The sequence below is a fragment of the Hippocampus guttulatus genome, chromosome 6 (genome assembly GCF_054856545.1).
Source record: "Hippocampus guttulatus isolate MCC_2025c chromosome 6, RoL_Hgut_1.0, whole genome shotgun sequence".
NCBI lineage: Eukaryota > Metazoa > Chordata > Actinopteri > Syngnathiformes > Syngnathidae > Hippocampus > Hippocampus guttulatus.
In genome coordinates this window covers 9,601,351-9,811,263 of record NC_141266.1, presented here as the reverse complement: position 1 = coordinate 9,811,263, position 209,913 = coordinate 9,601,351, and the positions used below count along the sequence as shown (strand labels likewise).

The following is a 209,913-nucleotide window of genomic DNA, read 5'->3' as shown; positions in this document are numbered from 1 at the left end:
AGGCCATGGATCAGTTGAAAACCTAGTAAACACCACTCCTTTGTTGTGTTCACTCTCTGTCCGTCTAAACTGTACTTACAATACAGTGAGGCAAAAAAGTATTTAGTCAGCCACCAATTGTGACAGTTTTCTCATTTAAAGAGATGAGAGAGGCCAGTAATCTTCATGAGGTATACCTCAACTATGAGAGATAAAATGCGAAAAATCCAGAAAGTCACATTGTCTGATTTTTCAAGAATTTATTTGCAAATTCTGAAGGAAATTAAGGATTTTTAACTATGAAAAAAAGTCTCCTTTAATAAATATTAGAAGCGCAAGAGAACTGTTTTACAGTATCTCTTCCAAGGTGTGGGTTTCAACAATGTACAGTGTTGCCTTTCCAAGAGTTGTGTCCTGTAAAATTGTTTATCTTCTTACAAAACACGTTCCCTTACGCACGTCATCAGCCAACCGGGTGGCTCTTAAGCTTCCACATACAAAATGCTCCCCCCGCTGATTTTCTTTTGCAGTCCTATTATACAGCCAAGCAGGGTCATGTCAAAATCTCAAATAATCACCCTGTGTGAAACAGAAATATGCAAGATCTAGGGCAGAGATCTGCCCCCTCTATAGGGGGGTGGAAGGCAAAACAAATGCAGCTGCAGCTCAGAATCGCACAGTCGAAACCCATAGGGTCGAGATGAAAAGTGCTAATGCAATCATTATATGATGGTATGAGAATTCATGGGCATTAACCGTAGCCTATGTGACACTGTTAACCACATAAAGGAGTACATTGCTAACTCATTCATTCATTAATTTTCCGATCCGCTTTATCCTCGCGAGGGTCAAGGGGGGGGGGGGTGCTATAGCCTATCCCAGCCGTCTTCGGGCAGTAGGCGGGGGACACCTTGAACTGATTGCCAGCCAATCGCAGGGCACACAAAGACGAACAACCATCCGCCCTCACAATCACACCTTAGGACAATTTCGAGTGTTCCATTAGCTGCCATGCATGTTTTTGGAATGTGGGAGGAAACTGGAGTACCCGGAGAAAATCCACGCAGGCACGAGGAGAACATTCAAACTCCACACAGCAAGGCCGGAGCCGGAATCGAACCCTGCACCTCTGCTCTGTGGTGTGCTAACCAGTTGTCCACCGTGCCTACCCTCTTGCTCAAATAATTGTAGTGGAAATTTAGCAAATGCAATAAATCTAGTACAAGAAAGAAAACAAACATTGTGTATGATCACCATAACAAAGCCAATTTGAAGTTAATTTAGTTTTGGTCATCTATACTAATCCATAGACCTTGCCCAAACCTCCACGGGGCCCCAAACAAATGTTCAGTTTGGCGCCATCTGTCTTTGACAATGATATCACATATTCATCAATCTGTCAGTAGTTAGACTGTTGCAGTTGTGCGGCTGGCTCTACATGATCTTGTCAGCCTGGCAGTCACACCAAGACTCAAAATAACGTTTTTCTTTGCTAATCGGTTACTTGATTTGAGGAATAACTTTCTAATGTTGACGAGCAACTTTTTTTTTGCCGGGTAATCACAGGCACCTGAAGCAAGGAGCTTATTAAACAATAAAAATATGGCAATAGACCGGGGGAGTTGAATGTCGGGCTGCAGCTAAGAAATATTTCGTGTTTGAGTATCCTACCGAAAATTCTATTGATAATCGAATCTGATAAAATATACATTTTTGCTTGTTTAAAGAGCAATTATGAATACAAAAGAGAAAAATAAGACATTTCACTTCATAACAATCAATCAGTTGTAGAGCTGCCAACAAACAGTAAATCATTTCCAGAACAATTAGTCTGAATTTATGTATTTTTAAAATTGAATGAACAACATAATCAGAGTTACTGTACTGACCAATGAAAAAAAGTCCCAAAGATACTTTAAAGATTTCTGAGTAATTTTGGACTGCTGAGTCTGAAAATAACATCTGTTTCTTTGGATTGGCTCTAGTCTTTGAGACAGTTGAAGAAATGTACTTTGATCATGACGAAAAGTATTGTTTGTGAATAGACGTCCCCTGATTTTATCTGAACAGAACCTGCCGTTTGCTGCTAATATTCCCAAATGTTCTAAATGTTTGCTTGATGTTCACATGAAGCATGACTAACAGTCACAATGTATATTGCAATTGGCTGCCGACCAGTTCTGGGTGTATTCCTCCTACCCCACAAAGACAGATGGGAGAGGTGGCAGCACGCCTGCGAACCTCATGAGGATAAAATGGATGTATGGATGGATGGATTTAATCCATTCTGAATTACAGACCGTAACATGCTAACGGAACCATCTCTCAGGGACAGCGATTACTACAGTGAACGGCTTATCATGTTATCAGGTTTCAGGTTATCATTATTGGTGCATGAAGGGGTTAATTCTAGGCTCTGGCATCCAGTGACATTATGACACTTTGTATTACATTTCTTTATTTTGACTTTGCAAGAACATTTGTCCCAATTAGAATCAGCGCAGCAGGAGCTGTTCTATTCGTCTTTCTGCATGAACAATCTTTCCAGAAACATCAGTGAATTCCCATGAATGAATTTTGTATCAAGCAGGAGCAGAATGTGTCAGGCTGTGTTAAAAACCAAGGGATGAAAATTCATTTTGAGACTGATTTTAAAAAGGGATCATGAGGGTGCTTTCATAGGTACATTTACAGAACTGGCAATAAAAAGTCAGTTGAGTGTTTAAGCAAAACTATGAGGAGAGCACGTTGTTTTCATAGCGTATGTTCCACTCCGTGGTTAGCAAGCCTTTTGCTCTGGCCCTCCTGTGCTGTTGGCTTTCTCCTACTTCCTGCCACAATGCCAACATGTGTTTGGTAGATAAGTGAAGACTTAAAGACTGAATCGTCCATGGATTTCAATGTGAGTGCAAAAGTCCCCTGTAATTGTCTGGTGTCTAGTCCAGGGTCTACCCCTCCTCTTGCGTAAAGTCAGCTAACATCAACTCAACTGTGGCTCGAATGAGGACAAGCAATATAGGAAATGGATGGATGGCTCTCTCAGGCGATGTTACAAACATGTTTATTGTCATGTTATCAGCCTTCGACTTCATACAGTGCACTTCAGGTGATTTCCTGACCCAGTTATTTCATATTTCGAGTTTAACCTATAGCGCCAAAGTGCAGTGGTGGGAAGTGTAGTACTGTACCTAAGCAGATATTCTCCCACATCCACACTTTTCTTGAATTTTTATATTCTGATGACTATTTACTTTTATTCCCCAACAGATATGTACTTTTGCCTCCATAACAGGCTCATTAGTTTTACTGCGCAGATGACGACGCAATGTAAAAAATATATAACTAGAGAGAAGTATGAATTATATGATCGATTGAGCTTTTGGGGACTGATGATTGAGGAAAAAAAAAGGACAGCAGCCACACAGAGGAACATGAAGCAAGAATCATGAAAGACAAAGACGCAACAGATTTAGAGAAGGAAGATATTCCCCATTCAGTGCTTTATTAAAGAGAAGCATTTGATTCATTGCAAATGCATTTTCTTGTGCTAGCCTAATAACCACTAGCATTTGGCATCCATTTGACTTTTGTTGTTAGTCAACTCAATTTAATCTTGGTTGGCTGACATATTTATGGACATTTAAAGGACTGGCAAAAAAAAAAAAAGTCAGGTGAGTGTTTCAGCAAAGCTATGAGGAGAACACGTTTTCATAGCATGGCCAATAAAAAAATGTTTCCCTCCAAGTACAAGCACGATACAGCTTAATGACAGAGGGAACTAATTTGAGTGAAGAGAACTTTATTGTTGTGCCAATACAATCTATACACAATTAACTCCGAATTAGTGTCCGACAACAGTGTGTACATCACCGATAACAGTGAAGAAAATAGGTTGCGGCATGTGGAGCACCACAAATTTCCACCGACGCGACCTTTCCACCACAGCTGTATCTTCATCCGACAGGCTGAATGTGTGCTGATTTGACCTTTGACCCCAGCTGCACTGTCTTGCACCCAATATCCTTTAAAATCACTAATGCACATTATGTCATACATACAGAAATAACTCATTAGTAATGGCAAGTGTTGTGGGAAGGAAGTGGCGCTCTCAGTTTGAAGTAGAGCTTGCTACGAACAAAGTACCAGTCATACTTGTCATGCCTTGTGTTTAGACAATGCATGGGTGTCAGTCATACGCCAAAAAATACCAAGTTAACGACTGTTTGCGTAAGGGGCTTGTTTTTCAGTTAGACCTGCATTATAAATTAAAAAATTAAAAAACTATTTTTTTTTCCCTCCAAGATGGCGCCCGAGTAGGCAGCCTTCGGCAAGTGCTCTTCCAGAGCCTTGCTTTTTTGGTGTTTTTGTCTTTTGTTTTGTCACATGTTGTTTGTTGTTCCATCGTGTGGACCTGATATGGGCTGTTTTCAGCGTTTTTTGGCCACGACATTCGTCAAAGGAGAAGTATCTGTGCTTGGTGGTTGCGCCTTCTCGGCAGCACGCCTGTACCAGCACAGATTTTGATTGGGAGGAATGTCGACGCCATTGACTGTCGATGCTGGACAGACCTGGGGCGCTTGTGTTTTTTGCGCCTGTAATGGGCAGCATTTTTCACAACCCCGTTTTGTTCAGTGGATATGTCGGCGTCGTGGGACAGTCGGCGTTGGTGCGGCTGGATGGATGGCTGCTGAAGTTGAGGATGAGGAGAGAGGAGCGTTGGCGCAGAGCGCCGATGCTATTTGGAACGGAGAGTCGCCGCTTGGAATTGAAATGGATTTCCATGTGACAGGAGAAGTGAACCAATTTCTTTTTTCGTCAATGGATGCTACAGCTTCTTGTTGACTTTGAAACTTAGCTTGTAGCCGACGTGTGCACATTTTGAGCATGACGTCTCTGATCCACTGGTGAAAGGACACTTTGATTCTCTCCTCTTTCATCTCAAACTGCTTCAAACAACAAAGCATGTGACGGAAAAGTGGTTAGGACTGCACGACTGTCCGTGTTTTATGTTATGTGTTGTGTTTATTATTTTACTTTATGTTAACTGTTTTGTTAAGCGCTTTGTTACAGCTGCCGCTGTTGTGAAAGCACTATATAAATCAGCATGTATTGTATTATATAAACTGTAATTAATTCTTTCGCTTTGTTTTCGATGTATTACTGGACATCGTGTAAAATGACTTGCAGACTATACTATACAATATAGGGCGGCCCGGTGGTCCAGTGGTTAGCGCGTTGACCTCACAGTGCAGAGGTACTGGGTTCAATTCCATCTCCTAGTGTGGAGTTTGCATGTTCTCCCCGGGCCTGCGTGGGTTTTCTCTGGGTACTCCGGTTTCCTCCCACATTGCAAAAACAAGCTGATTGAACACTCTAAATTGTCCCTAGGTGTGAGTGTGAGCGTGGATTGTTGTTCATCTGTGTGTGCCCTGCGATTGGCTGGCAACCGGTTCGGGGTGTCCCCCGCCTACTACCCGAAGACAGCTGAGAAAGGCTCCAGCAACCCCCCGCAACCCTTATGAGGATAAAGCGGATCAGAAAATGGATGGATGGACTATACTGGGGGTCGGCAACACGCGGCATCTATTGGCTCCCTGGAGCTTTATAAAAAATGTTTGAAAATGGAAAAATATTTTGAGAGTCAGCTAATATAGCTCAAATAGATATAGATACAAGTTGCAGCTCCGAAAAAGGAGAGCTGTGCTGTTTTTTTTTAACGTAAACTTGACTTATGCTTTCAACAGTCTCCACCAACACAGACACGTCTGCTTCCGACTCCGTGCTTTCTCTCTTCTCGTTGACTCGAGGGGCGTTCAAAGACAGCCTCCAAAAAACGGAAATTAATGATCACTTCACTGACACTAAGAAAAGCGAAAATAATGCACCAAAACAAAAGAAAATCAAACGAGGAAATCACAAAATAAATTCTGTGGGGGCGTTTGTGAACACACCAAAGGAATGAATAACATAAACAATTCTGAGACAGTCCAGTTTCCTACATAAATACAGCTTGTGTTTCCTTCATTTGCTGTGAATTCGGAATTTCTCCATTGCGAGACTAATAAAGGTTTTCTTATCTTATTGGAAGTTTTATAGAAGGCTTTTATTTTTTTTTGCAGCTCCAGACATATTTGTTTTGTTTTTTTTGTCCTATTTGGCTCTTTCAACATTTTGGGTTGCCGATCCCTGGACTACACAATATTAGGCAATATTACTTCCAGGGATCGGGCAATATTTTTCCTGGTCGTCCAGTAACACGAGCTAACTGTGGATTGTAGGCAACGTACATATCGGAAGAAATCAATGTGTGTTTATAGTGTCATCTTCTGCATGAATTGTACTTCTTAAAATGGAAATTTTGTTGTGGTGAACTGAGTGCTTGCTTGTAAAATATTCAGTATCTAAGTTAGAGAGTAGATCTTGGTGTAATATGGTATATGCTTCTATTAACAGTAATCTATCTGTCACTCTATTTACACAATCGTAATGCTTCCTTTGATATGAATTCCTCATTGAAAACCAAGAACTTGTGGAATTCGTAACCCTACCTTGTTTTCAGTCAAATAATGCCATTCCCGCCTGGATGCCGTAGCCAATCATATTACAGCAGTGTGTGTCCTGCAGACATTCAAATAGCAATGGTTCGTGTTCTACCGTCAACTCAAGTAAGATTCCTATTAATGCCTTGAAAATACAAAACAGAAAGAATAATTGAAGAAATGTATCCAAGGCCAAGGCTAGCTGTTATTTTATCTGGTAATTAATTACATTGTGGTGTGCTCGACATTTTGTAATTATTATTGTGGTGGATGACTTGGGACTACTGTGAGACACTTTCTACAAACACTGAGCAGTTTGGGATGAAACATCACTCTTAACACAGAGGATTATCGGTCAGGACAGCCTTTTAGAGACATTTAATAATTGAACCTTTGTTGAACTTGATCAAAAATGGGATGTGGAGGGAAAACCTCAAAAATTGTTGAAACCATGCGTAAGAGTATAAGGCGGTATGATTATGAACATAGAGATGGATGAATACCATGATGTGATAAGTTATGCAACATAACATGCTGATCCTCAAAGTATGGCATTTAAGTGTAAATCATCTCATTATGGCGCAAAATTAAGTCAACGCCTAACACAGCCCCAAATTCAATTTTTGACATTGAGCGATCCATTTATTTTCTATCCAGCTAGTCCTCATATTTACAGATGGACGCAGAGGGGGAAAATACCTCACAGCACTATATGTTGTACAAATGGATTCCTGTTGTATTTCTATCATCGACAGTGTACTAAAAAAAATAAATAAATTCAACAGCCTTCTCACATTCATCCATTCATTATCTAAACCGCTTATCATCACATGTGTTGCGGGTGTGCTGGAGCCTATCCCAGCTTGTCTACATTATTAATCATTAGAGCATTAGCTCATCACGAAAGCTACCGTGGACTAAACGGTATGGTCATGAGAAAATACAGAGGAACGGGATGGGCAAATGTGACAGGTCATGATTGCAGTGGATGCACGGCCAGAGTTTCAAGCAGTAGGCGTCATACACCTGAACTGCTTGCCAGCCAATCACAGTACAGTAGTTGTTCTCAATAAACAATATAATCAATGAACATTTATTGAGAGGCATTGTGTAACCACAATTGTAGTTTTCCTTGCAAAGGTTCAATTTGTAATCCTAAGATTTACATAACTGCTTCACCTCAATGTACAATAAAAATACATAATGGCTCTGGCTTGTAAATGTATAGCCACAGTCTCAAATTCAGCATTGAAGCAGAAGTAGGTTAACTCAGGGAATGGAGATGATGTTGTGCAAGTGTATCTCGTTTTTTTTCCTGTTACTTTGAGAATGGTGTCAAATTTTTGATGTCCTACTGTCCTCCACTTAGTTCTTGTGAATGCTAATGGCGTTCTAATGAAATCCTCATCATCACTGTCATAATCATTAGCGTGTGTGCGTGCGTGTGTGTGTGTGTGTGTGTGTGCGCGCGCGTGTAGTATGACACGTGAACGTGCGCGCGTGGTTGCGCGTGTGTATTTATCTGACAAATGTTGGATGTGACTCAATACTGATGCAACATTAAAGTAAAATGATTGTTGAGATCATTGAGTGGCTCCTTCGAGGCCCCGCCCCCTGCCACCGTTCACGTTGTAATCAAGGCGCCGTGAAAAGGCTGAAGACGGTAAACTGCTTCACACAACCTGTTGACGAGCCACCCGAATCGTCTGACGCTCACTTGAGACGCTGACATGGGGGAAGATGCCCGACCCAACTGGGACAGTCCCGTGCAGTTCCTATTGGCCTGTGTTTCTTATGCCGTTGGACTGGGGAACGTTTGGCGATTCCCGTACCTGTGCCAGATGCACGGGGGAGGTGAGATCTGACAATATTTTTTTTTTTGGTTCTTTTTGTCATTGAGGCTTTTTGCGTGTTTGTTGAGAAAATTGTGGCACCTTTTCTTATCCTTAAAATCATCACGCTCGAATGTCCTCGTAGTAATTACAAGCTCTCCCTAACTTAATTTTCGCTCAATACCCACTGCCTGATTGATCAGTTAAAAAAACCGTGACGCCAAATGGAGACACGCAATATTAATTTGCAAATAAACATAAGTCCAAAAATTGGAAACCACAATTTAATAAAGATGTGCTTGTGAAAATGACCAGCAAGACGTTTTAGCATATATTATTTGACACCGAGGGCTGCAAACTGGTAGATAAAGTGGGCACAACCAATGAAATAAAACATCTAATTCACAATGGACATTCAGCAACTTCTTTAGACAAATAAGACGCTGCAGGCTTTTCTTGGGCAGCCGACCTGAATTATATTCGACCACTGGATTTCGCGTAGATTGGGACATTCTTGCCCTTCCAGACACGACCTGGTTTAGCTCATTTAACGTTTTAGGGGGGGAGGGGGAGACACACAGTTAAAAAGTAAAGTGAAAGCGGAATCTCCAAATTTTAAACCACTGAAAATCATTCAACTGTTTCTTATCTGACCATATAGTCTTTTTTTTTTAAATAAAATGTAAAAGCTTTTTCATTTTAAAAATGATAAGTATTATATCCATTCTAATTATATACCATTATAATACACTTAGGTTTGTGTTGTTATGAATATATTTATTTTATATGTTCATTTGGAGAACATGGTTTGACCGACCTGGTGTGTGGTGACTGTCAGGTGTGTGATGTCCATTTTGAATAAAGCTAAAGTAACTTAATTAGGTCATTTGCTCAACTGCTGTTGGGTTACCAAAGCAGAAAAAAAAGCATAACATTAGACCCTAAAAAACCCAAATTAATTCATGAAAAGTTTACTCACCTGTTGACATCAATATTGCAAGCAACAAACATGGAAGAGCGATGACCATCAGTTTGAATCTGATAGAATTGAATAGAATTATACAGACTAAGATGCATTTCCAGTAATATCAGGTTGGTGGGTTGTAAAATTTCGAAACAAATCCTTACCAGAGTTCGAGTTGATAGAAAGTTGAGGCAAGCTGTAAACCTCAATAACATGTCATAAACTCTAGGGCTGAACCATAGAGTGGCATTGCAAATGAATGAGCCCGATACAGTGCGCAGCCTCCTTCCTGTTAAAGCACCACACAATAGAGCGAGGCCATAAGACTGACTTACATAACTGTTTAAGTGATATACAAACACAACAACAGTCGCATGAAATCATTGACAAAAATAATACCTCCTGTGAAAACAATTCATATATATGCACAACTTACAAAAAGTCGGGTGAAATTGATGGAAAATACAATACAATACATATGTATTTATATAGCGCTTTCACAACAGCTTCAGCTGGAACAAAGCGCTTTACAGAACATTCATTCATTTTCCGATCCGCTTATCCTCACAAGGGTCGCGTGGGTTGCTGGAGCCTATCCCAGCTATCTTCGGCAGCAGTAGGCGGGGGACACCCTGAACCGGTTGCCAGCCAATCGCAGGGCGCTCAGAGACGAACAACCATCCGCGCTCACACTAGCACCTAGGGACAATTTTGAGTATTCCATTAACCTGCCATACATGTATTTTGAGGGCGGCCCGGTAGTCCAGTGGTTAGCACGTCGACTTCACAGTGCAGAGGTACCGGGTTCAATTCCAGCTCCGGCCTCCCTGTGTGGAGTTTGCATGTTCTCCCCGGGCCTGCGTGGGTTTTCTCCGGGTACTCCGGTTTCCTCCCACATTCCAAAAACATGCATGGCAGGCTGATTGAACGCTCTACATTGTCCCTAGGTGTGAATGTGAGCGTGGATGGTTGTTCGTCTCTGTGTGCCCTGCGATTGGCTGGCAACCGATTCAGGGTGTCCCCCGCCTACTCCCCGAAGACAGCTGGGATAGGCTCCAGCACCCCCCGCGACCCTAGTGAGGATCGAGCGGTTCGGAAAATGGATGGTTGGATGGATGGACATGTATTTTGGAATGTGGGAGGAAACCGGAGTGCCCGGAGAAAGCCCACGCAGGCACTGGAAGAACATGCAAACTCCGCACAGGAAGACCAACGCCGGAGTCGAACAACCCTGCACCTCTGCACTGTGAGGTCAACGCATTAACCACTTGACCGAGAGAGAGAGAGAGAGAGAGAGAGAGAGAGAGAGAGAGAGAGAGAGAGAGAGAGAGAGAGAGAGAGAGAAGAGAGACATGGAGAGAGAGAGAGAGAGAGAGAGAGAGAGAGAAATGTACACAAACCCAATTCCAATTGATTTGGGACATTGTGTTAAAAGTGTTTGTTGGTAATGACTTGCAAGTCATCCATTTAAAACATTCAGTCCTATCATCACAAATAGTGTACGTTATCTGCATATCTTTATCTTTATTAGTTTTCGAACCAATAACATTTGCTGTAGCAGTGTCGTGTCAAAAGAATCTGTGTATTCAATAGCCTACACGTGTCACTGATTTTCAATCCAGCTACCATATTGCTCATTCAAGTCACATGACTTCATTAGTAGCTGTTAACTACACCAAATGATTTGTTTTGTCAAAATTCACACAAAAAAAAGCTGAAAGGTTTATTTATTGAAGGGCTACCTGTGGAATACATAGGTACAAATTCAATATACAGTACGACACATTTCACATTATAGAGGCGGTCGTAGTTCATCTGTAAAGATCTGAGCTTGAGAACTTCGAAAATTAGCATATTACCTTAAAGGGGAAGGCGATTCAAAAAATATTTTCACAATTTATTTGAATAACTACGCTGATTAAGGTTGCAGTGTAGAAGATAAATAAAGCGGCAAAACTCACCCGTAATCATCCATCATAGAGGGCCGTGATTGGACATTACCTGAGCCCTGAACAACTGTGATGTCATTTTAAATCATCAGCAAGTTGCAAAATTGCTGCCCCCTGAGATGGATACAAATGGGTGAATCTTACTGCTAAATTCATACCCATAAACACAATATTAATCAGAGTACCATATTTAGACTAGTGGGGCCACATAGAACAGATTATTGTGCCAAACAATTTTCCTTGACTTCCCCTTTAAAAAGGATAAAGAACCTGGAGAAGCTACTAAAGTGATACTAAATATACTTACAGTACATAGAACCAAGTAAAGAGTGTATTTAGTTGTACTTTGCTCCAACAGGTGGATTCTTGATTCCATATCTGCTGATGCTGTTTCTTGAGGGTGTGCCTTTATTCTACATGGAGCTCGCCATTGGTCAAAAGATGCGCTTGGGAAGCATTGGGGCCTGGTCGGCCATTAACCCGTATTTGGGAGGAGTGGGTACGTACTTGAAAACATATTATTGCTACGGTTTACTGTAGAAGTACTGTTGTACTATTGAAAATAACAACGACTCCCTTAATTTGGATATGTAGTGAACAATGTAGATAGCTGTATGCATCTGAGAGGTCAGTCATTTGACACGAGCATGAAACACAAATGACTTTGTGGTGTAGACTGTGGAGAACATTGGCCCTCCTTTACGAATGTGCTGACACACTAATCTGTGTGCAAAACGTGCACACGCATGTACTGTCTGATTCATCGATAACTTCATCTTTGAGGACACTTGTCACGTTTAGCCTCGTTTGTATGTGCTTCTGTACTGTATCTGAGTGTTCTGCTGCACTGTGTCTTTTGGGGGCTGTTTGGCAAAAGCAGACCCATACACTGGACCCGGAAATTCCAGTTTTCTGAGGAAAAAAATGGAGAAAAAGACCTCAGACATCTGTAAAAAAAAAAAAAAAAAAAACATCTTAAATCTCTCATTTCAGGTCTTGCTAGTATTGTAGCCTCCGTGTATCTTTGCCTCTACTACAACATCATCAATGCTTGGAGCTTCTGGTACCTCTTTAATTCATTTCAAGTGAGCAATTGAATCATTTACTAGATACAGTATAACACTATATGAAAGTCTGAGCTCACGAAGGCCTTGACACTAACGTTTCACTGGTTCACATTCACAGTCAGTCCTGCCCTGGTCAGACTGCCCCGTCAATTCCAACCTGACAGGACCCCTGGAAGAGTGCCAAAAGGCTTCTTCGACCCAGTACTTCTTTTTTAGAGAAACACTAAACATTTCTTCTTCGATTGAAGAGAATGGAGGCATCCATACAGGTCAGGCTTTGTGTTTCGTGCTGGCCTGGGTGATCACCTACCTCTTCATTATCCATGGAATTAAGTCATCTGGGAAGGTAGGAGAAGTTTGCGCACCCGCCTCAAGCGAAAGCATTGAGATAACAACTATAAGCAAACAAAATTTGCACTGCCTTTGATACAAAATGAGAGCACAAATGAATAAATCGGACTGCTCTTCATTTTTCTCCAGCGTATAATCTTGTTTTTTCACATTCCTATTCTGGCCATACACCTCGCGGTCCTTCTTTTGGAATATGTGAAGCCCCAAAACAACACAAAACAAGCACAGAATTACTTCTTCAATGGACTGACAGGACGAAAATGTTGTTGTTTGGCTCTGTTGTGCAGGTGGTTTACTTCACAGCCACGTTTCCTTATGTGGTGCTCGTTATCTACCTCATCAGGGGTTTGACTCTTCCTGGTGCCGTCCATGGTATCACGTACCTGTTCACCCCCAAGGTAAGGATGTCTTCATTCGGCCATTATGATGTGATATGTCCACGAACAAAAAAAACATCAGTACATTGGCCTCACATACTGTTGACATCAGTTTCTATTTCGGCCAAGCAGAATATACAACCGAATGTGTTCTGTACATATTGACCCGTATGTTTCCATGATTTTAGATGGAAGAACTGGCCAATCCGAATACATGGATAAACGCTGCTACTCAGATTTTCTTTTCTCTGGGTTTGGGATTTGGGTCTCTCATCGCGTTTTCCAGCTACAATCAGTACAACAATAATTTTGAGCACCAGGCCTTCACTGTCGCCATCATTAACAGCGGAACCTCCATCTTTGCTTCCATCGTCACCTTTTCCATCTATGGGTTTAAAGCCACAGTTAACTACGAGAACTGCCTGGAGAGGTTAGTGTACAGTGTGGTTTTTCCCTCAACTTTGTTTTTTCTGGAGGTCTAAATGTAGTGAGTGCACGTTTGCCCTTGGTTATTAATAAAGTAAATTAAATATTCAAAACTGACGGCATTAGTCTTAGGGAACTGTGTTACTGCTTGGTATTTGTCAAATGTTTGTGTTTAGAGAGTGAACAGTACCACTGTCTTCCCTTCCAGGATGCGCATATTGCTGCTAAATTCCTTTAACCTCGCAGAAGATACTATCAACATGAGCAATGTGCTTGACTGGATTAAAAAACTCAATGCAACTTACCCGGAGCAGTTTGCCGAACTTGGCGATAAACTGGAAGACTGTGACCTAAACGATGAACTAGACACGGTTTGTTTTTCATCATTCTATTCCTCTTGCAATAAATGTTTTCTTTGTTTTTAATAAATGCATGGTTAGTACCTGATAGACAGTCAAACCTCGGTTTTCGAACGTCTCTGTTCTCGACCAAATCGGTTTTCGACCCAAAATTTCGAGTTTTTTTATGCCTCGGATTACGACTGAAAATCGGTTCTCGACCAAACTGAGCGCACTTGAATGCGCCATTTGACTCCTCTCGCCTTCCTTACACGAGGAAGTGACGCTTCCTCGGGTAGACGAGGAAGTGATGCTTCCTCGTGTAGCGTTCCATCATTGTGAGCAGACGTGTTCAATAAAGATTTTTTTTTTTTAAAGTGTGTGGTTTCGGTTTTCGAACAAATCGGTTTTTGAACAGCCTTCTGGAGTGGATTATGGTCGAAAACCGAGGTATGACTATATATATTATTTTTCACTCTAAAATATCTGTAATAATGCTCTTGTCTATGAATGAAAATACTTACATTCATGAATACCACCAGTCACAACAAAGAGTTGTTTGAATCATAGATGTCTGCCAGTAGCTACCCTTTATCACGTGTTTCTTGAGCAAAATCCATTTTAATTCACAATCTTCCAAGGGGCCAAATCAAGGTAGATTTCAACTCTTCCTATATCACCGAACACTGATTGGCATTTTTTTTTCCCCCTCTCATCTGTTTCAGGCAGTCGAAGGGGTTGGTCTGGCTTTCATTGTGTACAGTGAAGCCATTCAAAACATGCCCCTACCTCAGTTATGGTCAGTGCTGTACTTCATCATGCTTCTGCTTATTGGATTGGGCAGCATGCTGGGCAACATGACTGCTATCACCACCCCACTACGAGACTTTAAGATACTGTCCAAAGTTAGCAATGAAGTTTTCAATGGTAAGACTTGGGTGGATATTGTTTTGTACTCATTTTTTAACCTTTATGACTTTTAAATTACATGCTGGATTATTCACTCCACAGCTGCCACAGTACGTGAACATAAATTTGACAGTTTACGCTGCGCAACATAAAAAGCTGCACATGACAACAAAAAATTGTTTCTTCTATGTTGTGCTCTATGGCTGATTTATGAAGACATCACATTGATGATCCTCAAGTAACTGAAAAATAGTCACTTACGACAGTCTGTGCTTTTTTTTGGGGGGGTGGGGTCTAAATGTGGACACGGGATTCTGTGCAGAGCTGGATCTATTGTGTGAGAGGGAGGACTGTTGGCCACCCCAAAAATCCCGCCACGTCATTTTATGTGGCCCGCAAAAGCAAATCATCTGTGTCAACTTCCATGATCCTTGCTTAAATCTGTTCCGAAATCTCGAATTGTCAGACATAATAAATAACGGTGACATTTTGCAATAGTGTTGTTACTCTGTTTATACTCACTTGAGCAATAATTGAACAAATGCTCGACTGATTTCAACACAAGTGAGCCACATATATTTTTTTGTGTGTACAAGTAATAATACGACATGATGATTAAACATTTATTCGGTTTCATGGACTTAACAGTTCTCCGAGGGAAGATGTAACTCCAAAGTGGCCCCCGACAAAAATGAGTTTGACACCCCTGAACGAGACAATACAAACAACAACTTTCTTGACTGACTTTAGTGCCTTTCAAAAAGTAGAAGAATTTTAAAGTGGCCCTTTCAACCGTACGTTTTTCTGTATGCGGTCCCCAAATGAAAAAAATCAGCAGAGATGCCCCAAATTTTATTGACCCACTGCACTCTCAGTGTTCTTTCCCTTGGACTGTGCATTACCTGCGTGCTCTGTGTTTTCCTTGCAGGGATATTGTGTCTAATCTTTCTGCTGCTTGGCCTGGCCTTCACCACCCCATCTGGAAATTACTGGTTTACCATGTTCAATGACTACGGAGCATCTTTCTCCCTGCTATTTGTCGTCCTCATTGAGATTATAACTGTCAGCTACCTTTACGGAATTAAAAGGTTGGTATGCTAGCATTGTTCTATATACATTGTGCTACAATGTAACAATATCAATGTACTTCTTGGTGAGATGATGCTATGATCATTGTAGGTTTGAAAAAGACATAGAAGACATGCTTGGCCACCGTCCGAACTGGTACTTGAAGATCATGTGGATGATAGTCAGTCCTCTTCTCCTAATAGCCCTTTTCATCTTCTATATTGTCAATTACATCAGAGGAGGGACACCCACTTACCAAGCATGGGACAAGGAGCTGGTAAACTTTTTTTTTTAAATTTTACTACATGACAACAAATTATGAATCCTGTGTAAATGTGTGAACAGAACATTTACATTCTAACTACAGCCTCCAACTTTTGATAGATACGGCACAATATGACATTTGTTGTACCTTAGCTTGCATTGTCTTCAGTTTTATGAAAAAGTGGGCCGCATTACATAAGCTTATGCATACCTTAATTTTTTTTTAGGATGTTAACAAAACATCAGTTCAAGTCCCTCCTAGCACATTTAGACCAGAAAACGTTTGTTTTTCTCACAGTGGCGAAATTCCCAATTGACAGCAGCAAAATTGTGAAAGAGAGAAAGTAGAAGACAAAAAGTAGATCAATAAAATATAAAATGTAAATATAAGCCTGCGATTGGCTGGAAAGTGGTTCAGGTTGTCACCCGCCTACTGCCCAAAGACGGCTGGGATAGGCTCCAGCACGCCCCGCGGCTCTTGTGACGATAGAAGTGGATTGGAATATGAATGAATAAATATAAGCATATTAAAAATGGGTGAGTCCTCACAAGCTAGGTGCCGAGCAGGGAGAAGAGGCAGAGAAAGAGAGCACAGCTTTGTGACGCAAACGGCCAAAGCTGCACCCTGCTTACCAAGCGGAGAGAAACTGACAATAGAGACGGACAATATAACGTGGCCGAGTCGTTGTTGCCTTAGTGGTCGCAGAATTTATCAACTTTTCATCTCCTCTGGCATGGAGAATTTACCAAGCAAATGGTTGCATTCCTCTCCAAAAGATTGAAAAACTCGAGTTTCATATCAACGTATCAATAAGATAATAGATCAACATTTAAGCTTTTCCAAGTAATTGAATCTAAATTGGGCATACAACTTCTATATTTTTTTTTTTAACTCCACTATTTTTCAACTGAGCAAACGGGGCTAATGTTTAGGTTTAGTTCGCGATTGGGGTTGCCGGTGCAGATGACATTTACAGTTAGAGTTGTAAACAACAGAGAGCCGTTTATGGTTGAAAATAAAGTAATCGTGAACCTCAGAGAGAACATGGAAATTTAATCAGAGACATTGCAAATATCCTGAAGAATAGAGAAATCACTGGCGTACAGCCAGAAGTGGAACATTTGAAAAGCAGTAAAGAGCCTAAAACGTTCCAGTAACTGGAGGGAAGTGAGTGAAACCAGAAGGTATCACAGTCTCCCATGAATGGAATCACCCCGAACGACCAGTGACGGCCTTTGTAGGCAAAGCGGAGTGACTGCCTGTGCAGAGGTGCAATAGGGATGTGACAGTAGGCTTCCTTCAGACCGATAGAAGTGAACCACTCCCCTTCGGGTAACCGTCCCTAAAGCGTTGGCAGTTGTCAGTATGTGGAAGGGGAATACCTTCAGATGACAACTGAGTCCCACCCAGAAACGTATAGGTGTTTCTTGTTTAACAGACCCAGATGCAAATGAATCACTGAAGTGGAAAGTTCAGTCTGATTGTTGGACGATTTGCTTTAATTGCTCTGTGAAGGCTGATCACCAACTGTATGTACTGTATCTGTTGTTTCAGGGAAAGACGGTGGTGACGGACTATCCTATATTTGGTCAAGTCTTCATTGCCATCCTACTGGCCTCCGCAGTCAGCTGTGTTCCCCTCACAGCTCTCTATGTGTACTGCACAAACAGGAAACGTTCTACTCCTATTAAAGAAAGCGCCATATCTGCATAGTGCGCCTCCAATCAGATGATAAAGCGTGCTTTTCGTGGGACGAGCGACGAGCTTCCCGGGTCCCATTTATCCCTCTTTATTGTATTCCATTTTGTTTATATGGCACAATTTCACAATGGTTTTTTTCAAGGCACTTTACACAGGTCACGGCAGATCAAGAGCCAAACTCCTCACTCCTGCGTGAGCAAGGAACACTTCCCTTCTGTGGAAGGAGACTTGCTGGTATTACTCCTACTAGAAATAAATATGCTGTTGCCGCAGTGTTATTTACAGCTCTGTAAGCAGCAATCGCAAGGGGGAGAAATGTGAAAGCAATGATGATGAGGTGATGCGAACAGAGGAAAGGAAGAATCTGGAATTCTAGTAAGCACTCAAGCAGCAGCTGGAGCGTCTATTGGACTTTTGGACTTGCTGGAGCAGCCTGGCCAACAAGCTTTCTTCCTGTTCAAGTGGAATTTTGCCTGTGTCGCTTGTAGCCAAATTTGATTGGAATGCACAATTGTCAATATTTGGTGGCACTTTGGCAAATGACTTGGTTTTAGAGCTGAGCAAAAGCTAAATTGTCTGTGAAGTTGGTGTTAACTGTTGTTTGTGAAAGTTACTGTATTAATGGTTTTCTACAATGTTATTCATGTTATATGTGGTTCTTGATTTTATGTTTTAACAGGCCCAACATCTGCTGTAGTATGCTTATAAATATCTTATTTGAAATGCATTGGAGCAGTTGCATTGTACAAAGTATGATTAGGTACTGACATTATTGCCTCATATCCTCTGAAATATGAAATGTAAACTATGTAGATACTGTAGATAGATTTGTTGAAATAGTCTTAACTATATAATATGAATCCACATGAATCATAATATTCCATATTCTGACCCAAATTGATGTGAGGAACCACATATGTATACATTTGTATCTTCCATGAAAAAAAAACATTTCATGAAATGCATTCAGTGGTATATACATTTTGTAAAAAAAAAAAAAAAAAAAAAACTATACAAAAAATAAAAAGAAACATGTATCGAATGTTGACTGTTCTTATGAAAAACGTTTGCATCATGAATGGAATTGTAATCTTTGTGGTTAAATGTTTAACAAAGTGGATAACGTGAGTAAGATTCAGACAATAGAAAGACAATTTCTAAGTATGCGTTAACCCCACACCCCACCCCACAACCCAAATTGATGGGTATAAAGCGAAGTACAGTTGCATCCAGAATAAGTCAGACACAACATTGCCGATTGCACCACCATATATTTGAAATAAACCATCTATTTAAAAATAATAATGATCCAGTGGTGTATAGGATTATACGGATCCCCTCAGGGGACATGGAAGAAAAAACAAACCTTTGCGTTCCCTCGCAAAGTTTTGCATTCCCTTGCAAAGTTTGCATTCCCTCGCAAAGATTGCACGATATCGCAAAGATTTATTTTTAATGCGCGTTGATGTACTTCCGGGTCATCGTAACTGAAAACAACAAACATGGCGTGTTTTCACCTGTTAGCGACTTTAATTGAATTTTACTTTGAAATTGGCTTGAAATACAAAGACATTAAATCTGTTCTTGACATTGAATATGGTTTCCAAATTAACGAAAGACATGTGAAGCAAGGGTTGAACAAAAGAGCTGACCCGGAAGTACAAAAACGTGCATTTAAAAAAAGAGGTTTGCCATACAGTATCTCACAATCTTTGCAAGAGAATACAATCTTTCCGAGGTAATGCAAAACTTTGCAAGGGAACGCAAACATTTGCAAGGGAATGCAAAACTTTGTGAGGGAATGTAAAGTTTTTTTTTTCTTCCATGTCCCCTTAGGGCATAGGTGTCAAACTCAGGTCCTGGAGGGCCGCTGTCCTGCATGTTTTCCAAGTCTCCCTGTTGCAACACACCTGATTCAAATGAACAGGTTCAATGTCAGGCTTCCGCAGAGCTTGCTGATGATCTGATCATTTGAATCAGGTTTGTTGCAACAGGGAGACTTGGAAAATATGCAGGACAGCGGCCCTCCAGGACCTGAGTTTGACACCCCTGCCATAGGGGCCCTGTATGATTCCAAATTTTGGACTGCTGAAACCTGGTTAAACTTTATCAGAATAGTAGGAAGTACTAAACGGCTGAGTAAAAGAACAGCTCATAATACAAAGTAGACCCCATGTCTCATAAACCTTGCAGGAACACAGTTAAGACATGGGCATGGAGAACCACTAAAAAGAAAGCCTCATTGCCGTTTATTGATCTAACTACTGACAGAAATAAGCAGTTGAATTCTGAGGTGGATTGAGAGAGAGAGAGAGAGAGAGAGAGAGAGAGATCCTACGTGTGGACCCTTTGTGGACTGTTTTCAGCGTTTTGGCCGGATGCGTATTTGGAATTGAAGTGGATCTAGAGGGAACAGGAGGAGTGAACCAATCTCTTTTTTCGTCAATGGACGCTACTGCTTCTTTTTTACTTTCAAACCTAGCTTGTAGCAGACCTGTGGGAGGGACATTATGCACGTTGTGAGCATGACGTCTCTGATCCATTGGTGAAAGGACACTTTGAATCTCTCCTCTTTCATCTATAACTGCTTCAAACAACAAGGCGTATGCAGGAAAAGTTGATACAATTTTATGACTATGTTTTATGCAATGTGTTCTGTTATCTTAATTTTAAGTCGCAAAAGATCTGCGATCCCTAGGCTCAAAGGTGCGGATCAAACCGTCGCCAATTCCTAGTGGATCGCAGTGAAGTCCGTAAGGGAGCCTCCACGCCGAATTGACGGGACTTTCCATCACTGGAGAGTTGGTGCGAAGTGGTAATGACCTTCGGGTCAGCAAAATCCCGCGGGACCGCGTCCGGCGGTATACAAATCCACCGCAGTCCTGGCGTTAAGCGCCTAGCAAGGTGGCGGACCGGATCCCCAAGCCGACCATTCCCATGGGTTATGAAGGAATGCCCACCCTTCAAAATAAAACACTGGGCCCGGCGCACCCACGGTCCAACCTCGGGTGCTGCAGACCCCCTGGACCACCACCGTCGGCCACCGCGCTGCCGTGGACCCTGGCCACGCGGTCGAAGTGCGGGGGCGGGGTTGCGACCCATCCCCCTCCCTCACGCTACATAGCCCCCAGGATGGCGATTCTCCCCCCCCTTCCTGCCCCCTCAACCCGTTTCCCCCCTCTCCCGATGCCCTCAACCTCAAGAAGTCCGGCGGCGATGGCGCGGGGCGTCGGGGACAGGCTCAGATGAGGGCCCACGTCCCTAGCTCCACAACCACACGTCGGCGGCCGTGGCACGATGGTCGCTCCCCTTGCGAACTGGTGATGGTGCAGGGGAGAGGCAGCGACCACGGTGGCGGAGCAGGACTCTCTAGTCGCAGCGCTGCTCCCCTCAATCCGAGGAAGGGCCAATAAAAGGCGGCCTAAACACGCCCATAACCGCCACCGATCGGCTGGAGACCCGCCTCCAGCAGATTCATCCTTTATGCGGGCGAAACAAATACAAATACAAAAACCGGACTGCTTTCCTGGAAATCGGCGCTTGGAATGTACGAACCCTGATGGACAATGCAAGAGCAAAGAGACCGGAGCGCAGGACTGCCCTCATCGCCCTTGAGATTCAGAAGCTCGGCCTGGACATTGTGTCCCTCTCCGAGACCCGTCTCCCTGGTGCCGGGCAGATCGAGGAGCCTCGGCACGGGTACACCTTCTACTGGAGCGGACGAGCTGTGGAGGAGAGAAGAATTCACGGTGTAGGGTTCTGCGTTAAGTCACGTCTGGTTAGGGATCACAACATCATCCCCGTAAGAACTTCTGAGAGACTCATGTCCATCACCCTACCTCTGTGTCAATCCCAATCCCTTGTCATCATCAGCGCCTACGCACCTACCCTGGACGCCTCGGAGGAGGCGAAGGAGTCCTTCTATGCCGCGCTGCGTGGCCTGATCCTCCGCGTCAACCCCCGGGATAAGCTCTTGGTTCTGGGGGATTTCAACGCGCGGGTGGGCCGGGACCATCAGCTTTGGGGAGGGATTCTGGGGAAGGAAGGCGTTGGCAACTGCAACGAAAATGGAGAACTACTCCTTGGTCTCTGCGCAGAGACGGAGATGGTAATAACCAACACACTGTTTCGGATGGCCAACAAGCACAAGACCACCTGGCAACATCCAAGATCCGGCCACTGGCACCTGATCGATTACGTCCTTACCCGAATCTGCGACCGATCCGACGTCATGGTCACGAGGGCCATCCGCTCCATGGATGACGGATGGTCCGATCACAGGCTGGTAGCCTCAAGACTTAGGCTGAAGATCGCGCCTGCGAAAAGAAGGAAGAAGATCCCCAAGAGGATACGTTTCAATGTTGGGCTGCTGAGGAATCCCCAAGTCCTCGAAAAGTACCAGACGTCCCTCGCGGACAAACTGGACACTCAACCTCGGACCCTTCCTGCCACTGTCCACTCAGACTGGGAGCACTTGAAAACTGCGCTCACCAAATCCGCGGAAGAGGTCCTCGGTGTCCAGAAAAGGAGAAATCCCGATTGGTTTGCCGAAAACCTGGAAGAAATTGAGCCACTGATTTCAAGAGAGAGGCTCGCATTGCATGGCAGAACTGCGTTTCCTCCAAGAGACTTGAAGAAGCCTACCGGGCGGCCAAGAGTGAAGCACAGAGAGAGATCCGGAGGATCCAAAATCAATGGTGGGTCAACTTTGCCCACCAAATGCAGAGTTTCGCTGACCGTTACGATACCAGATCCTTCTTCGAAGCAACGAGGTAGATCATCGGTCCGGCTCACAGTCCTCCAATGGCTGTGAAGGCAAAGGACGGCACAATCCTGCAGGAAAAGGAGGATACTCACCAGCGATGGAAGGAGCATTTCATGGAGCTCCTGAACAGTCCGACATGTGCAATAGACGGCTTCCTCGATCCTGTCCCCCAGCTCCCCGTGCAACACTGGATGACGGAGCTGCCGACTCTCCGGGAGATCTCCGGAGCCCTGAGGAGGATGAAGAAGAACAAAGCTGCTGGAGTCGACGACATCCCCGTAGAACTTTTACAAGCTGCGGGTGCACATCTCCTCACCCGCCTCCACACCTTCATCCTTCAATGCTGGGTCGAGGAGACGGTGCCTGGGGAACTGAAGGACTCCGTCATCGTCACGATATTCAAGAAGGGCGACAAACTCGACTGTGGAAACTATCGTGGAATTTCCCTGCTGTCAACTGCTGGAAAACTCATCTGTCGTATACTGGCCGACCGACTCACCTGACTCGCTGAGCGGGTTCTTCCGGAGTCCCAGGCGGGCTTCCGTCCAGGAAGGGGGACCGCTGACATGGTGTTCTGCGCCAGACAGCTCCTGGAGAAGTGCCGGGAGCAGCGGAGGGAGTTCCACGCCATCTTTTATGATCTGGCCAAAGCGTTTGATTCTGTGCCCCGAGCAGCACTCTGGAAAGTGCTGGAACGTCAAGGCTGCCCCCCCAAATTCATATCCCTCATCCGGATGTTTCACGACGGCATGAAGGGTTGCGTCCTGACTCAGGGCGAAATGACTCCCCCATTCCCGGTTCGGACCGGAGTCAAACAGGGCTGCACGGTGGCGTCGACGTTGTTCTGCCTTTACATCGCCGCGCTCATCCACCACGTCACCCCTGTCCAGGAGCACGGAATCACTCTACGCTACCAAACTGAAGGGTCGCTCTTCAACCTCAGCCGTTTGAGGAGCAGGCGGGGGACCATGGTCACGACCGTCAGCGAACTCCAATACGCTGATGACAATGCTGCGGTCTCCAACTCCTCCGGGGGCCTCCAGCTCATCGCGGACGGCTTCGCCGCGGCGTACAGGACCTTTGGCCTCTCCGTCAACATCAAAAAGACAAAGACCCTCCACCTGAACCATCGTCCACCCCAAATCACCATAGACGACGAACCCATCGAGCAGGTCTCGGCGTTCCCTTACCTGGGCAGCATTATCCAGGAGGACGCCGGCCTCACGGAGGACCTCACTTACCGTATCCAGGCAGCCCACACAGCCTTTGACGCCTCGGTCGTCGGGTCTTCAGGAATCACGCCATTTCCACCAACACGATGATCATGGTGTATAAGTCTGTCGTCCTCCCGACCCTTCTCTATGGCGCCGAATGTTGGACCCTCTTCGGAGCAGCATCAAGAGGCTCGAGAGGTTCCACCAAGGACGACTCCGATCTCTCCTCAACGTTTCCTGGGAGGAGAGAGTGACTAATAATGAGATCCTCACCCGGGCTGGCCTCACGAGTATCGAGGCCATGATCACCCTGGCCCAACTGCGGTGGGCGGCCACGTGCAGCGGATGAGCAACGACCGTCTCCCGAAGCAGCTCCTCTACGCGGAGCTGCTGGAGGGCACCCGTCCCCGCGGTGGCCCGAAAAGACGATTCAAAGACCAGCTAAAGGGTCATCTTCAGCGGTGCCGGATTCCCCCGGCACAGTGGGCTGACCTGGCCGCGGATCGGGCGGCCTGGCGTGGGGCTGTGCGGGGCGGGGTCCGGGTCCTCGAGACTCGACGCGTCGCTGCGGAGGAGGACCGGCGAGCGCGGAGGAAGGAGAGGGCCCGGCAACCGCCCGGCCCCCCAACCCACTTCTGTCAATCCTGCGGGCGGGGCTTTAGGGGAAGACTGGGCCTCCACAGTCATCGGAGACACAAGCACCAGGAGCCGTCGCCTTGTCCTGGGGGCCGCATTCCTCGATAACGAGGGCCTTCACCGACCTTAATTTTCTCATTTTATGTTATGTTATGTTTCCTCCCACATTCCAAAAACATGCATGGAAGGCTAATGGAACACTCTAAATTGTCCCTAGGTGTGAGTGTGAGTGCGAATGTTTGTTTGTCTCTGTGTGCCCTGCGATTGGCTGACAACCGGTTCAGGGTGTCCCCTGCTGACTGGCAGCTGGGTGAGGCTCCAGCACGCCCGCAAAAAGGGGAACATAATATGTGACGGGTCCGTGACGATGAATTTGCATGCTTTTCACTAGAAAGGGATGACCCCTTCACCTCTCTCTCTCTCTCTCTCTCTCTTGGGTTTTCTTCAGGTACTCCAGTTTCTGTCACAGTTTGCATTCAGGTGGAGTAGTTGCAGGACCCCAAAAAGCAGGGAGGCAGGGAGGAGCAGCGTGGACTGAACAAAATGTCCATCTATCCATCCATTTTCCGATCTGCTTTATCCTCACAAGCGCCGCGGGGGGTGCCGGAGCCTATACCAGCCGTCTTTGGTCAGGAGGCGGAGGACACCCTGAACCGGTTGCTAGCCAATCGCAGGGCACACAGAGACGAACAACCATCCGCACTCACACGTAGGGACAATTTGGAGTGTTCAATCAGCTGTTTTTGGAATGTGGGAGGAAACCAAAGTACTCGGAGAAAGAAAACCCACGCAGGCCTGGGGAGAACATGCAAACACCACACAGGGAGGCCGGAGCTGGGATTGAACCCACGACCTCTGCACTGTGAGGTCGACGCGCTAACCACTGGGCCACCTGGCCGCCCTGACCAAAATATATTTAACAAAAATACACACAGGAGTACACTGGAAAAACTACTAGTCGAAGTAATCAAAAAAATTCCTGGAAATCACAAGGAACCAAAGTAACAAACAAAACAATGACAGGAGCACACGTATACCCACACTCACAATGACCCAACAAAGACTGGTATCGCCAACAAAGACTGACATCGCAGGGCACACAGAGACGAACAACTATCCGCGCTCACGCTCACACCTAGGGACAATTTCGATTGTTCAATCAGCCTGCCATGCATGTTTTTGTAATGCGGGAGGAAACCGGAGTAGCCGGAAAAAACCCCACCCAAGCCCGGGGAGAACTATGAGGCCGACGCGCTAACCATTGGACCATATAAATACAAGTGTGATTAAAAAAAATAAAAATAGCGGCAGGAAAAGTGTATGATTGACGCACTTGCAAGTTGTGCTATTTTCAGAACAGGTCCGCGGGCGACTCGTGTAGTCCTTGCAGGTGACATGGTGCATGCGAGCACCGTGTTGATGACCCCTGTTGTATATGCCGCTTGCTGTATGGTTGTTGTTCCTACCTGCAAGAAAATGAAATCAATATTGATCTTATGCAGGTCTGCTAGGTATTATTTAAATAACTTAATGCTAACATAATTCAGCTCCACATGATCTAATTGATGAAAAGTGTCTGGATATTTTTCTGTGTGTCTACAGTACAGTATTTGTATATTCATCCTCAGTTAACATGCCTTCAGTTAACAGTATGTCCTGCAGTAACCCATTTTTGGGGTTTTTGTTTTGTTAAACTGTGTTGTTTCAGCGTCGACCTTTAAATCATAACTAGTTTTCCATTGAAAGGAGGGAAATTCCATTCCTTTGAGAGTTAAAGGTTTGAACTGAGCCTGCGTACCCAGCAGGTCTATAATTCCCAGACTTTGAGGCTAATCTCAAGTGGCATTTTAAGATGGCCGTTTCTTCAACGTCTTAACTTCATCCCCCACAAAGAGGAATGGCACAACAGTTTTTCATTCATTCCGTGACTTCAACGTTGTAGTAAATCATTTACATCTGCTAAACATCACCGCATCAAATGCTTAGCTTTCATATCTCATGATCATATCATAAAGATATTGTGATATGTCAAACATGTGATAAAGTTGACAATGCTTTTTAGTCTTTTATATTGTTTCCTTATTTCTTTAGTGTCCTTGAGTGTCCTGCGGTTTCAACAATCACAACAGATTATAGTGATCCTCTCCAGATACTGCAGATGTAATACAGAGATGGCTCTGACTAACTTTTTTAATAGGAGCACAGTAATGGCCCTTAACCTGAAATTGAAGGCCGCACATGAATCACAAAATGATTTGCAAACCATTCATCCATTTTCTGAACCCATCAAACATTCACATTTTCCACTCATTTTCACTGTATTATTGCTCGATTGGGTGGAAGTGTGGAGCAGAAGTTTGTCAGAAACCAAAAATATTCAAGAATTAATTTTAAAAAAAAGAAGTCATCACATTTTATTGGCCAAACATTCGCAAATGGAGTTGTACTGCCTGAAAATTTAAGGACAAACGCCACCATTTTGGAGCAGTCTGGAGCCCTGATGTATGTATGTGTGAACATTTCTATCTATCTATCTACGCTGATGCCACAGCAGCAGACAACGAGGTTGCAGCAAAAGAAAGTCTTCTTTGTCAAGGCGAAACAAGCTTGAGGGAAACAAATTGATGGAAACAAATATGCGTGTGACACGACATGAATCAGAAGAACAAGTAGAGGTGTGCGATACTGACTACTTTGTTATCTATCAGCTACTGGAATAAATACAGAGAATAAACACAAAATATCCTCAATTTCGATACAGATACATTACAATTGATCTATACTTTTTATACTTTATACTTGAATTATGGTAGATGGATTATCTAATGGGCAGCCCGGTGGTCCAGTGGTTAGTGCGTTGACCTCACAGTGCAGAGGTGATGGGTTGGATTCCGGCGCAGCCTCCCTGTGTGGAGTTTGCATGTTCTCCCCGGGCCTGCGTGGGTTTTCTCCGGGTACTCCGGTTTCCTCCCACATTCCAAAATAAATGCATGCCAGGTTGATTGAGCACTCAAAATTGTCCCGAGGTGTGAGAGTGAGCGCAGATGGTTGTTTGTCTCTGTGTGTCCTGCGATTGGCTGGCAACCGGTTCAGGGTGTCCCCCGCCTACTGTCCTAAGACAGCTGGGATAGGCTCCAGCACCCCCCGCGACCCTTGTGAGGATAGAGGGAATCGGATGGATGGATGGATGGATTATCTAGTTGCCAATTCTCAATTAATTTCCATGATCTGTAAGTGTTTTTGTGTGACATTTGCCTTTTTACTTTTAAAACGTTCAATGCCAGGACAACGTTTCATTGTAAATCTAAAAATCCGTTTTTTACCCACATATTGTCAATGTCTGGATTTTTTAAGTAAACAAGCGATACAATGCGATACGTGGGAAACATTTTTTTCCTGGTATTAATCAGAAACTACAATCCACCCATCCGTCCATTATCTGAATCATTTTTCCTGACAAGTCGTGCAATACTTTCAAATTTGATCAAATGTATTCCTTCAGTGAAGTTTTCTGCATCTTCATTTTGAGTAAAAAGAACATTCATTCATTCATTCATCTTCCGTACCGCTTGATCCTCACGAGGGTCGCGGGGGGTGCTGGAGCCTATCCCAGCTGTCCCCGGGCAGTAGGCGGGGGACACCCTGAATCGGTTGCCAGCCAATCGCAGGGCACACAGAGACGAACAACCATCCGCGCTCACACTCACACCTAGGGACAATTCAGAGTGTTCAAACAGCCTGCCACGCATGTTTTTTTGGAAATGTGGGAGGAAACCGGAGCACCCGGGGAAAACCCACGCAGGCCCGGGGAGAACATGCAAACTCCACACAGGGAGGCCGGAGCTGGAATCGAACCCGGTACCTCTGCACTGTGAAGCCGACGTGCTAACCACTGGACTACCGGGCCGCCTAAAAAGAACATGTTCAAGATTATCACTTCCCAACAAATATTATAAAACGTAAAACAGGGAAGAGCAAACCAATTGTTTTTTCAAATACAATGTGTGTTCAAAGAATCAAGTAGAAAAACCAAACAACACTTGGACTTCTTTTTGCTTTCTAGGAAAAGAAAACCCCATGATGAAAAATATAATAAATGAAGTGTTGACAATTAACCGATTCTTAAAGCCACTCTGTGCATCAAAAAAAAAACTCAACAAAACATTTTGGTCAGTTTTTATTTTTCTTTTTATTTTCTTTTTTTATGAGCATGTCCACCAAATTAAGTTAGAATTTTATGGCTGCAACACGTTCCAATTGGCCATTCTTGATTGAACTAGATCGTTTCCTGTTCATGCAGTACACATGGAGAGCTGTGAGGGGAACACAGCTGATGACTGACACCAACAGGATGGCAATGAAGACTTGACCAAAAACAGGATAGTCCGCCACCACCGTCTTCCCCTGAAACAATAGATGCATACAGTTAGTGGTCAGCCTTCAGTGAGCAAAGAAACATAGTCATCTCGCAATCAGTCTGCACGTTCCGTGTGCAGTACGTGATCCATTTCTTTTCATTTGAATGCAACACAACAGCAAGGCCAAATCCTGTCATTTAATAGATACTTTGTAAATGTTGGACCAAATCAGGGAAAAAAAAAATCCTAATCCTGAGATAAATAGTAAAATAGGTATTGAGAAAATTGAAAGAAACCCAAGATCAATGATTTTGAAAACTGTAATTGATACTGTTTATCAATTTTAAATAAAAACAAAATGAAAAAATTGGCAAGAATTACACCAGTATACAAAGCTGCTGACAAACACAGCTTCATACATTACAGGTCTGCTGCTCTGCTTCCTGAATTCTCCAAAATTAAAATTATTCAAGAACAGATTTGATCAATTTATAGGAAAAAAATTAACTCCTCTCCAATAGCCAGTATGGATTGAGAAAAAACTGTTCAATTTTACAAGCCTTGACATCGAACGCCTTTTGGACTCTATAAACAATTTAAAAAAATTACTGTAGACTATTTATTGATCTACCGAAGACAATTCATAACATAATTCATGACAGATTAATTGATCAATAAATTGGAACATGGTGGGATAAGGCGAATAAGGTTGAATTGGATGAGGATTGATTTCACAGAAAAGCATCAGTTGTGAAGTTGGGTGAGAACAATTCAGAATGCAAGGAAAACTTTTTTTTCTTTTTTTTTGCCTTTGGCCTTTGAAACTAGTCGATTTTTGAATGTTCCTGAAGATAATACAATGTCTGACCTGAATGACGTGGAAAGTGAATTCATACTGTACACTTTGATGAACTAAGAGCGCGTGTGGTTACTGATATTAAACAACACAACCTTGATATGTTCTCTTGGTGAGACGGGGGAAAAATTAAAACATATATATTATTTGGATGTTTTTGCAATTGCAAATGTTATTACTAATTACTAAAGAAGACATAAGTTCCTGTTTTTTATTTCAGTCTTGGTGCAAAGTCATTTGGACTGGTGTTTTATTAGCCTATGCAGGCTGGGTGTGCCGTTTTATGCATGTCATTCATTGATTGTAAATGTTGGGTGCACACATTGAAAGACTGAGAGTTTTTAGTATTTAAGCAATTAAAAAAAAAAAATTGTAAAAAGCTTACCAGCTCCTTGTCCCACGCTTGGTAGGTGGGCGTTCCTCCTCTTGTATAGCTGACAATATAGAAGATGACGAGGACTATTAAGAGAAGGGGACTGACTACCATCCACATGATCTTCAAGTACCAGTTCGGACGGTGGCCAAGCATGTCTTCTATGTCTTTTTCAAACCTACAATGATCATAGCATCATCTCACCAAGAAGTACATTGATATTGTTACATTGCAGTGACTACAATGCACAGTGCAAAGACAAGAATGCTACCATACTGTACAAACCTTTTAATCCCATAAAGGTAGTTGACCATTACAATCTCGATGAGGACGACAAAGAGCATGGACAAAGATGCTCCGTATTCATTGAATATGGTAAACCAGTAATTTCCAGATGGGGTGGTAAAGGCCAGGCCAAACAGCAGAAAGATTAGACACAATATCCCTGCAAGGAAAACACAGAACATACAGCTGGAGTGTAGTGGGCCAATAAAGTGTGGGGCATCGCCGCTGATAATCATTAAATCACTGACACATGCCCCCCCCCCCCCGTAGTCACGAGCTAACTTAATTCACAAAACACAGACCTATGTCTTCAATTCAAACTAATATATAAATAACTACAAGTACAGAGTATTACTAAGGAACTGAGGTGTAAAACAAGAACAAAATGGTGTTTATGCACTGGCTGACTTTATTGAATTTTGTTCCTAGTTCCCTGTGCCACATTACTTGGTTACTTTTCCTTGCTGGGCGGCACAGTTTCTGGAGGACACTCACCCACACCTGCAAGTGCAAGTTGATCAGTAACCAACTGGGTTTAAGGGGTGGCCTGATCTTGGTGCAGGTGGCAGAGGATTCCATCTTTCACAAGTGGTACCTCGGCCAACACAACCGTTTTCTAGATCCTTTCCCCATTTGATTTCCTGGCCCCTTCTCAGCAGTGCTTCCAGACGGCTAGCTGCTAGCTGCTAGATATTCCGTCAGACTGACGGAATGCCTGTCAGTCCATCACTGTTTCTGGCCGACTCACGGGGCCCAGTCCGTCCCTTGTCGGCAACAGCCAATTGCCGTCGAGAACGTAATTTCCACGTCATGTAAAGGCACCGCACAAGCCAAAACGAGGCCCCACCACCCCTCCCCCCAATTTTTTTTTTTATAAAAACAACACACACACACACACACACATTGTGGTGATTGGTGAAATAACAATATGGAACACATGTCATTGAGGTCTGTGTGACTGTGCAGTATACAACAGTGTTTTTATTTTTTCTGTATTTAGCTGTGCGTCAGGTGTGTGGCTCCTGCATGTGACGTCGTACCGGTAAGTCCTTTCTAGAAGCCATTTGGCTGGTTTAACTGGGACGGACTGCGCCAGCCTGAGATACGGACGGCACCCCACTGACGGACTCGCCGGACTGGCCGGATTGACGATGTCGACCTCTGCAAATTACTCTGTATGAAATTCTACTTCAATTCTTATCACCTGTCTCCTCTTTGGCTTTTGGGTCGACAACTTTATAGTCAGCTGCAACAAAAATACCCATCCATCCATCCATTTTCCGAACCGCTTGAGCCTCACTAGGGTCGCGGGGGGTGCTGGAGCCTATCCCAGCCGTCTTCGGGCAGTAGGCGGGGACACCCTGAATCAGTTGCCAGCCAATCGCAGGGCACACAGAGACGAACAACCATTCAGGCCCACACTCACACCTAGGGACAATTTAGAGCGTCCAATCAGCCTGCCATGCATGTTTTTGGAATGTGGGAGGAAACCGGAGGACCCGGAGAAAACCCACGCAGGCCCGGGGAGAACATGCAAACTCCACACAGGGAGGCCGGAGCTGGAATTGAACCCGGTACCTCTGCACTGTGAAGCCGACGTGCTAACCACCGGACTACTGGGCCGCCCGGTATACAAAAATACCCAATTTCTCTTAATTAGTCCCAAAATTATGAATCATTCACTCCAAATAGTATTTGTACATGAGCATAGTTGAAGGTTTATAGGGCCACTTGTGCCTTAACGTCATTGTTTTAAGCCACCCAGATTTATCTGGTTATTCAGCTCATGGGCCAATTTGGAAGGAAGCATTTTTACAATCTCAGCTGTTTATTTCAAAATTTTCATGTAATATTTTCAATTGTAACTAGGCTGACACTTGCTTGAAAGTTTAAGACTGGAGACTTGCTTGTTATTTGCACATATGTGACTTTCTCCCACCGGGGATGAGAGCTGACTCACTTGCATGAGACTTTTGATTTTGGCAACACATTAAAAAATGCTCTGTAAATAGATGCATCATTCTAGATCGTTGCTGTATTTGGGCTACTTTCTTGGGGGTGTACCTTTCAAAAACAGCATGAAGTGTCTCGAAGAAAAACAAAAAGCTTGGTGTTACTCGAAAGCAATGTGTGGGCAGTTCAAATTAACTAACTAATAACGTTTGCACACTGGATTTGAACCTTTTGAAAAACATTTAGCCCACTAGACTGGTCTACCCGACACAATTGTTTCGATAAATAAATGTCCCCGCATATATAACAAAAATGTAGCTCACGTTGTACAGCGCAAACCGGTAAACTAAGAAAAAAAAAAGAACAAAAATGTGTGTCAACAATATCTTTCGAAGTCTTACCATTTAACACCTCAGTGCCAACTTTAGAAAGTATCTTCAAGTCTTGCAGTGACATGGTGATGCCACTCACGGTGGTCAGTATGCTGCCTAGTCCCAGAATCAGAAGCATGAAGAAGTACAGCACTGACCATATTTGAGGTAGGGGCATATTTTGAATGGCTTCACTGTACAGAATGAAAGCAAGACCAACCCCTTCGACTGCCTAAAACAGATGAGAGAGAAAAAAAAACTGAGTTCACTGATAAGAGTTTATGACTCCAATCTACTTTGATTCGGCCCCTTAGAAAATTGTGTCCGAAGATGGACTTTACTCAAGAAAGAAGTGGTAAAGGTAAAATAGCATCTTGGAAGGAATATGGCTCGGTCTTGATCATTAAATCAACAATTGATGTTATTTTCAATTGTGCAAAGCACTTACTCACCAAGCCATCATATTACATTTTTAATGAGCAGCGACTCTTTGTTCTAGAGCAAACCTGGGCATTGTACGGGATTGACTCTGACCGGCCCGTGTAACGTTAATTGGAAATTACAAAATAGACGTATTTTCTTATTTTACCTGGTGCATGGACGGATGCTGCATTGCTTTTATTTTGAAGTTGTTTTTTATTTACGTACATGATGACGCAAAACGTATATGAGGCATGGGCGTGATTCGATCGTTGTCACTAGCAAGTCACAAGACCACTTTAGCCCTCAGAAATGTCTGCCCATGCTAAAAAAAGAAAGGTAGATGCCAAATGCAGGGTTTTCAACAAAAATTGGACTGCTCAGTATTTAGATGTCTTGACTAATATTCAGAAGTCAAGATGGCGCCCGAGTAGGCAGCCGTCAGCAAGTGCTCTCATGAGCCTTGCTTTTTTTGTTGTTTTTGTGTTTGTTTTGTCACTTTGTGTTTGTTGTTATGTTACGTCGTGTGGACCTGATGTGGACTTTTTTCAGCATTTTTTGGCCACGACATTCATCAAGGAGGAGACTCTGTGCTTGGTGGTTGCGCCTTCTCGGCAGCATGGGTATACCAGCACTGTTTTTGACTGGGAGGAATGTCGGCGCCATTTGACTGTCGTTGCTGGACAGTCCCGGGGCGCTTGTGTCTTGCGCCTGTAATGGGCAGCATTTTTCACAGCCCCACTTTGTTCAGCGGAGAGATCGGTGCTGTTGAACGGTCTGCGGCTGGATGGATGCAAGTCTTGAGGAGCCGACGATGAGAAGAAAGGAGCGTTAGCGCGGAGCGCCGATGCGGATGTGAAACTGGGAGTCGCGGCTTGGAGTTTGAAGCGGATTACGTGGGACAGAAGAAGTGAACTAATCTCTTTTCGTCAATGGACGCTACAGCTTCGTGTTTGCTTTCAAACCTTAGCTTGTAGCAGACGTGTGCACATTTTCAGCATGACGTCTGTGATCCACTGGTGAAAGGACACTTTGATCCTCTCCTCTTTCATCTATAACTGCTTCAGACAACAAAGTGTATGCAGAAAATTGGTGAAGATTGCACGACTGTCTGTGTCCTATGTGTTGTGTTGTGTTATTTTTGTTATTTTGACTTCAAAATGGCGCCGCGACAGTGGCTGCCTTTCCAGCAGCTCCTGTATTTTGTTGTTCTACTTCTTCCTTTCATAACTTTGCTGCTGTGAATTGGGAATTTCTCCATTGCGAGACTAATAAAGGTTTTCTTATCTTTTCTTATCTTTATTTACTGAAGTGAGAGCCTGAGGTAAAGCCGTGTGTTTAGTTTGCGGGGAGAGAATCGCCGTGTTTAAGGACTACAATTTGAGTCGGCATTACGAGACGAAACACGGGGAGAAATACAAGAACGTGACTGATGCTGAAAGGGCGCGGACATCGGAAGCTTTGCTTGCTAAACTGCAAAAGCAGCAAGGCTTTTTTACCAAGCTTCACACATCAAGGGATGCATCAACCGAGACCAGCTTTGTGATAGCTTACAAAATCGCTAAAACCAGTAAGCCATTCTCGGATGGGGAGTTTATCAAAGAGTGCTTGGTGGACTCTGCAGCTTTAATATGCCCTGAAAAAAAAGAAGAATTTGAGAAAGTCCCGCTCTCCAGGCGAACCGTGACGAGAAGGGTCAAAAACATATCGTGCAATCTGGAGCTTCAGCTGCAACGTGAAGTGGCAAATTTTGACTTTTTCTCCTTGGCTTTGGATGAAAGCTGTGATGTCCGTGGCACAGCCCAGTTACTTGTATTTGTCCGCGGGATAACGCCGGACTTCAAGATTACGGAGGAGCTAGCAGCAATGCGATCATCAGTCAGCTGTGCTTCGCATCTCCACCTCAGACATGCCACCTGATTTTGATGCACTCGTTAAAGCCCAGCAGAGACTAGATTTCTCTCACTGAACAAGAAAAAATAACTTAAAAATGTAGAAAGTTTTAAATGGTTGAGTTGTGCATGATTTTAGTTGTATTGTGGTTATTTTTATTTGCATGTTTAGCGTGTTTTTATGATGCCGTTTTAGTGATTAATTGCCTTTCCCATTGTTTTGTGAAATTCGCTTGAATAAATTACATTTTTTGGAAGGCAACCTCATGTTTTCATTGCTTAATTATAACATATACTCTTACCAGCCTGTCAAAACAATGCTATTTACTGCTTTTTACCAAGAAGTACAGTTAATATTATGCAGAATTGAGATCAGCCTTTTGGCCGGCCCTACACAATATTTTCTGTTTCTCATGTGGCCCCCTGGAAAAAATAATTGCCCACCCCTGTTCTAGAGGTTCCGTGCAGGTGGCACTTTAAAGTGATTAAAATGTCAACTATCCACAATATTCGAATCATTTGCCTGGCTCATTTGCCAGCTCAGGGTGTAGTCCACCTTTCACCCAAAGTCTGCTGGGATAGGCTCTACCACCCTCCCACGACTTGTTCAGGATAAGCGGTGTTGAAAATGGATAGATGGACCAGGGGTGCTCAACCAGTCGTTCGCGATCGACCAGTAGCCCGCGGTCTGGTCCCAAGTCAATCATGAGGAGTGTAGGAGGAAATGGGGGGGGGGGGGGGGGGGATTTGTGTGTCTGTTATTAATATTAGTTTTTGTCTGTGTGTGTGTGTGTGTGTGTGTGTGTGTGTGTGTTGTAATGGCAATTTGACATATAACAGCGCTAAATGGAAGTAACTGTTCGTACTATTGAATGCTGACGAGTTATTTTGCGGATAAGCAAAGTTCCTGCCCATGCACTATTCCGTACTCTGTGTAGCTGCTCAGAAATGCTGATTGCGCTGGCCTTCACCAACTCCCAACAAGATAAAATGAGAGCGCAAGATGCGGAAAGAGAGAAGGCTCCCTTGACGGATCTGTGAAGGGTGTCCCTCCAGGTTTTTTTCTTTTCTTTTTCTTTCTTAAACAAAAAAATCTCATCATTTTTTATAAATACTTTTGTTGTCTTGGTTTCCCTGGACAAGACAGTGTGTTAGTGCACACTGCACCCGTAGCATCCTATCAGCTTCACTTTCACAAAAACTTGACCTGCATTACTGGAGGCTGTTTGCGGTCAGCCGTTTACAATCGACCTCACCATGCGGAGATGCAGGGTTTGATTCCAGCTCCAGCCTCCATGTGTGGAGTTTGCATGTTCTCCCCGTGCCTGAGTGGGTTTTCTTAGGGTACTCCGGTTTCCTTCCACATTCCAAAAACATGAATGGCAGGATGATTGAACACTCAAAATTAGGGGTGTCCAAAGTCGGTCCTCAAGGGCCACTGTCCTGCCTGTTTTCCAGCTCTCGCAGGAGCAACACACCTGATTCATATAATCAGGATTGGCTGATGAGCTGATCACCTGAATCAGGTGTGTTGCAGACGACGGTAGAGCTGGAAAACAGGCAGGACAGTGGCCCTCGAGGACCAGAGGTTGACATGCCTGCTCTAAATTGTCCCTCGCTGTGAGTGTGAGCGCAGGTGGCTATTTGTCTCTCTCTGTGCGCTGCAGTTGGCTGGCAACTGGTTCAGGGTGTCCCTCGCCTACTGCCCAAAGATGTCTGGAATAGGCTCCAGCAACCCCCCCCCCCCCCCGACCCTTGTAAGGATAAAGCGGATTGGAAAATGGATAGATGGATGGATTTTAATTAACATACAAGAGCATGCGTATATACATTAAAAAAAATAAACTTCCACCCAGAATGAAAAGTGTAGTGCCAAAAGTTTGATCAAAGGTTTTGTTAATCATACCAAATTGACTCATGCAGCAGCAGAGGGGCGCTTACTCCAACAGACTCATATCTATATCAGGTACTGACCATGCATGACTAAAAACAAAGAAGCATTTATTGCCTTGTAACACCAATGCAAGGGGAGTAACATGAAGAACATACCGTGTCGAGTTCATCATTTAGGTCACAGTCTTCCAGTTGATTGCCAAGTTCAGCAAACTGCTCTGGGTATGTCGCATTGAGTGTTTTAATCCAGTCAAGCACATTGTTTTTGTTGATAGTGTCCTCTGCTAGATTAAAGGTATTCAGCAGCAATATGCGCATCCTGGAAAAGAAGACAGTTTCTATCTTATCCCTTTTTGACAATCAACTCCTCATTTGCTATGTGTGATCGTAATTTCTGTTTAGTGACTCCCTCTAAGGTATGGAGGTCCTTTAACTTTAGAGGAAGTGCCTGCGCTATTAGCGGGAGTTTGTGGCTGGGAAGCACATACTCGTTAGATTTTTTTTGCTGACAACTAAAGCCTTTTTTAAAACTATATATTTTTGCCTGCTTTATTATTTTGGATCTGATACAACAGTGCATTCTGTACAGAAAAATATGGACAATAAATCAAGATCGTTTGTGTTTTCAACTGCACATTCATCTGGACATCCTTTTTTTTTTCAAGTGTCGAAAACAATCTACTCACCAAGAGTACAACATACGTTGATGAAAAACATAGACACTACGTTCTTCCAAAGACTTGCTTTGGAAACATGGATTTTGAACAAACGACACGACAGCATACAAAGGACAATGGAGGAAGGAAATTAAAGGATCCACCCTGTGCGCTGGAGTGGTATGTAAAGCTTCAAAGTTCTATAAGGCTCCACATGGAAAAAGTATGCTCTGGAAATTTTCAAGATCGGATGATATTTAGTTTGAGTTGGATTTAATATGTACAACTCTTGGAGGGGAAAATCAGGGGAAAAATGAATCACTCACTTATGAGGAAAAAAACATGGACTTCAAAAACAACAACAACATTTTGCGATTGAGATCCGGACTATTTGTGGGCCACAATATTGACCTCCTGTGTTTTTATAAGAATAATTTTACAGTTTTTGCTCTGTGGTTAGTTGCACAATCATCTTGAAAAAAGATTTCATCATTCCCAATAGTCCTTTTAATTGATGAAATAAGAAAACTCTCCGGAAAAGTTACTGTCAAATTGTGCATTTATTGAAGATGTCGTGATAGCCATCTCCCCAGCACCTTTACCTGACACGCAGCCCCTTATCATCAATGACTGTGGAAAGGGGCATGTTTTCTTCCGACACTCGTCTTCATAAATCTCACTGGAACGGCATCATCACCTTGCCCAATACTGAATTTTATCACTGAATATTATTTTCATACAATCATTTTCGGTCCATGATTGCTTTTCCTTAGCCCATTGTAAACTTGGTTGTTGTTGTTGTTGGGTTTCTTTAGATGTGAATGATGGCTTTTGTTTCGCTTTAGTGTATGTAAATCACATTTCCTTTCGGTGGACAGTTTGGTCACAGACACTGACTCAAGTTTACTCCCGTTTGTTCCTCCTTTGTTTGCTGTATTTTTTCTGTTTTTCTGACATATTGCTTGAGGTTTTCTGTCTTCCCTGGTCGACCAGAATGCTTGCCTTTCACAAGTTTCCCAAGTTCTTCGTACTCTTTCCAGATTTTAGACTTTAGACTTAGACTTCCACTGAAGACGAACAAACAGATCTAATCCGATGCAGGTGTTAGTTTTGGGAATGGAAAGTCACAGGGAGATTCCACACCCTGTTTGGTCAAAATAAATAACTGCTACTGACTACCACTTTCTTTTGTTTTGTGTCATGTCCATAATCATTTTTTTTTGTGGGGAGGGGGGGGGTTACCCCTACACATTTAAACAACTCTGAGGCTAGCGATTACATAATTTTTGCCAAGGGTTGTATTCTGGATCATCAAAACATTATGTGACAAAGGAGCAGAGCTTTAATTTGTTTGGTGTGCCATTGCTTGTGTGAATTTGGATGGAATTATTGTAAATAAAATCTATTATTATTATTATATGTATGATGCAAGGTCCTTGTGTGTGAAAGCTGGCATTTGCCTAGTTTAATTATTCAACTACCTTGAAATTATCTACAGATCTTGTTGACATATCAACTCCTCAACATGAATGGTGACTGGGCAAAAGTCCTCTCTGAGAAAGAAAAACAGCAGCAACATAGCGAAAAAAAAGGAAGCTACTCTCAATGCTTTGGAAGCAAAGAAAATGTGTAGGACAGCCGAACTTGGCCTGTTAACTCGCAGAGGAAATATGGGCCTTGAATTAATTTCATTGTCGTTAACTGTAATTTTGATCACTCGTCTTGTGAAATCGAACACTTTCTTGTCCACACTAAAGGAAACTGCGAGGCCTCAATATCTTAGCATCATTCTTTTTCTGAAAAACCGATGACTGGCCATTCCATTGTTTTCAATTATTAACAACATGCCATTTTTGCACACTTTTTGAAGCCTTTCGGACACAGGTGTCAAAGTAAACATTTATTCGGTTTCACTGTCGCAATGGCCCTACGAGGGAAGACGTCACTCCAAAGTGGCCCGTGACAAAAATGAGTTTGACACCCTTGCTTTATAATGTCATAACTTTCTTAATTCGGGCAAAATTTAGACACCGTTTTCACTCCTGAAATGCAGACATTTGACAAGTACAATGCAGTAACATTACTACCAAAGATGAACACCAGTTATCCAATACTTACTTTGGCTGCATTAACAACCAAGGTTAAACTTACACTCACGACATTTGGATCATCGATAATGCGCAACAATGAACATAAACTCACCTCTCCAGGCAGTTCACATAGTTAACTGTGGCTTTAAATCCATAGATGGAAAAAGTGACAATAGAAGCAAAAATGGAGGTTCCGCTGTTGATGAGGGTGACAATGATCGCCTGTTGCTCAAAATTGTTGTTGTAGTGATTATAGCTGGAAAACGCTATGAGCGACCCTAATCCCAAACCCAGAGAAAAGAAAATCTGAGTGGCTGCATTTATCCATGCAGTCGGATTGGCCAGTTCTTCCATCTAAAATCATGGAAACATACGGGTCAATATGTACAGAACACATTCGGTTGTATATTCTGCTTGGCCGAAATAGACAGTATGTGAGGCCAATGTACTGATGTTTTTTTGACATCCTTACCTTGGGGGTGAACAGGTACGTGATACCATGGATGGCACCAGGAAGAGTCAAACCCCTGATGAGGTAGATAACGAGCACCACATAAGGAAACGTGGCTGTGAAGTAAACCACCTGCACAACAGAGCCAAACAACATTTTCATCCTGTCAGTCCATTGAAGAAGTTATTCTGTGCACGTTTTGTGTTGTTTTGGGGCTTCACATATTCCAAAAGAAGGACCACGAGGTGTATGGCCAGAATAGGAATGTGAAAAAACAAGATTATACGCTGGAGAAAAATGAAGAGCAGTCCGATTTATTCATTTGTGCTCTCATTTTGTATCAAAGGCAGTGCAAATTTTGTTTGCTTATAGTTGTTATCTCAATGCTTTCGCTTGAGGCGGGTGCGCAAACTTCTCCTACCTTCCCAGATGACTTAATTCCATGGATAATGAAGAGGTAGGTGATCACCCAGGCCAGCACGAAACACAAAGCCTGACCTGTATGGATGCCTCCATTCTCTTCAATCGAAGAAGAAATGTTTAGTGTTTCTCTAAAAAAGAAGTACTGGGTCGAAGAAGCCTTTTGGCACTCTTCCAGGGGTCCTGTCAGGTTGGAATTGACGGGGCAGTCTGACCAGGGCAGGACTGACTGTGAATGTGAACCAGTGAAACGTTAGTGTCAAGGCCTTCGTGAGCTCAGACTTTCATATAGTGTTATACTGTATCTAGTAAATGATTCAATTGCTCACTTGAAATGAATTAAAGAGGTACCAGAAGCTCCATGCATTGATGATGTTGTAGTAGAGGCAAAGATACACGGAGGCTACAATACTAGCAAGACCTGAAATGAGAGATTTAAGATGAAAATTATTTCTTTTGAATGTTTGGATATTTTTATTTTTTTTTACAGATGTCTGAGGTCTTTTTCTCCATTTTTTTCCTCAGAAAACTGAAATTTCCGGATCCAGTGTATGGGTCTGCTTTTGCCTAACAGAGTGCAGCAGAACACTCAGATACAGTACAGAAGCACATACAAACGAGGCTAAACGTGACAAGTGTCCTCAAAGATGAAGTTATCGACGAATCAGACAGTACATGCGTGTGCACGTTTTGCACACAGATTGGTGTGTCAGCACATTAGTAAAGGAGGGCCAATGTTCTCCACAGTCTACACCACAAAGTCATTTGTGTTTCGTGCTAATGTCAAATGACTGACCTCTCAGATGCATACAGCTATCTACATTGTTATCTACACATCCAAATTAAGGGAGTAGTTTTTATTTTCAATAGTACAACAGTACTTCTACAGTAAATCGTAGCAATAATATGTTTTCAAGTACGTACCCACTCCTCCCAAATACGGGTTAATGGCCGACCAGGCCCCAATGCTTCCCAAGCGCATCTTTTGACCAATGGCGAGCTCCATGTAGAATAAGGGCACACCCTCAAGAAACAGCATCAGCAGATATGGAATCAAGAATCCCCCTGTTGGAGCAAAGCTAAATTAAATTTAGTCTTTACACACAGTACGAAGAAAAAAATAAAATTTAACATCTCATAGCTTCTCCATATATATGGAACGTTTCGGATGACATTGTAGTGTGATATGTACGTATAGTAGTATAACATACACACACACAGTTCATTATAACAGATAGCAAATCATCATTGTCCTGTGAAAAACACATATGTACATTTTTGTCTCTTTTTTAAAAAAAAAATATGTTAATGTTATGTCCACGCTTCCGACATCCTATAAACATAAAAACTTAAAAATGCCAAATGTGATTTTCACAGGACATTGTGAATGTACTTTTGCATTGGATGTATGAGTGGCATAAAAGAAAAGATTTATTTTAGGGTATATGGTATTATTGTTGTATTATGGTATTATTTTTGTCCTCAATTTTATGTTGCTTTTAAGTGTGATGTTTTTCTATCACTTAGGCTGGATAGAGCTCATTCATTTGCAATGTTGCTCCATGGTTCAGCCATCGAGTTTCTGACATGTTATTGAGGTTTGCAGTCTGCTTCAAATTTCTATCAACTCTCACTCTGGTAAGAAATTCTTTGGTTTTTTACAATCAACTAACGTGACAATACAAGTGTTTCTTAGTCTGTATATTAAATTCAATTTCATTTTTCATGTAAAACATATTTTGAATTTTATTACCATTTTTCGAAGAATGTTTTTTTTTAATTATTATTTTTCCCCACTGAATTTCAATGTGTGTCAATTATACAGGGATTTGTGCTATTCGCCGGTCGGCACCTTCTTACTCCCCTCGACTGCAATTCAAGTCGGCTGACCAAGTCAAGTTTACAGTCGTCTTATTTGTCTATGAGGTTCGAAGGTGCTTCGTGACTAATAATATTGTTTATTAAATGGATTTAAAAAATTGTCACCAAAAAAACATTCAGAAGAAGAAAACTTTTTACAACATGGAAATAAGCAACATTTGGCAGACAACACTGACGTCTCGCTGCTCAGAGTCATGCGCACATTCTCATTTCATCCCTATTAAATTGTCATTTTCAAATTTCGGAATGATGTTTTAGAGCCAATTCATATTTTGTGTCCATATATTATTTTAGTTGCTCCTTTCAGGCAGTAAGGATTAAATTAAAAGTAATAGAGAGCTTGTAATTATTGTATGTATATTCCATCTTAATTGATGTTAGAGATAAGGAAACGTGCCACCATTTTCTCAACATGCAACAAGCCACAATGACAAAAAAGACCAACATGACAGTTCTCACCTCCGCCGTGCATCTGGCACAGGTATGGGAATCGCCAAACATTCCCCACTCCAATGGCAGAAGAAAGACAAAACAATAGGAACTGCAAGGGACTGTCCCAATTGGGTCGAGCATCTTTCTCCATGTCCACAAGTGAACGCCTTGACTCAGGTGGCTTATCAACAGGTTTTGTGAGGTGGTTGACCGCCTTCAGCCTTTTAACAGCTCTGTGATTAGAACTTTAACGGTGGGTGCGGGTGGGGCCTCAAAGGATCCACTTTATTATTTCAACACCGCCTACTGCCCCGACACAGCCAGGATGGGCTGTGCCCCTTCTGAGGATAAACTGCTCAGACAACGGATGGATGTTTTATTCTATTGTTGTATCAGTGTTGGCCCATATAGAACGGGGCGCCGTAAACATTTGGACATTCAAGTGTTATGCTTGACTTCTCTATTTCAGAACCCAAAAGCGAAAACGAGGCAGATGGTAAGAGTTGAGATGGTGACCAGAGTCCAGGAGCAATACGAGGCAAGCAGTGACTAGGTGAGTTTCTGAGTAAAGCAGGGATGGAGATGGCCAGTTAAGAGGCTACTTTGGAGGAATGGAGGGACTTGTGGAACAAAGCTGGACAAGGGGCTCATCGGCTCGCCTTCTGGAGGCACTGGTGATGAGAAATAATGGATTCAGCAGGAGAAATAAACGCACGCACACGCACGCGCACACACACACACACACGCACACACACACACACACACACACACACACTTTATTCTCACAAAGGTCACGGGCATGCTGGCACACAGGGTACTCATATACAAACAACCATTCGCGCTCACAATTACACCTAGGGACAATTTGGAGTGCCAAATCAACCTGTTAATCAACCTTGGAATGTGGGAGGAAACTGGAGTACCCGAAGAAAACCCACACAAGCACGGGGAGAACATGGAAATCCTACACAGTAAGGCCGGAGCCGGAATTGAATCCTGCCCCTCTGGAGTGTGAGGCCGCCCCATTTCAAACCAAATGTATAAACTTTTTTGCCAATCAAAATGATCTCATTTCAAAGCTGGCAAAGTGTAGAGTGTCAACCAGGTTTTTTAGATATGAATGAGCTACAATTGAATACTTTGGAATGAGTTTTTCTTGATTTAAATACACACACATACACGCACACACACAAACACTTCCAACCCCAGTACGACCACAGTCATTACTTTGGATTTAACTTGTTGCGGCTATTTTAGGGCCTGTTTATTCACCCACGCCAACAAACAAGCATGAGACACACAAATCCGTCAGTGACAGGCAGCAAGACAGGTGGGGGCATGTTTCCGTCAGTTATGGACTGGGAGGTCCTTCAGTGTTTAACCTGGTTCCTGATGATTACACCGATGGATGAAAACCCACTTCCATCAGTGCTGAGTTTGACTTTTTTTTTTTTTAATTTGTCAGTTGAAATTTGTCATCAGAATTGGCGTCCATCAGTGACGGACTGTCAGTACTGACGGAATGTCCACTTCCGGTGCTTTGTATTTATCACATCTATATCGCTTTTAAGCACATACACCCATCTACTGCCCGCTGCTTTCTTACCCCAGGGTAAGTTGGTCAGGATAAACGTGTTATTGTCTTTTAGCGACAGCATCTCATCATCAATCCCATCGACCCATTGCCTTGCTTTGGATATACAACAAACAAGTATGTGCTTAGTACAAACAAGCATAAAATTATAGAAGCCAGAAAAACACATCATGAATCACTGCATAGTCATGAATGTTCAGTTTTTTTAATGAGCGAAATCAAATTTCATTTTGAATTTACTGCTTTGAAAGAATTTTTTGTTTTTTTTCTTTCGAATTTTTAATGTCTTAAAATATGTTTCATCTTTTAAAAGCAATATTTGTTATGAAACAGATTTAATGAACTATATTCATTCAGTGTTTTTGGCGATATGTACTCGTTAGCAGTGTTGGCTTTCAGGCTCACTGCTGAGCCAAACGATCAACTTTCTGCCGTTGATGCACCAAGGTAGAGTATGCTGTGGACTAGAAATATGTCCCGTTGGTCGCGTCAAGGCAATTGTGCTAAATTGTGCCATTTTAATGTGGCGAATATGGTGCTGATGTCTCATACTATTTTTAGTTAGCAAACTTTGGTTGTTTTTTCCCCCCCAAACTGTCCCGTTGTCAGAGGTGACAAATTTGATTTGCATCCATCCATCATAAATCTAAATTAGGGTTCACTATCCGAACTTAACCCTATCCCCCTAACCCTGAAGTGAAGTTTACACAGTGCTCAACAACCATGCTTTGCGTGTCGTGCCACACACAAGCATGTCATAAAAGATAAGAGTTGCATAGATCACATAAAAATGATTCAAAATCTACCTCGATGGCCGTCAGAGCAACTGAAGTGACTCAAATTGAGCAATCTGTATTTTAGATTCATCACAGCGTCTGGAGTGCAGGAGAAACGCATACTTGTCAACTTTTCGGAGCGCCAACCTGTATAAACTACCAAAAAAATCCTTATAAAGAGCAAAAAATCCTTATAACATATCAAAGCATTTTATATGTCAAAATAACGGCAGAAAAAAACCCACGAAATTTTCAATTATATTTATTGTAGATCTCCATAATACAATGTCTGGTTAATGTCTAATCATCATTCTACTTAGTGGCATTACTGTGTTCAGAGTTGTATTCCTGCGTTACTTTTTTCACCAACTCCAAATCATTTGGAGTTGGTGAAAAAAAACCCCGGAAATTTTCAGAATCCGTATGATTTGTGCGATACGGCCATATACGTAAGATTTACCACAAAATCCGTATGAACTATGGCTAAACCGTATGAGTTGACAGGTATGGAAAAGGCACTTTCGTTTTCGTGAGAACACGTCCCAGTCAACATGATTATTTGAGAGGGAACACTCAATTAAGGGCTGATCCACCTGAGTGCAAACATTTCATCAAAGTCACTTAGTTACAGACTTCAGTCAATAGGATGATCTGTGCACCCAAAAAAAGGGCACGTGTGCTTATTTTTTGACATGGCAGAATATGGCCTTGTGGTGCCAAGTGCAGTGGTTTGATGTTCTACTTTTGAAAATTTCATTGATGGTGTTTTGAGTGTGATACTGTGAGATGTTCTGTATTTGTTGCAACAGACTGATGAATCATTGTATTAGGTCTTTGAAGTGTAAATTCATGAAGATGCACTTCTTAAACTTACGAGCAATAAGAATCGCAGAAGATGTTACTACTGTAATGGGAGAGATTTTAAATGTTTATTCGTACATTCAACCTGATTGTAGCACTTTTGGTAGAATGAACAGACTGATTACACTTGGTAATCTCACCGAAGATAGCAATAATTCTCTTGACATAAAAGAGTGCTTGAAAAAGAAAGACCAATAAGATATATTGATGAGGCTACTGTACATGATGGTAATTACAATAGATGCGGCATTGCTCTGAGCCTCAGCAATGAGTGTCTGGTCCTGAAAGCCACACTTCTGAAACCGGCAGTGTTTTAGTATGGACAAATCCACCGAACACTGCTGTTATAACAACTTGCACACCACAATAACATGCATCGAATATTCTGCCATTGGCAAAAATGCTTAGTTTTGATTGGCACTGTGAGAAGTCATTATTTTACAATGATGTGAGTTGAACTGATTCATAATCGGAAGTGTGTTTGTTTAACAACATAAGAGTAATTATGAACAATACCGTAATCAGAATAATGCGGTACAGCTCGACACCACCACAAACTACAATTACACTTTTTGAGAGTGCTGATCAAAACTAAAATCTGTAAAAGGCATACCATTTGATGTGTTATTGGATATCATAAACTTGCAAGAGTGGCCATAATGTAATGGCAGGTCAGTGTATGTTGGCATGAGTTGAGTTGAAATAATAAGATATGAAAAAGCAAACGCCACATAGAGCAAATCATCTACAGCTTGTTTGAGTTTGATCCCAATTAATGGGACAAAAATGACATTTTATGCAGGTCCCACAGTTATCATCTTAAAAACAGATACAGTGACATTGGACAAGTGCTAACTACAGACGTTCAGTGTACATAGCAGCCTGTACGAGACTGTCCCGTCTCTCTGTTGCAGCTGTGTGGAATGCAGCAGGTCCATGCATACTCAGTCTCAGTCTTGCGTGCCTTGTCGTATGCGAGGTGTCCCTGCTGACTCCCCACCATCCTCGACTCCCCCCCTCTGTACTAGTAAAGGCTCCAGGCCTGATGATGATGCTGATGCTGCTGGGGGTAAAGCGATGAATTGGCAGAGGATGAGGTGGTGAGCTCGCTAGGACGGAGCTGCTTTCCACACACACACATTCAGTCCAGCTTTTCTTTCTGGACTAACTTTGGAGCATCGACAAAGTCCCGGCCGTTGAAGAGGATCAGGCCGCATGTAACCACGCTGGCTGTTCCCCAGAACAGAACATAAGCAAGAGTCTCCGTCCATGTGTCACCTACCGAGGAACGCCAGAATTACTATTAAGTAACATAGTTTCTATTTGTACACAAGGTTTTTTCACACTTGAATGATGATTGTCCTACCAGCCATTAGCAAGCAGATGATACACATGGAGAATGCCACCACCATGATAATAGGCAACTGAGAAAGAAAAAAAACAAGTTGTATTAAAACAAGTAAACATAAAATGAAAGTGTTAAATTGTATCAGGCTTACCGTCAGAAATTTCCAGTCTTTGGGTTCACGCAGAGGCGTTGCCAAATCTGCTTCATCCACAGCAAAGTTACCAAGGAACAAGTCTATAGAGTCCTATGTGGTGTTGGGGGGGGGGGGGGGGGGGGATTATTTTTTTTAAATTGCAGGTTTTCAATCAAGTTGAACAGAATAGCCAAAACAGTCATTCATCAGGCAGCATTTCAAGTTAATCAAGTTAATATTTTTCAATCTCATTGTACATACAAACAATGTACAGTACAGTATACAGTATATTTTCACGTGAACTGTCGTGGCTTAAATGAGTGATTTATTCCACATTTGATTACTAAAGTGATATCGTGGAGCAGTATGTGTTTGCATGTGCATGCTGTTAAAAGTGCACCCTCGAATAAACTGAAATGACAACAACAGCAACAGCTACTGTATATCTAGTGGCTTCAAAGTTCGGCTTCTGTTTTAGAGCTTTATGAAGCCTCTAAATCACAGCTTCATGAGGAAGACTCCTGTACTTTGGTCGCCACATTGATACGAAAGAATTTCTGGCACGTGGCAGATTCGATATACAACTGGATCAGGAGCGGGCAATTAATTTTGCAAAGGGGTTATGTAAGAAAGTGGAACAATTGCCAAGTCAACTTGTTAACCTCATCATCCGTATTGTTTGAAATGAATTTAAAAAAAGCTCATTGTACTACTTCAGTAAATTGCTTCGTGCGTCCAAATTAGACCAAAATAAATAACTTTAAACTTTGTTCCCACTATTAGTTACCCTAGAATCTGTACTCAATTAAAAAAAAAAGATTGAGGAAGTAAAAACAAGTGAGATAGCATGGTTGCACAAGTGCATATACCCTCTTTTTAAACGGGCAAATGGCTGTATTCAGAATTAAGCAATCACATTCAACAGAAAAAAAATGGGCTTAGAGAAAAGTGCACTTTTGTCATCTAGGGTACAGGACAGGTGCTTACGCACCATTTGGGATCTATGTGTCCACATGCCTAATATTTGTTGATGTACTGTACCTAATTCTTTAAAATGACTTTCTTTCAGGATTTATAAGCATGTAAACAGCAAAATCTTATTTAAATAGACCACAACAATTTACTTTTGTAGAGAAAATAATCTGCACAAACAATATTTCAGAGCCAAAAAAAGGTCTGACACACAGGGTGCCAATTCAAGCTAGGTCCGCCATTGCAAATACTGTACAAAGGGGAGGTTCTACCTTAGGTGACAGTTGCTGTGTTAGCTTTGGGACATACCAGTGTGAATGTTTTGGATGTTCATGTGAGTTTCTTTTCACACAGTAGCAACATCTTAAAATATAAGTACCGTATTGGCCCGAATATAAGATGGCCCTGATTATAAGACGACCTCCTCTTTTTCAAGACTCAAGTTTGAAAAAAGACTTTTGAACACCAAATATTTTTTTTTTACAAAAAGAATTGCAGTACATCTGAAACAAATGATTATAACAATATATTTGAGAGAAAAAGCATGTTATTTTGCCTCATTCAAATCTTAATATCTGAACATTTATATACAGTATGTAAAGTGCAATCACATTCGTAAATGAATGGCTTCTGGTTTATGAAATGTAAATTACATCATAACTTCTCCTCAGCTGCCGGTTAACCTGGCCAATCTTCTACCCACATTTCTCCAGATTGTCGCTACGTTTCTCCATTTTCTGTTATCTCCTATTATTTTCTTCTCTTTTATTTCTTATTTTTCTTCTTCATGCTACCGCTATTTTTATTTTTATTCTTCGTGACAGGAGTTCGCTTTGGCCTGGGGAGTCAAGTTCAGCATTCGCTTCAATGATATCTGGCGCCATCTAGCCTCGTGAATGAGTATAATGCCTAGACCCCAAGTATAAGACGACCCCAACTTTTTCAGTCTTATTTCAATGCAAAAAACCACCATCTTATATTCGGGCCAATACGGTAGATTATATGAGGACTCAAAAGCTCATGGAAATTGCAGAGCCGTATAAACCGCCGCAATTGTCTACAGTTGCATGTTTCACTCTGCAATGTATCTTTTGCCGGCAGAAAAGGTATATCATGTAATGTTGCACTTCATGTTTACAACTGCCTGGGAAAAAAGTGGCATCAGTGAACATTATTTTGATATCACAAAGCGATTATGAAAGTAGCTTAACTGTTGAAAAGCTATTTGGTGTTGAAAACAGGGACGCAACTGAGAAATGTAATCAAGTTAGTCTGATCGCTCCTGCCCCACACTACTGCATTTGGTCGCAAACATAACATTACGTTAGGAGCTCTCGATCTTGTTAAGGAATGTAACCTGTAAAGCCTCACCCAACTGATTCCTAGCCCTGGGAAAGCCAATTCGTAACTCTACAATCAATGTATCTAAGGATTCCTAGCTGATTTTGTATCAACGAGTCGACTATCAATACAGTTGTATCTCTCTCCTTTACTAACTTACTTTACTATCCCGTTGAAGTGGTTTATTGTTTCCAACCTTAATTGGAAACAGAAGTTGCCTAATTCAATCTGCCTGCAGTTGATTTGTCACTTGAATTTAATAATAATATATAATTTTTTATTTAATCCGGTTGAGCTGGTAATTCACACAGCCATTGTGATACTATAGCCCCTATGTAAAACGAATACTGGATCCATGACAAAGGTTGGCCTGATCTGAATAATTTGGACATACTGTACCTGTCTAAATCCATCAGAGAAATTGTTTTTGTAATATCGGATCATAGAGTTCCAGCCATCCATCAGCAGCCCCCACTGAGTTCTCTTGCCTGTCCTAAAGAAACAAAAACCCAATCGGAACTTACATTTCTCCATAGGTTTTGTAAAAAGCAATTTGGTGACAGTGAGAGGCAATTCATACGTTAATAGACACTAATTCATCGTAAAATAGTTATGAATAGTTGTGTTCGATAGAAAATAAAAAAAACTTCAATTTGGAAAATGGATAAGCTTTCTATTTGTATGACCCAAAATTCATTCCACTTCATTTCACAATGTTTGCCATTGTTCAGTTGGTGAACCACAGCAGTGAAGTTGACCAATTGGATGGCCGTATAAAACTATGGATGACAGCTGTTTTGAATAACTGACCTGGTGAAGTCTGTCTTCAATGCTCCGGTGCCTGCATATTGCTTGGCACATGCATCTGCATTGTCAGCCCAAGCTGCAGGTAAACAAGCAGGGCAAGGAGGTCACAAGACCATACTATTACTATTAGGACTTGAATACATTGAATACATGCCCGTTCGACATTCCACAAAGAGAACGACTAAAAGAATTGTGTGATAGACAGCTCACCGTTTTTGTACATCTTTTCAAAGTCTGCTTGATCCTCAATGTGCTGATTCATGTAGAGGACCCCCATTTTCTGTGGTTGACACAGCACAGAGTTAAGAACTAAATAAACCAGTGAACTTGCTTGTTCAATGGGGTTGATAGTAGAACATATCACTTGACAATTTTTTTGAGTTTTGTGTTGTGCTGCCATCTATTGGAAAATACCTGTTCCCTCTACTGAGTAAACAGATACTAAAGGAAACCCATCAATACAGTACCAGAGAGCAGCAACATGAGTTTAGCACTTTACAATAACACATATATCATGTGTGTCATTCGCAGACACTGCTGAAAGAAGCATCACTAGTTCAACTGTGTTTAGAACTGCATCCAGTGTATAGCATGTGTGTGTGTAGCATGACCGTCCTACCCGCAGCTGTGCTTGCAGTGAGCGTCGGGCCAGCAGGCTCTGGATGACATTTGTACGGTCCAAACAGTCCATGCAGTTACTCCGAAATGTCCCCTCTTGATTTAACAGTACCGTACCATCTGAATCCACCAGGAAGTATCTGTGCCCCAAATCCACAATGTTATTTTAAGTATATTGCTAATTCATTATGCCGTTAAATCCTGGTTATGTGTTTTGTTTATTTGGAATATATATATATATATATATATATATATGTGCGTGTGTGTGTGTGTGTGTGTGTCCGTAACACATTATGTTTTAATTCTAATTCTTACATCACTACTTAACTATGTTTAAAAAAAAACAAAAAAACATTTGATTTGAAAGGTATGTTTTTTGTCTTGTTGTTCTCTCAATCTAAAACAGGCAAGATATGGCTCTCGAGGAACCGGAGTTCCATCCCCTTGTAAAGCATTCTCTCAAAAATAAAAGCAGACGCAAACTGACCCAAATTCCTCCTGGATTTCAGCAACCATGTCCAACAGGATGTGAAGACGATGCCATCTCATCCGACTGCACTCTTTGTGGAAGTCAAATGCTATGTACCTGAAGAAAGGTGAATCTTGTTGAACAAAAACATTAATTGAGCCATAGGTGAAAAGGAATGTGCATAACGGGTGACTCTTACTTGATGGTGCCGTTTCCTAAGCCAGCCACCATCTTTTCAAAAGTCTTCTCCAGTGGTTTTTCGGACCCTTTCTGGTTGATCTGAGAAAAGTGTGTGTGTGTGTGTGTGGGGGGGGGGGGGGGGGTTAGTAGCGTTATTGAAAGGCATCAATTACCATAAATTAATTTCTTGTTTAACCATGACTCTGTATCCCAGTTCATGTTTGTTGTTGTTGTTTTCTACTTTAGGCCAATTTAAATGTTTTCAGTGAGTGGGCACTGACTATTAAAAAAAATTAAGTCAGACATGAAATACCACCAATGTTATCATCAAAAGTGATTTTTGTATTTTACCATCTTACCAAATTCAAAATGACTTGCTTCCCATAAAGGAGGATCTGTGAATCGAAGTGTCTCTGGAACCCATCCAACTGAAGAAATAAAGCATGGGAAAAGGCAAATCACATGAGTAAACGAGCAGAATTAAAGTCTTTAATGAGTACAGCAATGCAAAATAGTTGTTTACGTGGTTGACTGTTTTGCTGATCTGTGGTCTTGGCTTGTACTTCAGGTTGGGCCTTTGGGACCAGTAGAAGGGTATGGAGCCTCTTGTCTGAGAAGGAGATAAAACAATGTATACATATGCCTACATTTCTCCCACCATCCATACAAGTGTGTACAAACAAATGTAAACATTATTGGAGGGGGGAGGGGGGATTTACCACATCCTTGACATTTCTACCTCTTTTAGCTAGCAAGAGACATCTATCAAAGCAGCTAAGCCAAGGGGTTAGGATCATTGCCTGCCACCGTGGGGATCCCAGTTCAAGACCAACCACCCCTAAAATACTCCAGGCACACGACTGTGTTATCTTTGAACAAGACACAGACATCCTGAGAACTTAAGTAGCCCCACTTCTCCAGTGAGTTCCACAAAGAATGTGTGTTTACTGTGTCCACGACTGTGATGGGTCAAATGCAGAGGTCATATTTATTTCATGTACATTCATACAAATACTGATGACATCATACAAATATTTCATGACATCTGAAAATGTCAACGGGATTCATCAGCTCACCTGAACAAAGGAAGCCTTCGCACTGTTGTACTGCACTACCTGCTCCGTCTCCACGTAATTAGCGGCATGGCCCTCTGAATCAATGCCTAGTAATCAAAAAAGAAGTTACAATCATGGTGGGCTGGGATCCCATGAAGCAATATATGAAGTCAAGCGAATATCCACTGGATGTGGCTGCATTTCACTTGGGAAAAGAACTTGAGTTAACATGATGTCTGGACATCACAGAAAAACAAGGACGAATCGTGGCTATTGCACAAATACCGTTAGGTAGGTGGCCAACTTCAGTTTTAATATTCACACAATGCTATATTCTTATGGACGTCAACTTTATGGCCATGTTAGTATACCAAAAGATTACTGCCGAATGAAATTCCACTGGTGTTCAGTATATGTTGTGGATAACAGAGTATTGTTACCTCTGACGTAGTAGCGGACACCAGCTCTAAAACAGCTCCTTCTGGAGATGATACTCCAGTCAAAAAGTTTCCCATTGATGCAGCTTGACTTCATGACGATGACTGGTAAATGTGTGTTAAGAAATCAGAAGAGTAAAAGTCAGGAATTAGAGCTACAGGCCAAAGATGACGGAGCGCCACCTTCCTGCCATCCAAATGACAGTCTAAGGTTAACCTTGGACTGATGAGATGACCAACATGGACAAGTTGGCCATTCAAGTTCAAGAAGTGTCAACTGGGAGGGATAAACGGTTTCTTTCAGATAACAACAAGAGGATACATCCATGGACAACAGGGTACACAAACTTGTGCAACTGTTAAAAAAAAAAAAACAGGAAAAATTGTCAGACAGACTTTCAGCACTACATGTCCCAATTCCTCAAAGTTAAAATGTATCTATCCGAGATGAGAGACATGACTCTCACATTTATATCCTATAAGACAAAACAAATGCATTACCTCAGGCTGTGCAATGAATTCCCTCAACAGGTGGCCATTCCAGACAAAACGCTGATCTGCCTGCAATTAAAAGTAAAGTAAGCTGTTCAATTCCACAAAGCTTTTCCTGTTTCATCTAAGTGTTTAGCATAGTTATTCCTTATTGGCATCAGGATATGAATGACATGGGGCGGCAGTGGTAGAGTGGTCCGCTCCCAGTATGTTATTAATGTTACATATTTTTGTGTAATACGTTGGGGAAGGGAAGTTGTTAGCGGTTGGCAGTCTGCAATCTCAGGGAGCGATCAGAGCGCTTGAGATATATCCATATACACACCCTCTCAAGAAGGCTCATCTCCTGAAATTCAGGACTGGTGTTGGCCAAGCGTTGCAGCGTGTGGGTCAGGTCGTAGTCTGTTGCAAAGTAGAAGCTGTCTGTCTGTAGTACATTGCTGATCATGGACAAGAAGGTCTTGTCGTCTAGCATCTTTAAAAAAAAAGAATGAAAAGTGAGCGCCACAGGACAGAACAGAGGCTTTTTGCAGCATGTTATGCTTGCTGCTAAATCTTGAATAATCATGTTAATAGCATTGTAGGCATTATATTTCCATCTGTTTTATTTGTTGGTGTTTATGATTGACACAAGAGACAACAGAAACATCAAAAGTGAACAAAGAACTCTGGTACAAGTTCAATCATTGATGTCAAATGTCATCTGTGCTGCACATTTGACAATAAAGTTGTATCCAATCCAATTCAAAGACGGACATTCCACCTGGTTGTCAGTTAGATGTAGAATTGTCTTCTTATAAGAGATGACATCAAAGTCCAGAGCCTTCCATACAGCATGGCCCAGTAGGTCCCCCACCTTCTTCTTCTTTGTGATGATGATCATGTACATACCTAACACAACCATTGAAGGATGAGGATATTAGGTTTGTCCAAGACCAGATATTTCACGGTTTACTATCTAACATACTACCTGCCACCAAGCGTATTGTCCCCATGAGTCCACATATTGGCCTGGTCTCAGCAGATGCAGGAATGTCCTTCTTAGCTGTGGACGATAGCGGGGACATGCAAGCGCAGTAGTTAGTGTGCACAAAATTCAAACGTTAATATGTAAGTAAGTACCATTCCAATAGTGAAGATTAATTCATCCATGAATAGTGATCTCGCACATGGTTGGTTTTGAATGTTTACAGCAAAACGAATGCCTACTTGTGAGCGTCATCTCAGTTGACACCCTATCGATGGCCAACACGTCCTCAGAGCCATCGTCACAAGCCTCGATGTAAAATTTATCAGCTGTAGTGCGCCTGGAATGGGAAGAAAACAGCTGCTAACACCTCATGCTTCATTCTCGCAAAATAATGCAATTTAACAGAAACAAACAACAACTGTTAAGAATGGGCAATGTCTGAGGCTAACGCGTATGTATTGGCTAAAAACTGATGGCGCCATTCCACAAAACATTTGAATATATAATAAATCAGTCAGCAAAGCCACAAAAACTTTGTCGATTGCCAAACGTGTTTTCATCGCAGAACCGGGGACGTACGCGTTAAAATGACTGTACGTCATTCGATTCAACCTGCCATTATTTCGCTGACTTAGTTGTTCAGGCAGTATCACAGATGCCTAATTGTCTTAAAGTGCAAAACAAAGCAACGCTGTATTAGTACGTTCCCAGCACTCACAAATTGAAACTCTCATAGGTGCTCGCCATCTTTCATTCAGTAACCTCGTCCGTGACGTGTCAGCCCCAAACGTCAACTTCCGTCATCAACAGTGGTGGACTCATTGTTACTGCGCATGCGTTAAACTGATTTCATAAACAGCTGAGATGATCATACCATCTCTCTAGATAGATAGATAGATAGATAGATAGATAGATAGATAGATAGATAGATAGATAGATAGATAGATAGATAGATAGATAGATAGATAGATAGATAGATGTAACACAGTGGTAAACAAGATACTGTCCGTTTTTTTTGGAAAGAGTTGCAGCCATAAAATTCCAAGTTCACAATGATTTGCAAAAACAACACCAAAAAAAACGTTCACATTTTCAACATTAAATCCCGTCTTTGCAGTGTATTCAATTAAATTTGGGTTGAACATGATTTGTAAATAGGGTGACCCGGTGGACAAGGGGTTAGCGTATCAGCCTCACAGTAAAAAGGTGCAGGGTTCAATTTCGGCTCCGGCCTTCCTGTGTGGAGTTTGCATGTTCTCCCCGTGCCTGTGTGAATTTTCTCCGGATACTCCGGTTTACTCCCACATTTTAAAAACATGCATGGCAGGTCAATGGAACACTTTCAGTCGTCACTAGGTGTGAGAGTGGATGGTTGTTTGTCTCTATGTGCCCTTTTAAGGGCCATTCATGCTCATAATCCCCAGTGTTCCTATATTAAAGGAAATCTGCAAAGAGAGTCGGGGGAAAATATCTCCACTGAGATGTGAAAGACTTATTTCCGATTGCAGAAATCGGTTGATTTCAGTTGCTACTGCTGAGGATGGCTCAACGCGTTATGAGGTTTGGGGGTACTTTTTCCACACGAGGCCAGGTAGCATTTTTCTCCTTAATAAATAAAATCACCAGATATGCCGTATTTTATTTTTACTTGCCGGATATGCCGATGTATTTGGTGATCTTAAACGTTGATCGTGAACCGTGAAAATTATGGAAAAAACATCAGTACAGTATTTGAGAAGAGGGAAAATACCTACAGTATTTACAGCACGTTTTCCCCTTCCACACAAAATTACGGCCAATAGAGGGCAATGAAAAATTGAAAACCCAGTCAAACAGCCCTTAGAGGGAACAGAAGAAGAATATGAGCGACGGAAGTAGTCGTGCTGTTCATCCGGTAGTCGCCCATGTGCTTGGGGATTGCTCGTAATCGCTGACGTACTCGAGAAGAAGACAGAAAATTTCTGCGTCGTCGACTCAGCTCTTTAAAAGCATAGCGTAACATGAGGCCAGGTAAAGAAAAGAATATTGCGTTTTGGAACTTATTTGTTCTTTCACTGCGTCATTGTTATCCGAATGCGTGAACCTGCACGTGGCCCTGCTTCCTCCTCAACTTTATTAGACGATACAAGCTCTCCATTAAACGTATCTGTAAATGTTCTTCTTTGTCAGATACGATGCACAATACTTTAGAAATTGTATATGAATTGGTTACCGTGGGATAAATAACTAAGGTGATCCGCCATGATGCCTCAACTCACGTGTTGTACTTCTTCTCAACCCTGAACACCCAAATATCTAAACCACAATTTCAAGTATGCTGGCAGGATTTGTATTTAAATAAATAATTAAATAAATCTACGTGTTAATCTCGCAAAGGTGAACAGTAATAATGATTGCTGTAGTTTTCTTCGTAGATCGGTTGAAATGCTTAGTCCCATATTAAGTCACATTCAAAACTTTGTTGCAAAACGCACCTGGTGTAAAAGTGCTTTTTGCTTGTTTTGTTCCGACTGCCTCGAGATATTCAAGTCAGTAGCTCATGCAGATTTGCTTTAATTATTACATTTTAAAGTTAATATTTAGGGTCAAGTCGTGAATAAGGCATAGTATGTTGATTATGGTCTCTGCAACAAAGATCCTCTTGTTGTTGTGTTTGGCTACTGTTTATGCCCTTGATGTTGTGGCCAGTCACAACCTTGATGTGTCAATTGCTATGCATTTTCTGTTTATTATGTCTGAGCTTTCTCCCAGTCAGAGTGACACCTCCCATGTCTTCTACAATCAAATGCAATTTCTGTGATACCCATCGTATTTTCAGTACTGTTTTGATACCTTATATTGTACTTACCTAAAAACGTTTACTCCAAAAGGACAAGGGAGCCTAAAATGTTTTGAATGATGTGCAATATTCTGTTGTCACCTGAGTTTTTCTGTCAAATGTATATTAAATCAAATATTAATCATTGGTAAATACACATTTCTGATACAATTACCACATTTTTACCAAATGGTACCTTTTTATACATTTGGTGAATTGGGAATTTTTCCATTGCGAGACTAATAAAGGATTTCTTATCTTATAACCTTTTATTTTAGCAGCTGAAATATTTTGGTGCATATGCAGTTAAGTAAAAAAATAAATTATATGGTCATATGTAAATGTTAACTGTTGCAGTTTTGAAACATAACCCGAATGCAAATGTGTGATTTTTGATGATATTCCACTGTCTCTGCTCCTTCGACAGGGTTCAGTCCCCGAGGAGGTCGCGGCAGAGGAGGATTCGGTGACCGTGGAGGGCGAGGAGGATTCGGTGACCGTGGAGGGCGAGGAGGATTCGGTGACCGTGGAGGGCGAGGAGGATTTGGTGATCGTGGCGGATTCAGAGGAAGAGGTAAGACTTGAGGAATTTAGGAGTACAACACTTTGGGGAATGGCCAGTTGTTGTTTTTTTTTTTTTTTTTTGTCCTTTCAAATCAATTAAAAATAATTGTGAATCCAGATTTTGAAGATTGTACAAACATCTGATTATTTGAGATGAAATTTGTTTTTCTTAACCTTTTTTTAAAGGACACAGTGGAAATTCCAATTCAACAGATTATCTCACAGCGGAACACTTTTGTGTATGTTTCTGTGCAATAGATGATTTGACAAGTTAAACTTGACATGAGATGCAACTTTTGTTTCCCCAAGGTGGATTCAGGTCTCCAGAGGGAGGAGGATTCAGGGGTCGTGGAGGAGGCAGAGGGACCCCAAGAGGAAGAGGAGGAAGGGGGGGTCGAGGAGGCTTTGGAGCTGGAAGGAAAGTTTTGGTGGAGCCACATAGACATGAAGGTTGTTCCTCCAGTTTTCTGGGTTTTTTCTGTTTCCGACTCAGTTCAATCAGCAACATTGCAATTGATAGTTTTTTTTAAAAATCTCAATTAAAAGGGTAATACATCTGTTTATCGCAGTACAAAATCAATGTACAGTAATCCCCCCACTATTTAAGGACTATAAGGACAGAGCCGTGCTGTGTAACGTGTTTGACACCCCCTAAAATGTTGATCGTGTAATTGCCTGTATTGATAGTTTCAATTGTAAATATGTCTCAATGATCTAAAAATTGTTAATCATTTCAAACATGTCTTGTATGACCCTAAAAATTACCTACAGATTATTTGATTGTAAAGACTATTGTAAATTCTTGCATCCACATAACTGCTTTGGATTTTAGGGTGTTGGACGGCCCGGTGGCAGAGTGATTAGCACGTCGGCCTCACTGCAGAGGTGCAGGGTTCGATTCCAGCTCTGGCCTTCCTGTGTGGAGTTTTCATGTTCGCCCTGTGCCTGTGTGGGTTTTCTCCGGGTACTCCGGTTTCCTCCCACATACCCAAAACATGCATGGCAGGTTAATGGAACACTCTAAATTGTCCCTTATTGTGAGTGTGAGCGTGGATGTTTGTTTGTCTCTGTGTGCCCTGCGATTGGCTGGCAACCGGTTCAGGGTGTCCCCCGCCTACTGCCCAAAGACGGATGGGATAGGCTCCAGCACCCTCCGCCACCTTTGTGAGGATGAAGCGGATCAGAAAATGGATGGATGGAACTGAGGGTGTTTCACAAAGCGTGCACATGTGCAAGAATTTCACCAAATTCAAAAGTATATATATATTAAAAGGCAGTGTCAGTTATGGGTCCTATTTCTGTATTTGGATGGATAGTTAGTGCCCTTTCATAAAACGCATTATCAGCAGTTCACCATTCATAAATCGTCTTCATATTTTTTCCCCTTTTTTATGGAGCGCATTGCCAACTACTTGCTCAAATCTCACATTTTTGCTGTCTGTGCTCTTACTGCTCTAAGATGCAACCAAAGTCCTGTCTAAATAATAATTGGTTTCAAGATGGTATGTTCAAGTGATTCATCTTAACTGAAAGACGAGTTTTGTATGTCGCAGCAGTTGCTAGTTTTAGCTCATTGACGGTGTTAACTCTTGTTTGTCTCCTAAGGGGTCTTCATCTGCAGGGGGAGGGAGGATGCTCTGGTGACCAAGAACATGGTGGTAGGAGAATCTGTGTATGGAGAGAAGAGGATGAGTGTGGAGGTGAGTCTGAAGTGCATTTTTACCGTTGTTGTTGCAGCAGCCTAATCTGTGTCGATACTTTTGCATTATTTGTTTTTACTCTTCATCAGGAGGGAGAGACGAAGATTGAATACAGAGCATGGAATCCATTCCGTTCCAAGCTGGCAGCAGCCATCTTGGGAGGGGTTGACCAGATCCATATAAAACCTGGAGCGAAAGTAATGTACCTGGGGGCTGCCTCGGGTACAACAGTATCTCATGTCTCCGACATTGTTGGGCCGGTGAGTGTTGTCCCTCTGTCACATTCTCACAACGTACATGTCGAATTTGACTTCTTGCGACACACACGTGAGTGATGTCAAATGATTGATTGTTCAACTCAGGGCTGCGGGGAAATCAGCTGAGCTATTTTCATATATACACATAAAATGATATGATATGATATGATACCACCTTGTGAGAGAGTTTTGTCCCACCCCCAAACTTCCTGACCGATCCCAAAAACCCTTGACCATAAATCTTGGCGATGTCAGACCTAATACATTAAGCTGATTGCAACAATGCTTCAAACTCGTATGTCTTTGCTATGATATGGCTGATGAGTCGTCTGTAAATTTCCCCTCTGTGCCCCCCCCCCCTCCATTTCATATCTTGAATCTATGCCTTAAATTGTCAGATAAAATATCAGGCTTTTTTTTTCTTTTTGCTGGATTTAAAAAATTGTCTGTCACTTTTTCATTTTTGGATAGCAAATGATTGAGCCGATTTTATTTATTTCTTCCCCGCCAATTGTCCAGCTCAGATGGTTTCAGCTCCGTTACTTGTTTTGTAGCTGGCTTTGCTTTTCCTTGAATCATAAAGAAGGCAAGGGAGTTTGTCTATTTTTATTTTTCTGAAATTGTGTGGAAGTCCAAAGAAGGCCCATGAATGACTGTGTCCCACTGTTGCAAACTTTGTCCAGTCCGACCTCACATGATCTTTCTCATAAATGGGGCAAAAAGTTACACACATTAAAATCTCGACCGAGAAGGATCATGTTCCATATCACTTCATGCAGATGTCGTTACGTATACACATGCAACATACTGTGTTGCAGGAGGGGCTGGTGTATGCTGTAGAGTTTTCTCACAGATCAGGTCGTGATCTCCTCAATGTGGCAAAGAAACGCACCAATATCATACCCATCATTGAAGATGCTCGTCACCCACACAAGTACAGAATGTTGGTTGGTAAGTAGACTCTGCTTATGGCACAGCTCAAACCAATCAACTGTAATGTCTGTGTCTGTAAATTGCAATTGTATTTTTTTCAATTTGAATAGAGCTTTTAGATTTTATCAAGATTTTGTCAAATTCATATGATTTCTTTGTAAGATTATTGTGTTCAGTGGATGTTCTTCCCCTATACAGTGCTGCGAAAAAGCATTTGCCACCCTCCTGGATTTCTGCGTTCTTTGCATATTTATCACACACAAAGGTTTCTGTTCATCAACCCAATTGGAATATCACACAGAAACAAGCTGTTCGACCATTCCTGGAAATGTTTAGCACTGTTCCCAGTTGTATCGATTTGTAGATAATGGCTCTGACAGTGATTTGCTGAAGACCCAGAGTCACAGAAATGGCTTAATAACCTTTTCCAGACTGATGGTTTTCAATAACTTTTTATGCTAATTTCTTCTTTAATTTCTTTGGATTGTGGCATGATGCGTTTGTTTCTTGAGATCTTGTAGCCTACTTCACTTTGTCTGACAGATTCCATTTGTGATTTCTTGATTCAAAGAATGTGGCACTAGGGTGTTGCCTGGGAAATTGAACTCAGCGTTCCCAAAACTATCGTTAGTCACAGTAAATGAAATTGGCATTTAGAAACTGCATTTTGTATTTCCTTCGGAAGGTCTGTATGATATCAAAAATGGTTTGATGAACAAAAACCTTTGTATGTGATAAATACGCAAAAAACAGAAATTAAGGAGGCAAATACTATTTCACAGCACTGTAGTGTTTGGGGATTTAAATTTTAATGTTGGATTTAAAAAAAAAAAATTAAATCCCTTTTGGTATGTGCACTTGAGTTGCCTACATACATGCCTTGTTGGCAACAGGTTAGTTTTGGTAGACCTGTGCTAGAATAATGTATCATGGTGTCATCTGTGAGGATTCTAAAATTATGCACAATATCGATGAGGGTGTGTAGTATATGCTCTGTTTCTATTTAGGCATGGTGGATGTAATTTTCGCTGATGTTGCCCAGCCAGACCAGACTAGGATTGTTGCCTTGAATGCTCACAACTTCCTGAAGAATGGAGGCCACTTTGTCATCTCCATAAAGGTACACTGATGACTATCTTCAGTTATTCCTCTTAACATTGAAGAGGTTATGTTGTTTGTCATGAGATAGAAGATGGAAAAGAAAACATTTCTGTAGAAATTTGATAGTTTCATTTAAAGTTTAACTTAGCTAGAATTTTCAAACTATATTGAACGGTTGTCTGACTTCTTGCTCACAATTCGTGACTAAATGTGGATGACACTGACACACTAAGCTTGAGGAAATTTCCTGATATGAAAGTTGAAATGTCAGTTGAGGAGTAGACGCAAACTCGTTTTGGGTTTGAAGTTATCAAACACAATACAGCATAACACCAGTCTAATGCTTGGGCGTCTTTCAACTTTATGTAAACAGGCGAACTGTATAGACTCGACTGCTGCACCAGAGGCTGTGTTTGCCTCAGAAGTAAAGAAGATGACAGCAGAGAATATGAAACCACAGGAGCAGCTCACGCTGGAGCCCTATGAAAGAGATCATGCTGTGGTAGTGGGCATTTACAGGTATGTGTCCTACTGGGTTTAACAGCTCCATCTGCTGGACCAACCGTAAAGCTGAAAGGTCTCATCAAATGTGTTGGTGAAAATACTGGATTTGCAAATCTTCAAATTATGCTCTATCTGGTTTATTGGTACTCGTCTCTCCAATTGTAGCTTTTTGCTCAGATTTCACTCATTACATATTTACTGTGTGTGTTTTGTAAGTTTGTAGAAATTGTTCTCATAAGGTTTTAGTTGTATTACTTGAGCTTGAAATCTCACAGCTGCTCAATTGCCATAGTTTCCCCCACCACCACCAGTTTAATGTCTGCATACTGCCCTGAGTTAGATCAGCCTTTCCTCTCTATAAGCAACGTATCGGCACAACATCAATCAGTCAAGCACAGCGCTCATCTTCGTCACAAAACAGCATTCAGATTTTGGAACTCAGTGCCTAGATAAGGCACCCTGTGTTATTAGGCGCCCTGTCCATTTTGGAGAAAATTTAAGTCTTAACTGTAATTTAAGTCTTAAAAATATGGTACCTGGATTTCTGCATTAATTGGCTATCAAATGTAATCAGAACTTCATCCAAGTCTCAATAGAAAAGTCTAGTGTGCGCACATCAATACTACATAACTGTTTTCCACTAAAATAGTTCTCGTGTATTCATGGCAGTTTACTAATGCTACGAGAGCTGAACAGCTATTTGGAGGTGGATCTCAAAATGGTTCTAAACTGTCCAGTTTTAAATGATGCCTTTTTCCGTCCTTCCTCAGACCGCCACCAAAGCAGAAGAAATGAGATGTTGACGGAACGCAGGAGCAGCTGTACCATGTACAATCTGTTTATTTAGACTTTTCTGTCAATTTTTTTTATTAAACTTTTTATTGATCTACAGACAGAAAAGTATTGTGAGTATATATATCTATATCCATGGAGCACCATCAACTGCCAGCATCAAAACAGACATAACATCAAGCAATCACCCCGGGGAAAAAAAGCTTACACGTCAGTTTTGGGTGTTGGCTCTTCAGCTCATCACTGCACAACCACTCAACTTTCTATCAAGACCTGTGCTACAAAACATTTGGGGGCAGTACAGTTCGGTGGTCCACTCTTGTAAAATTGTTCATCTAAATTGAACTGGTCAATTTCTGCTCTGTTTGGTGTTGAACAACTGCAGTGAGTCGAGCTTTGTCTTAACACATTATGATTCTGAAGTTGAAGGTTTTTTTGTGACTAGTATTTTATAAGATAAGATATCCTTTATTTGTCCCACACTGGGGAAATTTATAGCTTCCAGCAACAAGAATGTAGGCAGAAAGAAGAAGAAAAAACTAACAAACACTGTTCAATTAAGTGTAATATAAATACAAAATGGATCAATCGCAGTGCTATTTACAGTTGTTTTCCACATCATTTAATTATTATTAATAATATTGTTGCTATTTTTTATTCAGCAGCCTGACAGCAGTTGGTAGGAACGAGCGTCGGTATCTCTCCTTCTTGAAGCGCGGGTGTAACCGTCTCTGGCTGAAGGAGCTACCTTGTGCTGTCAGGGCGGGCTGGAGAGGGTGGGAGGGACTGTCCATCATAGCTTTTAGCTTAGTTAGCATCCTTCTGTTGCCCACCTCCAGAGTGTCAAGGGAGCAGCCCAGGACAGAACTGGCCTGGCCTATTTTGTATCATCTATGTTTTCTGAATATACTTTTTATTCTATTCATTTGCCTTTGTCCCTTGCTTCTGATCCTACAAAACACATATTTGGTACAGCACAGTATATACAAAGTTTATTGTACCAAGTTGTTGACTCTGGACCACTAAATGTGAGTATGGCAGATTGTGATGAAGCCCCTTCAAGTAACTTCATCAGACCAGTTAGGGTAGTGCAGTCATTACTGCCCGTGTGGACACACGGGGTTACTAAATATTGAAGTTTCATAGCAAGTTAACATCAGTTGGCAAGTATTAAGTATTTTAAGGGGTGTGGGGTCTTGAAACGGTTGCATAATTGTGTTTAGTTTGTCAATCTGATGAAAGCTACTTGTAAGACTGTTTAACGACATATACTCTTTACACTGTAAATAAGACCCATTTTCATGTAGTGGAACGTTGTTGCTGTGGAGTTTCCCCCCAATGCAAGCTAATATGGTGGTTCAGTCATTGGAGGTACAGAAGACGTCCATCAAAATCGTCCCCCTAAAGTTCCTTGTCATCTCTGCAGAGCCGTGACAACAAAATCGAAGCCCACAACGTCACTATTTTGGGACGGCATGACCTCTGACACTGAGGACTTGTTGATTGGTTTTAAAATGCAATTTGCAACATGAACTGAGCAGGCTTTTAATCGCTCCCAAACTTTTTCGAGCAGTAGGATTGACCATGATATTTTTGCGAACGGTTTTGTTAATGGGCTGAATTTACTGAACACCCGTTACGATCGAACACATTTCTTGGAATCTTGCAACTATGAGCCGTGGATTTGTTTTGGCAGCCATTTTGTGGGAATTTTCTCTGGAACGCGCGGGACCGTGCTTGCTTGGCATCGGGAATGCGCCCCCAATGCAGCCCCTCTCCTTCGACTGATATTAACATCACGGAGGGGCTGTCCAGCCCACAGCTAGCTTTAGCCGTGCCTATCAAAATTACGGGAAGTTTTTCCCTTAATCTTTGCTTTTATGGTTAATCAGTGTATTGGCTAACTCCTAAAGGCTAAAATGGGATGTATAGGCTGGCTTCCACTTTAATTCCAATGTCAATGTTTTATTAGCTTGCGTGTCAGCTAATAGCTATCCAATGTTAGCCTTTCACATAACTTAAATAAGCTAACGGAGTCATGAACCAAGTGGTTCTTGCTCTTATCGAATAATGATTTAATCGTACGTGTTCACTGGAAAACCTTCCAAGGAGATTACATGGACAAACTGACAGGATAGGGTTCGAGGTGTCCGTGGTTGAGGCGGTGGGCTGCTCACCTCCCCTAAGGCACGGCTAAATGAGTTGCGCCGGTTAACAGCCCCCTCCGACACGCTCCATTCGATCTCCAAAGAATAAGAATTAGCCGGAAATCAATATCCTCGGGATTTATCGTTAGTGTATTCTGTCGTGTATTGGGATTTCTCTGGCGGAAGACAGGCAACTGGGGAGGGGGACTCTGCTCTTGTGGACGGAGGGAGAGTGGGGTTCTGAACATGGCTGCTTCGCGGAACTTGGTTCGACACACCGCCTGAGGTAAGCAGTTGCCGGTCTTCGTTTTCTCTTGGTCATACACTTGCATGGGACATTGGCGGAGTGGCTCGTAGGCGCGTTTGAATATTTGTGCACGAGTCTTGACGATCAATGAGGGGCTTATCAGCAATCGGTAGCATCATGTTACTGGTCCCCGTCAGCCGGCCTCTTGTCATCTCTGGCACTGATCATCGGAAGGGTCATGTTCATGACGGAATGGGCTGGATGTGATACAACAGATTGCTTCGGACAATAGAACTCGTTAACTACTCGGACTTGACAGTCTCATGTAACCACTGAACCAGAGACGCGTAATATGATAAATGACTGTCACCCAGATTTCACGTCATGCGGTGTCCTCTAAGATTAGCTATATTATCGCCGCCTCCATGCCGTTAATTGTAAGACTTTCTCCTGGCTAACCTACTGGTGAGTGGACTGAGCGAGTGGTTATAGCCGCACATAGTCTGATTGAACCACCCGTGTGTGCGTTCAGGCAAGTTTCAGTCAGATCGTGATACTGCGACCTGCCTCAAGTTGCAACGCACGACACCAGGCGTCGAAGAGGTTGCCGGCAGAACAAATCGGAGGAGGAGATGTGGAATTGTGAATTTTAGCGTCGTGGGATGGCTAAAATTGGTGGTCCTGTGCTTAAGATGGCAAAAAGGATTGATTTGGTATTTTGGCGCTTCTTGATGTGTCACGTATGAGCCACACAGCTCCCCGGCTGTCCTCTGTACATTCCGCAGCATTTCATCTGCTATGGCAGCTAATTGCTAGTTGCTAGCCTAGCAACCGCATCAGCTCCAGCCCCTACCCTGCCCTGGAGTAGAGCCGGGAGATGGTTACTCCATGTACTTGTTGGAAGGCTGCTTGTCTTGGCCATTCCTGATGCTCACTGAGATTTCTGAACATAGATCATTGCACGGTGCAAGATGCTGCAACGCATATTCGTTTGGGTATTCTCAGCTAACCCAGTTTCTACTTAACAGCCTTGCTTGCTGTCGGCTTCTTGGTTCATCCCGTTTTATTTTATTGCACTAATGTTTGTCAAGGGGAGCGAATGAATCATTCTGATCGACGTGCAGTGTATTTCCAAGTTGCATGCTACACAAAGAACCAGACTACAATCCACAGATGGGAGAGCTGTCAAGAGTGACCTAACTGTGTTCACTGGGGTTGGTGCCTTGCTCACAGACACATTGACACTTCAGGAAGCTGACAAGCAACAGCTTTTTGTAATTGTCCATAATTTTGGGGATTTGAACTTTCCAAATGACATCCAAAGATGTGCTTTCTCTAAGTTCTCTAAGTCGAGTGTCATTGGACTGCTAGTCCAATTCATAGTCGTATTTGTCAATCGCCTAATAATATAATCATTATAATGTACTTATAAACACTAATCAACATGTTCAGTGAAATGCTGGGTTTTTGTTTAGGCCAGACTCTTACTGCAGTGTGAGTTTTAGATTCTCCACACTCTGCTGTAATATTACACACCATCTTGAGTTTGTCGTTTGTCTTTTGACAACAAACCATCATTTAACTCAATTACTGACATGACAGAAATTACACTGTGCACAGTGGAACCTTTTAGGTCAAACATGATCCACAATCAAATCAACATGATTTGTTCCAGGGTCAGACTGGTGCTCTAAGAACATTTTATTAAGGATGTTTTTAGGGCATTTTTACCATGTATGATAATTGCCATACAGTTTACATCCACTGGTAATATTAATAAACATCCAAACCAAAACTGTAATAATGAGGACATTCGAGGTGGCATGTGTCACATGTGCGCCTCATACATCTCTTTTTAATGTTTGGCACACAAATGACAAAATAAGTTAACACTGTTTAAAAAAACAAAAATCAGTTTTGGTCATCTTAGACAAAATTATTGTAACATTGAATGCTAATACACTAATTTCGTTGCCTGTTGGTGTGTATTTTATTTTCTCATGTTTTTCTTTTAACTAGTTGTATTCTTTCTTTGGAGTAAAGCCCTTTTTGTACTTTGTACAGTGTCTTACCAGTTTGGGATGACTGTTCTTGGGATTGATATGTTTCAATTGGCAAAAGTAGACTCAACAAGTCAAATGTACTACAGTATTTCTAGTATCTGGTCAGCCAGAGTTCCAAATGGTGTTGAGTGGGTATATTATTGTTGTGCCATTCTTATGTGTGGATACACAAACTGTAAAAGACAAAACATACACCCACACAGGCTAATGTTTGCTTTGCTTTACTCCTCAGTCTCCACTTTGCTGCAGTGGTTTGTTTTTTAGTTGCCTTTTTCTGCTCTCAAATAAAAGGAGTCACATGCCAAAAAATAAATACAGGACCCTAGTAGTTCACTGTTGTTGTTCTTTGTTTGCTTGTTATATTTACTTTCATTTTAAAACAGCTGTCGAGTGTGTCTATGATTGAATAAGGTGAACATTTTCAATCTACACAAAAGTAAAACTTAAAATAAAAGAATAGTTTGCGGGGCTAACTTTGTGCTAAGATCAAATGATACAATTATTTGCATGTGTTAAAAAAATCACCAAGAAACAGTTGGAGTATACAGTGAACCCTTGTTTATTGCGGGGGTTACATTCCAAAAAGAACTGAAATGAAATCCATGAAGTAGTCGGCTTTATTTTTTTTTACAATTATTATACAATACTGTACTATAGAATAACACAATTAAAAAAATGAAAATCTGAACATTTTTGTACAAATAACTATGATCATTTTTAGAAATACTTTAAAATAATACAGTGGTGCCTCTACTTACGAACGTCTCTTCATATGAAATTTTCAAGTTACGAAACATCTCAACAGGATAATATTGCCTCTTGTTACGAAAGAAATTTAAAGACACGAAAGCTAAAAATACAGAATGGCCTGTTTCTCGAAGCTCCGAGTTTCCTGAACGCAACATACTTATAGCTGCTCTGCCTTTGGCTATTACCGAGCATCATCCTGGCATCCCATTGGCTAAGAGGGACTTCTACCGAATGTGTCCATGTGTGTCGATCAGGGGTCCCCAACGGCCGGGCCGCGGACCGGTACCGATCCGCGGGGCATTTGGTACCGGGCCGCACAGAAAGAACTTGCCTTAATTCTGTTTTATTTATTTCGAAATACGAAAGAGGTTTTATTTTGAAAAAATACCGGATTCTCCGTTACATCCGTCTGTGTCACGCTTGACTCACATCAAGCCACGCTTCTCCGTCACGTGACCGATTACGCTAAAAACAAAACGTTGGAGATAGCAAAATGAGTTAAAAAACTGCTGGATATCGCAAATGACGGCGGCCTTAAAAGTACGTTCGAGACAACTGGATTAAAGTTATGGCTGAATACTCTGAGATCACCACAATAGCACTGTTGCTATTTCCGACATCCTACCTGTGTGAGGTGGGGGGTTTCTGCAGCAACGGCAACGAAAACAAAAATACGAAGTAGACTGGACATAAACCACACACTTGAGGTGTCATTGTCTCCTATTACCCCGAGATGGGACCGTCTAGTTGCAGAAAATCAAGCTCGGGGTTGTGGTGAGTCGTCATTTTCATGCACTTTGAATTTGCGTTGTATCGTATTTTGAAGGCATTAAACATTACCATAGCGATCAGTGTTGCGGCCAGATTAGACGCTCCTTGTGTTTATTATTATATTTCGAAAACACCACAGTTTTCATGCCACTCATACCATATTATTTTGTTGTATTAATCCGCCACATCTTAAATGCCGGTCCCCGAAAATATTGTCTGACATAAACCGGTCCGTGGGGCAAAAAAGGTTGGGGACCCCTGGTGTAGATAGATATATGTTTATGCAGCGTCCTCGTCATTTGCCCCTCAGGTCATGAGGTGTTCCGACAGTTTTACGTACATGTGAATCACCTAGAAAAAGTGTTCACCAGTCGGGTGATCGCTCAATATGCTGATGTTTTTGAAAGATTGTTAAAAGCTGACAAAAGCAAACGTCTTTGGATCAGTTCTTTCCAAAACGCCAGGCAAAAACCACTTCTGAGAGAGAACATGAACTAAAGACAGCAAAAACGATGAGGACTCGGTTAAAAGTTAAATAACCATAATTTTTATTCTTTATTTGTTTTTTACATTATGCACAACTATCATTTATTGTGCAGTAATCTAATTGTAACATGTATTTGCTCCATATTTTGATAAATTTTTATGCTTTAGGAATCATTTTTGTCTGAATTTTGGTGGGGTTGGAATGAATTAGGGCATTTACATGGAAAACGCGTGTCTACTTACAACATTTTCCAGTGAAAACATTTCTTCCAGAACCAATTAATTTCGTAAGTAGAGGTACCACTGTAATTTTAAGAATCAATATGAGGTTGGACACATTGTGACTCACACGTATTTCACAATTCCTCTGACTCTGCCTCTTCGTCCTGACTTCGCTCCACTGTAGCGTCTTTTTCGACTGTAGGCTGTGGTGCCAGTGCCTTTTACAGAGAGAACAACATAGCTATGGGTAATTGTTGGGATACATTTCTGATTATTATTATTATCCATCCATCCATTTTCTGATCCGCTTATCCTCACAAGGGTCGCGGGGGGTGCTGGAACTGTCTTCGGGCAGTAGGCAGTGGACACCCTGAACCGGTTGCCAGCCAATCGCAGGGCACACAGAGACGAACAACCATCCGCCCTCACACTCACTTAGGGACAAGTTCAAGTGTTCAATCAGCCTACCATGCATGTTTTTGGAATGTGGGAGGAAACTGGAGTACCCTGAAAAAAAACATGCAGGCCCAAAGAGAACATGCAAACTCCACACAGGTAGGCCGGAGCTGGAATTAAAGCCGGTACCTCTGCACTGTGAGGTTGACGCACTAACCACTGGCCCACCGGGCCGCTCTTATTATTATTATCATTATTATTATTATTATTACTATTCTCAGTCAAAGTTTTTAATCTGCAATTTACCAATGGCACTGAATGGGAATCTGGAGCGCCAGAAATGCGGTAACGGGTTAATCGTGGGTGGTTCATTGCTTGTAAAATAGATATTTATAAAAGGTTGGGAACCACTGCTATACAGTGAAGAGATGTGGAGACTGTTGACATTGGTCTACAGTCCCTAAGCCAATCAGCATGCAGAACACAATGCACTATAAAAACCAAATAAACAAAAAGCATTTAAAAACTGCACAAAAAAAATCTATGAAACAGTGAAGCCGTGAAAGGTGAACCGCATTATAGCGAGAGTTCACGTATACATTTTGCACATGATTTACGACTGTAAATAAAACAATGATCCACTTTTCACCATTTGCATTTTGTAGGGCGCTTTCTCATTGATTCTGACTAGAGGGGGTGACAAAAACTGATTTGAATTGGAAAATTCTATCTATCTAGCTATCTATCTATACACACACACACACACATACATATGTTACCAATCATTACATTTTAAATGTACCATCCTTGAAATGCATAACACCCAGTATATCAACATACATATTGAATTGTCTTGAATGAGATTAAGTTGAATAGTTTGGGTTTTGGAGAACTTTTACATATTATTAAACATGATAAACACAACAGCCGTAACATATCGAATCCCTCTGAATCGAAACAAATCTAATTGTTACACTTGAGAATGTACCTTTCATGAAACTTGTATTTAGATACCTATCGAACCCTCTTTTATTGGCTAAGTGCACATCCCTAGTTCTATCAAAGGTTTTCAGATTTCGAAATATTAGTTAACCCAATGTTGACACAAAATAGGGGGTAGCTTATACAATCATTTGCGAATGAGGCATCAGTGGGATTTGCCCCAGCTCCACAAGTTAGCTCTGTGAACCACTACCCTACCAATGCCTGCCGCATTATGTAATATTTGTTTTCTTGTGCACCAAGTCACCCACTAAGTCACCATCTAATATTGGTCACGACTGCTTTGCACATTTGTACCTCTTCCATCACAGGAGATGCTTCCTTAAAAAGTGCCAGTATTGTACAGTCATGCCCTAACGATTTATGAATTATCGCGTGGCCGATTTTTTTTTCTTGCAATGTATTGTTGGCTAAAATTTTACTTTGGAGTGAGCCTCAGATATACAGCATCTCGAGTGAAGTGGGAGAAAAAAGGAGAGGGACACTCACAATGGACTTTTATCTGTTTATTGAATGGACAACCAAGTCCGCTCCTCAAGATACCCTATCGTGTCTGTTTTATATAGTTTCCCTCCACCAACACACCTGATTCGAATGATCAGCTCACCAGCAAGCTTTCCTTCCAGAAGCTTGATAATGGTCCTTATCATTTGAATCGGATGTGCTGGAAGATGGAAACATGTAAAACAGGCTGGATAGGGTCTCTTGAAGCACCACTGGTGTCAAAGATTTTTATCGTAGCTGAGTGTGGTGACATTTTTTTATTTAATATTATTGTATTAGAACGTTTGTTATTTATTCAAACTCAACAGATTGCAGCTTGCCACATGTATACAAATTAAATATTGAAAATAAATCATATTCAGGCACTACATTTAAGTGCAAAACCAAGACATACTGTAGATATAAACTCAAATATAAAAAGGAAAATCTGGCCACTTAGTTTGAGTAATTCTCTGTATTTGTATATGATTTCACAGTCAACAGAGATTTTGTCCAACTCTGCAACACTCAAACATTCAGTAAGAACAAACACGGTTAACTATATTCATTTATTGCTATACTTTACGTGCACATCGTTCATTCCCTGGGATGAAAAGACTTTTTTTCATGCAATTAGGCCAGGACAAACACTTGAAATAGGCCTGAAAGTTTTTACCAGCTTATATGACTGAAATGTCTGGACAGAAGCACGTGTGCTCATACATTTATGACTGAATATACTGAGTCAACGTCAGTACATTTGGAGGTACACATCCTTACTCCTCTCTTTCTGTGGAACTGTCACGTTATCATGAAACAAAATTCACACATCATCAGAACCAACACAAAACACAGCCAACACCAAGTAAAAAGCAAGGTTTGGGTGATCTTACTTCACTTACTTGGTATAATGCCTTTTACTTCGCCATTGCTTCACGCGTCTCTCATGCACTGATTTGCATTTGCTGTCTATCAGTCAGTCAGAATCATTGTCACCAACACCACTTGGCATAAATGAGCCACCAATCTCGATTGGTGGCTCATTTATTCAAATGATATCTAAAAATCACCATGGCAGGTTAATGGAACATTGTTCCCAGGTATGATTGTGAGTGTGAATGGTTGTTCGTAAACAAGGTCTCATCCAAAAATTTGAAAATCATGAAAAAGTTGATTTATTTCAGGATGACTATTCAAAAAGTAAAACTTTTATAATGCATACATTCATTCCAGACAGACTTATACATGTCAAGTATTAATTCATTTTAATTTAGATGATTCTTTTTAAAAACTAATAACAAAAACCAAATTCACGATCTCAGAAAATTTGAATAACACTTAAGACTATACAAAGAAAGGACTTTAAGAAATGTTGGCCAATCGAAAAGTATAAACATGAACAGTATGTACATGCACAGCATAGTTGTAGCTCCTTTTGCCTGAATTACTGCAGCAATGCAACGTGGCATGCAGTTGATCAGTTGTGTGGCACTGCTCAGGTGTTATGAGAGCCCAGGTTGCTCTGATAGTGGATTTCAGCTCTTCTGCTTTGCCGGGTCTGGCGTATCGCATCTTCCTCTTCACAATACTCCATAGATTTTCTATGGGCTTATGGTCAGGCGAATTTGCTGGCCAGTCAAGAACAGGAATACCATGGTCCTTACACCAGGTCCTGATCGCTTTGGCACTGTGCGCAGGTGCCAAATCCTGTTGGAAAATGAAATCTGCACCTCCATGAAACTGGTCAGCAGCAGGAAGAACCAAGTGCTCTAAAATTTCCTGGTAGATGGCTGCGTTGACCTTGGACTTCAGGAAAACACAAAGGACCAACACCAGCAGATGATATGGCATGCCAAATCATGACTGACTGTGGAAAAATTAACACTGGACCTCAAGCAACGTGGATTCTGTGACTCCCCTCGCTTCCTCCAGACTATGGGACCCTGCCGTCCAAAAGAAATGCAAAATTAGCTTTCATCAGAGAACATGACTTTGCACCACTCAGCAGCAGTCCAGTCCTTTTTGTTTTCAGACCCAGGCAAGACGCTTCTGACGCTGTTTGTTGTTCAAGAGTGGCTTGACACAAGGAATGCGACAGCTGAAACCCATGTCTCGCATACGTCTGTGCTTGGTGAATCCTGAAGCTCTGACTCCAGCTGCAGTCCACTCTTTGTTAATCTCCCCCACATTTTTGAATCATTTTGTATCATGATCTTCTCCAGGGCGCGGTTGTCCCTATTGCGTGTACACTTTTTCATCTTTTCCTTCCTTTCGCCTATCAATTAATGTGCTGGGACACAGAGCTCTGTGAACAACTAGCCTCTTTTGTAATGACCTTTTGTGTCTTGCCCTCCTTTGTGCAAGGTGTCAATGATGGTCTTTCGGACAACTGTCAGGTCAGCAGTCTTCCCCATGATTGTGTCAACTACAGAACTAGACTGAGAGACCATTTCAAGGCTTTTGCAGGTGTTTTGAGATAATTGGCTGATTGAAAGTGTCACCACGTGTCTTCAATACTTTCTACAAACCCTTTCACAATTTTCAAATTTTATGAGATAGAGAATCCAAAAAAAACCCCTTTTTCAGAAATAATCATATAAATTTAAATGTATTAACGCTTCAAAATGTATCAGTCTGTGTGGAATGAATGTACTCATTACACAAGTTTCACTTTTTGAGTAGTATTACTGAAACAAGTAAACTTTTTCATTGTATTGCACTTTTTTAACAAGCACCTGTATGTGTGCCTTGCAATTGGCTGGCAAACAGTTCAGGGTGTACCCGAAGACAACTGGATAGGCTCCAGCATGCCCGCGACCCTCTTTGAGGATAAGTGATTCAGTTAATGGATGGATGAAAATGAAAACTTGTTTTTGTTCTGGGGTTTTTTTTTTGTGAGTGTGTGAAAGCTTTGTGTGCAATTATGATTGGTTTTAGGTAATGAGAGAGATTCTGTTCCATATGATGAATTGGATTTACAGACTCATTATGATCTGTGGGTTTGCCACATGGTCGTACTTGGTACAGGCAAGACTGACCGGTTCCATCTACATAAGAAAACAAAGTAGCGTGTTTCATTTCTTATGAAGGCCTAGTCCCACTTGTATTGGTCTCAAGATGAAGTGAACCACATAAGCATCCAACTCTGTCAACTACTTTGTCACGTGCTTCTTTTTCACATGTGGTCAGCTTCTCATCTTGCATGACTTCACTTCATTTGACTCACTGCAACTCTCAATCTGTCTTCCTGAGGTGGTAATTTGGGCAAGTGGGATGTTTCATGGAGCCCCTCCACCTGTCCTTAATGGGACTCTATTTGTGGGTCTCCCACTGAACAAGTTTCTCGCCTGGCAACAGGGGAGTCTCTCTCTCTCTCTGCATTTTGAGTCTGTCAGCAAAATATGAAAATATTTAGGTTTGTTGTACACGGCTGTCGACAAAGTTTTACATGTTTCAAAAACGTCAAATTTGAAGAAACAGGCATCGCAGTAAGGTACATTCAAGCTTACAGAGGAAGTCCAACCAGGTTGAGCGAAGCAGAGTTGCGAATAATGTAGGAGAAGGTACCCAAATTCAATAGTTACAGTGCCTTGTGAAAGCATTGAACATTTTGACCTTTTTCCCACATTTTAGGCTTCAAACATAAAGATATAACATTGGATTTTTTCTGTGAAGAATCATCACAAAGTGGGACACAATTGTGAAGTAAAAGTAAAACTTTATAGAACCAACTTTTGCTGCAATTACAATTTTTGAGGGATATGTCTCTATCAGTTTTGTTCATTTGCAGATTGGATTTTTGCCCATTCTTTCTTGTATTTACCTGAAGAGCTTTTGTGGTCAGGAATTTTCAGATCTTTCCACAGATTCTCAATTGGATTCAGGTCTAGACTTTGACTTGGCCATTCTGACACTTGGATATGCTTAGTTTAGAAACATTCCATTGTAGATTTTAGGATCATTGTATTGTTGGAAGGTAAAGCTCTGTCCTATTCTCAGGTCTTTTGGAGGCTCCAACAGGTTTTCTTCTAAAATGGCCCTGTATTTGGTTCCATTCATCTTCCCATCAACTCGAACTATCTTCCCATTCCCTACTGAAGCAGCCCCAGACCCATGATGCTGCCACCACCATGTTGGACACTGGGCATGGTGTTTGCAGGGTGATGTGCTGTGTTACCTTTCCGCCAAGGTTTTGCATTTAGGCCAAAAAGTTCCATTTTGGTCTCATCTGAGAAGAGCACCTTCTTCCACATTTGTTGTGTCTCAGAGGTGGCTTGGCAAATTTCAAATCTGACTTTTTATGATTGTCTTTGAGTAATGGCCTTCTTCTTGCACTCTTCCACAAAGGCCAGATTTGTGCAGTGTATGACTAATAGTTGGACAGGTTTCCCCACTTTAGCTGTACATCTCTGCTAGGTATGATCCGGTCTAATCCAGTGGATCTGTGTCGAGTCTGATCCAGCCAAAAGACCTTGATGGTTATTTAATTGTTTTTATTAGAACCAGTCTGATCCAATTCATACGCCCATATCATATATACTAACCTTTACTATGTGCAACATGCTATGGCCAAGATGAGCTATCGCCGTGGTTGACATGGATCTGTGTTTTCATCACATGAGCAGTTCACTGAATATGATGTTTTTAGATGTATCAGCATCAAGCAAATTACATCCAATTATTATAACACATTTTAGAGTGACAAAAAGAATCAGATTGGTATTGCATCAATATTGGCCAATCCTCGAGGCTGCAGTATTGGTAATGGTATCAGATATCACAAAGTGGTATCGAGCCATCCCTTATCACTTCAATTCATCCAGTGATCATGGGCATCTTGGCTGCATCTCTGATCAGCACTGTCCTTGTTTGAAAGTTTAGAGGGACGGCTGGGTCTTGGTAGGTTTGCAGTGGTCTGATACTCTCCATTTTAATATTGGATTGGATTGGATAAACTTTATTGTCAAATGTACTGTATGTATAACAGATGAAATTTCTTCCCTCTCAACATAAAACAAGAGGAGCTGCTGCGGGTGTATGATTGATTGAACAGTGTTCCGACAGATGTTTCAAGCTTTTTGAATCTTTTCATATCGTAATCCTGCTTTTAACTTCTCCACAACTGTTTTCCGGACCTGCCCGGTGTGTTCCTTGACTTTCATAATGCTCTTTTCTCCCCAGTATTCTTTTAATAAACCTGTGAGACCACCACCACAGAGCTGGTGCATTTATACTGATACTATATTACACACAGGTGGACTCTATCATCATCATCAGTCATTTAGGTCACTCTCGGATCATTCTGATTTCATCATGGAACTTGTGCAGTGAGTTGGCTGCACTGACATTAAAGGGCCAAATATCTTTCTAAAAAAGTTTTAATGTATGAATTTCATTCCACTTCACAATTGGTGTTGATTCTTCACAAAAAAATGCCATTTTACACCTTTATGTTTGAAGCCTAAAATGTGGGCAAAAGTCAAAAAGTTCAAAAGGGGCCAAATACTTTGGCAAGCGCTGTATATTTCTTAACAATCAACACACTGTAGAACACTACTGTTAAAATGCACTTCCAATTAATTATTAGCAAAACCGGTTGTCATTTTGATGTCAAGCGGAATTGTCAGAATCTGCTGAATAGAACAAACAACTTGTAACCTACCGGTAATTTAGTTACCTTTATACTCAAGTAAGCAGGAACATTATTAAGTTACTTATTAATATTAGCAATATATTTTTTAACTTGCAATTATGGGAAAAATGCTGTTTTTAGCAATTCGCTTACATGTCATCAAAACATTTGGACATGCTGTACAAATATGTTCCGAGTTTGCCATTTAAAAATAATTACTCCACATTGGCAGCTCCACGCTTCCATACTAACATGCTTGTGGTGTGTATCATACTTTTATTTGAAAAAAAAAAACCCTCTCAAGTAATGAAAATTTGAAAGGAAAAAAACCCTCAAACCCCCCCCCCCCCCCCCCAACTTTATATTACTCAAGCACCCCATAGGAGAGAAAAAATCCTGGCACCATGCCTGCCACCCGCAACTCTAATGAGCACAAAATGGATGGACGGATGGATGCTTCTCTGCTTGTCGTTCCTCGTTCAGCCACCCAACAAGCTGTTCTGATGAATTACTCTAACCTGTGGACACTTCATTCTGAGGCTTGAGACTTTATCATGTTTACCTTGCAAGTAATATATAGTTGGTTTGGCCCTCCTTTTGCCCTCAGAGCTCATTCAGTTTTTTGTGCAATTGAGTCAATGAGGCAAAATATTAAACACAATAATATAACCTTTATCTCTATGTTCACATGATACAATCACAATGGCACTAAGGGTGCTTGAAGCTAGCATAGCCTTTCTCTGTTTTCAATCTGTTAATTGTTTTTAAAAACTATTCAATGGTTACTTCCTAAAGTACAAAAATGCATCACAAAAACTGTGAGTTAATCTTCTCTTATTGGTCACAAGAAATAAGAACAGAAGGTTTTCTGTACAAGCCAGTGAGTAAAATAAAATTAATAAACACAAAAGAGAGAAAAGCATATTGTCTTGTTTAATCATTTTCTCAATGTGTAGATATGCTATATTGTTAGAATTAGGAAATACAAAATTATAAGCAGTCATTAAAATGTCATCTTTACACTTGAAAAATAGTTAAGTTAGTTGGTCGGTCGTGAATCATGAAGATGGGTTTAAAATAGTCCGTACATTTCCCAAATACATTAAAAAAATGTACTGATTTACATTTTCATGTACAGTAGAATGTGATCAAACATTTCAGACCGCTGAGATTCAGTGGTAGTTTTATGTGGACACATTTACATTTTTAGAGTAATGTGCTGATTTGTTGTATTTGGCTAAGACTACTTCTCTGAAAAGTAGGCCAATGGGTTATAATATATTGGCTGGTGGGATGACAAGTGCTGCTAACGAAAGACAGTTATCATTTTTCCATTATTTGAAAAAAACAAGTTGTTCAAATTTTAAACAGATATGAATAATTTCAGTCTAAATTCAGCTTTTTGTACCCAAATTTGAGCGGGCTCATTGTGCTCCTCTGAGCAGCATAAGATTCAAAACACATTTTTTGTGCCGGAATGGTAAAAGTAAAAGTACTTTGTAACTTTATATAATTTCTAACATGACATCTTCGTGAAGAAATGATAATTAGCTTTACTATTTTTTTTTTGTCTTTGTGTGTGGGAGGTGTGGGGACGACAACATTTCAAAATCCATTTATAGTGGTAATAGTTCTATTTTAGCATTAAATTAGAATTTTGGTCAAATACCTTCTACTTTGTATATTATGTACAATAACAGAAAAAAAGGTCAGAAAAAAATGAACAAGACATGTTGCTGTGAAATAGCTGTACCTTGGGTGATGATGTAATAAATGTTAATCACTGTATAGTACTGACAGTATGCATTTATTCTAAAATGATTATTCTAATATAATAAGTGAATTGTATTGTACATTTAACTATCATTATTGACTCGCTGATTGTTGTTGATGCATAGGTACAGAGCACCTCAAAAGATGTTGCTAATGCATCCAAAGCAGAAACCCCTGAGGCCTTTAACTCGTCCTATATTTGATTCCTCAATGCCTGTGTCATACTTCCTTGGTTTTGTTTTTGTCTCTCTGGCACCGCCAAGTGCTGAAAAAGAGGATGATATATCCGCGTGGAAAGTGCTCCTCCATTCCCGCTCTGAAAGCACCCTGCAGTAGCAGCATGGTAATTCCGCTCCTCTATCTTTCCTCTGCATCGTGTTTACCTAGCAACAAGCATCACCCGCTGCTGGCCATCCCATTGGTCATTTGAAAACGCACCAGGGACCAATGGCAGAGCTGTTGCCATGGTACAGTGTATGGTTGCCGGGTGGAAATTTGCTGCAAGGCACGTGAGTGTCAGAGTCTGCTTGCCTCCTCACAGTACTGTTGTAATCTCTGCTGTCTGACCGTTAGTACAGCTGAAAGTGATTTAGAGGAAGCCACTCAGTATCTCAGAGAAGGAAAATATACATTCTTCATATTCATATATGTCGATATATTATATAGATTATTTTATAACAGCTCCCACCCTTCTCCCCAATATCATTTCAGCTGAAGTACACTGAAATAGTAAAAACAACCATTAATACTGCAATGTCCATATTTTAATCTGCTGTTTTCTTAATCACTAGGACTGTAGTTTTAGATTGCATTAATTTTTTTTCAAGCCATGCGCATCGTCTTGAGTAATCTAAATTGTTTTGATATGCAGTTAAAGTCCAAAATTCGATGAATTTGCTCAAAGGTACTATGAGCATATACTGTAACCACAGTACTTTATACAACTGAAAATTGTTCATAAAAATTTCTTAACGTGAATATATATATATATATATATATTTATATACTGTATATATATGATTACATTATTGGAAACTCACAAAAGGATCATTATTATTTCTTGAAAATGTGATATTTTATCAGAAGTAACTGCAATTATCTGTATTTGAAATGTACAGATATACTTGATTGTATTGTTAAAGCAAAATCCTCATTTAAAGTATATAGAATGAATTTGTTAAAATTATTTTAATTCTTCCTTTTTTTACTTATTTGACTTAACTATAACTGATTTGAATACTTGAAGTCAACATGTATACTATTTCATGTTGAGGTTTTATATATTTTTACATTTTAGGTGTAAATGAGTGTTCCTTTGTCATCTTAATTTGTCAGTTATTTTATTGAAAATAATAAAGCTATGGAACAAATAATTTCATATCTATGCAATTCTATTATTGTAGTAATGATCAGTAGTAGTTTTATATGATTATGATTTGTCTGCCCTGCAAACAACTGGCAACCAGTCGAGGGCGTATCCCGTCATTTGCCCCAATTTAGCTTGGATAGACTGCAGCTCCATTAGCCATGTGTTTGTGCCATGGCATGACCAAGAGCACTCACACACTTGGCCACCTGTTGCTCATCTGCTTGTAGTTTTGGAACGGCAAACATAACCACCCATGTGAAACAAATACTTGACAGAGTATACGGTATATCTATAATGAAGTTATCGTATCTACTAACAAAATTGGGTGTGATTCAGCATGCTATTTTTTGTGTAAATGCAAAAATCTTTAATTATCTGTAAAACAAAGCGCTACATTATCAAATGACAGCAACAGATTACATGTAGTGTGTTAAGAATCTAGTTAAGATCGCCTATAAATCCCTCAACAAAAAAAAACCTCTACTGAATTTAGCCCAACATTTTTTTTGGTTTTCATTTTTTTTTAATGTGAGGAAATAAGGAAGTGAAATAGTTTCATAAAATGAAGACGATTATGGCAATTAGAACACTTAACAAACTTGTGGAATTATTAAAGTCTGCTTGTTTTTTTTGTTCCAAGAGGTATTTCATAAAACTACCCTTGTAGTGATACATACATCTGTGTGATTCCCACCTTATCTTAAATAGACATTAAATGTTTCTTCCTGCTTGTTTGTTTTTACGAGAATGAGTCTTTAAATGTGATCGCTGTAATTATAGCAAGTTATTAGGCCACACTGTCTTTATTTAGCCTTGACTGGTCAGTTGTTTGTCGGCGTTTGGGAGTGCGATGATTCAGACTGTTGTTTTCAAACTGGTTGCAAAAGAAAGTTGTAGGAATTGAAACTAAAATGCTGTATAAGTGTGTGGTGAAAATTCCAGTGTGAATCTTTGTAAAATTGAGGAAAATAAAATAGTTCCATTTTCATGTGTTTTTAAGGACCTAATCATAATCACTAAAGTATACTACGTTTGTTTCACCAATGTTTAAAACTTAGTTGTATTCCATCAAGAGTGTTATCAAAGGAAGCTCTATCTTTACAACCCATTCTATTTTAAGAGACCGTATTAACTGAAAGATAAGGTTAGTGTCACTAAATTGCAACTGAATCAAACTGAATTTGACATACATTTATCCATGCAGCGTGAACTGTATACGAGGGTGAATTTCCTTTAAGCCAGGGAGCTGTCAGCTGGTTTATGACACTGTTTGTGCGCTGAGCTGTTCCCAGGCAGCATTGTGCCTGATTTAGCCGGAATGCTCGGATAGCAACAGGAACAACTTTTAGCTTTGGCTGTTTAGTGAGGGGAAGTCACATCTCAGCTGTAGTCACTCACTGAGCATGTGCGCATGGAAGGCCTTTGCCCCGCTCTTCCTCCCTGCTCCCCGAGAGTTTGCCCACCCCCAGCCTCCCTCTTTCCGTTTCTACCTGACATCCTCAAACTATTTCCGCGTCATTCCTGCATCGCGCCGTTTGAAGAGACATGGGGAAACCGAGCCAAATGCTCCTCCCACCGATCGACTCAGTGTCCAATCACAGCCAGGGACTACACTCTATGTGGCCAATGGCGTTGTAGCTGCCATGACGTCGGGTAGCAACAGAGTCTGTGGGAGGGTACGTACTGAGTGAGGGAGAGGCTGCTCTCAGCCTCTCACCCTCGTCCAAGTACAGAGAAGTAGAAACCGTTTTAGAAGACTGAATAAAAAAGAGGTTTTAAGTATTATTTGTTGCCGCTTTTATAATTACTATTGTTTGTAAGTTAACATAGACGTGTTTTGCCTTAAAATATAATATTAATTCATCACAGCACGTCTCATTTGTGGCCTTGTACAGTATATATGTTATGGAAACCATATGCATTAAAAGTTGTCAAACCTGCAGGTATTTTCTCAACATTTTATATCTCACGTGATCTTAATGAAATTGCGGTTGTATACTTACTTTCTTGGAAATATGACAATTTCCCCTTCATTGTGATCGCTTTTATACAGAATATTTTAGTTCCAGTCAGTTGCGACAAGTAGTTGTAATATAGCACGACATTATTCTTGAAATTGTGGCACGGGTCTAAATGAATGTTGTCAACATATGTGAATATAAAGTTCCAGTAAATATACTCCGTTGTTACTATAAATGGACAGAACGAGAGAGAGAGAGTTCGAACTGGAAGAGGCTACTTCAAACAAAGAGGGTTGTTGCCCCGCTTTGGCCAATGTATTTGTAATGTTAATTTTTGCTTCACAAAATCAGTCTGCAGTTTTGGTATTGTACAATCTCAAGTAAAAATTCTCATCTCCAACGTCAGCTTTATTGAATTGCGTCACTGTTGCTGATAAAAGCAAGTGATACGTGGGGCTGCGAAAGATCGCTTCTGCCACCTCCGCGCTGTGCAATATGGTAGTGCCCCAATCGCAGGGTGGGGAGCGGTGTGGATGAGAGCACAGATTCCCTGTAACGGAGAAACACTGGGTAAAGGAACGGGAAACGGGCAAGATATATGACTCGAGATTGCCCTTGTGAAGGTTTCCACCACGAAGGATTACAAAAGCTGTTTATTTAATACCCAGAAGGGCACAAGGACAAGAAGGCGAGGACATTCAAGGGAACGAAAGGGGAGCGGAAGCGGAGGAAAGAGGCGCGCCAAGAAAGGCACCCAGGGTATCTTGACAGCAAACTCAGGAACTTCACTGCATTTGTTGGACTTGAAGACGAGACTGGAGTTTTGGACTGTGTCATTCAAAACGCCGTGTTTGATTGTGATTACCTCTTCCCGGAGCGAGTTGTGCTTTACTGAACATCGGATTGAAAACACAACAGGCGGGCACGTCGCTAGCGTCCTGTGTGGCTCACACGGGGAACGTTCGGCGTTTAACACAAAGTACTGGATTTGAAACTGTCATTTTTTCTTCTCTGGTTAACTCCCACCTGGCACGTTGTTACCGTGCTAGTGCGGATATTCGGTCTAAGGAACTTTTTGTGGAACTACAAGTTGAAGTGGACTGGTTTTGTTTCCTCGAGCTTGTACAACTGCTAGTTGACAGCCAGACCTTCTGGAGAGTGCGTGGGATTTTCTTTCTTCTCTTGTGGTACTGAGGGGCTTATTTTACTGGCCGAAGCCTGCCACCCTCCTCTGTAGCCAGGTGATGGGCTGCTGAGTGACCACAACCCTGAAGACTCCTTGGGGCTTTGTCTCCATTGCTTCTGTGACATTGCCAGTGGATGACGTTGAGTGTCAGGGTTTTAAGCTAAGTGATAACCTCTCTCTACACTGGCCTACACTGACCAGTGCCCAGTCCCCCAGAAAGCGCCTGTAATTGGACCTATTTTTAGAAGGAGGGATGGGGTAAAAGCAGAAAGCTAGAAATTCAACTCCCCTCCTTCTCTTTTACCCCTTCCACCAGCCCACTCAGCACTAAGCTGGAAAGACTTGTTCCAGAGAAATTGCAAATAATTTGTTTTACAGGACTATAGAAAATCAAAAGTTAGATAAACCTGTTCTTTTGTATAATTGGAGTGAGATTGGTCACAGCAATTTTGACGGAAGTCTTACAGGCCTGGGAATACCTGCTGCACTGGATTTTGTTGCTAAAGGCTGCACTGGACAAGAAAATCTCATTTTGGATTACAAATTAAACATGTCCGATGAACTGCTTCTTTCCGACTTTGAGTTAATTCTACCCAGGACAACGTTCATGCAATTAGGATCCATTTTCAGAGTGGAAATCTTTTAGTATTGTATGATAATAGGACCTACTTTCGACTACCTAAAATAAATTACCAGCAATCTGGAGCAGTGCAAATTTCCATCTCAAAGAAGCAAGCAAAAGCTACCCTGAATAACCAAATATTACCCATGTCCCCCAACCACATAGAAAAGTATATATATATGTAGAATGAGATCTCTATATCTGTAGTGTAACTCTTTACATCCTTTATATTTTTACTTAAGATAGACAAGCTGCCTGTTCACCGATTGGTTGCCTTAGAAACCACAGAAACAAAGGAACAAGCTAGAGAAGACGGTGCCTTTTAATTTGATTGGTTGGTTTCCCACCATTTCAAGATTGACTAAGTTGGATAAACTGTTTGAGCAAACTCTGGGATTGAAAACACGCCTCATGAAGGTTACTTAAGACCCCTACAAAGGCAACCCACCTCTGAAATCATCTGACGAATTGAGGTTCCCTTCTGGATTGACCTTTTGCCAAGCGTTTCCATGGTGATCACATCATCATCTGTGGAGGACAAGACTGTGCCCCCTTGCAGAATGGTCCAATCACAACCCTGGATCGCCTCTTCCCTCCATCGTGACAATAAAAGTCAGTTCCCACACACACACATGCACTTTTGCACACTTTTGTAAATGCTAAAAAAAAGCAATGCATGTACAGTATACTGTATGTTTCTCAGTGCAATTATGCAATTACGGTAGGTGTTAGAGATGGGCGTTCTACGAAATGTCCTTAATTTCTGTGATAAATTAACAGTGTATTTCAAAAGTGAATTCTTAAGTGGATGGGGGAATTTCTCTCTGATATTCTGACCAAATGTCTATGTTCTTTAAACCACAAACAACTGAGACAGTTGATAGAATTCTTCCGGTTTTTATTTATTATTGTGACCATCCTTAGTCTCATCCATCCATCCATTTTCTAATCTGCTTATCCTCACAAGGGTCGTGGTCTTGCTTGAGCCTATCCCAGCTGTCTTCGGGCAGTAGGCTGGGTACATCCTGAACTGGTTGCTGGCCAATCGCGGGGCATCATCCTTAGTTGATGTATTCATTTTATCTGTTGTTGTTGTGAAAGCATTAATCTAGCTGTTTGTTAGTACAGTGTGGTTTTGTTTTGTTTTTTATGGAGGGGGACATAGACTGATGGTAATGTTGCAGTTTCTTGAATATAAAATCACACAGTCAGCATGTGTATTATTAGTCAGTAGGGGTGTTCACACGGCACACATTTGCTCCGGCGCTGCACCGATGTATTTTGTTGCGATATATTTTGCACCGCAGCAAATTGTGTGGAGCGTTCACACGTACAAAGCCGCTGAGCGTGTCTGCACCGGCACAGGGTCGGTGCAGCCCCACTTGCGTTCACACGGCAGTTTCTGCAGCGGGGCAAAACGACAGAAAACAAATGAGCTGTCGTGTTGGTTCTTTTTAAAACGTATACACAACTCAAGCGACTACTGGACAGGCATGTCCTTCTCCTTCTCGGTCTCCGTGCCTTCTGCTCGAGAGTGACCGCCCCCGAAAACGTAAATCAACGATGACTTCAATGACACTCAGAAAAGCAAACACGTAATGCGCCAAACAGAAAATCAAGAGAGGAAATCACAAAATAAATTATATGGGGAGCGGGGGGTTGTGAACACACAACAAATGAACAAACTACACAAACAACTCCGAGACAGTCCAGTCTTCTACAAAAGGAAAGATGTTACCAGCAAAGTCTTGTGTCGTTATTAAACAAACACATGACGGAAGTCCGACAGAGCACGAAAGCAACGCATTCTCGCCGTATGTAAACTCTTCACAAGCATTTGCTCTGGAGCAAATTTAACCCAGTTGCGTTCACACGTGCAAATTTACACCGGTGCTGCTTCGCTAACGAGCATTTGCTCTGGAGCAAATTTTTAAACCACCTCCCTGAGGTGGATCAAATTTGGTCCGGTGTAAGCTGTTTTCCGGGGCTACGCCGGAGCTAATTTGCACGTGTGAACGCTCTACTGGGGCAGCCCCGTCGTAGCACCGGACCAAATCTTGCCGTGTGAACACCCCGAATATGACGAAGAGGGTGCAACAGGTTGCTCATCTCATCCCTATGTTGTGTGTTAGTGCGTTTCACAAGGAATTTTGTAGCCAATTCCAAAAGCTCTGGACACTTTGCCACCTCCAATTCAAATAGGTTGTGCGCTGAGAGTACTTTGGACATGGTTTTTCCGTCGCTGTGGTAATTATGCGCATGTAACTGGTGTCCTTTGTTGAAAGGTCCATTAATTGTCTGCAGGTCTCTTCTGACAGGGTTGTTACCATGTGAACACTATTTACAAAATGACGTGAAAACGTTTTGTATATTTTTTATTTTTATTATTTTTTTGGAATAGTTTGGACTTGTGAAACGGAACAAGCTTTCTTATGCTTAAGTCTCCTTTTTTTTACTTTGCTTTATTAAGTAACTCCCCGTTTGATTTTCCAACTGGACTAATGCCTGTTATCAACTTTTTAAAGTTTATGTCGTCCAAATTAACAGAATTTGAGCTGCAATGCTTTTAATAGTTTTCAAATGGCAATTTTATTCTATAGTGTTTTGCTGCGGTCATCAACATGGGGCCTGTGCCCACCAGGAAGGATGGATGAAATGAGTAGCCCACTGGCCTGTTCTAGGACAATGCAATTTCGTAGGAATATTTAGAAGTGATCATTTGTAAAAGGTCTGGAGAGATGTATAAAGGGGGGAAAGTGTTGCATATTGATATTTATTTATCCATAATTATTGTCAGAAAATATTAACCTGATCAGTGTCTTCACATAAATAAAAGCATAATTAAAGGTGATTTGTTAAAGGCAAATTTGTTATTCCCGAAGTATCAAACTAATAGACCTTTGCAACAATAACCAAATTGAAACTCTCAGCTTCAAAAAGGTTGGTGACCCCTGGTGTATAGGAAAAAAGAATGATAGCTGCGTTTGCTCAAAGAGTGGCCAGTGGCATTTATTTATTCAATTTCCAGGTGCACTGTGTGTCCAATTGAAGGCAGGTGTGAGAGGGGGTTGGCATTTATTAGCAAAAAATGTTTCAAGATACTCTGCTGTTTTCCATTAATTGCTTGATTAAGAATTGTTACTTTACCTTTTTGATCTGAATCAATTGTGGAACTGAGCAAATGAGCTATTTGAATGTCTATTTATTCTCAGTTAATGCCAATTTTGTGCTACTCTCGGAGGAGGGAACTAATTGTTCCATCCTTGTTTCCTTGCTTTAATTGTTAGACGGATCAGGTTGAAGCAGACGGGCTGTAGTACTGCACTCGAGTGAACAAATTTAGCACATCTGTAAGACCCTACCAATGTGTATTTTGTGGACCATATGTTTTATTTCCAAAATGTTTGTTTCCTCTCTACTGTACATCGTTCTCGTGGCTTTTTTTTTTGTTTGTTTGTTTTTTTTTTGGGGGGGGGGGGTTAAGATACCTTAGACTTTGTCTGCAGTTTGGGAAAGATTGAGAGTGCAAGAACAGTAGTAGTAGGGGTTAATTTTAGAGAAAATGCAGGAACAGAAAATTCTGATCACCAAAAACTTTTGTTGTTTGACCTGACATTTAAATTATTTACTTGTCTTTTAAAAGAAATACATCATTTAGCAGAAGTTGGTTCCTATGACTGGTGTGTCCCATCATTCCATACAAATCATTTTGTATGTCTAATTTAGACAGACATTCACATTATCTGAATGTGTATCATATTTTAACACCCACATTTGTCACTGATATATACTTTATATACATACGTGTGTGTGTGGAGAGAGTAACATTTCTGCAATTATTTAGATACAATTGTAATAGTAGAGACATTTCGGGGAAAATAAGTCACTTACTCCCTTAGAACAATTATATACATTGGGTGATCAGACTTGAGAGGCTTTGATTGGATTCACCAATAACATACTTTTTCACGAATCTCAACCGATAATTATCAGCTACTGATCGATCGAAGCATCCCTATTAGAGACATAAAATAACATGAAAATAGCGCGGGGAAATCAGTGTACAGTATGCTTGGACACTGACAATGCAAGATGGCTGCCGGTGACACTGCACTGTGTCGTACTGCAATGGTGCCCGACCACAGGCCCTGGGCTGTGGTCGGGTCCATTTTGGACTGGGCCGCTTAGATGACAGGGAAAAAAAACATTCCGTATTTCAGTTTATTAATTATCCAAGCCTGAAAAATATTTTTGGGTGAAAAGTGGCGGGATTATCTTCATCATATCTATCACTGACTCATGATGCATGTCAAAATACGAATTATCTCTGTCGAGAAATGTTAATAAACCCATAAGCTAGCAAAATTAGTTTAAAAAAAAAAGACATATTTGGAAAGTTTCTTTTCAATGGGGAAAAGGCTCAGTGAGGATTCAACACAAGAGACTATGCCCATGAAGAAAAAGAAAGGTGCATTTCACAGACAATGCCAGGAGACCTGCTTGAAATACGGATTTATCGCAACAGATGATTCCCACCCACCAAGCCCTCTCCGCATATTATGCGGCGGGCTGCTTTCCAATGACTCAAGACTTGAAAACGGATTCATCAACAAATGTAAGTGCCTTGAAAGCATCATACTTTTGTTGCAGTTTGTGTGTCTGCAGAGCTATGTTTCAGAAATCATTTTTAGCAGCACGGGAGCACCACAGGGAACATCTATACAGCGGATTTCCAGCATAAGACCAGCAACTTCTTTCTCCAGAAATTTTCTAATGCTACAGCAGTTGTCGGAGTAATCAGAGGGAATGAAGAGATGGACTACAAGGAAACTATCAAGAAGTTTGTAGACTGCAATGAACCCAATGATCTCATCTGATCCTTAACAAAACTAAGGAGATGTTCTCGATTTCAGGCGAGGGAGGAGAGGAGCTCAAACAATGCCCATCACCATCAGGGGGACCGACGTAGAAGTGGTTTCTAACCCCAGATACCTGGGTGTGCATCTTGAAGAAAGGCTGGATTGGATGAGTCACACGGATTCTGTGTACCGCAAAGGCCAAAGCCGACTCAATCTTTAAAGGAAGCTCCAGTCATTTAACATCGGACCAGCCTTGCTTTGGACTTTCCTTCATACATTTGTGGCCAGTGCCCTGTTTTTGTTGTCATGTGCTGGAGAAAGGGCAGCCTTGCATCAGATAAGAACAGGCTGAACAAGCTTATTAATAAAGCAGGCCCTGTGTTTGGTTCAGAACTCCCAACACTTCAACTGGTGACCTAGGGAGGGATGCTCTCTAAGATCACATCCATCAAGGCCAACCCCACCCAACCCCTTCATGCCCTGGAGGTGATCAGTGGCAGCAGTTTCAGTCACAGACTAATGGCACCAAAGCGCAAGTCACAAGGTTTCAGAAGGACTTTTATTCCAGCTGCTATTAGACTTTGATTCACAGGGTTCCTGACGTCCACTTTTTTGTACTTATAATGTATGTGAATGATAGCTGCATGAATGTTTTCTGTGGAAGCTGCTGTATCAGCATAATTTCCTGAAAACGATAAATAAAGAGCCTGTCTCTCTTACGTTATTTTATCTAATCAAATCCGATCTAATCTAAATTGTGAATTAATCTCAGATGAAATATAGAAAATAAAATGTTCCCATGCATGTAAGCAATATATAGTGAAAAACTAATAAGGATTCAAAACAGAAAAAAAAAATTCCTTTAACTCAGAACATTTACCACGAAAAAAAGTGGAGGTCCTTTGAATAAGTCCCCTTTAAACAGGCATTTAAATGTTGAATACCAGGAACAAAACACTTGAAGAAAAAATAAGGTTCAGACACACTATAGAAGTTTCACTTACTTTTCATCAGCCATCTGAGCTTCAATGAGACCGTATGCTGTATCCATAAGCTTCACCCTTAGCGGCTCTGTGAACGGTCTTAAGTCTTATTAGTGTTGATTAATTACTCAAATTAATTTTCGATTGATTTAGGGAATATGAAGGTTTTGCACCTTCTACCTCTGATCTAATTTCTCATAATGAAATTCATATGTTCGTTGAAGATGGATATTCACAATTAGAGGAGAGCCATCTCACCCGACTGCTTCACTGTGCGAGAAGCACTCCTTCCTGTGCTAATATACTGTAGTGCTGTGTGATTATATTATGATATGATATGCAGTATTATATAAAATTTACAACATGCCATACAACTATTACGTTATTTTGAGATGTGGCATTGTTTTTTTTTTTTGCTCAACGGTGGCCATTACTCCGCTGTCTCAGCCCCACCTACTCGGGAATTTGAGGCCGTCCCTCACTGGCGTGGGAGCACAGATTCCGGAGTCAGCGGCTTTGAGCCTGTTTTGCGGTTTTAATAACATAAACTCACACTGGTCTAGCTGGCATCCATTATAATGGGTTAACTCTCCTGCTACAAACGTAGCATCCAAGCCCTTCACTCTTTTGGCAGAACCAACCGATTTCCACTCAATGCAACTGTTATACGAACCTACAACTTCTATTGGAGAGGGATGATGTTGCAATGTTGTTGCTCAAAAAGCGTCACAAGTGCACTCAATCAATAAAATGTCAGGGGAAAATACGAGCATGCTGAGCAATCATCGAAAATGTGCATCTCACCTGCATCTCACAGAAGTGATTTTTGAAGTACAACTGCATGTTACAGCCTTTTTCTCGACACACGTTTTCTTGACAGTATTCCTCCTTATCACTGGTTCGTCTACAGTCTTATTCTGTAGATTTTACTGTTTGGTCTTTTTGACCTCTTGATGGTGCCGTATTGCAAATGAAGCACCATGGAGCATGTGCAAACCAATTGGCAGGAAAGCTTCAGAGCTTCATGAAGCCTCATCTCACCATCACCATGAATGATAATGATGCTTGGTGAAATGTATCTTATTTGTCGTTAGTTAGAGGAGAAGATCTGCACCGCAGAAGGATGTTTAGACATGCCACATAGCAAGCGGAGCTGGTAGCTTGTGCCTTGGTGCGGCACGTGTGCCAAGTATTCTCTCCCAGTTCGTGAGCAGCAGCTCGGAGCTGATTTGTTTGCATGACCTGTAACAAGCCGCATGCTGCCTCTGTTTGTTGGGAGAGGAGGGAGATGGCGTTCATGTTTAAGAGTTGATAGAATTTATTCTGTAAAAGAAACATTGATCACATTGCAATCGTGATTTCAAGCAAAAACGCTAAATTCTTCTGCCAGAGTCTTTGTGACTGAATTCCTACTAATGTCCACTTTATGCTTCAAGTTGGATTGAATTCAAGTCAAATATGAAATCATCATTTTGCTCTGAACAACTTTGGTTGGATTAGAAAAATCAGAAATCAGATTTTCTATCCAGGAAAAACATTCCCTCAAAGACCATATAGCCAACACAAAAACAACTATTTCTTTCGAAAAGACACACATGATCTGTTTTACAATATTCTTGGTGTGTTACTCTGGTTGAAGTGGCCATTCCGGACTCACCATTTTGACAGACTGTCGTTTTGGGGAAACCTTGTCACATTGCTACTCAAAGGTTAGTAAAATTAAAAAAAATCAGATTGTCAGGCATATGATAACAATATGGTATCACTTAAAGTATCTGAAGTATCTGATTTTTGTCAGACGGGCTGTGTTGAAGTGATTTTTTGATTGAACAAATCTGGAGGTAACCAGGCTTGTGTGTGGTTCGTGAAAATGAACTCAGCATCCTAGAAAAAGGGATTAGGAACAATAAATTCAGGATTAACAAGGGAGGTACCGGTAATTGATTTTTTACACTGGACCCAGTAGATTTGAATAGTTTTTTCCCCCCTTAATAAATAAAATCATCATTTATAAATTGCATTAGTTTACTTGGGTGATCTTTGTCTGATATTTACTGTTGTTTGATTATCTTAGACAAAGGCAAACATCTACCACAAACTGCTGCTTGGGGTCTGGGTGAATGAGAACTGGGACATTTACAAAGCGATCCGGTCAAAAGCACATTGAGCAGCAGTGGACCACGTGAAACCAAGTTTGCTGGAGGTGAACCGTGTAAGAGGTGCTGTGATGCTGCTGAAGTTGCGAATGAATCACCTGCAAAAATTAGCGTACCCATGAAAACATAGCTGCTTTCGACTGGCAGATAACAGGCCACCCCCTGACTGCTTTGATTTTCTGCGAGATTGGCCCCGAGTTGCCCTTTTCCCACCACATAGCCCAAGAATTTAACTGTGGAAATGTAAAAGTCACTTTTCTCATCATTGACAAACAACGTATTTTCCAGCAGCCTCCTGAAAATATGCCCCACGTGATCCACATGTTTCTTTTGTCTCTCAGTACTTCATTGACCAAAGACTGGAATACTGTTGGATAGATGGATTGATGCTTGGATGGATGGGCAGACAGAGGGAGAGATGAATAGATCAAGGTTCCCACAAGTAATTCAAAATGATTTATCAATTTTCCCGTCATGGAAAATTACAGAAAAAGTTTCTTTATCTCTGATTCAAGCTGTCGCAGCGCCCTACATGACACTACCAACCAATCACAATGTATATTCCCTTTGAACAATTCTGCTGCCTAGTGTTTCGATGACTGCATAACCAATTAAGCATTTATTTTCAACAAAAATAACGTGCCAAAACTAGATAGTTTCTGTTCAAGAGTGTTGCTGCAGAGCTGTATATCAAGTATGAAGGGTGTCCCCCTTACTCTTGTCTTCTCTGTTGAGTGACAGCTGTCATGGGTATACCATAACTTTTGGCTGTGCGCTCCGAGATGAAATACATCTCCGGTTTCATTAGAGCTGCAGCAAATTTGGCAATACAAACTAGCTGGTTCTGCCATTATACAAATCGCTTGAATAATGAAAACTACATGCATGAGTGATTGCTGCTTCGCTAGCGTCGACAGTGAGCTGGTTATGCTACATACAATTAGCACGTAGGTAGCAGCACCAATGTGTGCCGACAGCAGTGAGTGACAGACTTGACTGACTCTGTTCAGATTTTATGATAAGCGTATAATCCTTTCCACTTCTTGGAGAAACTTTGTGCTCTACTGATGAGAACTCGCAGAGCGCCATCTCCGTCGGCAGGGCAACGGGCTCTATGAGAGGTCGGTTGGGTGACTTGAGAACTGATGGAGCGTCTCGCTACAAAGCAGGCCGGCCGAGGCGGTGCAATTTCTGTTAAGTTCTTGCCAACGGAAGCCAAGCAGCAAAAGGATTGACTCTGATTGGCTGTTGTCACGTACATTTCCACTATGTTTCCAATTTCTGTTAAGTTCTTGCCAACGGAAGCCAAGCAGCAAAAGGATTGACTCTGATTGGCTGTTGTCACGTACATTTCCGCTATGTTTCATCGCTTAAATAAGCACACAGCCGATCACCCTGATCAACGTCCAAATTATCACCATCGTCAATTTCAATCATTTAATCGCCCTGCCCTACTATGTACAATGTTTTCATATATGAACCAAAAAAGGAGAGCACTTGCAACCTAGAATTATGTTGTGGGAGAGTTTAGGTGAGCGAATTGAATGACAAAAGAAGAGGAGCCATTAAAATGCGCTCACCGGGCAGCAGTCAAAACAAAGGCTCTGCCCACTGACTTTGCTTCTAGACAGCACAAGAGAATTACAATTCCCCCACAACTGTTTGACCTGCTTGCTTCCTCCGTACTAACTAGAATAATTTGGGGGGCAAAAAGCCCGTAACTCACTGAGGGATGAACAATAAAGACTGTTGTCGAAATTAGAAAAATGCGCATTTACATCATAATTCGTCAGTGTTCGTTGAAGGTTGTAAATGTTCGCGAAAGATTCACCAGATATATAGTGTTTTTTTTTCTTGTCGCAAAGGAACTTATGAACATGTTTTCAAAAGAGTAAAGTGATTCTGTCACCGTCAAAAAAATCTTGTTCAGTCCCAAATTTTTCCTGTTAGGACTGTATTCAGTATGACATAACTAAAGTGAGAATGAACAAACTTCTGTAAATCTTGGTGTAACTATGGTGATGGAATCTACTGACACTCCTCATAAAATTGGTTCAGGAAACTGTCTGTTATACTTCTGAAATGAACGTTCTGAAATTATAACATTCACTCTGAAGGAAAACAAGAATTTTGAAAAGATAATGACATCATTTATCGCTTATCTCAAAAATATGGATTCAACATGTAAAATGAGTGATGCCTGACCTGTGCCCTCCTTTTTTTTGTTATTTAAATTGTTGAATGAGAGCCATTTGTTAGATGAGCAAGTTTGATTTTTATTAGGATTTTTAATGTAATTATTTAATTTACTTTTTCTGTCACTGGTTATTTGGTGTGTTTATGGTAAAGATTTTTTTTTTATGGTTTTTCAAAATAACTGACGCGCTAATGAAGAGCAAGCAATGCTAAAAGTAGCCTAAACATTTTAGCTTAAACTTGTTTGGGAACCAAGCTGTCTCCAGTTGTCCTGGACAAATGATTGTGTTGCAAAGATGACAATTTTATGTTGTCTTTAACTTCTTCATCATCATCACCGTCTTTTTGATGGAGCTGATTTAAGGAAGTTTAATCAGGCAATACAGCATCTGTTGTCATTTCACCTGGAAGCCACCTTTTTTGTATTAGAATGACTGAAAAAGCACTGGTGTGGACTGATGCTCTGCATTCTTCCATCCACAACCACTGTCCACATGGATTTTGTCATTGATCTAAATGGGAACTTTTGTTAAAAATAGACTAGTTCTACTTCAGTACTGAATTAAAATTGAGTGACTGATCTTTAATAAAATTTTCTTAAGCCCAACTTCTGATTTCCTCTTAAAAATGGTATTTATATTTTTTGGGAGGGACGCAAGTAAGCGGGTGTTCACTGAAAATGACATCACATGTACACAGGGCTCAGGTAATGACAATCATGTTGTGTTTGCAAGCGGAGCTGAGTTCTATTCACTTTTTCAACGCGTTGATCATTTCAGTCAGGTTGAGTACCGGTACATGTTTTTGTGTCAATTGTCTTTTTGTACACCCTGATGAATTCTGTTTTAGCTTCCATGATCTAGTACAGTGACTCTGAAGTGTGGCATGCTGGGCTGTCTCTCGTGGTACTCGGAATAATCCTTGAATATTGTTGCAGGCCTACGATTGTGTTGAGCAGACTGTTGATGAGTTGTGTAATTTCAGATTGTCCGCAAAGAGTCACCACAAAAGAAAGAACAAATAAAAAGAGAATGTTATGATGAAGTCATTTGCTTCTCTTGTGGTTGTTTGTAAAATGACTGCACAAATGGAAAATAACCTGTTTGTATTTTTTTTACCAGATTTTCAAGAGGCAATAGAACACAAAAACATTCTCTAAAAAGACCCACACCCACGCTTCCTAAAAACACAAAAACCCAATTTTCTCCAGAACCTTTCATCCGATTTTCAAAATTTAGTGTGTTCTGGCACTCAGGTTGCAATGGCCATTCAAACCAGACATTGCACTTTGACAGACTTTGAGGAAATATTGTCACGTTATTAACGTTATTCGTGATATATCGTTTATCGTGAAAGCTTCTGAGAGAATATACCATCCGAAAACAATTGTTCACGTGAGAGGCCTACCATCATATCTTAAACGCCAGCTCATAACGAAACACACGCTCCTTATAGACAAACCGTCATTTTGCTTTTTTCACAAAGCATGATGAGCTGAAAAAAAAAAAGAAAATCCAAAAACTAAATCAGTCCACTATTGAGTCTTGTGGTGGTGCGAGCATAACCAAAACAAAAAGAAAATAACTTGATTAATTGTGGGATTGGTGGTAAGAGACCGAACGACGGCTCACCTGAGTGTCCACCTTTTTTGCCAAAGCTTTTTCTTTTCTTCTTTGACCACCTATACAATACCTGTTTGAGGAAAATCTTTCTTGACTTGTGTACGATTCTTTTCCGGAAAGCAGACGCTGAAATTTGGGGTTGAGTGAGGATTTTTACTTGTTGCTACGCACACAGCCGGTCTAAATGTTAAAAACCTATTTGTATTATTACATTTTTCGATGCAACATATGTTGATTGAATCAATAAGTACAGCGTTTTAGATTTAGAAAATTTTTGGAGAATGAATGTTTGAGTCAGTAGAATGCACACTGCTTAATGTTACAGTGTCTTGCATTTTGTACAATATTAGATAATGTTAACTATTAATATTAAACCTCTGCCTTTTTTGGGTGGCAACTCAGTGTAAAAAGTTCGAGAACCACTGATCTGGTGTTCTGTTGGTGACTGCAAGCATTGGTTTCTGACTCTTCTGTGTGTTGACATGATGCCCAAAGTGGCTTTCCCATGGTGTCCTAGATAATGCTGCATCATTGTGCATCTCCACAACACTGGTGAATACATGAAACTGTTGGCATAACATTTGTGAAAAACTAGATGCTTTTTGAATCGCATAGGAGGGAAAGCTGAAGTGAGCAATGGCCACGTATGGATTTGTTTAAGCATGAATCGAGAATTTCGGCTTTGAGATGAGGTTTGACAAAGCAGGAAGGATGATGAAGGAAAGGGGGTGGAGAAGAGTGCCTCGTAGGGAAAGGGTGGGTTGGGTTGCTAGGGAAGAGTGGATCAGCCTGCTACTGAGAGCCAGCCCTGCTATTGGAAGCTACTTGCATAGCAGGAGAGAGGAGGAAGAGAAGTAGCTAATGAGTGCTGTAGGCTGGTTGCTGAGACAGCACAGAGTTTATTTATAGAGTGCTGGCCGGCCAGCCCTTAGATACCAGCAGCCAATCAGCTGATGGAGAATGAGAGGGGCCCAACCAATGGCAGCGCAAGAAGGGGAATGTCAGAGTGAGGAAGTTCTCTGAGTGCGTCTCAGCCTCTTAAAGAGACTGTGCCAATTTCTCAGTACTAGGCAGATATTTTCTCTCCCCAGCAGTGTCCTGTGTCTGTAAGCAGGCCAGGACCCAGAGCATCACAACAATGACTCTCAGTGACATTTGACTGGATAATTCTTTCTCTGCGTTTTCTTGCGTACACAGATATGAAAACATGCAATATTCTGCTCACCACAGCTGAGTGCTGTTATATATTTTTCAAAATGTTAATTTCTACAGATCAGTTATTCATCACGTTGAATCATTTTAGAAAGATGCTGGGTGCTGAAAATGAATGGAAGAAGATAAATGCGAAGAAATTACTGACACTTAATTACTCTTAACTTGACCTCTGTGAACATCTAACCTGAATTACAAAAAAATGTTTCAGTTTTGCATGTGTGAGACCAATTTTCCTTTCTAGGGAAACATGAATTGTGTTTTTAACACCCAACAGCTCAGGTTTACAAACGGGGTGTATGCAGCTTTAATTCTGGCCCCTTCAGGCCTGCTATGCTTGCTCTGACCTGCTTATTTGGTGGCAGTACACTCTCCTCTACCGACCACTGGTCGGAAAAAATTACTTTTAAGAAGTTGGTACTGTACTTAACTTCTCAATGCATCAGTGTGTTGATGTTTGTTTTTTTAATAATACCGACCACTGGTCGGAAAAAATTACTTTTAAGAAGTTGGTACTGTACTTAACTTCTCAATGCATCAGTGTGTTGATGTTTGTTTTTTTAATAATACTGATAGAGAACCTATACAACATTTCCTGCTGCTTCACTAGATCTGTGCATCTTCAAATAGTAAAAAGAGCACCATTCATGGGTGAAGTTAGTTAGTGACATTTCCAATACAGTCCTATTTCGTTTTGCCTCTAGCATCACTATGCTTTTTAAGAGTGTGGGTTCATTGTATGGAACAACTTATTTTCTTTGAGGAGAACCAAGAACTTACATTTTAAGTTATTTTTTGTGGAGTGTTTACAGAGTAGCAACAAAAGTATTCTCAAGGATTTTTGCCTGTTTAACAATCTTTGCTATGACGCAAGGAACTAATGAAAGGGGGGATGGGGAGTGTGATTTGTATATGAAACATTCATTCATTAACAAAAGAGGAGAAAATGTAGCGACTTTCAAAATATTCAGTAAAATTACAACTACTGTAAATACTTAGGTTGCAACATTTTGAAAATGATTTCAATGAAGAACCCCTGGCTTTATGATTCCCAGCTGCATGGCAGTATCAAGTAAAGTGGGACACTCACGCTGAATAGTCATATTAATGGTGGACATGGAGTTGCATATACAGTACTTAGTCATTTGAGGCACTGTATTTGAACTATCAGACCACAAAGGACAGCAGTATTGGTATCAATTAGCAGATTCACGCAAGGACCACACGAAGTGTAGCCACAACACTTATTTCCAATAAAATTGAAAGGATTCACAGTCTCTAAAATCTAAATAACCCTATAATTATACATTTTCACTTATGATAGATTTTACATTTTCTATATTACATCACTTTTAACTTGAATTAGCTGTTTAGCCTTACTGACTCTACATTCTTAAATGGCAGGAGGGTAAAAAAGTCATTTTCAATCTGGACCACAAATGATAGACAGATATTGTTCCCCTCACAGAGCCATGACTGAAAATAATTCTTCCACCCCTTTTCTTCGTCTTAACCAGGGTCGGCTTGTGAGGGCAGCAGTTAAAGCAGTAAGCCCAGACTTGCTTTTCCCTAGCCACTTCATCGAGCTATTCTGGATTTATCCCATTGTGTTCCCAGGCCAGCCAGTAGGCATTTAGGTGCTTTTCCATTCGAGGGTCGAGAGCGGTCTGTCCCTGCTCTGCCCCAGCCTCCCTTAACCTGGCCTATGTTGCTTCTAAATTACAACATGCTTAGGGCGGGATCAACTTAAATGTGCGAGACACCAATGCACACTGGCAGTCTGGGGTCCATAAGATTTGGTGAGTGACGAATCTCGCCTTCTTGCTGTGCAACAATTAAAAATATGAATCTCAGTTGCATGACATGACAAAGTTGCAAATTACAACCCATCAAATGTACAGAGGCTTTCACGCTGACGAAAAATCTATTTCCTTGTTTAAGCCAGTGAGAGACAGCTGTCTGCTGCCAAGTGATAAAAATACAGTATATACAGTGTGGACATTGTGTTTTAAAGCAGTACTTCACCATATTTCATATGTACCGTTGGATGAAATAGTGAAGCTTCTGGTTTTAGTGAAAGGTGCGCACCTCGCTGGGTCCAATGACTTGAATGAGTTGGCTCTTCGTTTAAATGACCGAGGGCTCACTCATAACTGTGCTCGCTTGAAGGCAGGAATTTTCTTGCCACATTGCTGAAAGAAAAGGTTACATCTGTCAGCCAATCAGATGACAATGACGTCACATCCCTCCTCGCCCTGTGTTCTAGAACCAGGTTGGAAGAGGTTTTGAGAATCAGTAACACCGTAACCGCACAGCCTGTTGGTTAAGTGTCATGGAAAAGCGACCACACAGAGACACAACCGGTACAATGAAAAAAGCAGCTAAAGTCTCTCCTGTGTGTGCTGGGTCATCTCCGAGGCCGTCCCCTGATAGAATGTGTCAGGAACAGCTCACCAGGGAGGTGTCCACGAGGCATCTCAACTATATGCCTGAGCCACCTCACCTGGCTCCCCCCAATCCTGAAGAGCAGCAGCCCAATTCTTAGTCCCTCCCAAATGACACCTGGACACCCGTATGAAGGAATTTCATATCAGCCGCTTGTGTCCGTTGTCTTGATTTTTCGGTCATGAGCTACATTTTGTGACCGTAGGTGAGCTGATAACATAGATTGACCGGAACATCGTGGCTCTTTCAGGTTATTTACGTCTACCCCATGGAGGACCAATCCATGGAAAATTGTGACAACCAAATATAAAGACAGTAAAATTGCAGTTTTCGTACAGATTATTTGCCAAAATGGAAAGACCAAAACTGTTTAGCAAGTTACATGAAAGACACACTTGATTTAAGTTTCAATACCCCAAATTAATGACTTTGCAATTACTCAGAGGTGGACATTTTGTCAGATTGACGGAAGGTCAGTCAGTCCTTCACTGCTTCTGGCGGACCCACGTTGGCCCAGTCTGTCCCTTGTCCGCGACAGCCAATTGGCATGGAAAATGTAATTTTCACATCACACACAGTTGCCACACAAGCCGACACATAGTCAAATAGAGAAAAATAAAAAAACAAAAACAGACACACACCTGCGCAGCATGGTGATTGGTGGAATAAAAACAATGTGGGACATGCCATTGAGTTCTGCGGGACTGAAAGTTCGACAAGACTTATTTTTAATTTTTTGTGTGTTTTGGCTGCATGTCAATTTTGCTGCATTTGTGTGTGACAATATCGGGAAGTCGGCTTCTCGATGCTGTTTGGCAATAAACGTAAAATGTTCCTAAAGTATGCTCAGACAGGAGCAATACATTGTAATTTACTTTTTAGTTTACAAGACTGAATGACCCTCATATAAGTCTTTTTGAATAATTGATTTGCTTTTTTAAGGGAATTTAATGACAATGATATTTCCAATGTCAGATTGTGGTTCTTTTGCCCTCAGCTTCTTGTGTCAGTCTCTCATTAACTGGCACTACGGCCAAGTGTGTTTGCCTTTGATTTGAGGTATGCCACAAAAGCAGCACATATTTTTCCTTTGAATGCTTTGTAGTGGTCATTACATATCCATATTTGTGTATTTGCAATATTTAGACATAATTGCACAGAAGAAGAAAATGTTCATTTTCCACTATTTTAACTTGAGGTCAGACAATGAATCCTTGTTTGAATTACTATTTCGATTGTTAATTTTGTATTCGTAGCTCAGAGCATACGTATTTGCTTACTTAGAATTACTACTACTACTACATATTACTACTTAGAATAAATGTTTCTATTTGTGTTATGACATTTTTCCCCGAACTTGATTTTTAAAATTTTTATTTTATTTATGTCACCTTTTTAAAAATTGCACTTACATTTTAACCTTAAAAGTAATGGCCCCACTTAACCTACTATTTTGGAGTTTGACCTGGCTTCTCCAAAGCCTTCATTTTGTAGTTGTTGTTGACTGAAAGACAATGAGAGAGAATGTATGTATACATCAGTTAATTCGGGAAGTACCACTTTTGTTTGGCAGTCATAGAGCCTATTGTGTTCATGAAGTTGTTGGATTCAGTGATCAACTCTTGGCTCCTGCTCACATCAAAATGTACATCAAGCGACTGCAGATATGTCTTCTGTATTTGGCAACAACTAGTTGGTAACTTGCATGAAATATTCAGAGAAGGACTTGCTTATATATTTCAGGTCATTTTCCTGCTGCATAACCCAAGAGTGCTTGTTGAGCTTGAAGGGCCATCAGTTAATTGGGGGCCTTCAGCAAAATAACACCTTTGTGTTTGGAAATCATGGAGCTGATTGTGGTCATGAAGATGTCAGCAGTTGGATTCAGTCATCAACTCTCCTCACATCAAAGTGTACAACACAAGACGACAGATGTGTTCTGTATTTTTCCACAACGAGTTGGTAATATGCATAAAGCCTACAGGTGGCTTGGCCAAATTTGCCTTTCCTGGATTTTACACAAATCAACGGTGATCTATGTGAGGATAAAACATTTATTTTATTATTGTAATATACCGGTAAATGTCTTTTCTTTTTTTTTTTGGAACAAGAAATGAACTTTTTAGGACAACGAAGGATACTGAATGATGGGGATTCCCTATTTAATCATGTCTCTTGTCTTAATCTGTCTCTTCAGGTGTAAGCAGCTCAGGATGTCCGCCCACCTCCACCTCCTCCTCCTCCTCCTCCTCCTCCTCCTCTACTGCCCAGGGCTTCTCCCTCGCTGAGCCAGCCATGACCAGCCAGCACACACATACACACCCCTCCTTCAGCTCCATCCACTCCATGGCCGAACAGCAGCAGGTAATGCAGTGCCCCTTCCAGAAATACATTTGGCAGAGAAACATGGCATTAGGCCATAAGTCTCAAACTGGAGCCGAAAACGATCCTGATCCTTAGAATCAGGTGTGTTGGAGGAGAGAAACATTAAAAACATGCTGGATAGTCATTTTCATTGATGAGGCATTTTGGAACCTCAAAACAAAATTTTTTGAAAATGGGTCCCAAAATAAAAGTTTGGGAAATTCAACAGGGAAAAAAACAGTTGTTTGCCATTAAAATACTACACATGCTAGTGCATTGCAACACAAACTACAAAGACCACAGTGAATTTTGTTTTACTTGACATTCTTGGTCCTATGGAATCATGTTTCCTCTTGCTGTGTTTGCTTTTCCAGTCCTGTTTCGTAAATTTCGACTGTCCATACAGAGGGAGTCATTATTCTGTAAAGACCTTGTGACTTTTACATTCATAGTTAGATTGAATCGTGCTTACTCTTGCTGTCTTTGCAGGTAGGTTTGTTATCTCTGTTAAACCTACTGTGCACATTATACCCATATACTGTATTGGTTTCCTTTAGAAACCTGCTGCAGTTAGGGTTCTTGTGGTGGCTACCGGGTATGGATATTTTTCTTCCCTATGGGAGAACTTCCACAACATTCATGACATCCCTGATCGAGAATTATGGCAGCTTCATGTCTTTTCCTCTCCTTCCTTCCAATCTTCCATAAATCTTACTGCGTAGGAATCCCTTGCATTATTGGATGTACAAAAGGCTAATGGTCAGGTTTCTCCGACATTTAGTTGCAGTCCACCCCTTGGCTGGAATTCTGCATTACGACAGGAGAGCCGCCACTTTGATGTGACCTACAGTAGGCGATGCCTAGCTCCCACCTTCCCACCAAATGATTGTAGAAAGTTTTGATTCAGTTTTGAAGCACTGACAGTGGGGGGAAAAATTATGCTTCAAAAGAGTTATTATCGTGTGATTGGTTTCTGCAACAGAAACACAAAATAATGTTTAGTTGGCTTTTTACATACTGGAGATGCGGCACCGTACCTCTGCCCCTTTCCCGTGGTTGAATCTGTCATTTCCGGTATGATATTTTAGCTGTGCAGGAATTTCACAGGCCGGCACAAAATATATTCAGTAAAGCAAGATGAGATAGTACTGGAAATTTTACGAACTAACTAAAGGCACGAATGGTGCACTTTTACTCCTATATACCGGTAACTATATACCGGTAAATGTGAATAGATCTTGTGGAGCAGACGATATGGCAGAGCAATTTAGTGCTATTTTGGCAGGCTTTTTTTTTCTAACTGAGAATTACATGATGACAGTGAAAGCGCTATATAAATCAGCAGGTATTGTATTGTATTGTAACCCTTAATAAGTGCGGTGTCTCGAGCTTTGGGACACACAAGAGATGACATTCAGTGATGTGTTTAGGGCGACACTGCTCCCTGTTTTGCCTGATATATACCTCAAAGCGGTCTTGGTGGAACAAGCTCATGAACGAGCTTATACTCCAAGTTCATGCCGAGCCATTTGAAAAGGATGCACCCAATCCCTTTTTTGCGGCTTTCTTTTGAAGCAATGAAGGATGCATCTTGTTCAGGTGCGGGCGACTTCTCATCTCAACTAGTGGCAAAAGTCTCTGCTTACTTCCTGGTAGGTGCTGGCTGGCAACCAAGGCAGAATTATTTTGTTGTGGTGAAGACGTACAAGAATGTACGTCAAAAGTATTTATTATTTAATAGATACTTTTTTACCTGTAATTTTAGTCGGAAAATGTCTCACATGTTAATAAGTTCTTCGTTTTCCTTTCCCTTAGTATTCTACAGTGGCAGGCCATAACTTTTCACACGTACGCCTTCACTTAAATATATACCATCTCCAATCCCCAATGGAAAAATACTTGCTAATTAAATCACAATCGCAATTTGGAGGGAAGAATTAGATTTTTGAGAATTGTTCAGCCCTATTTTGTTATCAGGATATGAAATTACCTGTATCAGGATATGCATTTTTGACCAGATCGCACACTTCTACCTGCCACCCACAATGTAGACAGCATTGACCTTATATCAATGCCACCTGTTTGCATCACTTACCCAATGTTCACAGGCTGATGATGGCATCCCTGCTTAGCCTTTAACCAGTATTGACTGATTGATTGATCATTGAAACTCTCTTCACCTCCTCAAAATAATGTAATAATGGCTCCTCATTATCTCTTACTTTTGGTTGATTTTTATGGGGTGGTGAGCTGACATTGAATGAAATGAACCTTTGTTGTGAGGACATTTATTTTATGCTCCGTCTTTCCTTCACTAGAATAGAACGTTGCTGATAATGTGTTGCTATTCCTCGGCAGGTGCTGTCTGATATGACCATACTCCAGCGGAGGATCCCCCCTAGTTTCAGAGACCCTGCCAGTGCCCCATTGCGGAAACTCTCTGTAGACCTCATCAAAACATACAAGCACATCAATGAGGTATGACACCGGAAACAAAAAACTCTATATTCAATTTGGGGTTTGCTTGTTTCTATCTCTGGTTTATTTGACATGATTCAAGTGGTATTCATGTGTTTATTTATTTAGATATGTGGGTTGGGGAGGGACATGCGTACAAACATACATGCATACAATGCATATAGTATTTCCCCTATTCTCATCTCTTTTTTTTAATATTGATTTATTTTGTATTGTATTTAAACAAATGCTGACTCACCAAATGTTATTTAGTTACATTAAAATGACATCTAAACATAGTGACGATAAACAGATGTGCCGTAAGTCTTTAACTTCATCCATGAGGTCAGTGGGTCGGGAAAAAAAATGAGCACCGAACAACCATTTCAGAACCACGCCACGTTTTTTGTTAATGCAATGCAGAAGGAGAAGATAAGTTTCATTTGACTTGCTTTGAGAGACTAAAGCTTTCTTTCTCCTCAGGTGTATTATACAAAAAAGAAGCGGCGAGCCCAGCAGGTCCCTCCTGAAGATAGCAGTACTAAGAAAGAGAGAAAGGTCTACAACGACGGCTATGATGACGACAATTATGATTATATCGTCAAAAATGGAGAAAAGTGGCTGGACCGCTATGAAATAGACTCGTTGATTGGGAAAGGCTCCTTTGGACAGGTGAGGGCTCAGGAAACATCTCTGTAAAAGCTCAAAATGTGTATCTTGTAATGTCATGATGACCAGAAATCTTATCTATCATCCATCCATCAATCCGTCACCAGTCAACCTCGGGGCCGTCAACAAAGACAGACATTTACAGCGACGACTTAAGAGTTTCCATTTAACTAATGTGCTGTACATTTTTGGAGATTCCCCCATTGCTCTGCGACACCATAGATTGTACGAAGTGATTTGCTACATGTCAGGACAAAATCGACACGTTCATTCCCAAAGTTTCTTATAAACAATTATTTGATGATCGAGTAGTATATCAAGCTGATTTCATCCCCATCTCACGTTTGCAATGTGCGCGCAGGTGGTGAAGGCCTATGACCACCATGAGCAGGAATGGGTCGCCATCAAGATCATCAAGAACAAAAAGGCATTTCTAAACCAGGCACAGATTGAACTTCGCCTGTTGGAGCTCATGAACAAGCATGATACCGAGATGAAATATTACATAGGTGGGTTGGATTGTACACTTAGTGATTAGTGGGATCGCATGTGTCTAAGTTATGGGTTGTCTACTTGTATGAATGTCTTTGCACCATTTGATACATGCTTATGAGAATGCTAAATGTAAAAGGTCCAATTAGCACAATACTTGATGATTGGAAAACAGGTAGGAAATGTCATTTTGTGAGGAAATAAAACTGCTTTGTCTAGCTACTTCAAGTGTTGAAACTTCAAGTGTCACTTGAAACTCGAAGGATATTCTGCACAGATGTCAAAACAGGAAATGTTCTTCTGCATCTCCTTGACCTTATTCTCATGTCACTCAACGACATGTCTCCCTTCTGTGTTTGTGTGCGTGTGTCTGTTTCTGTTTGTAGTCCACCTGAAGCGTCACTTTATGTTTAGGAATCATCTTTGTTTGGTGTTTGAGCTGTTGAGCTACAATCTGTATGATCTTTTGAGGAACACCAACTTCAGAGGGGTGTCCCTTAACCTCACTCGGAAATTTGCACAGCAGCTTTGTACAGGTAGGGTATACAGTCGAACACACACATACGCATACACGCACACTCAAACACACACGCACACACCAGGGCAGTGAGTGCACCAGTGTCTCTATCAGCCAACTGGCTTTTGGCCCGTTGTTGGGTCAGCCTAAAAATAGTGTCAACCCAAATGTCAGGCAAGGGACTCTAAAGTGAGCACCGCCCGGGTAATCCTAGAAGAACAAGTTAGTTACTGGTAATTAAAAGGGAGCATATGTTCTATATTCATATATTTCTTACAGTACGATGTGCCTTATTGCACCTGAAATATCCTCAGTTTGTGCGAATGAAGTCCTGTCCTACAGTCCGAATCTGGCTCTTTCCCCGGGAGACTTCCTGACAGACAAAAATGTTGTTGTCGTTTTGCCAAAGCAGGATGAGATATTGATGCTCGTTGTTTAAATAGATTAAATAAGACTATCATGAAGACCGAAAAGAGCTCTGGATCACCACCATACAGTATCTATATCTTGCATTTGACTTTATTCACTGAGAGATGGAAGCGTCCTTGTCGTTTCTTGTCGCCAAAAAAAAAAATTAACATGTTTTGATACAACCTTGAATGAACCCTGACAAAAAAACAAAACAAAACACAACAAAAACGCAAACACTCGCAAACCGTTGCCCCTCGGTGAGATACGGGCTTTAGCTACTCCTTGACCAGTGTTGGCATATGAGAAGGTGCCACCAATTAACAATCAATTCTTTTGTGCACAGCATTATTATTCCTGGCCACTCCAGAGCTGTCTATTATCCACTGCGACCTGAAACCAGAAAACATCCTGCTGTGTAATCCCAAGAGATCTGCCATCAAGATAGTCGACTTTGGATCGTCCTGCCAGCTCGGGCAGAGGGTGAGAACTCGTCATATGGAGCAAATGATTTCAACATTCCTGTCAAAAACTGTCAACAGCTTTTAAACATACTCTCGAAATGGCTTTTATCAGAACATTTATTGAAATACATTCAGCATGTTGAACTGATTCAACTCTTTTCTCACCCTCCCATCAGATCTATCAGTATATTCAGAGCAGGTTTTACCGCTCCCCTGAGGTTCTGTTGGGAATGCCATATGACCTGGCAATTGACATGTGGTCCCTAGGATGCATCTTGGTGGAGATGCACACAGGAGAACCTCTCTTCAGTGGCTCTAATGAGGTTAATTTTCAATGTACACCATTACTGCAACCTTTTTTTTATCCCACTCCTCTGAGCTGTAGTGTAATCATCGCCATCCTCAAAATGTTTCTCAGATGTAAAATTGTGTGTCGCTTTGTTTAGGTTGACCAGATGAACAAAATTGTTGAAGTGTTGGGGGTCCCTCCTAGCCACATGTTAGATGCAGCTCCTAAAGCCAGAAAGTATTTTGACAAGCTGTCAGATGGGCTGTGGACAGTGAAGAAGAACAAGGATATCAAGAAGGTATCACATTTCAGATTCATTCACACTTTTCACCTTAAAAAAAAAAAAAAAACGGTGTAACGCAATATTATCACACTTACTCCAGTTGAAGTCCTTTTAATTTTATTCGACTTTTTTTTTTAATCTGTGGGGCGAAATGCACAGTCTGCTGAACAAACAAAGCATACATGCAAAACCAAAATATCTCTGCTGATGGGACAGCAAAACAGTTCTCAACCCTCAAATGAATGATTAGGGTTCAGCAATTTGTTTTAAGACTTTTCAATTTCCGGTTACGCCTCCCCCCACCAGGAAGAAAACATTTCACAGCCCACCCCAAACCATCACTCTTACTATAAATAGTGTTTTTGTATCATATTGTTGCAAGTGGACTTCGATCTTTATTAAGATAAAAAGAAAAATGAAAACAAAGCAATATACTAAATAAAATGTTGTCAAAGTGAACGCTTAAAAGACTGCAAGTCAATGCGTTGAGTAAGTGAACTATAATTGACATGGATAAATTAACTAGCTTTCATACTAATTCTTGGTTCATTTGCCTTGATTTGATCATTTGCCTAGTCCAAGGATGGTCGGCTCCAGTCCTTGAGGGCGACTATCCAGCATGTTTTAGGTGTTTCCCTCCTCCTACGCACCTAATTCAAATCATCACCTCATCAGTAAGCTCTGCAGAAGCGTAGTAATGATCCTGCTCATTTGAATCAGGTTTGTTGGTGGAGGGAAACACCTAAAACGTGCTGGACGGTTGCCCTCGAGGACCAAAGTTGTCCATCACTTGACCGACCCAAAAATGGATGTATCATAGCTATGAGATTGTTTATTGTAATACAGGTGAATTTATTGCTTGTTTAAGAAATACATTGCAAGAGGCCCTTGAAAAAAATAATCCTGTGTTGAAGTGCAAACGCAATATTAGGGTACAAATTAGTTTTATTTTTCAAAATCGCTCAGCCCTACATTACTCATTCCGTAGGCTGAATGAAAGAACCTAGGTTTGAGTGTTGAAGTCATTTCAGCCTGCATTCGCTCAAATGATTGGAAACTCATTGACCCGACTTCAAAATTTCTGTCATTTAAGAAGCATTTTTTCTAATGCTGCTGCAATTGGCCCGCGACCAGTTCTGGGTGTATCTCACCTGTTACCCGAAGACAGGCTCCAGAACGCCTCGTACCTTCGTGAGATGCGGTTCAGCGAATGGATGGATGGATTTTACTAATGCATTTATAACCCTTTTCACTTGCATCTGCTGGAATGATCTAATTATTTGCGTGTGTGTGTGTGTTTAGGAGTACAAGCCCCCGGCCACTCGACGTCTTCATGAGATTTTGGGTGTGGAGACTGGAGGTCCAGGGGGGCGGAGAGCAGGGGAACCTGGCCATGCCCCCTGTGATTACCTGAAATTTAAAGGTAAATCTTGAGCAATTATAAAGTGTAAGTGAAATGAAGTTTAGGAGGTTCGATAAACTTAAAAGACTACCTGTTTACCATTTGTCTTTTTCTTCACATAGAATTACATCAATTACTTTGTCATTTAAATGTAGCCGGTGGACAAGTTGGTTCCTTTGTCATCTGATTTAAAGTTGCTGGACTTCTGCAGCGAAAGGTCTTAGTGATCTCTAATGTGGATGGCATGAATTTTGATTCCACAAGCCTTGAGCAGCGAGCCACTGGTTCAGAACTATTATTGGTGTGATTATATCTTCGAGCCCCGGTCACTGCCAAGAAATAAATTTAGAATGACATAGAGAGACTATTACCGTGATGCACCATAGGGTTCGAATGACTAGAAATTGGCACAAATCGCCGCGCAATAAATAGATGCAATCAGATAGTGTCGTTTCAACTACTTTGTAATTCAACTTCAAGTTTATAAGCTTCCTATTTATTTATATTGGGAAGAATTCCACAGTCATAATGTTAGCGGTGCGATACTGCACTGTGTATGTACATCTGTAAAGGGCTTTGATTTGTACTCTTTTCTGGTTTGGCTCCTCGCGTGCTCATTGCTTTCACCTTTGAGTGCTCTCAAAGTCCAGTCCTACAATGTGCTCCAGTAACACCAGAGGGCACTGTTTGAACAGCTCTTTGTAATCTATTGTCCTCTGTCTCCAGAGCACCAACCAATTATCAGAGGTGCCAAGGGAATGGATCAAATTTCATTTATTTGTCTGAAAATTATTGTTTTATTCATGACAAATTCATCTTAAACATCTGTGATTGCCAGTAATGTACAATGATAGGTCGAGGAATTAAATGTTTTTCCATTAGAGGGCCGAAAGTCCAATAACCCGTTGCCATTCATCTAACAGAAAGACATATAATGGCATCAAGCAAGTGTATCCGTTTTATGTTCAAATAAACGTATCAGGATTTGGCCTTTTCTGTAATTCTGCAAACGAAAAAGTTATATTTTTAACCCCCGTCCTTGCACTGAAGTACTACCCATTCTTCGACTACAAACAATGGCGGTAATGCCGATGATCATGACAATAATAATCATGCCAATCAGGAAAAGTATAGCTGCAAAATAATTGAATGCCCTGACCGAACTGTTTTGAGGTGTAAAACCTCGCATGATGAGTATATTCCAAGTCATAAACGAGATGCTTTTTCAACTCTGGATTTTTCGTCATGGCAACAGTAAAGGAAACGATGACGCACTACTGCACACTACACACTTGTAACAGATGGGTGTCAATGTCATACGGTATTGCAGATTTATATAGTATATTCTTGAGTATATTATTTGACACACTGGGATAAGTAAGAACTTGGGGACCAGGTGTCCTCTTTTCGAACCATAACTAGACCATTTTGTATATTTTAACCTCCTTCAAGGAGATGCATTTGGGCAACAGATTTCAGAATCCCTTTAAATTTTTCAGGGACAGCGGTGACTACAGTGGACAGCTTATCATGTCAACAGGTTGCAGGGTGCATGTAAGGTTTAACAGAACAGCACATGCCTTTTCAAAGGTTCTTGATCATTCTCAAAGGGTGGTGGATGGTCCTAAAGCGAATGCGGGGGGAACAGGGATGGAGTTGGGATGGAAAACCAAGTATTGCTCTTCTAAATTGGAGGCTGCTGCGTTAAGATTTGTTGTGCATCTGCCCTTTGTCAATCTTGCTCAGCGATGTCACAGCTTTTCTGTCTTCGATGGAGAGGTTAGAAGTGGGGAGCCTGGACATGAGAAGCTTCCGACACTTTTAACCTTAATTGTTCCCCTTTCTATTTTTCTTACTATTAGCTGTTTATTCCCAAACACTTTTTTAAATTGTAGTATTCAGCATGCTTTCATTGTATTTTCCTCCAGACCTGATCCTGCGCATGCTGGACTATGACCCCAAAAGCCGCATCACGCCATTCTACGCCCTGCAGCACAACTTCTTCAAGAAGACGACAGATGAAGGAACGAACACTAGTTCATCAACATCCACCTCTCCTGCCATGGACCACTCCCATTCGACCTCCACCACGAGCTCGGTTTCTAGCTCTGGTAAACATGCTGGTCCACATTCTGCTCCACACGCTTCACAAATGTTATTCATCACGTCTGCTCATCGTGGCAAATCGTAACATCATAATATGTTGCAACACAACATGCACTTGAGATGATATGAACAGTTTAGTGATGCACGTTTTATATGAGACAAAGCGGACCAACCAGAAGAGAAGCACCACATGGCTATCATCCTCATTCGAGTTGTGGCTGAGCTGAGGCCTCTTCTAGCTCACTCACTTACAGGGCACATCTAGACATAGATTCACACTTGGGACAATTTCAGCTACGTTCAGACTGCAGGACATAATGCCCAAATTATTTATTTATTATTATTTTACGAAATCCAATCTTTTTATTTAGTCCTTCATATTCCAAAATCAAATGTGATGGGACACACATTCACACAAAACAAGACACCTCGTGGTGCAGTAAATGTGGCCCCATGTGTACGGGTTGAAAGATGTTTACTAAAGATGACGTTTCGTCGTTGACATGGATCACTGAATTACTATCACCACAAATGTCCACTTTATCCTTTTTTCAAGTGGGATTAAACTGAAATCAAAGATTAAATTACCGGTAATACCGTTACTTTTCACAACTTTGTAGCTGTATCGTTTGTGGTCTATCCCACAACCATCTGACCTGCCTAAAACACGCCCCCCACTCCCTCCTACACACACATAGCACATATTAGGCTTTTGCTGACGTGTAGATCGGATGAGCACAGCCTGAGCGTCCATTCTGCTGACGTATGGGAAAGACATCATATTTATGTATATCTGTATACAAAAGAGAGGTTGGAGGTAAAAATAAGAATAAAAAATACAATAAAAATGAAAGTCTACTGTGCACATTACATGAAAAAAAATCATGTCACACGTGAACAAAAGAATTTGATTTGACCTGCAGTGTGAACATAGCCATATGGTTTTCATTTAACTGACCCTGGATGTTTTGGAATGTGGGAGGAAGTTGGAGTGTCTGCAGAAAAACCGCACAATCACGGGGAGAACATGCAAACTCCGCAAAAAGGCCAGGATTCAAACCCAGAATCTCTCGACTGGGAAGCACACGTGCTCGGCACCGTCAGCACACCCGTCCGTTCCCAACAGTAGAGATTAAAAAGCTGAATCAAATTTCCTTCCCCTTAAGGCTGCTCTTCTATTTCCAGGTGGCTCCAGTGGTTCCTCCAATGACAACCGCAACTATCGCTACAGTAACCGATATTACAACTCTGCTGTGACACATTCAGACTATGAGATGACCAGCCCTCAGGTACGCACACAATAGCATCACTGTAGGCTTCACGTGTCGTGGTGGGTGTGGGATCAGTCTGAAAAGCTTACCAAAGCCATAATTGAAACATACACTGTACATAGTGTATCTGTTGAATGTTTGTGTCTTTGCTTAAAAACAAACAAACACTGGGTGGATGGACCCTATGATTTAGTGTTTACTGTTTCTTTGATATTTGCAAGAGGTCGTTCATTCCCAAAGGTTAAGTAGGTAGCAACTTGAAATAGGATAATTCATCTATATAAGTCGTGAAACCTCTCTTACAACATTATACAGTTCATCATAGTGTTAGTGTGTTTACTTGTGTGTGTTTATTTCTCAACATTTGCAACATCATGTGAATGTTGAATTTTGTGCGTCTGTGTGGTTGGTGTGTGGTTTACAAAGACCATTTACACTCAATGGCCTGCATGCGGGTGACTATTTCGTAGTGCATTATCCATCGAAAATATTCATTCCGAAAGTACGGTAAACTCAAGGTTTTCTAACAAAGCTGTTGAGCACTGTATCTATAATACGCACAAGTTTCCACACTGAACCAGCTATTATGTCTTCACTTCCAAAGTTGTACTGCAGTAGGCCTACAAACAATGACTATCGATAGTTGATATTGTATTTTTTATCATGTTTTGTGATGTACTGCATCTAGGTGAAAACTGCTTGAACGATGCAATTAGGAACTCTCCGAATCCCAGCTTTTGTAAAAGCAATCGACCCAATCGTTAAAATGTTTCCTTTGATAGTGTACAGGTGTACTTCATGCTGTGTGAAAAGAGTATCCAGTGATATTTATGCCAACTAGCTGGATATTCAAATTTTTGCCCCCCTGTGTGTCTCACCCTTGTGTTTGCACCACTGTACCTGTCAGGCTCCATCCCAGCAGCAGATGAGGATGTGGCCAGGCAGTGATGGTGGAGGTGGGGGTCAGGACCCAGCATACACCCAGTTGCTGCTCCACAAGCCGGCCGCCTCCCAACAACACCAGCGCCACTTCCTGGACCAGCCCCATCATCCCCACCCGACCTACTCCCACCACGGGAACGGCGGGCGTGGCCTGCGACAAGGCGGACAGACGGGCATTGGCGGCGGGGGAGGTCAACAGGGATCCTCGCCCCAGATGAGTGACAGCATGGATGTGGGCGTGTCCCTAGGGCTGCACCACCTGGGGGCGGTGTCTTCCATGGAGGCGTCTCAATTTGGCTCTGCCTCCCTACCACTCGCTCTGCCAATCGGACTGTCTGCCTTCCGGACTCGGACGGCCCCCACCGCCCCTGGGCCGCAAGCCCCGCCCCCTGAGGACTACTACCCTGCCTCCAACAACAATAACCCCGCTGCAGGGGGCAGGGGGCGGCCGGACTCAGACGAGGGGCCAGCCAACTCTTGATAAAACCTGAACCATGCCCTAAAGCCATACAATTTTAACTACAACTACGACAACTACACACATACAGCGGGAGTTCAGAGACAAAGACATGAACTTTGTGCTGAAGGAGACAGTCTGTACTGCATGAGAGGAGGAGGATGCTGGGAAAACTCTCCTTTTTATCCTGTTTTTCTTTTTGTCTTTTGTTGCGACTGTCATCTGAAAAGGAAAGATTGTGACAAGTTTGTTTTTATTAATATTATTGTTGTTTAATATTATTTGATTTTTTTTTTTCTTCTGTGGTTTGAGGAGTTGTGTGTTCTATTGGTTGTTTGAGCCTGGAGAGGAGGCGGAGGAGGGTGAAGAGGAGGGCCCTTGTTTTCCTATTTCACTCCATTTGGATGCAGGAAGTGGAAGGAGAGCACACTTTTCATGTTTACAAATTGCAGCATTGGTATGTTCTCATTTACGGCACAGACACAGGCAGACACACATATGTACCTCCTTTCAACAGGAGAGACGTCGACATGTGTGATTCAGGACTCTTAGATTTTCTCTCCTGTGGGTTATGTTTTTTGTTTTGTTTTGTTTTTTGAAGGGGGCGGGGGGGTTGTCCTCCCTCTGTCACTCTCAGCCCGGTTGTGACAGGTGTTATAGAGAGGGAGAGAGGCAGGTGGAGGGAAGAGAAGGTGACAGGACACTGATGCCTTCCTGGCATTCACAGGGATCTTCTCCTCATCCTCTCGTCTTCCTCTCCTCCTGTTGTTTCTTCTCCAGACAGCTCCTCCTCTCTGTGCTGCTAATCACCATGACAACTGGTCCGGATTGCTGCTAAAGATCCAACACAGATCAATAAAGAAATAAAAAGAATAGAAACAGAAAGTTTAAAAAAAACAACAAAAACTTTTGAACCCTTCTGCTTAAGAGAAAAGGATAAAGTAAGAACCACTGCATCTCAATGTATTTATTACTATTTAACAAGAAAAAACAAACTGAAAGTAACCTTTTTTCTGCTCTTCTTTGTTTGGTTGCCTTCTTTCTGCAGGTGAACTCTGATTGGCTATTGTAACAGTGACAGTAACTGGTGACATGGGAATGTCATTGGTTGTGGGGGCTGGGTGGTGGGGAGGGTTTGGGGCAAAATAAAGTTGGATATATAATAAGAATAAAGAGTATACTTTTGCACACCAAAGTCAAACAAACATCAGCTCTCCGCTTTTATTCCTACTAACCTGATCTGTGACCTTACATCTTGTTAGTACAAGCACAACGCCTGTCTGCACGTCTATATACGTGCCTTCATATTGGAAAGTTTATTTTATGGGCAATAGTAAAGTAAAGATACAGACCTCCAGCAGCAAATGCATATTTTCCACTGCACACGACAGCCAGAATATGATGTGGTCAATGGTCATGAACTGCGATTGCCAGATAAGACGCATGGAGGTGAACCGTTAACCAGGATTGCTAAGGCCTCATCACTTGCAGTAGTGAGAAATGAAGCCACCGGTGGCCATCTTGCGTTGTCACTGTCAAAGCACGCCTCACTTGAATACATTTCTCTGCTACACTTTCACGTAATTTTCTGTCTCAACGGCAAGAATTCCATGGGGTGTGCCATATGGTTATACCCTTAAGGCTGGGAGACGCTCTAAATTCAGATTTCATCTGTGAAAATGAAATTATACATTTTCTCTCATATCTCAGAGTCCTCCTCTAAGATTCATCATGTTATAAGGACCATGAACAATGAAGCGAAAAGTTCATCAAGAAAGAAATTGCAGTGAAATGTTAACCGAACTTCTGTATGTCTCAATTCGTGATGCTGAGATAATGTACTATGAATGGTCGGTGCAAACTGAAGTTTGTTCTTTGAGAGACTCATATCACTCCATAGAGGGATCCTACATAGTGCACCCACAACAGTGTTTTCAGTGGAATAACAGAAGTTACCTGTTACAGTGGCAATGTGAGATCACTGCCCTCCGGCTTCAGCAGAGAGAGCACAGACTTATACATGAATGGACTATAAATTGGCCCCTCAGCGCAGAATGCCGCCATCTTATGTTGCCACTGTTACTGACAATTTTGTCCGCTGGAAACACGGTTGTCAGTGTATCTTTTACGCTAGGATTTCTATATGTAGTAAAGGGAATCTCTCAAACCACCAATGTCATTGTTTGCATCAACCATTCAGAATATATTATATCAGTTTTGTGAATTAGGACAACAGAGGTTACATTTTTTTTCCTTCTGGGCTTTGCTTTCATTTCATTGTTGATGAATCTGACAATGGCAGCATAGTGGGAAAAAATGGTTAGCACATACGCTTCACAGTGCAGAATTCATCAGCTCAAATCCAGCCTACTTGTGTCGAGTTTGCAAATTCTCCTTATGCCTCTAAATCTTAGGTTGGGGTGACAATTGAGTAATGTCAAGAGTTTAAACTTTATGAAATGTTTTAAAAGTAAGATCGAATAAGGCAAGGGCGGCCCGCTAATCCTCACAAGGGGGTACTGGAGCCGATCCCAGCTGTCTTCGGGAAGTAGGCGGGGGACACCCTGAACCAGTTGCCAGCCAATCGCAGGGCACACAGATGAACAACCATTGGGCTGCGTAAAGTAAAATATTTACATAAATAGACAGTCATAGAGGCAATGCAAGATGACTTCCCTCTGTCGTCAGCCGCGAGATCCGACTGGCAGTCCAGGTTATTGATAGAAGGGCGTTCATGAGCTGAGCCGTGGTGTATTGTATATTTGGGCAAAAAACGTTTGAAATTATGTACACACATCACATTCTAAAAATATATGGGATTTATTAGAGCCAATAGTTCTACAGAATATGAATATTTTCCTTCGTTTTTGTTTTTTTCCCAGGAATTATTATTGTAGTTATCACAGCCCGCCATTGTGAGTGGCGACATATTTTACTGTTTTAGAGTACAACACGAATGAAAGCGAGGAAGAAGAAATTAAGACATTAGCTTGACAACAGACCAGACACGGTGGAATTCCGTTTCCGGTGGCCGGACATAATAAATGGTAACACCGTCGTGAGAGTCGGAGGAAGTTTTTCTTTTTCCCCCTGCTCAGTCGAGAAACGACGGGAAGCACAATGTATGGTTTGGTTCTCAAACTTGTGGAGGACAAGCTAAGCGTCTGACAGGTATCTTATTATTATTATTGACGTAAGTCCATCCATCCGTTTTTTTGTACTGCCTTGACAGTTTATACAAGTTTAATTTGTTCTCTCGCAGTATACTTTTAACAGTCATTTATCTGCAAATGTACCCCCTTTTTAAATAACTTGCACTGACGATTGAAACAAGCTGCGCATGTATCATAAAACCACGACATGCTGAAATTCCAGCTTAAAATGAGATATAACAAGTGAAATTCCAGCCCCATTTTTCGTGCGTTTTTTTGGTAACAGTTGAGATCTTAAGTTAAATGCACATATTTCTTACTGAGAACATTCTCAGTGACAGTTTTCACCAGTGTAATTTTCTGCACGTTTTACGTTGTATGTGGCAAAATGTGCAGCTGGGTGACAGACTGAGACGTCTGATAAACCAACGGTTTCATGTTCTTATCAGTCTCGTCGCACCCTTCCATAGTTGCTCACCGCGTTACAAGACGGTCATGTGTCTCTGATGTTTGGTTAAAAGTGTTGCCATTATTTCTCATTTGTGTTCAGCCAATGAGGACTGTTGCGGTCCTGGGAGGGGGCATCGGGGGATTGGCAGCATCTTACTATCTTTGCAAAAGCCCCCAGGTTGCTAAGGTAGCACACAAATCCATTTCCCGAATTGCTATACTTCTCCATTTGCCGACTTCCTTCAAACCGTAACAGCGTTTGTGGTTTTCTTCCCAAGGTCATTTTACTGGAGTCCAGCAATCGTTTTGGAGGTTGGCTGTGGTCCACCAGGAGGTCTGATGGAGGGGTATTTGAACATGGACCCAGAGGGATTCGACCTGCTGGGGCAGTGGGGCGAAATACCCTTAATATGGTAAGCCTAAATCTAGTCATTGTGTGTGTGTGTGTGTGTGTGTGTGTGTGTGTGTGTGTGTGTGTGTGTGTGTGTGTGTGTGTTTTTTAACATCTATAAGAAGAATAAAATAATATTTGGCTATTTAAATGCAATGATGAATCCTTTGGCATTAGTCATTTCGTCTCTTGAAAGCTGAACTATTTGCAGATGAAGTAGAACCCAGAGGTGCATTGTAAAGGGAAACCAAGTGCCATTGGAGAAAAATGACAAATCCAATGACAGGGCACTGTTGTCCGTTACTCAAAGTAGTGTGTGTTTGTATAGGTGGAGGACCTTGGTCTTTCGGGAGAGATACTGCCCGTCACCTACAGTCATGATGCATCTAAGAACAGATATTTGTATGTCAACAAACAACTTCATAGGATGCCTTCAGGAATAAGGTAAAAGACTGCTTTCATCAAAAGGTTCACATTTGTAAGGCACACAGCACAATGCATTTCAATGAAAAGGTCAAATCACATTTCAGAAAAGTATAGCAAACTCGCCTGCATATTTTACATGTACAATGGATATAAAATGTCTATACACCCCTGTTGAGACAAACAACAGAGATACCCATAGAATGACTGCCGTTACAAACCCAGTGTGGCAGATGTGCCAGCCAATTATGCCACCATTGTGCCGGCTCAAACTGGTTCACCTTTCCCTCGAATGTCTTTGAAATTGTGACAAATGGATCTCAGCTTTTGCCTGTGCTACCAGACACAAAATACACTGCCCTCCATAATTATTGGCACCCCTCGTTAAGATCTGTTCTTTAGTTTCTAATAAATGTTTTTCTCGATAATATAGGACAAAAATTCACCAAAACAAAACATGACAAAAGGAGACATCTACTGCTTTTTATTCTATTTCATTGTTATTACCCCGTTTTTATAAAGTGCAATATTACAGATGGCTATTTTTCGCAAAGCAATATTTTATGTACCATAGAAAAGATGCTAGCCACTAATCCACAGTGCTGCTTATCATTTTTTTCCCGATGTATTATTGCTATATTATAATAATACTACATTAATAGAAATAAGGCTTTTGCGCTACTACAAAATGTCAGCATCCAATGCATTACACCTAATATAAACACTTCCATTCTCCTTTCTGTTGTCTTGCTCTTTCTCAGTGGACTTCTCCGAACAGTGCCTCCTTTCTCACGCCCCCTGCTGTTCAGCATCGCCACTGAGATATTTGTCAAGAAAAGCAAAGAGGAGGACGAATCCATCCATTCGTTTGTGTCTCGAAGGCTTGGAAAAGAGGTGAGGATAAAGGAAGACTTGAAGACTTCATCCAACTTATTCCTATGCCCCATGAGCGCTTGGGGGAATTATGGGAGCGACTTCCGGTTTGAGTTGGAACCGGTGACATTCTAACTCTGTGTGTGTGTGTGTGTGTGTGTGTGTGTGTGTGTGTGTGTGTGTGTGTGTGTGTGTGTGTGTGTGTGTGTGTGTGTGTGTGTGTGTGTGTGTGTGTGTGTGTGTGTGTGTGTGTGTGTGTGTGTGTGTGTGTGTGTGTGTGTGTGTGTGTGTGTGTGTGTGTGTGTGTGTGTGTGTGTGTGCGTGCGTGCGTGCGTGCGTGCGTGCGTGCACGGTGCTAGCTTGCCGACATTGCCGTGGACAGTCTGTGTCGGGGGGTGTTTGCAGGGGATTGCCGCAAGTTGAGTGTGCGGTCCTGTTTTCCCGTTCTCCACAATGCAGAACAGCGCAGAGGTTCCCTGACACTCGGCATGCTGCTTGGCTCTGGTATCGCCCCACTTTCAAATGTCTTTTTCATCCACATGTGTAGGAAATTGCATGTTCAAGTTTTATTGGCGTAAACCTGCAGGCCCTTCCCAAGTGGTTCCTCCTGGTCCCCTGAGCCAAAGATCTGTCAAAGAGTCGTGGGCCCAGTGGTCCCTCAGAAGGGGGTTGGAGGAACTCCCAGAGTCCATCACTGACTTTCTTCAAAGGAGCAGGAGGGTGCAGCTACACCGAGAGACGCCTGTAAAATGCATCAATTATTCAGCTTCAGGTTGGACGGTGAGAGAAGAGACATATTTGCTGTCGTTTCCTGGCTTCCTTGTACTTTACTGTATTGAGTATGTACAACCCCCAATTCAAATGGAGTTGTGACATGGTTTCAAATCTAAATTAAAAAGAGAAAAGAATGTTTCCCAAATCCTTGTCAATATATATTCAAGTAAACACACTACAACCCCAAATATTTAATGTTAAACTTTGTTTTGTTTCTTTTTTTTTTTTGTTGCAAGTATTCAGTCATTTTGAATTTGATGCCTATAATACACCCCCCCCCCCCCAAAAAAAAGAAAGTTGAGGCAGGGCCATATTTACCACCTTTCCATTTAACAACACTCACGGGTTTTGGACCCGAGGACATTAATTGTTGAAGTTTTACAGGTAGAATTCATTCCCATTCTTGCTTGATGTGCAACTTTATTTGCTCAACAGTCCGGGGTCTCTGTTGTCGTACTTTACGCTTCATAATGCGCCACACGTTTTCAATAGGGGACAGGTCAGGACTGCAGCCAGGCCAGTCTAGTAGCCGGCCCCTTCCACAATGTGGCTTGGCATTGTCTTGTTGGAAAAAGCATGGCCATCCCTTAAAAATAACTTGCCTAGATGGCAGCATATGTTTCTCCAGAACCTCTATGTACCTTTCAGCATTACTGTTGCCTGCACAGATGTGCAAGTTTCTCATGTCATGGGCACTAACACACCACCACAGATGCTGGCTTTTCAACTTTGCGGTATTAACTATCTGAATGGTCATCTTCGTCGTTGTCCATGATTTCCTAAAACTGTTTGAAATAGGGACTTGTCAAATCACAGCACAGTCTTTCACTTTGCGTCAGTCCATCTCAGAAGAGCTCAGGCCAACCAGAAGCTGATGGTGTCTCCGGGCGTTGTTGATAGAATGGCTTTTGCTTTGCTTGATGGAGTTTTAGCTTGCATTTGGAGCTCGAGCGACAAATATATATTAATTTAAAATATATTTTCCACATCGAATCTGGTTTTCAATGCAATGCCACCTGAGAGTTCAAAGGTAACAAACATTCAATGCTGGTTTTCGGCCCTCCATGCTTATATTCAGGGACTTTGTCGAAAATATCTCTCACAATGTGTGTTTGTGTTCAGATCCATTTGGAGGATGGGACCATAACAGCTGACCACATCATCTCTGCTTTGCCCGCTAAAGGTCAGGCAGGACTTCAATGATGTCCCAACATATCATTTTACCACCCCAATGCCAAGGAAGTGTTGCTGTGTAAAAAAATCTAACTGTAAACTGAAAAACCCCTCACCCTGATACAGAATAACCCAACACTTTACAAAAATCGTTTTTAATATAAAAATCAAAATGTGTGTGTGTGTGTGTTTGGTGTGGTGCCCTCAGTACTCTCATCTGTCCTGCCGTCCTCCTGTCAGCCGCTCATCCAGAAGCTGCAGGACATCTCCTGTGTCACTGTCGCCGTCGTAAATCTGCAGTATGAGGGCTCTGTACTTCCTGTGACAGTGAGTACGGCATTAACACACTCGTCAACGTGCACTCACACAGTTAAGCGACAAGCACGCGTGTTGGTCCCCCGTCAGGGATTTGGACACTTGGTTCCATCATCAGAGGATCATGGTTTACTGGGTGTGGTCTACGACTCCGTCCCCTTCCCTCAACACAACAGATCTGAAGGACTCACAACGAGACTGACGGTAACACTTTTACTACTGTATTGTGACAGTTACATTTTCTCTCAAGGAAACTACAATTTCCACAAAAGCATGTTTCTACATTTTGCCCATTTGGTTATTCAAAATTTCATAGGTTGGGGCAATTGTTCTCCAATTCTGGATTGACCCATTTAACCAACTGGCATTTCTATTGTATGTGCCTTCTTATCTCCAATGTACAGAAATAAGTTTTGGAGAGCACAATGTGCTCCGTGGCTGTTATTGAAAGTCGTTTTTCTTTCGAGTTTGACCGCTTTGGTTTGAGTCCAACTTTGTGGCTGTGGCTGTTATCTAGGTGATGATGGGAGGCGCCTGGTTCCAAGAAGTCTTTGGCTCCCCAGATGCAGTAAGAGAGGAGCAGCTTTTAGAGCGAGCCACAGAGGCGGTGCGCCTTCACCTGGGAGTCACCTCAGCGCCCAGCTGGAGTTGGGTTGCTCTGCAGAAGGTATTAGCAAATGCTGTGCAGTGGTACCTTTACTCAATGAGTGTGCCTCAACTTACAAGTTTTTGAAATTGTGTTCTATTCTTTTTTTTATTTTTGGTTTTGTATGTCTTCCTATATTCTGAGTACATAATTGTTACATATCAATGTTAATGTATGTCTCTTATCAGGATTGTATACCTCAGTATTATGAGGGGCACTTCCGTAGAGTTGGTACGTATGAACTCACTCGGGATTATGCTCCACTTTGCTCTGTAGTATTTTTATGTGAATGCATTGTCATTTTAGAGAACATGCGCAGCTTCATAAAGAACAACAGCCTTCCACTTTCGCTGACTGGCTCTTCCTATGATGGCGTGGCCGTCAATGATGTCATCTATAGTGCACGGAGAGCTGTAGAAGAATTATTGGAAAATGGAATTTAATGGTGAGGCAATAACGTGACCTTGTAATATATTTAACTGTACAACAGTGTTGGGAAGGGGAGTATTTTGTCATATCTGGAGATTATATACAAATTAATTTACAATGCATCTATGAAGACCTCTCCATCTTGGATGCAGGTGAACATGTGCTTTGGGAGCGAGAAGTGGCTCATTTGCTTGAGAAAGCTGCTTTCAAAAAGTGAAAAGTATGCCGCAATTCCTGAGCCTTGCGGTAGATTCATCAAAGCGTGTCACAGATGTGATTCAGATTCAGAAAACTTATTTATCCCCGTGGGGCAATTAGATGAAACACATGGGAGCTCCTGTGATGGTGTGCAAAAATTACATGTCTCCTTTTTGAGCATCTTAAAGGTTGCGACTTTCTCAAGAAAATTAGTTAAGTGAAGCAAAGTCCACTAGAAGTGGACGAATACTGCATTTTCTTACCTGAGCTTTGAATAAAGTTATGAATGTACAACTTGGATTAGATTGTGTGCTGAGCAAAAAAGTGAGAGCGGTCGAGAATTCAGGAGAAAAGGAACACAGCCATCATAAAGATTTTACTTTATTTAAAAATAGAAGTGTTGGGGGGGGGGGAAATGCATCATAGTCCATTTGCGGCAAGATGTTAATGGTGTATGCAAAGCTATCTATCTCAGGCCCAGCTTCTTCTTCTCTCTCTGCTTTTTTCGTACAACCTCCATGTTGCGGTCCTTCCACATGCTTTTTCTCAGTTTGATGGGACGGCTGCCGACATACTTCCCTGCAGTGAGAGGAAGACACATATCAATTGAACACGCAAGATGGAGTCCCAAATTTGGGTTTTATGTAAGGCTGTCCCAATCACATATTTTTGCACTCAAGTCAGTCATTTGATATGAAGTATTAGCCAGTACAGAGTCCCTATCCAATACCTCTGCAATGCAATGAAGAAGACCACATCCAAATTGTTCATTTGCTTGTGTGTCATACTTAATGCTCATGTTTGTCACTGTTTTTTTTTCCAAACAAACCCTGAATATCATCTGTCAATCATGTGATCCGCTTCAATTTCCGATCATGTAGATTGGATCGAGATAACCTTAGTTTTAAGTGTTATAAAACAAATGTGGCTGTAAAGTTGACAAATACACTCACCGTTCATTTCCCTCATGGCTCGCACGTAATCATTTGGATCTTTGAAGCTGACAAATCCGTAGCCTTTCGTTTTTCCTGTGCGCTTGTCTCTCACCACCTGAGAGTGACAAAGTTAGCAAAACTGACTGTGAAAATTGCACAAACATTTTTCATCGGCATATTCCAGTGAGCCCTCACTGGAGTGCACCGTTTTTCACTCCACCCCCATGAAAGGTGCCCTTCCATCATAATCCCATTCCCCCCCCCCCCCCCCCACAGTTTTATACCTTACAGTATATCAAAATGAGTCTACTATGGAGACGGGAAATTTTTCCTTCAAGGGGACTGGCCCATAAGCGGAATTGTGATTGGTCACAGTACATCCTAACACAAGCACGGCAGGGCAACAGCCTGGCCCTCCTGACGGAAATTGTTCCCACCTCCATGGTGACACTACCATCTGCCCTGGCCAGATGACCCAGTTCCCCAGCTGCTTCCAAATGTACGCGAGGGGGGTCACTCACTCCAGTCCTGAGGGCCTCTATCCACAACATTTTAGATGTTTCCCACCTGATTCAAATGATCAGCTCATCAGCAAGTTCTGCAGAAGCCCGATAGCAAACCTGATCATTTGAATCAGGTGTGTTGGAGGAGGGAGACATCTGAACTATGCAGGACAAGGGGCCCTCGAGGACCGGCGTTGGTGACTCCTGATGTACGCTCTACTCGAATTTAAAAAAAATAAATGAGGCTATGAGACCAGTTTGTATGTGCGGCTGTGTCATTTAAAACCAGCAAATGTCTTTGGAGCATGTGTGAAAGCTGAGCTTGCCATCCTTGACGAAATGTGCCAAACAGCACAATTCGAGCCGACTGAATTCAATGAAGGGACGCGTTTTCCATGACAAGTTAAAAACAAGAGACCCAGTTAAAGCACTGCTGATTGACATTTTGAATCGTTGTGAATATTGATGAGAAAACAGATACACTACGCCACCCAGAACAATATAAATTTGAGTATTGACCATTGGGTGAAACGCTTTGAACACGAGCATCACTGCAAACCCACCTTTGCTTTGAGGAAAGACGGATACCTGCTGAAGGCTCTGGCCAGTATGTCGTCATTGACCTCATTCCCAAGGTCCCCGCAGAAGATACGGAAGTCATCTACAACGGAGAGGGACGCGGGTCGGGGTGAGATAAAGCAACCTTCACGTCATACCTTGGTCGTGACGACAAGCAAGTGCCGCTACCCGCTTCCCACTCCAACAGGCTGGCGTCCTCCCAGGAAGTCCCCGCCGCTGTTCGAATACATTTCTTCACCTTCTCCGACTTCGGCTTGCCCTTCTTGTCTTCCGAAGACGTTTCCACAGGCTTGAACACACGAGACACACACCCCCGCCCAAAAAAAAAAAAAAAAAATTGGGTTTCTGGGTAACACTTGGAAATATAGGCTTGCTCAAGAGGATTGACACTGCAGGGCGGGTTTAAGATTTAGATGTCTAATTTGAATGTACTTTTCAAATAGACACAGATTATTTTCCACATTTAAATAAGCAACACCTCAAACATGCCACATTTACATCCTATTTAATTCCCAATGCTTCAATTTAATGTTTTTTTCTGTGTTAATTTGAATTGTTTGGAAAGACAATGAGGAGTTTTTGTGTTGCTATTTGTGGAGTCAGACTATGGAACCGTTTGAGTGTGGGGTTGAAAACTACAAATAGAACCCAATTTAAAAAGAGGTATAAAGAGAGGATTTACAATACATACAGAAATGGGGGGGGGGGGGGTGACAATCACAAGGTGTTTATTGGTTATTGAATTACTTGGTTATTGAATTACCATTGGGTTGTTCATTTGGGCTTACATTTTTTTGTATTCTGGAACACAGATATTGAGATTTCACACCAATCTCTCCCCATATTTTGGTCTATGAGACAAAGTGACATCACAAACACAGGAGCAATTTTGCCTGCTGAAGCAACACGCTTGAGAAAGCTTAGTTTGTTCAAAAGTGATCAGTCGTGTATATTATTATTAAACTATTTTTTATTTTTTCATGCATTTCTTTTGCAAGTATTTGTTTGTCCATTCATGTGATTTTCTTTTTTTGAGGGGAGTACATTGTACATCGACATACATAATGTATTTAATTGGATTGGATACAACTTTGTCAATGGGAATACTTTTAAACAGTCTGATATTCTTTTGTATTGTAAATTAATTTTGTAAATTAATGTTCTGAACTATCATAATAACTTGAGTGACTTCATTTTTTATTTTGATGTGAAAGCAATAACCATCCTTTCAAAATAAATTAATGCATGTACCTCCGGGCGTGCAGGCTCACGCTCGGGCATCATGCTTGGTCCGATGACGGCGCCGCTGTCTTCGCTTTCCTTCTTCTCCAGCAGGCCCGCCGCCACCACGGCTGCCTGTTGCTCAGCAACCCGAGCCGCCAGCTCCTCCTGACACCACGACACACAACTTTACCACACGGAGAACCGATACGATGAAGTTTTCATTTACTTGCGCAACACTGTCACCTAGTGTACAGTCAGAACACAAAGTACCTACGGACACCCATTTCACTTAGGATCAATCCTGCCGGTTAAGAAAGCTGACAGTGTTGTATGTCTCTCGGTGCCCGCCCACCAAGGCGCTAATGCCATTTGAGACACAGATTTCTAAAAGTAACATTTTTCTTATTTATATTATTTTATCATAGTAGCTATTTTTGTGTTTTAAAATACTACTGTTGAGTTGCTTATCACTAAGTCATAAAAGATGAAGGAACAGAGATGTCGTTACTGTCTGATTGATAGAAAAGTCTTGTCTGCAACAGCCAATCACGGCATTACGAAAAATAAGGTTCGGTATGCAGGCATATACGTGATGAATACGTCAATGTTTGCATGTTGCAATCACAGTTTTGGCACATTAAGCAACGTTTAGATTCCTACACTACAGATTTAGACTGTCATGTTGCATCACTGTGCAGTAAGTGAGACGGACATATTACATGAGTGTCGGCAACTAAAGAAGCGACGATGATGGAAGGGTACCCAGGTCGAGGATGGCGAACGGATCGGCAAAATAGAGGAAAATAGGCCATCTCGGATATTTACAATTTGATTGACAATGTGCAGCCCTCAAATTTTAGTTTACAAGCCACTGTTCTCCAAGTTAAAAAAAAAAAGAAAAGTCATGTATATAGCTAACGGGAGATGATGGAGGTGGTGAGGGACCATACATGACAACACAGACCTTTCATTATGCCAGTTAACATGTTTGAAGAGACGGTTACCATTCTGGCTTGCCGCTGAGCCCTCATGTCATTTTTTCGGGGCGCAACAGTGATAGGCGGGGCAGAGTAAACAGTGGGAGCCGCTTGGAAGACTGTTGGCTGCTTGATGGAAGTCTGGACTGCTGTTCTGGTAGGTGGCGAGGGCACCATGGACATCACATCGCTGACCTGGACAAACAGAATGGGTTGAAATGGTTCATGGTTGATTAATAAACCTTAATAAGAAGTCAAGCTGGTAATTATCGTTACAACCACTTTGAGCTAATAATAAGGAACTGTAGGTGCACAAACAAGGTGGTAAAAGTAAATTAGTGCCAAGTGGCGACTACGAACACTGACGGGAGGCGGAGAGGTCATGTGCTGGACAGGCGGAGAAACACGCTGAGGCGTGGAAGGCGGGATCATCATGGGTGGAGGTGGAGGAGGCCGCGGCAGAGGAGGGGCTACTGGAGGCCCGCGCATGATATGGAGCCTCGGACCGCCTGCAACATTACAGCATGTATACACAAATAGGATCAGATTATTTCATTTAAGTATAGAACTACTAAAAAGAGTTTTTGGTGGATTAACTTTACCAGGTCTCTGTAAAATATGGGGAACGAAGGCTGGTCTCATCGTTGGAGGAGGGGAAGCACGTACCGGAGGAACTGCAGCAGACAAGTCATACACTTGAACAGGGTTGGCAATGGGTCATCAAACATTTTAGCCAACATGGCTAAAGAGAAAAAAATTGTTCGAGCCACATTTGAGTGTATAGTGAGCGACGAAATCACATATTTATGTGGCGGCCATGCTGCCTGTTTCGCCACTACCTTGCTAGGTGTGCTACTCATGCATACACAAGGCAGATGGAGACACTGTAGCCAAAATAACACAAAACACACAAGATTTTAGGGAAAATCTGGGGGGGGGGTTTCAGTCATAGCTTGATGGATAATTGTGTGCTGTAGTGGAAGAGATGTGCCAGGTTATTATTAATAATGAAGTGGCAATTAATCGCGCTTATTGCTTTTTCAAAATCTTTCCTAAAAAGTCACATACATATGGCTGAGCATGTATCTAGCAGTGAATTGCATTTACCTGGTCCAACAAAGGTCGGTGGTGGTCCAACAAAAGCCCCTCTTGCCTCTAGTGTTTGCTGGACCTGAGAAAGGAAGAACAAGAAGTGAGACATACATGGTTTGTAACTGCTCCCACGAGATTTGCCAATTGAGTTGGTTATTAGAAGTTTTAGGAGTGTGTGCGAGGCAATCAAGTGTTGACACTAGAATCATACTGTAAGATTTTTTTCCAGTTTCAACTTTCAGGCACTCTCAAGCGCAGACGAGACTTGTTAACTTGGTACCCATTTGACTGCAACCCGCTGCCTCAAAATCTTACCGTGGAAGTCACAATGACAGTCAAGATCACAAAGAAAAGCAAGAGGAGTTTTTTTTTGTTTCACAACAAGAAACGCTTGACAGCAAATAACTGGGGGGAAAAAATCAGACTGCTATACAAAAGCTATAGCTCTTAACGAGTGAAAGGATACCAACCTGTCTGTAGGTGTTGGTGCCTATAATGGGTCGGACTACAGGGAGCGCTGTGACAGCCAAAGCTACTGGTAGAGCCTCCATGACAGGTGGGTTTCCTGATAGTGGCACAGGTCCACCTAGAACCTCTTGCTCAAACCTTTAACAAGAAACACGTCACACCTTTACATTGACACTGGGATCGGATACCTTTACATGTTCGAACGATGGATCATTCAAGTTTTACTGTTTTTAACAGTGCGAGAGATAAAACATACAATAATGATAACAATAAATTAGGTAGCAACTCTGAATGGAATCAGAATACAGTGACCAGTACTTACAGAGCCATCTCTGCCTCCATCTCCTTCATACGTTCCTCTCCTGACTTGAGGGCCATTGCTAGAACACACACAAGACATCAGAAGCTGCCAGATCATCCCCGACATTTTCAGACACTCGTTACTCTCTGAAATCATGCCAAATTCAATTCTGCTATAAGTGTAGGTGTCCAGTTCTGCTGACATCACCTTAATGTACGTTTTGTCGGTGTTCTTTGGGCGCTTGCAGGGCTTGATCGCCAAGCAGAGATTTGGAAATCACATGGTGGGATATTAGCGTCATACCAAATGCCCCCCAAATGTTTTATATTGTGTTCGGTTGTATTCTGTTGGTTATTTTAAGTTAAATGTTCTGTAAAGCGCTTTGTTATAGCTGCAGCTGTTGTGCAAGAGCTACATCAAAAAGATTTAGAATGTAAAGTATGGTAAAATTTAAAGTGGTTGACAGTCACCGCGCAGCTTATCTTCATTACCAAAGTTTTGTTTTGTCGAGTGAACACCATTTATTCTCACGAATGTAATCACGTGCCGTATGATTTGCACTTACCGTTATTTGGAACTGCGATTCTTTCTGTCTTGTCGAGGCTAGGCTTTAGCTAGCATATAAAATGCTAGCGGTAGTGGTGGTGGGTGCTGATTGCCGCCCTTGTTATCATTAAATGTGTGTTAAGCTTGAGTGATATAATTCGCTTGTTAACCAATGTAGTACATCTTTGGAAGATCATAACAACTACACATATTCACGATTGTAAGAAAAAAAAAACAGAAAATCGTCGTCAACACGTTAACCACCTTGTTAGCATTAGCCTTCAGGTTGCATTTCCGCCGTTTCCTCATTACTCCACTGCCCCTTAGTGGACCGGAGTGTGAGGCGCTTGTGTGTATCTGTGTGTGCGTGTGGTTGTGTGTAGGAGATTAATGCGCTACCAGAAACTGAATCTGAATAATTAGGGCCAGAGCAGGGACCGCAGTGAGGTCCCTATTGTTTCTGAAGAAATTATGATTTATTTTTCATTTCACAAAAAATTATTGCAATATGGGGGACCTAAACGAAAACTCACCAAACTTTGCCCACTTGTTGGGCCTGCTGAAAATGGTAATATGTTAAAGAGGTCAGAAACGATGAAAACAAAATGGATCTGTAGTGCTACCTACAACTGAAAGAAAAAAAGTCATGATACGTTAGACCTTGGCCTACGGTATTTCCTGAGCCCTTTACCGTTGGGAAGTCAACATATTAAGTGATATTTTGGTTAAGCAGTTAACAACAATCACAGAGAGACATATCATTAAACATCCATCCATCCATGTTCTGATCCGCGTCCCTTGATGGAGCCTATCCCTGTCTTCAGGCAGTCTGTGGGGTGGTGGGGGGGGGGGGGGCACTCTCAACCGTTTGCCAGCTAATCGCAGGGCACACAGAGATGAACAACCATCACACCTAGGGATAATTTTGAGTGTTCAATCAGCCTGTCATGCATGTTTTTGAAATGTGGGAGTAAACCAGCGTACCCGGAGAAAACCCACGCAGGCACCGGGGGAACATGCAAACTCCACACTCCCGACTATCATTAAACAAGAAATATTTATTATTTATCTTTGGAGGCTGGGATTTCGTAGTACAACACACAAGCAATGCCATCTGATTCAATTCACAGAATGATGTCACAATGGCCTAATACAGTCAAACGTTAATGTTCACTCTTAATCTCAAGAGATTTGTTTTGAGTTAAAAACGGTTGTTTACGTTTGTGCAAATCGCAGCAGCAAATAAATGAGCATCTTAACGGTCAACTGTACCACATCCAAAATGAGGACGGCACTGACGTACGATTCAGTGCTCAATGTAGGTACTGTTAGATTAAATATTCATTGGTCAGGAAAGGATTACGTAAAATGGGCGGGGTGAAAAAAAAAGGATTTGAGGAGGTCCCCAGCTCTCTGCGAGGTCGGAGTACAGGTTCGTAGTGGTAAGAGAACTCTTCCGAAATGCTCCGAGCTGTGTTTTCTCGCAGCCTTCCACGCGTGAAGGTTGTATCGGCGTGCCACTACTCCGCTGCGGCTATACCTGCACCCAGCACCCAACCCGAGATTCACTTTAATAAGGTACAGCTTCTGTCGACTTTTTCGATGATGGACCGCTACTCGTGTAAAGTACGAGATAAGGTTTATAACGCAAATACTTTGTGAGAAACTTGACCGTGAATAACAAATGTTAAACCACTACAAGTAAAGAGGGCGCTGTCTGAAAATCATGACTTTTGGGATCATAAAGCGATTTAGTCAACTAAATGAAAATGGGGCCCCAGAGTGAATATTTCTGTCATGGCACTGGGTGGCGTCATTGTTGCACATTATATATTCCAAAATCTCCTGCCTCGACGTTGCAAACTTCTGTCCAGGACCTGGCTGATATGTGATATAAATGTAGGACCTTTTTTGACCAGCCGTAGTCTGCACTTTTTATGCACTGCGGTACAATGCATTCCTAATGCTTACGTTTTATTCGTGTAGCTTTTCATCAATAACCAGTGGCAGGACGCAGCAAGTGGGAAAACATTTCCTACTGTAAACCCAGCGACAGGGGAGATCATCTGTCATGTGGCTGAGGCCAATGAGGTAAGCAAACACAATAGTTTCATTGAGATCCAATCCTGACATATACCGAAACTGGGAAATAAGACGCTGAGATGTAACACTAGCCAGAGCCGTTTGTAGACCCAGTAGGGGCCTAAAGCAAGAAGGACAATGAAATTGCTCAACCCAAAAAAGAAAATGACGCATGAATGTGCTCACACAGATTGATGTGACATCAAATATGAGAAAACAAATCTGCTTTTCAAGCAGATAAGAAAACCTTTATTTGTCTCTTAATGGAGAAATTCCCAATTTACAGCAGCAAAATTATGAAAGTGAGAAAGTAGAGGAACAAAAAGTACTGTATATAAATAAATAAAAATATAAGCATATTATAAATGGGTGAGTGGGGGTGAGGCCAGGTTTTCAGGTCCGTCTATTCAATAAGAACACAACCGGTCTAACGAAATGACCTTCCTTACCTTGTGGCATTTAAACACAACAGATGTGAAGTAAATAATAAAAGCAAATCGCAACAGCAAAGGTTGCCTAGGTGAGCCTTTAATAGCTTCCTGGAGGGAGAAACAAAATAAAACTTGACTTCACATTTGGTTTTGCCTCAACAGAAAGTTCGTTCAAGGACTTGAAATCTCAATGGATTCAAAGGATTTCAAACTCGGACAAGAAATTCAATCAGTGAATAAAAAAGACGCACAAGAAGCATGTAAACAATGTTTCTAACACAGGCCAATATCAGCTGCCTGTCAGAGTTTCCCCAACGACGGCAGTTGTTGTGCAGTGCTTTGTCATTGATATGAGCGCATTTCAGCCGTCTCCCGGGCAATGTTCCCTCTAATTTTCCATGTGTCTGACCATTCACACAAACTCTCTGACCATTCATGGGACCACGGTGCGCAACGTCAGACATACACGTGGAGGCCAAACTATTATCACACCTGTCCAAAAAACTGAGATCACAACAAGTTATGTCACCAACGTAGTGCCCGCAGGCACCAGGTAGCCCCCAAGGACCACATGAATAGCCCACAGGTCTTTTCTAAAAATAGCTCATCGGTGATGGGTCATTATTTTCTAGAAATGCTGAAGTGATCATTTGAAACTGTAAACCCTAGCAAAGAAAAAAAAAGTGTTGTATCTGGTAGTTTTCAAATTACTGTATTGAGAAATCATTAACATGATCAGTGTATTCACATTAATAAATATAAGTAATTAATAATAACTTCAGACTTATTTCAGCAAATTTGTTATTTCCGAAGTCTGTATCAAAGTGGTAGCCCTTTGCATTAATCAGCACTCAAGATGTAGCTCTCAGTTTAAAAAAGGTTGGTGACTCATGAATTGTTTGGGGTTGGCATGCGGATGGGCAAAGGTCGACCAGGTCTCGGCGGCCTTGCCGTGGCCTGAGTCGGTGGGCGTGACAAAAGTGGCGCTCACTGGAAGGCCCGCCCAGGCTCACGGGGCATTCATGGGCGGCAAGGAGCAAATGCCGACAAGGGTGGCAAGGCGTAAGGTTGGTGCATCACCGGCCTTGCTGTCGTATGGCCGCACCGGATGCTTGGAGAATGCTTGCCCCCTCTTTTGTTCCCTATTGCACCCTTCTCAAAGTTAGGCATTTCCTCACATTAGCGACAAGTTTTCTACCCTGCCAAAATGGCATTCTTTACCCTGTGGCGCAGTGCATTGTGGGTTGTGTGACTTTAATGTCCGGAGCTCAATATGCTTGAAAAGAGTCTGGAATACCCCTTCTGAGCACATTGACTCACTCGCAACTGGACTGGTCTGTTTATTTGACCGTAGATGTTTTGTTTCTCCTCTGAAAGAGCTTCAGCAGTTCTTGCAACAAAACCACAGCCCCATGTGACTGTAGAAGTAGCTCCCTCCCTCCCTGAAGAATAATGAGGCATTTTCTACCCAATGACATGTTGACCAAATGTGGAAATGCAAAAAGGTGTGATAGTACTTGCCAAGTATGTTCGGACAATGTTAGAGGCTTGGCACACTGAAAAACCTGTCTAACACACTTTAGACAGACACAAAGTGTGTTAGACAGAAACCATCTTGGCACAAACCATCTCGGCACGTGATATTTTTGTAGCCACAAATGTTTTTATTCTCGTTCAATTTACCCGCATGCTGCCTTGATTTGCGTCTTTGCCTATTTCATTGCAGTCATTGCAAAGTAAAGACGTTTGAATCTCATGCATCAACAATAAATCTCAGCAAGAGATAACGACGTCGACCATTTGCTAACAATGGGGCAGGGGGGATAACCAAAGTTTACAAAGGGCCGTTTCTCTGATGTCTCTTAAAGATTATCCAAAGTGACTATCCTGTAATGTGGAATTTCAAGACCTTATCAATTCATGACAGTATTTCTGTGTTCCTGATTTTTATTTGATTTCGGGAGCTGGCCAAAATGCCTGCCCAGTGACTGTTTGGCCTCCTTCCCCACTAGAGTTGTGCTCTTAAGTTGACATACCTTCAGAGGTATGTAAATTTGTGAGCACAACTTGTAAGTAAGAATTATAGTTTTATTTTTTGTGTTTTTATTGGCTCTACAAATATGAAATGGCATCTTTGCATTAAATCTGCATGTAGATGTATGATAAATGTTCATCAATCTACTGTACATTGTCCCTATGCATAAATAAAGTATAAAGAAACAAAATGCATGATGACTGCTAGTTTGATCTGTGACCATATTGCAGATCTGGCTGATGAGCTGATAATTTGAATCAGGCCTGCTCCAGCAGGGATTTTCTTTTGAGATATCCTTTATTTGTCCCGCAATGGGGAAATTACAATCAGAATTCAGAAAGGAAAAACGCTGGGTAGGGAGAGGGAAAAAAAACACGCTCAAACTATCCTCTTCTGAGGATAATTTAAGTCCAGGATAAAAAAAAAGACCCTAGCACATAAATAAGCATATGAAAGTTACAAAAAGTCACAAGACATAACATGTAATAAGGGGGAGGATGAATGGGAAGGGGGGAGGGGGGGGTGACCGCGACGCGGCCGTCCCGACCAGCTGACTGACACACGTGCGCTCTGCAGATCGAACATTTTAATCATTCAAATGTGAAATGTTTGTTTTTATCTGTGGTGTGTAAAAAAAACAACAAAAACAAAAAAAAATTTTGCCGACAAGGGACTTTTAAAAGTGCGTACTCCGACCACATCTCTCCACCCCCCCACCCTCTGACTTATTTTGCCTATTAACTGGTCATTCTTTCATGCTGAATACTCTGTGCTTTGTCATATATCGCACAGTATATTTTTGATGTTGGAACATATTCGTGTTGTATTAGTCATACTCTATGTTCTCATGAAATTTCAATGGTACCTAACAGGGTTGCACGGTAAAATAGTACTTCACCGTCTTTGGGGTGAGGTACAATTTTATTGTGTTTTTTTGTGTGTGTCTCTCTCTCTCTCTAGATAGATAGATAGATTTGTTTGTTTTGGGACTGATAGAAAGCAATTATCCAAATAAGAGTCATCATGTTCAAGTTGTTCATCGGTCACTCCCAATAATAGTTTACTGTAAAACCGAGACAACGACTTAAACAGTGAACGTCCACGACCTGTTAAATGTTAAACACCACTCCGTCATGGGCAACCAGGCAAAACAGTACCAGTTTCAATACAGTAAAAAAAGTGGAGGAGACTTTTCACTCACAGCCTTGCCTTTCCTTTTGTACAATTCCTTTTCATTTGAAGGTATGTTTTTGTGCCTTCTGAGGGCAGGCATTTCCAGACTCGTCAAAAAGGATACTCGTCTATGAAGAGTTTTTTTTTTCCCCCCGACGAGAGACAAAAGCTCGAGCTGGCTATGCCATTGTGTCTGGAATCTATGATCTTTTGTTGCACATGTACAGACTGGTCTTCGCTGACAGTGTTTTGTTTCACTTGCCCGACCTTCATGCAGGCTGCGTGGTTTCAGTTGCCACCCAGTGAAAGATGAGTGTTTATGAGACTGTAAGTGTTGTCTGCTTTTCGTCTGAGGTCATCTTAGGTAGCATTATGCTCCCAGCACGTTTCTCCTCTCTGGCCATGTGAACAGCAAAAACTGTATTTTCTGTGTCAATTGTTTTAACTTAATTACTTTTCATTTTTTAAGAAGGACACTTATAAAATGTGGTTTTATATTTTCAGGTGGATGTTGACAAGGCAGTGAAAGCAGCACGTGATGCCTTCCGGTTGGGGTCGCCATGGAGACGGATGGATGCCTCCCAAAGAGGCCTGCTTCTCAGCCGGTTGGCGGATGCAATTGAGAGGGATTCCGCCTACCTTGCTGTAAGTTGCATAGAAAATGAGTTCAAACCACCAGCTTGTTTTATTGGGTTGATATGATCGCACAAGTCTGTTCTGCTTTCATCGCACTGGTTTGTGTGTGAATATAATTTTTTATTAAGTCAAATCTTTACCGGCACATGCACGTTGAAGAAGATGGTTACACACTGTAATATAGTTGTTGCACAAACACAGATGAATCACATTTTTAAATGTGTTTATACAGGGTTGTAAAAGCAGGACATTGTGGATCCTAAACCAACTGCACATATTTGACTTTGATATTATAATAATGTTTCCATAGGAACTGGAGACCCTTGACAATGGGAAGCCATATGCGGTTTCCTACACAGTGGATCTGCCCAATGTGGTCAAATGTCTCAGGTAACAAATGCATAAGATTGGGTTCCGATAACTTTGCCAAACAAGTAGGCCGGAGCGTTTTAAAATATTGTTTGTTTCTTCTCGTCTTTCGCTCACTGTGTCTGTGTTTTAAAATAGTTCATGTAATCCTGTATGGGAAGTATCCATCCACTCAAACAATTTCTTGGTCGAGTTGCAGGGTGCCATAATAATTTTTTTTCCTCAGAATTGGGGGATTAAATATTTCTTTCCCTCTGCTTGGTCTACACAAGCAATGGTCACTGACTGCTGCATTTTTTTTCTTGATTTCAATTGCTGTTTCTTAAAGCCAGAAAGTTGCCATTGAAATGACTTTAGTTTTGTGTCATGTCTGTGATCCGCTTTTTTTTTTTTTCTACAAATTTAAACAACTGAATGAGCATCCTCTGCGAATGGTGATTCCATCATTTTTGCCAGTGGTTGGAGAACAGTATCAGCGAGAAAGGGCAGCCTTGGTGGGGCCCCGGAAACAAATTCGATTCATTGCTTGCTTTCCAGCCCAAAATCCGACATTGGTTGCACATGGACCGAGCATCTGTATCAGGGGGTCCGGTACCCCATACTTTCAGCTTCACTCTTTTCTTCACCTGAGCATCCAACTCATGTGGCCACAAAACCGCTCACACAACCACAAAGTTGATCGTCCTGGTGCTAAGGGCCCATTTGGACACACATGGGTTGAACCTGGCGTCGTTTGCTATGGACAATCTGTAACGCGCACAGAAATCCAATACCAAAGCGCGACCAGAGTTCTGGTGGGGTTGGCCATTCCTCCCTCATACCCTCTCAGTGTCATTGCCCAGTAAAATGAGGAAGTTCGCCTTTGTTTTGAAGTACTTGTGATGTTCACAGGTACTACGCAGGCTGGGCTGACAAATGGGAGGGAAAGACCATCCCCATTGATGGAGATTATTTCTGCTACACCAGACATGAACCCATAGGAGTCTGTGGACAAATCATACCGGTAAGCTGCAAAGGACTTTATGAACGGCAAGAATGAAACAAATGCATTCGGTTCAAATTCCATTCACACAAAGGCTGCATTTTGTGTCCATGCAATGGAAGCTCCAAAGTAGAGCACATTCTGTTCCAGGAATCTGGTTATTGTCCAATTTGGTCATAATGTATTTCAAAACAAGTTTTCCCGCATGAAATATCAGAAGACCGTTAATGGTACAGCCCTTTCAAAGAAAAAAAACCCCACTTTAAGTGTGTCCAATTAAAAAAAATTTTTAGATCACAAATAAAAATCTTAAAGGGCCACAAAGAGTTTTCAAATTAGTCAAAGGTCCATTGATTGAGGTCGATCAGACAACATTCAAAAACAAAAATACTCACTAAATGATATGTAGATTAGAATTTCTGTGTGTGAGAGTTTGAGAGATAATCTTGAACCATACTGTACTTCACACGACAAACCTACCCGTTTGCTCACTCACACAGCGGTAGAAGCTGATCTACTTGCCAGGAGCACCCAGAATTGTGTCTGCCAAATGGGAGAAATTGTCGTGTAATTCAATACGTGCATTCTACTCAAATCTGTAAAATACTGTGAGTAGATGAAGTGAACACAGGCAGTCTGATTTCTGAAACCAGAGGCCAATTAGGAGGCGGTGTAAACATCTCTGAAATGCTCTGCTGAGCAGTGTCATTTGAGAGCTTGCAAATTTTGCGAGGGCGGACTTGAGGCAGCTGTAAGGAGGAGTAGTGCCATATCACTTATGACAAAACTCCTCTCCGATCTGCATTTCCTTGTGTCTGCATCATTTCAGCACACTGTGGCAGTTGGTGCTTGGGAAACTTTTTGGGATGTGCTGTCTCAGGTTTTAAACTCAGAAGGGCAGGTGGATACATCCAATTCCAATTCACTCGGCATGATTTGAATAATTGGTTGGTAGCTTCCCCAAAATGATCAATGATCGATTTGTGTAACTATGCAATATTCCTCTTTCCTTAACACGTCCAGTTGCATCACTTTAGACTTCATTTTGCTCTTGCAGTGTTCTCCCAATTGTTTTTTACAGTGGTATCCACCACTACACCTGCTATCAATTGCGCTGCGATCTTTGTAGAACATGCCTCACACGTCCACCGGCATCTGTGCAATCTGTGAGTCAACATGCAATTTAGTGGCTGCAATTTGGCATCTTGGTACTCTGGCCCCACTGTGTCATAGTGCACTGCACTTCACCACAGAGGATAAAGTTGTGACTCATCAAGCAGTCTTTTAGTGAGACAGAGACCTTTTTGCCCGATTAAATGAAAAATCAATTACAGTAAAGTATTAATTAAAATGAAATTAAACGAGATACATTTAAAATTCAAGCCAATTACAACGACGTTGGGAGGTTTCGTTAAATAGAATACAGTCAAACCTCGGTTTTCAAACGTCTCGGTTCTCGACCGATTCGGTTTTTGACCAAACATTTCGAGTTTTTTATGCCTCGGATGACGAACAAATTTCTGTTCTTGAACAAACTGAGTGCACTTGAATGCACCACTTGACTTCTCTCGAAATTCCTTACATGAGGAAATGACGCTTCCTTGGGAAGACGAGGAAGTGACGCTTTCTCGTGTCACTTTCCTTTGTGAGCAGATGTGTTCAATCAACTTTTTTTTTTTTTAAGAGCGTGGTTTCGGTTTTCGAACAATTTCGGTTTTCGAACAGCCTTCTGGAACGGATTATGGACGAAAACCGAGGTTTGACTGTACGATGATTTTCAAATCGAGTTCAACCTATATTTAATTGAATACACTACAAAGACAAGATATGTTAATCATATGATCAATGGCAGACAGGTCTGGACTGCTGGCAGGCCACTCAAGTACCCGCACTCTTTTACGACGAAGCCACGCTGTCATAACACATGCATAAAGGGGTTTGGTATTGTCTCACTGAAACAAGCAGATGCATCCATGAAAAAGACACGTTTGTCCAAAACCCGGATGCATCTTTCAGCATGAATGGTGCCTTTAAAGAAGTGCAAATTACTGATGCCATTGGCACTAACACAGCCTTTTACCATCCCAGATGCTGGCTTTTGAACTTTGCACCTATAACAGTCAGGATGGTTCTTTTCCTCTTTGGCCCGGAGGACACAACGTCCACAATTTCCAAAAAACTATTCGAAATGTGGACTCGTCAGACGCCGGACCACTTTCCCACTTTACATCAAACCATCTTATATGAGCTTGGCGAAAGATAAGCCGGTGGCGTTTCTGGGTGTTCCAGCTTTCTTGGAGCATGATTGTTTGCCAAGAACTATAAAGTTTATCCGTTTGAACAGGAAATATCTCGTCTTTGTAGTGTATTCAATTAAATGTAGGTTGAACACGATTTGCAAATCATTGTTCTCTGTTTTTATTGTTTTATACAATGTCCCGACGTCATTGGAATTGTGCTTGTATTTAAGAGCACTCCATTTATGACAAATAGAATGTTACCTCACTTTTTTTTAATGACATATTTGACTTGATAAATAAGCGCGAGCATTTTCTTTCCGCCCATCTGCCACTTTTGCCACAAGATGTTGTTTCGCTATGTCCTCAAGCTGTGAGGTGTGGGGACTTTGATTTGTGTTCCCAAACTCGAGAATTCGGGAATCCGCCAAGAAAATAAAGATAGCAGCATGTGCAGAAATATTGCGGTACGGCACGTGAAAATGTAGTCTTTCAAGCTTCACTGTAAAGGCTTTGTCTTTCAAGCTGACTCAGAATATTTGCTATATGAGATCAAACCATTGAGAGTGCATGCAAAGTGCTCAAGTTCTGTTTGCTCTTTCTTTTCCCCCTGCAGTGGAACTTCCCTCTCTTGATGCAGGCGTGGAAACTTGGCCCCGCTCTCGCAACCGGTAACACTGTGGTGATGAAAGTCGCTGAGCAGACTCCGCTTACCGCTCTCTACGTAGCCAACCTGATAAAAGAGGTACTATGTTGCGGTATTTTCTGTCTTGCAGACTTAAATTTACGGCAATGCAAATCACTGACTTGAATCATTATCTCTGCCTCGTTGGTAAAGATAATGAGTCAATGAATTGTTATCAACATTTACTAATGATTTATTACCTGTGTGTCGTTCATGGGTGTATAATTTTTTTGTTCTTGCAACTGTTCATAATGTCCTGCCCCAAAACAAATATTGTAATCAGTCTTGTTCAATTAGTAATATATGTGTAAAGAGCAGTGTTGTAGGCGTGAATTACAGGTTAACATTTGAATTGTCATAAAATAAAGCATATAGCAATTGATAAGGGCTTGAGCAAGATGGAATGAAACGCAAAGGTTAAACACGAAAATTCATCCATCCCATGTTGGGTCATGTAGAAGCTGAATTTTCAGTGGATAACGGCAAATTGGTCTCTAATCGGTTTTGTTTATTCTGTTTATTCAAGGTCGCGATGTCATCTTAAAACCAAATTGTATGCTGAATATTCTATTCAGCCATTTTTTTTGTTGTTGTTAATTTTGTTCTAGAGGAGTAACATTTTCTTTCCAGGTGGGGTTTCCAGACGGTGTGGTGAATATTTTGCCTGGCATGGGGCCCTCAGCTGGAGCTGCCATAGCGCGACACATGGACGTTGACAAAGTGGCCTTCACAGGATCAACTGAGGTAGAAACAGGCTGTCCTTGGTTTTCAACTATTCTCAATGAACCCCTCAAAAAAAAGAGAATCAGAATTTTGTTGATGTGCCTATTAAGTTTGTCACTCTAAAAAAATAAAAATAAAAACACGATAGAAAAAGTTAATGGAGGACATATGTACAAAATACAGAAATATAAAGTGAATCATTGCAGTGAATGAAGAGTTGCATCCCACAGTTAAAACTTGTGCATCACAGGTCACGGCAATGACACTTTCATTAGTCCACACCCAGCGCTTGTTGCAATATCCGCACTACATGACTTGCGCTCGTCACTTTTGTTAAAAAACAAAAACATGCAGTTATGATGATTAATGGAATCCAACACAGTTGGCATTATTGCGCCACTGCCAGACTGAAGAATTCAACAACTTCCCCTTCCAAAGATAACGACATTTTGACGTTTTATACCAATCACATGAATTGTGTCACGCTTTAGGTTAGTTTCATGTCTTATTTGCCACTCCTCTTTTCTCCCCCTCAAAAAAAGGTGCCCGTGAGATGCAATTTTGTACATTGATTGACAGATGTTCTTCATAATGTTTAGTGAGGCAAATCTTGATCATTTTTGAATTGGTATGATTGCATTTACAGGTATGTTGGTAATGCCCAGCACATAGATTAGCGATAACGTACAGTAGTGTAGTGCAATGTCAGGGTTTGTGGGTTACATCGACTCATACCTCCACTATACCTCTCCAATGAAACATCAATGGCGGTTGCTCCAGATTAAGGCATGTGTTGCAAAAGGTGCAAGATTTCTATAAGAGCAAACATTGAACGTGGCTGAAGTTGGTCAGCTGAGTGAAATCAGGCCTCATCACATTTTATTTTGTCAAAACGTCCAGATTTATTATGTATTATTCGTGCCAAAAATATTGATTTATAATGATATTCAAGCAAGTAAAGCTTTGGCTTTTGGATTGTTTCGTGTTTGTTTCTGTTAGGTTGGTCATCTCATCCAGCAGGCTTCAGGCAACAGTAACCTGAAGAAGGTCACTTTGGAGCTTGGAGGAAAAAGTCCCAACATCATCCTGTCCGACGCAAAAAGTATGTTTGGTTTTTGGATTGGATAAACTTAATTGTCAAATGTACTGTATGTGTAACATTTTTGTTTTTTGTTCTAATTCTATTCGTGGTTGGATTGTATTCCCTCTCTATTTTTTATAAATCTAAACTTACCACACCACATTTATGAAAAAACAGCAACAACAATGATGGATACGACAGAGTAGCCCAAAGCCGAAACCAGCAGAATTTATGAAGACGTGACTGACTCCTCCAAGAATGTCATGCATTTTTTTTAGATTCAGGTTTTGAGACGAGGACTGTGACTTTAGAATAGGAATTTTATTATTCTTTATTTTTTTTCTTTCCAAATGTTGTCTTTATTTGTGCACAAAATACTTAACGGTGAGCATGTTTCACACACAGCAAAATCAGCATGTCACAGAACCCTTCAAAGCAGAATGTTGTTAACAACTGTGCACTCTTTGAACTGGCTAACAAAGATCTAGACCAGGGGTGGGCAAACTTTTTGGCTCTGGGGCCGCATTGACTTTTAAAATTTGACAGAAGGGCCAGGTCAGCACGAGCTATGGTACATTAAAAAAAAAAAACTGCATTTGTTGACAGTCCATATCAAACATCAACAGAACAAAAGCATGAAAGTACGGTATTAATATACTTTTTTTAAATGACAAAAGTGTTGTTGACGACCTATTTTAGCCTGTGCATCGCTGCAGATGGGTTGTGATCAGACCAGTAGAAGTAGAATACAGAATACATACAAAATACAGAGGTACTAGGTGGTCGAAAAGATTGCCCCGCCCCCCCCCCGTGTTCTGCAACTTCAAGTCAATGCGCCACCTGGCGGTGAAATGCCTGTCATTACAAGTCCAATTGAAATGAATGCAATCATTCTCATCGAACCTTAATTGTGGACCAACCTTCGGCGGGCCGGATTAAAAAGACCAACGGGCCGGATTCGGCCCGCGGGCCGTAGTTTGCCCACCACTGATCTAGACATTCAGATACCGGTAATTAGAAGTGCGATAACATCAGATTTGAGGGCCTTTAACAGGCATTGTGAAAGGAGCTACTTGTTTACGAGGTGACTCTACCACACTACTCTAAATGTGCATGAGCGGTTTATTTATATTTATAGCAGCTCCTATATTTTGATGTTCTACTTCTTCCTTTCATTACTTTGTTGCTGTGAATTGGGAGTTTCTCCATTGCGAGACTAATAAAGGTTTTCTTAATTGTCTTATTTAGGGAAAAAAAATATTGTACAGACCTGGATGATTTTAAACATAATTGTTAGAGATTTAGACTCCGCCAAGAAGATTTTAGGTTTTCGGGGGGGTTCCTTTCTTTCTTGAGAGGTAATCATTGGCTTTTTTTGTCTTTTCATTGTTCAGTGGAGGAGGCCGTGGAGCAGGCGCACTTTGCTTTGTTTTTCAACCAGGGCCAGTGCTGTTGTGCTGGCTCCCGGACGTACGTCCAAGCCGATATCTACGACGAATTTTTGGAACGCAGTGCGGAAAGAGCTAAGAAACGAGTGGTGGGCAACCCCTTTGACTTGAAGACTGAGCAGGGACCCCAGGTAATATACTCACAACGCTACCGTGTCATATGCACAACAGAAGCACAGTGATTACATTCGGCCAATGGTTGTCAAACCTTTTTCACACCAGTTACCACTAAAACAAACACTTAGCTCCCCGGTTACCGCTATAATGACTCAAATTGAAACAGTAGCATTGTAGGTCTACATGCTCATCATAAAGCACAGTGTTAGTCTTAAAAAGTATATTTATCGTAGACATTATTAGTCCTGCACTTGCATCGTAAAAAGGAGGGGAAAAAAGTACCCAATACCACGCAAGGGAGTCGGCATAAATGTCATACTTGCTTGCTTTCTCACTGCAGCAACCACACTACAATGTAGAGTTGGCTTTAAAAGTAAAGACACAACCTATCCGAAAAGTAATGAGATCAGTTTAGCAACAAGGCAGACAATGTTAAGTTAGGGTCAGGCGTCAATAAAATACGGCAAGTTCCTATTTCCTGGCTAAAGTTCATGCACATGAAATGAAATGCAATGAAACATTAACTTTTAATGCTAGTTATTAACCTGCTGGCATTTTCTCATTAAGGCGCATTTAAGTATAATAAATGATATTATGATGGCCAATGGTGTGCGTCTGAACAAGGGTAGTGTGTTAATTTAACATCGCTTCGAGTGCTTCCACCTTCTGTCAGAATTCCACTATTGACAATTCAATCAACTCCAGGCTCCCTCTGGTGTCCTATCTGACTGATATTCAAGACTGACCCTATAGCCGTCGTGCCGGACATGCAAATAAAGGCTCATTTTGACGAACACCTGCTGTGCTCTCTATGACCTTTTGTTATTCATTTGTTTTGTTTGTTGTTGTATGAATTATTTTGTACTTTGTATACAGCGGTGGTTGTTTGAATGAATGCAGTTGAGTTGAGTTTTATGATGGATGTGACGTCCACTCAGGAAGGACGAGAACAGTTTGAAATTTGCATGCCTGACATTTCATGCACCTCGGTGCTAAGCTTGAAAGGAAACAGTTTGCATTTTTTTGCCAAAACATTTTTACGGCGTGCTTTTGTCAGGTTCCCAAGAATGTAGAATTCTAGCTCACTTGACACACCAATTCTTTCTTGTCTTGCTGGGGGCTGCAGCGAGGAGATTGAACAGGCTAGGAGTCCCGTCCGTGTGTGGGGAAAAAACCCCGCCTGTAAGACAAAACATTTTAAGTCGTAACTGAAGCAGTTCATACACTAGGCTGTGTTGTGGCGCAGGGACACGTCACCAAACACAAATGCCCCCCCCCCCCCACACACACACACCATGGAGTTGACAACTTCTCAGAGCAGCTGCTTGGATTCTTGGCTTTGACAGGACAGCAGAGGCACCTGAGTGGGATTTGGCTTATGTAAGGCAAGATACTGTTATAGATGGTGTGGTCTGGTGGCCGGACTCCAGCTCGGACTATTCATCTAGTCTAGCTGGGTGTTAAGGCAGTTAGGTCAATTTGCCCCACTGTTATGCAACAGCAAAGTGAAAGGTCAAAATAGCTTGCTCAAAAATGTTAGCACCTTTTTTAAGAAATGGCTAGAAAAAAGATACAGTAGACCTGCTTGTTTCACTTTGAGCTTGTTACACTTTGAGTGGGCAGGTTCAACTTTTTGTACACAATCCATTACAAATATTTTTCCATCATGTTAACGCTTTTCGAGATGCCACAGTAGTGCAGCTCACATGCGAACCTCAATGTTTTGCACCCCGTGATGTGCAGGTGGATGAGGAGCAGTTCAACAAGATTTTGGGATACATCAGCAGTGGGAAAAAAGAGGGAGCCAAACTCATGTGTGGCGGCAGTGCGGCTGCTGACAAGGGATATTTCATCCAACCTACGGTGTTTGGAAACGTTGAGGATAACATGACCATTGCCAGAGAAGAGGTACACCGAGCTGCCATGACTGGATTTCTGCACTCTCCTGTACCCTTTTGATGGTTTTTGTCTGACAAGTCTCCTTTTTTTATAATTGAAATTTGATAGGTTTTGAAAATTAGACACGTTTGATAAGAATTACTGTATTAGCAACACAGGATCTTCTGTCAATAATTAACCGCTCTTCAGTTGAAAGATGGAAATGCATTGTACATTTAACCTTAATGGGGGTTTTTTTTCCCCTTCAGATCTTTGGTCCAGTAATGCAGATCTTAAAGTTCAAGACACTTGAGGAGGTGGTCGAGAGAGCCAATGATTCTAAATATGGTCTGGCTGCTGCTGTGTTCACCAAGGACATTGATAAGGCCAACTACATTGCCAATGCACTCCGTGCTGGCACAGTCTGGTAGGAGGACAAAACTGTCTCTGTGGTTTTAATCCACTGGGGCTGTTCAGGGGTGAAGCCTTACAGCTGTCCACTTAATGTATGAGCACTAACTCGAAGACTTGGTCAGCCAAGAAGGATCGACCTCTGCAGAAGGGTGTACTTTGTGTATCATATACTCATTTAGTCATTTTTTGTAATGATCTGTTGACGTAATTCATCAGAAAGCACGTTTGGAAAAAATTGGCTATGTTAAAAAAAAAAATACTGACAGTCTATTTTGTTTTGCTAACTGAGGTAACACCATTTCAGAAACACCTATCGATTTGATTCTGTAAAATATGAAGAGCAAGATCATCTTTGCAAGTGTGTCCATAATGTACTGTATATATTTTTTAAAAAAATCTCATGGGATGCGAATGGCTAATATTGCAGCATTTGAAGACAACAACACCAGCTTTACTGATGGAATATCTACCTGGTTTGCTGACACCCAGTCGTAAGCGGTCCTGTTTCTTTGCGTTTAAAACAATCATTTCCATTTACTCATTCTCTTTTTTTTTTTTTTTTTTTTCTCCCCCCGTCCAGGATTAACTGTTATGATGTGTTTGGGGCCCAGGCTCCGTTTGGAGGATACAAGGCTTCAGGAAATGGCAGAGAGTTGGGAGAATACGGCCTGGACAACTACACTGAAGTCAAAACGGTAACTGTTGAAGCAAATTGATCAGAATTTCTTCCAGGTCTAAATTTGTAATTTTTGTATGGAGAGGGGGGGGGGGGGGGGGGGGGTTGAACAATGATAGTTTTCTTGGAAAAGTGTTTCTGAAGAAGTCTATTTCCCATGATTGGCTTCCAACATATCCAACCATTCTTTGACTCACGTATGCGTGAACGTGAAATAGTTGGTGTTTCCACTCTTAAAGCTAGAAGTCAAAGATTAAAACATTGTAATTCAGGACCGTGTTGAAATTATTCAATGATTTGATATATGAATCTACTCACTGTACTGTAAATTCTAAAGTCCTCCCTTTTCTGTGTTTGGCAGGTGACCATGAAAGTACCGCAGAAGAATTCGTAAACAACCAGCTGATGCATTTTTCCAGTGATCGGTCTAGCTACAATGATTTCATTTCATAATTGAGAGATTACATGGTTTCAATAATCACTTTTTATACCTTTTTGATATTTCACATTTAAGGGATTTGAAAGATGCAGTTAGCTACCCTGGTAATCACTTTTTCACATTTTGATTGATAACAAAAAAATGGTACTTTTTGGAAACTTGTTAGGATCGACAAATACAATGTTGTCATGTTTTAAAGTTAATGAAGATGGGAGTGTTTTTCTGATATATTACTTGTAATTTGCATATACAATCAATAAAAGGGCCGGCAGAGGTCGGGTGACAGTGGGAAGCACACACTGAGTGGCTTCATGGAGAACTGCACCTCCCGCCGGCAGTGAAAGTCGATCTGTTCCTGCGTCGAGCCTTTGTCAACTGTCCGAGTGAAAATCTCTGACAAAACTATGACGTTTAGATAAGCTTGCCTCGAGATACATTGAGGCTGATTTATACTGTATGCTTCAAGAGTCTGCTTTTTCTGCTTTCAAGTGGCACAATTTAGATTCGCGGCTGGATGGAATCGGATCTTTTCAGGTCAGAATCAAGCATCTTCCAAATGTGGATACAAGTACAATGTGAATGGGATAGCGTAGTGTATCTTAAACACAGTGGTTGCGAGCATTATTTCCAACAAAATACATTGTCAACGTGTCACGCCGATTGGGGTAGGTGGGGAACAAAACAAAAACTGTAGTGAGTCTAAACTACAAGAAATGTGAGCGCAATTAAATATGGCCTATACTGTATGTGCTACCCAAGGTGTCACTCATTTAACAGTGGCTTTGATATCGGCGCTTTATTTCATGTGAATGGGAACGTCAGCCATATCAGGTAGCTGTCACTGTATGCAAATCTGCAGTGTATTTCTCAGCCTAACCAACTTGTCTCTCACAAACATAACCAAATAAACTTGGAGCAACAAACCTGAAGTTTATTTTCCTCTCCAGTTGCAGAGTCAAGCATTTAGCTCCTTCCATCCATCCATTTTCTACACCACTTATTTTTATTACAGTCATGGGTGAACTGCAGCCTATTCCATCTTCATTTATGAGAGTGGTGACAAAGCTTGGCCTGGTCGCCAGTCACTCCAAACAGAAAACCATTTAGACACTTGTTCACACCTTTTGGACAATTTAGATGCAATATGGGAGGAAAGTGAAGTACAGGGAGAACATGCAAACTCCACACAGGAAGGCCAAAGCCCAAATTGGAACCTGAACCTCGGAACCGAGCTGTCTTTTCAATGCTACTTCTGCAGCATGGTGTACAGAATAGAGTCTAGTATTTTAACATGTGGTAGCTCATTTCCACTGACAATTTCGGGTTGCATGTACAAAGGACATACAACGGTGAGGAATGGGATCAGGATAAATGGGCACCTACAATAATTTATTTTCACTCTTCAAGTGACTGACGTCAGTCTTCTTTATCAGATTTAGACTTCAACATTTTTTTTAAATAAACTAATCCGGGAGGAGCCATTTGCCACAAAAAAACTTTACAGAAAAATAAGGGATTTGTCACATTACATCTAAAACTTAATTTTGATCTAGTGATAGAGAAATCTACGAACAAAATTGTATCATGTTTAAAGTTTCGGTTAATTTGGGCATGTCTAGACATACTCAGCGCAGAGGTGTCGGCCGTTTAGGCGGAGGGCCTTTCCTGAGTAATCACGTTAAAGCAAGGGGGGCGAAGGCTAAATTCAATCACAGAGTGGGAATAAACAAATTGGGAACAAAGAGTCGTTGAATACCAAAAGACAGTTTGGGAACAGCTGTCGCGCCCAGGTGGACATTAGTCATCAGCAAAGTCTGTGACTTGTGTATTTGGGTAAATCAGATCATTACCGGGGGGCGCGGGGTGCAAATCTCGGGGGGCAGTGTCTTTCTTGTATTTTGCAATAAAAGTTCGAACCGGCGGAGAGGGAGGAGAGTGTGATCGCGGAGCAACTAACCGTCGTTCGCTCTCAGAGATCCGCTCCCGCCGATATTGAAGACAATTTTCCTGTGTGCCGAGTCATTTCTTTAACTTTGTCCGAGAAAATCTCTGACATCTAGTGAGCATATGATGCACATTTCATTTAAAAACAAACATTGAAGTATGGTAATCAAAACAAAGAACCTTTGGGGTGGTGGATGTGGGTGAGTTGAAATGATCTATAGTACTATAGACGAATACACTACTTCTGACACCCGAACATAACAAAATGTAGCATTTGAATAAATGTTATAACAACTTGAATAAAGGGAAAATACTTTTCATTCGAATACAATTCTAACAAAAGCCCAATTTTGGGGCCTATTGTCACTCAATCCATTCTGTATTTCTATTATGTAAGAATCATCATATCCAAATGAGATGCCCTATGGCTAAGCTGTTTGTTCATTTCACGAAATGGGTGTTGTGATTTGGAGTGAATACATTTTGGACCAGCAACTATTAGCAAAAAAAAAAAAAAAAAGTCAAAAAGTCTCTCAACCATTGAAATGGGCTTTCAACTGTATAGTATGTCAGAACGATATGGCTCAGTGGTAGAGTGGTAGTCTCACAACCCTCAGCTTGGGCGTTCAATTCTCAACCCTTGTGACTGGTCAAAGTGTCCTATAGCAGGATTTTGAACCTTCCGTTGCCGAGTCATCAGGAGGTAAATGAGGAAAGGGTTGATGCGCTTTGAGTACCTAAAGGTAGAAAGGCGCTATACAAGTAAAAGCCCAAGCCGAAGTCCATGCCTGTATCATCACTTTTGAGATTTGAAAAAAAAAAAAAAAAAAGACTTTACACTTACACAACTTTACATACGCCTTCAGGGAATCCACCTGCTTGTTGCTCGTCGGAGGCTTTTTAAACAGCCGCTCTCCTAAGAGGCATATTCTTGACAGACATTTGCCTTTATCAGAAAGAGCCCGCTCGCTCTCAAAGAGTTGCAAGGGAATGAAGAAAAAAACCCCAATTGAAATAGAGGTTAGAGCTTAATTTTTTTTTTTGCATTATTTTTATACGACCGCAGTCAAGCGCCCACTTAAATTGGGACCATTGTGTTCCATAATTATTTTCATGTTTATAAAAATGTATGAACAAGTCTCATGGTCCAGCCGGGGGGGTGGAATGTCTTTCAAAGAATTACACTGGGTTGAGACCTTGCATTCCAAGTGAGCGTAATTGTTGAGGTGTCCATGCTGGATTTTACAGGTTTATTACAAAAACAGCAATCAATAACAAAATAAAAGTAGAATTTAATGCAATTTATTGGAAGATGACTTTAATACACCACATAGGTGAAGCTACGGTATTTAAATTTTTCATTCTTAACACCAAACTGTTGACAACGCTGTGAGTCATGTTAGCTTTGCCAGAAGAAATGTCCATGTCGAAAGTATTGGGACTCAATTTAAATGTCCTGTCCATTTCCCTTTGATGTGCATGTTCATCTTCACTTGGTCAGCCAATCATCAATTCCAAAATGCTTGTTCTCCTGCACTGTATTTGTGACTATTATCACAGCAGAGTGATGGGAATTGTCAAGCACTTCCTGAGAACTTGTCGAGCCTGAAGTGACGCCAGAGTTTTTGTCTTCTACTTTTTTTGTCTTGGCTGCGATGGCAAACTGACCACGTTGAAGTGCTTCATCTTCTTCAATTCCAGAACTGCAATCAGACCCGTCAGCACACGCCGGGCCTCTTAATTTGGCAGATGGGTCCGATTCCCATTCTCTGACCTGAAGACTTTGAAGCATATCACCTCCATCAAGTCCTTGACCATCAACATAGTAGACGACTGGCTCTGGCATCCTTTCTAGTTGTCGGCCAACCGATTCTGCTGATTTGCCGACATCATCCAACTCAGAAGAGTCTGTTTTCGCCGAACTGTTTGCAGACTCTTCTCCAACTTTCAGCATCAGTCTAGTGGTTTTGGATGCAGAGGTTCGGATAGGATCCGTATGCTCAACACTTGTGTTACCCTTTCCAACCATGACTGTACCATCCTTGGACAGGCAACTTTTTTTATCGATGTGCAAACACAATTCAGCGCTTGGAATAAAATCTGTGAAACCCTTTTCAGCAGAACCAAGATCGCCAACAACATTGGAGTTTTGTGCAATGGAAGTCGTGGTGGTAGAAGCACTTTCTGGAGTGACAGTGCTGTTGTTACCGGAACCTCTCATAGAATCACTGTCAGCATAGGTTGCACCCTCTCTACTCTCAGACACATGTTGCGTACTGTGATCCAAGATAATGGTGCCATCTGATGTTGGCTCTGTCCTTTGGCCGTCAGTCATCAGATCCTTTTCAACTAATCCCCGGTTGCCCGGTTTGTTAGGTATGCCGATTGCTGTTCGGGGCCTTGGTGCTTCCTCTCCATCCGGAAAAATAGAAGTCTGTTCACCAACAGACTCTTCTCTCTTCTTATGCTCTGTCTTGGTGGCCGATGGAAAAGTTCCCAATTTTTGAAAGTGAACTCTGTGTACTTCCTGATCAAGCAATTTTTCTTCCGCCTCCAAGTGAACAGGTGAATCCTTCATTTTTAACCCCCCTTCATCCTTCTGGCGAGTGATCCAGCCAGGACTGCGAACTATGTTCTTCACAGCTGAGGAGGACATAAAACCGAAACGTCTCAAAACTCTCCAGGTGGTGACAGTAACACATTCTTATACTTCAATTAATATTACCACAGCAAGCATGTAAAACACGTGGCATTTATGCAACAAAAGTATATTTGCTGACAACTTACAGTCCTGCATATCGCCACATACGGAATCACAGCAGGAGCACAGTGACATTGATCCGTCAAGCTCCTCCCACCTGAACACACGAAACGGGGCACCAAGACAAGATTGTGGTTCAGACAAAATATATCCCCTCAAAAAGTTAAACATTCTTTATCTTAATTAAAAATGATGTGGTCACTCAGCTCAATTACCAGCTAAGCCTTTTTTTTTTTTTTAAAGTGTGGTGAGCTTTACTTATTTGCAGCGCGGCACCAGCAAATACGGTCTGCTGTCAACAAACACCGTTGTGTACAAATGAACATATCAGTTCCAAGAACACGAACTACACTAAAGCATTTTTATGAATACAAAGAATAACAGTTCCACTTGCCAAAGGTGCTAATGTAAGATTCAAGACTGTACCTCTGTAGCCAACATTCAAAGATGGGAAAGTGAAAAACGAAATGGAGATATTTGCATACAGTAGGTGAAAGCAAAGGACATTTACTTTTGTTTTAGACATTTTGAGATTCGGGGCTTGTTCAGCCTCTTTGGCTGCATATTCCTTTCTGTGTTCTTAAGCACCCGTTTTGAAAGTCTGAAAAAGCACTAGCTTCTCCTCGAGACCTCTGGTGCCCAAAACTACGCAACACTGGCTTGAAATAGGTTCACTGATATTGTAATACTTTAGAACATGGAGATGATTATCAAAGAGTACGCATTACAAAAATATTTATGCACAATCCAATTTTGATTGCTTTTACTTTATTCACACTGCACACAAATTAGGGGAGACATCATTCAAAGATTAAAGTTAATTTTGTTGTGCAATTTAAACGGAAACAAAAGGCTTACCAAAACTAATGTAAAAATGATGTCTACAATATGTTATTATTATTACTATTCAGGGGTTCCGGTGGTCGATTCCGGGTCCTAGCCTTCCTGTGTGAAGTTCGCATGTTCTCCTCATGCTTGCATGTGTTTTCTCCATATACTCAATTTTCCTCCCACATTCCAAAAACATGTATGGGAGGTTAGTGGAACATAATATTGTCCCTAGGTGTGACTAGCAACCAGTTCAAGGTATGTCCTGCCTCCTGCCCAAAGGCCGCTGGAATAAGCTCCCGCATGCCCTGTAAGGATAAGCGGCTCGGATAATGGATGGAATTCTAATCATTTATACTGCACATGGTATTGTAGCAGTTTAATTACTCACATGCGGTTTTAATAATCACTTACCTTCCAGTTGTTTGGTTGTAGTTACAAGACTTGGAGGTGTGGGACGTGGTGACACCGACTGACATTGAACAGTGAAGGTATAGCACCTGTACAAAGACCACAGCAACAGTAAATCTTAAGCACAGTGGTACGCTAGCCACGAATGGTAAGAAGACACAATCAACTACTATCTGGAATTATTGTTTGGCTTTGGCTGAGATCTGCACGTCTTTTTTGATTAAGCACTTTTGGAAAAGTTTATATATTTTTGAACATTGGGACTACACAGTAAGAGAAAGAAAAAAACCCCCATTGAAAATGGTATTGTAACTCCAACATACAATAGCTCCTTTGGCATAAAGCATATAGGTGCGGTTTTATTCACTCTCATTAAAACTCTACTATGCAAAGTAAAAGACATTTAACAACAACAGCCAGAAACACTGCTGGCTTCTTTGGGCCCAAGCTCATCTATGATGGACTGATACAAAGTGGAAAAGTGTTCTATGTTCTGATGAGTCCGCATTTCAAATTGTTTTTGGAAATTGTGCACGTCGTGTCCTCCGGGCCAAAGAGGAAAAGGACCATCTGGTCAACGTTCAAAAGCCAGCATCTGTGGTGATATGGAGCTGTGTTGGTGCTAATGGCATTGGTAATTTACACTTCTTTGAAGGCACCAAAGAAACCCGAAAGATCCACACAGGTCTTGGACAGACATATTCGTCTTTTTCATGGACGCATCGGCAAGCCAATACCAAACCACATTCTACACGTGTTATGACAGTGTGGCTTCGCTGTAAAAGAGTGCGGGTATGAAACTGGTCAGCCTGCAGTCCAGACCTGTCTCCCACTAAAGACGTGGGGCACATGATGAAGCGTAATATATGAACTGACGCTGTATATCAAGCAAGAATGGGCAAAAATTCCACCGACAAAGCTTTAGTTCCCAAATGTTTACTGAATGTTGTTAAAAGAAAAGGTGATTTAAAACACTGGTAAACATGACCCTTTCCAGCTTTTTTGGAATGTATTGCAACCGGAAAATTCTAAGATAATAGTTACTTGCTAAAAACAAAGTTTATCAGTTTGAACACGAAATCTCTCTTCTTTAATTCAATTAAATAAGGTTGAACGTGATTTGCAAATTATCGTATTCTCTTGAACACAAACTTCCCAACTTAAGTGGTAGTGGGTTTTGAGGACAGAGACATTGAGAAACCGATTGCATATAAACACATGTATTTTCTCACCTGTGATACGTCGCTGAAGAGAAAGGCATCGATCGAAAACTTCAGCATGTTATGACTCCTTGACCAAAAGTGGGAAGAACTCCCCTCCTTCTGGCTGTCTGTCATACAACTGCAAAACCAAAGCACAAGCACATCATTTAATGCAACTTGAACCAATAACTGGAGAACAAATGAGCAAGCTTATGTAATTCATAGAGACACACCCATAGTTAGTGATGATATCCACTTTGGTCATGCCATTTGGGTCTTTGGAGTTGGCCACGTAGCACGAGTCAACAAAGAGCCTCTCACCCTCCAACGGGCTTCCAATCTGGGCCACAAAATTCACCGGTTCACCCAGAACAAATGAGTGGCCAGGAGAAAGGGGCTCCCACCGGGCTGCCCAACACATACAGTACACATTCATGTACAAAATGATGAATAAATGAGTCACATGAAATATACTGCACACCAGCTGAATGCCAAATCATTTTGTTCTCTTAAGGACATTTATAAGTATGCGCACATTTGAGTTCACTAAATGTGGTTCCGTTATTTAAATGACTGTTTAAAAGAGGCAAGAAAAAAAAAACATTGAACATGAAGTTGTTCTAGACAACCTCATATGATAACGACACTTCGAAAAGTGTGCATTTAATGTATAGCACTGAAAATAGCGAAAGAAATTGCAGCGGCGCAGCTTTTGAAAACAAATTGATGGATCTCAAAAGTTTATGCAGGGGTACCTAATGCTGTGACTTGTGTAAAATACCTAAATGTGCTTTGAGAAACATTTCTAAAGTTAGCAATTCCGTTTTATAAGATACACTATATGATGGATTTTTTTTTTTGCAGAGCAGGTACCGGACACCATCGAATTTTGGCGCAGACAATGAAAAAGAGGAGAAACCTGAACCAGAAACAAGACCTTGCATTAGCCATCTGTGTTACCGGACCAGCTGGGTTGAGATACAGGGGGGGCGGGTCAAGTGTAAACTTAAAGCATACTAGAGTATCATTGAGACATGTTGCATAGGGGCTCCACTTTACCATTACAGACAGTGAGGCTGAAGCTAAGCTTTGTTCTCAGACTCTTCATGAAGGTTGTATGCTGGACCTGAGGTGTGTAGCCAACTTGGTAAGCGTAATGAAACCTAAAACAAAAGGACATTCACGTTATTACCAACACATCACTGTCACACTGTACAACAACCTATCATAATGGTAAGAAGGACTCTTCCTTATTACAATTCATTCCACCGGTAAATGTTTTTACTATTGTTTTTTCCTCTGTGCAATTAAGGAATCATTATTTTAGCACTGTCATTTTATTAATTTACAAAATAATTACAACACTAAACCAACACATCTGCTCAGTCAACCATATGGCTGCTGGCAATCATCTGTCAGTATTAGGCACAAAAAATAAATAAATAAAAACACACACAGAAAAAGATATTTTTCCAACAAAATTGTGGCCCAACTCAAAATGACCAAACTCCAAACTGTTGGGCTATTTGAACTTTAAGGCAACACTTTAAATTGGCTCTATAGTAAATTCAGACTGGACAGTGATGAGTCAAAACCCGTTTCTTTTAAGAGGGAGAAGAGAGCAGGTGTTTTTATGTTTAAAATTACCTGTTGTAAAAGCAGTGGATCGACAGTTTAAATGGCAGAACGCGAATGATGTAGCCTTGTGGCGGTGGGGTATAATAAAGAGCAAAAGAATACACCAACTGACCACCAGCAACAACCTGAAAGAGTGAAATTCAAACGTTAGTGTTGAAAAAGCAACATTGACTTTATCGTCTCTCCATCCACTTGTGATTCTGTTCAGGGCTTAATATACACTTTGTGGGACTCATGGGAATATTAACAGTGATGTGTCTGCGACCATGTCATGAACAATACAGTCACAATGCATGCTAATTATACATTAGAAGACGCTATAAAATGTGTTTTCCACCAATTAAAGTAGGGGTGTCAAACTCATTTTTGTCGCGGGCCACATTGTAGTTATGGTTTCACTTGGAGGGCCGTTATGAATTTTAGAAAACCATATAAATGTTTAATCCCCTCCACATATTACATACACAGTGCACGACAAATTAATGAGTAACTAGTTTTAAAATCAGAAGTCAAGAACAATGACTGTTACTGTGGATTACATATGACAATTTGAAATTTTGGTGCAGCCTTTAGCGAGCAGCATTGAACTTGACATGCTTGATTTGCTTTTGCGGGCCACATAAAATGATATGGCGGGCCAGATCTGTCCCCCGGGCCTTGACTTTGACACTGTGAATTAAAGCCTTTTAAGGAGGCCCTCTCGTGTGTGTTTACCTGAGAAGCAGACGCACAGTCGGTTAGTGCGTAGTGGAAAAACAGGAAGTGTGAGGACACAGTGGTGGGCTGACACGAGCCCAGACTATACAGAGCTGCATGCGGCCACGCGCGTAACTGCAAGCGATCCACGCGCACCACTATCTCACTGGAGCCGCACCAAACTTCCACAGGGCGTGTACGTGGAGCCTGTGGCGTGCTTGGGTGCTGTGGTGACTGTGGGAACAACAGCGCGGTCACTTCAGCGGGAACGAAGCTCTGGCGAGGAGCGGGCCGAAGCAACTCTTTGACGACAAGCGGCTGCGATGCGTGCAGGAACACCGGCAAGTGGTAGAAGGAAGAGCGCGCGGATTCGTCTTCTTGGACAACCGGATTTGCCTCCTCTGACCAAGTCAAGTGCTGAACCGGACCACCCACAGCTGGACTGCAATAAAATATCCACATGAGCCACGAAAACACCAACATGGCTTGAAGTAAAAGGAGCCAACTGGGCTGGGCGGCCAGATAGTAGATTTGAGCCGCAACTAGCAGAGAGTTGCACACTGACGTCTAATCTGGCAGCCTCATTAGCACACCTGCGCTCCCCCTGATTGAGCAGGAGGACGGGTAGAGCACCGAACCCAAATGGCTTATTTTATCTACTATGTATTCATTCGTAAAAAGCTTTTGAAGAGGATAAAAAATTTGGTCTATACTTCAGATTTAAAACAAACAAACAAATTTAAAAAAAAACCCTGTGGTTTAGAAGATTTTTTTTGTCCATTTTAATGCCAGGGCCAGAGCTACAGGGTGGACAGAGGTGGCCTAGTGGCTGCCCATTTCTCGGGGAAAATGTTGATAACTGTGGTTTTGCTGCTATTTTCACATGGATGCAGTATTCTTTGACTCCATTATACTCCATCACAAGTAGTTTCTTTTATATAGTAATTGCAGATTGAAAGAATACATGAACAAGTGATCTGAATGCAAACACTAAAATAATGAGTTTTAAGAACATCCAATTCTTATTGTCAATGTCAATCAAAGTCATTGCTTTCGCACCATAGCAAGTTAACAACCGAGAAGTACTTGTTTATTATACCGTCATGGTTTCATGAAATAAAATGCAGATCCATACCAATCTTGCAGAAACACTAATGGAAACAAGCCAGAACAACCCTCAGTAAAAAGCAACTGTTAAAATTGTGAAGAATTAAGTGACGTTTGTGCCATTGTGAGTTTCAGAATTAATATGAATAAATGAGCCATTGATCATCCTTTAAAAAATGGCCTTGGTCTGATTGACTGTGAGCTACTGCTCAGTAAATGAGATTGAAGTAGACTACGAGATAGTACACAAAAGCAAAGCCACTGTAAAGAAAATTGTATTATCTCGTTAATTAAGCTCATCAAAATGTTGCTTTTTACTGCAACTTGTTCCTTCTTGATTATGAGTGTGACGGACACCGTTCTGGACAGGTGTAAATTTTATTTCATAAAACCTGACATTGGATCCTACTTTGTGTGATAAAGAATGAAGGATGCACACACGGCCACCCCGAACACCCCCTCACTGAAGTGTTGTGTTACCCTGGCCATCCCACTGAAAATGTTTTGGCTATCCCCCAATTCAAAGCTAGTCTGCATGGTCAGCATGTGGCACAACAACAGGTGGCTCTACAGTATAATTCAATGGACAGTCATCTTACATTGCCACGGTTACTGACAACTTCTGTTGTTTTCTTACACTGAAAACACTGTTGTTAGTGCGTGTTTTACACCAGAATCCCTGTATGGAGTAATGAGAGGCTCTCAAAGAATTAACTTTACTGTTTGCGTTGGCCATTCACAGTACATTATCTCAATATCGTAAGTTAAGAGTTTAGGTTTACATTTCGCAGTGATTTTTTTTTTCCTGATGGAACTTTACTTTGATTTCATGGTTCATACTTCTGACAACATGATGCAGATTTATCTTTCAGTAGCATTTGAGAATCGACCTTATAAGATAACAATTCTAATTGTATTCTTCCTGATGAAATTTGCATGTAGCGCTTATACCAGACGTATTGGTCCAACTGTACGCCACACAATGTGCCATTTTGGTCTTAGAGACATGAAAATGCAGCACAGGAATCACAGCTATCCAAGTTAGGCACGCTTAGCAAGGGGCAACATGAGATGGCCGCCGTTGGCATCACTTCTCCCTATGGCGAGTCAGCGGCATTGTTAGTCCAGTCATACATAAGTCTGTCAGTACAGTACAGTACGGTAGGGGGTCCTTGGCATTACCGAAATTCCATGAAGCCCTATGCAAAATTTGACTTATCTCTCTGTGGAAATGGAGTCTAACACAGGTAACTATGGAGGATAGCCAGCCTATACCCTGGACTGGTCACCGGTCGGTCCAAGGGCACAAAGACACCGACCATTCAAACTTCATTTCTTCACTGCCTGGGAACTAAACGCCGCTGCCTGCATGGAAGGTGAGTGAACAACAACATTGTCAGTAACATGAGTAAGAATATTCATAATGAATGAGAGAGCCCTGAGTTTATGTTATTGGAGGTTGCGTTTTCATCACTACTGCCAACCTGGAATGTCGGGCAGAAAACTTGCTCTGGATGCAGAGGCCTTCACATGCGGGGGAAATGGGGAGACTTTCTGGGGACCCCAAATATGATGAGGGCTCCTGTGAATTATCAATTATTATTAAAACCCCAGGCAGTACTTCCAAAATCATTTGCTCCATATATTTGATGCTATCGTACGCTGCAACTCCCAGTCATTAGTGTTTTGCTGGCAAGTATTAACAGCGACATTTACAGTAGTCATACATAGACACCATCTTGATTATGTCGACACCACAGCCATATTGAATATGGCAAAGTAAAGCGGCTTATGAAGATGCCTCATTCACTTGCTCCTTAGAGATGTTTCATCAATCATTGGATTAATACTTGATGTCAGCAAGCTCTTCAGGAGCCTGATAATAATCCTGATTACTCGAATCAAGTGTGTTGGAGGAAGGAAACATCAAAATCATGCAATCTTGTGGCCCTTGAGCCCTGGAGTTTGACACCTGTGCCCTAAAAGAAATGGGCTCAAATACAGAAAAGCAAGGGGACAATGGGCGAAGGAAAAACAATCATGGACAGTGGATGAAAGTCATATTCAGTGATTAATTGAAATTTGCATTGGGCAAGGTGGTGATTCTGTAACTTTTGTTTAATGCAGTCCCAATGAGATTTATGAAGACAACTGCCTGAAGAAAACATGCACATTTCCACAGTCATTGATGATCAAGGGCTGGGGAGAGATGTCTGTCATTGCATCTTCAATAAAAGCACAACTTGACGGTGACATTTCGGACACTTTTCTTATTCCATCAATTGAAAGGACGTTTGGGATGATTCAATCATTTTTCAAGATGATGGTGCATCTAGCTATCGAGGAAAAACTGTGAAAACATTCCTTGAAGAAAGACACACGCGGCCAATGTCATGGCCTGCAAATTGTACGGATCTCAATCTGTTTGAAAATCTTTGGTGGACGTTAAAGCAAATGGTCCACGACAAGGTTCCAACCGGAAAACTGATCAAGCAAAAGCAATCAGAAAAAGTCGTATCCAGGCTGATGAAGAATACCGTTTATTACTCATTAAGTCTACACCTCCAGGCTCGTCTCCAGGATTTATTTTCTCTCCTGAGGCGAAAGTGGGTCTTCACTGATACATAGAGGGGTGGGGCGGATTGGCGGCTGGTATAATAATTTCGAAATATATTCTAGAATTTCAAAAAAAAAATGTTGGGAGGGCTTAATCAGGGCTTCACGGATTTCTTCCCCGGTGTAACGCCATCCCTGCTGCGAGTTGTTGTAGAAGTCAGACATGGTGTAGCAAAGTACTCGTGGTGTATATAAGTGCTCTTTTATTGATGATGTTGTTTTCATGATTCAATATTTTTTTTTTCTGAAGAATTGAGTGATTCCATAATTTTCCCCTCTGCTTGGTCCAAACAAGTAACCGTTATTGACTACCACATTTTTCTTGATTTGTTTTCGTGTTTTCAAGCCATAAAGTAACATCTGAAATGATTTTAGTTTTGTGTCATGTCCGTGATGTGCTTTTTTTTTCAATTTAATTAAACAACTGGATGAACATCCTCTGAGACGGGTGATTCCATCATTTTTGTTAGGGGTTGTAGTACAGACAATTATTACAGACTGGTAGCCTCGTCAGAAGGTACAAATATACACCAAAACCAACATAGGAAAAAATATATATATTGTCGGTATAAGGATATTAAAGGGATGTTTTAAAGCTAGGCATGTTGCTGTCATTCAATCGAAATGACGTTCACGTTGGACTCGGCCTGGAGAGGAGGCCACGCCCACTAGGGGAGACCGGAAGAGAGTAGCCTTTCACATGCGCACGATGCTGCACGCGCAACCGGGCCGTGTTCGTGCGGAACCTTCACACGGACGAGCCACATTTGGTGGGGGCTCAAATGTGTCTTGTTCCAGGGTGGTCAGTGAGGGTCTGTCTGCTACCGCTACAAACCCAGGTGGGCGCAGGGCTCACGATGTAGCACCACTCGCCCGGTTTTCCTTTTCGAGGTGGGTTATCTGTTCGGCCCATTGTTTCATCCCTGCTTTGTTTAACGACTCTCTGAGCAGATTTGACCGCACACGTTCGCTCCAATGTAATCCACCACCCTTATCATCCTGCATTATTAGATTGCTCGGGGTCGTATCTGGACGGACGTGTAAATCGACATCCACACTTACCGTTACACACGTCGATGTATACTGTACCATAGAATGGATGTAGTGAGGACGCTGACGGCGAATCTCTACTTATCTGGTTACGTTATCGTAATGCAAGTGCAATTAAAATTACCAAACTAACCTATTGCAGTGATTAACGAGTCCATACTCTTGTATGAGACCTATCATAAAACGTTCTCCCGTTGAATCAGTCAAGTGTTCATCGACACGTAGTTGCTCACATCGTTTAAAGCTTGTTTATTTTGACTGCAATGTCGCTGCCAAAATCCACTTTAATTATTGAAAGCAGCTATTAATAATATGTATTTATTTTGACTGTGAAGTAGGATTTCTCTACGGACAAGAGAAGTCATTATCCAAATTGATATCCGAATTAAAGTCACACATTTTCAGTCACTTTTCCAACCCTTATGTACATGTTTCGAACATTTACGGGATCATTTTTACCCACAAATATGACCAAGTATTTCATGACCAAATATAAAAACACACACAAATGTGGAGACAGCACTTAAAAATTTCACAGTGACTGTTCTAATGTTTTCTCGACTAAATTCAAATGATACAATACAATAAAATTACAAAATTAAATACACTTTCTCCAATTCATATTAAAAGCTGAACGGGAGTGATAGCTACATGAATCTCTATATTTGATTTTATATTAATATTACAAGACTAATCGTTTTTCTTTTGTCAGGACACAAGATTTCCACATTAGCAAAATAAGCAAAGAAGAAGAAGCAGCATCTGTCATTCATGTCAGCTGTGCAAGATGAGTACAGACAGACCCAAACGGAATATCATCAAGAAGAAATATGTGAGTAAAATGTATATGTACTGCATACTGCTATAGACACATACTATGCATGTGTACAGCAGAGTCAGTATCAATGCAAAATTACCTTGACATTTAGCTTCAAAGATCTCCGTTGCATCTCACAAAACTTCTAGATCGTCGAGCTTAGTTACTGATTGTAGTAGAACACACCTCTTACAGTCGCTGGCAACAAGATTAGATCCAAATCAAGAACTTGACTACTCTGCAGATAATTCTAAATTTTGAATAACACTGTCAGAGTTACTATACACAAGCTTAATGTCATGGTTGCACTTTGCAGCAGTGTACAACGGAACAAACTACATTCAACAGATAGATACTTGTTGTATTTTGATTACGTTATCTAGCAAAACGAGTGTAGTAAATTGTCATGCAACACTTCTTAATATTACTTCTTAGCATTTTTTAAAATCAGATGCCAGTAAAATGTTCCAATTTTTTTGTGCTAATTCTGAATTTGCCCTCGTCTTTTTCTCTAGCACATCAGTTTTCCATAATAATAATAATAATAATGATAATTTAACAATAATATTACAGGGTTCGAGAATAACTTTTTGCATTGTTTGCACAGGAGCAAACAACTTTTTTTCTTGGTTGCATCAGCACAAAAGTTAGGTGCACCAAAATTGTCAACTGCATCACAATCAACATCACAGTTATACAGGTATAGCATTATCAAAGGGGGGAAAAATATTTACACTATATTGACTTATTGCTCTTTTATTTGGGAAGATATTTGTGCATTTTAATTATTTTGTAGCTTGTGACCTTTAATGTTCAGAAAATGAATAAAGCCAATCTCCACGTATTCGACCACTATTTCCGATCACATGTAGGTAGATTTTTTTTTCCTGAAACGTCAAGAAAACAATATATACAGTACGTGTTTCAAATCAGCGTCAAAAAGAACTTTAGGGACACATAAAGCCACTTGTAATTAAAATTTCCTGTTCAACATTGTTATTAAATAGTGTAACGAGACAATCATCTTGACAAATAAAAGATTTGCGTTAGATCAGATTAAATACATAATCTAAAAAATTTAACATGATTACTAGGTTTGGAGGTTCAGTGCTTTTGTTGACAGTTTTCAGAAACTGCATTAATTGAATGTTTCAGTTCATTGTAAAATTATACTTAATAAGTTAGACATATTTGATTGACTAGCAACCAGTAAAGGCCGGTTCACACAGTGCCAAGCAAAAGTATTCCAGCTTCCTGATTTCAGATTTTTGGTTCATGATAATGAAAATCCTATGGCGGGCAATCAGTTCATACTCCGACGCTCAAGCGCTTTTGAGTTAACCAGCAGGATAACCTCCTGAAACATACCAGCATGTCTACTTCTGAATGAAAATTGGTATACTGTATATGCAAAGAAAGAAATCCGAAACAAGGAAAAAAAGCAATTGCTTGTACATAGCCGCGTGAATTGAAAGAGTTTGGCTTTTATCTTTCTCGTTATTGACGCCAGCAATGTACAGTAGTTAGTTTTTTTTTTTTTTAATGTAGGGTTGTTGAAGAACCCTCTGTGATGTTTATGCATGTCGTTTGGCTCTGTAGGACATCAGTGATGGAATGCCTTGGTGTGAAGAGCGTCTGGTGCGCAAAGTTCTTTTCCTCTCCCTCAGGGAATTCCGAGACACACGCCGTGCCACACACGGACACTTGCCTGCACACGGGCACAAACGCAAGCATGTATCGAAAGCAACACTTTCACATGAACCACAAAAGTCAAGTCAAAAGCCCCAGCAACAAAGAGTCTCGCACAGACTGCAAAATATGCAGAAAAAAACCCACAGTCTGGAAAAAACTCAAGTTAAGACAAAACAGCATCGTGATCATGCCAACAAAGTGCAAAAATCAAACTTGTCTCAGGATACGCATTCACGGAAAAGTAAAAATACTCATACAGAACAGCGCATGCACCCACAACGAAAAATGGGCCGAGAAAAAACTGCGCAGCACACCAGCTTTCAAGAACATTCAACCAGGACGTTACGGTCACATAAAACGTCAAAGTCATCATCCATGTCCAAATACACAAACACCACGAAAGAACCACAGCGAACTCAGCACAAGAACTCAGTTGAAAATACTAGGCCACCCAAGAATGTGCGACCACTCGTGAGGACTCCTGTCGCAGCCAGGAAACAGACGTCACACTCTCCCAAACGCGTCAGAGGTCAGTTCCTGTTCTACTACTTCCATTTGATTGCTCAGTCTAACGCTATTGGGAGAAACTAACAATGGTAATCGAACTGACATCAATATCGGGTCGTTTTGCAGCCAAGCTGTGAAAACTGATTCATGGTTTATGATCTACAATCTATACAATTCTTATTTCATTTTATGATGTGATCTACCTGTACAGTGCTGTCAAATGGTATTTGCACCCTTCCTGATTTCTGTGTTCTTTGCATATTCATCACATGTAAAGGTTTCAGTTCATCACACCCATTTTAATATCACACAGAGACTACCCAAGGAAATACATAATGCAGTTTCTAAATGCCAATTTAATTTATTAAGGCAACCAAAACTACCTGTCCCTATGTGAAAAAGTAATTGACCCCCTTGATAAATCACAAAGTATCTGTGACTTACGAAAGGGGAAAGCTGAGTTCAATTTCACAGGCAACACCTTCGTACCGCATATGTTGAATAACCAAATCACGTCAATAGAATGTGTCGGACAAAGAGAAGTAGGCTACAAGATTTCAAGAAACAAATGCATTATACCCCGATCCGAGCATTTTGTATTTCCTTGGCTTGTCTCAGTGTGATATTAAAATTGGTTTGATGAACTGAAATCTTTGTGTGTGGTAAATATGCAAAGAACACAAAAAAACAAGAAGGGGGCAAATAATTTTTCACGGCACTGAAACAAAGCAAAATCATTGTAGGTAAACACAAATTCACTGCTTAGTCTAACATTTCAACCCATTGGTTTAGGTTCCCTGGTCAATGGCACCGGTCAGCGTCTGTCTTTGCTGTCAGGCAGCTCTAGCTGGAGTTGGTCCTTAAAGGCACGCCCTCAGCGCCACCCTGTCAGCCTCTTTTGTGACAACGATGACCCACATAGCGGGAGGTCAGCTACTCTTGGGTGTTTTTATTTATTTATTGTTTCACCTTTGTGTGTTGGAAAACTTGAAAATGAGTCATCACGTTTTTTTTGTTGTTGTTATTGGGGTTTTTTTTTTTTGCAAGGCTGGGGCACTTAAAAATCTAAGGAATGATGAGCAAACAATTGTCATTATCCTATGTGTGATACATTGAAAGAAGGTTAAGGTCAGACCTACCTCAGGAAAGAATGGAGCATACTTTGATGATGCCAAAAGGCTTAAGCCCCCCCGACCCCCTCATTATCCTTGAATTCAAATTACTGTAGTTTGTTTGTTTGTGTAGGCCAAGGTTGCAAGCGCAGAGAAAATTTGCCCAGTCTCCACCCAGCTCTCCTGGTCCACCACCGACATCATCAACACAGTGTAGGCACAACCCCAGCCTGGCAGTTGTCACCAGTCTCACCAGGTGTCGACCCAAAACTGAGGACTTCTTATCATTTCTCTGCCTCAGAGGTAAGTCTCCATGATGACATTCATTCATTGACTCAATATCAATTCAATTAAAGACACAATGTCTCTCTTTTTATAGCGTTCGCAAGTATTGCTTTATTGGATATCATATGAAAATCTACTCATGTTCCCATTCCATGTGGGAACTACCGTATATCCTTCTTTGCAGTTTATCTCCTGACAGGACAAACAGCATTGTTGTTTAGTGTTTCATCATTCAGTGCATCACATTTGTCACTTGGGCTATGACATTATGCACCGGCATATAAACTTAGGTACGCTTGTAAAAATGTGAATAAATTGGTGATAAGTGAACCAGGACAAAGTGTGAAGTCTAATACACACGAGGAGTATGTGTTGTGCTTTGGTGTGGATCAGTGTACCAAAATGTATGCGTGAACACAGACAAAGTCTGGGGTTTTAGCACCTGATCTGTATTTTAGCATCTAATCCAAGGGTGTCCAACTCACACATAGGGCCTCGGTAGATGTCAAGTGGGCAGGACTATTAAAATTATACCATACTTTGCTATAAATAACCAAAATAATATGTCTTTCCTTTGTTTTGGTCTAAAGAAGCACAAGAACATTAGGAAAATATTGAAATTTAATGAACATATCTTTTACAAAACATTTCATGAAGCACCTTAGATTTCCTTAGACAAATGTGCAATTTACTTTTATCATTCACATATATACATTGCAACTGATCCCACTGATTGCACAAAGGCACAAAACTTTAACAAGTAATTGGTATTGAAAAATATATTAATGCATTTTAAGATTAAACGAGATTTATAAAGAAAGGAATTTTTAAACCATTTACACATGTGCATATAAAGTCTAAATTTAATCCCTCCCTACCCCTTACAAACTAAGGAGAGTGCAATTAAATGTGTAAAGAATAAAGTAGTCACATAACCTTGACAGCGTATGCTGTGTTGGGTGTGTCTCAGTGACAGATTGAGGCTGCTGTTGTCTTCTTCTCTGATCAAAACAATGTTGTCTTCTCCTCTGATCAAAACAGCGGGCCCCCTAGCGGATACTCCATGATGTGCACCTTATTAAAAATATTCATTCAGTGTCTTTTATGCATTTTTTTCACTTTGAAATTATCCTGCGGGCCTGATCGAACCTCCTTGGGGGCCTATTCCGGCCCGCGGGCCGTACGTTTGATCTATTCATTCTGATACTGTTCACTCCGGTGCACTGTCACGGACATAACCAAATAAAATCATTTTTCTCTGTGACCTCAGGTTCAGCAGCATTGCCAAGAAGCATGATCTTCTTGAGTGGACAGGATTTTAATTCGCGTCTTTCCACACGCCCCCAGACTGTCGCTGATAGGAAGAACACGATCACACACGCAGGTGCCCCCCTACTTTTAAAAGTGATAACACTGTTCAAATGTAATTAAAGGCGCACTGTAAAGAAAAAAAATGCTTTTGGGGAGTACATAAACCCCTGCGCCTCCCACATTATACATTTCTCTCTTAAGCATCAAGAGATAAATATGAACAAGAATGACAATGCATCTTTTAACCTTCTATTCTGAGCATTGTATTTTATGTCATCATCCATCCACTTCGGTTTATTCCGCGTCGGGCTTAAGATAAGATAAGAAAACCTTTATTTGGCTCACAATCGTGAAATTCCCAATTTAGAGCAGCAAAATTATGAAAGAAAGTAGAGGGACAAAAAGTATATCAATAAATATAAATATAAGCATCTTAAAAATGGGCAAGTGGGGCTGAGTCCAGATTTTCAGGTCCGTCTATTCAATAGCCCGGCAGGAACGAGCGGCCGTACCTCTCCTTACAGCACGGGTGTGTCAGTCTTCAGTCTCTCGCTTAAGGAGCTGCCCAGAGCTGTCAGGGTGGCCCAGTGCAGCGTGGAAGCCCAGACTTCCCTTTCTCCAGGCACTTCGTCCAGCTCCTCAGGGGGATACCAAGGTCTTCCCAGACCAACTGGGAGACATAGTTTCTCCAGCGTGTCCTGGGTTGTCCCCGGTGGGCTATGCCTCAGCACCTCACCTGGGAGGCATCCTGATCAGATGCTCGAGCCACCTCATCTGCCTCCTTTCAATGCTGAGGAGTAGCGGCGCAACTCTGAGACACTCTCAGGTGACTGAGCTTCTCCCTCTCACCTCGAAGGGAGAGCCCAGACACCCCGCCGAGGAAACTCACTTTGGTCACTTGTATTAGGCATCTTGTTCTTTCACACAGCTCATGACCATAGGTGAGAGCAGGAACATAAAGCGACTGGTAAATCACTAGCTTCGCCTCTCAACTCGGCTTCCTCTTCCAATAAATGAAATAGTGAAAGCTTGTGGTAAAGGTTTTTGCGAGCGAGCGCATGCTCTGCTCGCTCCGTCCATCCACTTGAATGAGAGGTGGCCAGCCGCAGCTCTGCTTCGGACACTGGAGCGTGATGACGATAAGCTGGTGACAGCAACTCGGAGAGGCGGCCAAATGAATGAGGAGCAACCGAATGAATAAGACCAAGCTCTCCTTTCAGTATGAATGAGAGCTTGCTCTCATAATGGAATAGACCTGGTATGCGGTGTGTGCCGCTTGTGAAAATCTTCACACCGACCTCCCCTATTCCATTCACTAGTATATTCTAAGGCCTGACAGCTAGCAATTTTCTTCAGGGCATTGACGATTTTTGCCAGGAAGAAAATCGATCTCACTGATTAATCAGCAGATTAATTAAAGTTGTTTAATTTCGCACTTGATGGATGGTCACTGGGCAAACATTCCAGGGACCCAACTTTTTGTATACAAGCAAGCAATTAAAAAGTCACTTTGTTAGAAGAAAAAGAGTTGACTTATAAAGACAGCTGGGAAAATGAATGCAGTAACAAAAAAGCCCGAGTGATTCTTGAGAGGTCAACTAGCATGCTGATGGGAATGTATTTTGTCTTTTGTGTGTCGTCTAGTAGTGCGGCCAGACTGTAGGCCCCTGAACTTTGGAGGCCCTGACTCCACAGAAGGCAGCTCCCTCTGCCATCTAACTGCTCGGGCACAAAGGAGAAGGGAAAGAGAGAGGAAGGAGGAGGCAGGACAGAGGATACAGAATGAATGTATGGAAGCTGGCAGGCGAGATGAAGTTTCAAAACACCACCTCAGACCTAGACACTTCTCCATACAGCTCAGAAGGAATAAAAAGGTTTGGGTTTTTTCATTTCGTTTCTGTTTCTGGAAGATGTCTAGATTGTCGCGTTGAGATGGGTCTGTTTTTGTTGTGGCCCGAAAAACTGGAGGGAGAAACATTTCCCATTGTCTTCACAGGTCTTAAAATTGAAACTTTATTGTTGATTTTTATTGATGTATATTTTAAACCTCAGACAACTCATCTTGTTCTCTAAGGAACAATGTCATGTCTAATGAAAGTAAGCAACCAGTAATCCCGCTACATCTACTGAGGAACCGCTGCCGAGTATGGCTTTTATTATATTAACGAACAGCTCTGCTTACCTTTTGGTTTTGACATGAGTGTTTCAGACAGTGGAGTTTGGCTGTGACCTGAGAGTGTCACATTTTCACGGGGGGAGGAGGGCTGAGAAACTTGGTGTGACAGCGGTTATTATGAACATTTATAAAATGAAGACTTGCTCGCACACAATCCTGGTTTATGTGGAGCCTTATAGTCCGATTAGAATTGTGTTAGAAGACCAAACCAAATGAAAATGCTCCATCTAAACACCTCAGTCAGAAGAAACAGGTCCTCGTCGTTTTTGCCCTCTTTAGTCCATGTTCTCTCTCAGGACTGTTTTTTGCCTGACGTTTTGTAAAGAACTGACCCAGGGACATTTGCTTTTGTCAGCTTTTATCAATCCTTCGAAAATGTCCAAGGCAAACATCAGCATAGTGAGCAATCGCCCGACTGGTGAACATTTTTTCTGACATTTACGTAAAACTCTCAGAACGCGTCATGGCCCGAGGGGCGAATGACGAGGACGCTGCATAGACAGATCGATCGACACGCATAGATGCATACGGTAGAAGTCCCTCTTAGCCAATGGGATGCTCAGTAATGGCCAATGACACAGCAGCTATACCTGCAGGTATGTTGCGTTCAGGAAACTCGGAGCTGCGAGAAGCAGCCCATACTGTATTTTTACCTTTCGTATCTTGAAATTTCTTTCGTAACAAGAGGCAATATTTTCCTTTTGAGGCGTTTCGTAACTTGAAAATTTCTATGAAATGACGTTCGTAAGTCGAGGTACCGTACGCTGTATATGCACGCCCTAATTAGTCCCATAAATTCCTGTTAATTCCCATGGAAAGATTCCAACTTTGAAAATTCCCAGAATTTGCCAACCCTATTTTGAGGTAACCCGAATGCAATATCACTGTGTTCAAATGATCTTTCCATGTTCCAGATCTCCACGGTTTCCAGAGTTTCTGACCATAGCACCTCCTTTGTCGGATCTGTTTCAACCTTGAAGCCTAAGACAGGGGGTGGCGGCCAGCCATCTCCAAGGCCCAGCAATACCTGTAAATTAAGGGGCCACTCCAATAACCGACCAGAAGTCAAGAGCAATCACCTCTCCCAACACAGCAACCACCAACTGCCTCACAAACAATGCCTAACAGTTTGTAAGTTCTACAGAAACCCCACGACTCATCGAGGTCTTCAGAACTCAGGAAAAAATCCAAGCAGGGCACCAGCTCAAATGCCATTGACTACTAACTTAGCCACCAAACAGCTCAGCGAGACCGCTGGGGCTGTGAGATTGTCTCGAAGAAAAAGAGGCCTCCCACCAGACGGTAATCCAAGTCCGCCCAATCATTTTTCTACCGACAATCCATTCAAGAAGTGCAGTATGCAACAGTCCAATGGGAATGTCCGACTGGATAGTGACTACTATGACGGTGAAATGGAGGCTAACTATAAGGAAGATGTTCAAGTAAAACATGCTGTCCAAAAGGTACGAAGCGCCGGTAGCCTTGATGCAGAGCTTATACAAGACGCACGTATCGGCGAGCTGAAATTAGTGAGGGACAGTGATGTAACTGAGGACACACCGAACAGTGTTAATGTGGGAAAGTTTGGCTCGTCAGCAAGCATCACTACTCTTGAGGTCAAAGAGAAATCTGACCTCGGTCCAGTCAGTGAGGTCATGTGCAGAAATGTGAGAGAAAAACGGCTCCAGAGGAACTTGACAGTGGGGTCCGCTCCAATCTCCAAAACAATTCCTAGGATTACCGTTCCTGGGACTGTTATCAGAGCTGCGGGACACACTCCTGTTCCTAAAGCTCTACTCAACTCAGTGACATCACCATACGGACATAGCAAGCCACCAGCGAACAATTCTGCCAAACACAGTCCAAAGGGAACGAAAAAAGGTGCTAGCAAAGACATTGTCTCATTCATTTCACCAGCCAGCAGCTGCTTTGTCGATGATTCCAAATGTGAATCATCCAAAGGCTGGACTGATGACTCAACAAAGGATGGTAGCTATTCTGTCACTTCCAAGGGCTCGACAAAATGTCTTAGGCAGATCAAATCTACTACCTCAACAGTTAAAACTAGGAGCAGTCCTAGAATCCTTCTCAAGCACTAACAAACACCTGATCTGTGGCTCAACGTGTTTACAGATTCACTGTTTACTCTGTTAGGATTTAATGTCATGGAAATGATAAGTATATAATGTACACCCACAGCATCTAATGATTTCTTCTCCCCCCCCCCCCCCCCCCCCCCAAAATCCTCTTTATCTATGAGCCATGGGTTGTCTATACCGCTTATCCTCGTTAGACTCCCGGGTGAACTGGCGCCTATCCCAGCTGACTTTTGGTGGGATGCGGGCTACACCCTGAACTGGTTCCAGCGAATCGCAGGGCACCCAACCGTTAAGAGTCGTCAAGTAACTTTACGTGCATTTTTGGGGAATGTGCGAAGAAGTTGGAAGACCATGAGAAAACCCACACAAGCGGGAAGAACAAACAGCAAACTCCCAACAAGAAGGCCAGAGCTGAGATTCGAACTTTGAACCTCAGAGCTGTGTGGCAGGAGTGCTAAAACCTAAACCCCCACCGTGCTGCCCATGAACTAATATATTTACATAATATTATAAAATAGAGGATTACTTCACTAATTCCTTTTATTAACAAAAAATACAATTTCAAATGCATAGCATTACAAGAATTAAAGAGTGTTTAGAATTGTAGTTTGTAATCAACAAGTTTACAAGCATCGTAAGAGATGCTTCTTTATTTACAGTACGTGCAGCTACTGTAGGCCCTACAATGTAGGGAAAAGAAAATCTTGCAACTGCAAGTTCAATCATTGAAACTTTCTGACTTTTAGTTGTATTATCTTTGTAAATGCAAAATATTTGATAGAGCTCTTGTATTGACTCACATTAGATGGTGCCGGTGTACAAAATCTTGTGGCCAGTGAGTGTATTTAAAAGACCACCACTGGATACTGCTGTAAAATAGTATCTTATGTACTTGTATACACTTGTGTGTTATGATGTGTGTGTGTGTGGTTGTTTTTTTTAATATATCTGTACAGCAAAAATAATGTGAGCAATATAATTGTTGTTTTATCTATTAAGTGGATATAGTGAACGGTCACTATATCAAATAATGATTTCAGGTGCTTCCGTGTAATATCTTGATTTTTGTACCTAGGAATCATACTGCTTTTCTGCTCTTATTTTAAGGGCTGTCCTCACTAGTATTGACATGTTCGTGCAAGGTACAGTCCCCTCCAAGAATATTGGAACGGCAAGGTTTTGTTTTTGTTGTACTGGATACTGAAGACATTTAGGTTTCAGATTAAAAGATGAAATGAATATGAGGCAAGAGCTCAACAGTCCAGCTTGTATTTCATGGTGTTTACATCTTGATGTGTTAAAAAAAACACACACACAAGACAGCGATCATTTTGTTTGAAGCCTCCCACTTGTCAAGAGTGCAAAAGTATTGAAACAGACCTTATTAAAGTGATTAACAGTTATGACTCGGTGCCGTCACCCTTATTTGCGATAACTACATCAAGCCTGCGACTTGTTGACTTCACCTGGCTCTTGCATTCGTTATTTGAAATGCTTTTTCAGGACTTTACTACAGCCTCTTTTCAGTTCTTGTTTGTTCCAAGGGGTTTCTCCCTTCAATCTCCTCTTAAATAGGTGAAATAAATCAATGCTCTATTGGGTTAAGATCCAGTGATTGAGTTCCCCCTGTCCTTTGTTTCAGTGGCAGTGCGCTTTGTGTCTTTGTGTTGTGGCACGTTGAAGCTTCTCCCGATTAGTTTGGATGCATCTTTGGGTGTTTCTTCACTGCTCTTAGAATGTTTCTGTCATCAGCTGCTGTTGAAACTGTTGGCCGACCTGGTCAATGTCTGTTGCCTCGGTACACAAATTTAGTTTCTTTCTTTTTAGGACATTCCAAATTGCAGTATTGGCTCTGCCCAATGTTTGTGGAGTAGCTCTGACCGTTTTTCCCCTCTCATTTTCAAAACGGTTTGCTTTTCTCACACAGGCTACCTTTTGGTTGTCGTGTTTGCTGATTAGCAAATGCAGTTTTCATAGGTGAAACCAAAGCCACTTGAGCAACGACAAACACCCATCAGTCACATGTAAAACATTTGCTCACTTGAAAAGTGGGGGGCTTCAAACAAAAGGTGCTGTGTCTTCAGTCTAGATTGAAATGCCATTAAATAAAAGCTGGAATCCTAAACTTTTGTCTCATTTTCATCTTTTGGTTTGAAACTCACATGTTGTTACTCGCCAACCAAAACAAAGGACTTCACTTTGCTGTCCCAAACCTTTCTGACGCATCTAGGACTCACATTGAAAACCTCCCTTCCTGTTGACTTGTGTGTGTGGTATTGCAAGTGACCACGAAGGCATCTGCTACATGACGTCATGTAAAGTTGAGGTCATCGTGAGCAGCTATCTTGGGAAAGGCAGCTGCGCTACTACCGGCTTGTCTATATAACAGGCTTTTTACTGTTGCACATTTCCTTCTCTGTTCAGTGGACAAATGTTGTGAAGTGCTCATGAATAAAACTGGTCTTTGTATATATTTCTTGGCACTCATTCTCAAAGTTTTTGTGTGCTTATTAATTGCACGTACATCCATCGATTATCTGAGTGATTTATCCTCACATTTCTATTTGAACCAGTAGATGTATTGACCAAGTCATGGACATAACACCTGATTTTTAATTTGGGCATTCACTGTCTGGTTAGGGAACCAGAAGGCGTGCTAAAAGTTCTGAAACAATGAACAGTCATGAACGTGTAGACTGTTCACAAGCGATCAAATGAAGTTCATTGTGCATTCTAGGTTCATCTCGAAGTTTCCCTGTAAAGCCTAATATCCTGAACCGTTTGCGAGGAGTGTGTTTCCCTCCTCGCAGTTTGGAGGTTTATTTCCTGCTCAGAGGCATCAACATTATGTATGTCTTTTAAGTCCCCAAGATAATTTTCCTAATGAGAGATCAGTCATGGATTTTAGCAAAGGATAAATCAAGTTACATGTACTAGCCAGTTCAATTTTTTCTCATGCCATACTGGTGTGAAATTACTTGCAATTGTGATAAATATTTGTTACAGTGAGGCCAATACAGTCTGTAAATGACGTGTCTTATTGTGTTTTGTATTTTTTAATTTTTAATTTAAAACTATAAGTAGAAAATACCAATTGCTGGTTGGTTTTCAGAGACAAGTGTGTGATATTCAGCCAACAACCAGCCGTGAACGTGATGAGACAATAGGGGGCAGTAATAGATTCCAGATGCCGTTAAATTTCCACGTAAGAAGAAGAAGAACGGAAGACAAGCTGCAGCTTCTGTCACAACAGGGTTGTCAGGGGCCACTTGTGTTCTGTACCTGTACTGTGAAACGGGTCCATCTCAGAGGACGACAGCCTCATTGGAGATAAACGACACCAGTGTCATCATGTTCGAGAATTTCAGAGAAAGACTTCACATGGTGCAACAGGATTTAACGACGGGGTTTGTCTGATTTGCGTAGCATTTCTTAGATTTTCTGTTACATGTTCCTGAAGTATCAGGAAGTAGACTACGCGCGTATTAGTTGCGATCAAAATGAGCTGGCATTCCATTAAATACCACGAAGCAAAGTTGACTAGAAGTAGCCTCAAGTCACCGAGGAGCCGTTATCTTGGTTTCCTGAGCATGTTAAAAAAATAAAGCTTTGAAAACGGCAAACTTTCACGAATGATTGGGTGCGTTTATGTCATTTGCGTTTTCGCTTTAGGACGCAAAATTTGGGCTGTTTTAGTTGGTGTGCGCCATTCCTGATAATTGCTCTCAGCTGACGATCATGTGACGTCGGGTAAAGGAGGTTTAGCAGAATGGAGCCGTACATAGTTTGCGGGTAAATGCGAACAAATTCCTATTGCCATGGAAGTGTGTTTCAACAGGAATATTATCGCGAAAGACATTAAGGAATGTAACACGTATGTATTACACACAGCAGCAGTGCCCAGATTCCCAAATATGCCCCCGGACTAGTCTTTCGCAACCTTTATTGAGTCAGGGCACCACCAAACAAAGATGTACCAAAAAAAAAAAAAAAAAATTGCACACACTAAGTATGTACATTCTGCCATCTAGTGGAACGGCATTAATTTGCCTGTCACTATACAATGCTGACATAGAATACATTACATTCTCGTAAATTTGAATCAATTAAGTGAAGTTGGATACACACCTGATGAGGAAAAAGTGAGGAATCACTGCTCGAGGGGCAGCGAGTGGCACTTTTCAAAACAGTTATCTGGGGCCTTGCATGGCTTTCATACTAAAGTACGGCCTATGGCCAAATGCAGGAAACGTCACATGCATAAAAATATCTCAATGCATGAATTAGTGCGTACGCATGAATCCAAGCACGTTTGTTGCGTACATGTCAATCAATGTGGAAATATTGGAGTACCAGAGCCCTCTCCACGCCCCCTTTATACTGTAGATGCAAATGACTATAAACAGGGCCAGGCAATCGGAATAATCACTCTGCGTGACCAAACGATCACATTTCAAGGCATGAATGAATCACCAATGAAAAAAGAGAAATGTACCCAAATGTGAGATACAGTACTGGTTAATGTAGACGAGGTCTCTCTGTGCGGCCTGATACCAAGAGGCCGGGCTGCGGATCGGTGGTTGGGGAACGCTGCTTTTGGAGATTAAAATGTCCTGGAAAGTAATTTCAACAGTGGTGTAATACAGTATCACAAGAAGACAAAGTCATTCTCCCAACGCATCCTAGACCAGCGGTTCTCAACCTTTTTTCATTGTTATACCACCCTGTGAAATATTTTTTTCAGCTAAGTAACCCCTAACCAGCACAAAGCATTTTTAATGGAAAGAAAAGTGGAGCGCTGAGCCATCAGTGTTTGATTTATTAAGTGTTGAAACTCCATTTTTAGTGGTACCTCTAGAACTATTTGGAAATAAAAATATATTTTAAAAAAAGACAAAGAATTATATTCAACATTTGTGCATGTAAAATTGTATCTCAGTATAGATTTGTTCTCAACAAGAAATCATTCACTTAATTTTAATGAAAAACAGAAATTTATCATGGAAAATTGCTCGCTAATTTGTATAATACTTTATTCTTTCACTGAATAAAGTGGCAGTAAGAGGGCCACAAGGGATGAGGATTCGAAGAGCCCCAGAAAATCCTGTATTTAATTCATGGCATTGAAGAGTTGTGACCCAAATCGGTAAATTATATCGTACACGATGAATGCAATATAACTATTATAATAACTGTGATACATGTATAAAATATATAAGAACCAAATGTTGTGATAATCTCTCTGTTGAGACTATAGGTGTGAGATAATTCATTTGGTTTTCCTCCAAACAGCTTGAAAACACTTGGAGATAAATCAAAAGAATCCAAAAGCAGCAGCAGCAGCAGCAGGAGGAGGTCCAGGTCAGTTCACTTTGGTGTCAAATGCTTTTCTCCAACCTTGTACCCGCAAAAGAAATAAGCGTAGTGCAACAATATACGAATACAACCCTTTGGTAATGATACAGTTTGATTCAGAAGTTTACACGAATGCATCCTGAACAAGAGCAATAATTACGTACCTTGTTCTTTTCCTTGTTCTGGGCATTTTATCCTTATGAGGAAACTGCGACCTTGTATTTCGTCCATAGGTACATGTGGAATTATAAAAACTGTTAAGTGCTGTTTTAAAACACAATATGTGTACAGCCGACTGGGTGTCGAACTATCAAGCCGCGCATGCCCTAAAAACCTGGAAACGTGTTTACTGTATGCTTGAAATCGGGCGGAGCACTCATGCATATGTCACATAGTTTGTAATTTAGATAGGGGGACTCAACCTGTGTGGTTCATTAATCAAAGCTGGCTTGATTACAGTAATGGTCTATCTCATCACTTATGTCACAACACAACATCAAATCACTGGGCTGACATGATCCGTTCTTTGAAGTTTTCTCAGTAAGAGATAAACGATAAATATCCATTGAGATTTTAAACCTCACGTATTTATGCCGAGCCGGTTTATGACGCTGTTAACTTTTACATATCTTGTTCCTTGCTCAGGTATGAAGAAAGTCTTCCTCATTTCAGTGCTGGACTCGACATCCTCAGCAGGTACACGCAGACCGTCAGACCGACGGTACTGTATGATTTGGGCCGACAGTATAAAATGTGTTTTTTGCAGGTATGAGGAGAGTTGGTTTCTGCTTCACAAAAAAACAAAAGACTGTGCTCAGGTCGCAGAGGTATGTTCAGTCCTACTCTATTTCTTTTTCACATATGACTAAATATTACTTCGTTAACTTGTTTTGAGAGGGGAAACACTTTCACTGCATTCAGTCGATGGTCATGCTCATAACATCCGTGTTGGAGAGGATACTTCACATGTAGTCATGAAAACACCGTGCCTTGTCTGATGAAGGTTTTTGGAAACTGACGCTGACTGACAAATTCGAGATGGAGGGTGCTAATTGTTCACAGTGGTCTGGTCTGTCGCTGAGTAGTTTTGCTCCTCTCTGTGGCTTTGTTTAGGCCATTGACGGGGACGTGGTGATGCTGTCGGCGCACTGGGAGAAGAGACGATCAGCGCTGACACAACTACAGGAACAACTACAAAGCTTGCCCGCCTTCATCTGCGAACTTGATGCCATCACTGCGTCAATAGGTGCCACGTGCCCATGGAAATCCGTTCAATGTTCTGACACGCTTAAGTACTTTTGCGCTCTAGTTGTCTTTCGAGTGTGCAGATCTGTCACACAGCAGTGGAAGGAGGGAGGGAAAGCAAACTTGACTCAATGTCTTAGGAGCGAGGACAAAAAGCATGATTCTGCTGACTGTGTGTTATGCTAACATAACAAGTGAAATGACACAATTCTACAAATTGATATCTAGCAGTTCACCAGCAGTGCCCGTGGTGCACAAATGCCAGCTAGTGAAAAGTTTTTAGCCTCATTCATGACATGTAATTGTTCTACTAGTATGTCAAAGTGATCCATCCATTCATTTTTATCTTATCCTCCCTTTCGTGCAGGAATGTCAATTGGTAGTGGAAAAAAAAATTCTAGTAAGACATACCGGGAATCGTTCTTCTAGTTTGTGGAATTGTCTAACTAGTGCCTCAAGAGCATACGAGTACATGGACTGTACGATGGTTATCGAATAAATGCTCAAACGTATTCCCAAAGCTGTTTTGGGTCAGGGCCCTCTATGCTCTTTTGCTTTTTCAAATTTTCCTCAATCAGAATAAACATGAAGGGAAATTTCAATAATGAAGTAATAAATGAAAAAAGCACTGTGTGTTGGAAGGGACAATGTGCATGAAGGAAAATTACTCTTCTACACGTGAAAATATCAAGCTCATTTTGTGCATAGTTCCACGCTGGTTGAAGAACGTCCGTGCGTGTGCGTGTGTGTATGAGCAGCTCATCTGGAAGGTGACTTTGAGGAGATGGAGAGCAGGCTGGTCTTCTTGGAGACACTATGTTGTCAGTGTGAACAGCAGACACTCAAGCAGCATCATATGGACCAGCTGGAAGTCTACAAGAAAAAAAAGAGGTCGCTGCTCCGTCACCTGCTTCTTGTCTTTTCTATTCAATGTCTTGATAGGAACTACTGCGCTGAAGTACATCGCTGATGAGCTCATACTTCCAACTTGGTCTTCCGAATGCATTCACTGAAGTTGTGTTGATAACAAACCTGTCGATGGCCTCGCTCAATAATAAACAATTAAAACGTCAACATATCAAAATCGCTTCAGGAGGAAACTTTCCTTTGTGCTGATTTCAGCTTTTTCCATTGCTCTTTTTTCACTTTGATTAAGCAAAACTCATCTGTTTTTAATGAGAACCTTTCTGTTTGTCTTTTTTTACAGTCGAGAACTGGAGGCACTGGAAGGTGAGCTGCATTTTTATTTATTTATTTATTTTATTGTTTTGGCCCAGACATGGCCACCGCCTATGTCCAGTGGCTACATAGTCATTACTGGAGTATTTTTGATGAAATGGAGCAAAACATAAACAGAACCGAAGGGGGCGTAAATCTCCCTTTGACTATGTGGTAGTGTTTTAGGAAGATTTCTGTATTGTGGAGGAAACTGTTGCACATACTGTGACCAAAGGCTCCTTGTTTCTATTCCCAGAAAAGTACTGGAGTACTTTTGAGCATCAGTAAAAGCCGTTCAAGTCTACCGTGCTAACAGCCAGCTCCAAAATTTTGACCATTTATACAATCTAATGAAATCCAATAGAAGAACCGGGAAGAAAAAAAAATGGTCAGTTCGGTTTTGAGTGACACTGTCACAGTGATGTTATTTTAACAGGACGCTTATTGAAGTAAAAACGAGCGTAACAATCTTTATGAAGGTCAAGCTTATTTATTGTATTGCTCTGCTCATTTTGGACGGTGAAAGTGGCCATAATGTTGGGGCTGTTTGTTCCCTCTCGACAACTGTGACAGGTGAAATGAAATTCCATACAATGCATGAAGAGTGTTAGTCCTTTGTATCATAAAATGAACACTGTTGATAACGATGGTGTGTTTCCCTGTTTGTAGTGGATCTGAACGCAGAACATGCTCAGAAACTTTCCAAGCTTGAGCTTGCACGGCAGCAGAAATTGAGAGAACGACAGAAAGTGTATGAAGAAGCCTTTAACCAAGACTTAGAGAAGTACCGCTCCACTGGATATCTTCAGCCCAGAGGTGAACATTTTATGGCTGAGCACTCTTGAGTTGCATGTTTTATGTGCCCAAACGGATGGCCCGCATTGCTTAAGAGTTGGCCGTGTGTGTGTGTGTGTGTGTGTGTGTGTGTGTGCGTGTGTGTGTATACGACTGAAGAACCAACAGAAGCAGATGCGATCGTTCTGGATCAGATGGCTGTAACCAACCTTTCGGACCAGGAGGCGTTGGATGATTTCCTGAACTCTGGCGATGACCTCACTTCTGGATCATCACTCACCTCGGGTCAGTCAGTTCCTCTGAAGAACTAATAACAGTTACAGAGCAGATCTAGAAAATTGTAGTTGTTAAAATGCACAAGGGGCATAAAAAGACTCCCCGAAACGAGGCTGTGATGCACTCTGCAACGAGCATTTCAAACAGCACTTATGGATTTTAAAGCTGTGCTCATTTTTCCAGACCTGCAACTTTATCTTATGGTTTCTCATACTGCACGTACAATACATACTTGCAGATTTCAACAAAGTCATCTAAGAATCATGCAGTAATGGATAACTAGCAGAACAGTCTCCCATTGAGTGTGATTAATTGTACTTGTCGTCTCAAACAGGTCCAGACCTCAAGACCGGCTCATTGGAATCCTTAAGCAGCCCACTGAGCCAAGTCCCTGACCTAGAAAACCACTCGTCAGACAGGGACTCTGAATGTGTTCAAGACGACGGCGACCTCAGTGAGTCCAGTGATGAGCCCGTGGTGCAATTGGATGAGGAGGATGTTCAACCGGACATGACCTTGGTTGGCCTGCGGGATCCTGACCCAGTCAGAAGCTCTGATGACAGTGACTCTCCAGGAGACGTGCCCTGTGGGTAACCGGCAACCTTAGCCCTTGAGATGTCTCGAGGGTTAAACACTCTACCGAACATTTCTTGCCCCAACTTGGACTTGGTACAACACGCAGAGCCAACACAGGTCATCTTTTTCGATTTTTATTTATTTTTTTAATCCCCCAAAACAATGCAATAGACAAATCAAAAATGCATCAAATGAATGCTGGGCATGTCATTTATCTGTGGATGTGTTTTTTGGTGTGATGCAAAATACATTAACGGTAACCACCGCCACGTTAAAAAAAAAAAAGAAAGCAGAAAAGCAAGGACTAATATGAAGCAGCAGTTAACCCTCTTGTGAATGAAAGCTGAGTGGAGCATATCAAACTGACCGCCAATTGAAACATTCTTTAATAAGGAACCAAATATGCTGCCATGGACCTGCATGTCCTGAATATGTTGTCAAATGTTCAGTTTAACATTTTATTTCATGGCTAAATACGTCCCCATATCAGTTTATTTCAACCTTGTTTCCTTCTGTGAACGCTCTTGTAACAAATTGACTGAATCTATTTGCACTTGGTTTTGCTACAGCGGGTTTGACATGGCTGACAATTCGCAAACAAGACAATCCTTGTACTCATGTTCATGAGAAAAAAAAAGAAGTCATTTTCCATTTGTTTTAAAGCAGTATGCAAGAGAGGGATACATACAAAACTATTTCTCTGAATTATGGGGCGTGGAGTCGGGTTAATGATGCTCTAAAGCAAAAATACTTTAATTTAAATATTTCATTTTTAATAAAGCATAAGCATCAACAGCCGTATTCTGACACAGGCCAAATTTTAAAACAATCTCGCAGTTCCATATTATTGTGTGCATGCAGGATTTGTTTGTTTAACATGTTCAAGTTGAGCCATTGAATTATTTTTGAAGGTTTTGCTATTTTGTTCTCAGATAAAGCTAAATGGGTTAATAGCTTTTAGTCAAAAGAGCCCTTCATATTTTAGAATCCGCTTTGCTTTTTGCGCGTGCGTAGACAACGTTTTAAGAATAACAACGTTGTCTTGTTCCCACAGTGAGAAATTTGAGACACGTGCAGTGTTTCCCTTCCTGATAGTACGCCAATTTCAACACGTTTGCTAACTGATTGCAGAGTGAAACTTGTGAAATCAGTGTTATTATAAACAAATAATTAATATTTAAAATGTTGTACAGCTCAAATTATACACATGTATTTGTGGCCCACTGTAACTTCTACTCGGCGGCGCCCGACTTCTTCTTCTTTGTGGTACCCCAACAAATTGGTCGCCGGACAATCACAGGGTAGATATTGTGAAACAATCATTCACAGTCACATTTACACTTGTGGACAATTTAAAACGCCTCCATAAACCTAAGAAACATGTTTTGGAAATGTGGAGAGAAAGCCCGTGCAAGCACAACAGCACCGTGCAAACTCCACTTAGAAGAACCGAGCCTGGATTCAAACCCCCAGTCTCAGAACTGTGAGGCAGATGTGACGTCCACTTGACCCACCAACACATCGAATCTGTTTTCATTTCTTGAACTAAATGTATATATTGATGAAAAATGTACAGTATTCAATTTACACAATGACAGCAAGCACATTTGATCTTTGATTCTGCATCTTCCAAAAAGATTGTTCATCATGTCTTGTATGTTGTTAGAGCACTGTGACCTAATGCCGGGTGTCTGACTTGCTTGAAGGTTGCACTGAATGTTTCGACTTGACCTTACGCTGTTTTATTGAGCACCTTTCATCATTTTGTTGAACATAAACTGTGGCACAATTTGTAAAGCACACTTTGGATGCATTCTGCTAATAAGCCAGGAATTAAATTACTGAAAAATATTGAGTCTGTCAAGTGGACATGTATTTGTGTGTGTGTGTGTGTGTGTGTGTGTGTGTGTGTTTGTGTTACTCACCAGCTATGATATTAATCAAAGCTGCAAATCCACTCGAGCAATATTTAAAATCCTACTTTTTCAAATGTGATGTATTTTGGTATTTCATAGATTATTTCATTTGCATACGGTGTTGTTAATGTACTAAGAGCTGTTTTTAATCCATATTTATTTGCCCCTTTCATGTCACTAAATACAATAACTCATTTGGTCACTTCAAGTCAGTTTCCATCCATCCATTCATTTTTCGATCCGCTTATCCTCACAAGGGTCGCGGGCGTGCTGGAGCCTATCCCAGCTGTCTTCGGGCAGTAGGTGGGGACACCCTGAACCGGTTGTCGGCCAATCGCGGTGCACACAGAGACGAACAACCATCCGTGCTCGCACTCACACCTAGCGACAATGTAGGGTGTTCCATTAACCTACGGTGCATGTTTTTGCAATGTGGGAGAAAACAGGAATACCCGGAGAAAACACACCGGGACGCGGGGAACATGCAAACTCCACACAGGGTAGAAGTCGACGCGCTAACCAGTTGACCAGTGGATGAATACAATGCTGTTGATGGTCCACACGACAGATCCAGCTATCTGTAGGCTGAATATAGATCACAAGCACGCCACAAATGCTGCACAAATGTATTTAATATTGAGAAGAGAAACTGAATGGATCAGTAAAATAAGATTTTAACAGATTAATTTTCAAAGTATGGGAGTTCAAACATGTGTTTTCAATTACCACGTGGGTCTTAAATGCAATTAATAGAAATGAATCGTCATTAGTTTATCACATCGAAGGTGAAGGAATACTTTCATCATTTAAAAAAGTCGGAATTATTTAATCATCCAAAATCAGAATAGCGGTAATTTTACAAATTGTAAAAGTTATATTAGTCTAGCCTACTAATTAACCCACCCAAAACTGTCTTATGGTCACTGAAAAAGTTCTGCGTGTGATGAATCATTTTTTCTCACGATGGCGGAGGGATAACTGCCTGATGTCATAGCAGCCCAGTGACCCCTCGACAACTCCGCACATCTGAGGTTTTCGGCAGGGCATCCTCCTACAGGACACCACCCCTCCTTGGCATGCACACAGCTGATGGCAGTCCGGGTAGAATGCCTCACCTGACTCAATGTAGTGACCTCGGAAGCGGCACCCGCACTCAGCTAGTGGCATGCAGCGACCCTTGCGGAAAAGGCAAAAGCATTGAATGAATATGTCCGACTCTTCCATGCTAACGAGGCTGAGTTGCCACGTGCAATAATAATCATCAAAGTCCCCTACCTGGCTCAAAAAGTAACCGGGGATACACATGCAACCCTCACTGGGTGGAGTTTTACACTCAACAGGTGCCGATAGAGATGTGCAGGTGAGCGGACAGCCAGGAGCTGTGACGCTGTACATACTGTTTGCTGGACACTGCATCCCTGTCATACACAGTCATGGTTAAGACAGATTGCCACTCAAACACTCCTTTTTTTTTCTTTGACACAAGTATCTGTAACGAGTGAATAAGAGAGTTATTGCACTTACAGCAGAGTTGCCTTGTCCTCCACGACTTCACACAGCCTCCCTTCAGCTGACACTCTTCCACATAGTCACTGATGATGTCACAGGCAGTTTCCTGTTTGCCGTCAGTCAACATCATGTCATAGACACAATCTTCACGGAACTGCTTGGAATCCACCCGGCCTATGCAGTCGGCCAGGGGCCCATCCTCTGCCGTGATGATGTCACAGACTGATGTGTAGCTTGGTGGTTTTATGTCAGGGTCGAGGGGCTGGGCGCAGTCCTTGCCTGTCAGCAGAAGCACATCAGCGTCAATTTAATCTTACATTGCAGCAACCCTCCGGTGACAATATACTGTACGTTTTATTATGATTGTACTTTGCAGTTGGGAAAATCTGTCCCTTGCAGCGCGGTGGCTTTTTGAATTTCACTCAAATGGCTGCTGGAATTAGGCGGCCAAAAGTTAGTGTGAATGACTCACAAAGACTTGTCATTCCTCAGAGTAAATTTGAAAAGGGTTTTCCAACTTTATGTCTCTTTAGTTCCTCCGGAATGCTGAAGGGAGGTTTAGTGCCATTAGCTGGTAGCTTACCCTAACACTGCTAGGACGATTTGGTGTGGTTTAATTTTGTCAGCGGACCCATGTAGAGGTATTTAGTTAGCTACCTACTGTATGGCTGAGTGGTTCACGGTTGTCTGCAGAGCCATACAGACATATACTCATACATATGGTTGACTGATGTCTACAGAGCAATATCAAGACATACGGTACAGATACATATGGTCATCTACTGATGATGCAGCATCGCTATATACTGTATGTGGGTAGAAATATATATATATTTATTTATATGATGGCGGGCAAATAGTTCAGGGTGTACCCCGGCGACTGCCCAAGACAGCTGGGCTAGACTCCAGCACACCCGCGACCCTTGTGAGGATAAACGGAGTAGAAAATGGATGAATGGATTTTGGATCCAACTGAATTTTGATTGGTGCATTTCATTGAAGGGATCCTAAATAAACACAAAAACGGATGCATTCTTCAAAATGACATTGATGTAGATTCACAAATGAGACACACTGTTTCAGGATTATATAAGAAGGTGTTTTTTTTTTCAAATAAACTTGAGCAGCACATATAGAGAGTACAAAAGTCAGTAGATAGCTTACATTCTTGAGAGCATCCTGGCCGGTTGGACACCCACTGGTTCACTCCAAACTCGTTGGCATTGGAAGCTGGTGTCCCATTGGGCAGCGTCAAGTCATCAGCAGGATTATCGTTAAAGTTTCCACAAAGCCCACACGTCGTCCCGTGATAACTCGTCGCCAACTCCACTCTGACTGCACTCGCAAAGTTAAAAGACACCTAACCATGCAACAAAGAGAAGGTTTATGAAGAAATATTTTCGCCATTTAAAAACTCACACATCATCAAAGCAAACATAGGCTAGTTGGGTTGCATGGATTAATTGCAGAGCAAAAAAAAAAGCTTATTCCAACAAAATGCTTTTTTGTTTCTTTAATTCACTGCACTGGAGTACCCCCTCATTGATCTGTCATCTTTTTTGTGGAGGAGGCGTAACCCTCAGAGCTAAATTGCTGGGGACTTTATGCCCCTCATAGGGTCAACTAGGGAATAGAGGTCCTAGGTGAGGAACCAAACAAAGTGCAACTCAGGACCTCCTATGGTAAGAAACAAAAATGGTCCATCTTTTCTCTCCCCCGATTGCAGGTGACCCAGGACACACTGGAAAGACTATGTCTGGAGTTTGGCCTGGGAATTTTTGCATCTGTAAGCTTGCAGCTGATGTGGCTTGCCAATTTTTTTTATTTTATTTCTGATTTGCAAATTCCACTTTCATTAATTTCAAATTACGACTGTTGTGGATTGTCCCTCTTCTTTTGTTGCCCGCAGTATGTCTTTGATAAAATGATTTTTTTATTAAAAGTGACGTGTTGGTACCACAACGGTAAATTGTTTTTGAAAGTTTTTCATACCTTTAAAAAGGTGGTTTCAAGGACAGCCAGCCTGTACCTACGATAAACCTGAACCAGTGATTGATTGGATGAGAAGGGCAGAGAGTTTTTTAGCCCATCCACCTGCAGCAAAAAAATACACGCATTATTTAAATTCCGTATGTGTGTGTGTGTGTGTGTGTGTGTGTGTGTGTGTATGTTTCTTACCAGTACTTTATATGGGGAGTCCAGTGAGAATTTGTATGTGTTTCCAAAGACTTTTACAATCACCACTTTGGCATAGGATACTCTTTTGTTTCCACGATTGTTATTTTCCAGGTTTACCTAGAATTTACACATAGATCCGCAAGAGTGGGGAAATTGAGTGGAGAGTACAGAAAAACAGAAGAGGTGACATCAGTCATTTCCCATGTGCAACAACAAATCCTCTATTGGTAATGTACGCTACCTCAAAGTGTTGAAGAGCGTCAGCGTTTTTACACACAGTGGCCAGCCGGTAGACACAGTTGCCTTGGAAGTCAAATTTTAATCCATCAAAGGTGTAGAAGTGAGGATCTCCACGTGCAGAGCAGGTTTTGAAGCTGATTGGATAACAGTCCTGGACTCCATCCACAACTTGGCACCGTTCTCCAGTTCGACATCCCTTTGGCTTACATTGGACCGTTTGTGTCGCAGCATCACACACACATTGTTCTTTACACTTTGAGTCCGCCCAGAACACCTCACCCGGCAGGTAATAGTAGCCATCATGGTTACAACCACAGCCCTTCTCCTTTTCAACACACCTGAGAAAACATCAAAATGGATATTATAAGAATGACACATGACTAATTTTTCATTTGCCTACAAGTGCTTTTCATACAAATACTAATGTAATCTAAATAAGATTTTACGACTGCGGTAGTAAGCCCAGCAACCGGCCTCCTCCAGCTCTGCTCCGGCGGTGCAAGCCCTGCGGCCGCCCTCCGAACCTGCTCTGGCGACACAAGCCCTGTGGCCGATGTTAAATGGATGACGAAATTAGTGGGTGTATCGATGACGAAATAAGAGGCTACATGGACGTCAATGCCATCATTGTCCACATAGCAGCGTGTACGGCAATACTGCTGAAGAGGATTGACGAGCTGGCGGGTGGGCGAGAATGAAGGTCAAACCAGCCAAATCTCATAGCCTGCCTCTCCCGATAAGTGTCAGAAGCAACTATCAGAACAGTAAGGAGATATCACTGCTGGCAAGTCAACCTGCTAAATCTACACAGCAGACCTCTCGGACAGGCAGATGTTGCAACTGCCACTCCAAACCATTTGCATCGTATACAAGCAGGAGAAGTCTCAGCGCGTGTTCTGGCTGAGGGAATGCACTGACCAATTAATGAGAGCAGCTGCCCCAACAGGGAGGAAGTGAAAGGCCCAGGAAAAGGCTGACCGGGTAATCAGCAGGCTGAAAAACTGCTAGCTGGTAGAGTGCTAGAGGCTTGAACAGGCCTCAGGAGGAGCGAGATCCCCCTCTTCTGGTCAAAGGCCTTCAAGTAAGAGCGGACAGCCATGGTGGTGGCAGATCAGGAGCGCCTCAGCATCAAAGCAGCATTGCAGAGCCAAAAAGGATGTTGGATCATGGAAAGGTGTCACAGAAAGGCTCCTGTCATTGTCTTATCTGTGAAAAATCCCTTAAACTAGGGTCAGATAGTTGATCAGATCCAACTCCTACAGTTTAGTTAGCCCTTGAAACCTCCACCAATGGTTTGCATGTAGCAAATTCCACCGGGCTGCAAGATAGCATTGTATCAAAACCGCTATAGAGGGCAACATGACGTGGTGTTGTGAAAGCTGGCAGAGATGGTGCAGTCATACATAAAGGAGGGTAATGTTAGATTAGGCCTCTTGGGCGCATTTGTTTAGACACCTGACTTGAGCTACGTCGTTGTCTTGCTGTGACCGTTCTCTTGTTTTCACTTGGCTTACCTTTTCTATGGCATTCTTGGCATACATACAGACCATATGATGACCAACTAATAAAATTAGGGCAGATATTTTAAATTAGGTCACATTTATCACACGGAGATGGGGGGAAAAAAGTGTTGATATTAACCCATTTCGGCTGAGAACATATCCCTGGTCACAGAAACAGCCCTCAACGCAGGCCTTGTGGCAAACCTCTGGCTGAGCACCGCAACTGGCTGGACAGGCTGGGCCACACACCTCATAATGGCTGTTGGCTGGACATTCAATAGCTGTAGGGACAGAGACAAAGCATGTGTGAAAATACTTTGGTTACCGTTTGACTGTAACCATTGATATGTGAAACAATACGATAATAAAGACTTGAAGAGTCTTCTTTTACAAGGACAGCAAAATCCATTATGAATTAAACAAACCAAAAAATTGCGCACAATTTTAAAGGGTGTCAATTATACCAATTGCAGGCCGGCCGAACCCTCATCCCATGCGAATGGTGGGGGCCGACTGTCTAAGGCAGGGGTGTCAAACACATTTTTGTCGCAGGCCACATTGTAGTTACGGTTTGCCTTGGATGGCCGTTATGAATTTTGGGAAACCATATAAATGTTTAATCACCTCCACATATTACATACACAGCGCACAACAAATTGATGAATAAAACTAGTTTTAAAATCAGAAGTCAAGAATAATGCCTATTATTGTGGATTACATATGACAATTTGAAATTTTGGTTCAGACTTTAACAAGCATCATGGAACTTGACATGCTTGATTTGTTTTCGCGGGCCACACAAAATGATGTGGCGGGCCAGATCTGGCCCCCGGGCCTTGACTTTGACACCTGTGGTCTATGGGAAAAACTTACTGCAATTGGCCAGTTGTCTCCACGGCAACACGGTAGCTCCAGCTTCCTGGCACTCAGCAAGGTAATTGCTCAGGGAGTCACAAAGTACTTCATGTCGTCCTGCGTTGACACAGACATCGTACAAGCAGTCTGACATAGCCTCCCCGACTGGAACACTTGCATGGCAACGGGAAAAAGGACCCTCTTTATTGCCAAGGATCCCACAGAATTGAGGACCAGTGTATCTGAAAGTAAGAATAAAGGGACATAAAACACATTTCTTTTTAAAAACTGTCCGCTTTGCACGGTAAAAAACAATGATTGAATTATGTGAACATGTCCAAATTAATGCATGTCCAAATAAATTTGCTCTGCGGCCAAATACAGTTCATAAAACTGGTTGACAAGTACCTTAAAATACAATTTCAATGGGACAATTGTGAAGAAATGACACCTTGCTGTCATGTAAAGTTGTCATTTTACTGATTGTTTATTCATTCATTCATTTTCCGATCCGCTGATCCTCACGAGGGTTGCGGCGGGTGCTGGAACCCATTCCAGCTGTCTTCAGGCAGTAGGCGGGGGACACCCTGAACCGGTTGCCATCCGTGCTCACACACACTCACACCCAGGGACAATTTGAGTGTTCAATCAGCCTACCGTGCATGTTTTTGGAATGTGGGAGGAAACTGGAGTACCCGGAGAAATCCCACGCAGGCCCGGGCAGAATATGCAAACTCCACACAGGGAGGCCGGAGCTGGAATTGAACCCGGTACCTCTGTACTGTGAGGTCGACGCGCTAACCACTGGATCACCGGGCCGCCATACTGATTGTTTAAAAGAGTAAAATTGCCATTCATGTCTGAACCTGAAAACAAGCCCAGTTCTCTTCATGGTAAAGATCTCTTTAAAGATCTTTGAAAGGTAAATCTTGCTCTCCATGAAGACACTTCAAGATACTGTACACACTGCATCAAATTGGTCTGCATAGCTGTCAGACCCAGAAGGAAGCCTTTTTGGAACATGATGCACAAGACGAGCAGCCTGAGGATGCAGCTCACTGGACCCATGCCCCTTCCTCCATGGAGTGCAAAGACAAATGTGCCTTCAGTCAGCACTGTACTGGACAAGTGGTTTGGTCCATTCTGAACTCAGAATGGGTCTCCAAGATAACTATGATACTATAAGAAAATGCGTTGCAGCTCCAGCCTCGATGTCTTTATTTGTCATTGATTACAATGAACAGGTCCCCGCACAAGGTTCGTACCTGCTTGTAGTCACTTTTTGCCAAGCTTTTGTTCACGTAATACACTGTCGATGTCGATCTACAGGGAGTCCGTTGCCAAGACATTCTCCCAAACTGACATCAAATCTCTAATCGGATGTGATCTGCTCTACGTTACCTTATGCGGTCCTCTTCAGAGCACCGAGGACACACGCCATCGCAGTAATGGTAACAAAAGGGGTCACCATCAGGCACGCTCCACGTTCCCGCCCACTCTGTCACATTGACTGCAGTGCCTCCTCCGTGAATCGTCATCTCATCGTCCTTGTTGCCATTGTAGTTACCACAGAGCCCAGCCACATTACCATAATAGCTGCTGCTGAGGGAAACCATGACCAGTGTAGACCAGTCAAATGTGACAGTTACTCCAATATCGCTCATCAGGATGCCTCTTACTCCTGACTCTGTTATAGAAATACTGCCTCCGTCTAAGAAGACTGGGAGACCAGTCTTTATATCATCCACCTAAAGAGGGAAAATTGAGAGATACAGAGTGGTATTAATTGCACTGGCCCTGTATGTGAAGGCATGATTCCCCAGAATGACTGAATCTGAATAAAAATTGTGCTGTGATAAGCACGGCGCTGACAGAGTTAATCGAGGTTCCTTGCAATCTGACATGATCGGAATAAACCCACTTTCAATTGTAATTTTTCTCGACGTCAACTCGCTTATTATAGCCAAGTTCCCATGACACATGTAGTTGTATTGCATTTCCCCAAAGTGTACGGGCTGCAGCATGTACACACACTTAGTGACATGACGACGAGATCTGGGCACAAATAGGTGGCGACTAGAATAGAGAAATGAGTTGGCCGTTAATGAATGTCAAATCAGAATTTTCAGATTCGAGTCAGAACGGGTCACGCCAAAACAACAGAAACGGTAGCGTTGCTTTACAGCGTCAGTTCTCTTTTCGGGAAAAGTACAATTACCGTAGTAAAACAATTTGAGCTGATTTAGGGACTCGCTGATTAAAAAGTAAATGATTAGCGAATGCGGATTTGGGCTGTGAGTCTAAGCTATGTTTACGACCACTCATTGATGCTTCATAAGAAAGACTGACATGGCAACCATCCAATAATTACAGAGCCAGCCTATAATGGTACAGTCAGAAAGAGCAGGCAGGCAAGACCTGAAATGTGAATCGCAGCACAGCAGCACGACAACATGCCAAAACAGACAACTCATTTTACAATCATCCAGTCACGCTTGGTCACCTGCAGGGTTCTCGCCAGATCTTCCGGCTCCAAAAAGAAACATTATACTTTACAGTGATTTTCCCTACATTTGACCTCAAGCATTTAGACTTACCAACACAAAGCCTCTTTCATCCCTTGGAATGGAGATAGTGCGACCCAATAACTCCACGGTGGCCGAACGTACAAAGGAGCCTTCAGAGTTCCCACGGAGCTCATTTTTGGTTGTCACAGTTACCTCTGGCAGGGAGGGATCAGCACCTGGTGTGGTTGAAATAAGTTCTTTTGTAACACACATAAGATCAAGAGTTCATTGATATCTCCGTCCCAAATATGTTTGATGCTCAGACAGAGGCTGTGGGTGGGCTAGGAGTCAGGGTTTTTTTTCTCCACACCATAAACTTACCTGTCTATGCCTTTTATGAACCCTGATTCGCACACTAATACGCACACACACTCACACGCACACACACACACACACACACACACACACACACACACACACACACACCCACACACCGCTAAGTGAAGACTCTGAAGTGTGCATGTGAGTAGAAATAATGGTTTGTCAGTTGTGCGAGCAGTCCAGGTTGTACCCGATCTCTTGCCCAAAGTCAGCCGGGCTCAAGCTTACTTGGGAAATGGATGGATGGTGAACTCCACAAACCTTCACTGACTCCATTATTGATTAAAACTTGCGATTTGACAATGTTGCCTGTAATGTTAAACCTCAAGCAAACGGAACAGACAGAAACTGAAACAGTTACTTGAATTACAAACCTGTGGTATTGACAAGAACGTATGAGCAGGTTCCTTGAAAAGAGAAACTCCAGCCATCAAACGTTGTGTAATGCGGGTCACCAAAAGCCCAACATAGAACAGTGGCCTCGGGCACGCACACTCCTTGACCTTCTGAGACCTCACAGTGCTCTTTTGCCCTGCACACAACTTCAGCACAGGGGTCTGCAAAAATAAGAAAATGTCAATGCAACAGAATTCGGATGACCAGTTGAAATTATTCAGTAATGTTTCAGATGAAATATTTTAATTTCGGGCGGCCTGGTAGTCCAGTGGTTATCACGTCGGCTTCACAGTGCAGAGGTACCGGGTTCGATTCCAGCTCCGGCCTCCCTGTGTGGAGTTTGCATGTTCTCCCCGGGCCTGCGTGGGTTTTCTCCGGGTGCTCCGGTTTCCTCCCACATTCCCAAAACATGCATGGCAGGCTGTTTGGACGTTCTAAATTGTCCCTGGGTGTGAGTGTGGGCGTGCATGGTTGTTCGTCTCTGTGTGCCCTGCGATTGGCTGGCAACTGATTCAGGGTAGGCTCCAGCACCCCCCGCGACCTTAGTGAGGATCAAGCGGTTCGGAAAATGGATGGATGGATATTTTAATTTCCGAGACAAGAATTCTGATATCAAGCTCTCGATGGAGTGTGTCTGTGCGCTGTTAAGTCTGCAGGAGAGGCACGGGCAGAGTTACATACATTCTATTTGTTTCAAGTAAAATCAGTCTGAGAGCATGATGAGGTCGAAGAGAGCCAAAATTGTAGTTTGTGTGCGTTGTCTTGTGCCTGTGGTCGCCTTATTTCCATGGACTGACAACTTGAAGATGTCCTTGGACTGACCCGACCACTAACCTGTGGAGAAGCAACCCATAATCCCATCCTTGGTGGTGCACTCTTCCCCCTCCTGGCAGCTTGTGGGTTTACAGATGAACTGGCCAGACTGGCAGACGCAGTGCTCAGAGCAGTCTTCCTTTAATATCGGGGTATTTGACTGTCAAGATGTTTTTCGAAGAGGAAGAAAAGAAGAAGAGCTTCGGTCAGCGGTCCGTGCTAAACTTGACATGGAATATATGAAAGAATTCCATGAATGCATGAATAGGGCTTTGAGCAGTCGCATGCAACATTTTATCATCTTTGTGTACACGTGGTCATCATAAGATCGAGTGTTTGTGGCACGATCTTGAATGGGAACGATTATCAGTGTAGAATATTCAAAGAAAACTGCTTTCCTGTAATCTGTAAAAGCTGAATCTAATCGCTCATACTGGTTGAGAAACACTTTTTAGGTAAGGAGTCCTCCTATTTATGTCTCTGTCGGGTGTGTCCCCTGGCGGGTGTTCAGTCACCAGCCACACATGGCGACAACAACATCAAGGTTGTTCTTGGTACAAGATGTGCCTGGTAAATAACAAATTTGCTCAAGAAAATTTTCTCGTGGCTTGAGATCATCTTTTGGGGGAGAGCTATCAGGACATTGCTGTAAACAGACACCGATTGATTTCCTACCAGGGAACGAACCAGCTTTTGGTTCTTCTGATGGAGTTTCAAGTGTGTTGTATGTTTCGAAAAAAATCCTTCTGGTGTTCTCTGATGAACCAGCCACGTAAACGACCACCACATTCCACCTCCTATTTTAACATCTGGAGGATTTGACAAAGGCCCATTGAGGATACCCAAAGTTAGTTAGAGCCATCCTGATGTGTGCCGCCTCTTCCATTGTCACTGGTAGGAATCTTCTCCCCGCTGTCGTTGAGGGTTGGGTTACCTCGCTCTTTCATCTAGTACGAACCAAGGGTAAGGGAATGGACATAATTTATTGCTGAAACTGACCTTGTAATAGTGCCCGTCCACTACGCAGCCACATTGCTCCACAGGCACACAGCGGTCGCCATCGAACATGAGTCCATCGTCACACTGGCAGCCCTCTTGGCACACTGGGCAGGGAGCTGACCTTTCCAGAGAGGCACAGGTGGACGAGCAGGAGGAGGAGCACGGCTCATAGTGACTCCCTGCTCGACACTTCAGAGCTACAACGATAAAGAAGACCGTAGGAAAATAAAGTTGACTGTTTACATTGCAATTACCGGTTTAAATTTGAAAATGTTCATTCATCAAATGTTTGGGAGGATGAAAACGCATTTGCATGAAATCGATTTGAAGGAAAACATACTGTAATGATCATCACCAAAAATGGCCTTCGACCAGTTGAGAGGGTAAAAAAAAAAAAAAAAAGTCAAACAAGGCTTGAGGATGAATAGATCTCCAATTCTCACCAACGCATGTACACCAGCAACTTTCAACAATTCACATCAGACTCACGACAGAAAGTGTCACTCCTCCATCTGTTAATCTTGGTGCCGGCTAGTTGGCAAGCGCCCACATAATTCTGAATGTGACGACACAGAACCTGCTGGTCTTTTTCTCCCGAGGACATTTCCCTTGGGAAAAAAAAAAGTTGAGTTTCATATTTAGGAAACAATCAGGACAAACGCTGCAAAATACACAGAACAATTAGATTAGAAACAGTAAGACAAGCTTTTTTGGATCGTAACTAATGGTGTGTTGAGCCTTTTTACGGGGTAAAGTGTGTTTTTTCGACATGGATGCGTCGTCCCTTTAGGGTGGGTTTACAACATTATCGTGTCATTCTTTGGTAAATTTCACACGATCGTGCTGCTATGACAGAAATAGCCTTCTTTGGGCGGGATACTGGATCAGTAGTTGTTGAGTTGTCAGCAGATTTCCAAACCTGACACAAGCGTCAAAGTGAGGCACTGGGGACACCGTGGCGTGGCATCCTGAAAACGGCCCCTGCCGAGCTCTGATGATGTCGCAAGCCTTTTCAGCTTCTGGGGTTTTTTGTCCATTCGGGTCAGGACAGGAAGTATCTCCGCAACCCGTCTCACAGGTGACGTCATCCTTCTCTACGATGAAATCGGAGGTGCTTCCCGGCTTTCCTTCCTCCGATGCCGGGTCATCTGATGACTTGCCATTATAGTTGCCGCAGAGACCAGATGGTGAGCCTTGATAGGTGGATGGGATCTGTAACATGATGCCTGCTACGGTGTCATAGGTCAGCTTTAGATCAAAGTCCGTTTCGATGATGATGTTGATGCCATTCTGATACGCTTGCACGTTTCCATCTGCCAGTGACGCAGGTAGGGAGACTCTGATGCCATCCACCTGACTCGCACAAACGCACAGAGCAAGTGTAATGTGTTTGGTGGCACTTCGTCTAGCACGGAAAATCTCATTTCATGTGACTAAAGTGGTTTGAATCAGCAACGTTTTGTGAGGTCATACCTTAATCTCCCAAACAATCCCAGTCTCCATGGTGATCTCAACGTCATACACTTGGAGCTCCACGCTACGAGAAAAATAGCCGTCTTTGTTGCTTACTTGGTGAACCAACACTGAAAAAGGGGCCATGTTTTCTCCCGCCGCCACCTCAGACAACTTGAACAAGCAATTTCCCAGCAGAGGATATGCCTAGACAACAAAGGATTAGACCATCATTTTCAGAAAAAAATGGAATTCCTCTTTAGGATAGGAACACTTCTTTTACCTTCCCGTCAAAAGAGAGAACGGATCTAACTCCGAAAACAGAACAGGAAGCAATACTTTTGGGAGTGCATGAGGCCACGCCGTTTGTCACAACACACTTTTCGTGATGTGGACAGCGGAATTCAGGGTTACATTGCACTTGTCCGTTGTCTCCACAGACGCACTGAGTGTTACACGATTCTCCGGGATAAAAAACCTAAAAGAGGAGGACGGTTTGACAAACATCAGTGGCAATACACTGACGCTGTAGCAAAGTAAAAAGCGGTCACAGATGCACTAACCTGCCCACGTTGATAATATTGGCCTTCATACTGACAACCGCACTCTGTTAGCGGAACACACTTGTCATGGCTCAGCACGAATCCATCGTCACACACACAACCCTCAGTGCAGGGGGCGCTCTCATCGCATCCTTCAGGGGGTGTCAGACCGCTGCAAGTAAGCTGGCAAGTCGGGGCACACACTTCGTAGTGACTGTTTGTACCACATAATGGAGCTTGGAGCACAAGAGAGACATACACAGCATTGATGTTACTAAATCATTCTCAACGGTGGCGTTTTTGTATGAAGAATAAAATGGTGCGACACCAACAGCTTCGGCAGGTCAGCCATTCACTCATTTAAATTTTTTTTATGGCTGGATGGGGGGTTGACTTCCCGACCTGCCCCTATTGGAAGTTGTTGATCGAATCTGACAATATTATGAAACAAATTTGCTTCAATTTAGTCCCTCAATCATAGATGACATGAGTGTTTCTTTGTGTGAGTGCAGGGGCTTACGACAAAACTCCTCGCTTCTCCAAGTCTCCACTGTAGCTCCGGCCTCCTGGCAAGAAGTGCTGAAAGCCGAAAGGCTGTTGCATAAGGCGGTAGCATGACCTTGGTACATGCACAAATCAAATACGCAGTCTTTCAGGAAGCCAGAGTGGTCAACTTTGTTGTGACACTTTCTGTATGGACAGAGAAAGAAACAGGGTGCAGATTGTACACAATACCTTTGCTCCAAATAGTACCCTTAGACCAAATGAATTCAAACAATTTTGAGGAGTGCTAACGTTAGATGTTTTAAGAATTGGACTGTTACCCGAAGGGCCCAGATTTGTCAGCAATTCTGCCACAGTAGCGCCCTTGTTGGTAACGTAATAGCAGCGCGGGCTCACACTCGGGACATTTATTATCAGGGCAGTCACTCGTGCAGCCGGAGTCTCCTCCAGCCTGTAGAGGAGAAAAAAAACCATGCGTCAAGTATGTCATCACCTATTGTTTGTATCCCCATATTATTAATTTATGCCTTGTACTTGCCATCCATTTCCACGCATCACTTGGATTATTGTACATTGCGCAGCATAAATGAGAAGGCTCCTTTTGAAAATAATGACAAAGTACTGCACGGTTTTCATACTAACACAGTCGTGGTTGTGCTGTCTGTTTAACCCTTTCAGGGACAGCGGTCACTGCAGTGGACAGTTTATCATGTTATCAGGTTATAGGTTGGTCGTTATTGGTGCATGAAAGGGTTAAGTGAAGATATGTGAGTGAAAGAGTGTTCTTGTGACTGTGGTTTTCTTCAGTGTAGACCTTAAATGATTTGTGCTTTTTTTTTAAATGGAAATGTCCCTTTCCTGAACAATAAATGCAGAATTCAAGGAAACTAATTTTGGACTTTAGCTCTCAAGTCCTCATCATACACACCTTCCAGCTATGGCCAAATGCATTAACATGTTTTGCTTGCGTGCCGTCAGGTTGCAGCATATCATCACCAGGGTTCCCATTGTAATTTCCACACAATCCTGACAGAGAATAAACATTCAAATCACACATCAACAAAATAGTTGAATTACATCATGGTAAGTTTTTCTTAATTAAGAGGACAAAAATCATGCTAATAAATTCTATAAATGGGTAAAGTGTGGAAGTAAAATTTAAAAGAAAAATGTCTCTGGAAAGTACTGATTCAAAGCTAGGCCCATTTACAGGTCTTACCAGATGTAGCAGAGGAGTATGAACTGGGAAGGGTCAAGCTAACATGGCTGTTCCAGTTGAACTTGAGAGTCAGACCAAAGTTTGTTTTCACAATTCCAAAGTAACCTTGACGAAAGATGGAAAGCATGCCATCCTCTGTGATGTAAGGTAAATTGATGGAGCGGCTGTTAACCTGCAGAAAGAAGGTGTCAAATGTGACAAGGTCATAAAATGGTGAAAATGTCTTTTAAATATGCAGGCTTAGCACGATGCATTTTTTTTGTAATGGTGTGGTTCAGTGTTTCTAAAAAACAATTACCGGTACTTACACTATGAGTCTTAATCGGATTTGCTACATTATAAACACTGTAACTGTCCCATGAGGTTTGAATGTAAACTCAGTTAAAGTAAATAAATCACAGAAGTTTCTATTTTCAATACCACTTTATGATGAGGTACTCTTATTCTGCCATGAAAACCGTGCGCCTCTCCTGCATTGAATTGAAAGGGAATAAGAGGTGCCGCTTCCATTGGCCGGGAAGCAAGTCGGCTGTGGTCACGCCCACAACAGAGCAAACGCCCGTTTCTGACCGTGGGCGTCTACAAAACTACCAAAAGAAAGACAACTCCACCCATGCCCACAATTAGATCACACTTTGTGCTAGATTTGCGCCGAGCATGAAAATAGGCCCCAAATAATACACAAGAGAGGCTTTTAGCTTGCCAAATAATTTTTTTTCTCAATTTATCTGCATTTGTTTATTTAATAACTGATGAGTTTATAATGAAATTAATAACCTGTTCATCATATCAATTCATAATGTTCTGTATTTGTGCCAAATTTGTTATGGAATATTTAGAACCAATTCTGAAACCAAGTGTGCCCCTGTTATAAAGTGGTGCTACCTTTTTGGCCCACTTTTACGATTTTAAATTGAAATCATAATGAAACACAATACATTTTCAACATGCATGAGTACACTTCACTGCTCAGGACAGTGACAAAGAGTCATAAATGCAATTATCAGGCTTACCAGAATTTTCCCCCGGTCGACGCGACTCATGCTGACCGTGTAGCCAAGCACAGTGAGAGAGACAGACTTGGCATAGGACACTCGCTTATTACGTCCTCTGTTCTCATTTTGGACAAGCACCTGGAATGGAAGCAGACCTTGGTTTGAACTCTCAGTGTGTTGCGATAGAACATAGGTGCAAGTGCCCTGGAAGTCAAAGCGCCGATTGTCAAAGCTTCTGTAGTGGGGGTCTCCAGCTGCCTGGCATGTGGCATAGGATACTGGGTAGCAGTCTCTTACGCCCCCTTTCAAGGCACAGTGCTCGTTCTTCTTGCAGGTAACAGATGTGCACTTCAGCAGAGAAACAACCAAAGAAACCATCGATCAACACGATAAACAATAGATAGAAAGTCACGTCAATAGCTATCGTTTGATCAGAAAGAGGTACCTTTCTATATTTCATGTACTACTAAATCATACCTTGACATTACCACTGTTGCACTGACACCTGGTAGTGCAAGTGCTGTCCGCCCAGAAAGTGGTGTCTGATGGGTAATATTTGCCCTGATGCTGGCACCCACAGCTAGATTGAGGAACACATCTGAAGGAAAGACAAGGAAGCATTTGATAATGTCTGACACGCAGTGCTACCTTCACTTCTGCGAGTTTGATTTGTTCCGTCACCAAACTCGTAATTCAGTACATACACTTATACAAAATACATACATTCAATACTGCCCATTCACGTCACTTGAAATAACATGAATCTGTTCCAGCCTTACCTGGTCAAAAGAAAACAAACAAAAAAAAACAACATCCAAATTTTGTGCTACTAAAAAGCACGTACAGTTCTATGCATTGTGAAATGTGAAAAAATATATACCGGTAATTAATAAAAGAGAAGGTATAGAAGTAACTTTAAAAAAAATTTAAACCAAAAGTCACACAAACGAGCACACTGTTGTACTCATGTGCTGATGTGTGCTTTTAAGAGGCCTGACTGAGTTAGTGATGTCAGAAACTGGGAGTCAATAGGCTTGGCGACTCTGAGCGTCTCCTTCATGCTCCTTGCGAGTGTTTTCATTATGTATTGTGTCGGGGACTCGTTCAAGAAACAGCCGAAAGGGCATGCGCTTGAAGTCAAGGCACCACTGTCTCGACACCGTGTGTGTTAGAGCTTCCGATGCCTCTGGAACCTGTACGACATTCTCAGGTTACCTGTCTCCATTAAGCACGAGTCCTGCATCACACTGGCATCCCTCCTCACAGGGCGCAGCGCAATGCTTTTCATTGTCTGTGATCCCGCAGGAAGCGGGACACGCTGACCCACATGCCTCATAGTGGCTGCCAGCTGGACAGGAAAGAGCTGGGGAGAGAAGGCAGATCATGAAGAACAGGGTTCAAAAAGGTCTTGAGAATCTTTTTGTCCTAGAATGAAATCCTTTGTAAGATGGCTGTCAAAGGTTCTTTTTCAGCTGAGGTCATCCATTTCTTTCAACATTTTGCAATTGTTGTCGCTTAGACCATTTGGCTACGGAATGGTTTCCATCATTTTTTTCCCAATATTTCCCATGAAAAATTGTTCTGCAAGCCGAACGAATTGGAAGGCGAACATCGTTCCCAACGGGTTGCGTTCAACCTTTAACGTTCGATTCTTATTCAGTCACTTACGACATTTGGAGACCATTCTCCACTCAGGTTTGACTTTTACTCCCTCTGAGAGACAGGCATCATTATAACTCTTCAGGTTTTCACAGAGAAGCTGTCTTGCACCTGGAAGACCACACAATCAAATCAACATATTTGGTAGATAAATGGTTCTAATGCACGAGATATCTTAGCTTGATGAAATACTCAATTTACTCAAAGGTTTTTAACTGCAATCGGAGGGCTTGCGTTTCTCTTGCTTACCCTTATTGATGCAGACATCATAGACACAGTTGTCTAGGTATAAAGACGGGTTGACCACTTTGTGACAGGATGAAAACGGCCCATCTGCCTGTGCTAGTATCCCACATTGTTTGGGGTGGCGGAAGTAGGCCTGCTTCTCCGGTGAGCACGTGGGGCAGCGCCCACCACAATTATCATGACAGAAGGGATCAGGATCTTTTATTTTCCACTGCTGGATCATCTTCAGCACAGCAGAGAGGCGAGACCCTGCAACATTTACGTCACAAACTGCTTTGCAACATTTACATCACAAACTGCTTTGAATCGTTTTATGTTTAGCGCGTTACAAAATATTCTTATTTTACCTTTCCAGAGGAGTTCTCAATTTTCTGTTGCAGTATGATAATTGATTTCATTTTTGTTGTTTGTATCCACAATGATATAAGACACTAATCTGGCTAAAATGAACGGACTGCAACCTCCTTTGTGGGATTGTGAGAAATCCCATGTTGCATCATTTGAGGAGAGAGTATCTTCATGGCAGTCAAATGTATCCCTTTTTTTCTGTTTAATATGATCTGTGTAAATTTGAGTGTGCTTGATTTTGAAATTGTACTGCTGCTGTTCTTGACCAGGACTCCCTTGGAAAAGAGCGCTCTCATCCCAATGGGATGAGCCTATTTAAATAAAGATTTAATTAAATGAAGTATTCGGTTTGCTGAAGCTCAATATTAGTTTTTCTGGAATGACTTGCACGGGTCATTAATCCAGTTCGGGGATCATGGCAGTCAAGTAATAACTGTTACACATAATTTTGATACAGTTGAAAATAAAAAAGAATGAATAGTTTGATATTTATAGCCCGATAATCATTCATTTTGACAAATTTTACCTAACATCCCTATGATCGTGAAAAATGAAATCATTAAAAAAAACTTTACTCTGAATAGTTTTCAAATGGGGATGATAAATGGGAGGACAAAATAATTTCATCAGCACGTCTTGACCGAAAGACTGTTAAAAGTTACTTGACGGTTGGTCTTGTGATGTAGAATTTTTATATGGGACAACGAAAATACGCACACACAGGCTACATAAAAAAAACACAGCACCATCGGCTGGGGTACTACTGAACCCCGTCCCTAACGCACACTTGCCAAAAGGTTACCTTTTGGCTCAGGCAAGTCATCTGTTTTGTCTCCATTGTAGTTTCCGCAGAGGCCTCCGAGGTGGTTGTAGTATGACGATGGCACCGTGACATAAAGCCTCATGTTCCAATCATATTTCACAGTCAGACCAAAGTCAGTTCTGAGAACTGCATAGATCCCGCTATACTTCACAGAGATCTTCCCATCTAATAAGATGACTGGTAAATACTGCAGTTCACCATTTACCTGAAAGTAACCATGAAACAATCGATCACAATTTAGGCATTTGTCTTGTTTTTTTCTTTTCAAAGAACATGAGTAGTAGTGTAATAGTGATTTCAATTTCAACACATCTTTTCACTGTACACCCACCCTCACTTGTCTTTTCTTTGAACTGCATACCGACCTTCATAGCGACAATTTCATATTGGACATTGTTGTCATTTTGAGTACTGTTTTACCTGGACTTGTTTTCTGTGTCTGCCAATGATAATCGTATGCCCGTGAAGAGTGACGGTGACGGTCCTCACAAAGGAAACCCGCCGATTACCTCGGTGGTCATTCTTAGTGGTCACGGTGAAAGGCGAAAGGCCCGGCGCCTTCTCTACAACTGTTGCGATAATGTAAGTGCAGGAACCCTGGAAGAAATATCAGACACACGGAAACCTACGCCATCAGAGCCATTGGTTTATCAACCGAGAAAACATAGCGGTGCGTGTTCATGGAGGTCAGCACTGAGCAATATCTCACTCTGACATGCCAAACACGAGTAGTTCTTGGCGTTGGTTTTGTTTCACCTTGAAAGCGGTGGTTTTACTTCCCCAGCATTGCAGAGCAAGGTGCTGAGTAGTCGTATTCAGTATTGGGCTCAGCTGTCAAATTCGCAACTATGGCAACACATGACAACATCAGAAATCATGAGTAGAATTGTTGAAGGAGGCATCATTATTAAGTTCTTTGAACACCTTGATGGCAGAAAAGAGCCAATTTACCTTCTGGTGCTTTGTTGTCTATCTATCGGATGTAGTCGCTGAGCCACAGTTGGTTGACCTTGTATTAAATATCCAGAAATTCTACAACTGATTTAATGTTAGAGCATCCACTTTTTATAATATTGATTAGCTAAAGGTGTATTTTTTGGCATTGCCCCAAGAAAGTTGTTTATTATTATTATTTGTGAATAAATATTAATCTGGACAGCAGTCGACTGGTTGGCGCGTTGGCCTCGCAGTGCAGAGGTGATGGGTTCGATTCCGGCTCCGGCCTTCCTGTGTGGAGTTTGCATGTTCTCCCCATGCCTGCGTGGGTTTTCTCCGGGTACTCCGGTTTCCTCCCATACTCCAAAAACATGCACGGGAGGTTGATTGAATGCTCTAAATCGCCCCTTGATGTGAGTGTGAGGGTGAATGGTTGTTTGTCTATATGTGCCTTGCAATTGGCTGGCTATCAGTTCAGGTTGTCCCCCGCCTACTACTGCCTGAAGCGGCTCAGATAATGGATGGATTGATGGATGGATATTATGTGGGATATGATTATCATATTTTGTTCTCTTGCATCCTGATCAAATCAGGATCTCAATGAAACTTTGAGAACTTTCCATTGGCAATTAAAGTCCTGTTAAACAAACTGACGTTTCTTGTATGGGCTACACTTGTAACATCTTGTACTTGGAAGAAAAAAATCTGTTACTGTTGCAACATGACCGCCACCAAGGCTGACAGTACATGTGGATTTCAAAAAGACTTCTCAAGAACTGAAGAATGAAATGTGAAGTTTAAGAGAGCCATGCATGTGTCACGTTATCTGATGCACAGTCAGTGGCCTAACCTTACCTGGAAGTCATAACTTCTGCCATCAAATGTCAAGTAGTGGGGGTCACCAAGGGCATGACAGGTTGCTGTGGACACATGCACACATCTTCCATCCACACAGTGTTCCATTTGTCGGCATTTGACGTCTTCACAGGGATCCTTAGGGAGTGTAGGAGGAAGGGTTCCTACAAAACACACAACGGACGCATGTACAATACACCAACTGCAAAGACAACTCAGCCATTCACGATGGCGGGATATCAGAATTTTGTGTTAGCCTTTGCATGCATCTGATTTCATGTCTGTGTGTGTCAATCTGTGTGTGTGAGCACCTGCAGAGCAAACTCCAGCAGTTCCATATGCATGCCGACTTTTGCCACCATAGACATAGACAGCCATACGTGCGTCCCCTTCCACTGTCACATGACTCTGCTGTGCCCCCACCGCCACATTAGACCACACCCACTGTTGATCTGAAATGAAGTTATTCCACCGAGGCGACAGGCATCGCCCTTTCAGACACACTTTCACACTTGACGAGCCCTCTCTCTCTGACAAAATGGCCACGGTGTTGGAGAGCCCGTCCACTGTCTCCACGGCCCAGTCAGTGGACAGCTTAGAGGTGGGGGTCAGTGACATCAGAAACGGGTCATGTGGTTTATTGTTGCTAAGGAGGAGCACCATGACTTTCTTGTTGCTTTTGACAACTAGAGGATGTTTGTTGATCAATTTCTGGAAGCTGACGAGTCCAGCTGTCTTCAGCGTCCTGTTGGTTTAAATGAGCCATATTTTATTTCAATGAAAAGCTATTTTCACAACACTTTGAAACACTATGCATTCTGATCGAAATTATTTATTTTAAGGAAAACAATCACCTCTTCCTGTCACCTCCTAATCACTGGCTTAGTCTTAACACGTTCAACAAAAGACAAAAGTCTATCTACACAATTGGAAGGCAAGGTCAATCATTTTTGATGTTAGGTTTGATCTTGTTTTAGGGGGAAAAAAAAGCTCTTGGATTGTAGTTATGTTTTGAAGAGATGAAGCAAGTTCTTGAACAAACAATGGAATTGATCTTGGTTTTTGAGTGAGGTGAACAGATGAGACACCCATGCACTTCTCATTATAGCTCTTAGACAATCAGGGGAAGGGGTGGGGGCAATTACTCCTGGATTTTCACAATCCACGTGGTCCCTATCACCTGCAAGTGGCATTGGTTCACTCTAAAGTGTTGTAACTGTCATATGCTTGTGCAGGAGTTTTTTGCCTCACTCAAATTATCCTCAAATGAGGGTAGTTCGAGCGTGGGTTTTTTTTCTGCCCCTCTCCCTCCCTTGTTTCTTTCTGACTTTCGGGTTGAGTGAACGCTGGCGCGTTTTGGCTGCCGCTGCTCAACCCGTATTGTTTTGTGTTTTTTATTGTAAAGTGTCCTTGGGTGTCTTGAAAGGCGCTTATAAATAAAATCTATTATTATTATTATTATTAAAGTGTGCAATGACTTACCCTAGTATACATAGCACATATGGAAGGACGTAAAAAAAATTGTCAATATTCGACTCAACTGTTTGTGCGCTGAACGATGACCCCTGTGCAGTGTGAGCTCCGTGTTGTCTTCTGCCGCTACGATGACTGCCCAGTTTGTGGCCCGGCAGCTTCCTGTCCTAGGCACCATGTAGTCCTGACCCAGTCTGGCCACTGGGGGGAGCTGTTCATAGACGTGTTCGCATCCCGAACCCATTGACAGGCACTGGTGACCCGCTATGATCGCCACAGCATATTTGGACCGAACGAGGCCTGTCCAAGTGCTGTGACTCCTTATAAGGTAGGACGCATAAGGTGCAAGGGTAAAGATGACTGGCTTCCCACTTTGCCAACGACCCCCACCGCGTAGCCTCACGTCAGCACTAGGCAAGATGGTGATGGGGTTCGGGCTGTCGCCATTAACGATAGCCAGGAGCTTGTCCATGCGACTTGAGCCTCCCCGCGGCGTGAACACTAGGTGCTCTGTACCGAGCGCTGCTGTTGGAGAAACCACCGTTCCGTCGCCCGTTTTGTGGCGTCGGTTGAAAGAGACCACAGAGATGTCAGCACCGGATGAAATTCGTACCGCTGACTTTTGGTTAACCAGTTGCTGCTGCAGCTCTGCTCCAAGCGGCAGACGAACCCAACGGGTTTCACCTGCGGACAGGGTCAGTTTCATGGAGAAGTCCACAGAAGCCACCTGCAGGTTGACAGGTTACACTCATTTGTGAAAGAAGACTTAACACTATAAAATTTGAGTTACAGTGTCTATGACTACTGAGTGTCAATTTACACCTACACATCCAGATTAAAGAACAAAAATAATATCGTTGATTAACAAACTTTTTTGTCTCCCTAACATGCACTACTGACAGAAACATACTCCATAGCATTTCTGACCTGAATGTGGACATCGGCGGCAGAGCCCACAGCTGTCAGAACCACTTCAAGTTTATGGTCATTTCCAGAAAAGAATCTCTGCCAGAAGGCAGATTTCTGGTAATTCGGAAGAAATGTTGTGATGAACTCCTTTCCCGTTGAACACCCATGGCAAACTGGAGAGGCACATGAACGTTATTATGCAATAATTACTCTGACCAGTTGATTTTACTGGTTGCTTAGATTGATACCTGGTAATAGTGTAGCGGCGGCCAAACACATGAGAAGATGCATTTCCATGGCTGAGAAATGAAAAAGGGAGATGGTCAGACATGTAAAACAGGTATTAACACGTTAGTGTGGCCCCACACGTTTTTTGCTGCCGTATGTGTTTTGTGTGTGTGTGTGTGTGTGTGTGTGTTTGAAGAGCAATCTTCCAAAACGATTTCGATCTACCTAAGCATGCAGATTTTACATGCATTTTATCCAGTCAAAACAATCATTTGGCTCAGTCTGAACTTGATCAACAAAAGAAAATAGTCTGTACTCTATAGAATGAATTGCATTGCAAGATTACTTTTCTTGAAATGTTGCTTTTTTTTAGTTTTGAAGACCGGAGAGGATCGCTTTAAGAATAAAAGAAAAACATTACACAATACTCAGGATTCAAATCCTTGTTATTACTGTTCACCATCACCATATATAGGAGAAGATTACTATACCTGTGGCTGGCCATGTACTGTGTATCAGAAGATGTGGAGGGGGGACACTTATATTAGCGACATTGCGAGGGAAAGACAGAGACGTGTACAGAGAAAATCAGCATGCCGTTAAGGCTGAATGAAAAGTATATAGAATAATGGTGTGTTATTGTTGCGCTATGGAGAGGAATAAAAGGAAAGGTGGTGCCCGTTCAAGAAAGCTTTTGTTGAGGCAAATGCCATCCAGTCATGATGAATTTGATGCGCACAAACTGTTAATTTAATGTAAAGTTAGTAACATCTGACTATTAATTTCAAAAGATAAACATGGGCGCACATACACAAAATTACAATTGGAATGTACCTATACATCAGTGCATGTACATCACAGCATATGCATTAGAGGTAAACTCTCCCAGAGGACACAACTGGCAGTTTAAGAATCCTGATGTGATGATAGTTTCTATTCTGTAAGTAAGCGTAAGAAAAACAGCAATACGCCTGGTTGACAAGAGTCATACAGCTGCATGGCGATGATAATCATAGTTTATATAGCCATTGTTTAACCAGTCATGGTTGGCTAAGGTTGCATGCTGGCAGTAACACATTTTCTTGTATTTGAGGAGTGGCGTACAAACTTTTAAGTCATCACCACTGAATCGCAGGGTCAAACAGACAATAATCCAGGTTTATGGGCAGTTTAGAGTATATGCAATTCGTATGAAATGAATGTTTTTGGACTCAGAGGAAGACGGACTACCTGGATTGAAGACAGAACAGGTGGACTCCAAACAGAGGTTTTAAATAACCGTAGGTGGAGTGTCAGGCCACTTTAGTATATACAGTCCTGTACATGTGAAAGCCGTTTGAACATTTTGTCTGTTGACAATTTTAAAGTTCCGACATGCATGCGCCCACATCACGATCATAGACTTAATGAAAAATGTGCATGAAGTACAAAGTACATTGAGTGAACAGCCCCTGATTAAGGAATATTACATCGAGAAACAGAACAACAAGGTTCAATTCTCAACAAAAGTAAAAATAAAAGGGACATGTTGTCTGCAATGAGCAGCTTTGACGTCAATAATGCAGTGGATGGCAATCCATGACCTTTATTGTGAGGCCACATACCAACACAAAAGAAATGGATCTCGATCTTTTGCAAACACCCGTAATCATTTTGTCCAGAAAGTGTAACTTTGGCGGAGTCCAACGCTGACGTGAAACAAATTCAACTTTCTACCGACAATGTGGACTGGTCATACAGGGAATGAATGACATGAGCAGGGCGTCTGGAAACCCATACGACTGAACAACCCCCCACAGAACTCCCCTGTGGGAGGACCTGGTCGAACATATTCTCCCAGTCCACAAAGCATATTTCGACCTTTTGGGTGAACCTCTCATGCACACTTCACATCCATGCTGATGGTGTAGAACAGGGGTACGGAACTCCGGTTCCTCGAGAGCCATATCCTGCCTGTTTCCGATCCCTCCCTACTCCGACACACCGGGTTCAAGTGATCAGCTCATCAGCATGATCGGCCCCTCCGAGTCCCACAGGCCAAAATGGCCTGATAGGACTCCTCCTTCAGCTTTACTGCATTCCTCACCACCAGTGTCTATCAACAGGTTTGGGATTCGCCACCAGGACAGGCACTGACCCGCACTGGCACTGAATTTACGACCACAGTGCCAGTTGGCCACCTCAACAACGGACGCGCCATTGTGCCTCTAACTGGGAGTATAAATAGCTGGGTTTCCATCGTAACCGTATCTATTGATACTGCCACCCTTACTAGCCCCCTGCATGAGCTACAGTATTTAAGCTTGTTAGGATGAGAGATGAAACGTCTTGTAAAACAACCAGAACAGTCCAGTTGGGATTTAGTCAGTGCCCCGAGAATGAAATTACCTGGATGAATGAGAATAGCCACATGTTTCCACACAGAACATGATGCACATAAACCACAATTGGTTTTATTTCATTTTCATCCTGAGCTGCTGCCTTCTTGCTGCATACACAACAAAGTGTATGCAGAAAATTGGTGAAGATTGCACGACTGTCTGTGTCCTATGTGTTGTGTTGTATTATTTTTGTTATTTTGACTTCAAAATGGCGCCGCGAGAGTGGCTGCCTTTCCAGCAGCTCCTGTATTTTGTTGTTCTACTTCTTCCTTTCATAACTTTGCTGCTGTGAATTGGGAATTTCTCCATTGCGAGACTAATAAAGGTTTTCTTATCTTATCTTATCTTTCACGCTACAAGCTACACCAAAAATGAATAAAATTCATATTTCACCAGGACAATAGAAGAGCATATTATGCACACATGGCAAAGACGTAACTTCAGAGATGCTCGCGTTTCCGAACATGGCCAGTTTGACTGAGGTAGGTTATCATGCCAACTAACTAAACTGCCAAATTCGTCATGATGCATAATATTCGGTTATTTACAAATAAGCACCATCAACTATATAATATGGCGAAATAATGCTCTTTTACAATATAGAGCGCTGACTGTACTCTCAACGTGGCAGCAGCAATGGAGATTCTTAAAACAATATGTACTCAAGGTGGAGATGGGTGTGCACATTAAGTGTGCACAAGGATATCCTTTCGACTTAATATGCAATTTAGTCGCACATATAATTTTAGATGGTCACAGTATGTCAACTCAGTAATTAATTTGCTCTATTACTGATCTTGTTTATGGCAGAGTATGCTGGAGACAATGGAAAGCTCTTTCCAAAAACAACAGTTCACGACAATCAGGAGCAAAGCAGAGAAAACAAAAGTATCTTATAAAAATTCATTCATTTTCCGACCGCTTAGCCTCACGAGGATTGCGGGGGGTGCTGGAGCCTATCCCAGCCGTCTTCGGGCAGTAGGCGGGGGACACCCTGAACCAGTTGCCAGCTAATCGCAGGGCACACAGAGACGAACAACCATCCACGCTCACACTCACACCTAGGGACAATTTGGAGTGTTCAAAGGGGCTGCCATGGATATTTTTGGAATGTGGGAGGAAGCCGGAGTACCCGGAGAAAACCCACGCAGGCCCGGGGATAACATGCAAACTCCACACATGGAGGCCGGAGCTGGAATTGAACCCTGTACCTCCGCACTGTGAGGTCGACGTGCTAACCACTGCCCCACCGGGCCGCCTCTTACAAAAATTATGGAAAGAAAATATATTGGCAAACGTCAAACACATGAACAGAAAACTAAAAACATTTACAAGTAT

The 209,913-nt window shown here is 41.8% G+C and overlaps 13 protein-coding genes across 22 annotated transcripts; 7 read left to right on the top strand and 6 right to left on the bottom strand.

Moving 5' to 3' along the window:
• The first annotated feature begins 8,208 nt into the window (after window positions 1–8,208).
• On the top strand, window positions 8,209–18,765 carry LOC147203483 (sodium- and chloride-dependent transporter XTRP3A-like). The gene is made up of 11 exons (XM_086114054.1): window positions 8,209–8,372; window positions 11,622–11,762; window positions 12,257–12,348; window positions 12,449–12,676; window positions 12,969–13,079; window positions 13,247–13,488; window positions 13,693–13,855; window positions 14,548–14,749; window positions 15,660–15,819; window positions 15,911–16,076; window positions 17,619–18,765. Exons 1-11 carry the CDS (start codon window positions 8,249–8,251, stop codon window positions 17,775–17,777), a joined length of 1,788 nt encoding a protein of 595 aa, XP_085970180.1. The 5' UTR covers window positions 8,209–8,248; the 3' UTR covers window positions 17,778–18,765.
• A 2,194-nt stretch (window positions 18,766–20,959) lies between these two features.
• On the bottom strand, window positions 20,960–23,141 carry LOC147203482 (uncharacterized). Of its 8 annotated transcripts, none has more exons than XM_086112603.1 (8): window positions 23,030–23,141; window positions 22,847–22,960; window positions 22,410–22,760; window positions 22,257–22,320; window positions 21,972–22,081; window positions 21,650–21,798; window positions 21,321–21,490; window positions 20,960–21,244 (listed from the first exon to the last, which is right to left on the bottom strand). In XM_086112603.1, exons 5-8 carry the CDS (start codon window positions 22,020–22,022, stop codon window positions 21,240–21,242), a joined length of 375 nt encoding a protein of 124 aa, XP_085968729.1. In that variant the 5' UTR covers window positions 22,023–22,081; window positions 22,257–22,320; window positions 22,410–22,760; window positions 22,847–22,960; window positions 23,030–23,141; the 3' UTR covers window positions 20,960–21,239. The 8 variants fall into 7 exon arrangements, 2 of the variants coding, with proteins under 2 accessions (XP_085968729.1, XP_085968727.1); XR_015101069.1 differs by having other exon boundaries at window positions 21,890–22,081; XR_015101066.1 differs by having other exon boundaries at window positions 21,650–21,821.
• Window positions 23,142–28,575: 5,434 nt separating this feature from the next.
• On the bottom strand, window positions 28,576–42,883 carry LOC147203481 (sodium- and chloride-dependent transporter XTRP3-like). Its single transcript, XM_086113557.1, has 11 exons — window positions 42,739–42,883; window positions 41,323–41,463; window positions 40,728–40,819; window positions 40,400–40,627; window positions 40,000–40,110; window positions 39,640–39,881; window positions 36,938–37,100; window positions 32,607–32,808; window positions 30,253–30,412; window positions 29,980–30,145; window positions 28,576–28,784 (listed from the first exon to the last, which is right to left on the bottom strand). The coding sequence occupies exons 1-11, from the start codon at window positions 42,860–42,862 to the stop codon at window positions 28,608–28,610; spliced, it is 1,806 nt and encodes a 601-aa protein (XP_085969683.1). The 5' UTR covers window positions 42,863–42,883; the 3' UTR covers window positions 28,576–28,607.
• A 3,108-nt stretch (window positions 42,884–45,991) lies between these two features.
• sacm1lb (SAC1 like phosphatidylinositide phosphatase b) lies at window positions 45,992–55,551 on the bottom strand. Its single transcript, XM_086113556.1, has 20 exons — window positions 55,483–55,551; window positions 55,004–55,101; window positions 54,765–54,839; window positions 54,558–54,685; window positions 54,120–54,269; window positions 53,804–53,863; window positions 53,625–53,658; window positions 53,306–53,407; window positions 52,887–52,972; window positions 52,334–52,420; window positions 52,170–52,238; window positions 51,830–51,909; window positions 51,649–51,747; window positions 51,163–51,301; window positions 50,754–50,823; window positions 50,547–50,619; window positions 50,136–50,229; window positions 47,442–47,534; window positions 47,309–47,366; window positions 45,992–47,220 (listed from the first exon to the last, which is right to left on the bottom strand). Exons 1-20 carry the CDS (start codon window positions 55,509–55,511, stop codon window positions 47,084–47,086), a joined length of 1,761 nt encoding a protein of 586 aa, XP_085969682.1. The 5' UTR covers window positions 55,512–55,551; the 3' UTR covers window positions 45,992–47,083.
• A 1,078-nt stretch (window positions 55,552–56,629) lies between these two features.
• Window positions 56,630–64,354, top strand: fbl (fibrillarin rRNA 2'-O-methyltransferase). The gene is made up of 9 exons (XM_086114217.1): window positions 56,630–56,774; window positions 58,010–58,156; window positions 58,456–58,596; window positions 59,752–59,846; window positions 59,936–60,106; window positions 60,922–61,054; window positions 62,044–62,156; window positions 62,511–62,656; window positions 63,412–64,354. Exons 1-9 carry the CDS (start codon window positions 56,765–56,767, stop codon window positions 63,434–63,436), a joined length of 981 nt encoding a protein of 326 aa, XP_085970343.1. The 5' UTR covers window positions 56,630–56,764; the 3' UTR covers window positions 63,437–64,354.
• Window positions 64,355–65,028: 674 nt separating this feature from the next.
• dyrk1b (dual-specificity tyrosine-(Y)-phosphorylation regulated kinase 1B) lies at window positions 65,029–115,285 on the top strand. 2 transcript variants are annotated; one of them, XM_086113214.1, is made up of 13 exons: window positions 65,029–65,866; window positions 102,214–102,380; window positions 104,739–104,858; window positions 105,321–105,509; window positions 105,868–106,015; window positions 106,385–106,534; window positions 107,270–107,406; window positions 107,564–107,710; window positions 107,834–107,974; window positions 109,262–109,382; window positions 111,290–111,472; window positions 112,653–112,756; window positions 113,646–115,284. In XM_086113214.1, exons 2-13 carry the CDS (start codon window positions 102,312–102,314, stop codon window positions 114,159–114,161), a joined length of 2,025 nt encoding a protein of 674 aa, XP_085969340.1. In that variant the 5' UTR covers window positions 65,029–65,866; window positions 102,214–102,311; the 3' UTR covers window positions 114,162–115,284. The 2 variants fall into 2 exon arrangements, with proteins under 2 accessions (XP_085969340.1, XP_085969339.1); XM_086113213.1 differs by lacking the exon at window positions 65,029–65,866 and adding an exon at window positions 82,889–85,155 and having other exon boundaries at window positions 113,646–115,285.
• A 1,866-nt stretch (window positions 115,286–117,151) lies between these two features.
• On the top strand, window positions 117,152–123,255 carry ppox (protoporphyrinogen oxidase). Of its 2 annotated transcripts, none has more exons than XM_086113691.1 (13): window positions 117,152–117,308; window positions 117,840–117,926; window positions 118,018–118,152; window positions 118,459–118,574; window positions 119,315–119,447; window positions 119,786–119,930; window positions 120,013–120,206; window positions 121,323–121,383; window positions 121,582–121,700; window positions 121,779–121,892; window positions 122,206–122,355; window positions 122,523–122,565; window positions 122,641–123,255. In XM_086113691.1, exons 2-13 carry the CDS (start codon window positions 117,843–117,845, stop codon window positions 122,775–122,777), a joined length of 1,431 nt encoding a protein of 476 aa, XP_085969817.1. In that variant the 5' UTR covers window positions 117,152–117,308; window positions 117,840–117,842; the 3' UTR covers window positions 122,778–123,255. The 2 variants fall into 2 exon arrangements, with proteins under 2 accessions (XP_085969817.1, XP_085969818.1); XM_086113692.1 differs by having other exon boundaries at window positions 117,178–117,330.
• Window positions 123,256–123,324: 69 nt separating this feature from the next.
• On the bottom strand, window positions 123,325–129,907 carry rbm42 (RNA binding motif protein 42). Its single transcript, XM_086113693.1, has 12 exons — window positions 129,606–129,907; window positions 129,062–129,119; window positions 128,742–128,877; window positions 128,287–128,350; window positions 127,782–127,853; window positions 127,546–127,688; window positions 127,207–127,374; window positions 126,230–126,367; window positions 125,147–125,267; window positions 124,963–125,060; window positions 123,915–124,011; window positions 123,325–123,540 (listed from the first exon to the last, which is right to left on the bottom strand). Exons 2-12 carry the CDS (start codon window positions 129,115–129,117, stop codon window positions 123,428–123,430), a joined length of 1,206 nt encoding a protein of 401 aa, XP_085969819.1. The 5' UTR covers window positions 129,118–129,119; window positions 129,606–129,907; the 3' UTR covers window positions 123,325–123,427.
• Window positions 129,908–130,987: 1,080 nt separating this feature from the next.
• LOC147203475 (aldehyde dehydrogenase, mitochondrial-like) lies at window positions 130,988–147,338 on the top strand. Its single transcript, XM_086113783.1, has 13 exons — window positions 130,988–131,164; window positions 131,573–131,677; window positions 135,812–135,952; window positions 136,254–136,333; window positions 137,204–137,315; window positions 140,148–140,276; window positions 140,847–140,960; window positions 141,939–142,041; window positions 143,415–143,599; window positions 145,329–145,493; window positions 145,733–145,890; window positions 146,458–146,572; window positions 146,915–147,338. Exons 1-13 carry the CDS (start codon window positions 131,048–131,050, stop codon window positions 146,945–146,947), a joined length of 1,557 nt encoding a protein of 518 aa, XP_085969909.1. The 5' UTR covers window positions 130,988–131,047; the 3' UTR covers window positions 146,948–147,338.
• Window positions 147,339–150,425: 3,087 nt separating this feature from the next.
• LOC147203474 (uncharacterized) lies at window positions 150,426–156,955 on the bottom strand. Its single transcript, XM_086114334.1, has 8 exons — window positions 156,491–156,955; window positions 155,786–155,901; window positions 155,198–155,301; window positions 154,372–154,546; window positions 154,169–154,277; window positions 152,940–153,025; window positions 151,724–151,794; window positions 150,426–151,579 (listed from the first exon to the last, which is right to left on the bottom strand). Exons 1-8 carry the CDS (start codon window positions 156,953–156,955, stop codon window positions 150,426–150,428), a joined length of 2,280 nt encoding a protein of 759 aa, XP_085970460.1.
• Window positions 156,956–160,913: 3,958 nt separating this feature from the next.
• On the top strand, window positions 160,914–171,378 carry LOC147203473 (uncharacterized). The gene is made up of 8 exons (XM_086114541.1): window positions 160,914–161,086; window positions 161,958–162,077; window positions 163,662–164,283; window positions 165,054–165,189; window positions 165,507–165,676; window positions 166,929–167,042; window positions 168,614–168,843; window positions 170,060–171,378. The coding sequence occupies exons 2-8, from the start codon at window positions 162,033–162,035 to the stop codon at window positions 171,242–171,244; spliced, it is 2,502 nt and encodes an 833-aa protein (XP_085970667.1). The 5' UTR covers window positions 160,914–161,086; window positions 161,958–162,032; the 3' UTR covers window positions 171,245–171,378.
• Window positions 171,379–174,484: 3,106 nt separating this feature from the next.
• Window positions 174,485–182,560, top strand: dtnbp1a (dystrobrevin binding protein 1a). The gene is made up of 10 exons (XM_086114189.1): window positions 174,485–174,651; window positions 176,537–176,605; window positions 177,245–177,295; window positions 177,366–177,426; window positions 177,713–177,845; window positions 178,603–178,735; window positions 179,052–179,074; window positions 179,732–179,878; window positions 180,017–180,142; window positions 180,468–182,560. Exons 1-10 carry the CDS (start codon window positions 174,596–174,598, stop codon window positions 180,725–180,727), a joined length of 1,059 nt encoding a protein of 352 aa, XP_085970315.1. The 5' UTR covers window positions 174,485–174,595; the 3' UTR covers window positions 180,728–182,560.
• A 679-nt stretch (window positions 182,561–183,239) lies between these two features.
• Window positions 183,240–206,263, bottom strand: LOC147203471 (IgGFc-binding protein-like). Its single transcript, XM_086114459.1, has 35 exons — window positions 206,215–206,263; window positions 205,985–206,139; window positions 205,126–205,784; window positions 203,896–204,329; window positions 203,585–203,748; window positions 202,214–202,390; window positions 201,773–201,998; window positions 200,626–200,871; window positions 200,386–200,487; window positions 199,933–200,080; window positions 199,195–199,315; window positions 198,736–199,065; window positions 197,723–197,894; window positions 197,432–197,529; window positions 196,824–196,954; window positions 196,520–196,689; window positions 196,021–196,235; window positions 195,741–195,935; window positions 195,479–195,664; window positions 194,925–195,358; window positions 194,495–194,613; window positions 194,006–194,202; window positions 193,028–193,166; window positions 192,172–192,354; window positions 191,507–191,652; window positions 190,311–190,657; window positions 188,928–189,151; window positions 188,194–188,335; window positions 186,554–186,890; window positions 186,313–186,429; window positions 186,127–186,228; window positions 185,299–185,494; window positions 184,150–184,413; window positions 183,901–184,043; window positions 183,240–183,801 (listed from the first exon to the last, which is right to left on the bottom strand). The coding sequence occupies exons 1-35, from the start codon at window positions 206,261–206,263 to the stop codon at window positions 183,574–183,576; spliced, it is 7,296 nt and encodes a 2,431-aa protein (XP_085970585.1). The 3' UTR covers window positions 183,240–183,573.
• Window positions 206,264–209,913: the final 3,650 nt, after the last annotated feature.

Excerpts from the sequence above, each read along its gene's own strand:
- LOC147203481 (XM_086113557.1), bottom strand. The coding sequence starts at position 42,862 with ATGGAGAAAGATGCTCGACCCAATTGGGACAGTCCCTTGCAGTTCCTA. Across the intron at positions 39,882-39,999 it reads CGTACCTGTTCACCCCCAAG|ATGGAAGAACTGGCCAATCC; the intron begins GTAAGGATGTCA and ends CCATGATTTTAG. Across the intron at positions 28,785-29,979 it reads AAGCGTGGGACAAGGAGCTG|GGGAAGACGGTGGTGGCGGA; the intron begins GTAAGCTTTTTA and ends CTATTGTTTCAG.
- LOC147203473 (XM_086114541.1), top strand. The coding sequence starts at position 162,033 with ATGAGTACAGACAGACCCAAACGGAATATCATCAAGAAGAAATAT. Across the intron at positions 165,190-165,506 it reads GATGACCCACATAGCGGGAG|GCCAAGGTTGCAAGCGCAGA; the intron begins GTCAGCTACTCT and ends TTGTTTGTGTAG. Across the intron at positions 167,043-168,613 it reads GAACACGATCACACACGCAG|TAGTGCGGCCAGACTGTAGG; the intron begins GTGCCCCCCTAC and ends TGTGTCGTCTAG.
- LOC147203483 (XM_086114054.1), top strand. The coding sequence starts at position 8,249 with ATGGGGGAAGATGCCCGACCCAACTGGGACAGTCCCGTGCAGTTCCTA. Across the intron at positions 8,373-11,621 it reads GTGCCAGATGCACGGGGGAG|GTGGATTCTTGATTCCATAT; the intron begins GTGAGATCTGAC and ends TTGCTCCAACAG. Across the intron at positions 16,077-17,618 it reads AAGCATGGGACAAGGAGCTG|GGAAAGACGGTGGTGACGGA; the intron begins GTAAACTTTTTT and ends CTGTTGTTTCAG.
- LOC147203471 (XM_086114459.1), bottom strand. The coding sequence starts at position 206,263 with ATGGAAATGCATCTTCTCATGTGTTTGGCCGCCGCTACACTATTACCA. Across the intron at positions 199,066-199,194 it reads GCAACAGTGGTAATGTCAAG|TGCACATCTGTTACCTGCAA; the intron begins GTATGATTTAGT and ends TCTCTGCTGAAG. Across the intron at positions 184,044-184,149 it reads GAGGACAAGGCAACTCTGCT|GGATGCAGTGTCCAGCAAAC; the intron begins GTAAGTGCAATA and ends TGTGTATGACAG.
- dyrk1b (XM_086113213.1), top strand. The coding sequence starts at position 85,053 with ATGGTGATCACATCATCATCTGTGGAGGACAAGACTGTGCCCCCTTGC. Across the intron at positions 106,016-106,384 it reads CGAGATGAAATATTACATAG|TCCACCTGAAGCGTCACTTT; the intron begins GTGGGTTGGATT and ends TTCTGTTTGTAG. Across the intron at positions 107,711-107,833 it reads TCTTCAGTGGCTCTAATGAG|GTTGACCAGATGAACAAAAT; the intron begins GTTAATTTTCAA and ends CGCTTTGTTTAG.
- LOC147203475 (XM_086113783.1), top strand. The coding sequence starts at position 131,048 with ATGCTCCGAGCTGTGTTTTCTCGCAGCCTTCCACGCGTGAAGGTTGTA. Across the intron at positions 143,600-145,328 it reads AGACTGAGCAGGGACCCCAG|GTGGATGAGGAGCAGTTCAA; the intron begins GTAATATACTCA and ends CGTGATGTGCAG. Across the intron at positions 146,573-146,914 it reads ACTACACTGAAGTCAAAACG|GTGACCATGAAAGTACCGCA; the intron begins GTAACTGTTGAA and ends TGTGTTTGGCAG.
- sacm1lb (XM_086113556.1), bottom strand. The coding sequence starts at position 55,511 with ATGGCGAGCACCTATGAGAGTTTCAATTT. Across the intron at positions 55,102-55,482 it reads ACCTATGAGAGTTTCAATTT|GCGCACTACAGCTGATAAAT; the intron begins GTGAGTGCTGGG and ends TTCCCATTCCAG. Across the intron at positions 50,230-50,546 it reads TTGAAGACAGACTTCACCAG|GACAGGCAAGAGAACTCAGT; the intron begins GTCAGTTATTCA and ends TTGTTTCTTTAG.
- LOC147203482 (XM_086112601.1), bottom strand. Across the intron at positions 22,321-22,409 it reads GCTTCACTCTTGGCCGCCCG|GTTTTCGGCAAACCAATCGG; the intron begins GTAGGCTTCTTC and ends AATTTCTTCCAG. Across the intron at positions 22,082-22,256 it reads GGACCTCTTCCGCGGATTTG|GCGCGATCTTCAGCCTAAGT; the intron begins GTGAGCGCAGTT and ends TTCTTTTCGCAG.
- rbm42 (XM_086113693.1), bottom strand. The coding sequence starts at position 129,117 with ATGGCCCTCAAGTCAGGAGAGGAACGTATGAAGGAGATGGAGGCAGAG. Across the intron at positions 127,375-127,545 it reads ACATGACCTCTCCGCCTCCC|GTCAGCGATGTGATGTCCAT; the intron begins GTCAGTGTTCGT and ends CTGTTTGTCCAG. Across the intron at positions 125,268-126,229 it reads GTGAGCCTGCACGCCCGGAG|CCTGTGGAAACGTCTTCGGA; the intron begins GTACATGCATTA and ends CGTGTGTTCAAG.
- LOC147203474 (XM_086114334.1), bottom strand. The coding sequence starts at position 156,955 with ATGTTGGTGTTTTCGTGGCTCATGTGGATATTTTATTGCAGTCCAGCT. Across the intron at positions 155,902-156,490 it reads ACTGTGCGTCTGCTTCTCAG|GTTGTTGCTGGTGGTCAGTT; the intron begins GTAAACACACAC and ends TCACTCTTTCAG. Across the intron at positions 151,580-151,723 it reads ATGTGGCGATATGCAGGACT|CTGTGAAGAACATAGTTCGC; the intron begins GTAAGTTGTCAG and ends TGTCCTCCTCAG.
- ppox (XM_086113691.1), top strand. The coding sequence starts at position 117,843 with ATGAGGACTGTTGCGGTCCTGGGAGGGGGCATCGGGGGATTGGCAGCA. Across the intron at positions 121,384-121,581 it reads CTCTGCTTTGCCCGCTAAAG|TACTCTCATCTGTCCTGCCG; the intron begins GTCAGGCAGGAC and ends TGGTGCCCTCAG. Across the intron at positions 122,356-122,522 it reads GTTGGGTTGCTCTGCAGAAG|GATTGTATACCTCAGTATTA; the intron begins GTATTAGCAAAT and ends GTCTCTTATCAG.
- fbl (XM_086114217.1), top strand. Across the intron at positions 61,055-62,043 it reads CAAGTACAGAATGTTGGTTG|GCATGGTGGATGTAATTTTC; the intron begins GTAAGTAGACTC and ends GTTTCTATTTAG. Across the intron at positions 62,157-62,510 it reads ACTTTGTCATCTCCATAAAG|GCGAACTGTATAGACTCGAC; the intron begins GTACACTGATGA and ends TTATGTAAACAG.
- dtnbp1a (XM_086114189.1), top strand. The coding sequence starts at position 174,596 with ATGTTCGAGAATTTCAGAGAAAGACTTCACATGGTGCAACAGGATTTA. Across the intron at positions 177,427-177,712 it reads ACTGTGCTCAGGTCGCAGAG|GCCATTGACGGGGACGTGGT; the intron begins GTATGTTCAGTC and ends GGCTTTGTTTAG. Across the intron at positions 178,736-179,051 it reads GTCTACAAGAAAAAAAAGAG|TCGAGAACTGGAGGCACTGG; the intron begins GTCGCTGCTCCG and ends CTTTTTTTACAG.